The 243,793-nt window shown below is 40.5% G+C and overlaps 3 protein-coding genes across 10 annotated transcripts; 2 read left to right on the top strand and 1 right to left on the bottom strand.

Annotated features, from left to right (window-relative positions):
- The first annotated feature begins 2,565 nt into the window (after nucleotides 1–2,565).
- Nucleotides 2,566–90,062, top strand: LOC126203707 (low-density lipoprotein receptor-like). 2 transcript variants are annotated; one of them, XM_049938077.1, is made up of 7 exons: nucleotides 2,566–2,674; nucleotides 28,239–28,346; nucleotides 39,999–40,127; nucleotides 47,557–47,686; nucleotides 59,745–59,801; nucleotides 84,166–84,346; nucleotides 89,741–90,062. In XM_049938077.1, the coding sequence occupies exons 1-7, from the start codon at nucleotides 2,593–2,595 to the stop codon at nucleotides 89,888–89,890; spliced, it is 837 nt and encodes a 278-aa protein (XP_049794034.1). In that variant the 5' UTR covers nucleotides 2,566–2,592; the 3' UTR covers nucleotides 89,891–90,062. The 2 variants fall into 2 exon arrangements, with proteins under 2 accessions (XP_049794034.1, XP_049794035.1); XM_049938078.1 differs by lacking the exon at nucleotides 59,745–59,801.
- Nucleotides 89,968–148,841, bottom strand: LOC126203708 (cell cycle checkpoint protein RAD1-like). 6 transcript variants are annotated; one of them, XM_049938081.1, is made up of 10 exons: nucleotides 148,808–148,841; nucleotides 147,782–147,989; nucleotides 139,390–139,617; nucleotides 139,056–139,154; nucleotides 138,840–138,976; nucleotides 129,282–129,516; nucleotides 118,906–118,970; nucleotides 95,586–95,727; nucleotides 92,080–92,133; nucleotides 89,968–91,848 (listed from the first exon to the last, which is right to left on the bottom strand). In XM_049938081.1, the coding sequence occupies exons 3-9, from the start codon at nucleotides 139,498–139,500 to the stop codon at nucleotides 92,101–92,103; spliced, it is 822 nt and encodes a 273-aa protein (XP_049794038.1). In that variant the 5' UTR covers nucleotides 139,501–139,617; nucleotides 147,782–147,989; nucleotides 148,808–148,841; the 3' UTR covers nucleotides 89,968–91,848; nucleotides 92,080–92,100. The 6 variants fall into 6 exon arrangements, with proteins under 6 accessions (XP_049794038.1, XP_049794040.1, XP_049794036.1 ...); XM_049938083.1 differs by lacking the exon at nucleotides 148,808–148,841 and adding an exon at nucleotides 148,439–148,717 and having other exon boundaries at nucleotides 89,968–91,845; nucleotides 92,078–92,133; XM_049938079.1 differs by lacking the exon at nucleotides 148,808–148,841 and adding an exon at nucleotides 148,439–148,711.
- LOC126203706 (uncharacterized) lies at nucleotides 139,583–206,476 on the top strand. 2 transcript variants are annotated; one of them, XM_049938076.1, is made up of 6 exons: nucleotides 139,583–139,708; nucleotides 163,060–163,298; nucleotides 166,466–166,672; nucleotides 169,400–169,705; nucleotides 195,790–196,190; nucleotides 203,429–206,475. In XM_049938076.1, exons 1-6 carry the CDS (start codon nucleotides 139,702–139,704, stop codon nucleotides 203,814–203,816), a joined length of 1,548 nt encoding a protein of 515 aa, XP_049794033.1. In that variant the 5' UTR covers nucleotides 139,583–139,701; the 3' UTR covers nucleotides 203,817–206,475. The 2 variants fall into 2 exon arrangements, with proteins under 2 accessions (XP_049794033.1, XP_049794032.1); XM_049938075.1 differs by lacking the exon at nucleotides 139,583–139,708 and adding an exon at nucleotides 148,723–148,876 and having other exon boundaries at nucleotides 203,429–206,476.
- Nucleotides 206,477–243,793: the final 37,317 nt, after the last annotated feature.

Raw genomic sequence — 243,793 nt, 5'->3', positions numbered from 1 at the left:
TTATTGATGAAGTACCAAACCTGGTGTGTGTGTGTGAGGGGGGGGGGGGGGTTTCCCCCTTCCCAGTTTTACACCTGGAACATTTGTTACCTTAACATGTAAGTAAACAAAGATAGACCAAAAAAAAAAATTCTGTATCAACCAATTTCACTTTTGCCGGCTTTCTCAAAAATATTTGGAAAGGTTGTGTTCAAGCATATCCTTAAGCACCTGACTGCAAATAATATATTGTCCAAGTCACATTTAGGATTTCTTAAGGGTTCTGATATAGAGAAAGCTATTCACACATGCAGTGAGAATGTATTTAATTCATTAGATAATAAATTAGAGGCTACTGGCATTTTCTGTGACCTATCAAAAGCCTTTGACTGTATGAACCACACCATTCTCTTAAGTAAATTAGAATATTATGGTGTCACTGGCAATGCTGTGAAATGGTTTCAGTCTTATCCGTCTAACAGGAAACAAAGGATGTCATTGCAAAATACCTGTGCAGTAAGCAGTCTGTCGCTAATTCACTGTCATTGAACATTGAGAAGACCCACTATACGCAGTTCAGAACCTGTGAGAGATTTCCTTCCAGTATGTGTTTAACACATAAAGACATGCAGATCAAAGAGGTTGACAGTGTTAAATTTCTGGGATTACAATTTGATAATAAATTCATTTGGGAAGGGCAGAATTGCTTAAGCACCTAAACAAGTCTGTATTTGCAGTGAGAATGATGTCAGATGTAGGAGATATAAATATAAAAAAACTTGCATACCTTGCTTACTTTCTTTCTATTATGTCACATGGGATCATATTCTGGGGCAACTCATCAAACGAAGCAAAAGTTTTTAGGGTGCAAAAGCGTGTGATAAGAATCATTTGTGGTGTAAATTCAAGAACATCATGTAGAAACCTGTTCAAGAAACTTTGTATTCTAACCACTGCTTCTCAGTATATTTATTCTTAATTAAATTTGTTGCAAGTAATACATCATTCCTTCGAACCAATAGCCCAATACATAGTATCAATACTAGGAGTAAGAATAATCTACATAAAGACCTAAAATCACTTACCTTGGTCCAAGAAGGCATCCATTATTCAGGAACACACATTTTAAATAAATTGCCAGCAACCATTAAAAACTTGGTTTCAGATAAAGCACAGTTTAAACAGAGTTTGAAAGACTTTTTGATAGGCAACTCTTTCTACTCTGTAGATGAATATCTTAACAGAGACTGTTAAGCCAGCTTAAGTAAAAATATCTGTCAGATTTCAGTTTTGACAGCACTTGGTCACAACAGTCAAGATTAGGTATTTTTTGTATGATAAATTTATTAATAGTGCATAACAATGTTTCATTTTGACAGCGTGTTAATTCTGTAAATATTAGCTGTTCCAGGTTACTGCATTGTAGTCACCTATTTTGACAATCTCCTGACAAATGATCAGGGTAGTAAGTATTATATTCAAATGTTTTATGTTTTTATGTTATGCTTCCTGGCATGTTCCACACCCACGAGAATCTTCTCAATTTTTGGGTCTATGGAATGCAAACTGAATCTAATCTAATCTAAGTATTAAACAATGGAAAATCCAGGATGGAATGTAACAATACCAGAGAAGGAAAGTTGCTACTCTCCATATAGCAGAGATGCTGAGTCGTGACAGGCACAATAAAAAGATTCACACAATTAAAGCTTTCTGCCTTTGTTATAATCTAAGTATTACATGTATAAGTGTGTGGAGGAGTTTGAAAATCCTTCAATACCTGGAAAAAGAAGAAGAAGAAGGCATGGCCTTTGCCCACGCTAAAGAGTTTATTTAATATATGCACTGACAAACAGAAAACATGATACGCATTAGTAGCTATGATTATGGGTTATGCAGACCAATTTATCTGCACAGCCCCCCTTAAAAAATCTGTATGACTATGGAGACAATACAAATAAACTACTAAAAAAGAAAATGGAGTTTGTTGCCAATGCTGCACTACAGCAGTTTGTCCATAAATTATCCTATCCTTCCATGGTGCTGTTAGAGCCGTTTGCATTACGTTCATATACTATTCACTTCATATTGCATTTTAACCAACTATGAAAGTCTGCACATTAGTTTTGTAGTTATGACACTTGAACTATGGCTCTTTAAAGAATTTTGTGTAACAGAACACTGTGAACTTGATCTTATGGATGTAAATGAAAGAACCAGTTGAACATAATAAGAGTTTCAAGGATGTCAGGTAGCCTTGACCCCTCGTGCAACTCACAGTGGCAGGTTACTTCTTCACAATATAAGAAAGAGTGGGCAGGAGGAGATATGATTACAAAAAGGAATGACAAAGCATTCAATACCCTCCTGATAATGAACTCATTTCATAGGTTATTAAGTAATTCATTCACCCCACAAACATGACAACACTACCAATTTTTAAGTCTTTTGTTACACAGTGGCCAACCACCATCTGGAATCTTGCAAGTCACTTGCCCTTGAAAGGAAACATGTATTAAAAAACGAACAATCATAACAGCAACCTCTAATAAAAGTGGCTATGGCACAGCGACTTTCAGATGAGGTGCAGCAGACCTGGTTTGGAGAGCCTCCATGACACACACAATGTTGAATTTACTAGCTACTCTTTTCTGTGTGTATTTGGCACAATCTAGTGCCATTCTCACCAGCAGCTGTAAGTTTGACCACTAATTTGTTCCTAATTGAAATGCACAATTGCTTGAGTTTGGTACTAAGAGGCTTTGGCTTCCATGTTTAGAATATCTGTTGTCTTCTTTACTGTGTTCATTAGTTATAAAAAGATTTTGTACAGTGATTTTATTTTGTAATCCTGCAATATCATAGGATACAAAAGTAGAATTTGTTGTTGGAGTTGAGTATAAATTTTGTGACTCCATATATCTGTCTTAAGTATAGACAACATGTGTCTTCATATTATAGCTGTTCAGTGCTTCACATATGAAGCTGTATTGATTTTCAAGGGCACCAGGTAGCCCCAGGACAGGTAGTTAAATTGAAACATGGGAAGAGACAGTAACTGCCCTGTAGTGGACATGTATGTCATTATTAACTGTCCAGTTGTATAAATGTAACTTTGGAAAAAAATATAATATATTTTAAGAATGGTCCAACAAAGATTTGAAATCTGCAGCAGTTTTTGAAATTTCTGTGCCGCAGCAAATTGTCTTCATGGGTTGAATCCAGATGTAAGTGGAATATAACAATAATAGTCATTGCAATTTATGACTATGAAATCAGTACTACAACCATACGAAACTCTTTTTGAAATAATTTAATCTTCAAAAGATTTGATTATTTCTTTTTGTGCAGTAAAAATGTTTTCTTTATATCTTGATAGATGACATATGACAAAGAAAATCCAGTAATGATGTAAGCCTTCATAGAATATAACTACTTCAACATTATTATTTTCAGATTATCAACTGTTTGCTGAAATAAATTTTTAGCCATCCATTGAGGAAAGATACTTTCTATATCTTGACAGGAGTAAACTTTTAAGTGATGTAGGACAATGTGTTATTACCTTACGAATAGTGTGTTTGAAAGCATGATACCTGTTCCAAACTGCAGTAATTATGTTCATCCTTCATATGTTTACTGCTTATAAAGCAGCTCTATACTGTCAATGTTATATTTGTGGATACTATCTTCCAGTGGCTGCTTCTGCTCATCAATGTATAACTTGTTTCGTGGCAAGATTTACAAAACGCTCTGTCTTAATTAATGAAGAAAGAGAACATTTCACAATTACGTGATGACAGAGTGATTTTAAGATTGAAAATGCACTTCTTTTTTGACATAGTTCCTTTTCAGTTCAAAGCACACTGACCAACATTATTCAACTGAGTAAACTTCACCACCAGTGTATGATTCTGAGGGTGCCAAAATCGTTTGTGGCTACTGGGACCCTACCTCTTTGTTGAGTTCAGAATGTCCTCTATTTTATTTTATTTTATTTTATTTGCACATCAAGTTCCATATGACCAAATTAAGGAACAAATCTCCATTGTCATGGAACATGCCATACATGAAATTACAACATAAAAGTAATAACAGGTAAAAATAAAATGTTTATGAACACAAAAAAAGTCAGTCCATAAGTTTAAGTAAGTGCTATCAACAATACAACAAGAGTCAGCTTAATTTTTCAAGGAACTCCTCGACAGAATAGTAGGAGTGATCCATGAGGAAATGCTTCAGTTCTGATTTGAAAGCATGTGGACTACGGCTAAGATTTTTTAATTCAAGCAGTAGCTTATTGAAAATGGATGCAGCAGTATACTGCACACCTTTCTGCACAAGAGTTAAGGAAGTCCAATCCAAATAAAGGTTTGATTTCTGCTGAGTATTAACTGAGTGAAAGCTGCTTATTCTTGGGAAAAAGCTAATATTGTTAACAAGAAATGACAGTAAGGAATGTATATATATTGAGAGGCTAATGTCAAAATACCCAGACTAGTGAACAGGGGTCGACAAGAGTTTTGTGAACTTACCCCATTTATTGCCCGAACCACCCATTTCTGAGCCAAAAATATACTTTTAGAATGGGAAGAGTTACCCCAAAATACAATACCATATTACATAAGTGAATAAAATAAGCAAATTAGACTAATTTTCATGCCGAATGACCACTCACTTCAACTATCGTTCAAATAGTAAAAATGGCAGAATTAAGTCTTTGAACAAGATCCTGAATGTGGACTTTCCACAACAGTTTACTATTTATGTGAACATCTAGAAATTTGAGCTGTTCAGTTTCACTAATCATATGCCCATTCTGTGAAATTAAAATGTCAGGTTTTGTTGAATTGTGTGTTAGAAACTGTAAAAACTGAGTCTTACTGTGATTTAGCATTAGTTTATTTTCTACTAGCCATGAACTTGTTTAACCCATCCAGTACCTCACAGAGAAAAGAGACTATAGCATTTTCAGTTGTTAAGTGACTTCTAAAGCCGAACTGTATATAAAGTGATCAATTATCCAATTATCCTTCATTTTCAGTTGTTAAATGACTTCTAAAGCCGAACTGTACGTAAAATGAACAATTATCCTTACATACACAGCCTTTTCAATAACTTTAGTAAACACTGATGGCACAGAAATACGTCTAAAATTGTCTACATTATCCTTTTATCCCTTTTTTAAAGAGTCTTTACTACTGAGTACTTTAATCGTTTAGGAAACTGACCACTCCCAAAGGAAAAATTACAAATATGGCTAAATACAGGGCTAACACGTGCAGCACACTACTTTAATATTCTGCTAGGCACTCGACTATATTCATGAGAGTCCTTAGTCTTCAGTGATTTAATTAAAGACTAACTCTCCCCCTTGTCAGTATCACAGAGGAGTGTTTCAGACATCAATCTTGGGCAGGCATTTGCCAAGAAAGTTATATGATTGCATGTAGAAACTAAATTTTTATCTAATTCACTAGCAATGCTCAGAAAATGATTGTTAAATATTGTACATATATCTGATTCATCAGTAACAGAAATATTTTTCCTATGAACTCACTTTATATCGTCAACCTTGTGCTGCTGACCACACACTTCTTTCACAGCTGACCATATGGTTTAAATTTTATCCTGTGAATTAGCTGTTCTATTTTCATATCACATACTCTTTGCCTACCTAATAACATTTTTAAGCACTTTACAATACTGTTTGTAATGGGCTACTGTAGCTTGATTGTCACTACTTCTAACATTTTGATATAATTCCTGCTTTGTTCTACGTGATATCCCTATCCCACTTGTCAGCCACCTAGGCTGCCTATTACTGCTAGTATCCCGTTCAGGATGTTCTAATGGAAAGCAACTCTCAAAGAGCATGAGAAATATGTTGAGGAAAGTATTATATTTATCATCTATGTTATTGGCACTATAAACATCCTGCCATTATTGTTCCTTGACAAGGTTTAAAAAACTCTCTGTTGCTGTTGGATTAACTTTCCTACATAGTTTGTAATTATATGTTACATTTGTTTGAGTACAAAAGCCTTTTAGTGTTAATAAAATTTGTGCATCATGGTCTGAAAGGCCATTCACCCTTGTGCTAACAGAATGCCCATCTAGTAAAGAAGAATGAATAAAAATATTATCTGCAGCTGTGCTACTGTTCCCCTACACCCTAGTTGGGAAAAATAGTCTGCATCAGATCATATGAATTTAGGAGATCTACCAACATCCTTCTTCTTGCACCATCATATACAAAATTTATATTGAAGTCATCACATATAACTAATTTCTGGTACTTCCTACAAAGTGAATCAAGAACCCCCTCTAGCTTGAGGAGAAGTGCACTGAAGTCAGAGGTGGGGGACCTATAAAAAACAACAATTAGAAGTTTAGTTTCACTAAATTCAACTGCCCCTGCATAACATTCAAATATCTGTTCATTGCAGTACCGTGATACATCTATGGAGTCAAATGGAATAGTGTTTTTTACATACATAGCCACTCCCCTACCCAGCAAGGAACTCCATGTAAAACAGCCAGCTAATCTGTATCCTGGTAAAGGAAGCCTCTGAATTGTAAAATTTTGTAAGTGGTGCTCTGACATGCCAAAAATTTTAGAGTCAACATATGTAAACAGCTCACTAACTTTATCTCTAATAACTCTTACATTTTGATGACATATGCTAATTCCTTCTCTAATTGGAAACATGACGTCCTCCGAAGGTGAGCCCTTAGTTAGAGGGACTTCCTTTAAGCAGATATACCTATCAGCTGACTTCAATCTGAAAAAAATGGCTCTGAGCACTATGGGACTTAACAGCTGAGGTCATCAGTCTCAATCTAAAAAAGGTGCAGTTCTAACACCAACTACTACAGTAATTTTTCCATGAGTGATCCCACCACCACCCACTATACTGTCACCTATAAGCTTTGCCAGCCTCCCCTTCCCATACCTATTGAGGTGCAAGCCATGCCTAGTGAAACCCAGCTGATGGGCGCAGCTGGCACCACTGAAATGTGACCCACATCCTCTGCCTTCAGCTCCCTCTCCAGCCCCATGTTAATGGGGTAACAGCAACATTAAGAAAAGGCCGATCATGAAACTGAAACAGTTGCATGAAATGCACATTAGTGCCACCAGTTTGAGTAGCTATCTTTACCAGGTCACCACCTACATCATATTTCCCATCCCAATTATCCTCCAATAATAAATTTGTTTATTTATGAGAATAGGCAGTACTAGGACTTGAAGCAAATCCAGAGAACAGCACAATTTTGCAGTCCAGGCTTCCTCTCTCAAACTTGTTTATCCAGTTTGTATAAAAGACTTCCTGTTATTGTTTCACCCTTTGTGAATTAATCAAAAAGAAATATTCCTTTTGAAGATGATTTTGTCATTTTTTTAGGGTTCCATACATCAATGGTAAGAAGGAACCCTTTAGAGGATCACTTTGTTGTCTATCTGACTACTAAAACCCATTTTCTCATGAACGGGTAGATGTATCACATTGAAATTTATGTCACATATTAAGGTTTAGCAGTGTAAAAAATTGAAGCTGCTAAGTCAATGAAATCAAAAGATATGGCCATATTTTGATACTCTCAAACTCATTCATCAAGACCTATAGTGTACTTCCCATTGGCCTAGAATCATGACATTTGGCATGAAGAAAGGTCCCACATACAAGTAAAGGGAAAAATTCGAAATTGTTAATTGGTAATTATATCGTACAAAAAAATTGTTTTTTGGTAATTTGTTATACAACTCTCTCTCTCTCTCTCTCTCTCTCTCTCTCTCTCTCTCTCTCTCTCTCTCTCTCTCCCTCTCTCCATCAATCTGTTAAGATGCATTTTTCTTATGAATTGGTAGATATATCACGTTGAAATTTATGTCACATACATAGGTCTGTGGTCTCCTTGTGGTTAAGGTTTTAAGGCAATGCAATCAAAAGATATGCCCATTTATTTTAAATATTATTATACTTGCAAACTCGCTTATTAAAACCTGTAGGGTACACCCAGTTGGCCTGTAATCATGAAATTTGGCAAAATGCAAGGTTGCAGAGTACAAGTAAAAGGGAAACATTAGAAAATGGTTAATTTAAATGATTAATGGAAAATCTCATATAAACCAAGTCCTACATGCACCTGGCCAATTTTTTGTTGCAGAACTACTATCTTCCCCTCACTCACTTTCTGCTTTAGTTTCTGTTTTGTTACTTAAGTGATGTGATGGATCTCTACATTTTGACCATAGTAACAATGGATCTACACGAATTTCATGAACTGACACTGCAGATCACTCCAAGCATGAGTTTCTGTATCCAAAATATTCTTGGTGGTTGCCTCAGTAGGCCTATATAACGCTGTATGAGGTAACAGAGTGGAAGTAATCAAAGTACACTGTCCTTTGCGTTTCAGTGTCAGAGGTAGTAGAGATCATTCTTAAAGTTAAGATATCAGCATTCAGTTCCTGCACAAGATCTTGAATGTGATACTTCTGTCTACCCTCAGTCCTAACAATTTGAAATGGTTAACTTCTCTGACTATGTAACCATTTCTGGACAGTAAAATTTCACTTTTAAAAGTTCAGTGCCCGAAACTGTATGAATTGTGTTTTGTTATAGTTAATTGTTAATCTGTTCCCTGAAAGCATATGCTGATGTTACTGACCACCCTATTAGCTGCGTCATTTAACTGCATTCTATGTCTTCTATAATAACACTTTTTTCATCTGCAAAAAGAACAATTTTTGTGTCAGTTATCATGCTTAGTGGCAGATTGTTGATTTACACCAAGAAAAGCTGTCGATCCAGAAGAGAACCCTGTGACACCCATCACTTTACATGACCACAGTCAGCTTCAAACCTCTTATCTGTCTGTGGGCACTGGAGGACAGCCTTCTGCTTCGTGGTTCTAAGATATGAAGCAAACTACGGTATTGTTGAGCTTCTTCCCTAAATCCATAATTTTCCACATTACACAAAAGCATGCACTGTCCACACAATCAAATGTTCTTGTTATATCAAAGAAAATGCCTGCTGCCCTCAACCCATCATCAACTCCTGCTAGTTCCTCACATATAAAATAGTAAATAACATATTCTGTGGTTACTCCCTCCTCAAGCCAAACTGAGTTTGGAAGCTAATTATGTGTACTGAGGTGTGTGACTACTATCTTATACCTTCCTTCTGCAAATTTTTTTGAAAACACTGATAATAAAGAAATTTGGCAGTAATTGTATATGTTATCTCTTTCACCCATTTTATAATGTAGTTTCAGTTATGAGTATTTCAATCTGTCGAGAAACTGATAACATCTGAAAGACTCATTGCAAAGGGACTAAATATAGAACTAATGTATGGTGCATTGGTCTTCATAATCCTGCTTAAAATATCATCATACCCGTGGAAGTCATTACTCTTTAATAAAATAATAACTGATTCAGTTTCATCTTTGCTTGTTCCCTATAGTTCCACATGATGTAATTGTCGTGGAGCACTTGCTTTCAAGAGTTTTACATATTTACCTGTACCAATAAAATTCTGATTTACCTTTCCGACTATTGACAAGAAGAGAGGGGTTAAATATGTTGAGCAATCATGTTCTGCCTGATACCTTCTTCAAAATTTACCACATAGTTTTAATTTTGTTCTGAGAGCTTTCTATTATCTTAGTGCAATACAATGTTTTAGCCTGTCTGATGACATTCCACAAACTTTGCTGTATTGTCTACAGTAAAATTCTTTTACCAAGCTCTTCATATTGTGATACAGCTCTCACTTTCTCCTACATTATATTCTAATGCCATTAGTTATCCAAATTGGTTGCTTATAAGTACTGCACATGTGCCTGCACTTTTTATCAGGAATGAGCTATTAAAGAAAGTGATGAAGGTTTGAAGTAATGTATATTTGCCATTCTAGTCATTTGTATTGTCAACTTTTTGCCAAGTTAGGCCTTCAGTGTTTCTTTAAATGACTGCACTGCAGTTAGACTCATGTTCCTAAATTTTTTGTTTACAACTTTAGGTTATGACTCTGCCTTGCTTCCTTCCAGTATTATTGTCTGTGCATCATGGTTTTACAGTCTGTACCAACATTTCTCAAACTATGACCATAAATTAGAGAACAATCTATAAATATATTGTCTATGATAGCTGCTGTTTCCCTAAACTCTAGTTGGAAAGTATACTGTCCCTGCCAGATTGTGAGATTAAAGTAAATCCGTAAACATTCTTTTTACTGGAGAATCAATGAGAAAATTAATATTGAAATCCTCACACAAAATCAATACATGTTTCATAAGAACTAGGCCTAGCACAGCATTAAGTCTGGAGAGGAAAAACCCTGTAGTCTGATCTGGGGGATTTGTATGGATCTATAATGAAAAGTTTTTTTCCTGCTGAAAATTCAAACTCTCCTGCACAATCTTCAAATATTTGACCTTTACATGTTTTGACAGGTCAACTCTTGAATGAGACATTACATTTGGCATAGATGGCCACTCCTTCCTTCTACAATGAACTTGTCGCATGTATTTTAGACAAGATAAACCACTCCAAGAGAAGCCTCAGTATTTCTTTACTGCGTAAATGATGCTCTGAGATGCGTGAAATGGCAGTGTCAAGATGTATTAGCAAATTCATCTACTTTGCCTTTAATTGCCCTAATACTTTTATGAAATAAAACTAGTGGACCTTCTGATCTGGATTTCCCAGTTATTAAACTATATTTTGGCGTCAAATGACCCTTCCTGAAGCAGGGATACCTCCTAGCTCACTTTGTCCTATAAAGGGCTAGCCCTTCCCCATGTTATCACTGAAATTTGGTCTTGAGTGATGCCACATTTACCTACTATCTTGTTAATTATAAGCTTCCACAACCATCCCTTCCCAATTTTATTTAGGTGCTGGCCATGTCTAATATAGCCAGACCTATGCCTGCTCTCAACTGGAACCCCCCCCCCCCCCCAAAATGCTATGTCAACAATCATCAGTGACCTCTCAAGTCCCATATTAACTCACCTCACAGAACTGATAGCTACGGACCACCACTTAAATAATTTGACAATTCAGAGACTTCATTTACCAGAAACAGATTAGCTGGCTGTTTTACAAGGAGGTCTTTATAGAGTGGTGGACTGGCTATGTACATAGAATACAGTATTTCATTTGATTCCATGGACGTATCATGGCACTGCATTGAACAGGTTTTTGAATGTTGTGCAGGGGCAGTTGAATTTAGTGAAACTAAACTTCTAATTGTTGTTGTTTATAGGTCCCCCACCTCTGACTTCAGTGCACTTCTCCTCAAGCTAGAGGGGGTTCTTGATTCACTTTGTAGGAAGTACCAGAAATTAGTTATATGTGATGACTTCAATATAAATTTTGTATATGATGGTGCAAGAAGAAGGATGTTGGTAGATCTCCTAAATTCATATGATCTGATGCAGACTATTTTTCCCAACTAGGGTGCAGGGGAACAGTAGCACAGCTACAGATAATATTTTTATTCATTCTTCATTACTATATGGGCATTCTGTTAGTACAATGGTGAATGGCCTTTCAGACCATGATGCACAAATTTTATTAACACTAAAAGGCTTTTGTACTAAAACAAATGTAACATATAATTACAAACTATGTAGGAAAGTTAATCCAACAGCAACAGAGAGTTTTTTAAACCTTGTCAAGGAGCAATAATGGCAGGATGTTTATAGTGCCAATAACGTAGATGATAAATATAATACTTTCCTTAACATATTTCTCATGCTCTTTGAGAGTTGTGTTCCATTAGAACATCCTGAACGGGATACTAGCAGTAATAGGCAGCCTAGGTGGCTGACAAGTGGGATAAGGATATCACGTAGAACAAAGCAGGAATTATATCAAAATGTTAGAAGTAGTGACAATCAAGTTACAGTAGCCCATTACAAACAGTATTGTAAGGTGCTTAAAAATGTTATTAGGAAGGCAAAGAGTATGTGTTATGCAAATAGAATAGCTAATTCACAGGACAAAATTGAAACCATATGTTCAGTTGTGAAGGAATAGTCCAGTCAGCAGCACAAGGTCGACGACATAAAGTTAGTTCCTAGTAAAAATACTTTTGTTACTGATAAGATTTCACTAAGGAAGACACCATGGTTATGTGGGTGGGCCAGGTAATAGTATTGACAGAAATCCTGGGTACAGTATAGGGTGTAACCTGGAAAAGATTGCATCAGCATCGAAGCATACTCTCGAGTTTGAACACTTCTGTCAAGAGAGTTAATTTGGAGATGGAACAGCTGCTTATGCCGGGTGCAGGGTCACACATTGGTGTGGTTCCTGTTGATTCTCTCAATAGGTGGGATTATACTAGGCACGGCCTTCACCTCAACAGGAAAGGGAAGGGTAAACTGGCTGGGAAAATAGCAGGAAAGTTAAAGGGGGGAGGGGAGAGGGGGGGGGGGGCACTGTCACGAGTGATAAAATACCAGTGGTTATAGGGTTCAGAAAAGGCCCTTTTTTTAGGGTAAGGAGGATACAAAGAAACCAAGTTTTAAGAGAGGTTAGGATTGAGACAAACCTTCAGTTTGAGAAAGAAACCAAAAATATAATTCTGCCTTATTACATCAGCATAAACAGCTGTTGGTTAACAATTTTCAGCAATCAGCAGAAATTTCAACTCTACCCGATTTTAACTCAGTCAATGTGAAATGTCAGCTATCTCTGTTCCATCAAAATATTTGAGGGCTGAGAAATGAAATTAATGAATTAATTATCTGCATAGCTGAATTAGAGTCCTCAAACCCAGCTGACATAATCTGCCTCTCTGAACATCATATGACACCTGGTATAGGACTTCCAAGTGTTACAGGATTTAGCTTAGCATCTCACTTTTATAGAGCAGAAATGGAGAAAGGAGGAGTTGCCACATTCATCAGGAACCATCATAAATTTAAAAACATAGACATTCATAAATTTTGCCTAGAACAGCATGTGGAAGCATGTGCAATAGAGGTAGACTTTCACCAAAAATCCTTCATAATATTGAGTGTATATCGAGCACCTGCAGGTAACTTTTATCTGTTCATATACCACCTTGAAGCTGCACGGCTCATTTAAAACCAAAAACAAAGAAATAGTGGTTGCTGGTGACTTCAATATAGATTTCCTTAAAGACTCTCCCAATAAGAACTTATTTGAGTTAGTAACACTATCATTCAACTTAATTCCCACAGTAAAGTTCCCCACTACGGTAGCCAATTGCTCACAAACAGGCATTGATAATATCTTTACAGAAAAGTCCAATGAACAAAATTATATTACAAAACCAATAGTCAATGGCCTCTCAGACCATGACATGCAGTTCCTTCTGTTAAATGTTAATGCTGAACAGGATATAAAATCTGTTCAATCTGAACTCAAGAGGGTAATCAATAAGCCAAAAACTGATTATTTTAGAACACTCCTCAGAGACATTCACTGTAGTGATGTTTACAGTGCTCATGGCATGAATGAAAAATATAACACTTTTGATAATAAAGTGCTTACCTTATTTGAACACTGTTTTCCCCCAAAACTAATCAAGGTTACAGCAAAGCCGTGGATTACTCAAGGAATAGAGGTATCTTGTAAAACAAAAAGAAAACTGTATCTGAAACAGTTCTGATGTTGATACTATAGCACATTACAAGAAATACTGCAAAATATTAAAGACTGTAATACAGACATCAAAGCAAATATATTACAAGAAAAAGATAGTCATATCAGATAACAAAATAAAGACAATATGGGATACAGTGAAGGAGAAGACCGGTAGAACCAGATATGAAGAGAGACAAATAGCATTAAGAGTAAATGATACATTGGTGACAGATGTGTATAGTGTTGCAGAACTTTTTAACAAACATTTTATAACTGTTACTGAAAATATGGGGTTGTTAGGTTATGTATGGCCGTGCGGTTAAAGGCGCTGCAGTCTGGAACCGCAAGACCGCTACGGTCGCAGGTTCGAATCCTGCCTCGGGCATGGATGTTTGTGATGTCCTTAGGTTAGTTAGGTTTAACGAGTTCTAAGTTCTAGGGGACTAATGACCTCAGCAGTTGAGTCCCATAGTGCTCAGAGCCATTTTTTTTAGGTTATGCAGATGCTGCTATGGAATACCTCAGACCAGAAATTTCAAGTAACTTCCATAATATGAATTTGACGCTCACTACTGCAGCAGAAGTAATGTCCATCATAAAATCTTTAAAATCAAAAACATATAGTGAGTATGATGAAATATAAACAAAGTTAATTAAAGAATGTGATTCTGAGTTAAGTAATATATTATGTCATTTATCAGTGGAATATTTCCTGAATGGTTGAAATATGCTGAAGTTAAGCCACGGTTTAAGATGAGAGATAAAGAAACAGCATCAGATTTCTGTCCAATTTCACTTTTTCCAGCATTCTCAAAAATTTTAGGAAAGATAGTGTACAATTGGCTTTATAACCATCTTATCACAAATAACGTACTGTCAAAGTCGCAGTTGGGATTTCTAAAGGGTTCTGATATTGAGAAGGCTATCTACATTACAGGGAAAGTGTACTTAATTCATTAGACAAAAACTTGCAGGCAACTGATATATTTTGTGATCTGTCAAAGGCATTTGACTGTGTAAATCACAATATCCTTTTAAGTAAATTAGAATATTATGGTGTAACAGGAAATGCTGCAAAATGGTTCAAATCTTATATCTCTCACAGGAAACAAAGGATGTTATTAGGTAAGAGACATGTATTAAGCTATCAGGCATCATCCAACTGGGAATTAATTGCATGTGGGGTCTCACAATGTTCCATCTTAGGGCCCTTACTTTTTCTTGTGTATATCAATGACCTTTCGTCAGTAACATTACCAGGTGCCAAGTTTGTTTTGTTTTCTGATGATACAAACATTGCAATAGATAGCAAATCAAGTGTAGTCTTAGAAAGATCAGCTAATAAAATATTTGTGGACATTAATCACTGGTTCCTAACCAATTCTTTGTCACTAAACTTTGAAAAAACACACTACATGCAATTCAGAACTTGTAAGGAGTGTCCCATGAGTATATGCCTAACATACGATGACAAGCAGATATAAGAAGGGGATAGTGTTAAATTTTGGGATTACAGCTTGATAATAAATTCTATTTGGAGGAGCACACCACAGAACTGCTGAAGCTTCTTAATAAATCTCTATTCGCAATATGAATTGTGTCAGACATAGGGGATATAAAAATAAAAAAGCTGGCACACTACGCTTACTGTCATTTCATAATGTCATATGGGATTATTTTTTTGGGTTATTCATCAAGCCAAGCTAAAGTTTTCCAGGCACAAAAACGTGCAATAAGAGTTATATGTGGTGTGAACTCAAAAACATCCTGCAGAAGCCCGTTTAGGGAACTAGGGATACTAACTACTGCTTCCCAATATACTTATTCCTTAATGAAATTTGTCATTAAAAATATATCACTTTTTCAAACAAACAGCTTAATTCATGGAATCAATACTAGAAATAAGAATAATATTCACAAGGATTTAAAGTTACTTATTCTTGTACAAAAAGGTGTGCATTATTCAGGAACACACATGTTCAATAACTTTGCAACAGCTATAAAAAGCTTAACAACCAACGCAATTCAGTTTAAGAGAAGCCTAAAGGATTTATTGGTGGCCAACATATATATATTTTACAACCTGACTTCTGCACCATTTCAGTGCAGCAATGTGTTCATTTTAAATAAGTGTTGTAGTAGTTCTATTATGTGTTTTTTACATTATAAATAAAAAAACCGTTTTTTTTAGTTTTAAATTCAGTGCATTAATGTGATCTTAGTAAATGAGTGTTTGTGAAATGATCCTTTCATGTAGTGTTCATTAAAAAATAAAAGATCATCATCCCACTTAGGACCCATGGAAGGTACATTAGCTTTTTTGTTTCAGTTGTAAATATTTGTCATGTATTATTGTTTTCTGACATGTTCTACATCCTGGAGGACCTCCTCACTACAAATCAATTGGAATGAAAGTAAATCTAATCTAATCAGTATTTACCAGTAATTATCTGAGCATTGCTGGTGACTTTAAAAAAACTTAGTTTCTACAGGGAATCATATCACTCTCTTGGAAAAAGTCTTTTCAAGATTGATGTCTGAAGTGCTCCTCTGTGATACTGACAAGAGGGGAGATTGACTCCTAAGTCCTCTGTCACATTGATGAGCCCAGCATATAGTTTAAAAATGCTGGTGACATGGTACTTCTTACCTAAAGCCTCCTGCAACTGTGGTCATATACCACCTCGCCCATGACAGCTAGCTGGCAGCAGAATCCTCTCTATGACAGTATTATCAGCAAAGTATAAAATATTATGGCAAGTTAACAAGATCACTCTTGAGCTATATTTGTATTACCTATTTGAAACAACATTTCTGCCGAGCAGTGATTGAATTGGAGTTTGTTAACACAGAAATTGCACTGTAAAGTGGGAGAGGAGAGGGGACTGCAGGTACAACCCATTTCAAAGTATTATTGACTCTGGATACATGTAAGTGACGGCTGAAAGCAAGGGGAAACTACAGCCGTAATTTTTCCCGAGGACATGCAGCTCTACTGTATGATTAAATGATGATGGCGTCCTCTTGGGTAAAATATTCCGGAGGTAAAATAGTCCCCCATTCGGATCTCCGGGCGGGGACTACTCAAGAGGACGTCGTTATCAGGAGAAAGAAAACTGGCGTTCTACGGATCGGAGCGTGGAATGTCAGATCACTTAATCGGGCAGGTAGGTTAGAAAATTTGAAAAGGGAAATGGATAGGTTAAAGTTAGATATAGTGGGAATTAGTGAAGTTCGGTGGCAGGAGGAACAAGACTTTTGGTCAGGTGATTACAGGGTTATAAATACAAAATCAAATAGGGGTAATGCAGGAGTAGGTTTAATAATGAGTAAAAAAATAGGAGTGCGGGTTAGCTACTACAAACAGCATAGTGAACGCATTATTGTGGCCAATATAGACACAAAGCCCATGCCTACTACAGTAGTACAAGTTTATATGCCAACTAGCTCTGCAGATGATGAAGAAATTGATGAAATGTATGACGAGATAAAAGAAATTATTCAGGTAGTGAAGGGAGACGAAAATTTAATAGTCATGGGAGACTGGAATTCGTCAGTAGGAAAAGGGAGAGAAGGAAACATAGTAGGTGAATATGGATTGGGGGGAAGGAATGAAAGAGGAAGCCGCCTTGTAGAATTTTGCACAGAGCATAACTTAATCATAGCTAACACTTGGTTCAAGAATCATGAAAGGAGGCTGTATACATGGAAGAAGCCTGGAGATACTGACAGGTTTCAGATAGATTATATAATGGTAAGACAGAGATTTAGGAACCAGGTTTTAAATTGTAAGACATTTCCTGGGGCAGATGTGGATTCTGACCACAATCTATTGGTTATGAACTGCAGATTGAAACTGAAGAAACTGCAAAAAGGTGGGAATTTAAGGAGATGGGACCTGGATAAACTGAAAGAACCAGAGGTTGTAGAGAGTTTCAGGGAGAGCATAAGGGAACAATTGACAGGAATGGGGGAAATAAATACAGTAGAAGAAGAATGGGTAGCTCTGAGGGATGAAGTGGTGAAGGCAGCAGACGATCAAGTAGGTAAAAAGACGAGGGCTAATAGAAATCCTTGGGTAACAGAAGAAATATTGAATTTAATTGATGAAAGAAGAAAATATAAAAATGCAGTAAATGAAGCAGGCAAAAAGGAATACAAACGTCTCAAAAATGAAATCGACAGGAAGTGCAAAATGGCTAAGCAGGGATGGCTAGAGGACAAATGTAAGGATGTAGAGGCTTGTCTCACTAGGGGTAAGATAGATACTGCCTACAGGAAAATTAAAGAGACCTTTGGAGAGAAGAGAACCACATGTATGAATATCAAGAGCTCAGATGGAAACCCAGTTCTAAGCAAAGAAGGGAAGGCAGAAAGGTGGAAGGAGTATATAGAGGGTTTATACAAGGGAGATGTACTTGAGGATAATATTATGGAAATGGAAGAGGATGTAGATGAAGACGAAATGGGAGATAAGATACTGCGTGAAGAGTTTGACAGAGCACTGAAAGACCTGAGTCGAAACAAGGCCCCGGGAGTAGACAACATTCCACTAGAACTACTGATGGCCTCGGGAGAGCCAGTCATGACAAAACTCTACCATCTGGTGAGCAAGATGTATGAGACAGGCGAAATACCCTCAGACTTCAAGAAGAATATAATAATTCCAATCCCAAAGAAAGCAGGTGTTGACAGATGTGAAAATTACCGAACTATCAGTTTAATAAGTCACAGCTGCAAAATACTAACGCGAATTCTTTACAGACGAATGGAAAAACTGGTAGAAGCCGACCTCGGAGAAGATCAGTTTGGATTCCGTAGAAATGTTGGAACACGTGAGGCAATACTGACCTTACGACTTATCTTGGAAGAAAGATTAAGAAAAGGCAAACCTACGTTTCTGGCATTTGTAGACTTAGAGAAAGCTTTTGACAATGTTGACTGGAATACTCTCTTTCAAATTCTGAAGGTGGCAGGGGTAAAATACAGGGAGCGAAAGGCTATTTACAATTTGTACAGAAACCAGATGGCAGTTATAAGAGTCGAGGGGCATGAAAGGGAAGCAGTGGTTGGGAAAGGAGTGAGACAGGGTTGTAGCCTCTCCCCGATGTTATTCAATCTGTATATTGAGCAAGCAGTAAAGGAAACAAAAGAAAAATTCGGAGTAGGTATTAAAATTCATGGAGAAGAAGTAAAAACTTTGAGGTTCGCCGATGACATTGTAATTCTGTCAGAGACAGCAAAGGACTTGGAAGAGCAGTTGAACGGAATGGACAGTGTCTTGAAAGGAGGATATAAGATGAACATCAACAAAAGCAAAACGAGGATAATGGAATGTAGTCAAATTAAGTCGGGTGATGCTGAGGGAATTAGATTAGGAAATGAGATACTTAAAGTAGTAAAGGAGTTTTGCTATTTAGGGAGTAAAATAACCGATGATGGTCGAAGTAGAGAGGACATAAAATGTAGACTGGCAATGGCAAGGAAAGCGTTTCTGAAGAAGAGAAATTTGTTAACATCGAGTATAGATTTAGGTGTCAGGAAGTCGTTTCTGAAAGTATTTGTATGGAGTGTAGCCATGTATGGAAGTGAGACATGGACGATAACTAGTTTGGACAAGAAGAGAATAGAAGCTTTCGAAATGTGGTGCTACAGAAGAATGCTGAAGATAAGGTGGGTAGATCACGTAACTAATGAGGAGGTATTGAATAGGATTGGGGAGAAGAGAAGTTTGTGGCACAACTTGACTAGAAGAAGGGATCGGTTGGTAGGACATGTTTTGAGGCATCAAGGGATCACAAATTTAGCATTGGAGGGCAGCGTGGAGGGTAAAAATCGTAGAGGGAGACCAAGAGATCAATACACTAAGCAGATTCAGAAGGATGTAGGTTGCAGTAGGTACTGGGAGATGAAGAAGCTTGCACAGGATAGAGTAGCATGGAGAGCTGCATCAAACCAGTCTCAGGACTGAAGACCACAACAACAACAACAACATGTAAGTGAATGCATCATATGGTTTACTGCTGTGTGGTATGGGTTCTGTGCCAGATAGGACTGATAGAAGACTGAAAAGGTTCAAAAAGAAGGACTGGTCGTTTGCTGTTGTGAAAGGAAGAGGGATTACAGGTATGATAAGCAACTTTGAACGGAATAATTTTAAAAAAAAGTGTTTTTCATTAGGTTAGATCTTTTCATGAAGTTTCAGTAACCAACTTCATCCTCCGAATGCCAAAATATTTACCCGAGTCCTGCCTACACATGGAGAAATGATCATGATAATAAAATAAGAGAAATTAGAACTTGCACAGAAAGATTTAAGTGTTAATTTTTCCCCTGTGCTATTCAAGGGTGAATTGGTCATAAAGAGGATGGAAGTGGTTATATGGACTGCATTCAAACACTTAAATGTGAACTGTATAGTAATCACGTGGATGTAGATATGGCTGTAAGACCAAAGATATGTACTACTTACCAATAGCACTTATATTGAGTACTGTATATGGTTGTAAATTTTTCAGTAAATCTTAAATCTTTTAATTATGATTTCATTAACTGTATCAGAGCCTCTGTTGCTATATCTGATTAGCAAAATGAACTGATATCAGTGGCTTAGTCGCACTGTTTGCCATAACTTTCAAAAACAATCTGTATTACACCTGTTGCAAGTTTTTACTCCATTAAATCATACTTTGTCTGGGCACTACATGCTGACTAGGGTGAGAAACTGTGTTGGATGGAGTGGGCAAAAGAAACAAGGAAGGGAGGGTGGGTTGGGAAGGGAGGGGTAGAGGGGAGGAAGACTGATGGCTGAGAAGGAAAGGTAAGTTGTAGCAAGAGAACAGAACAGGACTTTGGCATTGGATCGCCTGTCCTGTTACAGGCAGAGGCAGTTGTGTGTGGCACAGCACATAATGATGTGGGCTAAGATGGGTAAAACAAAGGAAGACAGAAACCGTGAGAGTGAAGAATGGAAGTGTATATCAATGAAGTGAAGTGAAGGCATGGGGACAGAGGCTAGTGAAGATTGAGGCCAGGTTTGTGGAACTGAAGGATGTGCACTAAAGACAATCTCCATGTTCATAATTTTGAGACATTTGTGAGTGAGAGGATCTGTGGCTGCGTAGGCAGGGGGGGGGGGGGGGGAGAGGATACATGTGTTATGGAGTGTGAAGCAGCCATTGAAGCGGATATGTTGCGCTCAGTTGCATATGCTGCTACTGAATGACCAACTTTGCTCTTGGACAGAGTTAGGTAGTAGCCATTCATTTGTGTGGATAGTTTTTGAGAGAGCATGACCACCAAACTAACTGTCCACCAAAATGCATAACCATCTCCAGACTGTGCCCAAGAGCAAAGTTTGACCATCCAATGACAGAAAATGTGACTGAAAACATGTTCAACTTCAATGACTACTTCACAATATATAACATCTGAGTCCTCTATACCTATTTCAACTTCTGAGATTTGCTTGGATGGAAATTGTCATTCTTGAATCCTACCGTTCTCTTGCCCACACCTTTTGCTAGCTCCTGTGCCACACACCTACCTCTAACCTTGTCCCCATGCTCACCCCCCCCCCCCCCCCCCGACCCTCCCACTCCTTCCTGTCACTGTGCCACATACAGCTTCTGTTACCTTGGCTATGGGAGCTCTCCAGTGCCATATCTCTTTACTGCCTCTCCCTCTCTTCTCTTCACCCCTCTTTGTTCCTGGCACCACTCCAACCACCAAAACCCCTCACCCTTGAACCATGACAATGTACCCATTCATGTACTTTTGCTAGTTACTCATAAAAGAGAACTTGTCTACAAACTTTGCAACAATTTCAATCTTCTGAATGGGGGGCTCCATATGGTTCCCAAGTTGTGCAGCGACCATAAACCATAAAATTACCAAATAAGCAGCAACCAGTCACAAGATCATGTTTTCTTTATTTAATTTTGCAAACTGCCACCAGTTTTTGCAAAATTAAATAAAGAAAACATGATCTTGCAACTGGTTGCTGCTTATTTGGTAATTTCAATCTTGTTTATGTGCCTGTCAATATCTAACTATCTGAACTATATTGTGAATGATCATCTTTACTCCTTCTGTTATTTGAATCTTGTGAAGTATTTATATGTAGGAACACAACATCACACTCACTTGTGTAACATTTTTTGTGATTCTGTTCTGTCAGTAAAGATTACGACGACAACATATCCACCACCAAATAAGCACTAACAGGAAAATTGACACTAAATATTCAAAATACATTATAAAACACACCCATATGTTTGAAACAGCAAGGTGATGCTAGTCACTTGCATACTATGTGCTGCACATTCTCTTGCTATTTTGCATCTCTTGTTCATGTGACTCCATATGTGCACACCTCTCTAGTTAGTAGGTACAATAAAACCTTATTGAATTTTGTTAAGTAGGATTCATATCTAATGCAATTATCAAACAGAGTCAATGGTGTAGCTTCTTGTCATATGAAATATAGAAGTAAAAACTTCGAAGTTAAGATCGGCAACTCTAACTTTATTTTTTTGATGTCTGGTTTCAGCAATCTAAGTTGTCATCATCAGATCTATAAAACACATAGATCTAAATTATAATTGTGCTGAGGTCAGATTTAATAGAGAGTGGTACATATTTACATAACATGGAAATATACAACATGCCTTATGCAAATATGCCTCAATGAATCTCCAGCATTTGTACCATATATCATGTCATTCCAGGAACATGAAGAATGTGAAACATCAGCAGGTCAACAGTAAAACAAAGTTTACATAAAATGTTACACATTGTGAACTGACTACACAAGCTCATGTTCATACAACAGATGAATGAAGACTGAGATTCAGAAGTCAACAACACAGATATTACGAACTGTCACCAGTTGGCACTGTAGTAGTGAATAGACGGGAATACATTGTAACATATAAAGCATAAGGGAGACATTACATCCCAGGAATATACCAACAAATGCAACGCACACATTTTTGTATGTAATTATATAATGCAAGTTATCTAAATCAGAATATATTGGAATAACAAACTTTCTTTTTTTAGAAACCGTTATAAAAATTACTAAAACTTTTTTAATACAATTAAAATCTTATAAAATTATAAAAGAAAGTGTTGTATTTCAATTTTACTAACTTTCTGCATATATAGTCAGACCTTTTATTAGACAAGTACAGTGGAGAAAATATATTATCAGAATTGGTCACTGAGCGATCATGAGAATAGGGTTCGAATAATTATCTCATGCACAGAGGCATTCAGTAAATGATTCTTCCTGCGCACCATATGTCAATGGAACAAGAAGAACCCTAATAACTAGTACAATGGGACATACCCTCTGCCATGCATCTCATGGTGGTTTGCAGTATAGATGTAGATGTACGAGTAGATGCAGAAATAAACCTGAAGACGGTCACTTAAGGTTTAGGTGCTAAGAATTCAGAGACAATGCCAAAAGTACATGTCATAATATACGTAGGTCAGAAAAGGGAACAATTAACTGTTGCACTCTTAAATTACAATCTAAAAATCACTGCTAGAGAGAGAGAGAGCGAAAGAGAGAGAGAGAGAGAGTGTGTGTTGTACATAATAATTTGCAATACGATGATGTAAGTACAATATCAAAGAAACTGTGAATTATATTTTATGCAGATATTACAGAACAAACATCTTTAACACTATAATTTGCATATCAAACAATGGAAAATCCAGGATGGAATGTAACAATATTATGAGAAGGAGCGGAGATGCTGAGTCACAGATAGGCAAAACCAAAAGATTTCCACTCTTAAAGCTTTCAGCCAACGGCCTTTGTCAACAATACACACACACATACGCACACACACACGCAAATGCAACTCACACACATGGCTGCAGTCTCAGGCAATGAAACCACGTTTGTCTATTGTTGACAAAGGCCATTGGCTGAAAACTTAAAGTTCATAAGATGAATGGAAAAACTGGTAGAAGCTGACCTTGGGGAAGATCAGTTTGGATTCTGTAGAAATGCTGGAACACATGAGGCAATACTGACCCTACGACTTACCTTAGAAGATAGATTAAGGAAAGGCAAACCTACATTTCTAGCATTTGTAGACTTAGAGAAAGCTTTTGAGAATGTTGAGTGGAATGCTCTCTTTCAAATTCTGAAGGTGACAGGGGTAAAATACAGGGAGCGAAAGGCTATTTACAATTTGTACAGAAACCAGATGGCAGGTATAAGATTCAAGGGACATGAAATGGAAGCAGTGGTTGGGAAGGGAGTGAGACAAGGTTGTAGTCTATGTCCGATGTTATTCAATCTGTATATTGAGCAAGCAGTAAAGGAAACAAAAGAAAAATGTGGAGTAGGAATTAAACTCCAAGGAGAAGAAATAAAAACTTTGAGGTTCGCCGCTGACATTGTAATTGCGTCAGAGACAGCAAAGGACTTGGAAGAGCAGCTGAACGGAATGGACAGTGTCTTGAAAGGAGGATATAAGATGAATATCAACAAAAGCAAAACGAGGATAATGGAATGTAGTCGAATTAAATCGAGTGATGCTGCGGGAATTAGATTAGGAAATGAGACGCTTAAAGTAGTAAATGAGTTTTGCTATTTGGGGAGTAAAATAACTGGTGATGGTTGAAGTAGAGAGGATATAAAATGTAGACTGGCAATGGAAAGGAAAGCATTTCTGAAGAAGAGAAATTTGTTAACATCGAGTATAGATTTAAGTGTCAGGAAGTATTTTCTGATAGTACTTGTATGGAGTGTAGCCATGTATGGAAGTGAAACATGGACGATAAATAGTGTGGACAAGAAGAGAATAGAAGCTTTCGAAATGTGGTGCTACAGAAGAATGCTAAAGATTAGATCGGTAGATCACATCACTAATGAGGAGGTATTGAACAGAATTGGGGAGAAGAGGAGTTTGTGGCACAACTTGATCAGAAGAAGGGATTGGTTGGTAGGACATGTTCTGAGGCATCAAGGGATCACTAATTTAGTATTGGAGGGCAGCGTGGAGGGTAAAAATCGTAGAGGGAGACCAGGAGATGAATACACTAAGCAGATTCAGAAGGATGTAGGTTGCAGTAGGTACTGGGAGATGAAGAAGCTTGTGCAGGATAGAGTAGCATGGAGAGCTGCATCAAACCAGTCTCAGGACTGAAGACCACCACAACAACAACAACAACAATATAATAATTTGCAAATGGAATTTTAAGAGTGCAACATAACTGTCTCTGTACTCTTATCAACTAAACCTTAAGTGATATTCTGTAAGTTTATGCTGTAAGTTCATTCTGAGATTATATTTTCTACATTGCACTTGCTGTGTGATTGGGTTGTCTGTATATGCAGAAAATTATTACAACTGATGTACAACACTTTCTTTTATAATTTTATAAAATTTTTGATTATACAAAAGTGTTAATAACTTTTATAATGGTTTACAGTCGTTTTTGTCTGTTGCATGAAAATGTACTTGTGCAGTCGGTGCAAAATGCTTGACATTTCATGTAAACCTTATTTTATATTTAACATGTCAATGTATCATGTTATTCATGTTCCCGGAATGACTTATTATGATGTCACATGATATATTGTTCGGATGATACATATTCATTAAGGTGTATTTGCTTAAGGTATGTTGTACATATCCGTGCTATGTAAATATGTGTCACACCCTAATATATATCTGACCTCATTATGATTATTATTTCAGTCTGTATGGCTTACAGATTGCAAAATTACAGTTAGCGATCTTGGCTGCTGAAGTTTTTACTTCTTTATTTCACACTATCCTAGACTGCCTCCATACTTGAGTAAAGTCCAGTTACTTCTTGTAACAGCTGAAATCCATTATAAATGCTACTGAATTTTTTAAAATACTGCAGATAATTTCTGCAATTCTTTAAAGCCTTATTAGTGCCAAGTATGCTGCCATATCGAAGTGCATTTCGGTAAGGGAGAATTTGTGACACCCGGGAATCTTTTTCACTGTAACAGGATAAATACTAGGTGTGGCAATAAAGAAACCAGACTCATGCTGTAACTCTCTATTTAAAAAACTTGCAAAACTTCAATATAGTCCCCTCCCTGATACTTGCACCACTCTATGAAAATTTTCCACTTTTGGAAGCAGTGCTGTAAGTCTCTTTCTATGCTGTTGAGGAGGCTCATCACTTTTTTTCTTTACTGCATACATGGACTCAAACCTGTTTCCTTTGAGTGCAGAATTTAGTTTTGAGAAGAGAAAGAAGCTGCATGAATACAGCTGAATACAGCAGATTTTCTGTGACTGGAATGTCATTTTTCGCCAAAAACCGCTTCACAGACATTGTGTTATGGGCTGGCATGTTGTCCTGATGAAAAACCCATGAGATCTGACCTCCTTCATTGCACACGTTCAGGAAAGGTCTTCAGAAAAGTTACATAAAAAGCTTGACTGACAGTCTGACGCTCAGGCATCAAATCAGTGTCAATAACATTTCGGATATTGAAGAAAATAATCATCATTGCTTTGAATTTTGATTTGATCATGTGCGTGGAATTGAGGGCTCTACCAATGCATGGATTAAACAGGCCAATGATGGAAAAACTTTTTTTGCTGAAAATACCTTATTGTTATGTTTTTTAGGGTGGGAAATCCAAATATGATACTTAAAAAACTGTAGCACCCATCATGTATTCACATTGTACAGTTAAATGTATTAAATTAAGCGATTTAAAGAATTTAACAGCTTTTATATAGTTAAAATAATTTAAAAAAGGGGAGTAATTAATATAGATAACATTGGTAGAACTGCTGAAAAACATTTGCTGGCAAAAAAAAAAGGTGGATTCTATTTTGGTGTTAACAGATAGTGTTTTGTTTACAGCCAACCTAACCTCACTTTCCCATTTCCTGTAAATGTGCTCAGTACAATGTCTAATCGTGGTTGTAAAAAACTCTGCTGACAGTTTTTGTTATATTGTGGTGAATTTGTGATTAAAAAACACCAAATAAACATTACAGACTTTGTGAAAAAGGTTTATCTATCATACTTTGGATCTAAACTTGGTGATAAAGATAAATCTTGGGTGCCACATAAGGTACTGATGTTTGATGTTAACTTTGAATCCACAATGACCTTAAATGAGAAAGAAGCTTGGGTATCATTCAAACCAGTCGTTACAAAGTTCTTAGGACATGAAAAAGACCCAGAATATGTTTCTATTATAGCTACAATGTTAAAGAAGTTTAAAACTTTAGGATGTTTAATGAGCCTGAAGATTCACTTTTTGAAACAGTCACCTTGATTACTTCCCGGACAATACAGGAGATGTTAGTGAGGAGCAAGGAGAGCGTTTTCACCAGGATATGAAAGTGATGGCAAAACACTACCAAGGCCACTGGAACACCAACATGATGGAGGACTACTGTTGGTCACTTCACCGAGAAGTTCAGCAAGCGACTCATCATAGAAAAAGCTACACAAGAAGCTTTAAAAAAAATAAATAAATAAATAAAATAAAATAAAAAATACAAACCTATTCCAGCTGACAAGTGAAACCTCTATTAACACATATCATTGTTTTAAGTAGCTTACTGTAAATACAAACCATGCTGATGTTGTAACAAAACATTTCTTTAATTTCCCCATTTACTGTATAGCATAGGATTTTTATATTATATAGTAAAAAGCATATTGCTTGAAAACTATGGGTGATATAAAAAACTAAGGCTAGATTTGGATTCAGCTCATAAAAGTTTACAAAGATCAGCTATCAATGTAAAAAAAAAAATTAAAAAAAAATTTTTTTCGTTGGCCTGTGTTATCACTTAGTCTCTAGATTGTATTGGAAAATCCATGTTTCATCACATATAATTACTTTGCTGAGACAATCAGGGTCATTTTCAATGTTTTCAGCCATGGCAGCAAAGCCATCCACTTGATGTTGGTTTTGCTCATTTGTGAGGATTCTTCGCACCATTTTAGCACAAATCTTTGTCAAGCCAAGATCATCGTGCAAAATCTAATCATTTCCTTATTGGTGCAGGCAAGTTCTAAAATTGCTCGAATGCTCAGGCCACAGTTTTTAACCATTCTGCTGATCTTCACCATATTCTCTTCAGTTTTGAAGTGGAAGGATAGCCCAATTTTGGATCATCTTCAACATCTTTCCTCTCATCCTTGTTGAACCTTGTAACCCACTCAAAAATTTGCATATGAGAGAGATGCTGATCACTATAAACTTGTTTCAGCAAATTGTAAGTTCTGAGGTTGATTTTACAAGTTGTGTGAGGAATTTGATGTTAACAGATTGTTCCACTTTAGAGCATAACATACTTCCGATGGAGCTCAGACATATGACCGTTTTTAAGAAAGCTAACAGCCAGACTAATCACCATAGCGGCATGAAATTTTGTATGCATGTCAGAGAGAGTTCCAAGGTTATCCCCCCACTCTTCTCTGTCATCAATGAAGCTGGAAAGGCGCACAACAGCCAGTTCGGTTTCTTTATTGGCATGCCTCATATTTACTATTTTACTGTTGTCCAGCACTTTTATACACTCTTATCTTTATAAGCAATTGTTGTGGTAGTAAAAGTCTTAGTTTCTTCACATTTCTGTAACAGCTCCTAGTATCCTGTCTACACACTGGCTGATATTTCCAATGCAGTACTCAGCAATAACAAAAAATGGCACTCAAGGTAAAATTGGAGCTTCAGCAATCAAGTTTGTTGGTAAGTTCTTGTGAACCTCCTGATTTTTTTATCCAGTTTATGATTCTGCATGTAACTGGTAGAGCATCTGATTACAGAAATTCAAGAAGTTGTACTGACAAAACAAGCATGCAGTGCATTTTCAACATTCTACTCATAGTTCCTTAATCGTTGAGCCTGATCATTTCACACAACTGCATATGTGCTCTACTAACAATATAACAATACTAACAGAAACTTCATGATGGAACAATAAAGAAATGATTAATGGGAAGTGGTGCATAGCACACTTAAAATATGTTATAATTGTATTAGCTAGTACTGTTTTGCTTATATAAGCCGGCCGGGGTGGCCGGGTGGTTTTAGGCACTACAGTCTGGAAACGCGCGACCACTACGGTCGCAGGTTCGAATCCTGCCTCAGGCGTGGATGTGTGTGATGTCCTTAGGTTAGTTAGGTTCAATTATTTCTAAGTTCTAGGGGACTGATGACCTCAGAAGTTAAGTCCCGTAGTGCTCAGAGCTATTTTGCTGATATAAGTACTATCTTGTATGTGGCTGTTGCAACACTGCTTGTGGACAGTAGCCTGAGCAGATGGCTGTGGAGAGAGATGAAAGACTTGGAGCAGCTAGGAGAAGGGAAGTTATATATGGCATGGAGGGTATAGTATAAAGAGGTAGGAAAGTGGGAAGACATATTTTCCACAGCAGTCAGAAAATGTCAGTTACTTCCGGTAACAATCAAAAAATTTAGACCTACAGTACAAAATAGAGGGTGAAAAAGAGAGAGAAATAATGGTAGGAGAATATAATACAGAGAGAGGATATTAATGAGGTGAAACATTACTGTAGGGAAAAGGTTAGGGCAAAGGGCAAAGGAGTGAGAAATGACTTAACGTTTAAGGGAACAAGCAGAAGTTCAGATCAGGAAATTTTGAGAATGAAGGATAACAGGAGAGACATGCTGGGGTCAGAGTCCAGATGCCTTGGCCCTTGACCCAGCTGTTGAAGTCACTGTTGCTGTGGTTCCAGCTTGTTCATCAGTTGAGTAGTTGAAATTGTAATTGGCCACAGCTTTCCCATTTATACAAGTATTCAACTGATTAATCATCATGCCTATGTAGAACACTGCACAATAATTAGTACATGACATGAATGTCTAAAATTAGCAAGAGTTTACATAATCTCAAAATTCTGGGCAGATATCAGTGCAAGCTGCTTTCAAAAATTTCCATAACAAAATTCATCTCAAAATCTAGTAGGAAACCCAAAGAAGTTCTGGCAAGAGAAAATCATTACTTTCACTCCATGATAGTAATGGTAGTCTCACGGATGATACAACCACTAAGCACAGTTATTAAACATCATTTTCTGACATTTCAAAGAATGGAAACTCCAGGTAGGAATATCAACAATGTATTAGAAGGTAGATTGCTACTTACCATAGAGGAGATACGTTAAGTTGCAAACATACAATTGTCATTTAATTGTACATGTCTGTAACTTAACGTGTCTCCTTTACAGTAAATAGAAATCTATCTTTTCCTACATTGTTGAATTTCTGAATTTTTTCACCAAAGAAGTTCAAGGTCTTGAATCAAGGACAACTGTGAACCTGATTAATTCAAAAGCAGATCACTTTGTACAGTGAAGGCAACTCATGTTACTTAATAAAGAAAAGTCTTCTGGTCGAGACTATATACCCCTTAGATCCTTTCAAAATGTGCTGGCAAAATAGCTCTATTTTTAGGAATGATATACAAACTGCCAAGTCAATGAAAGATGCATACTAAGACTGGAAAGTTTCACAGGAGATACCGGTATACAATAATGTTGTGTAATTGGATGGATTCAAAATTTACTCACAAAGTGGCAGCAGGAGAATACACAAATAAAGCTATTTGAATCTGCAACATTTGGAGCCGGTGACTCCTTCTGGCAAAAAGGTTGAAGGGAAAGGAAGATGAGTGAAGGAAAAGGACTGGTGAAGTTTAGAAAAATTGACCAGAGCCCTGGGTCAGGGGAGACTTACCAGATGGGATGAGAAGGAGAGACTGATTGTTGGGGACTGCAGTGGGCAAGATCTGAAAAACTGAACACTTAAAGATGGAATATAGGGTAATATGCAAGACAGAGATTACTGCCAAAACACTGTGCACCATTAATAAGAATAGAAAGCTAAGTGCATTGCATGCGGCAGAGTTGGGAGGGGCCATAGAAGAATAGGTAGGTTAGAAAGTTAAAGATACAGAAAACTAAAAGAGGGTGAAGAAAATTTTCCCTGCCCCCTCTCACCTCTATCACATACAATGTGTTCTATTCTCTTCTAGAGGAGTGAGACTTGCTGAAGGCAGACATACATCTTAGAATAACAACTGTTTATTACGAGAACTAAGCTAAATACAACTTCTGTGAACAATGTGTAAAAAATTTGAGAACAGCAATCTATTTGGACACAGGGGAGATTAACAATGACACAGTCCCATAAGGGTGGTAACTCATAGGCAGTCTCCTGATGAGTTGCAGGTGCTGTGACAACACGGTCTTATCAGGATGAGAGCTCGTAGGCAGTTTGCTGGTAACAACACGGTTCCAAAGGATGATGAGCATGTGGGTAGTCACAACAATTATTGCATAGCAGTGCCCTTGGAGTGGCTGGTGGAACTGCAAGGTCAGATGTGGTTCAGGATGAGGGCAGCATGGCATCTTGGTGGACAGCAAAGTGGCAACAGCAAGCAGTGTCCATAGCAGAGACTTGAGGCGGCTGTTGGTTGCTCAGAGATCAGGACATAACTGGCTTCCCATGGGCAGAGTGCCAACTTAAGTACACGCTTGTTGAAGGGTACATGGATGGTACCACACGAGCATGTGACTATGCAAATTAGTGCCTGCGGCTGCAGTTGTGTGTGGTGCAATTCGCACACCATGTAGTGGCAAGACTGGCACCCCCGATGCTGCGGCAACTGCTGGAGGCTTGACAGTGTGCAGTAACTTGCCCCGTCTGTTTACAGATAACCTCATAGGTGTGGCAGGGATCATACCTGGCCTGGGAAACATACACATAAATGTGGTGGCCAGAATATGCAGGAGACAGTCCTGCATATTCAACACAATGCACTCAGCTTTCTGCTCTTATTAACTCGTGAATGATGTTTTAACAGTAAACTGTGTCTTGCATAGCACCCTATCTTCCACGTTTAAGGGCTCAGGTTTTCAAGTCATGTCCGATGCAGTCCCCATCAATCAGTCTTTTGTTCTCATCCTGTCCGGTAAGTCTCCCCTGACCACGGGTTCTGGGTGACTTTTCTGAACTCTCCCCATTCCTAAACCTTACCACTGCTTTTCCTTCACCCCTCTTTCTTTCCCTTCAACCCTTCTATCAGGAGGAGGAAATCACTAACTCCAAAAGACTGCAAATTTAAATACCTTTGTATGTGTATTCTCCTACCACTGCTTGGTGAATAGATATTTATCCATCCAATTACATTATATTTTCATCAATATACAAGAATGGAAAAAAGCAGTTTGCAATATTCTACATCTATCTCATTAGCATTGGTTCGTCATAGGATACCTCAATGAAAATGGTCTACTTACTCACAACCATTGGAGATTCAGAAAATATTGTTCTTGTGAAACACAAATGAAAATGGTAGTAATGAGATTTACAGACAAGGGATCTTAGTCTGATACCATATTCCTATGATTTCCAGAAGGCCTCACAAGCACATTCTAATCAAATTGCATGCCTAGGGATATCATCTCAGTTTTGTGAATGGATTCATTATTTACGATAATGTTGGAAGCTGAAGAAGTGAATTAAAATTTGTGCTGTGGCTGTGACTCGAATCCGGGTCCTCTTGCTTACTAGGCAGATATGCTGACAATTACACCACAACAGCATTATGGTCAACACAGCTGCACGAACTACCCAAGTCAAATACCCTCCCCAACACAAACTCCAATTCACATCTCCCCTTATATTGTCACTATTACCAGGGCTCTCTGACATTGGAATAGCACCCCAGCATTGGACATAATGGGGAAGTGCTGAACTACATGTGATCGTATAGATCTTAGATTAAATGGTCAGTGTATCTGCCTAGTAAGCAAGAAGACCCGGGTTTGATTCACAACTGCAGCACAAACTTTAATTCACTTCTTCAGCTTCCAAAGTTATCGTAGATAAATTAGAGGCTTAAATGTCTCAGGGAAAATTTAATTTAAGGATTAATTATTCAAAAAGGTCACAGTGTACAGCAGTTGACATAAACTCACCTAGTGAAATTACAGTTCCATCTGGCATTTCCCAAGGAAGTGTGACAGACCCATTTTTGTTCTTGATTTATGTAAATGATTAGAAGGCACTCTGAACGGCCTTCTTAGATTGTTTGCAAATGATGCTGTCATGGCAGTTGCTCATTAACAATAAAAAATGTGATATTTTACAGGTAAATTCTAGGAGAGTTCATTGGACTTCTGTTATATGATAAATGACACAACTTTTGAAGTTATTTATTCAGCAAAACTAAGTAAAGAATAGAATTGTTGAGATATTGTTTGAAAGTATTGTCTTGGGTCCTCTGCCAAGCACTTACAGATTCAGATTCTTCATCTACCATTGACCACATGTACTGGAATAGGTGGTGGTGGTTGTTGGGATGTTTAAGGGGGACTAAACAGCGAAGGTCATCAGTCCCCCATGTACTGGAATACACTTTACATTTATGACATGATACAACAGTCACTACGTTAATTAATGTCCACATTATATCTTCAAATTATTTATTCTACATTAATTAGCTGTACAGAACTGTAACCATTATCTTAAAAATCAATTTCTACACTACTACATCCAAGAAGTCTCTTAAACTGTGGAATGGCTTGTCTGTTAACTAGTTATACAATTAAGTTGTAAAACCGAGAGGTATTTAGATTTCAGAATGTGGCAGTTTCTTAAAAAATTTCAAAAAGTTCACTTTGTGAGAGTTGCTTTTCTTATCAGATTATGTTTAGGAATGCCAGTACTCTTTTTGTTTCTGGTGTGATGACAGTGTACATTCTCTCTGGTGCTAAACTCTGATACGTTGTTTTTAGTATATATCAATGATGCATAGATATAAAGATTGATCATTGTTAATATTTTCATCTTAGTAAATAAAGGACAGCATTACTCCCTTGGACCAACCTTACACATTATTTGTAGCATCATTCTCTGAATCAGTAGTACATTACTGACATGACATGAGTGACCCCATAGCAACAGCCCACAAGATATGTGATACTGAAAAATTCCAAAGTAAACTGACCCAAGATATTTATTATTCACTAGATCAGCTAATTTCTGTGTGAGATAGGACATACATGATATCTTTCTGCAGACATGATTAATGTGGGATTGCCAGTTTACTTTGGAAACAATATACATTTCAAGCAGTTTTTCAGATTTCTATGTCATTAGCTAGTTTCAACTGCAGATACTGAGTGTTCTCTGGATTACACAGTAGTCTGCTAGATGAGAACTAGTTTAGTGTTAAGAAGACAGTGTCCTGTGATTTCTGGCATAGCCTTGTCGTATCTTGATCTGTGACGATTAAAGTTGTATCATCTGCATAGAACATAACTGACTGAAGCTCAAAATAATGTGGCAAATTGTTAATTACAACAATAATGAAGAATGGTCCACAGACAGAGCCCTGAGGTACACCAGATGTGACTTTCTTCAAGGAAGAATTGATACCAATTGTCTTCTGTAATTTCAATAATAATTAATTCTCTCTAATACTGTATTATTTATCCCATAATACTGTAGTTTTGCTAGTAAAATATCAAAGGGGATACAGTCAAGTACTTTACTCAAATCACATAGCTCAAGAGTGAACATATTCTTATTTTCAAATCAGTTAATATTTGATTTCAATTACAAGCACTGCAGCAGTGGTATTTTTTCCTTGTCAAAAACCATGTGAATTGTGGAGTAATCATGTAGTTGTATGTGAGTATCTTCTTACATTGCCCTACCTTTGATTGGATAGAAAATGCCTGCAGTTGAACCATACTAGGAGTTTGTAGATGGGTTCATCGTATAGGACAGACCTTTAACTGGGATTGTGGACAATAAAATAACTCATAGCATACATGATATATAACAGGGGATATTGAACTTATACAGAGAAGGGCAGCACAAATGGTCACAGGCTTGTTTGAATCAATAGAGAATGTCACAGAGATGCTGAAGAAACTGAACTAGCAGACACTTGAATCATATTCGGGAGGACGACGGTTCAATTCCGTGTTCAGCCATCCTGATTTAGGATTTCTGTGATTTCCCTAAAATCGCTCAAGGCAAATGCCAGGATGGTTCCTTTGAAAGGGCATGGCTGACTTCCTTCCCCATCCTTCCCTAATCCGATGAGACCGATGACCTCGCTGCCTAGTCTCCTCCCCCAAACAACCCCCCAGACACTTGAAGTTATACACAAACTATTCTGAGAAAGCTTACTTATGAAGTTTCAGTAAATGGCTTTAAATCATGATTCTAGGGATATACTATAACCCCCTGCATGTCACTCCCATAGGAATTGTGGAATTAAGATTAGATTAGATTAGTTACAGCATGCACAGAGCTTTTAAACAGTTATTCTTTCAGCACTCCATATGTGAATGAAAAGGAGATAAACCCTAATAATTGGTACAACGGGAAGTACCCTCTGCCATGTCCTTCGCAGTGGTTTCCATTGTGTGGATGTGTATGTAGGATTGAAAGCATCAGTGGCATAAAGATAGAGTTGGATACTGCGTAGTTTGGATGAACAACAGAATACCACTTTGAGAGAGAGTAGGTAGCCAATACCCTGATGAAAGATGTTGCTGAGATTTTCAAAGACTGATTGATAATAATTATTGGCGCAAAGGGGCCATTTAGTAGATGACACATTTACAGAGTCTTGATGGTAAAAGATGCCATGAAACTGTCAACCACTAAATTGTTGAAACATTTAAATTACTTTTCTGTCCATCGTTATTGCTGGTTTCAATCAAAATGCCCATCATCAGATTGCTGCCTTTCATAGATATACTGCAGCTACCTGATAACAGATGTTTTTTGCAAAATCTATAATGCCAAGGAACAGTAAAGCGAGTTAAATGAGTCAACAGTTTATTGGTAGGTAGCAGTCTCATAACTTATGTTTTCAGCATATTCACGTAATGTAAAAATTACTAAAGGATAATGTCATGGTTCCCAATCACAGATTAAAACACTATGCATGATAACCTATACTAAACGAAATAGAAGAAATTTCATGACATTGAATTAATACTGCTAGCAAGAAAACTGCACTTTATCATTGTGAAGAAATAGTGTTATGGAATAAAATAATTTTTAAGTACTGTCTTGATAGAATAATACACAGAATATGTTATGGAGCATGCAATTCACATAAATTTTTGTTTCTAAGGTTATTTATATGTATTACTTATGTCTTAAAAATATTTAAATAATTACATTACATAATATACAGTTTAATCAGTTTTTGAAAACATAATGTAACTGGATAGACAAATCTCCTCACCAAGTGGTGGCATGAGAACACACATGCAAAAGGTATTATATATGCATACTGATAATAATGGAGACTCTTCCTGTCTTTCCTCTCATCCTGTCTGGTAAGTCTCCCCTGACCCAGGGTTCTGGGTCACTTTTCTGAACTCTACCCCTTTTCCTAAACCTCACAAGTCCTTCTCCTTCACCCCTCTTCCTTCCCATTTCACCCTTCTGCCAGAAGGAGGCAGCACTGCATATGTAATACCTTTTATAAGTGTGTTCCTCTGCTGCCACTTAGTAAGTAGATTTCTTATCTATCCAGTTACATTATACACATTTTGTTACTGAATTTGTGAAATAGGATACATTGCTTCTCACTACACAGAGGAGGCACTGAGCATTAGATAGTCATATCTGAACTAAACTAAACTCCATCTGAACACACCTCAGAAGGTCCCATGGTACCAACTGACTGCTTTATCATCCTCAGCTGGCATCAATGGATGCAGCAGATATGGAGGGGCATATGGTCAGTACCCAGCCTTCCCCAGCTGTTGCCAGTTTTCAGGATGTGGCCATGTGTGAGTTGTACTTTTACGAATGTGCATGGTTTTTTTTTTTTTTTTGCGTCTGAAGGAGGATGTTGATAGCTCGTCTTTTTTAAGTGTATTTTAAATATGCTTGTTTGCCTCTTCCATGTAGTAAATAGCAATATATCCCATTTCATATTGTTGTTATTCCATTCTGGATTTTTCATTGTTTGTTTGTTATTGGTGAGACCCCAGTACACTATTCAGCTGATTGTAATGTGAACATAAAGAGTTAATAACATTTTTGGTCTGGTCCCTTTTACACCCAGTCAAATTAAAAATCTAATTTTGCAATTGAAAATGAGTTGAGAGTGTGGAACGTTACCAGGTGGTATTAATGCTGTCTCCAATACAAGTAACAGTAAAAAAAAAAAAAAAAAAAAAAAAAAAAAAAAAATGAGAAGAAATGTTACACTCTGCAGTCAAAGTAAAAACACTCTGCAGTCAAAGTAAAAACAATGATACAATTAACAGCCATATTGTAAAGGAAACACTAAGTCTCACACATTTGGCATTATCAGTTCCAGATTAGAAGGTGGTGTGCAGAAACTGCTGGTAACAAATGACAAGAATTGACAGAAAGATAGAAGATACAACCTGATATAAAAATGCAAGCAGAAAGGTGACAATCTTTTGCCTCACTTCACATGTACTGACCAATATTATTGAATAATGTCACTCCCAGTTCCCTTTTTGTGAAGTCCCTAGTTTATGTTCTGTACTGTTCTCTCTCACCTTCATTGTAAAATTCTTTCTCTATCTGGTCCCCACATTGCTGGGAAATATACACTCCTGGAAATTGAAATAAGAACACCGTGAATTCATTGTCCCAGGAAGGGGAAACTTTATTGACACATTCCTGGGGTCAGATACATCACACTGACATAACCACAGGCACATAGACACAGGCAACAGAGCATGCACAATGTCGGCACTAGTACAGTGTATATCCACCTTTCGCAGCAATGCAGGCTGCTATTCTCCCATGGAGACGATCGTAGAGATGCTGGATGTAGTCCTGTGGAACGGCTTGCCATGCCATTTCCACCTGGCGCCTCAGTTGGACCAGCGTTCGTGCTGGACGTGCAGACCGCGTGAGACGACGCTTCATCCAGTCCCAAACATGCTCAATGGGGGACAGATCCGGAGATCTTGCTGGCCAGGGTAGTTGACTTACACCTTCTAGAGCACGTTGGGTGGCACGGGATACATGCGGACGTGCATTGTCCTGTTGGAACAGCAAGTTCCCTTGCCGGTCTAGGATTGGTAGAACGATGGGTTCGATGACGGTTTGGATGTACCGTGCACTATTCAGTGTCCCCTCGACGATCACCAGTGGTGTACGGCCAGTGTAGGAGATCGCTCCCCACACCATGATGCCGGGTGTTGGCCCTGTGTGCCTCGGTCGTATGCAGTCCTGATTGTGGCGCTCACCTGCACGGCGCCAAACATGCATACGACCATCATTGGCACCAAGGCAGAAGCGACTCTCATCGCTGAAGATGACACGTCTCCATTCGTCCCTCCATTCACGCCTGTCGTGACACCACTGGAGGCGGGCTGCACTATGTTGGGGCGTGAGCGGAAGACGGCCTAACGGTGTGCGGGACCGTAGCCCAGCTTCATGGAGACGGTTGCGAATGGTCCTCGCTGATACCCCAGGAGCAACAGTGTCCCTAATTTGCTGGGAAGTGGCGGTGCGGTCCCCTACGGCACTGCGTAGGATCCTACGGTCTTGGCGTGCATCCGTGCGTCGCTGCGGTCCGGTCCCAGGTCGACGGGCACGTGCACCTTCCGCCGACCACTGGTGCCAACATCGATGTACTGTGGAGACCTCACGCCCCACGTGTTGAGCAATTCGGCGGTACGTCCACCCGGCCTCCCGCATGCCCACTATACGGCCTCGCTCAAAGTCCGTCAACTGCACATACGGTTCACATCCATGCTGTCGCGGCATGCTACCAGTGTTAAAGACTGCGATGGAGCTCCGTATGCCACGGCAATCTGGCTGACACTGACGGCGGCGGTGCACAAATGCTGCGCAGCTAGCGCCATTCGACGGCCAACACCGCGGTTCCTGGTGTGTCCGCTGTGCCGTGCGTGTGATCATTGCTTGTACAGCCCTCTCGCAGTGTCTGGAGCAAGTATGGTGGGTCTGACACACCGGTGTCAATGTGTTCTTTTTTCCATTTCCAGGAGTGTATTTGCATATTCATTGTTGAACAGGGAAATGTCAACAATATGACGTAAGTATATGGACAGGACAATTGGCTGTATCGCAGATCATGCCATTCTGTTTTAGACTCTCTGTGTTTTTCCAAAAAGCATTTCAGGTGAATATTAAAGTGATTTCCTAAGCAAACTTACAGCTGATTACTGAAAGAGATGCTTAAGGCACTGGGCTTACACTAGGGATAAGTGGGATTAAAATACAAATTCCACCATCTAAATTTAACTTTTTTCCATGATTTCCCCAAAATCTTTTCAGTAGAATTCTGAGATAGTTCCTTTGATAGGGAAATGGTCAGTTTCCTTCCCTATCCTTGTTCAGTTTGAGTTTGTGTTCTGCCTCTTCTTATCTATTAGCAAATGGAACAGTAAACTCAAATCTTCATTTTTCCCTTTTATAGCCCATTCGTTCCAATATCCTTATCATATCTAAATGCACACTCTAATCTAGAAATCCTCATGATAAAGAAAAATGAAGAAATTGATAACAACAATAAATGAGAGAAAAAAGATACTAAACTTTATCATTGTGAAGAAATAGTGTTGTGCAATAACATGTTTTTTAAATACTATCTTGATAGAATAATACACAGAATATGTAATGGAACATGTAATTCACACAAATTTTTGTTTCTAAGGTCATTTAAATGTATTATTTACCTCCTAAGAAATACTGTAAATAATTACATGACATAATGTGGAATTTAATCAATTTTTGAAAACATAATGTAACTGGATAGACAAAAAAGCTCCTCACCAAGAGGCAGCAGGAGAACACACATGCAAAAGGTATTATGTATGCAAGCTACTTTCGGATGTGGTGTACTGGTAACAATGGAGATTCTTCCTGTCTTTCCTCTGACCCCATCTGGTAAGTCTCCCCTGACCCAGGGACCCTGGAAAGTCAATTATGGAGTAACAACAATATTATGAAAAGGATAGACTGCTATTCACCACCTCTGTGTGGTGGTTAGCAATCTGTACTTTTCATAAACTTCACTTTAGGCACTCTCCACGATGAATAAAATTTCCCCTTCACTACTCCAACCCGAAATTCAGTTCTTTCATGTTGTGTCTGCGTGGATACAACTCAGATATACATTGAATGAATCATTGCATGCTGTGATACAAACTTGCAACTCATTCCAAATAGGGACCTTCCAGTTGACTTACACCACTTACAGTTATTATTTACTTTATTTGTGGTTAACTATCTATTTATTTTTGACATGGAACTAACCAATTAGTTGACCATTACAATAGAAACAGTGTGGCAGTAATATTTTCTGTTCACTTTTCCTTTCAAAAGGAGGAAACAGTCATTCAAATACAGTAACCTGTTATGGAAGCAGTGGCCAGCCATATGAGGGCATTCCATGTGACCAGGAGAACTGTGTACCTCTTACCTGGGTCTGCGATGGGGAGCGGGATTGTGATAGTGAGTATTTTTACACAGAACAAAAAATCTCATACAGTGACTACCTCTGAAAGCTTTCAAAATTTTGTGTCATAACAGTGACAAAATTGTGAACTTCTTGGAATTTTTTACACATATTTAGCTTGTATTCTATATATTCTACAGGCAGAAATAATTATTAAGAAGCTTGCAGATGTATGGCTATACACAGCGTTGATAATATTTAGCAGTAGTAAGCCAAACATGTAGTGTTGGGTGACATTATTGGACAATCAGGGTCCAAATGGACAGCATATACATGAACACCAAAAAGGACATTATGTGACAGTCAATCAGAGGCAGTCAACCTGAAGCTTCCAATACATTTATAGTCCACATCATGTGGGAAGACACCTCAATTTTCATCTGTTCTGTGCATCCCCTTCCATTAACCTCCAGTGACAAGTACGATTCATTCCCTTTTCAAGCACCTAGCAGCAAGTTACAACTACATGGTGAGAACTCTCTCCTGCACACATTAGTCATTCCTACCAGTTATTTTATTTTTGTGGACATTGATTTACCATTAACTGCAGTCAAATACAACCACATATATGCATTATAAAATTACACATTTTTTAAAACTTCTATGAGGCAGAAGCAGTTGTCAAGCAAATACAATGATTTTGAAACTTCCTGGCAGATTAAGACTTGTGCCAGATTAAGACTTTTGCACGCTAGTGCTCTATTAACTGATCAACCCAGGCACAAGTCACAACCCATTCTCACAGCTTCAATTCTGCCAGTAACTTGTCTCCTACCTCCAAAACTTCCTTTCTTCCAGGAGTGCTAGGCCTGCAAGTTACACAGGAGAACTTTTGTGAAGTTTGGAAGGTAGGTTTCAAAATTTATGATTCTCCCTATAGACTTGAATGTATAATATGAGGTGTGTTCAGAAAGTAAGGTGATTTTATATTTTTATGAAAAAAAATTACTTATTCATCAATATTCATGTTATCCCCCTGAAAGTAATCCCCCTCAGATACAATGCACTTGTGCCAATGCTTCTTCCAATCCTCGAAGTAATTCTCATAAGCACTTTTTGGTACAGCCTTGAGTACTTCCAGCGGTGCAGTTTTTATTTCCTCAATCATTGAAACTCTTCATCCTTTCATAGGTCTCTTCAGTTTTGGTAACACGAAAAAGATGCAGGGGCCAAAACCAGTGAATATGGTCACTGAGGCATGATTGTTGTGTTACCGTATTACCTTGAGGCAAAAATTCAAGATGTGCTATGCCATGATAATTGGAAAAAAAAGAAAAAAAAGAAAAAAAAAAAAGAAAGGTGAGCAAAACTTTGAGATTTGATCCAACTTGGCATGCTTTTTTTTGGGTTGGCTCTCCGGGATGCTTCCATTGGGATGATCGGGCTTTGGTTTCGATGACATAACTGTAAACCCATGTTTCATCACCAGTAATGACCCCTTTTGAGCAAATCAGGATCATCATTGACATCATTCAAGAGCTCCTGAGTGATGCTCATGCAATAGTTCTTCTGATCAAAATTGAGAAGTTTTGGAACAAACTTTGCTGACACACGTCTCATGCCCAAAACATCCAAAAAAATTGCATAACACAAGCTGGTGCATATGCCAACATCCTCAGCAACTTCTCTTACAGTAATTCGACAATTTTCAAAAACAATTTTCTTCACAGCTTCGACATTATCATCTGTTGTTGATATGCTGGGGCGTCCAGAGTGAGGTTAGTCATTGGCATCTTCTCGGCCATCTTGGAATAGCTTGTACCATGTAAACATTGTTTTTACTTAGAGCAGACTCACCGTATGCCACGGTCAACCAAGTGTTTTAGAGCACTTGATTCCATTTTTCATACAAAATTTGATGCAAATTCTTTGCTCCATATTGTATAATAATTGAAAATTTCCGAGCACACTAAAACACGTCTAACCTTTCTATGTGTCAAAAACAAACAAAGTATACTGTACACTTGAAGCTGTGAACATATGTTTGGACATATGTACCAAAATAATAATAAAAATGATCAATAATCAAATGTATGTTGCCTGCGCAATTTGAAAAGTCACCTTACTTTTTGAACAGCACTCGTATAATGTACCACAGGCAAATAAACCTGATTGTTGTCCACAGTAACATGGTATGGCAACCTGGACATTGTTTGCATGCTCTCTGTTGTCATGCTTACGCAAATCTCATCTTCTCCACTCTTCCCTATCGCTCCGCCTCTCAGTGCGCAAGCGCCTTCCTATATGATGGGGACTTAAGTGTAGCATAATATACTTTATCTGACTTTCTACTATGGAACCTTCTACCAAAATGCACCATAACCTGCTTAGAATTTATGAAGGGCATGTAGTGTGATGTTTAAGACTGTTTTGTAGGTTTTGAGCGTAACTTCACAAACTGAAAATGGTTTTGAAAGCACACACACCACAGGACTAAACTTCATTGCTCTTAGTGCTGCATATGATACAGTTAACCATCACATTCTCTTACAAAAAGTATTTGCTGTCACCAAGGATCCAAAACTTATCAGAGTGACATCAACACTGTTGTAAAATCATAGGTTTCTTGTTGATTTTCAAGGGTACCAAAGTAAGCAGAGAATCCAGAAAAATCATTTGTCCCAAGGTAAAATATTTGAAGATTTAGAACTCACTCTTGAAGGTGTTCTGAAAGAACTAGGCACATACTGTAAGGCCACCTGCCAAAAGTGTAAACTCTCATAAACTCTACTCTGTGTTTTGCATCCCAGGGACAGGAACTCCACAAGAAAGTTGAATGTGTCTTGGAACAGCACCTGATTAGACCATCATCTCACTCCAAAGTACGTAGGAGTAACTCTGTATCACTCCCTGAACTTCAGACAACACTGCCCCAAAGCCAAGCAGAAAACTAGTGCTCAGAATAACATTTCAGGAGAGTTAAGAGGCACAAACTTGGGAGCTAAACCAAAAGTTCTTAAAACCACTGCTTTGGCTCTGTGTTCATCTGTAGCTGAGTATGCCTCCTATGTTTGGTATACATCACCTCATGCCAAAACTGTGGACCCTGCTCTGAACTAAGCTTGCTGGTTGATTATAGGGTGCTTAAAAATTCTATACCCCTGTTGAGAAGATTTACTATCTTGTCTGCACCACAATGACTGAAGGCTGAGAATGTTGAAGCTTGTCCACTATTTGGCCATGAACTTCCACAGCCTAGGCTAAAATAAAGAAAAAGTTTCCTTTGAACAATAAATACTCTGAAATTTCCTCCAGGCAAGGCAAGACTTTTTTTGGCAGAAGTCCATACTTATTATTATTATTTATGGCCTTCATTGGACCACTGTAGTCAAAAATACAAAGTTCTAAACAAGTTGTTACACATGGATGAAATTTGGTTCGACAATAACTTAATATGATATTTAGGTAATATAATTAGTAGAGGCTATTCTTATATGAAAGGTGTTTTGCTCTTCTGTCTTCCCAATATTTCTTCATTCTTTCAGATATTTTCTTTCTTTCTTCATCTGAGACAACTCTTCCGGTACTCCTTTTATTGATTTTCATTTGTAGTCTGGTTTGCGGGTCTTGCAGTATTCTGGTTTTCTCTGTCTTGTTTTTTAGGTCATCTACTGTAATTTGAAGTTCTTTTATATCTTCCTTAATTTCTGTGATCCATTTAATGTCGCTCTTGCTATTAGACAATTTTTGTATAATTTTTTTACTAATTCTGTTTTCTGGAGTTCTCATCAGATGTCCAAAGAATGAGATGCGTTTCTTCCTGATTGTGCTCATGACTGGTTCTATTTTCTTATATACTGTTTCATTTGATGCTGTTCTCCAATGTCCATTTATTTTATACTGTTTATTTATACATGTCCTAATTATTCTTCTTTCTATTTTTAGTATTCTGTCAATTTCTGCTGTATTAGTTGTTTTGAAGATAGTTTCAGCTGCATACGTTATTTCTGGTTGTGTAACTGTTTTATAGTGTTTTAATTTTGCATCTATAGACAGGCTTTTTTTGTTGTATGTAGTTTTGGTAATGTAATTTGCATAGTTCAGTTTTTTTATTCTATTTTGCCATGATGGCTTCTCATTTAGATTGTATGTTATAATTTCGCCTAAATATTTAAATTTATCAACAATTTTGATTTCCTGTTCTCCTATTGTAATTTTGTTTGCAAGTGGTGGATCAGTTAGCATAATCTCCATTTTTTCAAATGATATTCTAAGGCCTACTTTCTCTGCTATTTCTTGTAGTGATTTCACTTGTTGCCTAGCTTCTTGAACAGTGTTGACTAGGAGAGCAAGATCATCAGCGAATCCCAAGCAGTTTAAGCTAATATCATCGTCTGCACTTCCAATTCTTATCCTCTTTGGGTTGTCCTTGTACCATTCTCTCATTATGTATTCCAGTGCACAGTTGAAAAGTAATGGTGATAGGCAGTCACCTTGTCTTAAGCCTGTTTTTATGAGGAATGGTTCCGAAATTCCTCATCTAAACTTCAGTTTTGATTTGGTGTTGGTTAGAGTGAGTTGTATTATTTTAATTAGTTTTGGATGGAGTCCTAGATTTCTTAAAATTTTTAATATTGAAGGTCTGTGGAGACAGTCATATGCCTTCTTAAAATCTACAAATGTTATTGCCAGAGGTTTGTTCCGTTTCTTGTAGTATGCCATAATCAATTTTAAACTAATTATCTGCTCTGTACAGCTTCTCCATGGTCTGAAACCTCCCTGTTATTCCCCTAACTCCTGCTCTAATTGCTCCTTGATTCTTTCATATAGGATCTTGGATAGAAGTTTATATGTGCAATCTAGGAGAGAGATTCCTCTGTAGTCGTCTGGGTTGCTCTTATCTCCCTTTTTGTGTAGTGGGTGGATGATAGCTGTGGTCCAATGTTCGGGAAATTGTTCTGTTACCCAAATTTTTGTTAGAGCCATGTATAAGGAGGTCTTGACTGTGTCACTTGCATATTTCCACATTTCAACAAAAACCCGATCTACTCCACATGCCTTATAATTTTTTTGTTCTTTAAGAATTTCTTCTACTTCTCGGAAAGTTGGAGGGTCTAGTTTGTTAGGTTTGATTTTTATTGGGGTATTTATGTTGATTTGTAAGGGTTCTTTGGGTTCCTCGCAATTCAGAAGTTTGTTAAATGCTTTTGCCATGATTTCTGCATTTTCCTTGTTACTGTGTGTCATTCTTCCATCTTCATCTTTCAGTATTAGTGTAGGGGCCTCATATTGTTGTAGTTGTTTCCCAAAGATTTTGTAGTAGTTCCTGGAGTTGGTTTTATGATAATTACCTTCTATAGACTTTATAATATCTTTATGAAATCCTCTCTTGATTCTTCTATTATTTTGAGTAAATTTTTTTCTTTCATTTTTTAGGTTGATGGCATTTTCTTCAGTTTTATGTGTTTGAAACTTTAACCATGCTTGGTGTCTATCTTCATGGAATTTGTCACATTCTGATGTCCACCATGCAAGTTTCCTTCGTGGGTTCAAGGGAGCTAGATTCTCTGCTTCTTTTTTAAGATTAGGCACTAGTTGTTCTAGATCATCTGTTAATTTGATGGTTTGTGTTATTTGTTGGTACTTATTATTTTTAATTAGCTGATGTGGGTCAAACCTCCTTTTTATTTTATTAGTTTTTCCGGTCCTCTTCTTTAACGGTGTGAATTTGATTTTAATTTTAACCATATAATGGTCTGAGCCTGTGTCTACTACTCTCAGTACTTTAACATTGTGGATCTCCTTATGAAAATTTTTGTCCATACAGACATGGTCTAGCTGCCACTCGCCCTTCCTCCAAATGGCTCTGAGCACTATGGGACTCAACTGCTGAGGTCATTAGTCCCCTAGAACTTAGAACTAGTTAAACCTAACTAACCTAAGGACATCACAAACATCCATGCCCGAGGCAGGATTCGAACCTGCGACCGTAGCGGTCTTGCGGTTCCAGACTGCAGCGCCTTTAACCGCACGGCCACTTCGGCCGGCGCCCTTCCTCCAGTCTGGATGTTTCCATGTTTTAAGTTTATTTGGCTTCCTCTTAAAGTATGTTGATTTAGATATAAGGTTGTGTTCTCTGCAGAGTTCTACAAGTCTTTGACCGTTTTTGTTTGTAAATTTATGTGGACTCCATTTTCCAATTATATCTTTATATTTCCTTTCTTTTCCCAACTGAGCATTGAAATCTCCCAATAAGATTTTTACATTTTTTTATTTACTCTGTTCACAGTTTGTTCTAGAAGGTCCCAAAATTTATCTACCTCTTCCTTTGTTTTTGTTAGACATTTTTTTTCATTTGTTGGGGCATAAGCATTTATTATTGTGTAGGTTTTATTCATTGTTTTAAAGCTTAGAGTCGCAATTCTTGGTGATACTGCTTGGAAATCCATTACTGAATCTATTATTTTTATGTTTACTAAAAACCCTGTTCCAAACTGGGGACATTGTTTCATTGCCCTCGGTCCTGGTTTCCCATTATAAATTCTGTATCCTTGTGATTCGAATGGGTCCTCTGTGGTGTTTCTCATTTCTTGGATCCCTGTTATTAAAATTTTTTGTTTATTTAGTTCATCTGTGAGCTCCTTGAGTTTTCCGGTCTGAAGTAGTGAGTTTATGTTGTGTGTTGCTATATAATTTATTTTTTTATGTTTAATCTTCTTTTTGTGTTTTAGTGTGCATTTGGATGGTTGCAAACGCTCCGATTCATTGCTGTCTTCTAGTTGACTACCCACCGAATCCGATGTAGCCTTTTTGAGCAGGATAGTGGAATTTTTTTCCTAAAAGACCTTTCCATTTTTGACTGTCAAAGGTTGTCAACCTTAGTTGGAGCAAGCTCTGATTTACAACTACGGTTGTTAACCGCAGAGGGTGTGTTTGGTCCGCGAGAGCTATTTTATTTCCTTCAAGTCCGCCAGTAAACCGGTGAGGACTTCCCTATCCGCCACCTGGGACGCGCCACGTAGGAGTATCACCTCTCCTCCTACTATGACAGCATAGTAGGTTCGTGGCAGAAGTCCATACAATAAGATTTAATGGGACTGCGAGAACATTTGCTGGCTGCCCACAATGCAGAGTGGTGTGTTTTAGGTCCCATAACAGCCTAAGAACTGATGTGAAATCCTTCCTTAAACTATGGGGGCTTCACATTAGAGGATGTCCTTGGTGTGGCTCAATTTTAGACAAATATCATGTGATTTACAAATTTGGTCAATGATATTTACATTATTTTTTTTGTAAATATGTATGTTCTGTGTATAACTGTGTGCATGGTAAAAATAGGCTTCTGACCCAAGTAAATAAATATGAAGATTGGAATGTTTTGCTGGCACAATGTACCTTTTTTCTGTGTAGTAAATTTTTCTTCTTGTTTTTGGTATTCTATCTACCACTAATACTGATAAAAAGTGACAAATGCTGTTCATTAAGGTGGAGCTGATGAAGCACATTGTGGACAACGCCGGTGCCCAAGTGACAAATTTGAATGCACAGTCAGAGGATCTGTTGCTTGCCTGGACAAGAAACAAGTGTGTGATGGCCATGTCGACTGCCAAGATGGGTAAGTACTGTGTAATGTGCAGCCTAGTAAATGTTGTTCCAGTTGCATCCTGGGTCTGACTAGCACATATCTGCATTATGGAGGAACAGTGTTTAAATACATGTCTAGCCACCATGATTTAGTTTTTCTATACTTTCCTTAAATTGATTACATGATGATTCTTTTGAAATAGATACTGACAATTTACTTCCTCTATCTGAGATTGTGCTTAATCTCTTGACCATATTTCTTAAAATGTACATTACAAAAATGGCTTCAATCACTGGGATTGCATTGCTGAAGTTGTTCACAGAAGCTACTCACTGTGTTCTCAATTATTCTTGAGGAATGGCCTCTATCTCTTCCTTGACTACACTTTTTAATTCATCAGTATTGTGGGGTCACTGTGAAAAACCTTTATTATTGTGATAATCCCACAGAGAAAAATTGGTGAAAGACTAGGTTGATTTCACCGGCCATGGGATGTCATCGAATTGTGAGAGTAATCAATGGGGAAAATAACACCTCAGTGTTGTTACTGAACTGTAGGCCATGTGGGGTGAAGCCCTGTCTTGCTGGAACCATATCATGTTTAGCAGCAATGTCACTTCAGCTGTGGCATGATGGAATTGTTAATTGTGGCCATATACTGTTCAGAATTGATGCTCACAGGCTGGATTTTGTTATCGTGAAATAAATACTGTCCGATTCCAGTGGTCTGTTCAATAGCATACCAGATGACAATTTTTGGATTACCCTGGGCTTTTACATGAATGAGCTGTGGATTCAAGTCCTAGTAATAACAGAAGCTTCGTTTATTGATAGATCCATTTAGATAAAAGTTTGCCTCAACAGACTTCTCAAGGTTTGTCAGAAATGCATCATTCTTCTCATTTCTGTCCAGTAATGTTGTGCAGCAATTGCACCTACTCACTTTACCTCCCAGCCATAAATTCGGAGCCACTTGCATCTTATAAGGATTAAAATTTAAATCTCGTTTCCCAAACCTATGCAAAGAGACATGGTGGATTTTTTAATGTTCTAGAATCGCAATAGTCAGAATGCTGTGGACTTCATTACAATGTTGCATGAACTCATCAGATATTTTCGTGTTCGAACTGACGCTTTGTTTTTGGCACCTACATTAATACTCTGTTAAGCACCATGACATGCACGCCAGAGTGTACTTTTCATTTTATCAGTTATTAGGGCTTCTTACAGTTTCATTCACATATGGAGCACAGGGAGAATGACTGGTTAAATGCGTCTGTCAATGCTGTAATTAGTTTAATTTTGTCCTTATGATTCTTATTTTAATGTTACTCCAACTGCAGTTCTGGCTAAAGTGTTTCTCATTACAAATCATAATATTATGAGAATGGTGTAGTTTTTGCAGTGGAATACTTAGTTTCAAATTGTCAAATCTCTCCCATCAATAAGGTCCTTTAGCGGGTGTATATTGCAGATTTGCCTGGATTTCAGATGTAATGAAGGTTTGGGTGTTATTTTCCAACACATTGATGAACCCTTCTAACAGCAGATGTGTTTTCTGTTAGCATTTACAAAGATTTTCACACATAAACTGTTTCTACCAACACGACTGATAAATCAGCAACTGTTACTGACTTCGCGTCATTATATTGATCAAACTGTGACTGACCCCAAGTGCTTTGCACCACTAACAATGCATGTTCTTTGGCCTATTGACAAAAATAATTACATTTACTGATTTAGAATGAAAAGTTGATGATTTACGACAAACTGTTAGTAGGGTTTTAAAGACAATAAATGATTATTCATTCTGAATGCATTTCTAAATATTGTTCTTTTGACTTTTATGTGGAAATTTGGTTATGAAGTTGAATAACAATACCTATCATAAAATAATTAATTACATCTTGATTTCACATTGGATTTTATTCCTGACATTAACTGAGATACAGTACAAAATGTCAAAATCATATTTCAGGTTAAAGTTCTGTATGATAATTTCATAGTATCAAAATGACTGAAAATCAATACTGTTTACATCAGAATGTTCTATAATTACAAAGAGAAAGGTAAATTATGACTGATCTAACTGGTTTTTCATTACTGATTTGATATATAAAGTGCACAAGTCACATTAAATACATCAGATGACTGATAAATGTTCCAAAAGTCTGTTTTTAGGTAAGTTGAAATTTACAAATTTTGCTAATTAATTATTGGTTTAATTACAACATGAGATTTCTCATAACATTTCTATGGAAATGTGATAATGCAATCATGAGAATGAAATAATAAACTTTGCTGAAATGTACAACAGTGTGTTAATTCACATCAGCTGTTCTAACAAATTACAACTTTCATTAATTACAGTTAAATGATCTGAAATAATGTTAATGATGTAGATTCTACAACTACATCTACATCTACATCCATACTCCACAAGCCGCCTGACAGTGTGTGGCGGAGGGTACCCTGAGTACCTCTATCGGTTCTCCTTTCTATTCCAGTCTCGTATTGTTCGTGGAAAGAAGGATTGTCGGTATGCTTCTGTGTGGGCTCTAATCTCTCTGATTTTATCCTCATGGTCTCTTCGCAAGATATACGTAGGAGGGAGCAATATACTGCTTGACTCTTCGGTGAAGGTATGTTCTCGAAACTTTAACAAAAGCCCGTACCGAGCTACTGAGCGTCTCTCCTGCAGAGTCTTCCACTGAAATTTATCTATCATCTCCGTAACGCTTTCGCGATTACTAAATGATCCTGTAACGAAGCGCGCTGCTCTCCGTTGGATCTTCTCTATCTCTTCTATCAACCCTATCTGGTACGGGTCCCACACTGCTGAGCAGTATTCAAGCAGTGGGCGAACAAGCGTACTGTACCCTACTTCCTTTGTTTTTGGATGGCATTTCCTTAGGATTCGTCCAATGAATCTCAGTCTGCCATCTGCTTTACCGACGATTAACTTTATATGATCATTCCATTTTAAATCACTCCTAATGCGTACTCACAGATAATTTATGGAATTAACTGCTTCCAGTTGCTGACCTGCTATTTTATAGCTAAATGATAAGGGATCTATCTTTCTATGCATTCGCAGCACATTACACTTGTCTACATTGATATTGAATTGCCATTCCCTGCACCATGCGTCAATTCACTGCAGATCCTCCTGCATTTCAGTACAATTTTCCATTGTTACAACCTCTCGATACACCACAGCATCATCTGCAAAAAGCCTCAGTGAACTTCCGATGTCATCCACAAGGTCATTTATGTATATTGTGAATAGCAACGGTCCTACGACACTCCCCTGTGGCACACCTGAAATCACTCGTACTTGGGAAGACTTCTCTCCATTAAGAATGACATGCTGCGTTCTGTTATCTAGGAACTCTTCAATCCAATCACACAATTGGTCTGATAGTCCATATGCTCTTACTTTGTTCATTAAACGACTGTGGGGAACTGTATCGAACGCCTTGCGGAAGTCAAGAAACACGACATCTACCTGTGAACCCGTGTCTATGGCTCTCTGAGTCTCTTGGACGAATAGCGTGAGCTGGGTTTCACACGACCGTCTTTTTCAAAACCCATGCTGATTCCTACAGAGTAGATTTCTAGTCTCCAGAAAAGTCATTATACTCTAACATAATACGTGTTCCAAAATTCTACAACTGATCGACGTTAGAGATATAGGTCTATAGTTCTGCACATCTGTTCGACGTCCCTTCTTGAAAGCGGGGATGACCTGTGCCCATTTCCAATCCTTTGGAATGCTACGATCTTCTAGATACCTACGATACACCGCTGCAAGAAGGGGGGCAAGTTCCTTCGCGTACTCTGTGTAAAATCGAACTGGTATCCCATCAGGTCCAGCGGCCTTTCCTCTTTTGAGCGATTTTAATTGTTTCTCTATCCCTCTGTCATCTATTTCGATATCTACCATTTTGTCATCTGTGAGAAAATCTAGAGAAGGAACTACAGTGCAGTCTTCCTCTGTGAAACAGCTTTGGAAAAAGACATTTAGTATTTCGGCCTTAAGTCTGTCATCCTCTGTTTCAGCACCATTTTGGTCACAGAGTGTCTGGACATTTTGTTTTGAGCCACCTACCGCTTTGACATAAGACCAAAATTTCTTAGGATTTTCTGCCAAGTCAGTACATAGAACTTTACTTTCGAATTCATTGAATGCCTCTCGCATAGCCCTCCTCACACTACATTTCACTTCGCGTAATTTTTGTTTGTCTGCAAGGCTTTGGCTATGTTTATGTTTGCTGTGAAGTTCACTTTGCTTCCGCAGCAGTTTTCTAACTCAGTTGTTGTACCACAGTGGCTCTTTTCCATCTCTCATCTTGCTTGGCACATACTCATCTAATGCATATTGTACGATGGTTTTGAACTTCGTCCACTGATCCTCAACACTATCTGTACTTGAGACAAAACTTTTGTGTTGAGCCGTCAGGTACTCTGTAATCTGCTTTTGGTCACTTTTGATAAACAGAAAAATCTTCCTACCTTTTTTAATATTTCTATTTATGGCTGAAATCATCGATGCAGTAACAGCTTTATGATCGCTGATTCCCTGTTCTGCATTAACTGTTTCAAATAGTTCGGGTCTGTTTGTCACCAGAAGGTCTAATATGTTATTGCCACGAGTCGGTTCCGTTTAACTGCTCAAGGTAGTTTTCAGACAAAGCACTTAAAAAAATTTCACTGGATTCTTTGTCCCTGCCACCCGTTATGAACATTTGAGTCTCCCAGTCTATATCCGGCAAATTAAAATCTCCACCCAGAACTATAACATGGTGGGGAAATCTACACGAAATATTTTCCAAATTATCCTTCAGGTGCTCAGCCACAACAGCTGCTGAGCCAGGGGGCCTATAGAGACATCCAATTACCATGTCTGAGCCTGCTTTAACCGTGACCTTCACCCAAATTATTTCACATTTCGTATCTCCGTCAATTTCCTTCAATACTATTGCACTTCTTATCGCTATAAACACGCCTCCCCCTTCACTGTCCAGCCTGTCTGCGGTATACATTCCAATCTGAGTTTAGGATTTCATTACTGTTTATGTCTGGTTTCAGCCAACTTTCTGTCCCTAGTACTATATGGGCATTGTGACCGTTTATTAATGAGAGCAGTTCTGGGACCTTCCTATAGACGCTCCTGCAGTTTACTATTAGCACATTAATATTGTTATTCCCTATTGCATTTTGCCTACTCCTACCTTGCCGCGTCTCAGGAGGCGTCTTGTCGGGCCTAGGGAGGCGATTCTCTAACCTAAAAAACCCCCATGTGCACTCCACACGTACTCCGCTACCCTTGTAGCCGCTTCCGGCATGTGGTGCACGCCTGACCTATTCAGGGGGACCTTACATTTTTCCACCCAATAGCGGAGGTCGAGAAATTTGCACCCCAGATCTCCGCAGAATCGTCTGAGCCTCTGGTTTAAGCCTTCCACTCGGCTCCAAACCAGAGGACCGCGATCGGTTCTGGGAACGATACTACAAATAGTTAGCTCTAATTCCACCCCGCGAGCGAGGCTTTCCACCTTCACCAATTCCGCCAACCGCCTGTACGAACTGAGGATGACATCTGAACCCAGACGGCAGGAGTCATTGGTGCTGACATGAGCAACAATTTGCAGTCGGGTGCACCCAGTGCTCTCTATCGCCGCCGGCAGGGCCTCCTCCACATCTTGGATGAGACCCCCCGGCAAGCAGACAGAGTGAACACTGGCCTTCTTCCCCGACCTTTCCACTATTTCCCTAAGGGGCTCCATCACCCGCCTAACGTTGGAGCTCCCAATAACTAATACACGCCTCCCCCCGTGTGCCTGGTTGGACCTTTGCCTTTCATGGTGTGTAAGTGAACCATACAGTTTAATTTTCTGATAGAAATGAAGCAAAATCATACTTTCTAATTTTTGTCCACTCCATATTATGGATCAGGTGATATACAATCTGCTACACTTTTAGGGGTGTCAAAGAATTCAACTACCATATAACTTGCTTTATTACACTATGAAAGCAACATGTAGGGGCTGTGGTATGTTCCTAGATTCTTAACTTAAATCTGGTTCTTGAAACTTTGTAAACCTTCTTGGGATGGTTTGCATCTATCTTCAGCTACCTGTCAGTTCAGGTTTTTTAATATCCTCATGTCCCTCTCTCATGGGTAAAACAAACATGTGAACATTTATACTGCCCTCATTTGTATATTTTCAGTATCCCCTGTTGATCCTATTTGGTGTGGGTGCCACACACTAGGGTAGTATTCTAGGATGGGTCAGACAAGTGTTTTGTAAGTAGAATGAGATTTTCACTCTGCAGGGGAGTGTGCGCTGATATGAAACTTCTTGGCAGATTAAAACTGTGTACCGGACCGAGACTCGAACTTGGGACCTTTGCCTTTCGTGAGCAAGTGCTCTACCAACTGAGCTACCCAAGCACGACTCACAGCCCGTCCCCACAGCTTTACTTCTGCCAGTACTTCGTCTCCTACTTTCCAAACTTTACAGCAGCTCCTTTGTGAGCTGATTGCATTTCCCCAAAAATCTACCAAAGTCTGCCACCTGCTTAACTTACAAGTGAGCCAATGCAATTATTTCATTTCTTATTCCTACAAATTGTTACATCCAGGTATGCTTTGTTTAATTCCATTTGTCACTCACTGATATTGTAGTCATTAGATAGCATGTTGTTTTTCCAATTTGTGAAGTACACAATTTTACATTTCTCACCATTTAAACAAAGTTGCCAATCTTTGCATCATTTCAAAATGTTATCATGATCCAACTGAATATCTGTGCAGCTTTTTACAGACAGTACTTCATCATAGAAACCTTATCATCTGCAAAAAGCCTGAGGTTACCATGAATATTGTCTGCAAGATCATTAATATACAATGTGAACAGCAAGGCTCCCAATTTCCCTATGGCACTTGAAATTACTTCTACATCTGTCAATGACTCTCCATCCAAGACAACATGCTGCAGCCTCCCTGCCAAGAAATCCTCAATCCAGTCACAAATTTCTCTTGATCTCCCATACATCTGTACTTTCAATAGTAAGTGTCAGTATGGTACTGAGTCAACTTACAGTTCAAAAACAACCACGTGCAATTATTTGTTATTTAATATGTATCATTTATGGAAGGTTCTTGAAGTTTCTTATGTTTGAAATTTTTGTACATTGTGGAATACTTTAAGCTTGTATAAATAGTTGCACTCTCTTTCCAGGAGATTAGTTTTGTTCTGGTTGTACACTGATATTCACAATAAGTGTGCTTTCAGTGCTAAGTGTTGTTTTTCATTGACAACCGTGCTTTCATATTTGGAGTTGACTCTGGTTACAATGTGACATTGTTTGGAAGAGATTTAACAATTTCAAGACATCTACATCAACACGGTACCAATCAGGGAACATAAAAGTTGTTGGCTTCATGGTAAGGAAATGGAATACAAGCAGTACATCATTCTCATGGTTTGTATATTCAGGAGACCAGTGGATCCAAAAACAGCAATGATTCAGCCGCACATGAGGCATCCATCAGTGTCTTCAAGAAATGCGGTCAGGACCCAGCAAAATAGCTGAAATGATTTGACCAAGTCTCCAAATACAACAGGTGGGATGACATGTTCAGCAAATCTGTAGTTTTAATTGTGTGGCACAGTCCAGCAGTGGTTCAAGAACAACAAAGAGAAGCCCAATGGCTGGACCAATTCTGGGCCGAACTGAAGAAAATGTTTGGCGACAATCAGCAGCAAGTCGGCTTATTGGAAGAACAACTGAAGAACAGCGTTCTACATCACGGGAAAATGATACAGTCCTAAATGGAGAATGTTCTGACCCTATGCCACATTACAAATCCGAATGTGGCAGAACCTGACAAAATCACACACTTCGTTAAAAGAGTTGTAGATGTTTTTCCGATAAAGGATGTTGCAACAATGGAGGAATTTCATCAAGTGATGTTAATGTGCAAAGGAAATACAACAGAAAAGCATCATATCAAAGAAGTATGACCATATCCTGAATGTGGTCTCTACGGCAGTAGCGGAAGATCACCATCACCTCGCTGCTCTCATACACCAGACTGTAAGAGAAGTCATACAGCATTTTATTGCAGCCGGAACAGTCAGACAAAACAAGCAGGAGATAGAAGCCATGACTGTCAATCCCATATGTCATCAGATAATAGAGAATGTTGAAGAAGAGGAGTATCGATATTTAGTGTCAACCTCCACCTCCAGGCAAACGTAGAAGAAGGATGGTCCCTGTCAGCTTGGACTTGGGCTGCAGCCATCAAATGAAACCCAAACACCCAATCAATGCACATACAGCCAGCTCTTTCACCAAGCTTAATGCCCCACAGAAGAACAGACATTTGGAGGACAGAGGACAGCACATTGATATATTTCCATTGTGGATGCTCTGGAGATGTTGTACACTACTGCAGAGAAAGAAGATAAATTTTCAATAACTACTATGCCACCCAGCAGCAAGCATGCTTGCACCAGTCAACTGAACATGACTGTAGTCAATCTGCAGCATGAAGCCCATTGCTGTAACCTGGACAAGGTTGTTCCTCAATACACCATAACCATTACCTGTCACCATATAGAGGTGGCAGACACTCATCTAGCTGCGAAATTCAGGGAAACTGAGCACGGTGACCATCTATGGAGTTGATGCCGCAAGAGATGAAAATTGTCCATGAACAATAGTCACCAATATGTCAGGAAATCTCAATGATGTCATCACTGATGGTCAGCATGTGTGGGCATTAGTTGACAGGAACTTCCTTTTCTGTAATGTCAAATACTTATCAACACCAGCTGAATAAGACTATATTCTGTGATATGGAAGTGACTGTGCTGTTAGTTGCAAATGGGAAATTTGCCCAGCTGACAAGCACATGTATTGCAAGAATAACTATCAGTGATGGAACACAGTGCTTCAAATTTGTCATTTTATTGGATTATAGTCATACTTTCATTCTTAGATGGGACTTCTTGGAAGTATTGCAAGCAGTCATAGGCTGTGAAAGTCAGAACTACAGATTGACAGTTGTTTGCCATTGAAGATATTATGCTGCTGTCATCAGGAAAGTGAGTCCCATTCATCAATATAGATGCTCAGTTGAACCATGCACAATTTGTCAATTGAAAAAACCTTTTCAGGTTCACAAAAGTAATCTACATGCCAGTGACAATCACAAATATTGTAGATGGTCAAACAGAACTTTGGATCATTAATTCTCATGAACAGCCGCAGCTCATGCCCAGAGATATGTGCACAGGTAAAGCTGAACTGGTCCAGGAAGGGCAGCTTAATGCCACGAGTGAAGAATTGTGCTCTGCTATCACTACATACAAGACAGAGGAGAAAACTACAAATGAACTGCGAATAGAATCCAGACTTACTGAGGAACAGCACTGGCCAGTTTTACGTGTTCTGTGCCAATTTTAGGCTGCTTCCAAATCCAGAGTGGAGAAATGACAGAGGAAGTGGCCCACAGTAAAATACTGTATCAACACTGAGGATCTTACCCAATTAACCAGTGCCTGAAAAGGGTGTCACCAACTGAAAGACGGATAATTCAGGAGGAAGTGGAGAAGATGCTGCAAGATGATGCCTCTTCAGAGAGTCCTTGGTCCTCTCCTGTGATCCTTGTGAAGAAGAAGAATCGCACAAGGTGTTTCTGCGTCAACTACCAATGACTGAGTGAAAGCATGAAGAAAAGTGTCTACCCACTGCCATGCATTGATGACACCCTACACTCTTTGTGAGGAGCAAAGTATTTTTCAAGTATGGACGTGCAAAAAGGCTACTGTCAATCAAAGTTGACAAGGATGACTGGGAAAATTGGATGGCTGATGCTTACGAGCATTCAATGGCAAGGTTATGTGCATTGACTGGGAAAAGACTGTCTTCATAACTGCTTACGACCACTATGACTTTAAAGTTATACCATTTGACTATTTAACACTACAGCCACCTTCGAGCTTATGATAAACAACCTGCTTTGACACCTTAAATGGGCAATGTTTCTTTACTGTCTTGATGGGATTGTCGTTTTTTCTAAGACATTTGAACAACATATAAGACACGTGACAACTATGGTGAAGTGTGTTCAAACTGCAAGACTCCACCTTAAACCAAAAAAGTGCCTCTTTCCTGTCCAGTAAATACAAATCTTGGAGCACCTTGAATTGTGATGGAGTCCATCCTGATCCATAGAAAATCAGAGCTGTCACAGATTTTCTGACTCGCAAGCACATCTTTGACGTGAGAAGTTTTCTTGGAATGCCCTCCTATTACCGATGATTCATAAAGGACTTATATGTACCAAGGCACATGCATCTCAAGATCTACTATGGGATGATGCCAAATTTTCCTAGAACAAGTTGCAACAAAGATATTTTCCTGTCCTTAAGGAGGTGCTAATATCTTCTCCATTCCTAGAATTGTATGACAAGAATGCCAAGACAGAACTTGACACCAGCGCTAGTGGTTGTGTGACAGAAACACTTCTAGTACAAATCAAGGAAGGTGTGGAAAAGGTGATAGTTTATGCTTCCAGAGAACCCTCAAGTCCAAGAGGAACTACTATGCTTCCAGAGAACCCTCAAGTCCAAGAGGAACTACTCTACACCAAGAAAGATTGCCTTCCAGATGTTTTGGCAATCAATTAGATCCAGTCATCTTTATTTGGAAAACCATTCCCCATTTTGATGGACCATCATTCTCATGCTGGCTGGGCAGCCTGAAGGATCCACTGGTGTAATGGGCACTGAGATTTCAGTAGAACAAAAACAGACTGAAACACAAGCATGCCAATTATCTTTCAAGGAATGGTGGCGCACAGAAGTGTGGAAAAAATCATAGTCATCTCAGAATTAAATGACATTGCTGCTGAATGGAGGGAAGATCCATAATAGCTGAAAACTATTGAAGACTTGTAGAATGAGGAACTGACCTAAAGAGAGTTACAATTAATAAACTGAACATTGCATAAGAGGAACTATGATCTAATGGGGTGAAAATGGTTGTTCATCATCCCAGCGCATCCACTACCAGCTATCCTGAAGGTTTTCCAAGACACTCCAGCATCTCCTCTCCTGGGATTTGTTAAGATTCTATACAGAATCATATACATATATCATTGCCCAGATGTCTGCTGATCCATTAGATGCTATGTGAGCCACTGTAAAGAAATTCAATGACAGAAGCATGTGCCACAAATACATCCAGGCAACCTGGTACCAGTTCCGCATGCAGCAGCACCACTCCACCACATTTCAGTATAGATGACATCATTTTGGAGCATAGGGCACCCTGTGTGATGGTACCTGATCGTGGAAAAGTTTTCAGTTAATGTTAGTGTCAGAAGCAACTTCACATTTTGACATCAACCATAGGATAACTGCCTACTACCTATAGACAAATGGTCTCACACAGCCTTTGAATAAGACAGTAGCAGATATGCTTTCAATGCATCTTGATGTTGAACAAACAGATTGGGATACAATACTACCTGTCATGACATTCACAGGCAACATAGTGAACAAGACAGTACAGGCTTACACCGTTCTTTTTGCTCCACCGCCGCGAGGCTGAAATGACAGTGGATAGACTGTTTCCATTTCAATCAGACAATACTCAGTGTGATTGCATGAAGCACCTCATCACCAGGAGAGAAAAAGCAAGGCACCTCACTCTCATACAGGCCCTGGTAAATGTAACATGTCTCTTTCAATAATGTTTATACAATGACTTATCCACAGCACAGATTCTGATTCTTTTGATGTTGCTTTCATTCTCTCTTCTCACGGGTATGACAAGGTCCGTGGTTTCCCTTGTACAAAGAAATTGTACCATTTCCAGTACTGCCAAGTTCACTAGTTTGCTAAATAATGAATAAAAACAATTTTTCATCACACCATCTGTAAATCTTAATTTCTCAGGTGACTGATCACAATAATAATACAGCTCTCACATTATTTTTTTCAGCTCTTAAGAGTTACATAATTCCAGGTGTTGTTATGTCTGCACAAAATGTGTCTACTTCTTACAGACAGATTCACAAGACTCCTTCATCTCTTCCCACCTCTTGCGAGCAAACCAAGACAAGGTAATAATTTCCATGTAACCCAAGAGCTTTGTGACTGACACAGATATTCAACATAAGTGTTCAATCATTCTTACATAAAGAGATATTTAAAATTACAAAGGTTTGGGTAAGCATTTATGCTAACAACTTTGAAGAATTGGCATATTTATGTGTTTATTAATTTAGCTATGGAACCATTAAATATGTCTTCAATGAAATGGCAGTTTAAAAGCTATAAATATCACTTTTTATATGAAGTTTCTATTTTATTTACACAAGAAGTGATCGATTCCTGCCCATACCAATGATTTCATATTATGTATTAGGCTTGATTACATCAAGACACCCAGGAGAACATCCAAGAACCTATAATGTCAAGCACCAGCCAGTGAGATACAGCCCGAGAGACTTGGTATCAGTTTTTAAGCTATGTGGAAAATGTGACTATTGAAAAAGTTACTGAAGTGCTGCTTTGGGCCATATCACATCCTTTGTCTCTTGTTGGACAACAGGTATGAAGTTAAGGATTGTGGCTCTTGATCAAGAAGACAATACTGCAGAGGTGTCATCCATGTTCTTTGTATGAAGCCCTACTATGGCTGTGAAGTGCACTTTGATGCTAGGGGCTTCTTGTCCAAGGAAACTGAAGAGCTGTATTGAAGGGAGGAACTACCTTTGATGCTTGTCATAGAGGAAATTATGTGACAACATGAACACAATACGAGGCTTCACTAGCGTTACCCTAAAGAGGACCACTGACAAGAGATAGATCCAGAATGATCTAGTCACACCCAATGAAAACTTCTGGAACAGTGGGTCACTGTTTCTCCAGGAGAGATAACAATGTCACAAGCTGTGCAGCATGCAGTGTGGCATAACAGTTAGCATTGTTGCCTGGTGTTGTGCTGATCACCAGTTCAAACATGACCACCCATTATCATTAGCATTTGGTATTTATCATTTATGGAATATTTTTGAAATGGGTTATGTTTATAACGTTTGTATATTCTGGGCTATATTGTATAAATAGCTGCAATTTCTATCAACAAGTTCAGTTCTGTTCTGGCTGTACATTGGTATTTGTAATAAGGTGCTTTCAGATTTAGACTTGATTCTGGTTATGACTTTATTTGGGATGTGATCAAAAAGTAATGGGAATTTTTATTTTTCTTAAAGAGACTTTATTTATTCATCAATGTCAACTTTGTCCCCTGCAAAGTAGTTCCCTTCTGTTACAATACACTTGTGCCAGTGCTTTTTCCAATCTTGGATGCACTTGTGGAACTCGCCTTTCATTATGGTGTTCAGCTCCTTCAGCAATTCTGTTTTTATCTCATCAGTGGTGGCAAAATGACATCCTTTCATGGTTCTCTTCAGCCTCAGGAATAGGAAGAAGTCATAGCTGGCATGTCTGGCAAATGCCATGGCTAAGGCAACATAACAGTTTCGTTTTTCGCAAAATAATCATGAACAAGCATTGAGGTGTGAGCAGGAGCATTATCATGATGGAAATTCCATGATGGTTTTGCCACGATTCTTATCGTTTTCTTTGGATTGCTTCACACAAAGAGTGCATAACTTTCTGTCAAGGAGTTCAGCTCTGTTCTGGCTGCACACTAATGTTTGTAATAAGTGTGCTTTCAGATTTGGATTGTTTCTGGTTACGACTTTATATCAGGTGTGATAAAAAAGTAAACGGAATAAAGTAAACAGAATTTATCATCATCATCATCATCTTCATCATCATCATCATCATCATCATCATCACCGTTTTCCAACACCAGTTTCCCTGGTGTGGTGCATAAGGGAATTTTTGTTTTTCTTAAAGAATCTTTATTTATTCATCAACATCAACTCTGTCCCCTTCAAAGTAATCCCTGTCAGACATAATGCACTAGTGCCAGTGCTTGTTCCTATTCCCTTACTGACTATACAACCAGAAGGCAGGAGCTCTTTATGCACTATCCCATTGCAATAGAAGAAAACAGTGAGAAGAACCTTCACATGTGATTGAACATGTTGAATTTTTTTCGGTCTTGGCTCTTCAGATAGTTTCCATTTGGATGACTGGGTCTTGGTTTCAACATCATCCATTATAACCTTCTTTATAAGTTCTGGATCATTGCTCACTTCCTTCAGCAATTCCTGAGTGGGTATTGAATATTTAGTTTATTTTGTGGTCAAAAGCCTTTGACAGATCCAGAAATATGCCTGTTATGGGTTGTTTTTATCTAACAGATCTAATAGCATATTTATGCAATCATATACTGCAGTTACAGTGGATCTGCTGCTTCTGAACCCATATTGAGCTAAATTTAGTAAATCATTCCCCCCCCCCCCCCCCCCCAATGAAGTCCATCAGCATTTTGTACATTATATTTTCATAAACTTTAGAAAAGCAGGAAACTTTAGAAAAGCAATCATTCATAAATACTCTTTTCCTGTCCTCCATAGCTCTGGTGACACTTTTAATTACCGCTTATGCATGTTCTACTGGATGACAGAACACAGCACAAACTAAATCAATGTTTTGGGTCATACTATATCGACATACAATGTTTGGCACTGATCTGAGTGTCTGACATCTGGAGGTTTGGCTGTGAGTCACAGATAGGCACAACAAAAAGACTGTCAGAAAATCACCTTCCTGCCAACAAGGCCTTCATCTGAGATAGTACACACACACACACACACACACACACACACACACACACACACACACACACAAAAATCATGCAAATGCAACTCACTCCCACACACATGATCACAGCTTCTGGCTGCTGAGACCACACTGCAAGCAGCTGCGCATGATGGGAGATGCAGCCGGGTTGTGGGGGTAAGGAGGAGGCTGAGGTGGGGAGGGGGAGGGTAAAGTGCTGCTAGTGGGAGCATACAGTGATTAGGTTGAGAGAGGTTAGGGCAGCTAGGTGCAGCCAGGAAGTAAGACGGAGGATGGGGCAGGAGGGAGGGGGATGTGGTAGCGGAAAAGGAGGTAAAAAGACAGTGGATATCTCGGTGGAATGATGACTGTATAGTGCTGGAATGGGAAAAGTGAAGGGGCTGGGGGTAAGGACAAAGACTAACAAAGATTGAGGCCATGGGCATTCTGAAAACGTAGGATATTATGCAGGGAGAGTTCCCACTTGCGCAGTTCAGAAAAGCTGGTGTTGGTGGGAAGGCTGTGAAGCAGTCATTGAAATGAAAAACACTATGTTGGGTGGCATGCTCAGCAATGGGGTGGTCCAGCTGTTTCTTAGCCACAGTTTGTTGATGGCCATTCAGGTGGACAGACAATTTATTAGTTGTCATGTCAATGTAGAATGCAGCACAGTGGTTGCAATTTAGCTTGTAGATTATATGACTGGTTCCACAGGCAGCCCTGCCTTTGATGGAATAGGTGATGCTTGTGGCTGGACTGGAGTAGGTGGTGGTGGGACGATGTATGGGACAGGTCTTGCATCTACATCTGTTACAGGGATATGAGCCATGAGTCAAGGGGCTGGAAGCAGGATTTGTGTACAGATGGACAAAGATATTGTGTGATTCAGTGGGTGGTGGAATACCACTGTGGGAGGGGTGGGAAGGATAGAGGGTAGGACATTCTTCATTTCAGGGCACGATGAGAGGTATTCAAAAACCTGGCGGAGAATATGATTCAGTTGCTCCAGTCCTGGGTGGTACTGAGTCACGATCAATAGAACTGCTGATAGGCATATGACCTTTCTTTCAGAACTAACAGTTCCTTTGTCTAGGAGGGAAGAGGGATAGGCTGAGAAGTTTAGAAAGAAAGGGCAAATAACAGACCTCAGGATCAGAGAGAGCCATTTGTACTGAGGATGAGAGTAAAGAAAAGTGAAGAGAGATGTGTTGGAGAAAGTAGGGCACATAGGGTACACTGGTAACAACTGAGCCAGCTTCAGTCCAGAGATGAAAAGGACAGATTGCGAAGTGAAGATAGACTAAGGGGGAAGAGAAATGAATATTGTAATTAACACCTAGCATAGAAAATAAGTCATATACTATGATCAAAATAAAAGATGTATTTTGCTGAAACTTTAATACTGAACGCTGTGATCAAGAAATACATTATGATATCAATACATTTGTTTGTTTGTAATATAATTCTAGCGGGAACAGTCAACGTTACTACTATGAGGGCAATACGTGCAGTCTGTAGCTGCCATGTCACCTGCAAACATTTCAGTACCTGTGCTGTGTGTCATTATGAGAGTTGTGTTGCTCTAGGATGGTTTGGTCAAGTAAAACATAGGATTGGAGTCTCTATATGGTCAATTTAATGGCACAGAAAATGCGACAGGTGGACAATGCAGCAAATGTTGTCATGAGTCAAAGTGGTATCTCTGGCATCTAGAAAATGTTACTAGTGATGGGATCAGTTGAGGATCATCACAGAAGTGACCAAGGAAAAACAACAGTGGGTTTTCAGAATCGAAATTTGTGTATAACAGCAAGAAGAAACCCTCAACACAGCACTACACCTCTATGGTGGCACTTCCAACCAGATACAGGAGTCCAAGTGTCAACACAAGCAATACAAAATAGGCTCCATGAGTAGTCATTCCTTCTCATCCCATCTGTTAAGTCTCCCATGGCCCGGTGTTCTGGGTGACTTTTCTGAGCTGTACCCCTTTCCCTAAACCTCTCCAGTCCTTTTCCTTCACCCCTCTTCCTTCCCCTTCAGCTCTTCTGCCAGAAGGAGGAGCCGCTGGCTCTGAAAGCTTGTAAAAGTTAAATCCTTCTGTGTGAGTGTACCCCTGCTGCCGCTTGGTTAGTATATTTTTTATCAGTCTGTTTATACTGTATTAGGAAAGATGATTTATTTTATTCTTTCGCAAAAAGAATTTAGTCACAATTTTGTATAATAATCATTTAAGACACAGACAAATAATTCATTTACAGATTATTTATTCCCTTCAGATAAGATGCTGACGTTTGAAAACAAAAAGAGCACATGAAATGAAATTTGGGGATTGGAGCAGATGGACTGAGAAGTGGTGCAGGGTTAATACATTGTAATCACATTTAGGAGGCCAGCAGTTCAAATCCCATCGGTTTCCCTAAAATGCATAAAGCAAATGCCAGGATGGTTCCTTGCAGAAGGATGACTCCAATTTCCTTCTCCAAGCCAAGGTTTTGTTCCATTTATAATGAGGTCACCATTGATGGAAAATTATACACTAAATTATTTTTATGGATAGCGAACCACTTCAGAGCCCACCTTTGGCACATTTGCTGTCCCAGTCACCACCAAACTGTGAGAAGGTGCAATACTCTGGGACAACAGCACTCTTTTACACACTAATATTGGTTGCTTATGCTATGCATGTAGCTACTAGTGTTGTGTTATAAGAACCAACTATTGTTTTGCCCTTACCTAATAGTGCGAGTCCCAAAAAGCAGCTGCCACTAGTTTTTCTACAAGTAAAGCTTTCAATTTTTTTCAATGCAATTTCACTTCCATCACACTATTTTGATTTCTGTTATGTCACAGCGATGTACAGATGGATCAGCTTATCTTTCATACAATATTGTAAACAAATCTGCAAACATGTACAACAGCCCTGAAATGGGACAAACTCTGCAATTGTATAAAAACTTCAGGAGTTTCTTACATAATTTATCAATACATATTCTTCCTCTGCATTTCCAGTAAGAGAACTGTGCAGTTCACAACCACAATACTAGATGTAAAAATAATTTCCAAATACACTATGTATCTCTATCTAGGATTCAGGATGCCATTTTATAAACTTTGCTGTGGTAGGCATCAGACAGGAAACTGCAAATACATTAATATTAAGAAAAGGAAGAGAGTGCTTCTTTAGCCACTCCTCCGACAATTTGCCACTCCTCCGACAATTTATCAGAATATTTGAACTCAGAGAGATGTAAATTAGATGTAACTCTAATCTATGTATTAAAGAGACCTTGATTTTGCCATTATACAGATTACTGATAAGTGTTCTTTGTACAGTTATATAAATGTTTTATTTGAAGTAATAGACAAAAACAGCGATTTAGAAGTTTAAGAGAATAAACAGTGGTTATTTTCAAAGTATCAACTTTTCTCTTAATATGCACACACTTGTGCATATTTACAAAGTAAACTAAAGTATGAGTATGAGTCAGGGGCGCTCACTTATAAAAAATATTTGGGGGGGGGGGGGGGGCAGAGCATACTGGGGGCCTTGCCCTGAAAAATTTTCTAAATTTTAGATGAAAAATAGTGAGTCTTAAAGTTTTTTTAAGCATTTTGGAGTCATATGATCAACATTAGAACGCCAAGAACTGGACTCTCAATAACTCGACACTCCGGGAAAATAGACAAGCCTGACACATTTTTTGGCTTTGAGAAAAGAAATAAAACATAAACACGCAAGGTATTTTTGCAAAAAGCTAATTTAATTTACAGTAATAATCATGCTTGTAGGCTATTACTGAGCAGTGAATATATAGCTCTGAAAAGACTGAAATTATATTTAAATAAATTCTAAACTATCATTAAAAGAATAAAACATAAAATATTGCCGTCACACAGTAATAGCACTTTGATTAATAAGTGAAATAGCTAATTTAAGCTTATTTTGAATAGGGCTCTGGGTTCATTAAATAAAAACAATATCTCAAATTTAATGCTTTAATACAGTATGCCTAATACTTTCAGTCAAAAAGTACGTAAATAGCGGGTTTTAATTGGGTCTTACACACTACAAATATTTAAGTATTTGAAAATAACTAATACAGTACTATAGTAATACAGTGCTAAATTAGTACTAATATTTCGAAACTGAAAATTTAATATTATGTATGTATTTAATTCTCTATTTTATCAAGATTTTTAATATTGTTCTAAATGCCATTATTAGAGCTAGAGTGTCTTTAGAAAGGTGCAAATGTCAACCGTCTGACTGGCTTACTGAATATGAAGTCATTGATGACTGGTCGGATATCCAATTCATCCAAAACTTCTCGGTGGGCATGAAGAACAGCCAAGTTGTTCAATTGCTTCTGTCCCATTGTTGATCGGAGATATGACTTCAGATGTCTAAGGGCACTAAATGACCGTTCTGCTGTTGCTGTCGTGATTGGAACTACTTGGAGAAGCTAATGCACTTCACTACTTCACATAACATTTCTACAACTGCAGGCTCTTGTGTAATGTACTTTCTTACATCACACGTTTTTTTTTAAGACCAGTTGTTTTTTATCAGCGATATCGGCTAACATATTGAAGTGTAAGTGCAGTTTCTAAATGTCCAGGTCATTTTCGAAAATCTCAGTTGATTTTTCCAAATTTTTCTCATCTCTGTTTACTAAAAGCAAGCACTCTTGTTCAACTGCAATGACCTGTGTGAGTCCAGTTGAAGCAAACCGCTCAGTAATGCAAGATTGCACCGTTTCACAAACTTCAATGTAAATAGCTTTGTAGTATTCCTTTGGGGTTTTGAAAGTGTGCAGTGAGCTGGCTCCGTTGTTTTCATACTTCTTTGGTATACTTTGATTCCAAGTGAAGGATCAACAACTTGTGAACATTTTTCTTTTAAACACAATTTCGTAAAGTGTTCAAAACTATCATGCCTTCCATTCAATATACAACTCAAGCCCTCATATATTTTTTCCAGCTCAGCAATGTTTGGATGAGGGCATTGAATTTTTTCATTGACCTTCTCTATTGGGTTCATTGCACAGCAATAAAAAAATAAAAAGAAATAAGTCTCAAATTGTAACATTGACTCAAGATAGCCTGCACATCTGTAACCTGCCTCTGTTTTGTCCTCTGCAAAAATGTTTCAAAAAACTCTAGAAGTTCTTCAAAATTTTTCAGTATTCTCAAGATACTAGAAGCTCGCATAGTCCACTGAGCCGGGGAAAGGGGTCATAGACCAGCTTGGTCATTGGCACTCTCACAGCATATGCTTCTGAAAAGTCCCATCCTTTTGTTGGATTCCATTTCGGTGTTCATTAAGTCCTTGGCTAAAGTCATAATATTCCTCATAGACCTAAGATGGTGGAGACTGTCTACAACTGCCAAGTTTAAACTGTGAGCAGCACAGTGCACATAACGTGCTTTTGGTTGTATATCCAAAGCTAGCTTTTTTAGTCCTTTGAACTTACCTCTCATGTTTGAGGCACTATCATAGCACTGTCCTCTTAAGTTATCCATTGACAAATCAAGATGAGCAAAAACGTCTTTTAAAATACTAAACAGAGTTTGTGATTCAGTGTTGGGGGGTCTTGTATAAGCCAATAAAGTCTTCATTTATGATTAAGGAATCATCAACAGTACGAATACAAAATGACACTTGTTCGTGAATCGAAGAATCACTTGTTTTGTCAAACATAATAGCTCTCATTTTGAATACTTTGGGACATCCACTTATACCCCCAATGCCCTAACCAATCTTTAAACTCAGGTATGTCATTCTTTCGGACTTCCAGCAACTGAAAAAAATTTGACCTTACATCTTCGTGCCCTCTAATTACTAGTCCTTGTTGACATAGAAATTACAAGGTAGTAAAAATTGTCTCAAGAGCTAAATGGCCTTTCTTCATATCACTTTCTAACTGTTCATTCAATAGGGAGGCCACACTTCAGTTAGTGATAGAATTTAGTTTCAGAACACCTTCTGAATGCGTAAACATATTTTCATGAAGATGGAATTTTTCCAAAGCCTTTTCCACTTAGAAAACCCTACAGAAGTAAATGCATCTTCTTTTTTTTGAAGAAAATTTTAATAGGTTTTTAGCATCTGCCTCTTTGCAGGTTTTGCAAAAAACTTTTTCGGTAGATGCTTCATATTCTAAGACATGTATATTTCATCAACCAAGACTTCTGAAATGATCTTTCCTTACCGGATTTTCCTGGCTGTGAATGGTTCTCATCTGAAGATGACGAAGCAATTGATGACACAATAATTTTTCGAGGTTGACTTGCAGTATCGTCAACTTCCAAGCACGCCTTTTTGGTAACAAATTTATCCATTGCAAACTTAATTCGCAATATACTAAGAGGCTAATGTAAATGAATAAAATATAGCCATATGAAATAATCCACTAGACACTAAAGTCGGAACACTAAACACGTCTGCAGCATGCACTGAATGAAACTATCCCCACTGAATGACTGCGACAGCAGGGTGGGCTTTATATAGCCGCGTCAATGTAATGTCTCGAAGCGTCAAGGTGACGCGAGGCGGCGGTTTCCAGGTGCTTCTGCTCCAGTCCTTTTGATGTTGCTGCAGCCACAGCACTGGTCTGCCGGCACCAGCCTTTACCCGAAGGTTCACACACCGGGACAAATTCTAAGTGTGCCCGTAGCACCGTAACACTATCATGATTCGCACCTCTTGTTTTCAGTTAACCTGCTTACTACTGTAATAATTATTTGTTTTAGCTCATTACTGAATGTATTTTAAAAAGTAACTATCGTCACACAAGGAAAATAAAAAATTCCAACATAATTTTGATTTTACAAAGCATAATATAAATAATAATTTTCTTAAATTATCGGGAGGGGGGGGATCTGCCCCCCAACCGCCCCATATGAATTTTTGAGGGGGCTCGGGCCCCCTCAGGCCCCAAGGAGTCGGCGCCTGTGGTATGAGTAGATTACAAGCTCAGATGGAAGGTGTATGAAATTAGTCATAACTCTTTTGAAGAAACCATGCATGAATTCACCAGAAATGATTTTAAAATATGTGAGAAATCCCATTAATTGAGGTTGTGCACTGGGAGCACACGGACTTGTATTCAGCAGGAAGGTGGTCTAAATTCCTGTCTGTTCATTCTGATTTACGTTTCATGGGGTTTCCTTAAATTGCTTAAGGAAAGGTACAGATGGTTCCATCGAAAAATATACAATCAATTTCCTTCCCAAATCTGAGTTCCCAGTCTCAAATGATATGGCCGTAGACAATACATTAAACCCTAATCTTTCTTTTACTTCTGAGGAAAACCTAATCTGGTTGGATGAATGAGGGTTTGAATGCCACTCTTTTCTAATACATATCAATATCTTCAACACTGCAGCTACCTATATTGGATCTTTAGAGAAACACTAAATCAATTGGATAAGGATAGTTCACAAAATTGACTGCATACTTGACACAGGAACCACTTATGAAGTTTTCTGAAAAGACTTAAAGAAATGACAGCAATCTTACCACAGGATGATCACATCGGATGTGAACACTTCCGACAATGAATCTTAGTGTTGCTTCAAAATCATTCTGTGGTCTTATAAGAAAGCAGTGTGGTACAGTGGCTAAAGTGGTAGACCAGTATTAGGGGACAAGATAAGACTTATCTTCCTGTCTGTTCATCATGGCATAGATTTCAAGTGGTTTTCATAAATCACTGTAGTCATGTTCTGAGAGACTTATTTCAACAATCATTTTCATCTCCCATCTACATTACTAAAAGACTTAAAAGGCCATCTGGTCCCAGGTACTGGTAGTTTATTAAACATGTTCCAGGGGCAACCAAAAATAAGGTTTTCAGTACCTCATATAACTGCTGACCAAATTTAAAATACTATCATAATCTATTCATTAACATGTATAATCTTACAATAAAGGTTTAACACAATAAGTCAAGTGTTAGAATTAGAAATTGGGTATGTCTTGAGATAGAATCTAACACAGCATGAAAATTTCCCAATTTGGTATTTGAGAATGGGAGCACTTTATGACTTCCAACAAATAATTTCCAACCTTTTCGAACCCTGTTTTCACTGCCAAGGCGCACACACACACACACACACACACACACACACACACACACACACACACACACACACACACACACAATAATAATAATAATAATAATAATTTACTACATTTTAGCTGTTCATGCTTCAGTATCAGGAATGATATTTTAACTTATTTCTTCTGAGCCATAAACTCTATTTGCAACGTGTTTTGCAGACAGTATCCACATATTCCAGTGAATGTACCTGCAAAACTAAATTATTGTATGGCACATAGAAAAGCAGATGTGATGTCAGAAACATTGACACACATCAAAAACTAGCTTTACTTCAAACAGAGAGCAAATTACCCAAACTGTACTCGTCCAGTGTTTGATAATGATGACAACACATTAACTCATTTGCAAAGTAATCAGATGTTCAAATTTGTTTTATACATGGAAGTTCGATTCTTTAAAGGAATGGGGATGATGCTTATCTAATGAGAAAATATTCCACACACACACACACACACACACACACACACACACACACACACACACACACACACATTTTACAGTTTGATCTATGTCCACGACATTATTGAAATTATTGGTTGGTTGGTTTGTGGGATTAAAGGGACCAGACTGCTACGGTCATCGGTCCCTTTTTCCAAATCCTAAAAACACCCACAGAGAATAAAAACGATTAACAGAACAGAACACAGACGACACAGAACAAGAGAAACGGAGATAAAGACCAGGCAAAACGAATTAAATCACACAGAGTGTGACGGTGGTTGGCCGACCATAGGAACAAAAACAGGAAAAGCCAACCACCGAGAACACATTAAAAACCGAGTTTAAAACCGTAGGCCAAAAGCCACAATCAACATAAAACAATAAAATAAAACACAAACACTCAGATTAAATGATAAAAAGCCCCTGCCCAAATAAAACATAAAACTAAGCCAGCCATAGCAGGGTCATCAGATAAAAGGGCAGGGAGCGTGTCAGGCAGTGCGAACGTCTGCCTGAGCACAGCTAAAAGCGGACACTCCAATAAAATGTGCACCACAGAGAAAACGGAGCCACAGCGACACAGAGGTGGGTCCTCACGGTGCAATAAGTGGCCGTGTGTCAGCCGAGTGTGCCCAATGCGCAGCCGGCAGACGACAACAGACTCCTGGCGGGAGACCCGAATGGACGACCGCCACACAGTCGTCGACACCTTGATACGACGGAGTTTGTTTGGTACAGGCAGGTTGCGCCATTCAGCGTCCCATAAATCAAAAATTTGGCGGCGTAATAGTGCTCGCAAATCAGTCGCCGGGAGGCCAATCTCCAGAGGTGGTTGACTGGTGGCCTCTTTCGCCAGGCGGTCAACATTCTCATTCCCGGGGATCCCAACATGGCCTGGGGTCCAAACAAAGACCACAGAGCGGCCGCAACGGGCAAGAGTAGACAGGGACTCCTGGATAGCCATCACCAGACGGGAACGAGGGAAACACTGGTCGAGAGCTCGTAAACTGCTAAGGGAGTCGCTACAGATAACGAAGGACTCACCTGAGCAGGAGCGGAGATACTCTAGGGCTCGAAAGATGGCGACCAGCTCAGCAGTGTAAACGCTGCAGCCAGCCGCCAAGGAACGTTGTTCGGAATGGTCCCCTAGAGTGAGCGCATAACCGACACGACCAGAAACCATCGAACCGTCAGTGTAAACCATTCCAGAGCCCTGATACGTGGCCAGGATGGAATAAAAGCGGCGGCGGAAGGCCTCTGGAGGGAGTGAGTCCTTCGGGCCCTGTGCCAAGTCGAGCCGAAGGTAAGGGCAAGGAACACACCATGGGGGTGTACGCAAAGTGGCCCGGAAAGGAGGTGGAACAGGGAAAAATCCAAGCCCAGAGAGAAGCTCCTTGACGCGCACGGCGATCGGACAACCCAACCGGGGCCGACGTTCTGGCAGATGGATGACTGACTGCGGGAACAGCACACGGTAATTTGGATGCCCGGGGCAAGCTAAAAACATGGGCAGCATAAGCAGCCAGTAATTGTTGGCGTCGTAACCGCAGTGGAGGGACACCTGCCTCCACTAGTATGCTGTCCACAGGGCTGGTGCGGAAAGCACCAGTGGCAAGGCGTATCCCGCTGTGGAGAAGTGGGTCCAGCACCCGCAACGCAGACGGGGATGCTGAGCCATAAGCCAGGCTCCCATAATCCAGACGGGACTGGATTAACGCCTGGTAGAGCCGCAACAGGGTAGATCGGTCGGCGCCCCAGCGGGTGTGGCTCAAGCATCTCAGAGCGTTTAGATGCCGCCAACACGCCTGTTTGAGCTGCCGGATATGAGGCAGCCAAGTCAACCGGGCATCGAAAACCACCCCCAAAAACTTGTGTGATTCCACCACTGAAAGAAGTTCGCCGTTAAGAGAAAGCTGCGGCTCCGGGTGGACAGTACGTCACCGGCAGAAATGCATAACGCAGGTCTTGGCTGCCGAAAACTGGAACCCATGAGCTACAGCCCAAGACTGCGCCTTGCGGATAGCGCCCTGTAGCTGACGTTCAACAGCTGCAATGCCAGTAGAGCTGTAGTAAAGGCAGCAGTCGTCAGCATACAGGGAAGCGGAGACAGAACTCCCCACGGCCGCAGCGAGCCCATTAATGGCTATTAAAAACAGGCAGACACTTAAAACAGAACCCTGTGGCACACCGGTCTCCTGGACGTGGGAGGAACTATATGAGGTCACGACTTGCACGCGGAAGGTACGATACGACAGAAAATTTCTGATAAAGATCGGCAGAGGGCCCCGAAGACCCCATCCATGAAGCGTAGAAAGGATGTGATGACGCCATGTCGTATCGTACGCCTTCCGCATGTCGAGAAAGACAGCGACCAGATGCTGACGGCGGGCAAAGGCAGTACGGATGGCCGACTCCAGGCTCACCAGATTGTCGGCGGCGGAGCGGCCTTTACGGAACCCACCCTGAGAAGGAGCCAGAAGGCCCCGAGACTCCAGTACCCAATTCAAGCGCCGGCTCACCATCCGTTCGAGAAGCTTGCAAAGAACGTTGGTGAGGCTAATGGGGCGGTAGCTGTCCACCTCCAAAGGGCTTTTGCCCGGTTTCAAAACGGGGATGACAATGCTTTCCCGCCATTGCGACGGAAACTCACCCTCGACCCAGAGACGGTTGTAAAGGTCAAGGAGGCGCCGCTTGCAGTCCACTGAAAGGTGTTTCAGCATCTGACAGTGGATGCGATCGGGCCCGGGTGCGGTATCAGTGCAAGCAGCAAGGGCACTGTGAAATTCCTACTCACTGAATGGAGCATTGTAGGATTCAGAAGCGTGGGTGCGAAAAGAAAGGCTCCGACGTTCCATCCGCTCTTTAATGGAGCGGAAGGCCTGGGGGTAATTCGCAGAAGCGGAACTTATAGCAAAATGCTCTGCTAAGTGGTTTGCAATGACGTCGGAGTCAGTACAAACTGCTCCATTCAGTGAGAGCGCAGGGACACTGACAGGGGTCCGATAGCCGTAGACGCGTCGAATCTTGGCCCAGACCTGCGATGGAGTGACATGGAGGCTAATGGTGGACACATACCGCTCCCAGCACTCCTTCTTGCCTTGGCGGATAAGGAGGCGGGCCCGCGCACGCAGCCGTTTGAAGGCGATAAGGTGGTCTATGGAGGGATGTCGCTTGTGACGCTGGAGCGCCCGCCGGCGATCTTTAATCGCTTCAGCGATCTCAGGCGACCACCAAGGCACAGCCCTCCGCCGAGGGGACCCAGAAGAACGGGGAATGGCAGATTCGGCGGCAGTAACGATGCCGGTGGTGACCGATTGAACCACCGCATCAATATCATCATTAGAGAGAGGCTCAATAGCGGCAGTGGAGGAGAACAAGTCCCAGTCAGCCTTATTCATAGCCCATCTGTTAGGGGCCCAAAAGAGTGACGCTGTGGTAGTGACAGAAAGATCGGAAAGTGGTCACTACCACACAGGTCGTCATGCACACTCCATTGGACAGACGGTAAGAGGCTATGGCTACAGATTGAAAAGTCAATGGCGGAGTACGTGCCATGCGCCACACTGAAGTGTGTGAAGGCACCATCATTTAACAGCGAGAGATCGAGCTGCGACAATAAATGCTCAACGATGGCGCCTCGACCTGTCGCCACTGACCCACCCCACAGAGGGTTATGGGCGTTGAAGTCGCCCAATAACACGAAAGGTGGCAGCAATTGGGCTACCAGTGCAGCCAGGACATGCTGCAAGACATCACCATCCGGTGGAAGGTAAAGACTGCAGACGGTAACAGCCTGTGGCGTCCACACCCGAACAGCGACAGCCTCTAAAGGTGTTTGGAGAGGGACAGACTCACTGTACAGAGTGTGAAGGACATATATGCAGACGCCACCAGACACCCTTTCATAAGCTGCTCGGTTCTTATAATAACCCCGATAGCCACGGAGGGCGGGGGTTCGCATTGCTGGAAACCAAGTTTCCTGAAGAGCAATGCAGAAGAAAGGGTGAAGGCTGATAAGTTGGCGGAGCTCAGCTAGATGGTGGAAGAAACCGCTGCAGTTCCACTGGAGGATGGTGTTGGCCATGGCTGGGAAAGGCGTGACGGGACTGGGAAGGCAGATTACGCCGTTGGGTCACCTGCTGCCTCCGATGGAGCACCCGTGCAAATGCCATCCATTGCGTCCGAGGGACCGGCAAGAGCGAGGTCCTCAGCGGACGCCAGAATCTCCACCTCGTCCTCAGAGGCAGAGCTTGTAGTAAGCGGTGGGATGGGTGCCACCGCAATATCGTTGGTCTTGGGGACTTTCTTCTTTTTCTGCTTGTCGCGCTGTGCCTTCGGTGGTTCAGGCTTCATGGGCTTCACTGGGTCAGTCTCAGGGACAGACGACGACCGTGAGGCCCGACGACCAGGGACTGGCGGTTGTTTCAACCACTTGCGGGCGTCCGCTTTTCCACTGGTCGGAACTTGCGAAGGGAGGTCCCCAAGGGATCCCTTCCTGGCGAGAGTAGCCGAAGAAGTCTTACGCTTCTCCGGCTGGGAAGGGGGAGCTGATGTCCACGATGGTTGGGAGGGTGTTGCTCCTGGAGAAGATGGAGCAGGAGCAACAGGGTGTGAAGTGCCCCCCACAAGCAAGGGGGGTTTTGGATGCTGACCAATCATAGAACCAACCGTATGGGACGACACAGGAGATGGAAGAACCGTCGTTGCAGCAGCGGCGTACGTTGACGTCATTGGCACAGGATGGAGTCGCTCATATTTCCGCCTAGCCTCAGAGTAGGTCAGGCGGTCCAGGGTTTTATATTCCATTATCTTCCGTTCTTTCTGGAAGATCCTACAGTCCGGCGTGCAGGGGGAATGGTGTTCTCCGCAGTTAACACAGATAGGAGGCGGGGCACATGGAGTATCAGGATGCGAAGGACGTCCACAATCCCGACACGTGATGCTGGAAGTACAGCGAGATGACATGTGCCCGAACTTCCAGCATTTAAAACACCGCATTGGAGGAGGGATATACGGCTTCACATCACAATGGTAAACCATCACCTTAACCTTTTCGGGTAAGACATCACCCTCAAAGGCCAAGATGAAGGCACCGGTGGCGACCTGATTATCCCTCGGACCCCGATGGACGCGCCGGACGAAGTGAACACCTCGTCGTTCTAGGTTGGCGCGTAGTTCATCGTCGGACTGCAGAAGAAGATCCCTGTGGAATATAATACCCTGGACCATGTTTAAACTTTTATGGGGAGTGATGGTGACGGAAACATCACCCAACTTGTCACAAGTGAGCAACCTCCGTGACTGGGCACAGGATGCTGTTTTGATGAGAACCGACCCAGAGCGCATTTTGGACAAGCCCTCCACCTCCCCGAACTTGTCCTCTAAATGCTCCACAAAAAACTGGGGCTTGGTCGACATAAACGATTCTCCATCAACCCACGTACACACGAGGTACCGGGGTGAATATTCTCCACTGCCTTCTTTAGCAAGACGTTCCTCCCATGGAGTAGCTAGGGAGGGAAACGATCTCTGATCAAATTTCTTCCCGTTGAGGTTAGACCTTGATTGCTTAGAGACTGCTGGTGGAGAACCACCAGCGAGAGATGATGTACCACGCTTCATTGCGGGTCATCTGCCCGGATGCCACCTACTCCGACCAAGGGCCCTCCCCACGGGCGCCACCCAGCCGCAGCAATAGCCACCTGGCAGGACGGCCATTGCCGGGAGTCCTTATGCCCCAAGGAGATGGGCATCTACTCCTTGGCATACGTGGGGAGTTAACGGCGCAGGCATCAGTAGAGCGATCCCTGTGTTGTCAGGGGGCTACAACCAAGAGGGTACATGGCGGCCCCACCACAACGGACTGGCTACCGTGCTGGATCTTACGTGCAAAACTGTCCAAGGTCGTCGTCACAGTTAAAAGAAACACTGCATAGTGCAGCGTGGGAATCGCACCCAGGGACGTATCCTCGCCCAAGAGATGGAAAACGAGCGGGACACCATTGCAATGACGAAAAAGCCGGCTAAAGGTCTCAATGCACGACGGATACAGTGCACCATGTAAGGCGCCCTTCCCCAATTGGCTCGCTCTTCAGAATAATTTAGAAAGATGGAGGTCAAACCCGAGAGGTGACCATCACATAAGGCCGAAACATGTGAGACTCCTTTTAGTCGCCTCTTACGACAGGCAGGAATACCGCGGGCCTATTCTTACCCCCGAACCCGCAGGGGGGATTGAAATTATTACTGACAACTTTGGTACATTATTGTACTTTCTACCAAGCCAAAATGGAGGTGGAAAAAAGGGAGTGAAGTTCAAAAAGGAGCATAGGAAGAACTTTTATTTGATCCCTCATGTTTTCTTGGTGTGTTGATTAATGGTGTACTTTCAGTGCCTAATTGAGCCCCCACCCCCACCCTCCAGTATTTCAGCGACTTACTCAGAAGTCTTCTTCAAACAGACTGTGTACTGTTGATGTCATGTGTCATGTCACTACTTAGAGTGAAGTTCACCTCCCAGCACCCACTACACTCTGATGCTCATTTATTTTTCTGAGCCTGCTCTGTCATTCCACCAAATACATGTTCTCAGCATTTTACATCTCTGAGGCATGTTATGGCCAACAATATCTAACTAAATTTAATGCCAGATCCAAAGGCTTGCTTAAATTGTAACTTACGTCCCACTTTACTAGATTTTTTTGATTTCATTGTTTCAATAAACTTCTTAAGTGCACTGTCGCAGAAACCTGGTGTTTGCACTAACATACTGGTCTCATAGTATTTCATTTCATGATTATATTCAAGGCAGTATGTATATTTTTTGCACTAGGTAGTAAGGTGGGCTAATGTCAAGCACAAAAGGAGACAGAATGAATTATGACTTTAGAAGAAGAAGTCGTAAGCAATAGCTGAATGCTGTTTCTTCTACAAGTTAAAATATCCGACTCAAAAGTAATTGTTGTTATAAATTCTTCAATTTTTATTTTTTACACTGCCTATACAATTGAGCAATAATGTATCTTATTATATCCAATTCATAATTAAAACTCAAGCTGATGAAAAAAAAAAAAAAAAAAAAAAAAAAAAAAAAAAAAAAAAAAACCTGGTGAAATCTTCTCGGGTGATCAGCCGAGTAAAGGCGTCGTCTTCTCGCAACGTTTCGAAGGGTTTCGTACCCATCATCTTCAAGCGAAGTGTCGAGATGCTGTGTTGCGCGGTCCTATAAAGGCTCCTGGACCAGTGACTGATTCCGGGCGCCGACCAATCAGGTACCTGCGGAATCGGCCGCCGCGCCAGTGGTGGGGGGTTCGCGGCGCGGACCGGGCGTCGAGTCCCTGCCGGTTCCTAATACGTCTGTGGCCGCTACCGTCTTCGTGCCGGAGCGTTCTCTTCTAATTTTAGTTATTGCGGGATTCCACGCTGTACTGAGTTGGAAACCAGTGTCTCGATTGATCAGGTTGCTGTTCAACCGAATTTCTACAGCCTCTTTGAAAACTGAATCCCAAAATCCTTTAGCGTCACACAGCTTCTTCGTACCCTCAAAGAGGAAGGTGTGTCCTTCGTTAAGGCTATGTTCCGCTACCGCCGATTTTTCTGTCTGACCAAGGCGTACATTTCTAATGTGTTCCGAGCGCCTCTGCGTGATGCAGCGCTGCGTTTGTCCGATGTATTTCGTACCACATTCACATTCAATACTGTATACGCCCGGAGTCTGCAGTCCTAGGTGGTCTTTGACTGAGCCAAGTATGTCCTTAATTTTACTTGGGGCATGAAAAATTGTCTTGATGTTGTGTTTCTCCAGAATGCGGGCAATCTTGGCTGTTGGCGGTCCCGCGTATGGTAGAAATGCCAGGCATCTGGTCTCATCTTCTTCTTCTGGTGTGTCTACCTTCCTGCTCTTGTGTAGGGCGCGCGAGATTTGCGTCTCATTATAACCGTTGCTGCGGAAGGTCTTCCTTAGGTGTTGTAACTCTGCAGGTAGGCTGTCATCATCACAGATAGACTTGGCCCTGTGCACAAGTGTGTTAAGCACTGAGTTGCGTTGTGCTGGGTGGTGGCAACTCTGTGCATGAAGGTATAAATCCGTATGTGTCTTCTTCCTATACACAGCGTGACCCAAGGTGCCATCAGGGTGCCTCTTGATTAGAATGTCAAGGAAGGGCAAGCTTCCGTTTTCTTCCACCTCCATGGTGAATTGTATGTTGCTGTGTATGCTGTTGAGATGTCGCAGGAAGTCTTGCAGGTTCTCTCTGCCATGTGGCCACACGACAAAAGTGTCATCCACATATCTGTAAAAGGCTTTAGGTTTCAATGGGGCGGTGTCCAGGGCTATGTCTTCAAAGTGCTCCATGTAAAGATTAGCGATGCCTGGAGCTAAGGGGGACCCCATGGCTACACCATCCACTTGTTCATAAAATTTGCCTCCACACTTGAAGTAGGTGTTTGTTAACACATGCCGGAACAGCTTTATTGTGTCCTCACTAAAGCGTGTTTCGAGCAGCCTAGGGAGTCTTCCAGCGGTACTCGTGTGAAGAGTGAGGTGACGTCAAAGCTGACAAGAAGATCTTCTTTATCCAGGCGAAAGCCTTGTAGTACCTTCACAAACTCCGCCGAGTTCTTGACATGGTGCTCACAGTGACCCACGATCGGTTTGAGCAGTTGTGCTAGGTACTTGGCTAAACCATATGTCGGTGAGTTGATGGTGCTCACTATGGGTCGCAATGGAACTCCGTCTTTGTGGATCTTAGGGAGCCCATATAGCCGTGGTGGTGCCGGTGCTCTGGGTTACAGCTTCCTGATGACGTCCTTTTCCAGTCCAGAGTCATTGAGCAAGGCGATGGGCTTGTGAGTCACGGAAGCTGTCGTGTCCTTGTCCAGTTGCTTGTAGGCAGTGTCTTGTAGCAGTGAGTTTATCTTCTGCCAATAATCTTCTTTCCTCAGTATCACCGTGGCATTGCCTTTGTCAGCAGCTAGAACGACAGTGTCATCATCCTCACGTAGGGCCTTAAGAGCCTTCCATTCAGCAGACGTTATGTTGTTCTTGGGCATTTTTGCCTTCTCCAGGACCCTGCACGTCTCTCTCCTAACTTCCTCAGCTGCCTCCGTAGGGAGGCCGTGCACGGCTTGCTCGATGCTGCTGATAATGTCTCGCTTAGGTAGTGTCCTGGGTACTGGAGCAAAGTTAAGTCCTCTCGACAGCACTGATATTGTGGTCTCGTCCAGTTCTTTGCCTGCCAGATTGATGACAGTCTTGGCATTGGTTGTGTGGTCGGCATGTTGCCGGGCTCCAGACAGTCTGGTGAACTTGCCACATTGTTTTTCCGTGGCTTTTCTCTTGTGGATCTCACTGCTTGCATATGTGTTTCCGTCGATCCACTCCCATGTGTGTGGTGGGAGATAGGATGCCATGTGGCAAATTTTATGAACAAGTGGATGGTGTAGCCATGGGGTCCCCCTTAGCTCCAGGCATCACTAATCTTTACATGGAGCACTTTGAAGACATAGCCCTGGACACCGCCCCATTGAAACCTAAAGCCTTTTACAGATATGTGGATGACACTTTTGTCGTGTGGCCACATGGCAGAGAGAACCTGCAAGACTTCCTGCGACATCTCAACAGCATACACAGCAACATACAATTCACCATGGAGGTGGAAGAAAACGGAAGCTTGCCCTTCCTTGACATTCTAATCAAGAGGCACCCTGATGGCACCTTGGGTCACGCTGTGTATAGGAAGAAGACACATACGGATTTATACCTTCATGCACAGAGTTGCCACCACCCAGCACAACGCAACTCAGTGCTTAACACACTTGTGCACAGGGCCAAGTCTATCTGTGATGATGACAGCCTACCTGCAGAGTTACAACACCTAAGGAAGACCTTCCGCAGCAACGGTTATAATGAGACGCAAATCTCGCGCGCCCTACACAAGAGCAGGAAGGTAGACACACCAGAAGAAGAAGATGAGACCAGATGCCTGGCATTTCTACCATACGCGGGACCGCCAACAGCCAAGATTGCCCGCATTCTGGAGAAACACAACATCAAGACAATTTTTCATGCCCCAAGTAAAATTAAGGACATACTTGGCTCAGTCAAAGACCACCTAGGACTGCAGACTCCGGGCGTATACAGTATTGAATGTGAATGTGGTACGAAATACATCGGACAAACGCAGCGCTGCATCACGCAGAGGCGCTCGGAACACATTAGAAATGTACGCCTTGGTCAGACAGAAAAATCGGCGGTAGCGGAACATAGCCTTAACGAAGGACACACCTTCCTCTTTGAGGGTACGAAGAAGCTGTGTGACGCTAAAGGATTTTGGGATTCAGTTTTCAAAGAGGCTGTAGAAATTCGGTTGAACAGCAACCTGATCAATCGAGACACTGGTTTCCAACTCAGTACAGCGTGGAATCCCGCAATAACTAAAATTAGAAGAAAACGCTCCGGCACGAAGACGGTAGCGGCCACAGACGTATTAGGAACCGGCAGGGACTCGACGCCCGGTCCGCGCCGCGAACCCCCCGCCACTGGCGCGGCGGCCGATTCCGCAGGTACCTGATTGGTCGGCGCCCGGAATCAGTCACTGGTCCAGGAGCCTTTATAGGACCGCGCAACACAGCATCTCGACACTTCGCTTGAAGATGATGGGTACGAAACCCTTCGAAACGTTGCGAGAAGACGACGCCTTTACTCGGCTGATCACCCGAGAAGATTTCACGAATGGAATACGCCGAGAAAGTCTCAAATCACATTTAAAAACAACCTGATTATTTTGCTTTGCATCTAACAAATATTATATCCAGAACCACTCACGGTGAATAGTTCGTAGTGAATATAATCTGCTGCAGCTGTAAATTCCTTTATTTACGTAAAGGTATGTGTACAACCCGTGTTTCATGAAACTAATCCCATCTTCAGGTGCTGCTTGTGGCAGTTAATGAAGACTAAGTAGGACACTACACAGAATTGATTAACACTTGTAGGCCCGAAAAGGCTGTAAGTCATTATTAGAAAATACCTCAATTGCGTACAACAAAACCAGTTAAGTCATGTAGAAAAATTAACCACTTTATCCAGTAGTATGAGAGAGCATTTGCAGGTGAAGCATGAAAAATGTGGTGTCGACCAGTGAAACTCAAAGTAAACAGTACTGAATCCGTAAATATGTACTCACAGTCAGAAAAATGTACCTAACCTGACAACTTACCTACAAATGGTCTGAGATGTGTCATAGACTTGAGAAAGCCCAACTCAGGGAATAAATGATGTTATATACAAGTAAGGAATAAATGACATCACAAACAAGTAAAATGCCAACTGCTGAGCTGCAAAAAGCAACTTAGCATATAAGCGCATAGGCACCGACATGTCCAAGTACAACCAACATGACTCGTACAATTGACATGTGGAATGCAAGGAGATGCCTCAGTGCAAAAAACAAACACACTCTCTCTCTACTCAGTGGCCACAGTGTGAGCTAGTGCCAAAAGAATGTGAAAAATACGGAGGAAATTTTGTTGCCAACATCCACGCCTCACCTCCACACTACCTCACAAAGCAACCCAATACAGATAACACTAAAATTGCATCATCATATGAAAGTCATACAGTTCAGATAGGGCATGTGAAGTGCTATGCAATAAATGCTGTTGTCAGGAAACAGTAATAAAGCAATGGTACAAGATATATTAAAAAAAAAAAAAAAAAAAAATTAAACACAGTGGTACAAGATATGTTAAACACACAGAAAACACCAATACCACACATTAAAAACTGTGAGGATGAAGGTGGTGTGACCTATTGCATATGACAGATATGTACAAAACCAAAAATTGAGTACTAGTTGTATAATTATGAAGCACAAAATCTGAAGTAATGGCGAAGTCAGGACTAGACATTGTGCAAATTATGTCTTAAATAAACCCCTGAAGATCTATTTATTAGGTGTGAAACACATATAGAGAGACGATGGAGAAAAAAAAAAAAAAAAAAAAAAAAAAAAAAAAAAGAGTATCGAAAAACTATGAGACTAATCCTAGTTGACACCACATGCAACCCCTAAAATTCGAGTCAAGATACAACACATAACATTTATACGTAGACAACCATATGCAAAACCTGCTTTACTAGAGCCCACTGTAAACACTGTAGATAGTTACTGAGCATCGTTTTACATGCCTTACCTAGCCATATGCCTTTCTTTTAGTAATATGGTTTTAGTATTGACTTGCTTTGAGAGATAGTTCAGAGGTGGTGCACGGATATTAGCCATCAAATTCCCTTGGTGTTCTTCGCCTTGCCTCGGCACTAGTTCTTGCTACAGCCAGCCATTGGTGTGTGTGTGTGTCCCTGCATTCTGTGTGGCAGTCAGTTACACATGTCATGTTGGTTGTACTCAACACACAGTTGTCTGAGCACTTACAAGGTAAGTAACTTTTTGCAGTTCATCAGCTGGCATTTTGGTTGTTTGTAATGGCATTTATGCCCTGATGTTGACTTTCTCAAGTCTATTCTGCATCTCCGGCCATTTTTAGTAGGTCATCAGGTTATATTTTTCCATCTATGAGTGCATATTTATGGATTTAGTCTTGTTTTTTCGGTCAGGCCCTGTTTTCCTCGAGTCTTACCAGTTGAACCCATACTTTTCTTGCCTGTTCCACACAGGCTCTCTCATACTACTGGATAAATTTATTAATTCTTCTGCGTGACTTGTACAGTTTTGTTGTACAGTATTAATGTATATCCTTGGGCTGGTTTATTCCTTTAATGGCTATTCTAACGTAAAATAAATAAATTTTAAGAGTGTCCTGCTTAGTCTTCATTAATTTTTACAGTAGCATCTGAAGATGGGATTAGTGTCATGAATCCCAGGTAGTGCCGTTAACCAAGAAAAGGAATATTGAAATTACAACTGCATTGGATTTTATTCACCTTTAAGGAATGTTAGTAAGCCTTAAGCAGCTATTTTGCCACATAGCTTGAATGCAAATGATAAGGTCTAGTGACACACAGCCTGCAATAAACTTTTAATGTTAATCTTTCATGCACAATAATGCATTAGCATTAGGAAGTAAACTGTATAAAAACTCCAGTTGTCTCAGATCTAGATTTCTAAAAACAGAATACCACCATCTCATTTTACAGATCCGATGAACGACCAGCGGGTGGATGTCCCCACAGAAACTGCCGTGGTCCAGGTCGCATTCCGTGTGCTGACAGGCGTGGATGCATAACACCTAATCAGCAGTGTGATGGTCGCAGAGACTGCCGTGATGGTTCAGATGAGACTGGATGCCAACGCTGCCACTCGGAGTTCGAGTTCCAGGTATGACATTAAATGACAGTGGCAGGAAATCTCCATAAAACATAATACTTTTCGAGACCTGCAATTTTTCATGAGTATTTAAATATGTGAATGTAGTATATGTATGTAAAATTGTTGTTATATATTAACATTTACAGAAAACATTTGGTACTTAATACTTAAATTTGTGAATGAATTGATGGTTGTCAAATATCATACAGGGTTTGTTTACTGTTCACTGTTGAGATACGTATTACTGGGCTGATGCAATATATGTTGTTTATTACAATATGCCTAACATTCTGGCTGTATAACTTATTTGAAAAAAGTGTGCATGCATGCATTATTTTACATGTGGCTGTATAGTATTCATTTGAAGTGTCATAGGCATTTGGTCTTGTGTGTGTGTGTCTTTGTTTTCTGGGCTGGGAGAGTGGGAGAAAGCGAGAGGGGTTGTTGTGGAAAGGCATCTAGAGTGTGTGTTGTGCAGTATGGGGGAGAGGGAAAATGTGTTCTGAGGGCTGATCATGTGAAGTTTTGGTGTGGGTGTGTATTGCGTATTGAATTGGAGACCTAGAAACGATGGAGACACTTCGTACCTGCCATAGCCCTCAGTGGTTCACAACCCCACAACATGCTACAGCAGTCCACGCACCCCACCACTGCCCCAAACCAAACCCCGGGTTACTGTGTGGTTAGGCCCTCTGTGGACTGCCTGCGAATGTCTCATACCAGACGAGTGTAACCCCAAATGTTTGTGTGGTAGAGTAATTACGGTGTACGTGTATGTGGAGACAGTGTTTGCGCAGCAGTTGCCAACATAGTGTAACTGAGGTGGAACAAGAGGAACCAGCCCGCATTCGCCTTAAAAACCATCCACAGGCTGACCGGCACACCGGACCTCGACACTAATCTGCTGGGCGGATTCGTGCAGGGGAGCAGCACGCCTTCCCGCTCAAGAAGCAGCGCATTTCACCACACAGCTAGCTGGGCAGGCTGGTGTGGGTGTTATTTACATAGTTCAATTGTCGCAAATAGAGCTTTATTGCACAGTGATGCGTATTAATTTAGTACTTTCTTTTCTTGGGCTATTGATGCTTTTGATGTGATAGTTTTCTTATTAATTTTTGGTATAGGCTGTTACTAGTTGTAAGAGACTTTAAGTCAGTTTCAATGTTTGTTGGGTGGTGATACTGTGCTATTAAGTGATCTGCAAATGTTGAGTGTGAGCTATTGCTTTTCAGTGCACTGAGATGTTCTGTGTACCTGGTTCTCAAATTCCTGCATGTTTAACTCGCATATACAGATTGAATGCAATTGCAACTTAAGTTGGTATATACCAGACTGGTTGTATTTGTCAGCATTGGTGGTATTTCTTCCAAGTCTGTTTTGTATTCTGTATGCAATACACTAATGAAACAAGGACTCAATATAGCATACAGAACCAACAATACAACAGGAAACAGACTTTTAACAATTGTGGCCATGAGGTGGAAAATATGGTCCAAGGAAATAGTTTCTTTCAAAACCCTTACAATTTTGCCCAAGTGTGAAAGGCAGTCACCCTCCTAATTAGTTAACCTTTAGAAATTTACAATGTCACCAGTTCATAATTTTTGCAAGTTTGAACTAACAATTTTGTTTTTATGTATTAATGTTACCTAATATACACTATGGTTCCCAAAAAGATGACTGCCATTTTAACATGAGGAAATTAAAACAGATGTGTAATCCACATATGTATGAATTACAACTGCCAATCCAAAATTACAAATTGTGAGCAGCTTGTTTAAAACTACATATTAATTGCATAAATTATGCTTCAAAATAAATCTACATGTCAAGAGCGGTCGAGCCTACAAAATTTATAAGGCTCTTTATTTAGCATTGTACAGACCGCTCACTACTGGACACACTAATTTTGTGTCACTTATAGGTAATGTAATAGCACTTTTATGAACTTACAGTTTAACTTACCGTTGATCATCAGCTGCAAAGTTTTCATGCTATGTTCCACAATAACTGATACTGAATGTATACCGGAAAGGGCAGCACGAATATTCACAGATTTATTTCACCACTGGGAGCATGTTACAGAGATGCTGAAGAAACTGAAATGGCAGACTCTTGAAGACAGACGTGAACTATCTCAAAAAAAGCCTACTTACAAAGTTTCAAGGGCTAACTTCAAATTATGACTCTATGAGAATACTACTTGAGGGCAATCTTAGATTATTTACAGCACACAGCCATTAAAACAATAATTCTTGACACATCCCATATTTGAATGGAAAGAAAAGCAGAACTAACAACTGGTACAACGGGACGTTTGCTCTGTCATACACTTCAAAGTGGTTTGGAGAGAAATGATGTGGATGTAGAACTGGTTTCAGCTGAGGAAGAAAGATTAGGACTTAATGTCCTATTGACAATGAGATCAAGAGAGAGGAATCAAAAACCCAGAGTGGATGTGGAAAGGAAAAGACATCATCCATGTTTGCTTCAAAGGAATCATCCCAGTAGTTATTTTATGAAGGTTATTCAGAAAGTAGGGAACATATCCACCTGACGCAGCTAGGCGCGCATCGATTGCATATATTTTGGTATGTGCGTGCTTGGCAGCTCAGTCGGCATCCATCCGTGACAGTGGGAATGTCTCTGCGCATCTGGTTTTTTCGATATTTGAATTTGAAATGTGCACTGCAATCGAAAATCCCACCCGTTGTGAGGTGCGGTTGTGATATGGTTTTTGTTGACAAAAAGAACCTATAACCTATAGAAATTTATCGTGAACTGTGCAAAGTGTATGGAAACAATGTAATGAATGAATGTTCTGTCCGGAAATGGTGCATTTGGTTTAAAAATGCCCGAACCAACGTTCATGATAAGGTAGGATGCCTGAGCACTGTGATTTGTTCAAGTCAGTTATTATCTGCAATTTAGATATATTTTTGTTTATTTTGGTAGTACCGTCTTTTACGTTGATGATGCATGCTTTGTTTATTTTTTGTTATATCTTTGCAATTTTCAAGCTGCTAGGTTAGTTTCGTCAATGCTCCGCTGTCCATTTGCACCAAAGAAGAGCAATGTTCAGTGATCCGTTTTTTGTAGTTGGAAGGTGTATCAGTGGTCAAACTTCATCAAAGGCTTTCGGTGCGGTACGAGAGCAGTGTTTTGCGAAAAAGGAGTGTCTACGAATGGATTGAAAAATTCCAAAATGGTCGCACAAGTGTTATGCACAATGAAGGATCCAGATGACTGTTTACCACCACAAATGAAGAAACCATTCAGCATTCATGTGAAATGATTCTCTCAGACAGACGATTAACTATTGACGAAGTGGCACATCGTCTGCAAATTAGTTATGGTTCTGCCTATGAAATCATCCACAACAGACTTGGGTTTCATAGTTTGTGCAAGATGGGTCCCAAAACAACTCGCACAGTTGCATAAACAAATGTGCTTGGACATCTGCAAAAAGCATTTAGATCGCTATGGTAACAAAGGGGACAACTTCTTAGACAGGATTATTACCAGTGACGAAACATGGGTCCATCATTACGAGCTGAAGAGTACACGGCAGAGTATGTAATGGAAACATCCAAATTCGCCGTGCAAGAAAAAGTTCAAGACCCAACCGTTCGCAGGAAAACTGATGCTTACAGTTTTTTAGGATGCACAGGTCCAGTACTGGAACATTATGGGGAAAGGGGCACAACAATAAACAGTGTATGTTACAATGAGATGCTTACTGCCAGGCTAAACCCTGCAATTTGAAGTAAATGCCAATGATTGCTGTCAAAAGATGATGTGTTGTTGCACGACGATGCCCGACCGCATACTGCTGCCCACACTGCTGAAACGTTCCAGAAACTCAAATTTGAAGTACTGGATAATCCTCCATATAGTCCTGATCTTGCCCCTTCTGACTTGTTTGGTCCATTCAAACAGGCATTAAGGGGCTGTCGATTTGCCTTGGACAAAGCAGTGAAGAAGCAATTCATTCCCGGCTCACAGCTCAACTGAGAGCCTTCTTTTATGTGGGCATCAGGAAGCTTGTACAATGATGGACCCAGTGTGTTGAAATGCAAGGAGACTATGTCGAAAAATGATGTTCTTGTAAGTTTCCAATTTGATTACAATAAAATTTTATAACTACTATGCGGATAATAATTGACTTACCCTCATATCTAGTTTTGCTAATATTAACTTACATATTATGACAAACCAGATGTTCCACTTGTTTCCTGGTACATCAACGGAAAACGCGGTAGTTTAAAACAACTTGACTATCAAAAGCTTCCAGAAAGCATTTCTAACACTACCAGTATGCCGTGATTCACATAGCCACTAAAGAGAGCATAACATTATTTGTTTTCTGTCAATAAACTTTTATGACATTAGGCAAAATTGCCTATTTGCATTGAGGCTCTCAAATGGGACAAATCCCAATCCCTAATTGTAGCTCAAAGTGAGCAAAGCTTCAGTTCTGTAGATTTTTCATTGATGAGGTATATGACAAATCTAGGAATGCCACAGAACTCTTAAATAATTTTTTGAAATACAACAATAAATATGTAGAATTGCAACTATTTTTTAAACTTAACTTCAACTCTTAACTGCTGGAATTGCTTGAGCTACAGTGGTGTGTACAAGGCAAAATGTAGAGACGAAAGAATACTTTCTGTTGTCAGCAGTGTGCTGTCTGTGTCTTTCCCCAAACCACCACCACCTATTTTCTCCTCTGCCAACTGACATCAATAGGGTATGCACTACTAGGGGCCACTGTTTATACTTCCAGTACTTCCACTATCACTTGTTAAAGTAATATTTTGTGTTTTCTTTATGTCGGTCATAATGAACAACGAAAGGGTAAAAGAGTTGTCACTATATATGCACTAATATGAAGTTCATCAAATGTTCAATGTGCACCTCACAGACAGATGTGGCAGAATGGCTCTGTTGGGTAGTACATCACATGGCCTACTCTCTCTTGCTATTATGTATCACTCAACATTCTTACTTGTCCAGTAATCTAGCTATGGGTTGCCCTAGACAAACTCTCCAAAACCACTGAATTTCCTGTAGCACTTAAAATGTTTATAACCTCCTGCTTCATTATCATAACCAACATGAATTATTTGAAGTTTTTCTGTAGCATCTTTACATATTTTCCTTTGGCATATCCTTTATGATTTGCTCCGGAAAATGCTCACACAGTACTGTTGCATACACAATCTGATGCATTTCGCTTGAAATTTAAATGATCACAGCTACAGAGTTTTATAGCAACAGTGTTGATTTCATTCATAAGAGACAAATAGTTATGTAAAAATCATACCAATTACCTTTTCAACTAGTGGTAATTATGTGTTGTACATAACTGGACTGAACTCATTTAATTTATGTTTCCAGTGTCACAACAAACGGTGTGTACCACAAGCATGGTTATGTGATGGCCAAGCAGACTGTGAAGATGGAGAAGATGAGAATTATTACAACTGCCGAGAGCATTTCACGCTTCAGCGCTTAATACAGCCACTGTTATTTGCGGCAAATTTGTAAGCTGGTTGTACAGAGAGTAGCATGGTTTGTGCTCAAGAGATGGTCTACTGAAATACTGCACATATTTTGAACAGTAGCTCATTATTTTTGGCGTTTATTTCAATACACAAAATATAAATACATAACAGTTACATCAAACAATGCACACAATAAACAGAGTAATAAGTTTTAACAGTATTGGTCACTGAAGCAACCGCCCAAAGAGTTATGCTTCTGTGCAGGCAGAAAGAAGTACGAACTTTACTGCTCATAGTAGAGTAGAATTGCAGGTACACTCCACTGCAATACGTTACTGACACTGGGTGAATTATTAGCGTAAATATTGAATGCCTAAGGTGGTAACTCCAATCTGTTACTTATCAATAATATTTCTAATTGATCACCAAATACCATCTTACATTTTGTTTCAGTATACACTTTTCAACACAGTTTTCTATGGAGAATACATTTAGTTAGAATCATTTTAGTTCCTTCAAAGGATGTAATATAATGGAGATGTTACTGGTTGCTGTTATTTCTTTCATTATATTCTAGACCAATTCTACTGGATTTATATTGGAATATAGAATTAATCATAGACTAGAAAAACTTCATTTTTTTCTTTTTTTCCCCCAACTATAACAACACCTTCTTTTGAAAAATTTCCTACACAGTGACTTCAGTTAATCCTCTTTATTGTCATCTTTTATATGAATGGGGTCTTACTGATTATATGCCTCAACCATTTTCAGTCTAATGCACTGACTGTCCATTTGCTGGTGATATTCATTCTTGCTTGATCATCCTAGATGCTGTGCCACCATCTGCTTCTGAACCTTCCTCTTGGTTGCATTCCATCCATTTCTCTAAACAATACTATATTAGGTAGTCTATCCTCTGATAATTTTATTGTATGACCGGCACAGCACAACTTTCTCTTCTTCAGCATCTAAAGTTTACTTTTTCCTAGTTTCACATTCACAAATTATGACCAACACTGCAGTTGAATAATAAGTAGAAGAAAATTCTGAGTTAACTGTAAAATGTTCTTTTAGCAGCTGTTAAATGTGTATCTATTTCTGTGTCTGTCTGTTGTCCTTAGGAAGAGTCCTTAACTATTCGCAGTTGTGCACTTTCTTGAAGATTAATCCATCTACTGCGAAGTGTGCATAAATTTATTTTTCCTGTTCACCCTTTAGTTAAAGTCCTCGAACTACTACCAAAAATCACACATTAACTGCGATTTTAGAATGAAACTAACTTCATCTCTGCAATGCACCAAAGTAGCACTCCAAATGGTACCTCAGTTCAGAGAAATTTCTGGAATTTTTTTAGTTAAGCCAGCAAATCGTTACTATATGGTGGGTATAAATCTGAGTCTTAGTTGTCTCTGTATGCCAATTTTTTTATGCCTATTTGCATTCTGCAACAGTATACACAGAAGTGCTGCCCATTGTTCATAGCATGTTACAATTATTCAGAGGACAATGCTTTAATCAAAGATACAGATTTTAGTTTTCTTTTGATATAGATGATATCTATATGGCATTAAAAAATCAACTTCACTATCTTTTCTAATGCTGTCCAGCAATATCCTTCACAGTCTACTCATGTTTATGTAAAAATTAGCAGCCCCTTCCACAGTGTTCGGTAATGATGTGGTGAGACCTTTGCTGTCTGCTCTTTAAAGAATTTGAATACATTTTACATAATATTTATATTCAGAAGTCACATCTTCTGTGGTATTTCCTTCACTGGCATCTCCAGTTTTGCCATTTATGTAACAGTTTTAGCAAACATTAGTGTATCATACTAGTCTCTGTAGCACATAGAACACATCAACCGCAGTTTTTGAGATACGCTCCCCCCACCCCCAACCCAGTCTCTCCACACTCCTTCACCTCGTAAGTCCTTTGTAGCTTGCACAGTTAGTTCCAATAAATGTGGCTGGAAATGCTTCATCAGACGTGTTGAGCCACCTGAAGGAAAAAAAAAGAAAAGAGTTTTGATAAACTATACAAATATATTTGCTTTACTACATCCAGCCTAGACAAAACTGTCTCACAAAATGGCCACTTCATGTTTCATTTTGTTCACATGAATGGTGGTCACATATGGACCGATTTAACATGTTGCAATCAATTACAAGGCATCCAGTTGTCAGCATAGACAGGTGTCACTTAGAATAATAATTTCTGTTCAATGCTTACTTGTAATCAGTTGGAAATTATTCAGTCATCATCATCTTCTGCAATAGGTGTACACTGTAAAATAAATAAATCAAAATAAATCAGCTGTCAGCTAAACAAAATATATTTTAACTTCCAACACACTATTTTAACTTACTCACACACACACACACACACACACACACACAGAGAGAGAGAGAGAGAGGGGGGGCAGAGGGAGTTAGGAGGAGAAGGAGAGTTAGAGGGAGGGGGCATGGCACGAAGGGTGGTGTGGTGTAGTACAGTCTAGATTCTAGACAACATAAAAAGAAGCAAGGTGGGAAAGTAGAATAAACTATGAGACAATACCAATTTCAGGCAACAACAAAGAATGTCAACAATGCACGAGAAATATCTGAATATACTGGGTGATTCAAAAAGAAAGAACAGATTTCAGTTGTTTAATGGCAAACTACGAAAAATAGAAACACATTGTACATGTCACTGGATAGAAGAAAGTTCGAAGTTTTATGTTCACACACACACTATATCGTACACTCAACATGAGCACCATGCATTGCTTGAGAAACTTCAAAATGGCAGACCATTTCATCCAAGCACAAATCAGCAGGTCCCTGTTTACTGAAAATTCAATTTCTCAGCTCTTGAAGAGTAGCTGCCATAGGTGGGACAAACACACAGAAAAAGAAAAAAAATTGCAAGGCGTCAGGTCTGGTGACCTGGGGGGTCAAAAGTAATTTATTTTATTTATTCATGCCAGAAGCATCACCAAGTTACTTGTTACAGCAAGTAGAACATTCACATATAAAATATATACAAAAAAATGTAACATTGCTAAACGCAATAAAAAAAAGATCTTGTTGTCCACCTCATTCAATCCAACATTTTGTGATGGTGTTGATAAAATAACGCAGCACTTCAAGGTGAAAGTGAGGTGGGCCGCTGTCATGCATTAAAATGAAATCATTGGAATCTTCGTGAAGTTGACGTTCCTAGCCCTCCTTTTCTGAGGGGCTCCATGTGAACACATCTCTGATACGCTCAACATTTTCACCTTACATGCATGGCTGACCAGTGCTCTTCCTTTTGCATATAGAACTTTAAATACCAGTCATAAATCTGCTTGTGCAGAGGCAGCTTCTTGCTGACTCAATGGCAGAATGCACGTTGCAGTTGAACAATGGACTGACTTCGTGCAGAACTCCAACAAATACAATGGTTTCTCTTGTGGGGTAGTTGCCACGTTAGTAAAAACAAACAAGAGCACAGCCATGTCAAAACTTTGAACCTTCCTCTATCCAGTGACATGAGCACTGTGTTTCTATCTTTTATAGTTTGTCTGTAATAGGCAATCGAGATCTGCTCTTTCTTTTTCAATCAACTGGTAATTATGTTTTGACTTAACTGTGTCATTGCTGTAATAAATGGAAAAAACCTTAACCTTTTTTTTACTCATCAGTCTTTGACTGGTTTGATGCAGTATGCCATGAATTCCTCTCCTGTGCCAACCTCTCCAACTCAGAGTAGCACTTGCAATCTACATCCTCAATTATTTGCAGGATGTATTGCAATCTTTGTCTTCTTCTACTTTTAATTCTGCTCTTGGACCTTTCTTTTATTTCCATTACCGCTTCTTTGATGTGCATATTGAACAGTGGGGGCGAAAGACTACATACCTGTCTTACACCCTTTTTCATCCAAGTACTTCGTTCTTGATCTTCCACTCTTATTATTCCCTTTTGGTGCTTGTATATTTTTTTATGTTACCCATCGCTCCCTATAGCTTACCCCGATTTTACTCAAAATTTCAAACACCTTGCTCCATTTGGCACTGATACATCATATGAACGTGTCTTTATTTTTCTTTACTCTTGCTTCCATTATTAACTGTAATGTTAGAACTACCCCTCTGGTGTCTTTACTTTTCATAAAGCCAAACTGATTGTCATCAAAACACATGCTCAGTTTTCTTTTCCATTCTTCTTTATACTATTCTTGTCAGCAACTCGGATGTATGAGCTGTTAAGTTGATTGTATGATAATTCTTGCACTTGTCAACTCTTTCAGTCTTCAGAATTGTGTGGATGACATTTTTCCAAAAGTCGGATGGTGTATTGACAGATTCGCACATTCCCCCAGTGATTTTAGAGATTCTGGTGGAATGTTATCCATCCCTTCTGTCTTATTTAATCTTAAATCTCCCAATGCTCTCTCAAATTCTGAATCTAATACTAGATCCCTTGTCTCTTCCCTATTGACTTCTTCTTCTTCTTCAATCACAGCAGACAAGTCTTCCCCCTCACAGAGGCCTTCAATGTACTCTTTCCATCTACCCGCTCTCTCCTCTCTCTAGACTATGCAAACAGATTTCTTTCATCTACAAGATACAGGATACATAACAAAAGGAAATAATGTCTGGATGGGTATAAGAACTAAAATGTGACACGATCTGTTACCTTGATCAAGAAAGAGAGACTACATAATGTCTGAACAGAAATTAATAATGGGAGTGAAACATGAGATTCGAATTCCAAAAAGGTACAGTTATGTAATTAAAAAGAAACACAGACTGGTAGAAGGAAGTTACATGGGGGAGCATACGAGCAGTAAGGGAAGTGGTGCAAGAACAGTAAGAACAGAAGAGTAATGAGATGACAGAACACAATCGTAAAGGGGAAAAAATACTGGAGATCAATAAGAAGTATGGTAGAGACTACCAAATTACTTCTTGTTCTCAATACTGGGAGAAAAGGATAAATAGTCTTTTACCCCATTAGACTTTGAATTCTTATCCTTTGTTTAACCACCACCACAATCACTTCGGTAAGTTTATTAACAACCATGTTTTGTTCTGCTTACAATCCTTACGTTAGTTTGTCTTTGCTAATCCTTCAGATCTCTATTTGATACCTACAGTAACTCCTAAGGGATTTGGATCTCATATATCGTGTTTTGACTCTTCTGTTTTTCACAGGTCCACTAGATCTAAAATGATTTAATCTCTCTCTGTCTTATTCTCTTCCACTTTCCATGACTTTTTTCCATCATAAAAACTGATCATCTTTTACAGTGTGACTGGAATCTTTATTGCCAACTGATTTTCTTCGTTCTGCGTTCTCAAAAGATTTTTGTAACACACATGCACATCAAGTTCACTGAACTGATGGTAAAGTAACAAGCAACTACTTGCTTTCTATTCTGTTTCCTACTGCGATGGCAGTAACAATTATTACATTCTGCTAAAAACTGTTTAAGAAAAAAAGCAAAAAAGATTATGGATTTGCAAATGGAACCTACAACTAACGGCAACAGGCCAATTAATTTAAAACTATACAAACTGTGCAGTCACTCTTTTAAGGCAAATTATAGGGAAATGTTTTCATAATTATTACATGACTGTTGTAAAATAATATAGTGGGAAAATTTTGTACTAGTTTCAATAAAAACTAATAATGACAGAAGAATTTAGATCATTTTAATTTAACCATTTCATTTATTAGTTTTTCTAACAATAAATTTGTACTTACAAAGTACTCAATGAAACAAGTGTACTTGTCTGCAGGAACCATATACTGCAAACAGAGGAGCCCACGATCATCTATTCGAACTGAGACTTTACGGGAGACAGTCAATGGTTTCAGCAGAGACTTGATGAAAGAATACCTGTACCTGCAATTAAAAACAGTATTTGTGCTTTGATAATCATGTTACTGAAATTAAAGGCTTCAGTTTCTGATAATAATTCAACATTGATAGTTGGACTAAAGAGGGACAAAGGCTGAAATGGAAACTGTGTCATAAAAAAAGATTATCCTGGTTACTGACTTATGCCATGTAGGGGAAAACCATGGTAATTGCAGAACAACTGTCATTAGACAAGAGATGAAACAAATTGCATATTTCCAAATCTCGTCAGTTCTGCTGTATTCTAATTAATAATGGCATCAGCAGCCAAAGCCTCAAAAACACAATTCCTGAATTTAAGATGTAATACATACATTCACTATACTTGTGCATATTCGTGAAGTGCACACAGAAACTGAGAGCCTGAAACAGTCTTTCAAGGTTTTGTTAACTTACAACTATCTGTGTTTTAAATAAGATATTAGTGTAGAACTAGTTTCAGTGATCACAATTCAGTGCTCCAGCAACTTGAATGCATATTTTCACGCACTATGGATTACTGTCACTACTAAATATACATCAGTATTTCTCCTGCTTTCATACAACAAAAGTTAAGCATTAGATGATGATGATGAATAAATGTTGTGTGGTACAGCCAGAGAGATAGTCTTTCAATTTGACAGCCTTCAGAATACTACTAACTAATTTTTGTTACTTAGTCAATCCAGCAGCTTCTCACTTGGCCTCAAAAAGTACTTTAGACTCTGTTTCAGACCTTCTGTTCCCAGAAAAATCAGAGGGAGTAATTGAGAATTGATCCTGGAACCTCTAGTTACTACCTAGTAAGCATAACCTTGAGATATTGTATTGGTTAGTAAAATTCTGATCCGACCAGGGATTAAGGTAGTTTCCCTTGGCAGCAAAGTAAATACACCAGAAATGTCCCCAGTAATCCCCTTGAAATACATTACCAATTGAGAGATATAAGTTCCTCCTAACCCCTTTGGCATATGAAAATGCTAAAGAAAAAAACACACAATTACCATAAACCCAATGGTTGCAGATAGCACTTCATATATGCCCTCAAACACCCTGCTCTCTTCTCCGAGGGGAGGAAATGAGGAATGAAAACATATGTCTGATCACCATGTGTGGAATATGGCTTTCAATATGTGCTGACTTGAAATATAGCACAAGCATTAAAGAAATCACAAAACTGTCACACAGAGTCTAATTACAAGGACAATTTAATACCAGACAACAGAGGCTGAAGATTCTGTTCCGTAAACAAACTAATAGAAGCTGTGATAGAAGACGAGCTTCTACTTAAAAAGCCTATGAAACAGCAACATCTGACTCTCATACACCATGTATCTTCATATACAGTGATTGGAATAATGTTTTCTTCCCCCAGTATGTATTCCTTGTCTTTGTGGCATTTGATTTATGAAAATTTGGAAGCCCAAGATTAATTTTACTTTTTAATTGTCTATGCAACATTCCTGTGTTTGATTTTTTGTTTTGTCAAATAGTGAGCTGACACACCTATTTACTCACAAATACTGTTAGGGTTCTGTAAAACGCTCCATAGACAATTCATTATAACAAAATACAAATGAAACATAATATCCTAAATTCTTAGGTTTTAATATTAAACTGAGAGTCACATGTTGAATATCTCTTCTTAAATGACTGAGCTCTGCAACTTTTGCTTTATAGATAATAGGATGCCTTTGGAGCTGAAAATGTCACGATCATTTTTTTTCCAACCTTCACTCGCTAATGTCTCATACCATTTTATGGGTAACTTTTAATTATGAAAGGAAACATTCATTGCAGAGACCTGCTTCGTCAGGATTGAGGATAATATGTGGTGCCCACTTCAGAGCCTCTTTAAACAGCTGGGTACACTGACAAACAGCATCACAGCACCTCACCAAGTATGTTGTCAGTTGCAACTCGAAAACCGCAATAGTATTTCTCAAATAAATTACTGGAAGTAGAAAGGACTCATTCTGCCCACCACTAAGCCATATTGTGGCACAGATAGGAGAGGACATAAAAAGGACTATTCTGATAGAACATGAATAATTTAAGAATACATGAGACCACTCACCGACAAGCAGAGCTGCTGAGTCATTAAAAGGCACACATGAGAGAGAGAGAAAACTTGCTAGCCTTATTCTGAAAGCTAGCATGCTAGCATGCCCCCCCCCCCCCCATCGATGACTCAGTGCTTCTAAAATTTGGTGAGTGCTCTCCTAAATTACAGCATCTGCATAACAAGTGAGACATTTGTGCCAACGCATACTTCATAGAACTTCGTACTAATATTTGTGTGTGTGTGTTTGTTTGTTTGAGAGAGGGGGCAGCGACTTCTTTAACCAACCATCCCAGCATTTACTTAATTAATTTACAGAAGCTATGTAAAGCCTAAATAAGGGTAACTGAATAGGGGATTGTATTCCAGGGATCCATGTGTGAACCTTGCAGCATCATTAATTATTTCACTTCAGCAGCCTAAAAACTCTCTCCTACTTCCATCAGCTGAATTATTTACCTTAACTTATATATACTTTTTGTTAAATGTGATGCAAACTATCCTTTGCTAAACCATCAATTCCATACAACTGCAGTCATTGTAACACAATAAAATACCTTTGGAAAATAAGCAAGGCCGGGAGAACTGTGGAATTGAAGGATGTATTGGAGGGGATATTGTTAGCTACCCAGTTCAGAGAATCATGTGTTGGGTGAGTCTCTATGTGGTATTGTTTGTGAAACACATTTTGAAGTTTATCAAGTTTATCACAGTGTGCTCAGCAGCATCGATAAGAGTGCACAATTAACCAGTGGTTGTTTCTGCACAAAAAGCCATGCATTAGTTGCAGGGAAATTAGTATGTGATTAAGCTGTTTTCACGGGTGGCTCTGTCTCTGATCAGATAGGATAAACCATTGTTGTTTTCACTTGTTTCATTGATTTTCATTAATGAGTAAATTTCAAAGGCTATGAATAAAAGCATCAAAAGATTTTTGAAGAGGTCTCTTCTAGATGTGTGTTTATCTACATTTAACTTTCAAAGAATAAATAGTATTTCACCAGAAAAAGATTAAATATGGAATAGGGACTGACGGTATGCAACATTTTGAATGAACTTAATGAGAGATACTTTTACATGTAAGATATTCTGAATCAATGAATTCTTCACGTAATGGACAGGGGCAGTTTCAGTAAGAGTTAAAATTGCAAAAAACAACCCTGACTAGTTTAAATATGTTAGTTCCATATGGGAATGGTGGCCTTAGTGAGAGAACTAATGAGGATCAAAATGCAGTGGCAGTTGAGAAACAAGGCACTAACTCAATCTATGTTAGTATATTGAAGACAGTTACAGCAGTACTAAGGCTTCCATTAGACTTCATCAGGATAGTAGGAAATTCATAATTGAAAGAAGAATCGGACAAGGAGATTCTGAATCACCAGTACTATTCTCAGCAGTCCTAGAGGACGTTACAGCCTAAACTGGGAAAATGAAGAATCACCACATGGTAATTAAATATACTGAACCATCTACACATTGCAGATAGGATTGTTCTGTTTACCTTTAAGGCACATAAACTTCAAGATTGAATGAAGGAATATAACAGCACAACTTTCAAAGCAAGGCTGAAGGTGAATTATAACAAGACTGAAATAAGATATAATCAACACACTAAAAATATAATAATACAAATAAACAATAAAGTCATAGAACCAAGTTGTTAAGATTTTTTTTATTTTGGGCAATTTAAGACAACACGGTGAACAACAGATGAATAAAAGTGGGCTGCAGTGATTTTGGTAAACTAAACAGAGTTTTCAAAACAAAATTCCAAAAAGCCTCAAAAGTAAAGTTTATAATAAGTGTGCGGTGGAGGAGGAGGAGGAGGAGGAGGAGGAGGAGGGGGGGGGGGGGTTACATTCAAAGACTAGGGATTTTCTAAGCAAGCAATCAAGAGAGACTTGATGGGGGCTGCTAAAGGGAACAGGAAGCAAATAAATGGATTAGGGAAAAAAACTGCGGTGAAAGATATGATTAGTACTATAATGCAAATTAAATGGATGTGGAAGACACAAAAGCAGGTGAATGGATGGCAGATGGACCAACGAAGTTCTTAGATGGATTATAAGATACAAGAAAAGACCAAGAAAACAACCTAATGGAAGGTGACTAGACGATAATAGGGAACTACACTGTAGGAACATGGATTTCTAGAGCTGAAGACCATAATGCACAGAAAGGCATGGAGAGACCTGGGAGGATAAAAGAATAGAGTTTAATGTCCTTTAAATGGTGAGATCATTAGAGATTGAGCACCAACTGGAATTAAGAAAGGATGGAGAAGGAAGCCGGCTGCATGCTTTTCAAAAGAATAATACTAGCATTTGGCTTTAGGAAACCCTCAAAAAACTGAAATCTACAGAAATATACATTTAAGCTTTTGGCCAAAAGGTCTCCTTCTTCCAAAGTAGAAAGCACCAGGGACACGGTGGTGTACATTTACACACAAACGCAACTGACACACACGACGACTGTAGCCAGCAACACGGTGGTGAGTAGCAATCCATCCTTTTCATAATATTGTTGTCATTCCATCCTGGACTTCCAATTGTTCAAATAGTAATAGTTGTTACACACAAATGTATGGGGCCATTTAAGGCATTGGTGGGGAAAAAGTGCTAACCTACAAGTGTGTATTCTGAAACATTAATTTCTAGCTGTACATACGGAACTACATTTTGCTAGCAAGTGGTGCATACGAAAACACTGCAGATAATGTGAAGTCTAATACTTCCAAAACTGAGAGTAAAAACAATGGAAAGTCCAGGTCGAAATATTAACAATTATGAAAAAGAATAGATTGCTACTCACTGTAAATATGACACAATGAGTTGCAGACACGTGCAACAAAAAGACTGTTACACACTGAACTTTCGGCGAAAGCCTTCTTCAGAAAAGAAGAAAACACACACATTCACACAAGCAGGCACACCTCACACACAAACATGACCACTATCTTTGACTGTTCTGTTGAATGAAAGTAGCCATTGGGAGTGGGGCAGTAAAGGGAGAACAGTAGCTGGGTACAGATGGGGGAGAGAAAAGCATTGTCTGGCGGAGTAAGCTGGGACTAGAAGGCAGCAGGACAAGGCTGCAGCATCGGAAAGCTGCTGAAGAGGCGGTAGACGAAATTAGGAGCAGAAAAGGAGAGGAGCATGGAGGGGAAAAGGCTGGTGAGGAAATTGGCAGAGAGAGGCACACAATGAACGTGATGAGAGGCAATAGGGCAAGAAGGGATGTAAACTGTTGGGTGGATAATATGTGGACAGTAGGTTATCACAGATTAACGAAGGAATAATTTCGGGAGCAGAGAATGTGTTGTTAGGGTAACTACCGCCTGGACAGTTCAGTAAAGCTGGTGGTGGAGGGGAGGATCCAGAGGGCTTGTGTTGTGAAGCAGCCACTGAAATAAATCATGTTATGTACAGCTGCCTGTTGTGCCACAAGGTGGTCCACTTTGCTCTTGGCCACAGTTTGATGGTGGCCATTCATTCTGGTGACTAGCTGGATGGTAGTCATACCAATATAAAAAGCTGTGCACGACTGCAGCAGAGCTGGTATATGACATGGCTGCTTGCACAGGTGGCTGGGCCTCTGATGGGATAGGATAATTCTGTGACAGGACTGGAATAGAATGTGCTGGATGGGTGGATTGGGCAGGTCTTGCACCTGGTTCTTCAGCAGGAATGTAATCTCTGGGGCGCCGGCCTGGGTGGTCGAGCGGTTCTAGGCGCTACAGTCTGGAACCGCGCGACTGCTACGGTCGCAGGTTCGAATCGTGCCTCGGGCATGGATGTGTGTGATGTCCTTAAGTTAGTTAGGTTTAAGTAGTTCCAAGTTCTAGGGGACTGATGACCTCAGCAGTTAAGTCCTATAGTGCTCAGAGCCATCTGAACCATCTCTGGGGCAAGGGGATAGGATTGGGAGTGGCACAGGGATGGACTAGGATACTGTAGAGGTTGGGTGGGTGACGGAACACCACTTTAGGAGAGATCTCAGGTAGGATGTCCTTCATTTCACGGTTTGATGATAGATAATCAAAGCACTGACAACAGATGTGGTTCAGTTGTTCCAGTCTACATCTATATACATACACCGTATGCCACTGTAAGGTGCATGGTAGAGGATACCCTGTACCACTACTAGTCATTTCCTTTCCTGTTCCACTTGCAAATAGAGCAAGGGAAAAACATGTATATCTGCCTCCATATGAGCCCTAATTTCTCATGTCTTATTGTCATGGTCCTCATGTAAAATGTATGTTGGCAGCAGTAAAATCATTCTACAGTCAGCTTCAAACTTCAGTTCTCTAACTTTTTTCAAGTGTTCATGAAAAAGACCATCGCCTTACCTTCAGGGATTCCCATTTGAGTTCCCGAAGCATCTCTACAATACTTATGTGTTGTTCAAACCTACTACTAACAAATGTAGCAGCTCACCTCTAAACAATTTCGATGTTTTCCTTTGCTCTAACCTGGTGTGGATCCCAAGCACTCTAGCAGTACTCAAGAGACAGCTGCAGCAGTATCCTATATGTGGTCTACTTTACAGATGGATCGCACTTTCTCAAAATTCTCCCAATAAACCGAAGTCGACCATTCACCTTCCCTATACTCACATGCTCATATCACTTCATATCAGTTTGCAATGTTACAATGTGGTTGTTTCAAGCAGGACACTACTAATGCTGTATCCAGACATTATGGGTTTGTTTTTCTTGTTCATCTGCATTAACTTACATTTTTATACAGTTTCACCACACAAACTAGAAATTTTTTCTAAGTAATATTGTATCCTCTTACAGTCACACAACTTTGACACCTTCCTGTACATCAAAGCATCATCAACAAAAAACTACTGATTGCTGCCCACCCTGTCTGCCATTTTATATAGGTATATTGAAAACAATAGCAGTCCTATCACACTTACCTAGGGTGCTCCTGATGACACCCTTGTCATTTGCCATCAAGGACAACATACTAGGTTCTATTTCTTGGTTCAAATGGGTCTAAGAACATGAGGTCATCAGTCCCCTAGACTTAGAACTACTTAAACCTAACTAACCTAAGAACAGCACACACATCCATGCCTGAGGCAGGATTCGAACCTGCGACTGTAGCAGCAGCGCGGTCTGGACTGAAGCGCCTAGAACCGCTCGGCCACAGCAGCCGACTTCTATTTCTTAAGAAGTCTTCAAGACACTTGCATATCTGGGAAGCTACTCCGTATGCTCCTATCTTCATTAACAGTTTGTAGTGAGGGATGTTGTCAAAAGCTTTTAGAAAATCTAGAAATATGGAATCTGCCTGCTGTCCTTCAGTGATTTACTAACTTTTGTAACCATAGTCGCTATGATGACATCATTATCACTAATCCTCGTCTCTATACCATCGCTGTCGAAAAGGTCTCGCCTGTTTGTAGCTATGAAGTCTAAGATATTTTCATTGTGTGTGGGCTGCCAGTTGAAGTGATGGTCAGACTGGAGGCGAAGGGGAGAAGATCATGATGGGATTTTTGTATGAACTGGGAGAGGCAAGGTTCAACGTTGGAATTAGGTTGACTGGTTGGAGGGATTGGTAGCAAAGGAGTGTTTCCATTGCAGGGACCACAAGTAAAAGAGTAGGTCTCTGACAAGTCCAACATGGTGAAATTTGGGAATAGAGCTGAAGGTGAGGCCTTGGATAGGGCTGAAACTTCTATGGAACTGAGGATTTTGGTGGAAATGTTAACACTGTTCTGGGATCGTTTTGACTCTGGAGTGTTTGTAGGGAGTTTGGGGGGGATCTGCAAGTTGAAATGGTCAGCTAGACAGGGTCTGGGTGCTATGAGGGATTGACAAGGGGGAACACAGTGGATAGGATAGGGGTTGGATAGTGGTGCCCCAAGGCAGCTGTAGGATGTCAGCAGGTTGGATAACTTATGCAGATGGTGTCTGCAATGCTCTTTCAGATGTTGCAGAGCAAGGAATTCAGTTTCAGACATATGATATATGTGACTGCTTGTGTGACTGTGTCCTATCAGTCTTTTCGTTTAAGATGAACAGCAACCTATCCTCTTCACAACTGTTAAACTGACAGTTAGCACTTTCTTCTACTGTCTGGGCTGTAGTTAAGCAATAATAAAACTCCTATGAGCAAAACCGATCTTCTTGATTAGTTGAAGTGTAGAGTCCATTTTAGTTTGTTATCCAGCTGAAACCCATATCACTTTAGACATAATAACAGTGTTTTATTTAGTATAATCTTTGTTGCTTACCCCTGCTTACAGTACATCATCTTTCATTGTTTTAAACAGCAAAATGGGAGTATCGTAAGATTTAAGACTTATGCTGTTGCTATAGACCTGCTTGGAGCCTGATCAGATATTATTTGGACAGTGTCTAGTCCTTCCCCCATGAACCATGGACCTTGTCGTTGGTGGGGAGGCTTGCGTGCCTCAGCGATACAGATGGCCGTACCGTAGGTGCAACCACAACGGAGGGGTATCTGTTGAGAGGCCAGGCAAACATGTGGTTCCTGAAGAGGGGCAGCAGCCTATTCAGTAGTTCCAGGGGCAACAGTCTGGATGATTGACTGATCTGGCCTTGTAACATTAACCAAAACGGCCTTGCTGTGCTGGTACTGCGAACGGCTGAAAGCAAGGGGAAACTACAGCCGTAATTTTTCCCGAGGACATGCAGCTTTACTGTATGATTAAATGATGATGGCGTCCTCTTGGGTAAAATATTCCGGAGGTAAAATAGTCCCCCATTCGGATCTCCGGGCGGGGACTACTCAAGAGGACGTCGTTATCAGGAGAAAGAAAACTGGCATTCTACGGATCGGAGCGTGGAATGTCAGATCCCTTAATCGGGCAGGTAGGTTAGAAAATTTAAAAAGGGAAATGGATAGGTTAAAGTTAGATATAGTGGGAATTAGTGAAGTTCGGTGGCAGGAGGAACAAGACTTTTGGTCAGGTGATTACAGGGTTATAAATACAAAATCAAATAGGGGTAATGCAGGAGTAGGTTTAATAATGAATAAAAAAATAGGAGTGCGGGTTAGCTACTACAAACAGCATAGTGAACGCATTATTGTGGCCAAGATAGACACAAAGCCCATGCCTACTACAGTAGTACAAGTTTATATGCCAACTAGCTCTGCAGATGATGAAGAAATTGATGAAATGTATGACGAGATAAAAGAAATTATTCAGGTAGTGAAGGGAGACGAAAATTTAATAGTCATGGGTGACTGGAATGCGTCAGTAGGAAAAGGGAGAGAAGGAAACATAGTAGGTGAATATGGATTGGGGGGAAGAAATGAAAGAGGAAGCCGCCTTGTAGAATTTTGCACAGAGCATAACTTAATCATAGCTAACACTTGGTTCAAGAATCATAAAAGAAGGTTGTATACCTGGAAGAATCCTGGAGATACTAATAGGTATCAGATAGATTATATAATGGTAAGACAGAGATTTAGGAACCAGGTTTTAAATTGTAAGACATTTCCACGGGCAGATGTGGATTCTGACCACAATCTATTGGTTATGAACTGCAGATTGAAACTGAAGAAACTGCAAAAAGGTGGGAATTTAAGGAGATGGGACCTGGATAAACTGAAAGAACCAGAGGTTGTAGAGAGTTTCAGGGAGAGCATAAGGGAACAATTGACAGGAATGGGGGAAAGAAATACAGTAGAAGAAGAATGGGTAGCTCTGAGGGATGAAGTAGTGAAGGCAGCAGAGGATCAAGTAGGTAAAAAGACGAGGGCTAATAGAAATCCTTGGGTAACAGAAGAAATATTGAATTTAATTGATGAAAGGAGAAAATATAAAAATGCAGTAAATGAAGCAGGCACAAAGGAATACAAACGTCTCAAAAATGAGATCGACAGAAAGTGCAAAATGGCTAAGCAGGGATGGCTAGAGGACAAATGTAAGGATGTAGAGGCTTGTCTCACTAGGGGTAAGATAGATACTGCCTACAGGAAAATTAAAGAGACCTTTGGAGAGAAGAGAACCACTTGTATGAATATCAAGAGCTCAGATGGCAACCCAGTTCTAAGCAAAGAAGGGAAGGCAGAAAGGTGGAAGGAGTATATAGAGGGTTTATACAAGGGCGATATACTTGAGGACAATATTATGGAAATGGAAGAGGATGTAGATGAAGATGAAATGGGAGATAAGATACTGCGTGAAGAGTTTGACAGAGCACTGAAAGACCTGAGTCGGAACAAGGCCCCGGGAATAGACAACATTCCATTAGAACTACTGATGGCCTTGGGAGAGCCAGTCATGACAAAACTCTACCATCTGGTGAGCAAGATGTATGAGACAGGGGAAATACCCACAGACTTCAAGAAGAATATAATAATTCCAATACCAAAGAAAGCAGGTGTTGACAGATGTGAAAATTACCGAACTATCAGTTTAATAAGTCACAGCTGCAAAATACTAACGCGAATTCTTTACAGACGAATTGAAAAACTGGTAGAAGCGGACCTCGGGGAAGATCAGTTTGGATTCCGTAGAAATGTTGGAACACGTGAGGCAATACTAACCTTACGACTTCTCTTAGAAGAAAGATTAAGAAAAGGCAAACCTACGTTTCTAGTATTTGTAGACTTAGAGAAAGCTTTTGACAACGTTAACTGGAATACTCTCTTTCAAATTCTGAAGATGGCAGGGGTAAAATACAGGGAGCGAAAGGCTATTTACAATTTGTACAGAAACCAGATGGCAGTTATAAGAGTCGAGGGGCATGAAAGGGAAGCTGTGGTTGGGAAAGGAGTGAGACAGGGTTGTAGCCTCTCCCCGATGTTATTCAATCTGTATATTGAGCAAGCAGTAAAGGAAACAAAAGAAAAATTCGGAGTAGGTATTAAAATTCATGGAGAAGAAGTAAAAACTTTGAGGTTCGCCGATGACATTGTAATTCTGTCAGAGACAGCAAAGGACTTGGAAGAGCAGTTGAACGGAATGGACAGTGTCTTGAAAGGAGGATATAAGATGAACATCAACAAAAGCAAAACGAGGATAATGGAATGTAGTCTAATTAAATCGGGTGACGCTGAGGGGATTAGATTAGGAAGTGAGACACTTAAAGTAGTAAAGGAGTTTTGCTATTTAGGGAGTAAAATAACTGATGATGGTCGAAGTAGAGAGGATATAAAATGTAGATTGGCAATGGCAAGGAAATCGTTTCTGAAGAAGAGAAATTTGTTAACATCGAGTATAGATTTAAGTGTCAGGAAGTCGTTTCTGAAAGTATTTGTATGGAGTGTAGCCATGTATGGAAGTGAAACATGGACGATAACCAGTTTGGACAAGAAGAGAATAGAAGCTTTCGAAATGTGGTGCTACAGAAGAATGCTGAAGATAAGGTGGGTAGATCACGTAACTAATGAGGAGGTATTGAATAGGATTGGGGAGAAGAGAAGTTTGTGGCACAACTTGACTAGAAGAAGGGATCGGTTGGTAGGACATGTTTTGAGGCATCAAGGGATCACAAATTTAGCATTGGAGGGCAGCGTGGAGGGTAAAAATCGTAGAGGGAGACCAAGAAATCAATACACTAAGCAGATTCAGAAGGATGTGGGTTGCAGTAGGTACTGGGAGATGAAGAAGCTTGCACAGGATAGAGTAGCATGGAGAGCTGCATCAAACCAGTCTCAGGACTGAAGACTACAACAACAGTGTCTAGTCAGTTTGGGCCATTGATGACAATGATGATGCTAGGTATTATAGTCTGCAGAATCCATACTATATACATACAGGTGAGTGTAGTTAAAAGCAGCAAAATATTGATCAAGGAGAAGAATCCAAAACAAAATAGCAGACACACGTGGCTGGCAGATCACAAATCAATGACAGGATGTGCCAGCATCTCCATAACACACTACAATCGGCAGTCTAAAAGCTCAGGCTGGAGTATAGACAGTATGAACATAATTTTAAATGTCTTGCCACACTAGTATTGGTATCACCTAGAACAGAGGGCAGGTACCATCTTACATTGTTGTCCTTATAAGAATACAATACATACTCTTGTCAAAATGAGACTTCTGAATTTGTTATCTGATAGAGCCATAAACAGAAGGCTCTTGTGCGAGAGCATAAAGTTAGGTGTAAGTGAACTGTGTCCTAGATGAAAATTGGTGAGTGTGACTTTATCCCATCTCTGTTACCAGAAGAAGGAATGCAAATTCTGGTTAATTTAATTTCACAACTGCCAGCCTGTTGGCCTACACCTTCCAGCACTTACTTTCCTAGTGATGCACGACTTTCTGGCTCAACAGTGAGACTGGCCTGCACTGACTCAGTTGTCTGAATAGGCCTTGCTACATCAGCTTACTTGTTTCTCTTTATTCCCATGTGCTCCTGCCTCCTCCCCCAACTGTTGTCAGAAGAAAAGGAATCCTGTATGTTACTATACCATTTTCTCTGCTGAGTACATTTTCTGGAAGGTTTGAAGAGCTTTAAGAACACTGAAGGAGGTGACAAACTCCTTCCCTTGATCACATCACACCTTGTCTGCTCCAATGCCTTTGGGACTGTGTACATCACTGCACTATACAATGTAAATTTATTTGGTAAGCAGACCCTGTAAAACACAATTGGGTAAAACCACTGTGTAGCCAAGGCAGTTTCCTCATTTGATCCATTGCTATACATGATGTAAAAATTATGGTGCTATTTCATATAAACCGTTCAAGAAAAGGTTTACACCAACCTTGTACCTTCTACAGTTGATGTTTTTTTATTGTAAACATTTTACTCAGTACTCTTTTTACCACAAGAAACTGCTAAAAATAGTTGCTTGTGATGGAAATAAAATTAACTTGCATTCGTAACACAGTTGAATGCAGTGTGCTGTGTCTCCAAACCTGAAAAGTACAAAGTCACTTCTGTACAGTGTTCAGTCTGTCAACATGGCTCCGAAGGGTGCAATACCAAAATTCTTAAAAACAATAATTGCCTGTATTTATCTACATTTTGTTACTAGTTACGTTTATTTCTGACTTGAATAAATATGAAGAATTTATATGGAAGTTATGTAACCTGTGAAAATATAGTGCAGTTTACTGGTCCATTACAGGCTCAATACTTAAAACTGTAATGACAGACTAGGAAAAGCCAGAGGGAAGTCCATCTGGGTTAAGGAGGCAAAAGCAGGGCAATGGCAAAGGAGGTCCTGAAGAGGGCGCACAGACAGTGGACAAAGCTCCAGTCAGGAGTTAGCCTCATAGTGAGCACATAGCAGTTTAGATACAAGACTAAAGTTTATACAGTTAATGGAATTATTGCCTCAGGTGGTCATTGCCTTTACTGGGGACATGGAGTGCTTAAATAGTGCCCCATGACAGTTGTTAATTAGAAGAGCCACACGTGAATTCTATAAACACTGAGGTTAAAATCATGTATTATGAATCATCACCTCCATGCAATATATTGTTTTCGTTAATATTGTAATCACAAGGGGCGGTACTTACTGTGTGTTCTTTTGTCAATGCAGTTTAATTTACATCTGCATACATACTGTTATGTCCGCCCCCGGTAGCTGAGTCGTCAGTGCGACAGAATGTCAACCCTAAGGGCCCGGGTTCAATTCCGGCTGGATCAGAGATTTTCTCCGCTCAGGGACTGGGTGTTACGTTGTCCTAATCATCATCATTTCATCCTCATCGACACGTAAGTCGCCAAAGTGGCATCAAATCGAAAGACTTGCACACAGCGAATGGTCTATCCGATAGGAGGCCCTAGTCACATGATATTTATATTTATTTTACATACTGTTATTGCCCCAAGTCATGCTACCTGTAACAGGTTCCTAAAATTTACTTTAGCATCACAATTATAATTAAAAACTGCAAAATTTTCTTAACAAAGACTATAAGAGGTTTGCGTTATCCTGAAAAACAGTTTACGAATTGAATGTAGTTAAGTTGCACTGGCAGTTAGTTGTGCAATGTTATAACAGATTATAAATTTCATGAAAGATAACAATTAATCTAAAAGTAACTTAAGTCTGACAATAAAATTTAACAAACATGAGAGACCCATGACTAAATCGTGTTTAGCACTTCACTGTCTGCAAAGTGTGGCAAGTGTATGTTCATTTACATGTATTTGTGAATAGGCGATATCTGTGTAAAGAAAGCAGGATTGCAGATTAACTCCCGCAATTACTTCAGATACATATCCATTCAAATGGGATATTTTTGTAGCTGTTAATGTGAGGAAGTGACATTCTGATTAATTACTGTCTCATTTAAAGTGCATAATCAATACTACAGATAAAAGTTGACTCAATAGCTCTCATATGAAATATTTAATTGAGACAAGGTTTCATTGAAATTCTGGGTTTAATTATTACCAATTATTTACTCACTATTGATTGATTGACTGATTAACTGACAGGGGTTATGAGACCAAATGGTGAGGTCATCAGGAAGTTAGTCACAGAAGAAAGAGGGTCCGCTAAAAGTGGACGGATCCAGTATGGTAGCTAAATTACAAAAATGATGATTAAACACACACAGTAAAAGGCATAAAATGCGAGACCAAATCTAAAAACTGGGAAAAAAGGGGAAAAGGGGGGGTCTTTCCATGGGGAAGTGGTCACGGGGTTCCACGCTGAGAAGACTGGAAAAAGAGGACCCAACCAAAACCACCCTGTCCCTGCTCCAAGACTAGAGTAGAACCTTATATCTGGAAATAAAAACCATTTTCATGGAGGAAACTGAGGACCAGTTCAACCACCCGTGAATTGTCTGCTAATACTAAATTTAAGGAATTTGGAAGACTATACTTAGCTCAAAGGGCCAAAAGAAGGGGACATTCCATCAATATGTGGAATACCGTCATTCTGGTTCTGAGAGGAGAGGAAGGAAGAACACCAAACTGCAGTAGACTCCTTTATTGTGTGGAGTTTATTACTGTGAGCAGTAGCACATCAGATGTCATTCTATCTGCAGCTGGAATCATGAAAGGAAATGGCAGGTAAGCAGCTGCTTCTCTAGCCAAACAGTCAGCCAGTTAATTCCCTGGGATGCCCAAAAGACTTGGGACCCTGAGAAAGACAATTGAAGAGGGGGCATGGCCAAAGGCAGAGAGAAGGCCATGGATAACAGAGACCAAAGGGTGATGAGAGTAGCATTGGTCGACAGCCTGCAGGCTGTTCGTTGAGCCTGAACAAATTAAAACACTGTGGAGGATTCTGTGAATGGCTAGAAGTTCTCCTGTGAATACACTACTTGATCCCAGTTATGTATGGTGTTCTAAGCCAGCACGAGACGTGAAAATGTATCCCATCTTATCAATTGTCTTAGAACCATCAGAAACTCTGCAAGGATGACACACACAAGACGTCAGAAAGCCATAGGGGGCAGCAGAGATCTTAGAATTCTCGAATAGATCAGTCCTAATCCATGGTCTAGGCACCATCCGGGGGGTGGGGTGGGGGGGAGGGGAGGGGATGGGGGATATGGGAGGAAAGGCACGGGGTGCATTCCAACGAGTGGAGATGGAAGTCCCAACAAAGGAAAGTGAGACGCATGCCAACCGGCAATCCCACCCAAGTGTCAAGATGGAGACATCCCTCATTGGCAAAGAGCACAGGGTACACGGGATGGTCAAGGAATAGGTGAATGGCGATTGCATAAGAAACCAGAAGTTGGCTCTGTCGTAAGTGTAGAGAGGAATCCCCGCTTCTGTGAGGAGACTATCAACGGAACTAGTGCAAAAGGCACCAATAGACAGACACACCCCACAGTGGTGAACAGGGTCAAGCAGTTTCAAAGTGGAAGGAGCTGCTGAGCCATAAATCTGACTTACATAATCTAGTCTGGACAAGACCAGAGCACTGTAAAGATGGAGAAGAATAGCATGGTCTGCACCCCAAGATGTGTGGGCCAGGCAGCGGAGAGCACTAAGCTTCCGCATGCATGTAGTCTTTAGGTGGCGAATATGGAGCAGCCATGTCAGCTTGTTGTCAAAAATCAGGCACAAGAAACGGGCCTATGCTACAACATCGATGAGCTGGCCACCTAAATAAAGTTCTGGATCGGGGTGTACTGTGGATTGCTGACAAAAAATGCATAACCTGTGTTTTGGAGGGAGAAAATGAAGCCATGAGAGGTGGCCCATACAGAGGCCTGTTGGATGGCATCTTGGAGCCGGCACTCAGCAAACGCTACAGAGTGAGAGCTGCTCCAAACGCAAAAATCCTCGACGTACAACACTGGGGTAACCCGAGCCCCCTCGGAGGTTACAAGCCCACTGATGGCAATGAGGAAGAGTATGACACTTAGCACAGAACACTGTGGGATACCGTTCTCCTGAATCCAAGGGTCACTGAGTGACGTGCCAACTCGAACCCAGAAGAGCTGGTGCGATAAAAACTTGCAGATGAAAATCGGAAGGGGACCACGGAAGCCCCAGTCGTGAAGGGTAACTAAGATGTGATGGTGCCAAGCCACATCATATGCCTTATGTAGGCGAAAGAAGACCATGACAAGGTGCCGACAGTGAGTAAAAGCCTGTCGGATGGCTGTTTGCAATCTGAGTAAATGGTCAGCTGGAGATCGTCCTGCCTGGAAGCTACACTGATATGGGGACAAAAGGCCCCGAGATTCGAGTACTCAACATAATCTGAAGCTGAACATCCTCTCAATCAGTTTACAAAGTAGATTCATCAGGCTAGTTCGGCAGTAGCTGTTGAGAGACATTGGGTTCTTCCTGGGCTAAAGGACAGGGAGGACTATATTGTATCGCCATTGCGATGGAAAAGCACCGTGAGCCAAATGCAGTTGAAGACCCTGAGGAGATGTTGCTTCTGGGGAACATCCAAGCATTGGATCATTTGGTTGTGGATGGAATCCAGCCCTGGGACCATGTCTCGTAAAGAGCTAAGATCCTGCAAGTGAATGGTTCATTACAGGGCTTAGCATGTTGCAGTATGAAACAGAGGGGGGTCTGTTCAACTCTGTGTTTCTGACTGAGAAAGGTAGCAGAAGAGGAAGAGGACGCTGATGCTACCGCAAAGTGTGTTGCAATGTGTTCTGCAAGGACCAATGGATCAGTGCACAGAGTACCTTGAAGGTTAAACACTGGACAGTTGACTGTTGCTGGCAGCCCAGAAGGCTACAGAGCTTGGACCACACCTGCAATAAAGAGGCACACATCCCCAGGGAGGAAACATAGCACTCCCAGCAGTCATTTTTACTCTGATTAATAAGGCAACAAGCCTTAGCACAGAGACGCTTAAAATCAAAGAGACTGGTCTGTGAAGGATGTCACTCAAATGGCTGCAGTGCCTGTCAGCGGTCCTACACAGCAACTGCGACATCCTTGGTCCACCACAGTACCGGTTGAGGATGAGGCGTGCCTGTGGATAGGGGGGACAGCAGTGCCAGAAGCATGAAGAACAGTGGCAGAGACGCCTTGCATGACTGCATCAATGGAATTTGAGAGGGAGGTGTCAAAGTGCACAGCAGACATATATAAAGGCCAACTGCCCCTGCAGAGTGCCCAACGTGGGAGTCCGTCTGCCTGGCGGCAGCAGGGGAACAATAGTATCACTGGAAAGTGGTCACTGTCACAAAGGTCATCAAGGGAGACCAATGTACGGAAGCCATGAGGGCAGGGGAGGAGATTGTGATTGATAGTAGTAAAGGTGCCGAGCGGCACTGAAGTGGATAGTGGGCATTGAAGTCCCCAAGGAGGAGAAATGGGGGCGGGAGTTGCTGGATTAAGGTAGACAGTGCAACATAAGGAAGTGGCCTACTTGGAGGGAGATAGACATTGCAAATGTGCACTTGAACCACTATTGCTTCCAGGTTGGTACGTAGGGGGATCCTGTCTCTAATGACATCAGAGCAAACCAAATTGCAGACCCCACCAGAAGCTAACCCGAGGCCAGCGCGGTTCCAACAGAACGCCCAATAACCATGAAATCTTGGAGAGTGGTCATCATGGAAATGCATTTCTTGAAGAACGAGACAGAATGCAGAATAGGAGGAGACAAGACGCTGGATTTCCAGTAGGTGACAATAGAATCCATTGCAATGCCACAGGATGATCGTGTGACGAGAGTCGAAGTTAGACATAAAGAAGCCGAGAGGGGGTCATGTCACTCGATCAGTAGTCGTCACTGACAAGGATGGGGTGACATCCAAAAATAAGATGTAGACTCAGGTTGCGAGGGGCGATACTGCATGTTGGGGGGGGGGGGGTGTCTTGTCTTGGGACTTGTTTCTTCTTCTTCGCTTTTGGAGGTGGAGGGAGGCAGGGCACCAAGAGTGTACAGGTGTCGGCCAGATCTGGAACCAAAAGAGAGCAGGTGACATTGGGGCACACAGATGGTGCACCTTGTGGCCAAGTGGTGGTAGGAGTCTTCCAGCCTGATAGATGCCAGGGAGAGGGGTCTTAGGAGGGAACCTCATCACTGACAGTTGCCAAAGAAGGGGGACACTGCTTTGGCTGGGGAGGAAGAGAGGGGAGGGGGGAGATGAGAGGGGGGAGATGAGAGGGGTGAGAAGAGAGAGGGGTGAGAGGAGAGAGGGGGGAGAGGAGAGAGGGGGGAGAGGAGAGAGGGGGGAGAGGAGAGAGGGGGGAGAGGAGAGAGGGGGGAGAGGAGAGAGGGGGGAGAGGAGAGAGGGGGGAGAGGAGAGAGGGGGGAGAGGAGAGTGGTGAGGGGAGATGGTGAGGGGAGATGGTGAGGGGAGATGGTGAGGGGAGATGGGGAGGGGAGATGGGGAGGGGAGAGGGGGGAGGGGAGATGGGGGAGGGGGGAGGGGGATGGGGGAGGGGATGGGGGAGGGGAGAGGGGGGAGGGGGAGGGGAGAGGGGGAGGGGAGAGGGGGAGGGGAGAGGGGGAGGGGAGAGGGGGAGGGGAGAGGGGGAGGGGAGATGGGGGAGTGGGAGGGGAGAGGGGGAGGGGGGAGATGAGAGGGGGAGAGGAGAGGGGGAGAGGAGAGGGGGAGAGGAGAGGGGGGGTAGGAGGAGGAAATGAAGTAACAGAGGCAAAAGTTGAAGATAGTGACATTGGCTGGAGTCTCTCATACTTTTGGCGAGCCTCAACATAAGACAGGCAATCAAGAGACCTGTATTCTTGTATCTTCTTTTCTCTCTTGCAAGCTGGATAATCTGGCGAGCGAGGGGAGTGGCGGTCAGCACAACTGACACACACACACACACACACACACACACACACACACACACACACACACAAAGGTCGCAGAACATGGGCTTACCTCATGGACTGGGTGCCCACAGTCACCACACAGAGGGTCTGCTGTACAGCAGGAAGACATACGACCTATACTCATGCACCGAAAGCACCATATATGTGGAGGGACGTACGGCTTTATGTCACATCTGTAGCACATAACCTTGACCTTTTCTGGGTGGGTAAACCCCCCCCCCCCCCCAAGCCAGAATGAAAGCATCAGTATCAGTTTGGTTGTCTTTGAACACATCGAACAAGCTGAACACCACACAGCTCCAGATTAGCCTGTAGTTCATCAGTTTGTAGGATGTGGTCCCTGCAAAAAATCACTCCCTGGACCATATTCAGAGATTGGTGAGGAGAATAGACATTGAAGCATTGCCAAGATTATTACAGGCACGAAGAGCTGCGGATTGGATGGCAGAAGCAGCTTTGATCAACAGGGAGCCTGACCGCATCATACTCAGAGACTCCACTTCGCCAAACTTGTTCTACATCTACATCTACATGACTACTCTGCAATTCACATTTAAGTGCTTGGCAGAGGGTTCATCGAACCACAATCATACTATCTCTCTACCATTCCACTCCCGAACAGCGCGCGGGAAAAACCAACACCTAAACCTTTCTGTTCGAGCTCTGATTTCTCTTATTTTATTTTGATGATCATTCCTACCTATGTAGGTTGGGCTCAACAAAATATTTCCGCATTCGGAAGAGAAAGTTGGTGACTGAAATTTCGTAAATAGATCTCGCCGCGACGAAAAATGTCTTTGCTTTAATGACTTCCATCCCATCTCGCGTATCATATTTGCCACACTCTCTCCCCTATTACGTGATAATACAAAACGAGCTGCCCTTTTTTGCACCCTTTCGATGTCCTCCGTCAATCCCACCTGGTAAGGATCCCACACCACGCAGCAATATTCTAACAGAGGACGAACAAGTGTAGTGTAAGCTGTCTCTTTAGTGGACTTGTTGCATCTTCTAAGTGTCCTGCCAATGAAACGCATCCTTTGGCTCGCCTTCCCCACAATAATATCTATGTGGTCTTTCCAGCTGAAGTTGTTCGTAATTTTAACACCCAGGTACTTAGTTGAATTGACAGCCTTGAGAATTGTACTATTTATCGAGTAATCGAATTCTAACGGATTTCTTTTGGAACTCATGTGGATCACCTCACACTTTTCGTTATTTAGCGTCAACTGCCACCTGCCACACCATACAACAGTCTTTTCTAAATCACTTTGCAACTGATACCGGTCTTCGGATGACCTTACTAGACAGTAAATTACAGCATCATCTGCGAACAACCTAAGAGAACTGCTCAGATTGTCACCCAGGTCATTTATATAGATCAGGAACAGCAGAGGTCCCAAGACGCTTCCCTGGGGAACACCTGATATCACTTCAGTTTTACTCTCAATATTTTCCACAAAAAACAATGGGTTTTTGGTGGCTGTGTGTCCCCATCCATCCTTGTACAGATGAGGTAGCAGGTAAAGTGTTTCATCACAAGATGGTGAGCCTGGCCCTACTCACATGGTGCAGCAGGGAAGATTGCCAGGTCATATGAAGCAGCATTCAATGATCCTTCACCACGCAAAGAGAGAGCTGTTTGAGAATGGCCAAATTTTTGCAGCTTGATACACTTTATGCACCAAGCATCCACCCTGATACCACCCACTCTGACCAGGGGCTCTCCCCATTGGCTGTCTCGCACAGCGACCATTGCTGGGAGTTCCGATGCTCCAAGAAGACGAGCAACAACTTCTTGGCATACATGGGGAGGGAACAGCTCAGGTATCAGTAGTGTGATCCCTGTGTTGTCAGGGGGCTCGGCTATATGGGCACATAACAGCCCCACCACACGGACTGGCTACCCATGCTGGCGGACCAAGCAGGGCGGAAGGGGGCTACAGCATGGAAGGGATAAGGGAAGGAAGTAAGGAGAGGAATCCATGCCATCGATGCTAGGGAAGGAATTCTTCCCCAAATGGCTCACACTAAAAACAGGAAATTTTGATGTGCAGGTCAAACCTCAAGTGGGAACATAAAAGTTAAAAAGGATGAAAGAACAGGCAGAAGGGACAAAACTGCAAGCAATACAGGAAACCAGGTGGATATAAGTCAGAACGCCGAGACACGGGAAGGAGGGGGCTATGGGGAAGGAGCGTCGCTATCGAGGGAGGCCCAGGTGAAGGAAATGCAGCCAGGGTAGGAAGAATTGGCTGCAATAGCTCGAGGCCCTGTGTGCGCCACACACAAACTCACAAAAGAACTGTGAGCACCTGGGGGGTTCTTTACTCACTAAAAATCATTCGCAAATCAGACTGGCGACACTAATTTTATTTTTCCAACAATTTGTTAATTATTAAAGTTTCTTTACTCAATAAAAACTACTTGAAATTGTTCATAAACAATAACTGCCTTTATTTTATGTATATTTTCTTACTATTTATGTTTATTTCTGACTGTAACGAATACGAGTGATTTTTATAGATGTAATGTAATCTGTCAAAATACTGTACAGTTTATTGGTCCATGTACAGTTTGATACTTAGAACTTTAACAGTAGGGCTCATTTCAGCAGATACACTATGTGATCAAAAGTATCTGGAAACACCCAAAAACACATTTTTTTCATATTAGGTGCATTGTGCTGCCACCTCCTGCCAGGTACTCCATATCAGTGACCTCAGTAGTCATTAGACATTGTGAGAGAGCAGAATGGGGCACTCTGTGGAGCTCATGGACTTCGTATGTGATCAGGTGATTGGGTGTCACTTGTGTCATACGTCTGTACATGAGATTTCCACATTCCTAAACATCCCTTGGTCCACTATTTGCAATGTGATAGTGTAGTGGAAATGTGAAGGGACATGTACAGCACAAAAGTGTACAGGCCGACCTTGTCTGATGACTGACATAGACCGCCAACAATTGAAGAGGGTCATAATGTGTAATAGACAGACATCTATCCAGACCATCAATCAAGAATTCCAAACTGCATCAGGATCCACTGCACGTACTATAACAGTTAGGTGGGAGGTGAGCAAACTTGGATTTCATGGTCGAGTGGCTGCTCATAAGCCACAAATCATGCCGGTAAATGCCAAACGATGCCCCGCTTGGTGCAAGGAGCGTAAACATTGGATAACGGAACAGTGGAAAAACGTTGTTTGGTGTGACGAATCTGAGTACACAATGTGGCGATCCGATGGCAGGGTGTGGGTATGGCAAATGCCCGGTGAACGTCATCTGCCAGCGTGTGTATTGCCAAAAGTAAAATTTGGACAGCAATTAGGAGATGGCAATTGCATCTTTCAACATAATCAAGCATCTGTTCATAACGCATGGCCTGTGGTGGAGGAGTTACACATCCCTGTAATGGACTGGCCTGCAGCGAGTCCTGACCTGAATCCTATAGAATACCTTTGGGATGTTTCGGAACGCCGACTTCGTGCCAAGCCTGACCGACCAACATCGATACCTCTCCTCAGTGCTGCACTCCTTGAAGAATGGGCTGCCATTCCCCAAGAAACCTTCCAGCACCTGACTGAACGTATGCCTGCGAGAGTGGAAGCTGTCATTGAGCCTAAGGGTGGGCCAACACTATACTGAATTTCAGCATTCCCAATGGAGGGCGCCACGGACTTGTAAGTCATTTCCAGCCAGGTGTCCAGATACTTTTGATCACATAGTGTATCACATACCACCCCATTCAGTAGAGTTCTGCCTCCTGGATGTAGGTTTTCAGGAGATGGATACAGTGTGCTCATGCTTTATTGTCTCTAAAGTCAAACCCATTGCTGTAATGTTGACTGTAGGGCTGGACTGTATTTGCCCAAGCGGCTGGCGCGTGCATGTGTTCGTCACCCCCCCCCCCTCTCTCCCCCCACTTGCTTACCTTGAAACAGTAGTTGTAGTGCAGTTGAAAGATTCAATCATGTCACTATCCTTGGAAATGTCAACCTGAAAATGGAAAGCAAAAAGTTTCACTCACTCTCTCACTCACCGTCAAGAATCAGAACCTTCAGGGAAGTGGAAAGGTGAGTCTAGATATATATGAACATAAGATAAAGAAACCAGGCAAACTTAATCTGTCTACCATATATACTGCTTAATGCTATTCAGACTTAAAACATCTAAATTTAATCGAGAAAATTAGTAAGACAACTGCTACTTTGAACAAAGTTGCTGCCTCTTCCGTTCTACTACAAAGCTGGTGTTTATCTGCTATATGTAACTTAATATTTTCTTCATTACAATGGGATTTTCCAAAGAAAATATTTTTTTCCATCTGCAAAAATCAGTACTATTTATAGTCTATCACTACTTGTCACACAACTTTGCAACAAACATTGTAGCTTGCCAAGTAGCTAACAGAACTTTTCATTCCCTGAATATAAATATTAAAAATGGCTAATATTTGGCTTTCTAATTCCCAGCTTTACATGAGAAATCAGCTTTCTGAATATCTTACCACCAGATAACATAACTATTCTGAGCCTTGGACTGGGAGGCAAGATCTACATGAAAACTGTTTTTCTGTCTTGTGACCGTGTATATCACAGTTCAGATGAATTTGATTTTTGTCATCAGTCACAAAAACCATAGAGTACATGTATCGAGAACTGATAGTATGAATATAAGATTCTTAAAAAGGCTTCTGCAAGATGTGAAGATATCTACTTTACATAATATTTTTATTGTTCACTTCCGCTGAATAAACACCTTATTTACTTTAGGTGCATCACCCCAGAAGATAATTCCAAAAGACAACGGCGACTGAAAATATGCTAAATAACCTAACATACACTATTCTCTTTCAGTCAACACAGTTAGAGATGCTTCTCAGAGTGCAACATGTTGAACTAAACTTCCTGACTAGTTAGTTTCCCCATGTCTTTACTCCATTCTAACTTGTCATGTGGCTGGACCCCAAGGAATTTTACACATTGTGCTCCATTCATAGAGTAACTTTTAATATCTACAGGGTGAGAAGCAATGATGACACTTGAAAATGATGAGAAAGATGATGAAATATTTGAGAAAGATGACTGACAGGTAATAAAATGTTTTATAAAGCTTATTAAAAGATGACAAATTATTTCAAGAAACAGATACAGCACAAACAATTGTTTTTATTTTTGATAATCCCTTGACAAAAAGCCCAGTTAATACCATAATAAATTTCTCTATTGGTAATTGTAATTTGCAAACAAAATCAACAACACCTTTTCACAAGTAATGACATTCTACACTTCAGTATTGGAAAAAGATCAACAAAATATTTTTTGATTGCTGTTCCTGAGGAATTTTAGTACAAAATGAAGTGATTATACTAGATTTTCTTTTCTCAACATTTTCCGGAATGGTTTTCACCTCCCTTTTTGCACTCTTTCTCTTAAGTTCATGATTTATGCACACCCCAAGCATACCCTGGGCCAATTTTGTTGGCTTTAAATCATTTTTTTTTCAAGTGATTTCCTCAGTTTAGCTGAAACTTGAGTTCTTCTCGTGCCCCTATTTATAATAATCTACATTGACATCTGTGCTTTGCAGGCCACAATCTTATATGCAGTGGGAGGGAATCTAGTGTACCAGCCTCATTTTCCCCAATATGTGGATGACACACGAGAAGAAAGACTGTTGGTATCCCTTTGCATCAGCCAAAGTTTCTTCAATTTAGCATGAGGTAGGTTTCCTGATTAATTTTGGAACATCAGCTCTCACAATCTTATAAGCAACGTCTTTGTACTACTTTGCATTAATTAAATCGCTAGAATTGTGAACAGCTAAATAATTGAATTTTGTTTTGTTTACTAGAATTGTGAACAGCTAAATAATTGAATTTTGTTTTGTTTAATATTTATATCAGACACAGACAAAATGTAAAAAACACACACACAAACACACACAGAGACACACATGGCCACTGTAGACATGCATGGGCGGACGTATGTGTGTTGTTTTGTTTTATCTACATTTGACAACAGGCTTAGACCAATAACTAGTAATACCAAGCAGTCTTTTTTCAATTTGCCCGTCTCCCACTCCATGCGTAATTTACTATTCAGGTGCATGAACCACCTAGTGTGACAGCTCACAAATCCCGATGGTATTCAATAGTCTGACTGACATATTTTAAAATTAAAGAGGTCCATTAAACAACAGGATTCATTAATACACGAGTTTCTGTTTGCATCATACACATAAAAGATACTTTGTGCACTGTATGCACTCACTTTATTACAAAACAGTCAGTCTTTGTTGAAAGTGTGCTCCTAATATTTGATTTGAACAATTTTGCGGCCATTTGCAGTTATAAACTGGATGGCAATTTTAAGTAGGCTACTCCTGTAGCTAAGTCCAGTACCTTAACCACTGCACCACCTCACTTAGCCATTGCATATATATATATACAAAGATGATGTGACTTACCAAATGAAAGTCCTGGCAGGTCGACAGACACACAAACAAACACAAACATACACACAAAATTCAAGCTTTCGCAACAAACTGTTGCCTCATCAGGAAAGAGGGAAGGAGAGGGAAAGACGAAAGGATGTGGGTTTTAAGGGAGAGGGTAAGGAGTCATTCCAATCCCGGGAGCGGAAAGACTTACCTTAGGGGGAAAAAAGGACGGGTATACACTCGCACACACACACACATATCCATCCACACATATACAGACACAAGCATATATATATATATATATATATATATATATATATATATATATATATATATATATATATATATATATATATATCACACACCTTCTTAAAGATACTGACAAGCACTATGAGTGTTGTTTTCTCCTAAGACAAATAAGGGTAAAATTGAACTGAAGCAAGGATAATGGATGGATAACTTCTGGAATTAAGGTATCTTGTGCTACGAAGAAACACATCTACCTAATTTAGAGCATTAGCTGTCCTTGATGGGACAATAAATGAATGAATGGTCATACAAAAGCCTCATCTGTGTATCTTCCCATGTTTGAGAACCTAATCTGTTATTAAAGCAAGGATCAAAATGGTAAGTATGGAGTCAGTGAAATGTTGTGAGAAGTAGGTTTCACTGGCTGCAAGGCCATGTGCTTAGGGAAGATGGTGTTTGACTACGTCGTAGCCAATTTTGGGTTAACTATCACACACTTTTTAAAGTGGGTATGGTAATGAACCAGCTCCCTACTCTGCCTTCCTTTTAAAATGTGAACAGATTCACTCATCCAGTACACAGGGCATGCTGTGTAGTTTGAAAGCCAAACCATGATATAGTGTCAAGCATAATATTCCACTACAGGCAATAAGCTTTTATGGAACACAGTGGTGTCATGAAAGTCATTTGATAGCAATATGCTCATATACAGACTGCAGTAGTAGTGCATACACACAGTATAAAAAGGCAGTGCACTGGCAAAGCTAAAGCTATCATTTGTACTTAGGTGATTCATATGGAAAGGTTTCCAATGCGATTATGGCCACACAATGAGAATTAACAGACTTTGAATGCAGAATGGTAGTTTGAGCTAGACGTAAGAAACATATCATTTCGGAAATCATTAGGGAAAACCATTTTCCGAGATCCACAACATCAAGAGTGTGCTGAGAATACCAAATTTTAATCATTATCTCTCACTAAGGACAAAGCACAGGCTGAAAGTCTTCACTTAATGACAGAGCAGAAGTATCTGCATAGACTTGTCAGTTCTACCAGATGACCAACACTGTGTGAAATAACTGCAGAAATCAAAGTGGGACGTATGATGAACATAGCCATATATCTCATTTTCTTTTAAGCTACTTGTTAGGACAGTGCAGTGAAATTTAGCCTTAATCGACTGTGGCAGCACACGACCAACATGAGTGTATTTGCTAACAGTATGACATCGCCCGCAGCGTCTCTCCTGGGCTCACGACAATATCGGTTGGATCCTAGATGACTGCAAAACCATGGCCTGATCAAATGATTTCAGTAGGTAAGACCTGATGGTAGGGTTCAAGTGTGGCACACACCCCACGAAGCCGTGGACCCAAGCTGTTAACAAGGCACTGTGCAAGCTAGTTGTGGTTTCCATAATGGTGTGGGCTACGTTTGCATGTAATATACTGGGTCCTCTGTTTCAAATGAACCAAACATTGATTGGAAATGGTTATCTTCAGCTACTTGGAGACCATTTGCAGCCATTTGCGATGGGATTTTTGTGAATGGTAATGCACCATGTCACTGGGACACAAGTGTTCACAATTGGTTTGAAGAACATTCTGGACAATTTGAGTGAATGGTTTGGCCTACTCGATGCTCGACAGGAATTCCATCAAACAATTATGGGACACAATCAAGATGTCTGTTCCTGCACAAAATACTGCACCAGCAACACTACTGCAATTATGGACAGTTATAGCGGTAGCATGGTTCAGTATTTCTGCAGGGGACTTACAATGACTTGAGTCCATGCCAGGTTGAGTTGCTGCACTATGCCAGGCAAAAGCACGTCCGACACAATATTAGGAGGTATCCCTTGGCTTTTGTCACCTCAGTGTATGTAGGTGAGCACATGCCTGGCTTACTCCTTATTTAAGAAACAGAAAACTGACAGGCTTTCTTAGTAATATAAAGAAGGATGCCTCTCTTCATCTGGATGGTGAGAAATTCCATACCCACAAGATATGATCACTGTCTCACTACTGTTCTTGTTGTATGTTAATGCTCTACCATTTTATTTCAATCAGGAGACAGAATCAGCCAATGAAGTTTTTGTGAAATTTACTGCTTGATTTTGCACAAATGGGCTAGTTTTAAACTTTGGAGTAATACGAGGTGTGGCTAGAAAAAAACCGGACTAGTACTGGTGAAACAATAAAACGAATGCAATAAGGCTGAAAGTCGCGTGGCCTGTCATGTGACTCTCGCTCCGCCTACTGCTCGAGTTTCATCTGCCTCCTGCACTCAGTCTGCCCGTGGCGTCTGTTTTAAGTAGTTGAAGTTTTATTGATTGGCGACTCCATGTTGTCCTGTGCACCACGACCAGATAACAGGTTTACTTGAAAAAAAGAGACAGCATTGGTCGTATATTTTTTACTATTGCAAAATCGATTTTCTGTCACTGAGTGACCATCTTCAGTGCTATATTGTATAACTTAAATTAGGATGCACTGTTGTCACTAAGCTTACGGCGATCACATGTGATCGCCGTAAGCTTAGTGACAACAGTGCATCCTAATTTAAGTTATACAATATAGCACTGAAGATGGTCACTCAGTGACAGAAAATCGATTTTGCAATAGTAAAAAATATACGACCAATGCTGTCTCTTTTTTTCAAGTAAAGTTGAAGTTTTGTCTGTGCGTCGGAAAATGTTGAGTGTACAGAAAGAACAGCGTGTTAACATCAAATGTTGTTTCAAACTAGAAAAATCTGCAAGTGAAACGTTTGTAATGTTACAACAAGTGTACGGCGATGATTGTTTATCGCGAACACAAGTGTTTGAGTGGTTTAAACGATTTAAAGATGGCCGCGAAGACACCAGTGATGACACTCGCACTGGCAGACCATTGTCAGCAAGAACTGATGCAAACATTGAAAAAATCGGTAAACTTGTTCGACAAGATCACCGTTTAACAATCAGAGCAGTGTCTGAGTTAACAGGAGTTGACAAGGAAGGTGTTAGGCAGATTCTTCATGAAAGTTTCAACATGAACAAAGTGTGTTCAAAAATGGTTCCAAAGTGTCTCACAATTGACCAGAAGGAACGCCGCAGAATGATTTGCTCTGACATCCTGGAAACTCATGTTAACTCAGACATTGCTCTGATTGTTAAACGGCGATCTTGTCGAACAAGTTTACCGATTTTTTCAATGTTTGCATCAGTTCTTGCTGACAATGGTCTGCCAGTGCGAGTGTCATCACTGGTGTCTTCGCGGCCATCTTTAAATCGTTTAAACCACTCAAACACTTGTGTTCGCGATAAACAATCATCGCCGTACACTTGTTGTAACATTACAAACGTTTCACTTGCAGATTTTCCTAGTTTGAAACAAAATTTGATGTTAACACGCTGTTCTTTCTGTACACTCAACATTTTCCGACGCACAGACAAAACTTCAACTACTTAAAACAGACGCCACGGGCAGACTGAGTGCAGGAGGCAGATGAAACTCGAGCAGTAGGCGGAGCGAGAGTCACGTGACAGGCCACGCGACTTTCAGCCTTATTGCATTCGTTTTATTGTTTCACCAGTACTAGTCCGGTTTTTTTCTAGCCACACCTCGTATAGCTCATCCAGTTTTGTGCTGTCAAAAATATCCCACCTCCTATTAACTTAATATATAAACAAGATAGAATAGGTATAGTGGAAAGCTCGAAGTTCTTAAGTGAACATACTGATCAAAGCTTAAAAACTAGAAAAAAAGATATACAGTAGTGCAAAAATGTTGGGTTTGGCTACTTTTGACATATGAATAATTGGCAACTTTGGAGATATAGAAGCCAGTAAGTTAAAGTATTTTGCATACTTTCATTCACATTCACTGATGTCTTACGGGGTCACATTTTGGGGTAACTCACCAATTAGGCAAAAAGGCTTCATTGCACAAAAGATAGTAATTAGAATTATCTGAGTGGTTCACACATGTACATCTTGTAGGCATCTCTTTAAGCAGCTGTGAGTATTATCTACAGTCACACAGTACATTTATTCACATATGAAATTTGTTATCAACTATCCATCTGAGTTTGAGAGTAACAGTGATGTTCACAAATACAGCACAGAGGAGAAAATGATCTGCATTACTCTTTACAGAATATAGCTTTGGCACAGTCAGAATGCCCAACTCCTTAAACAGATGTCTACAAGATGATCGTTGATGAAATACACAGCTACAGAACTAGCTGAGTATCTACCCACACAAACAAAATGTCTGAGATATAGCAGAAGTGTCTTCCAGTGTAGAGCAAAAATGTTTCTCTGTAGCCAAGTCTTATCTGAAATATGTAATGCATCACTAACCCAAGGCATTTTTACAGATAGACTGAAATATACTATAGTCAAACACCTCTTTAAGAAAAGTGATAGGAGATATGTCAGTAACTGCCAACCTGTTTCACTGCTGACATCATTTTCCAACATCTTGAGAAGGTGATGTTTTCTAGGATAGTACCTCATTTGAGCAACAATAATATGTTCAGCAAATCACAGTTTGGGTTTCAGAAGAATTTCTGTACTAGGAATGGCATTTACATTATCACCCACTAAATTTTACAAACAACGAATAACAAAACAGTGCTCGTTGGTATTTTCTGTAACCTATCCAAGACATTGACTGTGTGAATCACAATATTCTCCTAAATAAATTGAAGTTTCAAGGACTGATGGTACAGCAAACCAACGATTATGCCATATCTAACCAAAAGAATGCAGGAATTTGTACCAGCAATTCAACCAATGTAGTTTGGTGACATTATTCTGGCTGGGTAGAAATCACCTATGGGGTTCCCGAAGGCCCAATCTTGATCTTCCTCCTAATACACAACAAGCAGAATTAGTTATTTTTGCAGAAGACACTAACATTGTAATCAATAGAAAAACAGAAGAAATGGTAAACAAAGTTCTGAAAAGTATCATTGACTGGTTTTCTGCAAATGGTCTCTCCCTCAATTTTAAAAAGACACAACATAGTCATTTCTCACATCTAGAGGGTTGGCTCTGAGCACTATGGTACTCAACTGCTGAGGTCATTAGTCCCCTAGAACTTAGAACTAGTTAAACCTAACTAACCTAAGGACATCACAAACATCCATGCCCGAGGCAGGATTCGAACCTGCGACCGTAGCGGTCTTGCGGTTCCAGACTGCAGCGCCTTTAACCGCACGGCCACTTCGGCCGGCCCATCTAGAGGGACTACACCAATGATAAATTGTACATGTGGTGATGAAATAATAAACTGGTGGAAACTTTGAAATTCTTATGTGCCTATATAGATAAGAAATGAAACTGGAAGAAGCAAATTTTGTTACTCCTAAAACAACTTAGCTTAGCTACATTTACACTTAGAATCACTGCATATCCAGGGGATAGATAAATCAGTAAGTTGACATACTTTGCATATTTTTGTTCAGACATGTCATATAGAATAATGTTCTGAGGGAATGAATTCATCTTTAAAAAAGAAAGAGTCTTCATTGTTCAAAAATGTGCCGTACAAAAAAATGTGGTGCTCACCCATGTTCATCTTGCAGGCATCTGTTTAAGGTGCTGACATTTTGACTATTGCTTCACAGTATATTTTTCCCTCATGAAGTTTGTTGTAAATAATCCACTGCAGTTCAAAAGGAACAATGACCTACATAATTGCAATACCACAAGGAAAATGACATTCATTACTTCACATTTGGGTTGTCTTTAGCATAAAAAAGGGTTCACAACACTGCAACTAAAATTTTTGATCACTTACCCGGTGATATAGAATGTCTGATAGACAGCAAAGTAAAATTTGACAACAAAACTGAAAAATTTTCTTCTTGACAACTCCTACTCCATAGCTGAACTGCCATTATTGTAATGTGTAAAAGGTAATGGGTAGGAATTACTAATTCACATCTGTATGAAAAGAAAACACCTTATAAATGTTCAGCATGTAGCCATACTTAGAAATCAATTTGCGATGTGAATGTACAATGACCCATTCCACATCATTATGATTTATTGTGCAAAATGATCCATGTAACATGAAACTAACTAACAAACAGCTGCTTGTATATCACAGAAGTAGTACTGAATAAAAATAATTAGTTATTTTTAAACCTCCCCCCCCCCTCCACACACACACACACACACACACACACACACACACACACACACCACAACTGGATGATAGGCAATACAAACTGCATATGAACACTACAGAGAGCCTACGCTATGTTCCCACTCTAACGAAAGTGATCTATCACACAAAGACTTTGAAATGTGTGTGTGTTTTCCTTTGTTCACGTGTTCAATTGAACTTAATAACATTCACTGTAAATGTGATCTAAAGAACAATTAACAAACGCTTGTCCATGTTAACTTTGAAGTCATACTCTGGGTTATGGTCTTTCAAAAAAGTCCCAAGTTGAATTCAGGCTTTTTTTTATTACAAAATAAATCAGAAAGATATGCAACATAAATCCAAAAACGGCTTCTTGGTGGGGGGGGGGGGGGGGGGGGGGGAAACCAGAACGATGCTATAGTGGCACAGTCCTTAAGAAACCATTACAAGCAGAAACCTTCAAGACCTGTATGACTTAACTCCAGCAGAATTAATGCTTACAAGGACCAGATTGCTTGGGCTTTTGTCTGCATAATGTTTCAAATACTAGACACACAACTGAAAACAAATGCAACATGAAAGAAAATAAGCCACATCTGACTATAAATCCACACTCTACTGCATTTATATTCTGTGACTTCATAAACATACATAAGAATGAGTCTTAAAGAGTTAAATAAAAACTAATTTATATCGAAGAACGTAGTACAAGGTAAGGACATAAATTTGTGTTCATGTTAATAAGAACATCTGCTTATAAGATACCCATTACAAATTGTGCTAAGAAAATTATTACAGTTTCCCTATATGAAATATAAGCTGTTCCCTTTCTTCAGAGTTCAGTTGACTATTATGAGCATTCACATTAGATCACTACTTACATTCATCATCAGAGTTTTTTAAGCAAGTAAATTTTAAGAAGTTGAAACAAAAAACCTCTAAACTCATTTACATTACTATATTATCTTAATTATAAACTATATGTGCATGCCCTAATATGCAAACATCTTCTTTATCAGTAAAGACAATATTATGAAAAGGATAGATCGATACTTACAATACAAAGGAAAGAAAAGATTATTATGCATTAAGCTTTCAACCACAGCCCTTCTTCTGAAGTAGAAGACAAATGTAGCCCCTATGTTCACACAAGCACAACTCACACATACTGGCCACAGAGACCAGAGACACTGATATTGTGTGTGTGTGTGTGTGTGTGTGTGTGTGTGTGTGTTGTGTGTGTTTTCAGAAGGAGGCCTTTTGGTTGAACAGCTTAATGTATAACAGTCTTTTAATTGTGCCTGCCTGCAACTCAACATCTCCTCTATATCGTGAGAAGCAATCTATCCTTTTCGTAATATCGTCGTTATTTCAACCAGGAATATCCACTGCTTGATCAACTCAGAAATTAATAAGAGGCATATGGCATCTTAAAATGTGATGGAAGTGAAATTCCATTTGTTATTACCTTTGTATCACCTGCATTACCAGCTGTAGCAAGACGGAAGTAGGGAGGATCAGGTGACAATAAAAGTTCAACAAATTCACTACTTGAGTCCAATTCAGTTAGAACATCTTTCATGTTATCAGCTCTAGCTATCACTTTGTTTAGTACATGTGCATTTTCGATATCAAAATCCAACATTTCTTCTGGTTCCTGGGTACGAATACTACAATCTGTCACAACTCCATCCTCTTCTAATCTGGAAGTGGAAGCTTCCACAGTAACTTGTTTTTGCTTATTTTTAACATTCACACAGATTTCTTTAACTTATAATGCAATGTTCAAAACATTATGATGAAATTAATAGTAAAATAATTAAATGCTGTACAGCTGAACTTTGTGATGGATATTTTCATACTCATACTTTCACAGGGTTATTTTAAACACACTGTTGTCAAGTCGCTTCACAAAAAAAGGAGCCAAAATGTTAGTAAAAAATTACTTACACATTTCATTTCTTCAGTATTTTCAAAAACGTTTGAAATTATGAACAACATACCTTGCAAATACCTAGTACAGGAAAACATACATACAAGCAAACAGTTTGGATTTCAAAAAGGACTATCAACTGAACAGTTTATATTAATAATCATGATGGGATTACACAGTGTCTTTCATAACACAAGTAACAAAATAAGACGTTTGCATTTCCTGGCTGAAAATAGGTATAAAGGCACTCATTGTCGTGCTATTGCATTGTTAGTACTTTTTCCAACCTCCATTCTTCCTAATTACCTAAACAAATTCTCTTCGGCATTGATTTTGTTCGATTTGTTGTTCTTGCAGTGAAATTGTTGCCCACTCTTCGCATATCCCACTTTTCAGCTTACATATGGATTCAAATTGCCTTCCATTCCCCAATAAACACGATTTGCAACTATTCCCCAAATGTTCTCCACAGGGTTCAAATCCGGACTATGTGCAGGCCAGGACAAGACATCTATAGCTTTATCTTCAAACCGCATTTTGGTTCTAGCACAAACATGCGCAGATGCATTATCTTGTTGAAATATTAGACTATCGTCCCCCAGGTCTTCATACATTCTAATCAGTTCTGTCTCTGGCATCTCACTGTACATGTTAGAACTCATTCTAGTTTTCAGCCAAGCAGTGCTTGATTTATCTTTCATGCAGAAGGCTGCCAAATCATCCCTCAACTAAATGCCAGCTCATTCTTACCTGCTGCTGCTCTGTTCTCAGGTCCTGTCAATAATTCCGAAATCCATCCAGATCATCTAAATTAAACTTCTTCTCATCATTGACACCACTTTATCACATTCTGACAAACTCTATCTTACATGTCTGGCAGATACTGGCAATTGCACATTAGCAACAAGCTGAGAAGGATAACGATTTGCGGCCAGGGGTTGTCACAAGTTTCTCCAAGTGAAATTACCTGATATTTCCCAGACTTCCAGACAAGTTTTAGCATTTTTCCCTGACAAATTTTGAGATCTCAAGGGTAAGTAAAAACATTAATTTACAAAAAAATGAAAGGACCTCTGTATTCCCCCCCCCCCCCCCTTTGTTCTGTATTGCTGTAGGACACAAAAACAACCAGGGTCATAATGTCAATCCCCGAACAACAGAAGAGAAGATAGCTAAAAACAGCGACAGGGAGAAAGGTCTATAAAATATGCAATAGAGAAATGAAGGACCAGAACTAAAAATTAAATGGCCTTCGCTGTATTGCTATGACGGATAAAAAGTAAAACCCAGTCGACAGCCCGCACGTCATTCGCTAAACGGCTGATAACTCAGACAGCAAACACAAACAGGAACATAACCGGACAAAAAATGGGCATTCCATCGGGAAATGGCAGGAGTTAAAAGTTGGGGAGAGCGCCACTTAACAAATAGCGAGGGCTAAAAAGGCAGTGCCCAATACAAAACTTAGTCAAAATGGTGGGGGGGAAGGGGGGGGGGGGGTGAGAGGAGGTCATCCAAGCCGCTGGGAATGGATTACTAACCTGAAGCTTATTCCCATGAAGGGAGGACCAGTGGCGATGCCACAGTCACACCAACTCCTGACAGACGGCAACACAGAGATCATCACAGGGAATTAAGAACTAGTGGACTGAAGTAAGAAGACTGCAGCCTTGGCAGCAGCGTCAGCAGCCTCGTTTCCTGTCAGACCGACATGACCAGGAACCCGCAATAAACATCACAGTGGCTCTACAAAATCAGCAAGTGCAAGCTTTTCTGGACCCATTGCACTAAGGGATGGACAGTGAACAGTGCACAGAGGCTTTGAAGGGTGCTGACAGTCTGAGCAGATGACACAATTGAAAGCCTGTGTTCACCGGATGTACTCTGTGGCCTGATTTACTGTGAAGAGCTCTGCTGTAAATACTGAGCAGTGTGCCAGAAGCCGATACCAACAAACGTAGGCACCAATGATGAAGGCACACCCAACACCATGATCAGTCCAAGAGCCATCAGTGAACGAACACAAAGGTATTATCATGAAATTCCACGTGAAGGTTGTGAATCTGAAGGCGATAGAGCAAGACTGGTGTAGTGTCCTTAGGAAGCGAATTAAGGCCAAGGTGAACGCGGTCCGCCGCATAAAGCCAAGGTGGTGAACAGTTCACATCCACCAGGAAAGTTGCAGGGAGCTTGAAGTTAATCTGCTGGATAAAGAGCCAAAAGTGAACCCAAGTAGGCAACAGAAAAGAGGGGCACACCCCATACTGGCACTGCCAGTATGTCATCAAAGGAGCAGGCATAGGATGGGTGGCCAGGGCAGACATACGGTATGCATACCTGCTGAGGAGAAAGTCACGGCGGTGAGACGGTGATAGTTCAGCAGCTTATGCATACAGACTCTCAACAGAGCTAGTGTAAAAGGCGCCAGTGGCCAAACGGATGCCATGATAGTGGATAGTATTGAGACGGTGTAAGAGGGACCATTGTGTAGATGCATAAACAAAGCCCCCATAGTCCAGTTTCGAACAGGCAAGGGACTGTTACAAACAGTGGACAGCAGTTTGATCTGCACCCTGGGAAGTACCATTGAGGGACCGTGTACAGCAGGCTGCCAGGTAGACATGTGGGAGGAGCAAGAGTGTTTCCCATCAAGCAGGAGCCCCAAGAATTTCATAGTTTCAAAGAACGGAAGGGCAACAGGCCCAAGATTTAAAACATGGTGGGGGAAACCATTTGCACCACCAAAAATTCAATGACGGTTTTGTCAGTGTAAAAACGAAAGCTATTGTCAATGCACCACGAGTAAAGGTGATCAAAACATTGCTGAAGATGCCGCTCAGTGAGACAGGTCCATGGAGAACTGCAATAGGTGGCAAAATCGTGAGCAAAAAGGGAGCCGGGTATGCCCGGTGGGAGACAGGCCATTATAGGGTTAATGGCGATAGCAAAGAGGATGACACTCAGGACGGAACCCTGAGGGACACCATTTTCCTGGATAAAGGTGTCCGACAAAGCAGTACCCAAACGTACCGTGAAAACTCTTCTGTCTTTTAAAAATTCCTCAAGGAAACGGAGCAGGTGACCACGGAAGCCCCACGTGTAGAGAGTATGGAGGATACCAGTCCTACAGCAAGTGTCTTAGGCTTTCTCCAAATTGAAAAACATGGCCACAGTCTGGAATTTCCACATCAAACGAATCATGTCATGGGTGGACAAAGGGACAAGATGGTCAACTGGAGAATGGCGTGCTTGAAATCCGCACTGTGTAGTGGTTAGTAAATTGTGAGACTCTAGTCACTATACCGGCCGGGCATGAATCATAGCAGCTTGCAAACACAGTTGGTGAGAGAGATGGAGTGGTAGCCAGAAGGAAGGTGTTTGTCCTTACCAGGCTTAGCTATAGGTATGACAGTGGCTTCATGCCAGCATTTGGGAAAACTGCCCTCTGCCCAGATGAGGTTGTATGTATTAAGCAGAAAGTGCTTGCCTGCAAGAGAAACATGCTGCAATATCTTAATGTGAACAGTGTGTGTCCCTGGGCCAGAGGATCTGGATGAAGTGATTGCATGATCTAGCTACCACATAGTAAAGGTGGCACTGTAACACTCATGATTCTGAGATGAGAAGGGTATTGCATGAGCTGCCTCCACTCGTTTCCAATGGAGGAAGACAGGGTGCTAGTTGGAGGAGCTCAAAATTTCCGCAAAATGGTGGCCAAAGGTGTTGGAGATAGCAATAGGGTTGACGATGGCATCGTCTGCTACTGTCAGGCCGAAAACTGGGGAATAGATCTTGGTCCCAGAAAGTCGTCGGCTAGTTTTTTTGTCATCCTGAAGACTGATGACACTGGTCACGTATCTGTTTATAATGAAAGCAGTTTGCCGTCATAGGATGATGGTTACAAATGTGGAGAGCACGTCTCCATGCGCGAATTGTGTCACGGCACACCTCAGTCCATCAAGGGACGGGGAAACAGCCTGTTAAAGAGGAAGTGAAGGGACGGAACATTTTGCGGTGAAAAGGATTATGTTTGTAAGATATTCTACCTGGGCATCACAACTGGGGAAATCGTGTTCATCAAAGGCCACCAGGGAGGAGTAAAGCCTCCAGATGGCCTTAGTAAGCTGCAATTTGAGTGTACACTAAGGTGAGGTAGGAGTCAGTAAACGGATAGCATACGGGAAATGGTCACTCAAGCAGATGACAGAAAGAACAGTCCACTCACGATAATGAGCAAGATGAGCAGTGCAGAAGGATAAGTCCAAATGGGAATAGGTGCGCGATGAGTCTGAAAGGAATGTGGGTGCTCCTTTGTTAACGCAGAAAAGATTAAGTTGATTAAGAAGGTCAGCCAAGAGGGCACCTCTCCGACAGGTTCTGGGAGAACCACAAATGGGACGGTGTGCATTAAAGTCACCAAGCAGCAGAAATGGTTGAGGTAGCTGCCCAATAAGCTGGAGGAAGACAACCCTGGTGACATCGAATGACAGAGGGATGAAAATGGTACAAAGGAAAAAGGTCAAATGAGAAAAGGAAAAGACGAACTGCAACAGCTTGAAGATGGGTTGACTATGAACGTCATCCCATATGAGCAGCTTGGCTCCCTCAAGAGATGGAATGCCAAACTTGGGAGGACGATCAAAACAGACCAGCATGAAATGCAAAAGCTCAAAGCAGTCACAAGGATGTGATTCTGTTTCCTGAAGGCAGAGTACATTTGTCAAGAAAATCTGTAAATTCTTTGGAACATTGTTAGTACCACAGAATGGATTAGTAGTGGGCATGCATCAGATGTGATAGGATGTGTTTTTACTTTTGACAATAACAATGGAATTTTTGATTTTGTTGAAGTAGAAATTGTAAAGACAGTGTGACATAGGAAAATGTGAGCGAATAAAAATTACAGAAACTGAAATTACTGCCCAGGCAATACTTCAGCATTATGTACGTCAATTGGAACCATGAGAACATATAATATCAAAAATTTCAGCTTAAAAAAATCAGCCCCTAGACATGAAGAACAGGAGCCAACTACGAGAAAGGAAGATACATAAAAAATTTATTGTAAATCTTATTCCTCTGGAAGCTTATTGAAAGAGTTAATTATGAAGTCAGTGACAAACAACGAATGATATGAGGGAAGGGTAGATTACAGCCTGTACCAGGAGAAGCATGCAAACCCTACCTGTCGACCCGGGGCTGGGAATTGTGTTACCCAATCACCTGTTACGGGTCAGACGCATGGGCTGGCCTTCAGAAGCGCACAGGGAGGAAGAAGAAAAAAGAGAAGCCTCAAACGTCGAAGCGGAGGAAGGACAGGAGAAGTTGAACGAAGAAAGGAAAAAGGAATGAAAAACAGTGATGAGACTGTTCTTATGTCAGCTAAGTGCAAAACATTCCCAAAAACACCGCAGATACGTTCCCCAAGGGAATGGAAAAAGAACAGCACGACGATAGACATTCAGCAAGGGAACAGCAAAGGCCGGGCCCCTGGGTAGATTTCTCCCCAGAGTGAGCATAAATCGTAAGTCCTAACATTAACATCTTTTGTAATCAGCAGTTTTTAGAAGGAGAAAGCAAGACAAATGATGTATGTGTTCCATTAAGACCACTGTTGTTATATTATTTCAATAAAAAAAAAACTAATTTGTGACAAAAATATGCATTTCCTTGGAGTCACAAGACAGATTTAAAATGCCTTCATTGATTTCGGAAATAACCTCAGAAAAAAGTAGGCCTCCAGAAAGAAATGTATTAGGCAGGGGAGAATTGTGTAAACCAACACTGTGGCTGACCACCAATAAAATGTTTGTTCTACAATGTTCGTTATTATCAGTTATTAGTCACTGTGTTATGTCTATTATTTTACAGGTATTGTGTGATTTTTCTTTGAGAAATATGTGAATACATAGCATACAAACCGCTAGTGACTACCGCAATTTTCTTCTTCTTATTGTCCATACTTTCTAATATATAAATGATTTACGAAGTGCCAAAATGTACTAGAATAAATTAATTGTCTATAAAACGTTGCACTGTACTTGCGGTGAGACAGTCGCAATTCCTGAAATCCAACGCCCGTGGCCTTTGGCCTGCCGAGGAGCAACGCAGTCCTGAGTCCTTGGATTAACCATAAAAATCCACCGCAATATGCCACACACAAATTGACCTAGACTGCAGGCAGATCGGTGGGACTAGATCTGATGGGCAGGGCTTACACATCAGTGGGAAGTGATATTCTTCAGATCAGCAGGCTCAATCTGTTAGAGACACAGAAATGGCATGCAGTTTTGGCCCATTGTTGAAGTCCACTTGTGTATGAGTTATTCACATGTCACATCATGTTGATGAAATGAGACCAACGAGATTTTTCAAGTGCTTTTTTTCCCCCCCCCCCAATTTCTCCGATATTTCCCTAACACGCTTGAAATTCCCTGATATTCCCCAATTTCCAGAACTTGTGGCCACACTGGTGGCCCTTGCTTTGCACCAAAGTAAACATTTCAATGAGTAGAAAATTTTCTGTTTTACCCATATTATCCGTTTTGTCCATATTGTGTGCCCAGTCTAATGAAATTATCAGCCACTGTAGCTGAACAGTTCTACTTCTTACAAGGGAACCTCCCCATCGCACCCCCCTCAGATTTAGTTATAATTTGGCACAGTGAATAGGCCTTGAAAAACTGAACACAGATCAGCCGAGAAAACAGAAAGAAGTTGTGTGGAATTATGAAAAAATAAGCAAAATATACAAACTGAGTAGTCCATGGGCAACATAGGCAACATCAAGGACGATATGGGCACAGGAGCGCCGTGGTCCTGTGATTAACGTGAGTAGCTGCGAAGCGAGAGGTCCTTGGTTCAAGTCTACCCTCAAGCGAAAAGCTTACTTTTTTTATTTTTGCAAAGTTAAGATCTGTCCGTTCGTTCATTGACGTTTCTGTTCACTGTAATAAGTTTAGTGTCTGTGTTTTGCGACCGCACCGCAAAACCGTGCGATTAGTAGATGAAAGAACATGCCTCGCCAGTGGGAACCGAAAACATTTGATCCAGGAAAACACGTCTGATATATTCTATACGACACTGGTGACGGCATGTGCGTCACATGACAGGAATATGTTGTCGACCCACCTAACTTGCACACTTGCCGAATGGGTAAAAAGATTTTTCTACCTTACCCGATTTAGGTTTTCTTGTGGATGTGATAATCACTCCCAAAAAAGTGATGAAAACATAAGAGTGTGTCACATAAACTGCAACAAATGAATGCAACAGTTTCACAGTCGCATAGTTTTCTCTGTGCTCTGTCAAAACATATGTTTTTAACATTTTCAAATTTTTCCGTGTGTAGACCGTCAAATCCTGCATATGTCCAAGCAAATCTGAACATGTCCTGGAATTTTGGAGAGCGAAATTGATTATGTGTGAGTGCCTGAACTCTGATAATTGTCTGAAAATAAAAATTTAAACTTTTTACTGGAGGGAAGACTTGAACCAAGGACCTCTTGATCCGCAGCTGCTCACGCTAACCACGGGACCACGGCGCTCCTGTGCCCATAATATCCTTGATGTTGCCTATGTTGCCCATGGACTACTCAGTTTGTATATTTTGCTTATTTTTTCATAGTTCCACGTAACTTCTTCCTGTTTTCTCGATTGATCTGTGTTCAGTTTTTCAAGGCCTATCCACTGTGCCAAATTATAACTAAATCTGAGGGGGGTGTGATGGGGAGGTTCCCTTGTTAGAGATTTGATGATTAGAGTGTCCCATTTCCTTGTACAGGCCGATTTTTGCTTTTTTACCACTATGTGGCACTATCATAATTGTGGTTTATGTATACCACACGCACTGTCATTAATGGTGTCTGTTCCACATCTGCAGTAAAGGCACATATATACACACTAACACTGCACAGAGCCGACTGCCTTTATACCGTCCTCAACCATATGGATTGTTGACGTCTTGTCGTACACTGTACTACTGACATTGAATGAGATACCATTTGACTGGAATTGTCAGTATACTGGATCTCATATCATTGCATGTACACTGTGCACAACTATTCCAATAGATAATGTTAATTTTCCTTCAAATATCCATGCCTTTATACTATTTTCCCCAACTGTAGTTAAAATATTAGCTACAGTTACAATATAATGAAGTAGTAGACACAATACATTCATGGCTTTTATGTTACGGGAATGCAAAAAGCGAAATGTATCAGGCCCATGCCAATCAGATAAGAGCAGCCACAGTACTTCTTAAAGAACTCCGAAACCTACAGAAATAGGTTCCTCCAACATGATCTACAAGAAGCAGAAAGCTTTAAGATCCTGGGATCAAAACTTTAATGGGAATCTCCAGCAAGAATCAATGAAGTGCCTTAGTTTAGTGATTTTTCAGTACAAATGATAAATGCTACAGGTGATTTAGAAATGAAGAAACATGTCAATTCTGCATATTTCCACTCATTTATCAGTTATGGAATAATTTTTGGGTGGAACTCAATTTGCAGTGTCAGTATTTTCAGAATAAGGAAGAGTACTATGAGAATTATACCTGGTGTTAATTCTATACCGTTCCACAGAATCCCCATCAATAATCGTGTTTATTCATTAATATCTTTTTCCATTGCAAATATTTCTCAGAGTGATATAACACTCGGACCTAAATAATTTTTACAAATACAGGGGATTAACATTATCTCAAATGAACTCTGATACATGAGAACACATATTTAATACATGTAATGTAGATACTGTAGGCTAGTGGTGCTCAAGATTGAATTAGAGAACTTACTCTTGGGCGCCTCTTTCTGCTTCTTTAAAAAGTATCTCCATTGAAACTCTTAAATTAAATGTTTTAGGTTATTTTACTATTAGAAGTCTCACTTTTATACACAGGTAATAGTTTTTCATGATGTTTGAACATTTCAATGTACTGCAATTAAATTAAATGTACATTTATAGCTTCTTTAATAGTCTAGAGAACGTTATTTATGAGATACAAGTTATACAACCAATGCTTTCTATCCATAGGGGCCTCTCGATATGACTAATGTAATGTAATCCCATATTGTAAACAGTACTTACAGAAGGGTCAGAGGGAATCCGTATTTCCTATACGACATCTTCAAAGCTGTATTATGACTTCCAAATATATTAAGGCATTCAATTAGGATTGCTAGATTGATTTTCAATACGACTTGTTCTTCCGTCAACGTATATTCCTGGAGTTAATGATTAGGTCTTATAGTGAGCTTAGGAAAGATGTAAACCACGAAACATTTCATACAAACAGATACATACCTCGAATACTTCTGCCTGTATAAATGCGCTCAACTGTACACACTTGCTATCCTCGACACTAACTTTGAGTCCTCTGTCAGTCATAAATATTATTGCATGCTGCAAACAAATTAAAATCTTAATTCACGTAACATATCAAATATCAGTCCAAGGAAAGTAATGGCATTTCCTGTTCCGAATTGTCTTACAAAATTTTACGCAGCTACATCATTTTCCGTAAACTGGTTTTCAAATTCACCAATGGGAAGTCGAATTCTAGTGATTTTTCTCAGGAATACGACGACAACAATGTTTTCGTTCGTATGTGTCCTACCAAACTATTAAATTCACTTACATCTTTGAAATGGATGGCTCTCAGTAGCATTACGAGATTCTTCACGCTGTCTAGACGGGCCGTGAAAACAAAATCTTCGTCAATTTCACCCTGCTGACTCTGCAAAGCCATTTTTATTCTTTCCACTCTGTTTTCATTTATACACCATCCCGCCACAATTCTACTCACTTGTTGATACTTCCATTCCCCGCCACTAGAGGCGCATGAGTGTCAGTCAGCTGTCAAGATCTGTTGAAAAGCGGGACAAATATTTACATATTTAGCTATTTACTGTATAGTGTGTAGTGGATTGTCTAATCTGGCGTGGAGGCAATGAGATGTAAGTTGAAAAGTAACTGCTAAATCTCATATATTTGTAGTACGTGAGTGAAAATGACAACGAGATGAAATAGAAAGCCTACAAATATGTGCAAATGCTGGAGGACGGTCGTCAGGTATTCTTATGTGCAAAGTAGTTGGTGAAGGATATATGAATGCCGATGAAGTCAGTTCAGTTATACTAAAAGAAAAGTTTCAGAAGATGAAAGTTGTTTACCATTTTTGCTTTATTTCCTCTTTTTGTTCTTTTGCATCCAGTTAGTATTTCAACTGGACGAAGCTATATTTACAAGGCTGCGTTTGGCAGCCAGGTGTAATCCAGCTCATGAATATATGACGTACAATGTACTAAACAAATTACAATAAGAAAACCACCATAAGTGACAAATGGATCAGTACACTATAGTCTCACTGGTTTATGTTTTCAATTTAATAGTAACAGATAGCTCATACCAAAATACACCAGCCCGTGGTTGCTCAGTTGGTAGGTTACTAGCACTAATAGTAAGTTCTCTAGGCATGAGCTAATTACTCTGTCATTACTTTCTACGAATGTTAATTTCACCGTGCACTTACTGTAGTATCAACATTTTACTCTTGAACAAATGAGCAAGCTGTGGCTTGCCAATTCACCACCATATGCTCTCTGACTGATATTAGCACATTCAGGCGTGCATGGCAACCTCGGTGGATCTTGGAGAAGTATGAGAGAGAGTGGTAGATGAATGTTTCAGTCAGGTCTTAATTTGTCAGGAAGCTCCTGAGTACAAATACCTGGGATAAACAAGAGTGTTTGATACCACCTGATGACTTTGACCTGTGATGTCATATCAAGCCCTGAGATGCTACAAATATGATTTCAACTTGGCAACCAAGGACATTAGAGGTTGCCATGGTGAGAAAATACAAACCACAAATATAGAATCTTATAAAATATTGAAGCTTACAGGACAACTGCTAGAAATCGAGTGTTTTGCACGGGGAGAAACTAAAATCTAAAATACCAACTGCAGAATGAAAATAATACAAAATTAGTTACAAAAAGGAGGGAAAAACACTAAATAAGTGAAAACTAGCTATAACTAGAATAAAATCACTTTGAATAAAATTCAATAAAATCTGTTCAGTTTACAAGCTGCATCACTTCGACTAAAAGATTTGGAGGGCATAAATGTAGCTAGTATCTGAAACATCTCTTGACCCATACAGCTCAGCTTGAAAGACCGATACCAGAACAAAAATCGTAAAACTGGTAGCTCTACAAAAAACCAAAAGGCAAGAAGGATACACGCAGCAAAAAAAATCATGAAAACGTACGAAGGGCTGTAGCAGCTGTACGAGTTAACCTGTATAGCACACTTTGAATGACAGATACCAATACCAAAACCCTAAAACTGATGAAAGGTGATACTGATGACACGGGTTGACCGACATAGCTCAAAGCAAGACAGAAATACATAGCGAAAAATCACGGACATTAGCGAAAGGACATATCTACAGCATCAGCACAGCTTAAAACCCACTGGTACTGTTAAGCAGAGGCCAAATCTTACACAGCTAAAAGAACCTCCAACAAAACCAAGAACCAAACTAACCATGCACAAAATTCCCCATGAATGAGAGGTTGAGAATCATAAATATGTAATGCAGAATAATAAAGAACAAATAGTGGACAAAACAATTCACCAAATAACTTAAAATCACAGAAACAATATGAACACATGCCTCAGTTTACATAAAACACTACCATATCTGAGAGAACCTCTTCCCAAACCTCCCTCTCATCACAATAAAGAAGGAATAAACAATCCCACCACACCTCACCAATAATAATAATAATAATAAATAATAATAATAAAACTTCTCCACCAACAGGACTTATGAAGATGAGCCCATAAAACAGAAAACTGTCTTTTATTCCAATCAACAATAGATTTGAACGCCACCCAATATCCTTCAACAGTATTACCACAGGGCCCAGTATCATAGTCCTTAAATGCAGTATTATGGTTAAAAACAAGGTGTTCATATACCCTACTGCCGAATCCCTCATATGAAGGGAACCTGTCTGATGTGATAGTAAATCCATCTGACATGATATTAAACCCTTGTGACATGACAGTCCCCCCCCCTCCTGCTGTTACATTTTCCTCTATTAAAGAAATCAACACATGCATATTACAATTTCCAACAACCCGCACCCCCCCCCCTCCCCCTCCCAAAAAAAAAAAATAAAAATAAAAATAAATCATCACCATCCCCGCCACAAGTATCTGCCCCAAAAAACCCAACGACTTTATGCCCCCTACTGCTCTTCCTCTTATCAAAGCAGTACTCATCTAGGCCTACTTCTAATATCACTCCTGCCCCCTTAATGATCCCCTATACTTAATAAATTCTCAACACATCAGTTTCATGCAAGGCATATTTCACTCACACATGGTACATTGACATTAAAACAAAATAAAGACTTAGCTGCAACCTTCCAAACAATGTTCTGCACCTGATGAACCACCACAAATTATTGTGGTGACCTGCCACATGTAACCTGCCACATGTAGCTGAAGGAAGAACATTGACACAGTACATCTGACAATCTCATATTATTGCCACATATGTGACAATCACAGCATTCACCAATAATACTTAACATTTGGAAAAATTTATTTGTTGATTCAACATCACCTAGCTCACCCCACAATATTTGACTATTGAGATTTATTTTGGAATCGTGTTGGAGAAAATAACAAAGCATGATCACTAATCAAACAGATTATACACAATACAAGAAACAAGGGAATATACCATAGAGTCAACATGTGTTTGTCAGATAACTATAAGAGAGAACACAACATTCAATCACTAAAAGAAATTACCACAATGAACAAAAATTTCATCTCCAAGAACAAAATTGGTTCACTTTCAAACCAAAATAAATGTAAATCGTACATATTGTTCACATTTCACATAAATTGCAATCAAAGCTTTCCCAGTTACTGAGATATCCGTAGATAACATTAAATCTCAGGGCACGTGCAAGTTTTAGATTGTAAACAAGTGAATCACACGTGAGTCACAGCTCTAAGCAGACGAGCGGCATCCAACACTTGAATTGACAACATTCAGTTCCTAATTGGCTTGAGCAATATTCTAGGATGGGTTGCACGAGAGTTTTGCAGACAATCTTCTTTCTAGACATGCTTGAGTTTTCTAATATACTGCATTATTTTGCCAATGTCCTATCGATGAAATAATGTCTGACACGTATCTTACCTATGACTGGCCCTAAGTGATCATCCCAATTCATATCCCCACAAATTTTTGCCTCCTGGTATTTGTATGAGTTGATAAACTCCAATGTGACTCACTGATACCGCAGTAACAGAATACAATTTTCCTGCATTTTGTGAAGTGGACAATATTACATTTCTGAACGTTTAAAATCCTTGCACAAAGTTGTAATCTTATCAATATCTGAATGGTTATTTGTGCAACTTTTAAGATAGAAATTCACTATAGATAAATGCATTATCTGCAAAAAGTCCTGTGTTGCTATTGACATAATCTACCAGGTCATTGATACACACTATGAACAATGATCCAGAACACTTTCTTGTGGCAAACGTTGATGACTCTCCACCCATGATAATCTTTTGCATCCTACCTGCCAAGAAATTCTTAATCAGGGTATGAATTTTGTTTGAAACCCATATTAATCAAACTTTTGGTAATGATCATTGGTGTCATGCCAAGTCAAATACTTTTCAGAAATCAAGAATCACTGCATCCACCTTATTGCCTTGATTTTTGGCTATCAGGATATCATACGAGAATTTGGTTTTCACAGGACCAAGGTTTTTGGATTCCATGCCGGTCAGCATGGAGGAGATCGTTCTGTTCACAGTTCCTCATTATATTTTAGCTCAGAATATTTCCTATGATTCTACAACAACAGCTGCTCATCAGTGAAATAGAGTGGCAGGTTTGTGGATCGTACCTATATCTACATCGTACTCTGTAAGCCACCTAATGTTGTATGGCGGAGTGGCTCTAATTTGCGAGATGTATGTGGGGGGAAGCTATATGTTGCCTGACTCCTCCTGAAAAGTGCTGTCCCAAAATTTCAGTAGTTAAACTCTCCATGATACACAGTGCCTCTCTTGTTAACGGCTGCCAGTGGAGTTTGTATAGCATATCAGAAACGCTCTCTTGCTAGCTAAATGACCCCGTGACAAAATACGCCACTCTTCTTTGGGTCTTCTCTGTGTCCTCTATCTGTCCTACTTGATAGTGATCCCAGACAGATGAACAATACTCAAGAATCGGGTGAACAAGGGCTTTATAAGCTACTTCTTTCATGAATGAGTTACGTTTCCTTAAGATTCTTCCGATGAATCTGAGTCTGGTGTCTGCTTTTCCCACTATCTGTTTTATGTAGTCATTCCACTTAAGATCACACTGGATAGTTACGCCTAGATATTTTACGGCAGACTCTGTCTCCAGCTGTTTGTCGTGAACAGTGTAGCTGTACAGTAGAGGATTTCTTTCCCTATGTATGCGCAATATGTTAAATTTATTTATGTTCAGGGTCAACTGCCAGAACCTGCACCATTCATCAATTCTCTGCAGGTCATTCTGCAAATTCTTACAGTCTTCTGGCATTGCTTCTTTAGTATAGACAACTGCATCATCTGCAAATAGCCTTAATGAGCACCCGACGCTTCCTACTGGGTCATTTATATATATTGTTAACAGCAACAGTCCTATCACACTTTCCTGTGGTAGTCCGGATATTACCTTTACATCAGTCAATTTTGTTCTCTTAAGAGCAAAATGTTGAATTCTGTCTGCAAGAAAGTCATGAATCGAATCGCAAGTTTGCTCCAATACTCCGTAAGCTTGTCTTTTTTTCATTAAACGACAATGCAGGATGGTGTCAAATGCCTTACTAAATCAAGGAACATGGCATCAAACCTGAGCACCGTTGTCCACTGCACTGTGGATCTCACGGAGGAACACAGCAAGCTGAGTTTCGCAGGATCTCTGTTTGTAGAATCCATGTTAATTCTTATAGAGGAGATGTTTATTTTCCAAAATCGTCATAATTCTTGAGCATAAAACATGTTCCATAATTCTACAACCGATTGATGGCAACGATATAGATCTATAATTGTGTGGATATTTCTTAAAAACGGGAATGACCTGCGCTTTTTTCCAGTCGTGAAGTACCTTTCGTTGTTCAAGCGATCTACGATAAATTACTGCTAGAAGGGGAGCAAGTTCTTTTGCATAATCTTTATAGAATCTTATAGGTATCTCATCTGGTCCTGACACCTTTTCATTACTAAGCGATTATAGCTGCTTTTCAATAGTGCGTTCGGTTATCTCAGTATCTGCAGTTTCGAAGTTCGTATGACGATTGAAAGGAGGGACAGTGTTTTGATCCTCTGCAGTGAAACGACTTCGGAAGACCAAATCTATTATCTTCCATTTTGGTACCGGTGTGGTCACTGAGAGAATGAATAGATGATTTTGACCCACTTACTGATTTTACATACAACCAAAATCTCTTAAGGTTTTTACTCAAGTCACTTGACAACGTCTTACTTTCAAAATCGTTGAACGCATCCCTCATTGATACCCTTTGTGTATCCTCTAAACACTTTAAACACTTTTTTTTCTATACTATATTATGGTTAAAATTGGAGTTAATTGGGGTGCAAACTCTGTGTAGAATCTGATGGGCATTCCGTCTACGCCTGACGTCTTATTAAATTTCACCAATTTTAGCTGCTTCTCAACATCATTAACACTAATACCTACATCATTACTTGTTATGTGATTAATACTCTAGTGCATGACTTATGTAAGTTTTACCACAATGCCCTCTTTTTTTACCAAGCTCACTCAAACTCTGTTGCTGATAAGAGTAATTCTAACAAAATCAAAATTATACTAGTATAATTACCACTAAATTCTCAGTGAGGATTAAAGCTGCAGATAGAGATTATACTTGAAATGACAATGAACAGCAATTCTTCAGTTTTTCCTGACGTATTTGTTGACCAAACAGTGTTAGATGTACTGCCAAATTCAGTGTCCAACAGACACAATATTTTGGTGGTCAGACATGCTATCATCATTAGGTGTGCTGAAAAACTGAGCTCCTTGGAGCACACAGCTAATGTATTTCTGCTCCACCCAATACCAGTTGACCTGCATCCTACACAGTCTGTGCCCAAGGGAGTGCATTGGCAGCAATAGAGACAATGGCATAGGCATCTCTGGTAGCATAGGTGTAGTTACTCCATCTGTCCTAGCTGCCAGATCATTGTGTTTGCTGAGTATCTTCTTACTTAAACCCAGTGCTGGTTCCTAAGCCTTGCTCAGATTACAGCCAGAGTCCAGGATAATGAGATTGTCCCTGATGTGAATTTCAGTGGCCTCTATAATGATGCTGTGCCAGTATTATGAAGTCTATGCAAAAACCCTGGTATGTTTGTATACCATCGCCTAAGTTTTAGACAAACACTGCTATGCAACTGCTGACTTGTTGGGATACATTAGTCAGGCGTGCCACTAATGTTCTCAGCATTAGTCGTCGATGGTGCACATTGTTTGTCCTACTGGACACATTGGCATGGAATCTGATATACCCCAGCCTTCTGCAAACCAAGGTAATCTTTATTGGGTGGCAAAAGACTTATTCAGCATGCGTCCAATTTTTCCTGATAGTGCAAGAATATGTGGTATGAAGGCAGAGGCTACCTCTTACCCTGTGAGTACTTCAGTTTCCAAAGTTTTCTGTGTAGAGGTAAGGTGGAGAGTGTGCCTCATCTGCCATTTTAAGTAACCATTTTTTCAGAACACAATTGTGAGGTGTTCCAGTTCCTAGGGCAGACTTTATGTGTCATGAGATGGTACAGGCCATATTTATTAGTTTTTAGTGCTCCATTCCTCTTCACAGGTTGGTGGCAGACGGCTGCATCCAGATAAAGGTCAGTGTGCATTTTTGTCCAATACCACCTTGGCCCAGGGTGCCATCAGTTCTTATTTTGACTATGACGTCCAGGAATGATATTCCTCCTTTTGCTTTGGTCTCCATAGTGAGTCTGATGTTGGGGTGCAGGGAGTTCATACGCACAAGGAAGTCAAAGGATTTTGTCCCTTTCATGGGTCCAGATGGCAGATGTGTAATCCACATAACAGAAAATGGAAACGAGTTTTGATCTAGTTGACGTCAGGGCTGCTTCATCGATGTCAGGGCTTCTTCTTGAAAGTGCTCCGTATATAAATTCACAGACACAAAGAAGAGTGGGCAGCCCATTGGGACTCCCTCTATTTGTTCATAGTATTCTCCATTAAATAGAAAATGTGTGGAGGGCAGGACATGCCTGAAAAGGGCACTGGTCTTCCCATTCTTATTTCTGATCACTGTGCTCCAGTAACTCTCCTAGAGGTACTCAGGTGAACAACAAAATGATGTTAAAGCTCACCAGGCTATCTGAGTCCTTCACCCTGAAATTGTTGAGGCATTTCACTAAATTCACACAGTTATAGGTATAATGCTGACATTTACCCACATAAGGACTTAGTATTTCTGTCAAGAATTTTGCCAGCAAATATGTACAGAAATACTTTGATTAAGAGACGAGTACAGTAAGCAGTTTCAGTGGATGTGGTTTGCAGTAGTTACTTGGAGATGATGCGGTGTGTGCAGGAAAGATTAGTGTGGAGAGCTGCATGAAAACAGTCTTGAAATTGGAGACCAAAACAAGAACTTAACTATGCGCTACCACAAAAGCACAATATTATTACACATTAAGAAATGTTTCAATTCGATGGAGTAGAAGTGATTGTCAAGCAGATATGATTTTAGTTAAGTTTATTATTTATTAAATTCCTTACATCACCAGGTTGGTGGTGAAAGATTTTTATAGCGTGTTCCGCTCTGTTTTTTATCTAAGCTCGGTGACAGTACATTTGCAGAGAACCAGTTGTAAATTTTCCAGAAAATTTGGTTTGTGTTTTAAAGTGTTGAACTTTATCTGTTAGGCTTGACTGTAATACTTACATAGCAAAGAAAATTATTTCTTCTCATTTCATATATGATTGCAAATCATAAAAGTGGACCCTCTATTGATCCCTGAGGTTCATCTGGTCTAGGTATTCCCTATTGTTGTGCACCTTTCCTTGATTCCCAAACGTGACACTGTATGTTGTAACAAGAAGAATGAAAAAACCTCTGATACCACAATATTTGAGCTTCTTTGGGGAGGTTCCTGTAAATGCAGAAGCAAGTGCTTTTGACAAGACACAAAAAATGCCAGTTAGCAATATTTTGACATTTAAATTTTTTACTACTACTCTAATTGTACAGTAGGCCTGCTTTGAGTAGCCATTAAACATTAGATTTCGTAACATAAAGTAATGAGAATAATTTTTACAGTGTTTGCTTTGCTGTCAGAATTATATGTAAACCCCAAGAAACAAAGACGAACAGTTTAATAACGTTGAAGGCATCCCACGTAAAGGGAGGAGCGATCTTAACTCCATGAGCTGGCGCACAGGTAAATACATTGATGCGTTCCCTTTGTAGCCAAGTAAGATCTCGCATTTGGGCCATTCTGTCATGCATTTTCTTTTTCTTGATTCACATCCTAACACATCAAACCGGCAACTGTGGCTTGTCCAACAGTCCACTGTCGATTCTTTACCCACTCTTACTAACCTTGCCACTGCGTACTCTTGAAATCGGCTGTGCTATAGCGCGCACACCCCTAGCGACCTTCCTCTTGATGTGACGTCGAAATACTTACCAAAACAAGAAAAACAAAAGGATTTTATGTTCAGTAGTGTTTACAAACATTAAAAAATGTGGCAGAATATGAAACACACACACACACACACACACACACACACACACACACACACACGTAAAACCAATATGTCAGCGTATTTGAGAAGCAATAGGGTCTATTGAATGGATGAAAGCATCGCAAGGCAAACTAGTTTTAACTTATCTGTCTAACGCTTTGACGTTAATGAATAAACATGAATTTGTTGCGTAAGAACCAGAATGACTCGCAATGCGTGCTACCTAGTAGAAGGAATGAAAAGCTGCTGGTGCCAAACAGGTTGATTTGTAATTATACGAAAAGGACTACCGGTGAGAGAACATTTACCTACTGTTACTAAACAGTTGTTACTGCGAAAGTAGAAATGATGGTTGAAAATGGTACTAAAGTAGTCAGAGTTTTTGTTAAGCATTTTTTTCCTTTATTGTTTGATATAAAGTACGTGGTTTCAAACTTCCAACATCTGAGTTTGCGTTGTTTTTTCCGGTTGTTCATTGGTTCAGCGTCTCATCTAATGCCCTTTTAATGGTCGTCGGCGGGTGTAAACGAGGATCTGAAGATAGCGATAAGCCTTATTTTGTGGTCTAGTCCAACTTGGTTTCCGGCTCAGACGAAACTTCTACAATGCACGTAACGAAGCTACTATTCTCCATGGGAAAAATCAATGTTCTACATCAGAACTTTAATGTTGTATATACATTCCTCCTTGTCCTAACACGGAAATTACTAGCGAAGAATATATCTTTGAAGAATTGGATCTTGTGTTTAGAGACTGCTAATATGTACACATTGTAGCTCTTTGGTTTTCGTTTCGAATAATTATTACAGCTCCGCGAAAAAGCAAATATTGTTTTAATTTGATACTGCCTCAAAGATGCAGATGTAGAAAGTGGTCGCAACGGGAGAGAACCCTTTTTTTTAAGTAAATGCGATACCCGGACGTTAATATTTTTCGTAAAATTTAACTAGAAGGGATTCAATTAACACAATAAACAATTTCAAGCTATTGTCAAAAGAATTATTAGCAGCGTAACGATGTTGAATAACGTTTCGAAAGCAAATTTTTTGTTGATCTGTCGAGCATTTTATTAAAAGGCATACATTTTATAGTATACTAATCAGAGCCAAGCTAATTTATTGTTGACGGAACTCTTGCTTGGTCCAGACAGACAGCTTAGCTGCTGAACCTATAAACGCTGATGTTACACATTTCCACACCAACAATAGGCCTCAAAAGTTGAAATATATGATATTACATCAACTGGAATTCATTCTGAAGATTTATTTGATGCCCAATAGATATCAAACTAAAACTGAGTCAACATATTGAAATATGAAATGACATGAAAAAGAATTGATCAGGAAACCTGCACTCCATAGTGTGTGCTAAATCTGTACCAATAAATAGGTTGTACAATGCAATATAAACACATGAACAGAAGGAAACATTGCCTACAAGGATGATATACAAAGACGGTGTCATTCTTATATTACTGTAGTTACTTCTCAGTAACAATCCAAATAGAACTCTTTGCTTGTTTTCAGATAGTTATGCATGACTGACCAGTAGCTATACAGTGCCCATATGGGCACAGATTGAAAGATGGAAACCACATATGCTGATGTTTATCAACAATTTGTATATGACATCAAGTGTGTCATTTCTTCCCAAAATGTGTCAGATTCACACAGTGCTACATAACATGCTTGAATGATGTAACTCACACGGCTTGACTTTCATATGTAACCTTTACATTTGTACATGACGTAATGCACATCCTTTCTTCCAAAAATGAGTCAGTTTCACTGAGGGACACTTATATCTACATCTATGTAATATATGGGCTATACACCGCAAGCCACCATATTGTGCATGGTGGAGCACACCTGTGCCACTAGTAGTCATTCGCTTTCCTGTTCCAGTTGAAAGTAAAGCAAAGGAAAAACAACTCTTCATATGCCTCTCTACAAGCTCTAATTTCTCTTGTTCTGCTTTCACAGTCCTTAAGCAAAATATACATTTGTGACAATAGAATTGTTCCACATTCAGCCAGATCTTTAAATTTTCTCAATAGAATTTCCCATTTGAGTTCACATAGCATCTCCTAATACTTGTCAATCGAACTCACTGCTAACAAATCTAACAAACTGCTCTGAATTGTTTCATGTGTTTCTTTTATCTGGCTTAGTGGGAATCCCAACCCCTTGAGCAGTACTCAAGAGTGAGTCATGCTAGTGTTTTGTACAGGGTCCCCTTTTAGATGGACTACACTTCCCTAAAATTCTTCCAATAAACCGAAGTCAAACATTTGCCTTCTCTACTACCGACCTTACGCGTTTGTTCCATTTCATATCATTCTGCATCTTTACACCTAATATTTAGTCAGTGTGACTGTGTCAAGCAGCACACCACTAATACCATCTTTCACCATTACAGTATTGTGTATCCTATTCCTGCATCACTTACATTTTTCTACATTTAGAACAAGCTGGCATTCATCACAACAAATAGAAATTCTGTTTAAGACAACCTGTATTATCCAATTTCAATGACAACACTTTCTCATACACTAGAGTGTCATCAGTAAACATTTGCAAATTGCTGCTCACCCTACCCATCAGATCACTTAAGTATATAGAGAACAAGAACAGTCCTATCATACTTCCCTGGGTCACTCGTGATAATACCCTCGAATCTGATGAACACTTGCCATCCCGGCAACATACTGGGTTCTATTATGTAAGAGGTCTTTGAGCTACACACTTGTCTGAAATCCTTCATTAATAGTCCACCTGGAGAATCTGTCTGTTGCACTTCTCCACGGTTCGAAGGTATCTCACAAGAGAAGGACAAGACGAATTTCGCTTTATAAATCTGTGCTGATTTGTGGACAAAAACTTTTTCACATATGTACTCCATTGATGTGTGAAGGAAGGTATGGCTATTGTTTGCTTAATAGTGCTTGGGAAAATGACTTTTGGTAAGCCCTGTGCTTGAATTTCTCTAATTTTCTCATCATGGTCATTTTTGTGATATGTATATGGAAGGAATTAATATGTTGATTGACTTTTCTTGGATTGTATGCTCTTGGATTTTCTCTGTAGAGACCTCTTTGTGACCACAACACCTCTGTTGTAATTTCTACCAGTGACACACTCACTCACTGAACCGGTACCTCATATGTATGAGAGTTGATGGGGAATCTTTCATGTCCATGAAGCCTCAGTTTTTTGTGGAGCATTTGGAGGACAAGTTTTGGAAGGTGGAGGGCTTGTCCAAAATGCGCTCTGGGTCAGTCTTGATAAAAACAGCATCCTCTGCCCAGTCATGGGCATTAGTCGCTTGTGACAAGTTGGGGGGATGTTTCTGTTACCATCACACCCCATAAGAGCTTAAATATGGTCCAGGGTATTATATTCCACAGGGACTTTCTTTTGCAGTCTGACAACAAGCTGCACGCCAATTTAGAGGAGTGGCGAGGTGTTCATTTTGTCCGGCATGTCCATCGGGGTCCGAGGGATAATCAGGTTGCTACCGGTGTCTTCATCTTTGCCTTCGAGGGTGCCACATTGCCCGAGAAGGTCAAGGTGATGGTTTGCCACTGTGACGTCAAGCCATATATCCCCCCCTCCCCATGCGGTGCTTTAAGTGCTGGAAGTTCGGCCATATGTCTTCCCGCTGTACTTCCAGCATCACATGTTGAGATTGTGGACGTCCATCACATCCCAGTACTCCGTGTGCCCCACCTCCCATCTGTGTCACCTGCAAAGAGCATCATTCACCTTGCTCGCCAGGCTGCGAGATTTTATAGAAAGAGAGGAAAATCGTGGAATATAAGGCCCTGGACTGACTGACCTACACTGAGGCTAAGAGGAGATTTGAGGGTCTACATCCTGTTGCTATGACCTCCTCTTACGCTGCCGCTGTGAGAACAGTTGTCACCCCATCAGTTCCTTGCATTCCTGTTGCCTCTCAGAACCAGAAGACTACACCTGCCCCCTTGACGGTGGGGGGCACTTCCCTGCTGTTGCTCCTGCACCACCTACTTTAGGAGCAACACCCCCTCAATCATCAGGAATATTAGTCCCCACTTCTGAGCCACAGAAGTGTAAGTCTTCTTCAGCTCCTCTCGCTAGGAAGGGGTCTTGGGTCACTCCCTTCCCAGGTTCCTGCTAGTGGGAAAGATGACACCTGCCAGTGGCTGAAGGTCCCAAAAGCAGCTGGTCATAGGGCTTCACACTCATCCTCAGTCCCAGAGATTGAATTAGTGAAGTCCTCTCAGCCAGGGAAACCCAAGGAGCAGCGAGAGAAATCCAAAAACAAGGTCCCCAAGACCAAGGGAATTGCGGTGGCACCCACACCACTGCTACCTACTAAATCTGAGTCTGCAGATGTGGTGGAGTTCCTGGTGTCTGCTGAGGACCTGGATCTCACTGGACCCTGACACAATGGGTATAGACTGCTCAGGCAAAAGGTCGGTGGCAGCAGGTGACCCTGGGGCGTAAACTGCCTCATTGAATGTTCCATGCCTTCCCAGTCTCACGATGACATCATCCTCCAGTGGAATTGCAGCGGTTTTTTCCACTGCCTGGCTGAGCTAAGGCAACTGTTAAGCTTTACACCTGCTTTCTGCATTGCCCTCCAGGAAACCTGATTCCCAGCAATGTGGACCCCTGCCCTCTGTGGCTATAAGGGATATTACAGGAACCATTGTGACTATAATCGAGTGTTAGGTGGAGTTTACGTTTATGTCCTAAACTCAGTCTGTAGTGAACCTGTGCCCCTTCAAACCCCTCTTGAAGCTGTGGCTGTCAGAAAAGGATGACGCAGGAAATAACTGTCTGCAATATATATCTTCCTCCAGTTGGTGCAGTATCCCTGAATGTATTAACTGCACTGATTGATCAACTCCCTAAACCTTTCCTACTTTTGGGAGATTTTAACGCCCATAACCCCTTGTGTGGTGGCACCCTGCTTACTGGCCGAGGCAGAGATGTCTCAGTTTGATCTCTGCGTCTTAAATACTGGGGCCGCCACACATTTCAGAGTGGCTCATGGTAGCCACTTGACTATTGATTTATCAATTTGCAGCTGAGGACTTTTCTTATCTATCCACTGGAGAGCACATAATGACCTGTGTGGTAGTGACCACTTCCCCATCTTCCTGTCACTGTCCTGGCGTCCGGCCCACAGACACCTGCTCAGATGGGCTGTAAACATGGCAGACTGGGAAACTTTCACCTCTGCTGTCACTGTTGAATGTCCCCCACACGGTAACATCGAAGTGATGGTTGAGCAGGTGACTACAACAATCATTTCTGTGGCAGAAAACACAATCCCTCGCTCTTTAGAGTGCCCCCGGCGAAAGGCAGTGCCTTGGTGGTTGTCGGAAGTCGCTGAAGCAATTAAGGAATGTTGGTGAGCTCTACAGCGGCATAAGCGACACCTTTCCCTGGAGCGCCTCATAGCCTTTAAATGGCTTTGCACCCATGTTCACCAACTTATCAGACGACGGAAGCTGGAGTGTTGGCAGAGATATGTCTCGACCATTGGGTGCCATACGTCACCTTTCCAAGTCTGAGCAAAGATCAAATGCGTTTTTGGGTACCAGACCCCAACAGGTGTTCCCAGTGGTAACATAAATCGTGTGTTATCTACCGACGCAAACGTGATTGCCGAGAACTTTGCGGCGGATGGAAAGGAAAGTCCTCTCGTTCACTATATGCCACAGTGAATCCTATAACGCCCCATTTACAGAGTGGGTGCTCCTCAGTACCCTTGCACATTGCCCCGACACAGCTCCTGGGCCAGATCAGATCCACAGTCAGATGATTAAACATCTCTCATCTGACTACTAGTGACATCTCCTCGTAATCTTCAACTGGCTCTGGTGCGATGGTGTCTTTCCATTGCGGTGGTGGGAGAGCACCATCATTCTGCTGATCAAACTCAGTAAAAACCTGCTTGATGTGGATAGCTATTGGCCCATCAGCCTCACCAACGTTCTTTGTAAGCTGCTGGAACGTATGGTGTGTCAGCTGTTGGGTTGGGTCCTGGAGTCATGTGGGCTACTGGCTCCATGTCAGGGTGGCTTCCACCAGGGTTGCTCTACCACTGATAATTATAATCGTCCCTCAAGTCTGCCATCTGAACAGCCTTTTCCAGATGCCAACACCTGGTTGCTGTCTTTTTTTGATTTATGAAAAGTGTGTGACACCACTTGGCGACATCATATCCTTTCCATATTATACGAGTGGGGTCTCCGAGAGCTACTCCCGATTTTCATCCAAAATTTCCTGTCGGTTTGTACTTTCCGTGTCCAAGTTGGTTCCTCCCATTGTTCCCCCCCCATATCCAGGAGAATGGGTTCCCGCAGGACTCTGTATTGAGTGTCTCTCTATTTTTAGTGGCCATTAACGGTCTAGGAGCAGCTGTAGGGCTGTCCATCTCACCTTCTCTGTATCCAGACAACTTCTGCATTTCATACTGATCCACCAGTAGTGGTGTTGCTGAGCGGCGCCTACAGGGAGCCATCCACAAAGCGCAGTCATGGGATCTAGCCCAAGGTTTCAAGTTTTGGGCCACAAAGTCCTTTGTTATGCACTTCTATCGATGTCATACCGTTCATCCAGAACCAGAACTTTACCTTAATGATGATCCACTGACTGTAGTGGTGACACATCAGTTCTTAGGACTGGTTTTCGATGCCTTATTGACTTGGCTTCCTCACCTTCGTCAGCTTAAGCGGAAGTGCTGGCACCACCTCAATGCCCTCCGCTGCCTGAGCATCGCCAACTGGGTTTCAGATCGCTCTACTCTGCTGCAGCTCTACAGAGCCTTTGTTCAATCCTGCTTTGACTATGGGAGTCTGGTTTATGGTTCGGCCGCATCCTCAGTGTTGCGTTTACTTGACCCAGTGCACCACTGTGGAATTTGCCTAGCGACAGGAGCTTTTAGGACGAGTCCAGTGACCAGCGTCGTTATGGAGGCCGGAGTCCCTCCATTGTGGGTTAGGCGTGCACAACTGCTGGCCAGTTATGTTGCACACATTCGTAGTTCTCCTTCACATCCGAATAACCGTCTCCTTTTCCCATCCATGGCGGTTCATCTCCCGCATTGGCAGGCCAGGTCAGGGCTTCCAATTGCAGTTCGTGTCCAATCCCTTCTTTCCGAACTGGAGTCCTTGGCTTTACCACCTATACTTGAAGTCCATTCACATACACCTCCATGGTGTACACCTAGGCTGCAGCTTTGCCTGGGCCTTTCACATGGCCTTAAGGACTCAGTTAACCCGCTGCCACTTCCTCTATTTTCTTGACATGCACCGAGGCCACGAAGTGGTTTCCACCGACGGCTCGATGGCTGATGGTCACGTCGCCTTCGCGTATGTCCATGGAGGACATATTGAGCAGCATTCCTTGCTCGATAGCTGCAGATTTTCACTGCTGAGCTGGTGGCTATATCTCATGCTCTTGAGCACATCTGTTCATGCCCTGGGGAGTTGTTTCTTCTGTGTACTGACTCCTCGAGCAGCCTACAAGCTATTGATCAGGGCTACCCTCATCATCCTTTGGTAGCGACCATCCAGGAGTCCATCTATGCCCTGGAATAGTCCGGTTGTTCAGTGGTGTTTATCTGGAACCCAGGTCATGTTGGAATCCCAGGCAACAAACTTGCCAACAGGCTGGACAAACAGGCTACGCAGAAACTGCTTATGGAGATTGGCTTCTCTGTAACTGACCTGCATTCAGTACTGCACCGCAAGGTTTTGTGGTTTTGGGAGATGGAATGGCTTAGCCTCAGCATGCACAAAAACTGCATGCCATTAAGCAGATTAAGAATGTGTAACAGTCCTCCATGTGGGCCTCTCGCAGGGACTCTGTGGTTCTCTGCCGGCTCGGCATTGGCTACACTTGGGTGACACACAGCTACCTCCTGCACCATGATGACCCACCTCAGTTTTGGTGCAGTGCCTGGCTGACAGTGGCCCATATCTTGGTGACTGTCCTCCTTTGGCTGCCCTTCGATGGACTCTTCAGTTACTGGACTCGTTGCCATTAATTTTAGCTGACAACACTTCATCGGCTAATTTAGTTTTACGTTTTGTACGTGATGTTGGGTTTTATCATTCTACATAAGTTTCAGCTCATGTCCTTTGTCCCTTTGTGCTCTCCACTCTAATGCTTTTAGGATGGATGTTTTAATGTGTCACCAAGTGGCTGGCTTTTCCTTTTTATTCTCGTGTTCAGCCAGCCACGGTCATCTGCTCTCTTCTTTTTACCCCTGTTTCTTGCTTCTTTCTGTGGCTTTCTTTTAGTATTGCATCCATAGTAGTGCTGGTTATGCTTCTGTCGTTCTTCTGGTTCTTCCTTTCTCCCATTATTGTGCTGTATGTCTCCTTTCTTTTCTTCTTTCCCTTGTGCAATTATTTTAATGGGAACAAGGGACCAATAACCTCGTAGTTTGGCCCCTTCCCCTCCCTCTTTTAAACCAAACAATCCAACAGACTTTTGATGAAATTTATGTTCTTTCATGGATCTTCTTTATCTTCTATACTAATGCTACTTGGTAGGATTCCAGACTGATGTAAAAATACTCAAGACTTAGTCAAACAATGGTTTTGAAAGCTACCTCTGTTATAAGTGAATTAGGGAAAGCATATAGTGGAGATGTGACTCAGACAGACTGAACAAAAAGATTGCTAAACAAGTAAGCTTTCAGCCAAAAGGCCTTCTTCTGAAGTAGACAACACACATACATGACCACTATCTCTGGGGCTGCCGAAAGCTTTCTTGTTTAGGAGTCTTCTTTTTTTTTACTCAACAGTAGCAATCTATCCTTCTCATAATATTGTCATATTCCATCCTGGATTTTTCCATTGTTTAATAAGAGAATTGTGTTTCCTTTGTATTCTTTTAGTGAGTCTCAGTCCGGTATCTCCTTTTCCTGCGACTAGTTTTGTATAAGTGCTCCAATTTGTATCACTGGTTGCGTACTCCCTTTGTTTTTGCATTCAACTGTTGACCTTTTTCAGAATTAATAATTATGTAATGGAAGTATAAAATACATAAAACAGCCCATTTATACAAATATTGGTCAAAATGTTGACGCTTAAGGCCAAGTCAGAAAGAAATAACTGCCTTGTGATACCACTCTACATGTGAGAGTGTACTACACTGAAGAGCCAAAGAAACCGGTACACCTGCCGAATATTGTGCAGACCCCTTCGCGTGCATGCAAAAGTACCACAACACAACATGGCATAGACTCGACTAATGTCTGAAGTAGTGCTGGAGGGAATTGACACCATGAATCCTACAGGGCTGTCTATAAATCCGTAAGAGTACAAGAGGGTGAAGATCTCTTCTGAATAGCATGTTGCAAAGCATCCCAGAAATGCTCAACAATGTTCATGTCTGGGGAGTTTGGTGGACAGCGGAAGTGTTTAAACTCAGAAGAGTGTTCCTGTAGCCACTCTGTAGCAATTCTAGACATGTGGGGTGTCACATTGTCTTGTGGGAATTGCCCCATTCAGTCAGAATGCAGAATGCATGTAAATGGATGCTGGTGATCAGACAGGATGCTTACATATGTGTCAGAGTTGTCTCTAGACCTATCAGGGTCCAATATCACTCCAACTGCACACGCCTCACACCATTACAGAGCCACCACCAACTTGAACAGTCCCCTCCTGACATGCAGAGTTCATGGATTCATGAGGCTGACTCGTCCAACAAGTCAACATGTTTCCAGTCATCAACAGTCCGAAGTCGGTGTTGACGAGCCCAGGAAAGGTGTAAAGCTTTGTGTCATGCAGTCATCGCGGGTACATGAGTGGACCTTCGTCTCTGAAAGTCCATATCGATGATCTACATCTACATTTATACTCCGCAAGCCACCCAACGGTGTGTGGCGGAGGGCACTTTCGTTGAACAGTTCGCACACTGGCACTTGTTGATAGCCAAGCATTGAAACCTGCAGCTATTTGCAGAAGGGCTGCACACGTTGAACGATTCTCATCAGCCGTCATTGCTTTCATTCTTGCAGGATCATTTTGTGGCTGCGCCTATGTCAGAGATTTGATGTTTTATAGGTTCCTGATATGGTGCACTCATGAAATGGTTGTAAGGGAAAATCCCCACTTCATCACTACCTCGGATAAGCTGTGTCCCATCACTCGTGTTTATGTACTTCACCTTCAGCTGCAGGAAGACGTATTGTCAATGTTTACTCACTTGTCCCTCTCTTTTCTCTGACAAACTTTGGTTGATTATCATTTTTTTTTTTTTTTTTTGTCATTATTAATGTAACGGTGGTACTTTCAGTATACTTCTTCTTGTCTGCATATCACTTTATCTCTGCTGAAGGAAGCTCCCAGCTGATGTTTTACATATCAACCCTTTCATATGGCTTGTGCATTGCCTTTTGGGTTTCCCCTTTCCCTAGACCTACACACAAGCCACTATCCAGGGCATGGAGGAGTTATTTTATGCCAGTATTAGCACCTGTCCTATTTCATTAGCATTTAGAGTATGGGAAAAATTGCATCTATATGCGTAATATTTTATGTGATCTCAACAATTGGAGGAGCTGAGTAGTTGTGCTTTTCTGAGTTATATGTATATAATGGTCACTTGGAAATGGCCAAAGAGACTTAAACGAGGTAGTGTTTTCTTGAGCATCTATGTTGGACTTTCTTATGGGTTATACTGATCTTTTATGATCCAAGCTGGGTGTGTCTGCATTTATTCAATGTTTGCAGTCATGCCATCTTTGATAGTTCTCCAAATGCTGAAACAGACTTTGCGGAATTTCATTTGCAGATGCTGGAAAGTTTATCACTCTCTTCCCAAGCAAACTCCCGCCCTTTTACCTTCTGTACTGCTGACTTCACACGTTAAGTCCAATTTATGTCACTTTGTAGTATTCAACCTGTACAAACTAGCTGACAGGTCCAGATGTAAGGCACTAATCTTGTAATTGGATACTGCTAGGCTCTCTCTTTGTTATCTTTTATTTATTCACATTTGAAGAAAGCAGCCTTTCTGCGTAGCAAATGGAATACTACCTAAGTTGTTCCTGAACAGTATAAGGAAAAGATAGGTTGCTACTCACTACAAACTTGACACATTGAGTTGCAGACAGGCACAGTGAAAAGATAGTTACACAATAAGCTTTTGGCCAAAGCCTCCTTCAGAAAAGAAGCACAATGAAAAGACATTTACACAGTAAGCTTTCGGCCAATGCCTTCTTCAGAAAAGGTATCTCTCTCTCTCTCTCTCTCTCTCTCTCTCTCTCTCTCACACACACACACACACACACACACACACACACACACACACACACACATATTCACATTCACATTCACACAAGCAAGCATACTTCACGCATTCATGACCGCCATCTCCTGTAGCATGGACTGGCATTCTGGTCTGAGCCGTGGAGATGGTGGTCATGTGTGCACGAAGTGTTCTTGCTTGTGTGAATGAATGTTGGTATCCCACTGTTGTTTGGGGCTTCTCCAGGCATGTCTTTGCCAATCATTGGGGATCATTTAAAGCAAGAATCATCACTGAGGACAATTTTACTTCAGTCAATAAAATTCCAGGCTGAAGACATGTCTGGAGACACCCCAGACAGCAGTGGGATACCAGCCTGACTGTTACCTACCATTCAGCCTGACAGCCAGGAATGATGGCCTGGAGTGCTATTTCTTTTCATTGCAGGACTCCTTTGCTTGTCATCTGTGGCACCCTTACAGCACAGTGGTACATCAACAATATTCTATGCCCCTTTTTGTTGTTCTTCATGGCAAGCCATTCAGGGCTTACAATTCAGCAAGATAATGCCTTCCTCTAAACAGTGAGAGTTTCTGCTGCTTGTCTTCATACTAGCCAAACCTTACATTGGGCAACAAGAGCACCAGATCTCTCTCCAATTGAGAACATTTGGAACATTATAGGCAGAGCTCTCCAACTATATAGGGATTTTGATGATCTAATGTGCCAATTGGACAGAATTTGGCATGATATCCCTCAGAACAACATCCAACAACTCTGTCACTTAATGCCAAGCTGAGTAACTACTTGCATAAGGGCCAGAGGTGGGCCAGTGCATTATTGACTTGCTCAATTTGTGAAGTTCTTTGCCTTGAATAAATCATCAAATTTTTCTGAAATTGTAATAATTTGTTTGTATGTACATGTACATCACATCTACCAACATCCATCTCATTCAGATAATTCCTTTGTAATGCATCTTTTCTTTTTGTGCACAACATGAACAGCAAGTGTTCCAATGCACTTCCATGGGCACACCTGAAGTTACTTCTGCATCTGACGATGTCCATCCAAGATAACATGCTGGGCCCTCACTACTGAAAAAACCTCAATCCAGTCAAAAATTTTACTCGATACCCCATATGATTGTACTTTGACAAGAAGCATATATGTGGTACTTAGTCAAAGGCTTACCAGAAATCAAGAAATACAGCATCTACCAGATTGCCTTGATCCAAAGCTTTCAGTACGTCATGTGAGAAGAGTGCATTGGGTTTCATATGGTCAATGTTTTTGGAACTCATAGTACTTGACAAGGAAGAGGTCATTCTGTTCAAGACATCTCATGATATTTGAGCTCATAATATATTATAAGATTCTATAACAAGTTGATGTCAAGTATATTGGACAGTAGTTTTGTGGATTCCTTCTACTACCCTCCTTGCAAACACATGTGACTTGCACTTTTTTTCCAACTAATGGGCACAGTTTTTTGTTGAAGGGATCTGCAATAGGTTATATTTAGGAGAGTAGCCAACTCAACCACAAAACTGGTAAGGAATCTGGTAGGGATTCTGTTGGGTCCTGGAGATTTGTTCAGTTTTAACGATTTCAGCTGTTTCTCAACACCCCTGACACTAGCACTTATTTCACTCATCTTTCCAGTGGTATGAGGATTAAATTGGGCAATTCTCTTAGATTTTCATTTTTAAAGGAACATTTGAAAATGGAGTTAAGCATTTCAGCTTTTGCTTTGCTATCCTCGGTTTCAATTCCTGTATCATTTGCAAGTGACTGGACACTAACTTTGGTCCACTAACAGCCTTTACACATGACCAGAATTTCTTTGGATTTTCTGAAAGATCATTGGACAGTATTCTGCTATGATAGTCATTGAAGGCGTCACGTATTGCTCTCTAGGCAGCCAGTCACTTTTCATTCAGCATATCTCTATCAATAGTCCTATGCTTTGTTTTACACCTGTTATGCAGTAGTTTCTGCTTCTTTCAAAGTTTCTTTACAGTGACTGTATACCATATAGCAGCGTTAATCATAAAGCTGTGAGCCTCAGTACTTGCAGATGTTAGTAAATATTTTTATTGGAAAATACCACTGTAATCAAGTAAACATTAAATACCAATTGCAGATAGACAGCAAATATCTAATATAACTGGGAAGGCAGCAGCTTTTTTCAGATTAGCAGCTTTCTTTCTGATTAAATTTAGCTGCCATAAGCACACATGGTGTTAAGCAGTGTAGTGATTAGTTTATCATTAATACAGTATACAAATTGAGTTCCTCTGATTTGCTTATCTTTTGTTAATGTATACTTTGACTCTTACATCCATGAAAGTTCTCCCTCTTGTTGGCATATATTGGACAAAATGAACGTACGAGTGACTAGTTGAAATTTGTGAAGAAAAAACACAGTATTTCTCATGCATATCACCAAAAAGTAGATGCAGTTACAGAAACAGAAAGAAATTCTGTTCTTAAGTTATAACATTTTACTTCAGAGGCAAACTCATTGTAACATGTATTACAGTGTAAAGTAGGGTACTCATTTCACCCATAATGTTTATATAATTTCTCTGAATACAGTTAGCTTAGTCATGAAAGCAGAGATACTCTATAACATTCCTAAAATTTTTGAAGTCTTTCACCAGAGGAAACAAAGATAATTCACAAATATATCTCATGGAGATTCACAGTCTATCAAGCAAGACCTTCATAACTTCTAGTTAATGTAGCATTTAAGCAAGCGAAGGATATTCCTCAATATCTAGCAAAAACTCACAGTCTGTCAGGTAAGAAACACTATGTGTCAGTCTTGGGTGAGTGTTCAGACGTAATCATCTGGCAGTGTACACTGCTGATCAAACCAAAATCTTTTGGGAGATACTACTGGGTGAGGCATTAATGGCAAAGTCTGTCAGTGCTACAGCAATAGGTATGGCATAGTCCAGTGGATCCTGGCATGTCACCTGAGGAAGGGCTGTGCAACATGGAATGGTTTGGGCATTTTATTGCAAGTTTAATGACTTGTTTAAAACTTTATTTTATTTTAATGAGACTGGTGTTTGAAAAATATATCTGATGTTTTACTTTAAGTCAACATATCAGATAAGTCCTACCAATAGAAATAAAAATTATATTAACTGCTGAAGATGCTGATATTCTTGTGAAATAAGTTGTCTACTGTGCTTCTTGCAAGGGTCGGAAATGACGGTCTGCCTGCAGCCACAGAGCCTGCAGGAGCTGGTGATGGCTGCTGTGGTGACCAATGTGTGTCAGAGAGTGCGCCAATTTCTGGCAGGCTTTTCTCAGCATGGTTATATCCTCAAAAGGCTCATCCCCAAGCGGACTAAGATGCCTCCATCATCACTCAAGCCACTCCATGAATTCCTGTACAGCAACCTACCTCCAGTCCTGTGTGCCCAACTTTGTGAAGAGGTGAGCACCATCTATTTATGTTTATTTTCTCTTCCCATTTTAGCTGTTGCATTTTAATTTTTTGTAATGTAATGTGTTTCATAAAAGTATTGTTACTTCCTACTTTATATGATAATTAAGTTCATTTCATCTTAAAAGGTTTTGAAATATGGTGCTACAGAAGGATGCTGAAGATTTGATGGGTAGATTGCATAGCTAATGAGGGGGGGTTCTGAATAGAATTTGGGGGAAAAGAAAATTATGGTATAACTTGACTAAAGGAAGGGTTCAGTTGATAGGATACATTTTGAGACATCAAGAAATTGTCAATTTGGTATTAGGGGGAAGAGCAAGAGACGAGTACAGATTCAAAAGGATGTGGGTGGCAGTAGTTATTCAGAAATGAAGATACTTGCACAGGATAGAGTAGCATGAATGGAAAGCTGTATAAAACCAGTCTTTGGACTGAAAACCACAGCGGCAACAACAACAGCAACAACAAAAAATGCCTTTAACCATCAGGATAATACTCTATGAGGAATTGCACATACAGGATGACCCAAACGTCTATTAATGTGACACACAAGCCTGAAGCAACTTGAGGTTTTATTGAAACCAAAAATGTGTGCAAAAACTGGGCAACAGATTTAGCTGAACAGCAACACGCCAATGACGCCACATGAGGACACTCACAACTGCAGAATTTGGGCTGCTGAAAATCATAGAACTGCCATGAAAACCCCATTGTATGACGAGAAAATCACAGTTGGGTGTGAATTTACCACATTGTTTGTAATCGGATCCTTTTTCTCCAAGGGAATGCATGCTGCTTCTTTTTAACCTATCACCATGACTGGTGTGAGGTACACTCATACATTACAGAATCACATAATCCCTAGCCTGGCTGATAAACACCTGCGGGAAAGTATGACTCTTATGCAGGATGGCACTCAATCTGTATTGCTATATGTAAGAGAGATCTCTTGCACCCACCATTTGTTGGTGATCGCATGCTAAGCTGCCACTTGGCCTACCAGGTACCCAGGCCTCAATCCGTGTTGGTTACAGGCTTACCTGAATTTGCAAATATACTCGTATCATCCTGTCCCATTAGGGATGCTGAAGGACAACATCCAATGGCAATTTCTTGCCATACCTACTGAAAAGCTGTACACTGCTGCTAACAATATTGTCCCTCGTCTACAGGTATTGTTAATGAACGATGGTCGGCATGTAGAGCATTTGTTAGGAAGAACATTGTCTTTGCTAAACATCAGTTGTTGTGCTAAGTATTGCTTTTGTATTCTATGAAGTGCCATCTGTTGGTCATTCTGTGAACTTTTTTTTGTTTCCATAAAGCCACGCATTTGTTTGAACAATTTTTACCTCTCTGTCTTATTATTCTGTGACTTACTGAATTTTCAAATGTTAATCGACTTTTGGGTCACCCCGTATATAGCTCTTCTTAGCGAATGCTGAAATAGATTCAAATATAACTCCGTCTGTCTACAGTCACAGACATAACTGCAACTGTGCTGCACATTATTTAAAATAATCATATTTTGCATTTTGTGTTACAAAAAATATTTATCTGATCAAGTAGACTCGATGTCTATGTACAGAATAAAACTGTAGCTTTTAGCTTGTGTAATCTTGTATTGCCTCAATTTTCATACACATCTCTTCGTACACTTTTCAGACTAGTTACATAATTGTACTTTCTTGTGTTTTTTACAACTTGCGTGCTCCATACTTTAACATCTGACCAACAACTTCAACAGCTACCCCAACAACTGGCCCACTTTAACAGTTATCTCGTGCTTGGCCTTGCACTGGCCATTACATAAAAATTTAACAATCGGTGATTACTAGTTACTTAATAGTATTAATACTGTTGTAAAATTTGAATGAGAAGTAATAGGTTCACAAGGACTTAAGTGTAATAGTAAGTTTTATTGTAATGAAGGGATTATTTGACAATGTATGTTTTCATACGCAATTTATTTTCTATATAAAATTTCATAAAGTATTGATTTTGAACAATTACTTTTGAAACATGCAAATTTCTGTGTAAGGGCTTAATGATTTTCATTGTTAAAATTTATAGACGATTCCCTGCTAAAAATTTGCTACAACCAACTGCCTTGTAATATGTATTAAAGATTCCTAACTATATCTATTTACAATTTTAATAATTGATCTTGATGTTGTGCAGTATTTTTCTAGAATTTTTTAATCATTAATTTTGCATATTTTATCCAAAAAGTGCATAACATGAGTAAATTATTATCTTTCTGGATTTGAAATTATTGTTTCAACACAAAGGAGATATGTATAGAAGAAATTCCAAATAATCCAGTTTTGTAATCTTGCAAATGGAATAGTATAACCAACTTTCTTATTCAGAGGGCATTCAAATAGTGTTGGACAATGAACAGTAACAGTGAAAGGAATAAAAACATTGATGGATATTAAAAAACTCAATGAAAGATACAATGTGTTGTGGAATTCACTGAACATTATGTATTGTTAACTCCTGTGTGAAATCTAAGGATGCCACATTCCGGGGTTGAATATGACATTCTTGTTTTGAAAATGTGTGATTAATATAATTGTTGTCTTATATTTATTTTTAACCAGATGACAGTCATAGAATTTACTGTTTCAACTGTGACAGGCACCTTCAGATCTTTAAACTAGAATAATGAAACATAGCAAAAAATATAAAAAATAACAGCTTTATAAAAGGAAAACGTTCAATGTACATAACCCAGTGTTGCAGTAGAAGCAGCCTCGTAATGCTGAGGCATGTATGTTGTCATATAGCTAAAGGTAATGTGTAAAGGAGTTTATGTACAGAAATACAAGAGACCTTCCTCCTGTCTTATTTTTTGTAAGCTATGGCTGACACATGTTAATAGTTCACTCTATATCTTATTTTAAAACATACAATGAATATGTAGTAATCTTGTGGTTTGATCATTAGATTGTGTTTTTTGTCTTGCACATCTCTCTATGAACCCTTATACATGTTAGCTGAGGTAGTATGGCAACACATGTATCAGTGTCATGAAGTTTCCTTTCTGCAACGCTCTTTTGCTATTACTTATGATAATGTTCATCTTGAAGTTGATGCGTAACATGTGAGAATTTGATAATCAGTATTTTTTTATGTTTTACATTTGCAGCTGTTGGCGGCATTTCAGAATCTGACTCGAGAAGAAGCTGAAGCGGGTGTTGGTAAAAGTGGGTATGGGGAGGCACGGTGGCAGCTGATGAATGATGTGTTGGAGGCCCTGCTACATCCCCAGCTATGGAACCTGAACCTCTCCCTGTGGCCCTCAGCACTTGCATCCACTTTCTACAGGAATGTGCGCAAGCTGACTGGTCTGAAGGTGTGACAGTGAGTGGGAAACCAGTTAAGATATACATACAATCTTTAGTTAAAATTGTGTTCTGAAACAGAAATCGACTTAGTCACTTTCTTTATTTTTATTGTCCTTCCTGACGCTGTTGGGTGATGTGTCATAACATTTATGGCACTCTTCTTTGCCTAGAGTCTGCAATGTTTCACAAGCATTAAGTTTGAATCTAGTTCTTCATGAATTCCTGCTCAAACATTTGAGTGGAGTGAAAGCAAGACTCCCAAGAAATTAAACAATAGGTTTCTGTCTGAATTTTCATTGCCAAACAATGAGTGGGAAATGGGCAAATGAGGAATCAGATTGACCATTATGTGGTGTAGTTCTGAGAAAAAGTGTTTATTTGCTTGAAAATAGTCAAGGTAATTGACAAAATAATAATTACTGATTTGAGGGAAAATTAAAATATTTCATGAACAACTCCTGCTGATGTGAAGTGTCAAAAAGTCCAAATAGTTATTGTACATAAAAAAGATGCATTGCTGTAATATTTGATTTTTAATGTGGCTTCCTTTGAATCAAGTACAAAATTTAGTACATTTCAAGAGCATCAGCAACTAGGAAAACAAAGCAAATGTAAAAAATGTATCGCTTCAAGGCTTATCTATTTTGCACATAAAAAGTTACATTGGTGTGATATTTAACTGACAAAATGGTGTCTTTTAAATCAAGACCTAAATTCAGGACATTTTAAGAACAGGAGAGGCTAGGAAAGCAAATAAGATGTCAGTAAGATTATGCATTCTGAACACAATTTGATAATGAAAAAAAAGAAAGAAACCAGTCAAATGTTTTGTGAAACGATTTGTCCAGAAGTAAGAAATAAAACAGATTATAGAAACATTTGATGCACCTTTGAATGAGGCTTGATATCATGTGCAGCAAATGAAGTGTGGTAAATGTTTCTTTAATCTATTTTATTTCTTACATTTAGATAAATCTAAATCATTTCACATAATTTTTACCTGACTTTTTAAAAATTTATTTATTTACTTTTTTACCAGTGAGTACAGGTCACTAATGAGTAGAACTATGTCATTTCAGAATTACATTTTGTTGAGTGTACATTCAAATGCACCAGAAATTTTTTATATGCAATACCATGGCACAAGATGGCATCCAAGGGGAATGGAGTTCATGGCACTGTCAAATTGTGAAATACTGGTCTATAAATGATTGTCGATTGGCTTCACTGCCAGGTGATACATTACATTTTCCAGATTTAATGAAGGAAGCTCTCAGTGATGTTTTTTGTGTGTAATAGGTTATAAGCACTTTTATACATATGTGCCTCACAAGCATCATTGTTGAATGAAAGAGCATCATTCCATCAAACAAAGTTATTTTTCAGATTTTATTCAACTGTTACAAATTGATATTGAGATTAAAACATAACTGTGTGGGTAGTAAAATTGTGAACAATGAGTAAGTTGTAAAATGTAAACTGTCAGGGCCAAAAATGTCGCAGCTATTAAAATATTATTGGCTATCATCTGTGCTCAAAACTTGACTATGACACTGTAGCCCAGAATATTTTAACAGCACACTGCTCTACATACTACAGTTTGATGTTAGTGGCAGTTTCAAAATGCATGCTACCTGGATTCAACCTCCAAACGTCGGCCTTTATGTTGTGTGCAGCTTGGACCTCTCCTACAATATGTCCGTCACTCCAACCCCCTCCCCTTGCCCGCGAAAGGCAAAGGTCCCGAGTTCAAGTCTCGGCCCGTCATACAGTTTTAATCTGCTAGGAAGTTTCATATCAGCGCACACTCCGCTGCAGAGTGAAAATCTCATTCTGGAAACATCCCCCAGGCTGTGGCCAAGCCATGTCTCCGCAATATCCTTTCTTTCAGGAGTGCTAGTTCTGCAAGGTTCGCAGAAGAGCGTCTGTAAAGTTTGGAAGGTAGGAGACGAGGTACTGGCAGAAGTAAAGCTGTGAGGACGGGGCGTGAGTCGTGCTTGGGTAGCTCAGTTGGTAGAGCACTTGCCCGCGAAAGGCAAAGGTCCTGAGTTCGAGTGTCGGCCCAGCACATAGTTTTAATCTGCCAGGAAGTTTCATATCAGCGCACACTCCGTTGCAGAGTGAAAATCTCATTCTGGAAACATCCCCCAGGCTGTGGCTAAGCCATGTCTCCGCAATATCATTTCTTTCAGGAGTGCTAGTTCTGCAAGGTTCGCAGAAGAGCTTCTGTAAAGTTTGGAAGGCAGAAATAAAGCTGTGAGGATGGGGCGTGAGTCATGCTTGGGTAGCTCAGTTGGTAGAGCACTTGCCTGCGAAAGGCAAAGGTCCCGAGTTCGAGTGTCGGCCCAGCACACAGTTTTAATCTGCCAGGAAGTTTCAACTTGGTGATTGCTTGCTTTCCATATTTTTAATTATTTCTTAGCAAAGTTATGTGGTGTTACTTTTAAGTTCAAGAACTTCAAAATATTGATACTCAGCAGAGTGAATATGTTGATTTCATGAATTTCATCCCATATTCATATTACTTCAATTTTTGTCTAATCTTTTAGCTATCCACATTTTTACTTTAATATTTAGGACACATATTTTGGGATACTTTACTAAAAATTGTTTTATTGAAATGAATACCTTCATAAATACATGCGGTTACAGATCTTGTCTTCTGATGTTATTTTTGCATTTGGGATGGTTGCATTTTATTTGGAATTTACATCAGATTTCTATAAACTGAACAGCGACTTGGGCTACAAGGAGCACTCCGCCCAGATGCGTGGCTGCCGGAGTGCCTGCCAGGCCTGCGGACGCTAGTGTCTGTGGACCTGCGCGAGAGCGGCTCTGACCTGCTGGTGGCTGCCCTGGCCCGAAACTGCCCGATGCTCGCAGAGCTCCACTTGGCATGGGCAGAGGCCGTCACCGACCGGGCAGTGCCTGCGCTGCTGCAGATGCGGAGCCTGCACTGGCTCGACATTGGTGAAACTGGCATCAGCATCTCTGGTGTTTCTGACCTCATTAGCGGTCTTCCATCTCTTTATGAAATTGCAGTGAGTATCTATTCACAGATACTTTAACATAGGGATTTTTCACTGTTATCACATCCTTGGCACGTAAACCAAAGGATTAAGAGACTTTGACCTGCCTGATAGGGAATCTCAGCAGGAGAAGAAAACATCTAAGAAAATAACTTATTTCAAAGCATATAGATTACTGAGAGGTTATTGAAATAAAACACACTCCATCGTAAATTTAGGTACCTTCATGGGAGAGCGATAAATCTAAAATCAGAGACCGTGATAGTGTATCACTGTTCTGCCCACTTGCAGTGAAGTACTCAGTCTGTCGACCCAGCAGCACCAGCAGCAACAGTACTTAAGTCCTTGACAGACACTATGGACAGAACAGCCTCTGCCCTGCAGACTTCCATTTAAAAGTGAAATGACCTGATGTGAAGACAACTTTGCCCTCTGTCTCTGTCTCTGATGCCATTTGCCAGTCTCTGCCTTCCTTGTGGAGGGAGGGTGATTACTTTGATTGGAGGTTGAGGGTGTCTGTCTGGTATCTCTCCTAGTAGCTGTATCCTTTCTCTCTCAACCCGTGTGCCCTCTGATTTCCTGAAAAATGCTACTTTACTTATTTCACCTATCTTGAGAGCATGATTTTACTGTCTAGTTTATGCCCTTGCTTCTATCTCTTGTGAGTTGTTGCTCCTCAGATGTTTTGACAACTCCCAAAACACAGTGTTTCTGTATTTTATGTGTGTGCAGTTGACACAGACTACATTTTCTTATTATAAAAGGGGTATATTGCTGTCTTTTATATTTTGTCATATGGTTCTCACAGTCATAATCCAAATCATGCATGCCCATTACAGTAAGAATTTATTTCTTTTGACAGTTACACTCCAACTGTCAGAATACAGTGTGCATATGTTAACTGTGTTAGAGCTGCTTTTGTTACTGAAACCTCTGAGTTCCATTATTTTATGACGGGCCCTATGCCTTGACATAAGGTTCCATGTTTACATCATCAAGAATTTCTTTCTGTTAAGTTTCCAAAGACATGACTTATTGTTCATGAATACGACATTGTATCATCTACGTCAAGCAGACAAATGTGTTACTATTCTGAAATTTTGAAGAAAATTTATCTCAATTTATGTGTTCTCATGTTGAAACCACAGAAAATTGCATGTAGAGTCCTTGAATATTGTACAGTCTTTGTCTCTCATTAGGCAATCTCAAGAAGTTTTCACTACTTCAAATACTGACAAAACATGTTATCAGAGAAAGATTGACACATTTTGTAAAGATGACAAGTAATATCTACATTATATAATTTCGTGTACATTCATAAGAAGAGTTAAGTGTGGAGCGTACAGCAGGCTAGGATATCAAAGATTTTATCAAAAATTTTCCATCCTGTCTCTCATTGATTACTGTAGTATTAAAATGGAAGAGAACAGACAGAAAACTGAAATAACTCCATCTTCACATGTTCCTTTACTAAGAAAGGTACAGAAGTACAGGGGCTGGACATAACTATGGAAGCGTGATGAGAAATGCTTGCTTGAATATAAATACAGATGCTAGGAAAACCTATGAATTTTGCTGTTTGTATTTGACAATTACTGGCATGTACACAATGTCCCTAATACATTGTAAGTGTTAGCTGTGGTCAGAGCAGTGTTCTGTGTAGTTGTGTGCATTATGTTAGAGTAAAGTGAAGTCAAACCTGGGCACATTATTGGTGCTCATATGGTGGGTGCTTCGGTCACCTAGGAACGTGAAGTGTTTGGTGTTTCAAGTGGTACCATATCAAAGACTTATATTGCATACAGGGAAAGCATTGCTATGTCACAACATGGACAAAAATGTGTGTGCTGAATGATTGTGACAGATATTCATTGAAGGGGACTGTGGTGAAAAATAAGGAAACGACAGCTGCAAAAATCCTTGTAGTACTGGATGTCACACTCGCAAACCTTGTCGGCACCGAAACAGCACAAATGTGGCCCCATAACCTGGAAATTGCAGGGCTAACTGGGGTTCCAAAATCACACTTCAGTGATGCAAATGCCAGTAACAGAAAAATGTGGTGCCAAAGCCATAAAACTAGACTGTGGACCAGTGGGTGAAAGTCATTTTGTCACCCATTTCACACAGTTTCCAACTTTAGCTGAATTTACATCCCGAGAATGAAACATGGCGGGGTTTCAGAAATGATTTGGGCAACGATACCTTGGTATTCCATGTGACCTGTGGTTACTCTTCAAGGTTAATAATAATAATAATAATAATAATAATACTTTATTCAACATCAAATGATTAATTGCATATGTATGAAAACAGGTTACAGTTCTTGATACATAGCACAATAATACATTCTTCTGAATACATCATTGATTAACAAAATGATTAAATTACTAGTAAAATGGTTTGCTTAACACTATTTACATATTTTTTCGAAGCACTTTGTATTCTGCATGTAAGTATGGTATTCTTTTAATGTGTAAAATTGATTTTGTAACAGGAATTTATTTAGATGGAATTTAAGCTTCATTGTGAGTGGGGTCATAACTTTACTGGGCAGTGCATTGGCTATCTTTAAACCTGCATATTGCAGACTCTTTTCATAGAGTGTTGTTCTGTGGCTGCTAATGTAAAATTTTTCTTTATTCCTGGTATTATACTGACACAAATTGGAACAAATGTTGGGTTGCAGTCTTTTAATAAGTAATATGGCTTTTAGAATGTACATGTTTACTACGGTTAGTACACCAGTTTTTGGAAACAAGCCATGGCATGATTCCTTATATTTTGCTCCATAGATGATTCTTATAGCCCTTTTCTGAAGTAGCAATAGATTTGCTTTGGTTGTTGCTCCCCTTATTTCTATTCCATAATTCAGGTGAGAGGAAAATAGAGCATGGTATGCAGTCTTAAGGACAACAGTGTCTTTGCAGAACTTGCTAATCTTATTAATTCCAAATATATTCTTAGACAACTTACATGCTAGAAGATGTGTGTCCCACTTTAGATTGCTTTGAATTGTTAAACTGAGGAATTTTACACTGAATTCTTTTTTTACTAATTCATTGCCTATGCATAGTTTAATTTCATCATTAAAACTACTGTTGGTAAACTCCATGAGACATGCTTTACTACTGCTTACATCTAAGTGGCTTTCATTAAAGTACTGTACAGTTATATTTGTCACAATATTACAATGTGTCTCTAGTACATTAAATGATTCCTTTTAACACACAATGAATGTATCATCTGCATACAGAACTATTTTGGAACTCTGAGTGCAATATCTTATGTCATTTACACACATCAAAAACAGAAGAGGACCCAATACTGAGTCCTGGGAATTCCATATTTTATATTAGTGATTTTGGATTTGTGAACACCACTTTCAGTTTTAAGCAATACAAACTTTTTTCGGTACTCATATTTGGTTTTATTAGGTCATGAGCAGTACCTCTGATGCCTCTGTTCCATAGCTTTTCTAATAGGACTGTTGTGTTCACACAGTCGAAAGCCTTCTCAGGGTCGAGGTATGTACCTGCAACATGTTGCTTGTTTTTGATGCCACTTATTATCTCTCCAATTAAATGAGCAGCTGCTGTTGCTGGTTGATTTACATTTTAAGAATCCACTTTTATTTTCAAACATTAGGTTGTGCATCTGGAGGAAGTTTATAATTCTGCTGTATATGACTTTTTCAACAATTTTGGAAAAGACTGGAAGTATTGAGATGGGTCTGTAGTTTTGAATTTTGAGTTTGCCCCATTTTTTAAAGATTGGTGTTACCTGAGCTATTTTTAGCCTGTCTGGGAAGGTGCCTGACTCTATTATATTATTTACTGCTACAGACAGAGGTAAAGGCACACTTTCTCTGCACACTTTTAATACATTAGTACTGAGGCCATTGTGCCCTGTGGAACTGGAAGATTTTAGAGAGCTTATGATGTTAATTATTTCTTTGCAATTTGTGGGGGCTAGATATATGCTATGCTTGGATGGATTGCCTTTAAAATTATAGTGCAGGTTATTATATTTGTCATTGATAGCTTCTCCTACTGAAGAAAAATATTCATTGAATATATTAGCAGTTTCAAGTTGATCTTTTTCTACAATCCCATTGTGGCCAATATTAAAGTCCATACAGCATTTGTCTCTGCCTGTTCTAAAACTGTGTATCACTCCCTAGGCACCAGAAGTAACACTGTGTGGAGCCTGAAGCTTGTTTGCAACGTAGCTGCTCCTGGTCTGTATGAATAATTTTTTATAATATTCTTAATAAGTTTTGAAGGCCTCCTTTAGCTTGAGATTTTGTCTATTATTCAACATTGCACTATGCAATAATTTTAATTTTTCCCATGCTTCAGTGACTTCATTATTTATCCAGATACTTTTGTTTATATTTTTAGTTTGTTTGACTTTTGTGGCTACAACTGGGGATGTGACATCAAAACAATAGCAGAAGTCAGCAGCAAAGCTATTATAGGAGAACCTATCATTCTCAAACCATCGTATGTGTGCTAACATGCAGTTCAGTCTATTGACGTTATCATTATACACAATTCTTTTGCTTACATATAGTTTCTTTTTAGTAGCAAAGGGTATCTCATTTGCCTCCAATTGAAGCTGTACTGCATGGTGATCAGTGATGGCAGATTTTAGAACAGCTGTACTGTAGGAAAGATGTGTCATGTTTGTTATTATATTATCCAGACATGTTTTGCTGTTGCCAGTCTCTCTAGTTGGCTCACGGATAAGTGGCGTCAGATTGAATTCATATAGTAGGAGATGTAGCTTTTTGGTGTTGGGATCAATGGTTAATAAGCCTATATTTATATCCCCTGTTATTATAGTATTTACATGGCCATTTAACCTAGAGAATGTACTGTCTATATGTGTCAGCAAGTCAGATAGATTTTGAAAACTGCATCCGTGCATGCCCCAGGTGGCCTATACACACCAATAATTGCTGTATTTTCTCAACCCCATTTTAGATTTATTGCAGCAAATTCTGTGATTCCTTCTACACAGAATGTACTTACATCAATAACACTGAAATTACTTGCTTTAACAGTGAAGATTGCTACGCCACCGCCAGCCTTGTTTTTCCTATTAAAGGCAGAAAAAAATTTCATGGGGAGTGGTTGACTAATGCTAATCAGGTCTTCTGTGTACGAGTGTTCAGTTATAACTAAAATATCAGGTTTATTTATCAAGACATTTAATAATATCCAGATCATTGTGCTTGTTTTTAAGACTACTGAAATTCTAGTGTTTTACATTAAGTCTGAGTTTCTTGTGCTGGACTATACAGGATAATTTAGGGCTACCTAATTGTCCAGCAGGCTTTACAAGTTTCCCAGGCTTGCCTGCAGTGGCTGTTTGTGTGGCAGATTCTGATTTGGTGGGTTGGGCCACTCCATGGCAATACACTTACTTACACCACTTTGTGGGGAATTTTGTCTAATTTCCTCGACAATTAATTTGCTGACAGTCTTTTTGCCTCTTTTATTCATGTGCATACCGTGAGTTGTATGCAGGTCTCTTTCTAGATTGCTGACATTAACCAGGGACACATTGTGAAATTTACTACATATTGTTTTAAGCCTATCATTAATCTTGTGCACTTCCAAGTTCACTACTGATTGTTCCATTAGATTGTGTCTCTGTGGAATACTGCCAAAGGTTATGTGACCATTTTGGCTGATCAGGTCCTTCCAGTGGTACAGTGTTTGTTTCTCGGTGGTGATACTGTTTTCCAGGACGACAGGGTCCCTGTTCACACAGCTCACATCATCCAGGACTGACTTTGTGTGAGCACAAGGATGCATTGTCACATCTCTCTATGCACCATGGTCACCATATCAAGGGTGCATGATTGTTATCAGCCTGCATCATCTTTACCTAAACTTGCCACTTTTTTGAAGGGGGAAAGGTATAAGATTCTCTTGAAAATCATACAGATTCTGTATTTATTCATTCTGAAATGACGAAGCTGTTTTGAATGTCAATGATAATCCTATCCAATATTAGGTGTTGTAAAGTGTTGTGTTTTTGGTGTTATCATATTTGTGTCTGCCTCTGTAGTGCCAAAGTTCGCTTCTCAGACAACTGAAAAGATAAGTGATAAAGATATTAGTGCCATTGGCATTGAGGAACAGCTAAAATAAGGAAAATTAAACAAGGCTCCAGGACCTGATGTCATCCTCTATAGGATTTGCAGATGAGTTTGCTCCCCTTTCAACCGTAATTTACTGTAGATCCCTTGAACTGTACCCAGCAATTGTAAAAAATCACAGGTCGCACCTGTCTGCTAGAAAGGTAAGAGAAGTGATCCAAAACCAATTTCAGTGACATCTATCTCATGAGTAATCCTAGGACATGTTCGGAGCTCAAATATAATGTGTTATCTTGAACAGTGTGGCCTCTTCCACACAAACAGACACGGATTCCGGAAACATCTATTATAGGAAACCCATCTTGCTTTTTTCTCACATGACATTCTCAAACCCATGGATCAAGGTAGGATACAACATGTATGTTACCTCAGATGGAGAGTCAGCAACAGAAGTACACAGGTGTGCACCTTGTGTTGGGACCTTTGTTCGTGTTGTGTATTAATGATGTGGCAGACTTTTTTCCATTGATACAGTTATCTACAACAAGGTACTGTCTGAAAAAAGATTCAGTCAGATCTTGATAATGTTTCAAGATGGTGCAAAGATGGGTAACATGCTTTAAGAGTACAGAATTGTACTCTTAAGCATTTCACAAAGTGGTGAAAAGTTGTATCCTATGACTGAAATATTAGTGATTAACAACTCACACGAATACCTGGATGTAATAGCTTGTAGGAATATGAAATGCAGTGATTACATAGTCTCAGTTGCATGTAAGAGACGATGCAACCACCCTCAAAGGAGGCAGCATGTGAATCACTTGTGCGTCTTGCCCTAGAATATTGCTCAAGTGTATGGGACCCACAAGAAAAGGACTAAAAGGGGTATATAAAGAAGTGTATATAAAGAAGAGAGGCACAGATGGTCACAGATCTGTTTGACTCATGGGAGAGCATTATCGAAACGTTGAAAAACTTGAACTTCAGGCTTTTGAAAATACAAGGTGACCCAAATGTCCATTAACATTTGAAAATGCACTAATTCACTGAAAAATGTAGGCAGAGAGGTAAAACTTGACATACACACCTGAAACGACGTAGGGTTTTATTGAAACAAAAAAAAGTGCAAAAACCAGCCTACATATAGCACTGAACAGCAACACATCAGTGATGTCGCATGAGAATCATCAGCGTGATGCGTGTGAGGTACGCCGATATATTACAGAATCACATCATCCCTAGCATGGCTGATAAACACGTACTGGGAGTTACAACTGTTATGCAGGATGGCACCCCACTCCATATTGCTACATAGTGTATATTGTTTGGTGAGTGTCATGTACTAAACCACCACTTCCATTGCGCTTGACCTGCCAGACCTCAGTCCGTGCGATTATTGGTTGTGGGTTACCTGAAGTTGCAGGTCTATTGCGATCTTCCGACCTCATAAGGGATGCTAAAAAACAACATCTAAAGGCAGTTTCTCACCATACTCACTGATGTGCTGTACAGTGCTGTTCACAACATTGTCCCTCAACTGCAGTACTGTTGATGAATGACTGGTGACAAGTCGAGCATTTGTTATAAAGAACATTGTCTTTGCTAGAAATCAGTTGTTATGATAATCATTACTTTTGTATCATATGAAGCACCATATGTTGTTTATTGTGTGCACATTTTTTGTTTCAATAAAACCCCATGTAATTTCAAGCACGTGTGTCGATTTTTAACTCTCTACCTACATTATTCTGTGAAGTATTGAATTTTCAAATGTTAATGGACTTTTGGGTCACTGTGCAAATTATCCCATGAAAACCTGCTTATGAAATCTCAAGAATTGGTATTTGTGGAGAATATAGAAATAACTTCAGCCCCCTGTGTGTCACTCTGTTGCGAACCATAAAGGCAAAATTGGGCTAATTACAGCATTCACAGAGGCATTGAAGCAGTCATTCTTCTCATGCTCTGTGCACTTTAGAACAGGAAGACACACTAACCTCAGGTATCATTCTAAGTACCCTGTGCCATGCTCTTCACAGTGGTTTGTAGAGTATGTACATTGATGTATAAGTAGATTAAATTTTGCTTTTAAAAATGTATGCATGCATTAGGATCTTATTCCTGTACTAATATTTGAATGCCACACACACTTCAGTCGTTCATTCACACAGAAACAAGATCCTCCAGGCATATGAAATGAGTCAAATTACACATTAATAGCCACATAAATTTAAGTATCCTTGAACAGTCTTCTGCCGAATGTTCAGTTATCAACCTTACATAATATTTTTAAAGTCAGCTTCTGTAGAATAAACATTTCTTCATACAGTGCAGACTTTTGTGGCCAGTTTGTTTATTGGGTATTAGGTCATGGTCCAAGGCATGTTTCTGTACCTAATGATTCATCTTCTGGAGACATAATCGGAGAATAAAAGACCCAGACAGCAGTTTCAAACTCTAAACTCAGCTAACCAAACTGCTTATACATATCCATGCAATGGCTAGGTCATGACATCGTCAGACCGTTGTCTAAGATCGTGGAGTCACACTGATGTGTGTTATGAAGCGTGTAGTGGGAAATAGTTGGTTCTGCTTGCATTATTTAGCATTAAGGCACACAACTACTTTCTGTCCCTTTTTTCTGTTAAAGCTGTTTTAGTGCAGTATTGCCCAACAACATTATCCTATAGCACAGCACAGAGAGAGATTTCTATGTTCTAAATTTGCAGAACTTAGCATTTTAATTACCTCATCCCCATGCAGATCCCCCTGTGGGTTCGCGAATTAGAATGGACCCGAGGTATTGCTGTCTGTCGTAAAAGGCAATTAAAAGGAGTCTCCCACTTTTTGGCCTAATACATTATGGGTGCCTTTTAGAGCTTGACCTTCACACTGTCCAAATTTTCCACAGTGCGGGCCATTTGGGGAAGGATGCCTTACGTGGCGAGTCTCATATCCCTCGTGCATTAAGATCTTCTGCACCCATTATTGTCATGGTGCTACCACTCCACCACTATTCCAGCTCTATGGGCGAGGACATCTTCCAAGGTGCATAATCTCCATTCATCGTGTGCTGTCCTCTTTTGCCGAATGACAATACTGGATTTCTACACACCCAATATCCAGCACAGTAGCCAGTATGCCAAGGAGTAGATGGCCATCATCTTGGGGCATTGGGACTCCCAGCAATGGCCAGTGTCCTAGGTGACCTTTGTTTTGGCTGGGTGGTGCCCGTGGGGAGAGCCCCTGATCAGAGTGGGTGGCATCAAGGCAGATGACCCAAAATGAATCGGACAAAGTCATCTTTTGCTGGGGACCAAATGGCCCCAGCAGTCTCTAAGAAAGGAAGGGTAGAGTACAATGCTGTGACATTTGACCCGAATTGTTCCCCTCCATAGCTACACTGTGGGAGGAACACAGGGCTACAGATAGAAGAGAGCCATATTCGCCTCATTATTACTGTGCAGGTGTGACAAGTTTGATGATATTCTGTTTCAGTCACTTCCCATAAAAACCTCAATATAATACAGGGAATTATTTTTCATTGCAACCTCCTGTTGCAGTCTGATGATGAGCTGCATGGAATTTAGGACGATGGGGCATTCATTTCATCTGGCGCATCTATAATGGGCCTAAAGACAATGAGGTTGCCACTGGTGCCTTTATCTTGGACTTTGAGGGTGATTCGTTACCTGAAAAGGTCAAGGTGGTGTTATATCGAAGTGACGTCAAACCGTACCTCCCTCACACTATGTGGTAGTTTAAGTGCTGGAAATTCAGGCACATATCCTCCCGGTGCAATTCCAGTGTCACATGTTAAGGTTGCAGGCATCCACTGCATCCGAATACTCCATGTGCCCCTCCTCCCACCTGAGTAAACTGTGGAGAATACCACTCCCACTGCATGTCGAACTGCATGGTACTACCAAAGGAGTGGAAAATTATGGAGTACGAGACCCTGGACAGGGTGTCTTACTTCAAGGCTAAACTGAAATATGAAAGGTTGAAACCTATTCAAATGCTATTGCCTTATGCTGCTGCTACGATGACATCACACTCATTGATGTCATTACATACCTCACCTAAGTTTTCTCCTGTAGGCTCTCAGGGCCTCCTGGTGGCTGGGGCACATCTTCTTCTATTGCTCCCAAAGCTTCTACTTTGGGAGCATCATCCCCCCCCCCCCCTCCTCCCCCCAAATGCTGGGGACATTGGTCCCCTCCTCCCAGCCAGAGAAGCAACAGTCCTCTCCAGCTCCTCTCGTGCAGAAGGGGTCCCTTCGGGCCTCTACCTTCCATGATCTCCCCCCTGTGGTCAAGTCGACACCATTCAGTGACTGAAGGAGCCACTAGCTGCTGGTCAAAGGGCTTCACGGTCTTCCTCTGTCGCTGAAGCTACTTCAGAGAAGCCCCCCCAGCAAGCCCCTAAAGAGTGACAAGAGGGCAAACAAACAAAGAAGAGGTCTGTTAGGAAACGGAAGACTCCAGTGGCTTCTGTATCACCATTCCCCTGTGTCCGATGACGTGGTGGAGATTCTGCCATCCCTGAGGACCTGGGTCTTGCCAATGCCCCAGACATAATGGTACTGATGTGAGCACTCAGCCGGTGGCAGCAGGTGACCCTGAGATGTAATCTGCCTCCTTGGTCTGTTCTTGACTTCCCAGAGGAGTTGCAGCAGTTTTTTCTCCCACCTGGCCGAGTTACAACAACTTTTTAAGTGTTTTGCATTGCCTTTCAGGAAACCTCTTTTTCTGCATGCAGACCCATGCCCTTTGTGGCTATCGTGGGTGCTACGAAAACCATACTTACTTTGACAGACTGTCAGATGGAGTTTGTATCTATGTCCTTACCTCTGTCTATAGTGAACCTGTGCCTCTTCAAACACCTTTACAAGCTGTGGCTGTTGGGGTGAGGACAATGCAGGAAATTACCATCTGTAACATCTACCTCCCTCCAGATGATGAAGTGCCACATCATGTATTAGCTGCACTAATTTATCAACCCCCCCCCCCCCCCCCACCTTTTCTACTTCTGGGTGAATTAATGCCCATAACACTTTGAAGGGGAGGAACCAAGATTACTGGCTGTGGTAAGGATGTCAAGGCTCTACTAACTCAACTGAACCTTTGCCTATGAAACACATGTACCCCCACTCATTTCAATGTGGCACATGGCACATACTCAGCCATTGATCCCTCGGTTTGCTGTCCTGGCCGTCTCCCATCTACCCACTGGAGAGTGCACGACAACTTGTGTGGTAGTGACCACTTTCTACTCTTCCTGTCCCTACCTCAGAGTCATTGACCTGGATGCTTGCCCAGATGGGCTCTTACCAAGACTGACTGGGGGTGCTCTCATTTCCACTACCACCGTTGAATCTCCGTTCCATGGCAACATCGATGTGGTGATCCACACCATCATTACAACCAGTGTTGCCACAGCTGAATCTTCAATCCCTTGTTCCTCAGGTTGCCCCCAGTGGAAGTCAGTGCCTTGGTGGTCGTCAGAAATTGGCTCCGCACTTGAGTCTGTCGGTTCATCAAATGTTGGAAGCAGGAGTGTTGAGAATGATATGTCTCCACCATTGGCACACAAACCTCTCCTTCTCAGGTTTGGATTTATCTCAGATGCCTTTATGGATATCAAACTCCTGCAGGTATACCTGGAATTTCTACGCATGGAGCTGTATATGCCGATACAGATGTAATCACAGAGTGTCTTGCCAAGCATTATGCTCATACCTCTGTGTCTGAGAATTACTGCCTCGCCTTTTGTCTCCTAAAACAGCGGGTGGAATGGCAACAGCATATTTTGCTCCGTCCACCCTGAGCCATATAATGCTCGCTTCAGTGAGTGGGACTTTCTCAGTGCACTTACCAATTGTCCTGACACAACCCCTGGAACAGACCGCAGCTTAAGGAAAAGTGCTGGTGGTATTTTAATATTTTTCAATGCCTGAGCCACACCAAATGGGCTGTTGATCGTCCTACACTGCTGCAGCTGTACACAGCCCTTGTGCAGTCCTGTCTTGACTATGGGAAACTTGGTGTATGGTTCAGCATTACCCTCAGCATTGCGTGATGGACCCTATAAAACACTGTGGAGTTCAGCTTGTGACTGGAGCTTTCCAAACAAGCCCAGTGAACAGCCTGCTCGTAGAAGCTGCTGTTCCTCCATTGCATATTAGGTGACAGAACTGCTTGCGCATTATACTGCCCACATTCATAGTTTGCCTCACTATCCAAATTACCGTCTCCTGTTCCTTAACATGGCAGACCATCTCCTGCAATGGCGGTCCAGATCAGGGATTCCAATTGCAGCCCGTATCCAGTCGCTTCTTATTGCACTCGACACTTTCCCTCACCAGCTTTTTTGCAGACCCACTCACATACACCTCCATGGTCCATGCCTTGGCCAAAGCTTTGTCTGGACCTATTGCCAGGCTCAAAAAGCTCAGATCCACTTGAGGCCTTCTGATGCATTTTCCTCTATTCTTGGTGAGTTTCAGGGCTCAGAAATAGTCTATATCGATGCCTCAATGGTCGATGGTCATGTTGGCTTCACTTACACTCACGTTGGCTGTACTAAGCAGTGCTCCTTGCCAGATGGCTGCAGTGTTGGTAGCCATCCCTCACACTCTTGAGCATATCCACTCCTGTGCAGGTGAGTTCTTCCTTATCTATAGTGACCCTTTAAGCGGTCTGCAAGCTCTCAACCAGTGATTCCCACACCATCCTATGGTAATGATTATCCAGGAGTGACTTTATGCCCTGGGAAACAGTGGATGTTCAGTGTCCTTCATTTGGACCCCAGGACATGTTGGGATCCTGGGCAGTGAGCTTGCTGACAGACTGGCCAAACTGGCCACCGATAAACCAACTCTGGAGATTGGCCTGCCAGAGATTGATGTTCAATCGGTCTTCTGCTGTAAAGTTTTCACGACCTGGGCTACTGAATGGCGCATCCTCAGTACATCAAATAAACTATGTGTTATCAAGGAGACAGCAAATGTGTGGTGGTCATCCATGTGAGCCACTCGCAGGCACTCTGTTGCCGGCTCCGCATTGGCCATACTTAGCTAACTCATGGTGACCTCCTCCATCATGCGGACCCAGACCCACCTCAGTGTTGCTGTGATTATCACTTGACTGTCGCCCACATCTTGTTCGATTGTCCGATTTTAGCCACTCTGCAGTGGACTTTTAACCTTCCTGCTATACTGCCAATGGTGTTGGGAGACAATGCCTCAGTGGCTGATTTAGTTTTACATTTAATCCGTGAGGGGGGGGGGGGGGTTATCACACAGTCTAAGGGTGGACGTCTGGCCTTCTCTCCCAGGCCTCCTCCCTCCCTCCATTTTAACTCTTCCTAACCCTTTCTTTGGTGTTTATTCACCTTGGAGTTCATCTTTTCCTTATCTGTGTTCCCCTGGCCTTGTGTTTTAGGCTGGAGATTTTAGTGTGTTGCAGAGTGACTGGCTCATCCTTTTTTTAATTTTGCGATCAGCCTGCCCAGGCTATCTGCTATATTATTTTAATACTTTCCACTACTTTTCCTTTTAGTGTATATTTTCCCCTTTTTGTTAGCTTCTTTTGTTTTGTCTTTCAGTGTGGTTTGAAGTTAGTTTTACACCCTTTACTTTCCCCAGCTCCTTTTGGGACTGTTTTTAACCTGAGACCTGTTTGAATGTGGAAAAAGGGACTGATGACCCTGTAATTTGGTCCCTTTACTCCCCAAATCAGTCAAACACAAGCAGATGCTACCTCAGATTATTATCCAGTTGGAGGCCAGGGATCTTCAGACATAAAACCTCATCCAGTGTGTACCGATTGATCTCTACTTCTAGTACGTGTAAATCAGTTTGACATGTTTAGAGTTGAATAATATGAGTTTTTGTTAGATTAAGGGTTAAGCTGTTTTATTTGACTCAGTTGTAAGTCTCTTCCTTTTCTCCAGGCATCTAGTATGAATCTGTTTGAGCTTTTTCTAGTAGTGCACTCGTGTAACCAGCAAACACCACAGTTTTTAAAAAGTCCTCCAGTTTCTCAACTAAATCATTTATGTTGGCCAAGAACAGGAATGGGCTGACGATTGAACCTTATGGGTCACTATATTTAATGTTTCCTTACTCCAAATTTACTCTTATCCCTTTTATACTATTTTTTATGGAACCATATGCTTACTGTTATAAGATGTGGCTCCACAATTGCCAGGAGAATGCATTTAATGGCATACTGTTTTAATTTGTCAGAGTATATGGACTTAAGGATGTAAAGTCTGTGTAACTCTGATCTTATTTGTATACTTTAGAGAAGTAGGCTGCAGTGGCTGCTTCTGGCTTTAATGTGTTGCTTAACTTGTAATGTTAGTGGCACTATTGTCAAACTGTCAGAAATTGTTCAGGGATATCTTCTGAGTATTTTGGTATGAGGGGTGCTTGGTCTTTGGTGGTTCATTACAGAGTAATAATGTAATTTTGATTTATTTGGTTTGTTACCACAGGAGGTTATCATCCAACTCTTTATCAGTACTACTACTGCATCATTATTAACCCACAACTAACACTGCTGTAAAACAAAACCCAAGACAGAAATGATTAGTAATGAATGCAAACTTGAGGGCAATGAGTTAAAGAGGGCATTCTGTTGTCAATAGCGGGTACTGTGAGCAAATGGAAACAAGACACACAGCGCATACTGTCACATTTGCACTGTTGTGCACTATTTTAAGTGAAATACGGGTACAAAGCTGGGACCTGGGTTTCTCCAATGAATATATGTTCAAATAATTTATGGGAATGCAGCAGGAGGACATCATTGACAACCACTGATATTTTGACAGGCGCACACATAGACATTTTCAAGGCAAAATTGCAGCATGTAAGCACTGTACAGGTGAATTTTAAACCTCAGTTTGCATCGACGCATGCTGTAAGCCTTAGTGCCACCAAACAAACCAAATTTAACTGACACCAGAAGTTATTGATAGTCAAAATTAATAAACAGTGGGTGAGGTCGCATTGACTCTGTGTGTGTGTGTGGGGGGGGGGGGGGGGGGGGGCAGGTGGGAGGGTGGAAAGAGAGAGATATATATCCTTCCAGAAGTGCTCTGCAAACCAATGTTTTAAACTCACTTGCACAGTGCTTCATTGCTGCTGTTTTGCCTTGAAAATGACGGGGTGTGCACCTGTCGAAATACCAGCAGTTGTCGACGTCACACGGCTGCAATCTCGTAAGTTACTTCAACAGATACAAAGCTAATTGTGGCAAGAAATCAAATGAAAAGCAATAACTCTATAATGAGCTGCTGGAGTCCTTGGGTCCTTTATATCGAAATACTCTCAAAGGTATCCATGAACAATCTCCGAAAGTTTGGTGGTAGAGTTCTGGTTCGCCCCATACATGTTACTGTGTCATAAATTCTGGTCAACAGGCGGCCAGTTTTTTTTTTTTTTTTTAATCGATTTGAGCCTCAATGGACTGCATGGTAACAACCAATTTCATTTTAGTGTCGAGGTCTTGATCTTGTTCCAGTTTTGACTTCCTGCCAGTATCTTCAGAGCCCACCAAGAAGCGCCTGTTTATGCTCTTCGGATAATGGTCCTCTCCGTCTTTTGGATGTTGATGTCATTTTAAAACCTTGGTAGTTGTTCACCAATCTTCTAAATTTGTGTCTGTCAGAAATTTCTCTTTCTGAGATACCTATCTGCCTAAGATCTTTTTCACAGTCTTCAAACTATCTTGGCCTTGTTTTCTTAGATTGGATGAAACTCCATATTCTTTTAGTTAGTCGGTCACCGTCCATCCTCATGAGATGACCATAAAATAACAATTGTCTCTTCTTAATGGATGCTGTGGTAGGTTCTGTCTTGCTGCACAAGCCCTCATTTGCTCTCATTCACCATTGTCCATCAACCCATCTATTACCTAGGATTTTCTTTAATGTCCTATGCTCTCGTTTTTCCAGCCACTCAGCTTGACCTTGTCTGTTCATGGTCAAAGTTTCGGACGCATATAAGCCCCAGGTTTTACAGCTGTATTATAATGTCGGAACTTGGCCCCTATACTCATAGACTTTTTGTTATTGGTATTCTTTGTCAGTTGGTATGCTTGGTCTAACGTCCTCATCCTGGCATTAATTGCTTCTTCTTCTAATCCATTCTCCTGGATGACTTCACCAAGATGCCTAAAATTCTTAACTCTTCTGATTTTTCCCAGATTGGTGATCATGCATTCAGGTCCATCACAGATGTTCGTCATATATTTTGTCTTTTGAATAGAGATCTGGAGTCCAACTTTTTCAGCAATTTCTGATAGCCTATTGATCTTGTTGACTGCTGACTCTATGTTGTTAGCAGAAATGGCCAGGTCATCCGCAAAGACCAAGCAGTCAATGTACACCCCTTTGTTCTTAGGACCAAGTCTGAACCACCTTCATTTGTTTCTTCTTGGGCTAACAATTTTCTCCACTCTTGAATGACCTTTTCCAAGATGCAGTTGAAAAGGAGTGGGGATAGTCCATCTCCTTGTCTTATGCCTGTTCTAATTGTAAAGGGTTCTAATATGTCACCCATATAAATATTATTTTTGGCACTGTGTTAGTGAGAGTTGGTTCGATCAGCTTTCTTGATGTATCATCTACCCCAAACTGTCGACCCCCGGTAGCTGAGTGGTCAGCACGACAGAATGTCAATCCTAAGGGCCCGGGTTCGATTCCCGGCTGGGTCGGAAATTTTCTCCGCTCAGGGACTGGATGTTGTGTTGTCCTAATCGTCATCATTTCATCCTCATCAATGCCCAAGTCGCCGAAGTGGCGTCAAATCGAAAGACTTGCACCCGACAAACGGTCTACCCGGCATGAAGCCCTAGTCACATGACCCTTTTTATTTTTTTTTTTTTACCCCAAACTCTTCCAAAATATTCATTAATGCCTGTCAGTTGATGGAGTTCTACGCCTTCTGAAAATCAACAAAAACGACCACATAGTTATTTCCTTCAGTTTTTTTGTACCTGATGATGTCTTCAGGTTGAAGATCTGTTCTGAGCAAGAACAGCCCTTTCAGAAACCAGCTTGCTATTCCCCAATCAGTTGGTCAAGATGACCTTCTATTCTGTTCTGTATCACTTTGGAGAGAATCTTATATGGAACAGATACTAATAAGATACCCCTATAGTTGTTGACAATCTTTTTTATTGCCTTTTTTGTGTAGAGGATGGATTAACGCTGACTGCCATTCAGTTAGTATCATCCCAGATCTCCTCGAAAAGTTTGACTAGTACATCTAAAGTTTCGTTATTTGCCAGTTTCAGTAGTTCTGCCACAATTGAATCCTCTCCAGCTGCCTTATTATTCTTAAGGTTGTTGATGATCTCTTTGATCTCCTCTTTACTAGGTGGAGATGAGTTGGGTAGTTTGTGGATCGGGGCACATACAGGGAATCTTTCTTTCGGTTCATCACAATTAAGTAGGTTTTCAAAATAGCGAGATGTGATGGTGCAATTTTCTTTGTTGGTCATGCTGAGCCTTCCATTTGCGTCTCTAAAACGAAGACTAGGGGCTTGGTATCCTTTCAGATTCGATTTGAACATCTGATAGAAGTCTCTGGCATTGTTTTTCCAGAAATCCTGATCAATCTGTTCTAACTACTGTTTCTCATCCAATTGCTTAGCCCTTCGTAGAACTCTGGCTGCATATTTTCGAACTTCACAGAATACATCAAAATCTTCAGGTGTCCTGGTCAAGTTCCAGTTTTTCCATGCATTTGTTCTTTGGGCCACCACCTCATCACAAACATCATTCCACCATCTATGCTTTCTCTTTTTAGCTGTCAGGATTGCAGTATTAGCTGCTTGTTGGATCTTGGAGGCAATGTCTGTCCATTTATGGGATTCAAATGTCAGTTGCTGGTGGTATTGTTCCAATATGTTTTGATTGATTTTGAGCTTCACAACGTCATATTTATGAATTTTATTTCTGGTTTTCACAGCCTTATTGAGAGGGATGAAATTCATTTTGATCTTGGAGAGGTAATGATCCGACTCAAACTGGGCACCTCTCTGTACTTTAACATTCATTATTTCCTTAATTGCTCTCCTAGAGATTACTACATGATCAATGTGTTTCTCTCCACATACATTTCCTGGTGATCGCCAAGTCTTCTGTTTCCTTGGCTTGTGTTTGTAAAGTGTTGACATTATCTGAAGATTGAATGATTGACACAGATTAACGAGTCTTATACCATTTCTGTTAGTCATCTTGTGAGCAGGATACTTTCCAATTGTTGATATGAATTATGGTTCTATTCCCAGCTGAGTGTTAAAGTCACCTAGTAGGATCTTTATGTTCTTAGATGGTATTTTCTCTAACAGTTTTTCAAGAAGGTCCCAAAACTGTTCAACTTTCTCGGTATTGTGTCTGTTGTCTTCATTGTGCATTGATCTGTGTGAATCCTTTTTACCACAGCTAAGAGTTTGGATAGAAAGTCTCTCAGAAGGGCTGAAGAATCCATGATTGAACTGACAACCTTCTTATGAACAACAAAAGCTGTGCCAAGTACAGGCATGTTATTACCTATTTTGACTGCCCTTTTGCCTCTATAAATCCTGTAACCTTCAATGTCCATTGTGTTCTCATCTAGGTATCTGGTTTCTTGAATGGCCAAGATGGTTATGTCATGTTTGTCCATCGTCGTCATCAACTATTTGTGTTTCCCAACTTTCAATAGAAAATTGACGTTCAAAGTCCCAATATAGCAGTTCTGTTTTGCTGGTTGTCTTGAACTTTGTATGCGTATCTGTGTCTTCAAAGCATCTAGGTTCAGGCTCCCCAGAATCCGTAGGCCTGATTGCACTCCTAATAGTGGTAGATTCCCCCAAAGAGGTACTACCTGGGGTAGTGTCCTTTTTGTGATGACGTTCCGTGATGCTTGGTTGTTCAAACTAGTGTGGGTTGGACAAATCCTTCCTGGTAATAGAACTGAGGTTGTAAGCCCAGGAGCTCGATAATAGACTGCTCCTCTAGAGTCAGACCCCCTTCGCAGCCACTTCTCTGAAGAACAGACACTGCTAAATGAAGATAGTTCATCCACTTAACCCACCGTTGGGACATAGTTGTCGTCTTCCGCCTTCAAAACCATTGACCACCTTCACTGTCACCCTGGCAGGAGCCCTCACAAGGTACTATCAGCTGGGTCAGCTGAACCAAGGTTTTTTAAAGAGGTGTTACTCCTCTATCACTCTCCCTTTGTTCTGGCTTGTGACAGACAGAGCCTGGTTCTGGCGGGGCTACAGTGGGACAGTACCATTGTCTATGAGAATTGACTGTTGTCAGTGCTGAATTCCACTTTTTCGAGGTTAAAACCATCATCACAATTAATTAAGTTATTTGTCAAACTTATTTTAATGGCTTCCCTAAAAACTGAATCTCACAAGGATGAAACCATATTAAACTCTAGATGTTCTCATAGACCACAGTATGGCCTGCCTGTTTACAGTGCCCAGCCACAGCAGGTTTATCTGGCTGTTGCAGGTAAGTATAGTGTCGATGTTCCATGCAACATTTGTCAACTGTGTGTAAAAATATGTCTGGTATACAACAAACCACAGTGACAGATAGTCTTACACATATCTGCCTTTTGTAGAAACAAGTCATCCCTCGCACAACCAACAACTGTGACTACCTTTGGTGCTGGCAGAAAAATATCCAAGAATTTATGTTTAGAGGTGATATGACAAGCCAGGCACCCATAAAACTGTGCAATGTAACCAAGAATAATTGACACTTCTGTACCTGCTTTATGTGAATTGTGAGATTTTTGATTTATTCTTATTGGACATTTTGCCACTCTCCATGAAGAGCGACATCAAACTCTGGAAACAGTGTGTTTTTACCTGGCCACAGTTGGTTTTACAAACAAATCACAAGCATATTTAATTGAATTCAAGTCCAAAAAGTACACTGTTATCAGAACTTTACCCATACCCACAACTTGTAGCATATCTACAAAATTAGTGTTTTGATTGTAACAATATGGCTTAATTTGACTTTCAGTGCTGCACCATGAAAAACTTTTTTTTTAGCCCAGGAGCAAATTGTCTGTCAAACTATGTGCTACTGTCAACTTCTTTTAATGAAACAGTGAGTAAAGGAAACTTACTATGCGTGATGCTGATACATGAAGATGAGCCTTTTTGTGAATAAAAATGAGTGAACAACTAATAGCACTACTATATGGCAGAATAAAAGGATAGAGGATCTTCGGCAGAATAAAAGGACAGAGGATCTTTTCCATGTATCTTCACACCAACAAAGGTTACTTCAGATGATACTGAAAATCATGTGTTCCTCACTGCCAATTTCTGCTTGCACCATCAATCGATTACTGTGATATTGGAATTATTTGTATGCAGTTGTTCATGTAGTTGTTTCATGATGCTATTTGATGAAATTCGCTTAAATTTCATTGAAACTACCTCATAGATTGGGTAGGACTAATGTTAAAATCTTGCAGTAATTCCTACTTGATAGAGAGTGATCTGTAGCCATTAGACATGATATATGGAAGCAGTTACCACAGGCAGAAACAGAATTTTTCTTTTTTTTTGTGTGTGGGGGGGGGGGGGGGGGCACAAGGATCAGGAGGGTGAACATGTCCTTATAGGCTTTGTGAGACTAATTTTAACATAAACACACAATCACTCACACATACAGGGAACATTATAAAAGCCGGCAAACTGCAGGGACGGACTGGAAATGGAGAAAAAGTGTCCTATGAACATGTGTCCGAAAATGGACGATGTGCATGCAACGATCAATGCAAAAAATGGTTCAAATGGCTCTGAGCACTATGGGACTTAACATCTGTGGTCATCAGTCCCCTAGAACTTAGACCTACTTAAACCTAACTAACCTAAGGACATCACACACATCAATGCCCAAGGCAGGATTCGAACCTGCGACCGTAGCAGTCGCGCAGTTCCGGACTGAGCACCTAGAACCGCGAGACCACCGCGGCCGGCCCGATCAATGCATGTGGTTGTCAGCAGGATGCACATATTCATACTCTGACTTACACCATGTTGATGGGCAGCTTGTATTAGGGTTCGTCTCAATATCCTGTTGAACCCAGCCCCCAAATCTGGTGTCTGCACAGTCTGCTGCCTCCCTGCTTGTTCATCTGTCTGAGAGGACCCATGATCACTAAATGCCCAAAAAGGGCTTGAAATGTTATGTGATGTGGTTGGTGTCTGTGAGGGTATTTGTTTTGATAAAGGCATGTTGCCTTTCAACCATTTCCATCTGCTTGGCTGTTAACAAACACCATCTTGCCTTGTTCCCGGTGTGAATACCAGACCATTCTGGTACTCACAGTACACTGCATCAGTCATACTGCCTACAAGCTATCAATCAGTGCTACCCTCATCATCTTGTGGTAGCAACCATCCAGGAGTCCATCTATGCCCTGGAATGGCCCAGTCATTCAGTGGTGTTTGTCTGGACCCCAGGTCATGGCTGAATCCCAGGCTTTGAACTTGCGGACAGGCTGGCCAAACAGGCTACACAGAAACTGCTTCTGGAGATGGGCATCTCTGATTCTGACTTACACCCCAGGGTTCTAAGGCTTTGGGAGACAGAATGGCATAACAGTATGCACAACAAACTGCATGTCATTAAGGAGACTACGAATGTGGGGAAGTCTTCCATGCAGGCCTCTCGCAGGGAATCAGTTGTCCTCTGCCCACTCCGCATTGGCCACGCTTGGGTGACCCACAGTTACCTCCTGCGACATGAAGACCCACCTCAGTATTGGTGCGGCACCCAGTTAACAGTGGCCCATGTTCTGGTGCACTGTCCCACTTTGACTGCCCTGCGACAAAATCTTCGGTTACCAGACTCGTTGCCGCTGACAGTGCCTCATCGGCTGTTTTAGTTTTACGTTTTATTTGAGAGGGTGGGTTTTAACATTTGATCTAAGTTTTAGCGCATGTTCTTTGTCCATCTGTGTTCTCTACCCTAGTGCTTTTAAGTTGGAGGTTTTAATGTGTTGCAGAGTGGCTGGCTTCTCCTTTTTATTCTCATGGTCAGCTAGCCATGGTCATCTGCTTTGTTGTTTTACGCTCTTCATCCCATTTCTTGTGTTTCTGTGATTTTCTTGACCCCCTTTTATCCATTTACACGTTTGTTGCCCTTCATCATTTTTGTGATTTTTTTTCCGTTCATTCTGCTTTGTGTTGTCAGTTTCGTTTGTTCATTTTCACACTTGTGACATTGTTTTATTCGGAACAAGGGACTGATGACCTCGTAGTTTGGTCCCTACCCCCCCTCTTTTAATCCAACCAACCAGCTAACAAACTGGGGTGCACATACCTTCTGGTGCTCACAAAGGCAAGCAATAAACACATTTGTAATTCTTCTTTTCACCATTTAAAACTGATAATTAGATTGCTGTGCATTAAACTGTTCTAGGTGCAATTAACATCTGAAGCTTCGTTGGGAGTACAATACTGAGCAAGCATAGGAGTTCTCTCAGGGGTATATGAAGAAGAAAGCAACATTGACACATTTTTGTTACTGTTTGTGTTATGTTTTACTGAAAAGATATGATATCCATAAATAAAATTAAAATGTGAGATGGCACCTTGTCGCACACGCTCCACGTCAGCGTCCTGCAGGATCGCAGCCTGCACGAGGTGGCACAGTGGCCAGTCACTGCTATCGCAGGTGCCGCCAGTGTTGCACTTGCACTGGCTTTCATGCTCCTCCTCACGCCAGTTGTGACCCTGCCCTTGGCAGCTGCAGGAGGAGGCTGCAGTGTTGGTGCCATATGCCCTCCCCAACAACCCTACGGAAAAAGGTGAAGGAGTATGTCAGTAAAAATCTCTCAAAACCATAGACTGAGAGAAAAGATTCATATAAGAGCAGAATCCTACAGAAACTTGTTCCAGTCGGTTGTCTCACCTTGAGTGAAACCACTCAAACTCTGTGAATGAGTGAAAACATTCATATAGCTGACAACAGAAAAAACCAACTGACTAAAAAAACAATCAATGGACCAGTTGATTGTTAAGAACTTTCGGTTGTCCCATCACTAACAGAATGCCACCTGTAAGCATTTCTGAAAGTTCTCCATCAAGTAATAGTGTCTGTCTATTTAGATATTCAACTAGCTGTTACCTGGGGCTTCATTTGCGCATCTGTAGTATTGTTATGATGAATAAGTATTGGAGAAGCAGAGCTCGCAATGTGTGCTGCCCCTGCACTGCCCATTGCACATAGTCAGGTGTTATGTTTAACATCTTTCTGCGGCTGTGGCATCACCGCCCCAATACAGATGCATTGATTTCAATGCAACTCTTTTATTTATTTGAAGATTACTTTAATCAGACTTGTCATGACACGTTTGATGAAAGTTTGTTCAGCCATCTAAAGGTGACCTGCTATATAGGACAAAGAGTTTGCCAGCAGCAAAATGCTACGTAATCAGTGCATGGTACACAATTTGATGTCATACTAAAATATAGATCTCAAAAATATCTATGATAAAGTCTGCAAGAGCACAGTTATGTTTCTTTTTTATGTTTCACTTACAATCATCAGGTTTGTCTTTTGGATTCACTGTGCCATGTGTACTCAAAAGGCAAAAATGGTGATTATGGGTGAACCATAAAAGATAAGCATGTGCTCTTCTGGACTTTTGTGTAAATATTTTTGAAATCTACAATTTAATACCTTCAAATTTGACATAGTTTTTATTGCTTACACAACATATTCCAAAAGAGCACATTGCCAACAAAATTCTTGTTTCCTTGATTCACTGTTACCAACTATTATCACCTGTGCCTTCTGATTTAATTTTTTTTAAGTATCTTATGTTCATCCTCAGGTTTCATGCTCTCACTATATCAGACTTCACCAAACCTGATTTAATGGTTCAGCCATGAAAAGATAATAGTTACTTTCAAATTCATAATATTGGCATCTTATGGGTTAATCACTGTGCCTTTCAACATGAAGTGAAGTGCTATGTGATGACTGAAATATGCTGGTTCATGATAAAAATGCCAAACAGGACACAAGGTACTTATTTGCTAACAACGCGAAATGTCAAGGCGCATAGAACAACAATGATAGGCCTGCAGATTGTAAGAACCTTGATGACGATCAAAAATTGAAATGTGTAGCTTCAAATAAATGTGGCGACAATACTGTAAGAACTATGACTGACTAGTGGCTGCACCCTACCTCTTGACTCACTGAAATGTCAGTCAGAAAGTTATTTAAATTAAAGTAAAGCTTCGGAATGCTCTGTGTCGACTGTTTTGACACAGTAACCTTCAATGATTCCTGGTATTTTCTGCAGATTACCTGTTTTCTTGTCAGATTGAGGGGAGTTTTTATCTTTTCAGAACTAGGGATGTCACCAAATAGTATGATGCAGATGGTACAATTTCTTGCAACTCTCAGGGCTTTTAGAGCCAAGACTTCATCACATGTATAAGTTTATTGAGCTAAGCTTAATTGTAAATACTTTTTGCTACATCTGCGTCAACATACATACTCTGCAAGTCACCACATGATGCATGGCAGAGGGTACATTGCACCACTACTAGTCATTCTCTTTCGTGTTTCACTTGCAAATGGAGCAAGGCAAAAACAACTGTCTATATGCTTCCATATCAGCCCTAACTTGTCTTGTCTTGTCTTGTTTTGTCTTTGGGTTGAGAATCATTCTTCAAGCAGTCGCATACTCCGGTTCTCTAAATTTTTTCAATAGTTTCTTGTGTGTGCTACCCTGCAGCACCCACAAGTTGTATGAAATGCATACTGTTGTAAATAATCCACCAGACCCCCCTTGTTTAATATTTTGTTTTTTGTTACATGTTCAAATGCGGTGCCATCTCAAGTGGTACCTAGATACAGCCAAACTATTATCAGCATACATATCTACAAAGATACGTATAAATGTACAATTTTTGGTTATATTATTATTTGTACTTATGTTACAAGATCTTAAATGTTGTTTTTCAAATATAATCTACCTTTGTTTTGTAATACTTGTGCATGGTTTTTACAATATCAATTTATGAATCAGAAATGTGGTTTGTTATTAAATTTATATCTTTGATGAAAATTGATTTACATCGTATGTAAAATTTAGGATTACCTTTTTTAAAACAAAAATATCTGTGACAACAGTGCTGTCAACAAACAGTCACAGATTGCTGCTCATCCTATCTGTCAGATCGTTTATGTACATAGAGAACAAGAGTGATTCTGTCACACATCCCTGGAACACTTCTCATGATACTTTTGTTTCTGGTGGTGGGCATTTGTTGTCTAGGATATCATAGTGGGTTCTGTTACTTAAAAAGTATTCAAGCCACTCACATATCTAAGAGTATGTTCCTATGCATGGATCTTTGTTGACAGTTTGTAGTTGGGCAGGCAAATACTTTCCAGAAATATAGAAATATAAAATCTACCTGATGTCTTATGTTCAATTGACAGTCCATTGTAGATTTTTTTGTCATTTATTGGTTCTTTCACCTCTGTACGTAATTTATATATGTGGAAAATGTTGAGTTGCAATATGGTTCAGAGTCCACGCTGAACTGTAAGTCCACCTATAATTTCCTGGGTAGGTCAGGTTAAAAGTGAATGAATGTAAGGACAAACCTATCTCCAATAGAACCATGTATAGTGAAGCACTGTGGTTCTCAAACCAACATTTTTAGTTTATACTGTATTATTGCAAGTCTAATTCCTGAATCACAGTAATCTAAACATTCTTTTTATGCCTGTATACTGCTCAACACATCTTCCATATGTTGCATGTGTTTTTTCCTTACACTATTCTTTTTATTCAATTCTGTTATTTCCATAACACTGTAAGTGTTGATTTATGTGTTGTGTTTGTCGTCATAGCTGTGTACAAGATTTTTATTCCATAAGAGATTGTGCGAATTGTGTTTATTTTAACTGACAGGTTGGTGTAGATCTTCCTCTCGAGCCCATCATAATCTGCCAATCACAGTGCAGACTGTCTCTGCAACACCTGAAGCTGGTGGAAACAAGACGCTTGGAAGAAGTCCTTGCAAAGACTCCTGATCTAACCCGTCTGGAGCTGATCGCTCCTCTCTGCAGCTTAACACCCCTCTCGACTCTACCGTACCTTACTGACCTGCGCCTCGATCTGTCACCCCTGCCTCCACAACCGAACAACGCAGTGGAGGCTGTGAGGACAGCGAATGCAGGGCGGCTGCAGCACCTCACACTGGCCGGCTGCACTGCAGTTGACCTGCCTGCCTTGATGTCTGAGTGTCCACAGCTGCACTCACTCCATCTGATGCATTGCAGTTTCGCAGTCCCTGAACATAACCAGGAATGGTGAGTACTATAAACTCTCTGCAAGTTGTTTCAGAAAGGGTGACCTTATTTTAATCAAGTCACATTTATTAATGGAAAAATGCTACAAGACACAGACAAATTTCACAATGCACACAAACCTTAAAAAAGAAAATTCTTGTTATGCAAGTACAGTGACTCTGTGTGCCCTTTATAAAAATTTCTAAGTTGTGGCTCAATGGGCATTCCAGAAAGACATGCATGTTTACAGAATGGATATGGCCTGTAGCCTAGAGGAGCACAAGTAGATGCCATTGCTTCAGTTGTAAGTAAAGTGGAGGTTGCTCAACACAGAGGCTTTTAAGTCCTTCAACAAGTGTGAATCAGTGATTTGTCTAGCTTCTTCCCCCCCACCCAACCCCCCCCCACCCCCACCCCCACCCCCCACCTCCCTCCCTTCAGTTGTCAAAAACGATTCATCGTTGAACCAGTTGGTAATAATTCAGATATCAAATCCATAGGATTATGGCTGCAAAGCAATGTAAAATGGAATAAGCACATAGAATGTCTAAGTGCAAAACAGGTCATGAAATTCCACATTCTCTGCTCACTAAAATCCTACTGTAGTCAGAAAACATTAAAGAAATCATATCATACCTGCAGTCATTTTCACCATAAGTATGGAGTCCTATTTTGGGGAAACTCTAAAGCCATTATCGGCACTGGCAAACGGCAAAAAATGGGCCTTTAGAATCATGTTTGGATGAAAATGTAGAGACTCGTGTGAAGCACTGTTCAACATCTCTGGTATTCCTCCTTTACCATGTATCTACTTTACGGAAACTCTTATATTCTTTAAAATGAATGTGATAGGTAAAAACATTAGCCTGCAATAAAACTGTGATATTCACAATCTCTTTACCAGAAAAAAGATAAAAATTGAAATATGATCCAAATCAAAATATCAACTCATCCATGGGCCACATTGCCTCTGTAACCGTCCATAGTTTTAACTGGTACAGGATTTTGTGCACAAACAGACCTCTCTATTATGTCCCATAAATATTTGATGGAATTCATGTTGAGTGATCTGGGTGGCCAAATCATTCACTCAAATTGTCCAGAATGTGCTTCAAAGCAATTGCAACCAGTTGTGGTCAGGCAACATGGTCCATTGTTGTTTGGGAACATGAAGTCCACAAATGGCTGCAAATTGTCTCCAAGCAGCCAAATAGAACCATTTCCAGTCAATGATTATTGCAGTTGGATCAGAGGACCCCGTCCATTCCATGTGAACACAACCCACGTCATTATGGAGCTACCACCACCAGCATGCACAGTGCCTAGTTGACAATCTGGGTCCATTGCTTCCTGGGATCTGCACCTCACTTGAAGCCTACCATCAGCTTATAACAACTGAAATCAGGACTCATCTGAACAGGGTACAGTTTTCCAGTCATCTAGGGTCCAACCAACATGGTCACGAGTTTAGGTGAGGCACTGCAAGAGATGTTGTGCTGTTAGCAAAGGAACTTGCGTTGTTTGTCCGCTTCCATAGCTCATTGATGCCAAATTTTGTGAATTTCCTAATGGATACGTTTGCTGTATGTTCCACATTGATTTCTGGGGTTATTTCATGCAGTGTTGCTTGTTTGTTAGCCCTGGCAACTCTATACAAACACTGTTGCTGTTGGTCATTAAATGAAGGCTGTCAGCCACTGCATTGTCCGAGGTGAGAGGTAATGCCTGAAATTTGGTAATTTCAGCACACTCTTGATACTGTGGATGGCAGAATAAGGAATTCCCTAACAATTTCCGAAATGGAATGTCCCATGTGTCTGGCTCCAACTACCATTCTGCATTCAAAGGCTGTTAATTCCCGTTGTGCGGTCATAATCACGTTGAAAACCTTTTCATATGAATCACCTCAGTACAATTGACAGCTCCACCAATACACTTTCCTCTGTATACTTTGTGTAGGTGATACTACCTCCATCCGTATATGTGCATATCACTATCCCATGACTTTTTGTCACATTATTGTACAACTAAATTTAAAAACAGCCTTCACTAATAATTTTATCTTTTGATATAAGCTACTACACAATGAAAGACCATTCACCTCAACTACTGTAGCTCCATATATGAATGTAAGACGACCTGCTGTATGAATGACAAATTGTCGAAAAACCATTACGTTATAGTAGGGTAAATATGATAGTGGACTAGCAGTGGAGTTTTTGTGGGACTGACAGATAAGATTATCCCTTCCCTTGCTGCGACTAATGGATTACAATTTTCTGTTTTCCCAGAGTCACTTCAGAGAAATGTCAGGACTATTTTTTTTTAAATTAAGGCTATGAATTTTGAAATTCCCGTAGTGGCTTTCAGAAACAGTGAAGCAACCATTGCCTTGTGAGATTATTTATTGTTTTCTGTAGTATTGCCTTTTCAGGATAGCAATGCCTATCTTCCCTGGAGAGAGGAAAATCCAGGAATTGAGTTTGACTTTTATGCTGAGGGGTCGAAGACATACAATCTCCTTAGCTCTACATGTGCAACGTTTCTTGCATTATCATTCATAAAAATCACCTACAAACAGACCTCAAGTTCAAACAAGCAGATGGCAGTGCAAATTCACCAGCAGAAATTCATGACCCCAAACCAACTCTACAGTCATTGAAGTTCCAATAATCAGTAAAGTTTCAGCATCTTATAAAACACCAACCTGATATTCTGTAGTGTCCGTCACCTCCTCAGTAGCAAATCTGTTTGTTGTCTCGAAGCTGAAAATCTTATTCAGTATTTGATGAAGTTAGCTCAAAAGAAAATTTACTCGGCACCACAATTTAGGTTGCACTTTTTGCTAGCCTCAAAGATATATTGTTTGGGGCCAGTTTTCCTCCTTTGTGAAATTATTAGAGCTTACAATCAGGTTGGGGTTCAAAAATAAGTAAAAGCCCAATGGTGGAATTACTCATATGAATTGCAAAGTTATGAATACACAAATTTTGAAGCACTATCCAATAATCAGTGGTAGTTCTAACAAACCATCAAGCCAAGTAATCAGATGTGGCACAAAACACTATCCATATTTAGACAAAACATCACATACCATGTTGTAGTATTCTTTCAGAATAAAGTACGCTAAAATAACTCACTTTGCTCACTCATTAATTAAAGCCACACAACAATAACTCACTCACATTACAGTGATAGCTCAAATCTCGATGTCTATTATGCAGTCGCATACTCGCCGGGCACCGCAAATTTGCAATAGAACGGCATTATAACACTACACACGAAGAACTTAATGACTTAGTTGGGGCTGATAGATCAAACAAGTTGGCGGAATTAAGAAGACGTAGTGTTATGCAGCGAGACGGACCAAACGTGAGTACCCCTTACAAATCTTTGTGTCTCTGATGTTTGTATTCGTACATATTTGTCGTTAGAATTCGAATTTAGAGTTCACTCATTTTTTGTTTCCTTTTTTTTAGCCTGCAACCGAACCTGTCTTTAAGAGCAAGCTACCAAATAGCGCTCAAAATTGCAAGAGCGAATAAGCATGATATTTTTGGTGTAATGCAGTTTCAAACCCAGCGTTGTTAATTTTCTGTATGTGTACCAACAGCCAACAAAGATTCAGTATTGCTCAGCATGATGTGTTGTACAGAGCTTAATATTATCAAATGTCGCAATATGAAACTAAGCCACATGCTAGCAGAGAGGTATTCTTTACGCAAATGCACTGTCGCATGCGGCGTGTTCGTAGTTCTGCGCATGCACGTGCGGTCAGCTGGTGTGGTAGTGGGGGACGAGGATGTCAGAAGGGAGCGATCCACACGTGTGTGAAAGCTTGGCACACATGCATGCACCCGTGCCACGTTCTTAGCCATCCCTGGATTAGACTGATAACAGTAAAGTACCATCCTCTGTATTGAGGCAGCTAACAGGCATTTGCTATCCATTACCAACTACTTGTGGTCTGGCATATACAGTTTTATGTGACTACACAGCAGTATTGCATACCATTATATACAATGCAGTGGAGTGAATGTTCATAAGCTGAGTATGAGCAATGAGTCCACTTGGGATTTGCATTAAGCAGGGCCTAGTGGCACTTTTCATCTTAGGTGTTAAGCAGGCCAAGAATTATTTTAGATTTATGGAGATGCAGAGGTACTTTCTTGGAGAGATATTTTTTTAACCCTGTGGTTTATAGCATTTTATCTGAGAACAGCAAGTACATTCTAGTTTGCACTGCTGAGTATACCTAAGGAATCGCATTTGATGGTCTTAGTATTCCCTGAATACATTCTTATGATTTGCTTATGTAATTAATTCATGGTATTCAGTGCTATAAGAGCTCTTACAAGTGCCATTGCAGGTAAGGTGTAGCCGAGCTGCCAAGTCATGTATTTGCTCCAATGTCCTGAGCCTTTCAGGCCATCCATTACATGTACACAGCAGCTACTGAGGCCAGATGGTTGATTACTCCCTTCTTCACATACAGCCAGGAGGAACATATGCCACTCTAATGAGAATTTGGGGAACTGAAATTGCAAGTGAAGCAGATAAGGTTGTCTGTCAGGGAAATGTTGCGGCATATGGTGCTCTCCTTATGAGTGCATTCTCGTCACTGTTGAGGCTCAGGATCATGCCTGAGGGAGAAAGAGTGGCTAGGATTGAAGAACAACAAGCTGTTACCAGTGAAGTCAATGATTTTGGTGGTAGTGTTCCTCCTACTGGCCAACTGAGTCAGCTAAAGCAGTTTTAAAGTGCTTGTGGATAGGGCACTGTCATACATTACACACATTCCTCCTTTGGCAACAGAACCCGTCAGTGTGCAGGCCTTATGGGGTAGATGCATGTATGCTGTGCTTTTACAGCATGTATTTTATAACATAACAAGAGGCCAACATGTGATTTAAAGGATGACCTATTGATGAATAGAACCCATTACTTTGTCCTGGGTGTTCATCAGGAACAGAGGTGCATTCTCGGTACAAAGATGATATTGGGAATTCCCAAGAGAAGTGTGCTAGCATCATTCCTGGCCTTCATGTAGATAAATGATCTGTAAAATATGATGAACAATAATCTGAGACTATTTGCTAGTAATGCTGTTGAGTATGGGATGACACTTATGTATGGTATAAGTGTTGTCATTTTAGTGGCTGTAGTGGGAGTCAGGATAATGTGCACAGAATTTCTATTTACTGCTATGAATATAAATTTGTTTTAATTGTGGATAGGTGTATGTTAATGCAGATGGGCAGGAAAAACATTCCCATAAATTTTGAATTTATGGTATGTTGCTTGACTCAGCCAAAATATCAAGGTGTAACATTGTAAACAACGTGAAATGGAATCTTCACATAAGGTGTGTCATAGGAAAGACAAATGACTGGCTACTGTTTACTGGGAGAGTTCTGGGAAAGTGTAGAGCACCTATAAAGGTGACTGCATACGGAAAACTTGTGTGATACTGGCAATTGCTTCAGTGTTTGGGAACCCTGATAGGGCAGGTTAAAGAAAGATATTGAAGCAATTCAGAGGCATGTTGTTAGATTTGATTACTGTTGGTTCGAGCAAGACAGGAGTGTACCAGAAATGCTCCAGAGCATAGATGCAAATCCTTGGGGAAAAGAAAAATGATGATCTTTTTGCGAAATGGTGTTGAGGAAATTTAGAAAACTAGCTCTGAATGATTCTACAACTTTTATTGTTCATCTTGTGTAATGACACAGGAACTAAGATGACACTACATAACTCTTCAGCTAAAATGCTTTTATAGTCGCTTTCATTTCTCTCTTCCCACTTTCCACCTTTTCTTACCATTCACACCCCCCTCATACTCCCCGAACTGGCTGCACCTGTTGGTTCATTGTTAAACAACTTTGACAATTAGTCATATAAAAAATATCTATTATCTGTTATATTCCAAGACAACATACTAATATATACAGTAATCCTTTACGAACCCACACAGATTGTTTATTAATTCACATACATTTTGTAACATCCGTTATTAATTTTCGTGCTTAATGTCACCTATAACTAAAGTAGCCAGTGATATTATTTGTCCTGTAAAATATTTAAGTATAATTTTAAAAAATATCTGCATCTGCAGCCATACAGCATACCACTGTAAAGTGTGGCAAAGAGTACCTTTCACTGTACCAGTCAGTAGGGCCTCTTCCTGTTCCATTCACATATGGAGCATGGGAATAATAGTTTTAAACACCACAGTGGGTGGTGTAGTCTAATCTTGGCCTTGTGACCTCTACAGGAGCAATATGTGAGGAACTGTATATTCCCAGAGTCATCATTTAAAACTGGTTCTTGAAACTTTGCAGGTAGACTTTCTCAAAATAGTTTGTGTCTGTCTTCAAGTGTGTGCACTTCAGTTACGTCAGCATCTCTGTGACAGTCTCCCACAGTTCAAACAATGCATGACCATTCATGCTGCCAACCTCCATACATATTCAATATCCCGTTACTCCCGTTTGTTATGGGTCCTACACGCTTGAGTAAATTTCTAGAATGGATTGCACAAGTTTTTGTCAGTAACCTCATTTATACATTTAGTGTATTTCCCTAGTATTCTACTAGTGAACTGAAAACTGGCACCTGCTTTACTTGCAATTGAGCCAAAGTGATTGTCCCATTTCATATCCCTTCAAATTGTTGTCGGTGCCTAATATGCAACTTGTTTATACTGTATATTTGAACAACTAAAACATCCATTAAATTTCTTATGTTTTTTGAAACTTTTAATGTCCTGTTTTAAAATTGTGTATGCACATAGAGAGGTAACTTGCATGAGGAAAATTGTTTATTATGGTGCGACATGAAACAGTAAGCATTAGTCTGCCACTGTTTTGCTAATTACAATCAAAGACATACTTTAATCTCTCATAGATAAGCATTTATGGTGTTTTGACATCACAGTGAAGGTCCTTTGACAGCCAACTGAGGCCCTGAAGTTGAAGCTATGTTTCAAAATGTACATTGTTGAATGAAATATGCTACTAAAAAGACTATAGACGGACTTTTGTTATTAAATTTTTCATCCATTTCATTGTCTCTGTTTTGCTAAAAGTAGCCACTGTGGTTACCGTGAAACAAATGCAGTTGTTTTCAGACAGTTCCTTAATTGTGTTGAAATGCACAGTGTTGCATATCACCTTCACAAATGATTCACAGAAACCATTAAAACCTATTCATATAATAATCCAAGGAAGAAATGACAGTGTCTTATTGTTTGTTGCCAGGATACCATCAGTGGTGCAGATGCCCAACCTACAGGAGCTCACGCTGTCCACTCTACAGCAGGTGCAGGTGTGGTTCATACTGGAACACCTGCTGCCGGCAGCACGGATGAGCTTGCGCCACCTTACAGTTGACACAGTCATGGTTCCATGCGTAGGGTCACACCGACTTGGTAACCTATTACTGGCTGCTCCCCTGCCTGCTATTGAGACACTTGCACTTCGTGGAAAGATCTTGCTGACTGCTAGCACACTTCGCCACTTTGCCAATACAAACCCAAGTCTCAGATCATTGGGACGTGTAGAGTTTTGGGATCGAGTCACCAGTGAAGATTTGCGTTATCTGCGAGAAGACCTTTGTGGTGCTAATAAGCGTCTGACTATTTTATAGCTGTAAGAGCTGTAATTTCAGAAACAAATTGTTTATTTTTTTAAACAGCACTCTTTCTTGTTGGCATATATTTAATATCAATAAATTTCTGGTGACTAGATGGTTTTACGTGTGTTGGAATGTGCCAGTTTTGGGTGGAGAGTGAGGGGAGGGTTGATTGTTACCAAAAAACATGCGACTGGATTAGCTACAAAGCTTGCAAATTTTATTGTGTCATTGCATTTTATTTATGTACTGAATGGTGGTTGTCATTATTTTTTTACAAGTTTATCATAGGAGAAATGTGTCTTGTGTATTACAACAGTGAGTAGTACTGACCTTTTGTGTCATTCAGACATGAAGAAGAAAAAAGCAAATGTGAATAAATAAAATACCATGAAATAATTGACTATGATATTGGAATTGTGATCACTACTGAACTTCCTTGCTTTATACAAAATATCTGTTATCAATGAGTGTTTAGGAGGATACATCCACATCATGTTGGAGAAGAAGTAAGAAGAATTTATTTGTTGAGGTGCTCTATGTTACGTCTTAGGTAAAAAGAAGATTCAGTATTAAATATGTGCATTATGTGCTGATAAGCTCTAACTAACTATTTAACTAACAAACAACAACAAAATCTATCAATTGATCATGGTGCATGCTTTCACCAGTACAACAGTGGAAGGAAGTGCTCCTCACTACAATTTGATAGGCAGTTCTATTGATCTGTGTTGTGTATGATAGTTCTATTGATCCAGCATATGCCATACAGGAAGACTCACCAATATATGATGTTTTTAATAAATGGCTACCTGTGTTTTATTTGGTGACACGAAGGCAGTCCACAGATTTCCCGAGGGCTTGTCATCAGTTTTATTTGATGAAAACAAATGTTGTGATAGTAATTTCTTAACCTGTTAAGGCAGATGTTTTAATCTCTAGTAAAGTAACTGACCTATTTTTCCTGAAACAATCAGTCAGTCCCATTTGTTTGGAGTATTTTATCATAGTCTGTTATTTGTTTTTCTTTTACAATACACACACACACACACACACACACACACACACACACACATCACATTAAGAAAAGTAAATCCATCTGATGGAGGTTTAAACCTTTGAAACATGCCGTGGAGATTAATAAACTGTGACTGGTAACAGTAGACTTGTTATTTCATTCACACTGTGGACAGAGGTCCGTACAGTCTTGTTCTGAATGGAAGTAGCATTCCGGTCAACGGAAAACGATGACATCAGGGCACGAGGTAGTTTTGCTGGGTAGTCTCCCATCACTAACAGCCGCATACATGGTGACAGATGGCGCAGATGGCACAAAGAAGATGCCTACCATACTCCCTGTGGTGGAGGGCCATAGGAATAATAGGCACAGGACAATCACAAATTGATAACGGCTCGATGGCTTAATGTGAATCGTTCTGTTGTTTCTTGGATGCTGCGACAGGTCATGCAGACCAAAACTGTATTTGGAAGACTGGAGCACGGTCGATCATGTGTGATATCAGAAAGAGAGGACCTTTATTTGGCTGTAAGGGCACGATGGTACCACCTTACTACTGCACAGCAACTGGCATCTGACCTCGCAGCATCCGATGGACACGTTGTATTGAGACAAACAGTGTACAGAAGGTTTTGGCAGATTGGCCTTTATTGTCAGAGACCTGCCGTATGTGTACCTGTGGCGCGTCTTCCCACAAGGGAACGTCTAGAGTGGAGTCATCAACATGCCGCTTGGATGATCGAACAGTGGGTCAATCTTCTTTCCACAGATGAGTCCCAATATAGTCTAGAGAGTGATTTTTGACAGATTAACCTATGAAGGTAACGGGGAACATGACTTTGGGACACAAACATTGTGGAAAGAGAGCAATATTGAGTGGATTCGTAATGGTGTGGGCAGGCAGGGATTATGTTGACCACTTGAACACCTCTTCATGAAATGGTACAGGTGAATCAGCAAGGTTTAGCCGATGTCAGGTATCGTGACAAGATCTTGAGTCCTCATGTGCGGTTGTTGTAAGGTGCTGTGGGAGCAGACTTCGTATTGATGGATGATAATTCTCAACCTCATAAAGCACAGGTGGTTGATGTTTTCTTGGAAATGGAAGATATTGCACACACAGCGTGGCCCACTCACTCTCTCAATTTGAATCCCATACAGCACACCTGAGATGCACTAGGGAGATGGGCTGGCTGCATCACATAAACATCCACCAACCACGCTCCAAGATTTGGGAGGAGAAGAATGGGTGTTATTGACTCAGTGTGAGATTGATGACATCATTCACAATGTATCCCATCATTGTGAGGCCTGTATTGCTGCCAGAGTTGGTCAAACCCCATACTGAGCATAGTAACCAGTTATCGGAATGTGTGTGCAAATCCGTCAAGTTGAAAAAAATGAAGAGTAGTTTTGTCTACCGTGATCCATATTGCAGTTAATTATGTTCTATATTTTTTACATTGTTTCTACTTTACTGTCACCTGTTCACATTGTTTTGTAGCAAAATAAACACAAACCTGCAAAATTTCCATTTGTTGCTCTAATTTTGGACACCAGTGTATTTATCTCAGTCCCCCAACAGCCATATAATTTTTCATACTAGATATTATACACATTTAATTCATAAAAGTTTTAAATTGTTAAATGTGAGACCTTTAACAGAAGCAAAATAAAAGAGCAATAAATATTTTATAACTGTGTATGCACTAATGACCTTGGCATCATTTCACCATTAACACCTTTGCATGTTTTTAAAGGGTATGTGACTTCTTTAATGAGCTGATGCTTTCTTTTATTGAAACTGGTAGTAAATAAAAATTTTATTCATCTTAAAATACGTATTAAAATACAAAACAGCAACAAGTGAACAAATCTTAAAAATGTTTTACATTAAGTAATTAATAATTCCCTTGGCTAATGAACATGCCATGGTTAATAAATTAACAACGAACAAACAACTCACACCAGAACATAAAACACAGTGACAAACAATAAATGAGAATGCAGAATTCTTACTTTATACAAATGTAACTGCACCAGTCATTTTTAGAAAAGGTATATTACATGCTATACTAAATAAAGCTTAACAACATTCAGTTTTTATTCTGTGAGTACAACAGATGTGAGAATATTAAAATAAAAAGTATAAATTACCCATATGTTGTAATATATATGGCTAATGGCATTCATACATGTAACATCTGACCGGATGTATATTGTTAGTCATGATACTGGTGTATCCTTCATATTGTGGATGAGGGTACAGTGTATTATTTCATTAGAAAATTGTTGCGTGAGTGATTATTTGAAACAATGTTGCTATATATTATTTTCATTTAGTATCAGACATGTTTGTTATGCAGGAAGCAAGAGAGGAACTCTTGCTGTTTAAATGAAAACATATTTTTTTTGTAATAAACTGAAAGCTGCTATGTTACTGGAAGGAACTGCATTTTTCGGATAGAAACTGTGTGCCAATTATAACATTGTTCCTTAAATTAGAAGGGAAACACCAGAATTTGTGTGCTGTTTTAGTACGATAAACTTGCTAACCATGTTGAAGTTTAAGATTCTACTGTAGCCATTTGACACATTGCTCCAGTTTTTTAATATAAAATACCAAAGATGACTGGAATGAAATATGTATGTTGACTTCAAAATTTTCTTTAATACACTTGAATTTCATTACTGGTGATGTAACGTACATTAACAACAACAAAAGCCACAAAACAATAAATTTTTGGCTTTTATACATCTTATAACAATTTGTATATTAAAAATAATGTTAACTATGTGTAAAATTTAAAAAATTAAAACCTTAACTGCACATTTAGTTTTTTCTTGTACCAGAAATCTGGTTTGCACAGAGCAATTAAAATATATTTAATAAAATATAAAACTTTGGAATTTGTTAATAAAACTGTGTAAAACATTACGCCATACCTTTGCTGAACATTTAAAATACATTTAATTTAAAAAGTAAATAATGCTTAAAATTTTGCAGAAACATGTTCTGATAAAAATTAAAATTTGTTTTCGTACTAAAATGCACAGAATATTAAATGTTACTGAGTGATAGTTGCAATGAGAAAAGTGTCCTCAAAAGATATTAACTTTCTCTACACCTCACTCAATGTGAAAGACAAGAAAAATAGCTACTGAAATGAGTTTATGAGTTGCTGTTGACTTGAGCAAGCTCTTTGCATAACACTAAGCTTCTGATGTACTTAAAATAATGAGAAATTAATAAATAAAAATGCATTATATTTAGTGTGAAAATGCAGTTGTGTTAATAATGAAAATAAAAAAAAAATATATGAGCTAAAAATTATTCGAAGTTAGTAACAAGTTTTGAGTATTATAATAAATTTTCAACTTAAACCATAGGTAATACATGAAAACCTGTATACCTATCCTCACTTAGAACAGCTGCATTATTACAAACTATTAATGCAGTTTAAATGTAGTAACACCTTTGTTGTCAGAATACTGTCTGTCAGCCACATTTTTCACACCATAGTGTATATTTATTCATCTTAACTACACCTGCCATAGCATGCTTCTTTTCTTTTTTGACAACTCAACCCCTGTACAAAATAATTTGATATCTGTTCATCACATAAATCTTATATTTTCTGTTATGTGCTCACGACTAGAAAACAGGCCTTTAGCCAAGCAATTGTTTTAAACATAACTACATTGTCTTTCTTTCATTACATTAACCTATAGTTGAGTGTCTCTGAGTAACTATGAGAATGAAAGTGACCACTTGCTAGGTGTACTGGAATATTAGAACACTTTTAGAGACACTTTTTCTGAAGTAATACAGCATAGACTAGCTACTGATCATTTCCATCTATTGTTTGGAGCATGATGTGTTGCTCTGCTGCACGTAATTCATCCACTCCCACATCTCCATTATCAATGGGGTGATAACCATGGTTTATACCATGATCCTCCATTACAGGCTGCAGACCAAAGTCACTGAAGTTTGCCTCCTGTTGTCTTCCCACATCAAGCATCCATTCCTGGTTCACACTTGGCTCTGGTGACAGCTCAGTCTGAAAAATTGGAGATGTAAACCATTTCAGTATATAATGTGGTTCATAAATCTGTTTCTGACTCTGTGACAAAATTGGTGATACTAATATTTTACCTTTGTTCTCTACATGAGACATAGCTGGATGTTTGATACAAGAAATGCAATGATATGAAGAAATATGTTTTAATTCAGGGTGGTAAGTAAAAGCCAAAGCATTCTAACTTCCTACTAAAATAATGCCCACGTGTGTTTTACAGTGGGTATTATTACTACCAGCTTACAAAGAGCAGCTTTGTGAACTTAAAGATTACAGATTCTTATCAAAATAATGTCAAAAGCATCTGATCATATCTGCCTAGGAAACATAGCATTTGCACAACTGTGACTAACCACAGCACAGATCCACAGAAATTCTGAATGGTTTCAGAGGAATTTTGGACTACTAATTATACAGTAACATGCTTTACTTCCATCAGTAAAGGTGGAAGTCAGCCCTAGATACTCTGGTATTAAACAGACCACTGATACATCATGTCTGGGCAGGTTGTATGTTGATCCAGAAGAGCTACAAACAGACCAGACCTTATTGACAGTGTCAGTATAGAGCCAGGGTAATTGATCAAGTTGTCATCATACCAATGATGGTTACTAAAGTTAATAAATGAAGAAAGCTAGGAGAGTATTCTTGCTAAAAAAGAGCAGATGGGCATAGAGAAATTATGGGCAAAGTTTAAACCGATTGTGAAAGTATGTACCGGGTAAATAGATTAAGGAGAGAAAAGCCTCAGCATAGTTTAACATAAAAGTTGTAAAATGCTGAGGGAGCAGATGCTGTTGCACTCTTGGTTCAAGAAAGGATGCACAAAAGATAGACAAAAGTTAGTAGAAATTCGTGCATCTGTAAAAATGTTGATGTGCGAAGTATACAACTACTTTCACTGTTATATCTTAGCAAAAACTCTAGTCCTACAGAAATTGCTAACCAGGTCAAAGGCTTCTATCTAGTCACCCAGTGGCCAGCCTGGTGTGGAATTTTGCATTTAAGAAGTCATACACGCAGGAGGAATATACAAACAGACCACTGTTTTACGGTCATACAAACTCCCATACGGAGTTGGTACTGGTCCCTTACATAGCTTGCATTTATTGCAAATCTCTCACCCAATGCAAAGTCTCAAATTACTGGTAAGAAGCAGATGTGAGTCCTGTAGATAAGACTGGCAAAAGAATTAACTCCCAAAACTACAGATCAGTATAGTTAACATCAGTTTGCTGCAGAATTCTTGATCATATTCTGAGCTCGAGTACAATATATTTCCTCAAGACAGAAAAGCTTCTGTCCACAAATCAGCATGGATTTAGAAAGCATGGTTCGTGTGTGAAACTCATTTTTACAACATCCACAGAACCATGAGTGAAGGGCAACATCTGACAGGCACGGTGAAAAGTAATCTGAGGCTGTTTGCTGATGATGATATGGTGCATGGCAGTATGTCATCTTTGAGTGGCTGTAGGAGGGTACAAGATGACTTAAGACAGTTTTTCTATTTCATGTGATAAATGGCAGCTGGCTCTAAATGTAAAAAAAATTAGGCTAATGCAGATGAGTAGGGAAAAAATCGAATAATATTCTAATACAGCATTAGTAGTGTGCTGCTTGACTGTCACATGAATTAAATATCTAGGAGTAATGTTGCAAAGCAATATGAAGGGGGATAAGTGCATAAGGACGGTAGTAGGGATGGTAAATATTTGGATTATCGGGAGAATTTTAGGAAAGTGTAGCTCATGTACAAAGGAGACTGCACATAGAATATTAGCACATCCCCCTCATTAGTATTGCTCGAGGGTTTGTGATCTGCACCACGTCAGATTAAAGGAAGACATCAAAGCAATTCAAAGGCTTGCTGCCAGATTTGTTGTGACAGGTTCAATCAACACACAAGTATTATGGAGATACTTCATGAACTCAAATTGGGATCCTTGGAAGGAAGACGATGTTTTTTTTCCTGAAACGCTATTGAGAGAATTTAAAGAACCGGCATTTGAAGCTGACTGCAGAACAATTCTATTGCTGCCAACATGCATTTTGTGCAAGGAACACAAAGATAAGAGAAATTAGGTCTCATACCATGGCATACAGACAGTTGTTTTTCCACCGCTCAGTTTGTGTGTGGCACAAGAAAGAAAATGACTAATAGTGATGCAGGGTACCCTCCATCATGTGTCATACGGTGGCTCTTGGACTACATACGTAGATGTAGATAAAGAGATGGAAATTTGTCCTTGTTCACAAAGAGCATGTGTCAACAGCACTAGGAGTATGAACTTGAGCTTACTTATATTGCAAGATAAATTTGTCCCATGGGAAGCAGCTTGATACCTAAAATTCCCCCGATAGTCCTTGGCCATTATTTAGTACAAAAGAGGAATAATAGGCCCAACAGAACACAGTGAAACTGCAGCACACACTACAACAGGGCAGTTCCTTGTTTAAGGTTAGGGAGTAAATCTTCACCTGTACTCTGCAAACCATTGTGAAGTGCGAGGCAGTGTGTATGTCCCTTTGTACCAGTTATTACAGCTTATTCAAATTTCATTCACATAGGAAGTGCAGAGAAGAATGAGTGCTTAAATACTTGTGTGCACTCTGTAATTAGTCTAAAGTTTTCTCAATGATTCCTGTGTGAGAGATACATATGTGATTACAGTACATTCTTATATTCATTACTTAGTTCTAGACACTTTCTACATAGGCTTTCACAGGATATGTTGCAGATGGATATGCCATTTCAGAATTTTTAGCTCCTTTGTGTCACTGTTCCATGGATCAAATAGACCTTTGACCATTCATGCTGCCCTTATTTATATCTGTTCAGTACCTCATGGTTGTCCTGTTTGGTACAGGTCCCACACACTTGAGCAATGTTCTCGTGTCTTGTTTGCAATCTCCTTAGTGGACTGATTGCATTCCCCAGTATTCTACCTGTGAACCAAAGCCTGCCCCCTGCTTTACCTATAAGTGAAACTGTATGATCTTAGAATTTCATACTATTTGTATGAGTTGGTTGCTCCTGTCTGTGACTCACTGGTATTGTAGTCATTTAGTCATTTTTCATTCTTTTTTCATTTTGTGAAGTGCACTACTGTTCATTTGTGAACATTTAAGGCAAGTTACCAATCTAACAACTTTAAAACCTTATCAAGATATAAGAGAATATTTGCGCAGCTTTTTCCAGACAGTACTTCATTATTGAGAAGTGATTTGTCTATGAAAAGTCTGAGGCTACTCTTAATACTGCCTGCAAGGGCATTAATATGCAACATAAACAGCAAGGCCCCAACAAATTTCCATGAGGCATGCCTGAGGTTACTTTACATTTGTCGATGATACTCCATCCTAGATAACATGCTTTTCTTCACCACCAAGAACTCCTCATTACAGTCACAAATCTCCTTTGTTACTCTGCATGATTGTACTTCCAAAATTGAACACATGTGGTACTGAGTCTAATGCTCCTTGGAAGTCAAGAAACACCGGATTTATCTGGCTGCCTTGATCTTCTCCTGCCTTCTTGTACACGGATGTGATCTGTGCTTTCTTCCAACTACTATGCGCAGTGTTAAATACCAGTGAAGTTAATTTAAGTGTGTTAGTATGAGTTTTGTAACATATTAAGTTATTTATTCAACCAGCCATTTATCATTGCAACATTGGCTGATATACACTGAAGTTAAGCCTCAATATACAAATGAAGACAAAGAAATACCATCAAATTTTCATCCAATTTCATTTTTGCCAGCATTGCAAAAATTTTAAAAAAGGTAATATACAGGCAGCCACTTGACATTTAGACTACAAATAATAATGGAAATTCCAGTATCAAAAGACAACAACATGGAAAAAATAAGACTGCTGCTCACCACATACATGAGATGCTGAACTGCAAACAAGCACAACGAGAAAGAATACTATAAGTATGTAAACTTTCAGACAAAGTCCTTACTCAGCTGTAGAACTCTCACGCATACACAACAACTCACACACATAGCTGCTGTCTTTGGGCACTAAGGCTTGACTGTACACACAGATAGTAGCCATGTGTGAGTAAGCAGTGAAGCAGGCAAGCTGTTTGGATAATCCCTTCCAGCACAAGTTTCTCTGAACAATGCAGATGGGAATTGTTTCTCCAGCATATCTTGCAATCCCCGTGGCCTAAACCTCTGTTATCCTGTTCCCACTGCCTCACCTTGCCTTTTCCCTTCTCTCTTCTGCCCACACCACTCCTACCCCATCAAGATCATGCCCTATCTTCTCCCACCACTCTTCCTACCCCCCCCCTCTTTCCCCCACCACTCTTCCCTCCCCTCTTCACCACAACCTTCCTCTCCTTCCCCCCCTCCCTTCCCCCCTCTCCCTTATCCTGTATCTCTTTTTGCCTTATCTTCTGTATTCTTTCGTCTTATTGTATGGCCATGTAGCCATTTGTCCGAAGACCTGCCTCTTTCCCACTACACCCTCTTTGTACCCTCCCCTACTGTCTTCCAACTTCCATCATCTCAGGCAACTGCTTTCAATAAACAATTATTAAGAATCAATCTTGCAGTGGCCACAGGTGTGTGCGTTTGGCTGTCTGTGTGGTTGTATGTGTCAATGTGTGAACTTTTGCTAGGAAAGGGGCAAGAGCTTAAAAGCTAGTGTGAATGCTGTTTCCTGTTATGTTTGTGTGCTCCATGCATTGGTGCACTATAGATGAACACCTGTCTTTCCCATATTTTTCATATTGCTACATCCAGGAATTTTCATTATGTTATAAATAAAGTACCTCTTTTTCAAACCGGAAATTCATTTTGTGGAATAAATAGTAGAAATGAGAATAATCTACATAAAGTTTTAAGGAATCAGAATTTTTATTTAGACTGGTCACTCACTTTGGTCCACAAAGGTGTCCATTCTTATGAGACTAAGATTTAAAGATGGACAACTCTTAGAAATCCAGTGATGAATTTCTTAGTAGAACCAGTTGCTTTCTGTATGAAAAGTGACTACATTAGCTTAAGAATGATCTTGGAATCTCTGTGTATGTATACATTTACATGTTTATGGTAATTTTTGGTATTGCCTCTTAAATGAAAATACGTGTCAGATTTTTTTTACTTATTCCACATTCATGAGGACCATTTCAATTAGGATCCATTGAAGGAACATTAGCATAACTCTTTTTTTAGGATTCCATACCTCATTCAGTAAAAATGGAACCCTTATAGGATCACTTTGTTGTTCACCTGTCTGCCTGTCTGTGAAGACCCCCTTTTCTCTGTATGTATCAAGTTTATGTCAGATACTGAGGGTTACAGTCACTTGGCAGTGTGAAAAATTTAAGCTTCTAAGTCAATGCAATCAAAAGATATGACCATTTGTGTCACATATTTTGATACTCACAAATTCACTCCACAAAACCCATAGAGTCCTTCCCGTTAACCTACAATCACGAAATTTTGGCATGAAATAAGATTTCACATTTCAATCAAAAGAAAAGATCCAAAAATTGTTAATTTGTAATAATATCACATAAAAATATTTTTTGCCATTTTTGTTCATTTATTAGGAATGAGTGAATTTATGAACTTCAAATTTATGTCAAATACTAAGGTCTTTGCTCCCTTGGTGGTGAAAACAAATAAAGCTTCTAAGTCAACGCAGTCAAAAGATGCAGTCATTTACATCACATATTTTGATACTCGCAAACTCACTCATCAAAAACTGGAGATTCATTATCTGTATACACTACTGGCCATTAAAATTGCTACACTACGAAGATGAGACGTGCTACAGACGCGAAATTTAACCGACAGTAAGAAGATGCTGTGATATGCAAATAATTAGCTTTTCAGAGCATTCACACAAGGTTGGCGCCGGTGGCGACACCTACAACATGCTGACATGAGGAAACTTTTCAACCGATTTCTCATACACAAATAGCAGTTGAACGACGTTGCCTGGTGAAACGTAGTGATGCCTCGTGTAAGGAGGAGAAATGCATACCATCGCGTTTCCGACTTTGATAAAGGTCGGATTGTAGCCTATTGCGATTGCAGTTTATCGTATCGCGACGTTGCTGCTCGTGTTGGTCGAGATCCAATGACTGTTAGCAGAATATGGAATCGGTGGGTTCAGGAGGGTAATGCGGAACGCCGTGCTGGATCCCAACGGCCTCGTATCACCACTAGCAGTCGAAATGACAGGCATCTCATCCACATGGCTGTAACGGATGGTGCAGCCACGTCTCGATCCCTGAGTCAACAGATGGGGACGTTTGCCAGACAACAACCATCTGCACGAACAGTTCGACGACATTTGCAGCAGCATGGACTATCAGCTTGGAGACCATGGAGACTATGTCTGCGGCTACCCTTGACGCTGCATCACAGAGAGGAGTGCCTGTGATGGTGTACTCAACGACGAACATGGTGCACGAATGGCAAAATGTCATTTTTTCGGATGAATCCAGGTTCTGTTTACAGCATCATGATGGTCACATCCGTGTTTGGTGACATCACTGTGAATGCACATTGGAAGCATGTATTTGTCATCGCCATACTGGCGTATCACCCAGCGTGATGGAATGGGGTGCCATTGGTTGCACGTCTCGGTCGCCTCTTGTTCGCATTGATGGCACTTTGAACAGTGGACATTACATTTCAGATGTGTTAAGACCCGTGGCTCTACCCTTCATTCAATCCCTGTGAAACCCTACATTTCAGCAGGATAATGCATGACCACATGTTGCAGGTCCTGTACGGGCCTTTCTGGATACAGAAAATGTTCGACTGCTCCCCTGACCAGCACATTCTCCAGATCTCTCACCAATTGGGAACGTCTGGTCAATGGTGGCCGAGCAACTGGCTCGTCTCAATACGCCAGTCACTACTCTTGATGAACTGTGGTATCGTGTTGAAGCTGCATGGGCAGCTGTACCTGTACACGCTATCCAAGCTCTGTTTGACTCAATGCCCAGGCGTATCAAGGCCGTTATTATGGCCAGAGGTGGTTGTTCTGGGTACTGATTTCTCAGGATCTATGCACCCAAATTGCATGAAAATGTAATCACATGTCATTTCTAGTATAATATATTTGTCCAATGAATACCCGTTTATCATCTGCATTTCTTCCTGGTGTAGCAATTTTAATGGCCAGTAGTGTACATAATTAAGTCTGTACAGAATCCTCAGAGCAAGCGTCCTACTCACACTTGTCCGGTTATTTATAAATACATATTATGTATTCTTGTTTTATGATGTGTTCTGTTTCCTTGAGGATCTCTTTACTATGGATCTATGAAACATAGGTATATCTAATCTAATTAACTTTTCATAATTTTCTAACTGCATCCTTTGTAGAGCAAAATATCTATTTTGATTTTAGATGCATTACCTCAGAAGATTTATTCCAGGCATTATTAAGTGATATTATGCTAGCAATACCATCTGCAGTTCAACACAGTGAGGCAAATTCCTAAGTGCAAAGAAGACAAACTGACGTTTTTGTTTTACTTATCCACGAGTTGTTGCCACATCAGTGGGGTGTCCACCTGGATGTGTAAGAATTGTACACATAGTTTCATTTAGTGTATGTATATTGGTCTATATATCTGGTACCTATATTTTATTTTATTTGCCTATAACTGCATTTTTTAAGATTACGAAATAAGGAGCTTATTTTTCTATAGGCTCTGTCTGATATGGGTAGGTTTGGGCACTTGACAATTTACTTGTATTATAAGCACGATTCACACGTTACTCTCTGTTTGACGATCTGTGATATTATAGACTCTCATTGCAAAGACTCCTTTAAATAATGTGTAATACATATATGTCACTTGCAATGTCAGGATTAGCTTTTATAAACTTGTTTTCTACATCAACAGTAATAATGAGACAAGAGCAACATCAACATTACACATTCTGCAGTGATTAACAATGCAAGGTTGTTGGCGTGGCATATCACATACCTTGATGTCACGGGGAGTGAGTGGTGCGAGCACCACCTGCTTGTGGCCTGCATGAGGCAGCAAGCGACACACTACTGATGCACCTGTTGGTGTTCGCAGCAGAGCCAATCCTGCTCCTCGCTTGTTTGGTGATGACACTGATGCCCCTGTAGCTGACACTGCTGCCGTTGAGGGTGAAGATGGGACTGGTTGCATTTGGTTATTCCCTGGATGCAGCACCTGTACCAGAGCATGCTTAATTCATGATCAAGGTTTTCAAAGAAAAAAGTACAGTACTTACTGTCTTATCAGTGTTGGGGACATCACATATTGCATGAAGTGGAGCTGCTGCATTACTGTCCATAAAAATCTAGGCAGCTCACAGAAGTCAATATTGTCTCTTCTTATAAGAGACTTCATTGAACACAATTCTTTCTACAGTAGAGGAAATTGAATAAAAGAAGACCTCCTGTACAGAAAAATGGGGATATATGAGCATCTTATGCAGAAAATACTAAATGAAGTTTTTTCATAATTGACAGCATTGCATCTGTTCTTCCGTCTGAATGAAATTCTGAAATTCACTAGATGTCAGCTGCAGCAATGTTGGGCTAGAAAAATGAGCCCAAAATAACTGTGTCAATTCCAGTCATGTAATGTGCATAATTAATGTCATGACAGAACTGAGAAATTATTTTCTTGACTCCATTAGGATGGCCAATAAAACTCTGGTAACTGACCAAGCTTGAAACAATGAGCAGTAATCAGTGTAACGGAATGACACATCCACCATCAAAGACAAAATTCTAAACCTCTACTTTGTGAAGAAGAATCATGGCAATTGGGTTTTAAGGCTTCAATTAATTTCCACCCCAAGGACACAGTGTTAATGCTGATGTGTATTGTGAGGTAATAAATTACGAATGGTCTCTTGGACCTTTGCAGTCTGTTGGATAGGACATTTTGACATATGCAATGCACAGTCTTCTAATTCTCACTAAAAAGCCTTTCATTGTTTCAAAATGCAGGATGTTTATTATTGAATTTATGCTACTTGAGCCAGTGTACATAGAAAACTATTTACCACATGGGCACTCAACTTTACAGGACTGTTGTTCAGACTGTGCACTGCAGAATTTGTGTTTTTAGCAGTGTTTAGTGTCATCACTTGCTATTAGATGACAAAAGTAGCACGGAGATGTATGGTTGAAACACAAGCACTGATGTGCTACACAGTTGCAGAAGGTCAACTTGGGCCTGGAAAAGGTGAGCAGCACTTTAATCATAAAGCTCTTTTATCAAAACATCTATGAGTATTAACATATTAAAGGAATACAGAGAGGTCCTCTTTCCACACTAGAGTTGAAGAACATGAGTCAAAAGTTCAAATTAACTGGCGATTTGGGAACTGCTCCTTGGTAAGGCTGACGGCCAATTGCACCACAAATTTTAGAAGTTACTGTTACCATAGATGAGAATGCTGGACACAATGTGTGATCTTTACACAGAGCACAAGCTCTGTGATGACAGTTGAAAATTCCATGATCCACTGTTTGAAAAGTGCTGCAAACAATTGTGAAATGGTATCTGTACAAACATCACATTACTTACCAATTTTTGCCGCAAGACACAAATATTTGAATAACATTGCTGTATGTTTCCTGCAAGGTTTGAAGTTGGGAATATGTGGCCTTGGAACATTTTGTGGAGTGAGGAAACACACTTTATGCTCACTGGGGCAGTGAACATTCACAAACAGCCAACAGATGTTCATAAAGTTCCCCTGCATAGTGAACCCGTTACTGAGTGGTTTTGCTTCATGGCACAGTTGATAATGTTCCATTTTTCTTTGAGAACTCAGACTCCAAGCACCAAGGACGTGGAGGGTGAACAGGTATGAATACATTCTGAATGTAGCTCATAACAGATAGATCAACTATTACAATATGGCTCGATTCCAGAACAAGCATTAGACAAATTGGAATGAAATTCCTACAGATGATGAATGAGTGATTTGTGTATGGCAACAAATTAGACAATCTTACGTTTTCCAGTGATTCTCACTAATTGAATGCAAAAATATATGAGTAGCAGCTTTTAATAATAATAAAAAAACATTATTCAGAGTATCCAAATCATAACATATTACTGGTATGTAGTGATGAATCTGAAACAAAATTCTGTCTCTACTGATTTAATTCATAACAGATACTCTGTTAATATTTATCTTGACATATTCCATATCCCCCAGTGTGGTACTCATGTCATTACTTGAAATAGCCCTGCATGATTATCAAAGAGCATTGATCATTCCCTGACCTGTGGACAGATAATTTTTCTGTAGAAATATTGCCTTATTTATCTGGTATAAGGCCACATAAATAGACCACCTGTCTTGTGTATGAGGATCATAATGCCTACTCCATTGTTAAACACCTTTTACATGTAGCCCACCCACCTCTAGCTTCCACTGTGTCTTTTTATCATTGAAAATTCATGGTTTCATATGGTTTCTGCCATACTTCCAATTCAACCATAATCTCAACACAATGGGTAGCATGATTCATCTCACAAAATTCAATTTCTATTTTTTATGGTCCAATGAGACATATGAGAGCCTACGTGAGTCACTTTGCAAGCTGTAGTTTTCAATGAAATTCTTTATAATTTATTAATACACACACCATGTTTTGTCAATTCTGACAAGACAGAGAATCCTCAAGATGTAATACAAGTCAAAATATACTTGCGACTCTGCTGAACTGCTTCCATAGAACGTAAGAAAAAGTTAACTATTGTTACAGTCAGCCCGCCCGGTTGGCCGTGCAGTCTAACGCACGGCTTTCCGGGTGGGAAGGAGTGCCGGTCCCCCGCACGAATCTGCCTGGTGGATTTGTGTCGAGGTCCGGTGAGCAGGCCATTCTGTGGATGGTTTTTAGGCCGTTTTCCATCTGCCTCGGCAAATGCGAGCAGGTTCCCCTTATTCCGCCTCAGCTACACTATGTCGGCAATTGCTGCGCAAACAAGTTCTCCACATACGCGTACACCACCATTACTCTACCACGCAAACATAGGGGCTACACTCCTCTGGTGTACTATGTCCCCTGGGAGGTCCACCGGGGGCCGAACCGACAATAACCCTGGGTTTGGTGTGGGGCGGGGGAGGGGTGAAGTGGACTGCAGCAGTCGTCGTGGGGTTGCGGACCACTGCAGTTGCGGCAGGGACGGAGCCTCTCTGTCGTTTCTAGGTCCCTGGTTCACATAACATAATATAACATAACATTGTAACAGTCAGGCAGCATGTATTATTTTCACAGGCACATGCCACAGTCTACTCAAACTGGAAAGGCTGTAAATTACTTCTTACATAAAACAATGGAAAATCCAGGATGTAATAATGACAATATTATAAAAGAGACAGTTGTGACTCAGCAGCTCTTGCTACTCACCATATAGCAGAGATGCTGAGTTGCAGAAAGTCAGAACAAAAAGTATGTCAAACACCCCCCCCCCCAGCCCCCCAAATCTCTCTCTCTCTCTCACACACACCCACACCCACACACACACACACACACACCCACACACCCACACACACACACACACACAACCATAGTCTCTGCCGAGGTCAGGCTGCGAGTAGCAGCTCATGATGGGAGAAGTAACCCAGGTGCTGGGGGTAAGGAGAAGGGGGGGGGGGAATAGCAGGGTAGGGGTGGGGAATCGTAAAGTGTTACTTGTGGGAACATACAGGTGGAACAAGGGTAGGGGAGTTAGGTGCAGTCCGGAGGTTAGACAGGGGGCCGGGGGGGGGGGGGGGGGCAGTGGAAAAGGATAGAAGTAAACAGGCTGTGAATGTGTTGGTGGAATAGATGGCTGTGTAGTGCTGGAATGGAAATGGGGAAGGGACAGGTGGGTTAAGAACAATGACTAACAAAAGTTGATGGCAATAGGATTACGGGATAGTAGGATATATTGCAGGGAGAGTTCCCACCTGTGCAGTTCAGAAAAGCTGGTGTTGGTGGGAAGGATCCAGATGGAACAGCCTCTGCTAGCTTGGCAACCTGAAGCACACATGGACATTGGTTTCAGTTGGATGAGGAAATGCAAAAGTGTGGGTGTGGTGGTTGATCCATTAGGGACAGGCAGCATTCTTCAAACCAGGAATTTATTGTCTTGTCTCCCAGTGGGATAAATGTCTTAATGCTTGTGGTGATTACTTTTGGATGGAACCAATTCCATGGCCCCACTCTAGTGGGTGTTTTTATAGATATGTGATGCATGATGTTCATCCCAACTGATCTTAAGTGTTCATAAGGGTGTAAATATGTACAGACTCAGAACAGTCAAATTTTGTTTTCAGTAAAATTTGTTTTGCAGACCATACTACCAGACCATACATTCATTGGATGGCTTTTTTCTGCCAAAGAAAAATTCTTATATCTCCAGCAGTTGTACCCCAAATTCCTATACCATAGTTTAGGCAAGCATGGAAAAATGCATAGTATGCAAGGAGTAACTGTTTTACACTAAATAATGGAAATATTTTCACGAGATGGATTTTAAACATGTTAAAATCTGTCAGACAGGAAAAGTACTATTAATAATAAATTAAATATTCATATTCATTATGAACTATGTGGCTTTACATGATGTAAAACAGAAACTTTCAATCTATTTTTAGTATGTAAAAACAGGAATATGCAGTGCTATTTCAGTCCATCTGATTGTTGTCCGAGTGCTTCTTCTTAATGCGAGCATGGCAGGTCTCAGGAATAAGAGGTATGTCTCAGGAATAAGACACTGTATGATTAATACACAGGCAAAGTATTATTTGTTCTTGGATTTCTGCCTTTTTAAACTAGAATATGAGGGCTACTCAAAAAGTATCTGACCTTACTTTTTACTATTGAAACCAACAATGGTACCGGGGCGTGTGTGCTCTATATGTTTGTGGGCTGGCCAGCCAGTGACAAGTGAATGCTTTTAAATGGTAGTTGGCGAATTTTGTATTATGGGCAAAATTATAGAAAAATTGGAACAAAAATTTTCTTTTAAGCTTGGTGATACTCAAATTGAAATAATCCACAAGATTCAATAAATGTTCGGGAACAAAGCAATGATTACCACACAGGTAAAGGAGTGGTACAACCACTATAAAGATGGCCACTCATCAGTGAAGAGTGCAGCACGTTTAACTAGGCCCTGAATATCCACAAATGAGATTGTTATTGATCAGGAAGGGATCTTGGTGATGCAGGATATACGAATTGCGAGAACATGCAGACAAGATTACAATTAGTATTGGATTCATACATTCCATATGAACATCAGGAGGACCTCAGCAAAATTTGTGCCAAAGTTACTCACAACTGATCAGAAGTAACTTCATTTGGAGATCACACTGGACCTGCTGGATATTGTGAGCACAGTGCTGAGTTAAAAAAAAAAGTGAGATAGGTACACAGCAGTGTGAAAGCCACGCTGAGCATCTTTTTTTTTATATATCAATGGTGTGTTTCATCATAAGTACACCCAGAAGGTATCAATGTCATTAAGAAGTACTACAAAGATGTTCTGTGTTGCCTCCCTGAAGCAATGAGATGCAAATAGCCAGAGTTGCAGGCTGTTTACATCTTCATCACGTTAATGTATCCACTCATTGTTCCAATTAATTAAGAATTTTTTGGCCATGGCTGTGGTTTGTTAGCCTCCTATTCCCCTGACCTAGCACCTAGTGACTTCTGGCTTTTACTTAAAGTGAAAAAGACTCTGAAAGGGACCAGATTTCAAACTGGAAGACATTATTCAGAATGCTCCATACCAAAAGAGGCTTTCCAGTGATGCTTCTAGCAGTGGCAGCAGTGTTGGGGGACATGTGTAGAAGCTGAAGGGAACTACTTAGAAGGTGACTAGTGTCAAACAATTTTATCTGAATAAAGATTGATTTTATAAATAACAGCCCTCGTACCAGATAAGTTTAGAGATGCAAAGACCACACATGTAAAGTGATAAATAAAAAATTGTATGGACCCTGGTAGTTGTAGTATCTTGACCTTTTTGAAGGAATAAATAAATGATTCTCTTTGATGATAAAAATCTATTCATGTCACTGTTAGGTAATAGTTAACTCTCTTACCACACAGTCTCTAACTATCCAAGCTGTCCAGGTCGCAATATTATGATGTCTTGCAAGGGAGGGAGGGGTGTAGGTGTCACTTCACTCTATCTTATACCCCACCCCCCATTTTTTCTTTCTCATCAGGTGTTTCACCCTGTGCTCAGATGTACTTCAGACAGTGTTGAGGTATTCATATAATGATTATTTGTAAATTTTTATTGTGATTGCGTATATCAAGGTTCACTGCATAATGTTCTGAGTCTATATTCCAAGTAAAGAAAATGCCTCAGAGCTTTGTTGGAATTATGTCTAACAGCTCCTGCAGAAACGTGTAATATCAGATTAGGCCATTGCCAGTTACTGATTGATTCAAATAATTCTGATACTACTGGTAATGAGTGTGAAGTAGCCATGATAAAGCATTATACTGTCCATTCTAAATGTTGATTTCTCTGTGACACTGTTCCTGATACAGAGGTGTAACTACTGACTGAAAATGTGAAACTGTTTCATGGTCTGCAACTTGGACATTATACTACAGTATCTCTGAAACCACACATTGGCTGAGAATCAAGATTTTTAGAAGTTTCCACACTTAGCAGTCTCACAGTCATAAGAAGTAAACTGGGCACTGCACTTTTGACTAAACAGTTTTTAAGAATAGTCTTTCACCAGAATTAAGTAAGAAAAATGAGCAACACTGTGTGACTGAATTTAGAATAAAATTTGTATCTTGTCCGGTCAGCCTTGTTGAGGTGCTCCATAGTTGCCCTATGATGATTACTGAGACCTTTTTTGTACACTGTACAGATGAACTAGTGCTATAGTCACCAACAATCTTGACACTGACAGAATATTAAAAAGTTTTTCCATTTTTAAGATCAGTGAGGCATAGCTTTGTAACTGAAAGTGGTTGAGTGTCATGATTGTGTACAATTTGTGGTTCTTATTTGCTACTGCTGGTTCACACCAGTGTACACTGATCCAAGAAAATATCACAATGAAAGATAAACAGGTGCCAGGAATTGGAGCAAAATCATTCAACTGACTCCATGTCCACAGAATGATAAGTTATGCAGAATTAAACAATGGTAAATCGAGGATGGAATGTAACAATATTATGAAAGGATAGTTGTACCAAGTTGCCACATTGGTGCCACAATAACCTCCTCAGGTTTGATTTTAATTGACACAGGAATATTATGACTGGAAAGTGAAGCAATGGAGATGTTGAGCCTCATTCAGTGAACCATGCCTGATTGTAAATCCTGGAAACAGTCATGTTAGGATGAGTGATCCAACAGGTGACAACATAAATATTAACTTATTGTAGAGCCATCATACAGATATGGATGCATGACAGTGACTGATCAATAACTCGTAGAAAAAGGAATGGAGACATCAAAACATTGCCGTACACAGAATAGGTACCATATATTTAACTGGACACCTTGGATTTCTGTTTATTCAATGAGTATGCTCCAAATGCATGGAAAAAACTATTGTTGTCATGCATTTGGAGTGTAGATGTCAAATAAATAGGCATCGAAACTGGTTGCCTAAAAAATAAAAAAATGTTTATGAAGAATTATGGCTGTTAATATCCTTTTTCTACGAGTTAAATATCACGTGGTAGTTTAATTTCGCCATTATGCCTATTCTTACCACAATAAATTTCTACCATTCCACAGTATAAATGTAAATTATAAATGATGGAAAGTACGATGTATTAGCTCAAACTTTACAAATCAGAGAAAAAACAGGTGAAATCTATACCATAACAGGCATCTGGAGTTATGAATGACCAACTGAGAATAACTATGTCTGTTATGTTAGTGATTTCATCTCTCTTGTCTTTCGATTTTATAAAGTGAGATGTAATCTATCACTAATAACTTAAGTTTGTACATGGTGAACGTGACTGGAAATGGAAGAAAACTGGTGCTACAAACATGAGTCCAGAAATGCATCGTTGTCACAGTAGATGCTGCTGATGAATAACAGTTCCTCTGCCTATGTGCCGTGTGTTCCTTGTGTGTTGCAGGCTGTGTGACTGACACAGTGTTCTTTAAGCAGCAGAATGGTCTGGTATTTATGTTGGGAACAAACCGAGTTGGTATCTGTGTATAGCCAAGCAGATGGAAATGGTCAGGAGGCAGCACAGCTATACCAAAACAAGTACCCTCACAGACACCAACCACCCACACAACATTTTAAGCCCACTTTTGGTGTTTGTGTGATCATACAAATACCCAAAAAGGGCTTGAAATATTGTGATGTGGTTGGTGTCTGTGAGGTTGCCTGTTTTGGTATAACTGTGTTGCCTTTCAACCATTTCCACCTACTTGGCTGCACAAAAACACCACCTTGGCTTGTTCCCAAAGTGAGCACCGGGCCACTCTGCTGCTTACAGGATGCTGCATCGATTACACAGCCTTCAACACACAATACACCAGGAACACACAGCATGTGGTCAGAGGAATTGTCATTCGTCAGTGCCATCTACTGTGGCAACGATGCATTTCTGGACCCATGTTCACAGGACCTTTTTTCCTCCATTTCCACTTAGGAATCCATCTTTGCATTTTATCGGTTTTATTAATGTTCACCCTGCATATTGGCACAAATTGATTGTACTTAAAAATGGCACAATGCTAAAATTTCAATACCACATAATAAAATATGACATCATTCAAACAACATAATATTACTTCTAACCATTTGCACCCCCAGGTCTTCTTCAACGTACAACCCACTCCACAACAGAACAATTACCACTGTCACAGTTCTAAAGTTATGCTACAATGATTTGAGAAGCATGATGATGAATTCCGACTGAAGTTACCAGCTCTCAACCCTGTCGGCAACGTCACCAACTGAAGAGTTCAGAGACCTCTCCATACTGTTCCAAAGGAAATGTTTGCGTCCTCTGATGGTTACCGAATTCCAGCTACACACATTGGCATCATAACAGATCCACCCTGTTAAGGTTACTGTATCCCTTTGGCCAATGCAGAAAAGTTAGCTTACCTTGTTCTCCATGGAGGTGGCAGGTGGCTGCTGTAGGCTCTGTACCTGCAGCTGCAGTGGGGGCTGAGGCTGCAGTAGCTGCACACGGCCAGATGCCAGCAGCTGTGAGTAGCTCAGTGCATCCACCACCTGTACATCACACTGTTTCACAACTCCACTGCAAGAACATCACATACCCTTCAACATGCCAATGCTGTTGTCTGAAGAGTAGGATTTTACAGAGAGAAGTATAGTGATCTTATATCTACATTCTGCAAAGCACTATAATACTTAACAGGGTAGCTTATGTACTTTTGATTATAACACATGTTATGGTTTCTTGTCATTTCTTTCTCAGCTGGAGCGTAGGATGTATGATTGCTTATATACTCCTGTGTGTGCAGTTTTTAATTTCATTTTCACAGTTTCTGCACAAGCAACGTGCAGAGGGGAAAACAATTCATAGATTCCACCCTGAAATTCAGTTATTGCAGTTTTTATATGGATTTTCATAAAGCATTAAGAATCTTTGTTCAGTTGTCGGACAGCTGAGATATTCAGCATTCTTTTCTATTATCCCATAAGACAAACAATTCCATAATTAGCACTGGCCTTTTTATATGTGCTTTACTTCTCCAGTTAATCTTATTTGATAAGGGTTCTACATCACTTCAAAACTCATTAAAAAAAAAAGCTTGGAATTTTTATCAGGCTAAGGAACAAGCTGGCTTTAAAGGCAATTTTCTAAAAGTAATGAATATTGGACCACATTTGTAACTGGCTTCAGGACTTTATGGCTGAATTCAATGTATTATTTTAATGGGATGAAATTGACAGCTGTAAAAGTAACTTTCAGAATACCTAAAGAGATTTATATATAAAGTTATAGTGGGTAACGTTGGAAGTTCCATAAGACTGTTCACAGACGATGATGGTGTCTAAAGGAAAGTTACAGTGGAACACAGTGAGATGTACAGAATATTGATACACTACATGATCAAAAGTATCCAAACACCTGGCTGAAAATGACTTACAAGTTCATGGCACTCTCCATTGGTAATGCTGGAATTCAATATGTTGTTGGCCAACCCTTAGCCTTGATGAAAGCTTCCACCCTCACAAGCATTCGTTCAATCAAGTGCTGGAAGGTTTCTTGGAATTGCAGCTGTTTCTTCACAGAGTGCTGTGCTGAGGAGAGGTATCTACGAGGTGTGGCTAGAAAAAATCCGGACTAGTACTGGTGAAACAATAAAACAAATGCAATAAGGCTGAAAGTCGCGTGGCCTGTCACGTAACTCTTGCTCCGCCTACTGCTCGAGTTTCATCTGCCTCCTGCACTCAGTCTGCCCGTGGCGTCTGTTTTAAGTAGTTGACGTTTTGTCTGTGCATCGGAAAATGTTGAGTGTACAGAAAGAACAGCGTGTTAACATCAAATTTTTTTTCAAACTAGGAAAATCTGCAAGTGAAACGTTTGTAATGTTGCAACAAGTGTACAGCGATGATTGTTTATCGCGAACACAAGTGTTTGAGTGGTTTAAACGATTTAAAGATGGCCGCGAAGACACCAGTGATGACACTCGCACTGGCAGACCATTGTCAGCAAAAACTGATGCAAACATTGAAAAAATCGGTAAACTTGTTCGACAAGATCGCCGTTTAACAATCAGAGCAGTGTCTGAGTTAACAGGAGTTGACAAGGAAAGTGTCGAACAAGTTTACCGATTTTTTCAATGTTTGCATCAGTTTTTGCTGACAATGGTCTGCCAGTGCGAGTGTCATCACTGGTGTCTTCGCGGCCATCTTTAAATCGTTTAAACCACTCAAACACTTGTGTTCGCGATAAACAATCATTGCCGTACACTTGTTGTAACATTACAAACGTTTCACTTGCAGATTTTCCTAGTTTGAAACAAAATTTGATGTTAACACGCTGTTCTTTCTGTACACTCAACATTTTCCGACGCACAGACAAAACGTCAACTACTTAAAACAGACGCCACGGGCAGACTGAGCGCAGGAGGCAGATGAAACTCGAGCAGTAGGCGGAGCGAGAGTCATGTGACAGGCCACGCGACTTTCAGCCTTATTGCATTTGTTTTATTGTTTCACCAGTACTAGTCCGGTTTTTTTCTAGCCACACCTCGTATGTCAGTCGGTGAGACCTGGCACGAAGTTGGCATTCAAAAACATCCCAAAGGTGTTCTATAGGATTCAGGTCAGGACTCTGTGCAGGTCAATTCATTACAGGGATGCTATTGTCGAGTAACCACTTCGTCACAGGCCGTGCATTATGAACAGGTGCTCAATCATGTTGAAAGATGCAGTCACCATCCCTGAATTGTTCTTCAACAGTGTGAAGCAAGAAGGTGCTTAAAACATCAGTGTAGGCCTGTGTTGTGATAGTACCATGCAAAACAACAAGGGGTGCAAGGCCCCTCCATGAAAAACACAACCACACCATAACACCACCACCTCCGAATTTTACTGTTGGCACTGCACACTCTGGCAGATGACGTTCACTGGGAATTTACCATATCCACACCGTGCCATTGGATCGCCACATTGTGTACCGTGATTCATCACTCCACACAATGTTTTTATGTTTATGCTCCTTACACCAAGTGAGGCAGTGTCTGGTATTTACTGGTGTCATGTGTGGCTTATGAGCAGCCACTCGACCATGAAATCCAAGTTTTCTCACCTCCCGCCTAACTGTCATAGTATTTGCAGTGGATCCTGATGCAGTTTGGAATCCCTGTGTGTTGGTCTGGATAGGTGTCTGCCTATTACACATTACGACCCTCTTCAACTGTTGATGGCCTCTGTCAGTGAACACACTATCACAACAGAAACACTGGACTTAGGGATGTTTAGGAGTGGAAATCTCATATACAGACATATGACACAAGTGACACCCAATCCTGACCACGTTCGAAGTCCGTGAGTTCCGTGGAGTGCCCCATTCTGCTCTCTCACGATGTCTACTGACTACTGATATGGAGTACCTGGCAGTAGGGGGCAGCACAATGCACCTAATATGAAAAACGTATGTTTTGGGTGTGTCAGGATACTTCTGATCACATTGGTGCTGTAGCTAGCAGTTGACGCTGAACTTAAATAAATACAATGTACTGGGCATAAATAGTTGGAGAGATCCTTTATGAAAGAAGTGCATCAAAACACTCAGTCAGCCAATCCTGGCTAATGCTCGTCAGGTAAGATTGTTGTGGTCTTCATCTGAAGACATGTGATGCAGCTCTCCATCCTGGTGTAATTACTACAACCTAGAACTACATGAGTCTGCTTACTGTTGTCAAGCCATGGTTTCCTTCTACAGTTTAGACCCAAACACTTCCATAAATTACCAAATTAACTATTTCCTGATGCTTCAGTGTGTGTGCTATTCCTTCTTTTAGACAATTTGTGCCATAAAGTTCTTTTGTCCACACCCTGTACCCCATTTTCAGCTCCCTCTCCTTCTTTTCTCTTTCACCTGTGGAAATCTCATATACAGACATATGACACAAGTGACACCCAATCCTGACCACGTTCGAAGTCCGTGAGTTCCGTGGAGTGCCCCATTCTGCTCTCTCACGATGTCTACTGACTACTGATATGGAGTACCTGGCAGTAGGGGGCAGCACAATGCACCTAATATGCAGCTGTTATTAATTGCAATAGATCTGGTATAAAGATCACATAGTTGTGGTGCCTCTGAGCTTGACACCCAAGCAGCGGCTTGTGTCACTTGGGACTTGTACTTGATCTACCCATCTAATCTTTGGAGTTGTTTTGCAGTCCCACATTTAATTTCATCACAGACTCATTTAGTAAGTGTGAGAATGTTAAAAAGATGGTAATAAAATTCCAGTGGCAGGCGCTAGAAGAAATGGGTTATGGATTATGGCGAAATTTACTGTTAAAACTCTGAGAGACTATGCCCAAAGGGGAGTCTGGCAACATACTGCTTCCTCCCATATATGAGATCTATTCAGAAAATTCTGGAACTTGGTCCACACAGTTTTTCTAGGCTTACCTTTTACTTATTGTACATGATCTTCCTCAAAATTGATACATCACTCCCAATGCCATTTCCACTACCGGAAGCAATATCGGTATGTCTCTTGCTGGATTATGCGAAGAATCATCAGAGAATTTTCTTTTATCTCATATGCTGTTGCAAATCTTTGTCCTTTCAATAGGATTTTCAATTTTGGAAATAAAAAACGTCTAAAGACGCCAGGTCTGGAGAGAATGGAGGATTAGGCAGCACAGTGAGTTCGTTTTTTTTTTTCTGGATTAGTCATACACCAGCAGGGATGAATGTGAAGGTACATTATAATGATGAAATAGTCATGAATTGTCTTGCCACATTTCAGACCGTTTCCTTCTCACCTTTTCTCAGACACACAGCAAAATGTCCCAATAGTACCACTGATTAACAGTTTGTCCCTATGGCACGAATTCATGATGAACTAATCCTTCAAAGTCAAGGAAAACTACCAGCATGGCTCTCACATTTGACCTGACCTGACAAGCCTTTTTTGATCTTGGAGAACCTTTCCCAACCCACTGTGAAGATTGAATCTCGGTTTGAACATCACAACCATAGACCCATGTCTTATCACCAGTTATGATTATCTTAAGGAACATCAATGCGAGCCCAAAGCTCTTCACAGATTGCGAGGTAAAGGTCTTTCTGGTCTTGACTCATGAGCTGTGGGATGAACTCGGTCGCAACACAATGCATTCCAAGATACTGCGTCAGGATTTCATGACATGATCCAACTGAAATGTTACATTCTTGCCGGCCGCTGTGGCCGAGCGGCTCTAGGCGCTTCAGTCCAGAACCACGCTGCTGCTACTTTCGCAGGTTTGAATCATGCCTCAGGCATGGCTGTGTGTGATGTCCTTAGGTTAGTTAGGTTTAAGTAGTTCTAAGTCTAGGGGACTGATGATCCCAGATGTTAAGTCGCATAGTGCTCAGAGCCATTTGAACCAATTTTTGTTACATTCTTCTGCAATCTCTCAGTCAGTCAGTCAGTCAGTCAGTCAGTCTTCGACTGGCACGCACAATTTTGTTGATATTCCTGACATGAATGCTGTCAGTAGATATTGAAGTGGTGCTGAATGAGGATCATCTTCAACTTCCATCCAGCAATTTTTAAACCATGTAAACCATTCATAACACCGAGTATGGCTTAAGCACTCATCACCGTAGGCTTCCTGCATGATTTGGTGTGTCTCTGTAAAGGTATTCTTGAGTTCACGCAAAATTTAATGCAGACGCATTGGTTCTCTACCTCTACCATTTCGAAATTAGCAAACTATGCGACACAATATAATTGCGTAGGCTTCTGCAGCCAGAGTCAGTTGACATAAAAAAGTTTTCTGGGTATGGTACCACATCATACAGCCCAATAGACCGCACTGTCAACACGAGGCATGAGCACTACTGGTGAGTAACTGCCATCGCACAGCTGACGTCCAGCATTTAGTAAACAGGAGCCAACTTCTCATTTGCCAGTGACCACCAATCATGACACATAACACAAGAGCCATTCTTCCTTAAGTAACCAATGAAATGAACTATCTTTTTAAAATTATGACATAATGGCATGCACAGTGAACAGTAATAACAAAATATAAGGGACACTGCATAGCTAGAATGCGCCAGTAGACCCAGAAGAAGGCCACTGCAACCGTGGCCGAAACATTGGTTTTTCTCCAGCAGTCGTTTTATACAATATGACGTGGTCCCATACCCAGACAACTCTTATGTCGTGTGTGACACTATATTCTACTCAATACAGCACTGAACAATTACTAACAAACATACAACAATGAAAGTTCCGGCAGTTACACATTAAACATAGGCATGTGCTGGAATGCCAACTGCATTTTGCTCCAACACACCACAGTGGCAAAATTATGAAGGTTCCAGAATTTTTTGAACAGACCTCATACATCTCCAGAATTGATCACAATGAGAAAATTGGAGTAATCAGAACTTATATGGAGCCTTACCAAAAATCGTTCTTCCCATGCACCTTTTCAAAAGGGAGGAAATGATAGTGGTATCAGTAATACCCTCAACCATAAGCTATAGGGAGTCTAAGAGAGAATGGACACTTCCCTAGCATACCTGGGATGCACACCAATGATAAAGTGAATATGAAAGATGAGAGGAAGTGGAGAAGTAAGGTAAGAGAGTACGAAGCACTACAATAACATACACACCTGAAAGCGATCGTGGTCAATCTGTCGCACACCATGTGTTATTTCTTCATGTGCACGCAGGTCTGCATAGCGGCCAAGCATCATCTCACAGAAGCGACAGCGCAGCCTCTGTTGGTGGTTCTGCTCTGACAGCTGTTGCTGGTGCTGTTGGTGTTGTGACTGGTGCTGTGCCTGACGTTGTCGAGACCTCGCACTGCGCTGTCCATGTGCCTTCTGCAGGGATTAGATTAGATTAGATTTACTTTCATTCCAATTGATCCGTAGTGAGGAGGTCCTCCAGGATGTGGAACATGTCAGAAAAACAACAATACATGACAAATATTTACAACTAAAACAAATAAGCTAATGTACCATTCCACAGGTTCCAAGTGGAATGATCGTCATTTTTTAATGAACACTATATGAAAGTCATTTTACAAATACTAATGCACTGAATTTAAAATAAAAAAGTTTTTTATTTATTTATAAGGTAATAAACATGTAATACAACTACTATTGCAGAAGTTAGATTGTACTTACACACACACACACACACACACACACACACACACACACACACACACACATTTACAATGAACACATTACTGCACTGAAATTGGGCTGAAAAAAAAAAATATATATATAACTTCAGCCCAATTTGAGGGAAACATTCCACAAGGGAAAAATATATCTAAAAACAAAGCTGATGTGACTTACCGAACGAAAGCGCTGGCAGGTCGATAGACACACAAACACACACACAAAATTCAGCTTTCGCAACAAACTGTTGCCTCATTGTGTGTGTGTTTGTGTTTGTTTGTGTGTCTATCGACCTGCCAGCGCTTTCGTTCGGTAAGTCACATCATCTTTGTTTTTATATATATATACGTGGCAAAAATATATGTAAAAACAAAGATGATGTGACTTACCGAACGAAAGCGCTGGCAGGTCGATAGACACACAAACAAACACAAACACACACACAAAATTCAAGCTTTCGCAACAAACAGTTGCCTCATCATAACTGTTGTCTTTAAATATGTCTGCTTGTGTCTGTATATGTGTGGATGGATATGTGTGTGTGTGCGAGTGTATACCCGTCCTTTTTTCCCCCTAAGGTAAGTCTTTCCGCTCCCAGGATTGGAATGACTCCTTACCCTCTCCCTTAAAACCCACATCCTTTCGTCTTTCCCTCTCCTTCCCTCTTTCCTGATGAGGCAACAGTTTGTTGCGAAAGCTTGAATTTTGTGTGTATGTTTGTGTTTGTTTGTGTGTCTGTCGACCTGCCAGGACTTTCATTTGGTAAGTCACATCATCTTTGTTTTTAGATATATTTTTCCTACGTGGAATGTTTCCCTCTAATATATATATATATATATATATATATATATATATATATATATATATATATATATATATATATATATATATATACTCCTGGAAATTGAAATAAGAACACCGTGAATTCATTGTCCCAGGAAGGGGAAACTTTATTGACACATTCCTGGGGTCAGATACATCACATGATCACACTGACAGACCCACAGGCACATAGACACAGGCAACAGAGCATGCACAATGTCGGCACTAGTACAGTGTATATCCATCTTTCGCAGCAATGCAGGCTGCTATTCTCCCATGGAGACTATCGTAGAGATGCTGGATGTAGTCCTGTGGAACGGCTTGCCATGCCATTTCCACCTGGCGCCTCAGTTGGACCAGCGTTCGTGCTGGACGTGCAGACCGCGTGAGACGACGCTTCATCCAGTCCCAAACATGCTCAATGGGGGACAGATCTGGAGATCTTGCTGGCCAGGGTAGTTGACTTACACCTTCTAGAGCACGTTGGGTGGCACGGGATACATGCGGACGTGCATTGTCCTGTTGGAACAGCAAGTTCCCTTGCCGGTCTAGGAATGGTAGAACGATGGGTTCGATGACGGTTTGGATGTACCGTGCACTATTCAGTGTTCCCTCGACGATCACCAGTGGTGTACGGCCAGTGTAGGAGATCGCTCCCCACACTATGATGCCGGGTGTTGGCCGTGTGTGCCTCAGTCGTATGCAGTCCTGATTGTGGCGCTCACCTGCACGGCGCCAAACACGCATACGACCATCATTGGCACCAAGGCAGAAGCGACTCTCATCGCTGAAGACAACACGTCTCCATTCGTCCCTCCATTCACGCCTGTCGCGACACCACTGGAGGCGGGCTGCACGATGTTGGGGCGTGAGCGGAAGACGGCCTAACGGTGTGCGGGACCGTAGCCCAGATTCATGGAGACGGTTGCGAATGGTCCTCGCCGATACCCCAGGAGCAACAGTGTCCCTAATTTGCTGGGAAGTGGCGGTGCGGTCCCCTACGGCACTGCGTAGGATCCTACGGTCTTGGCGTGCATCCGTGCGTCGCTGCGGTCCGGTCCCAGGTCAACGGGCACGTGCACCTTCCGCCGACCACTGGCGACAACATCGATGTACTGTGGAGACCTCACGCCCCACGTGTTGAGCAATTCAGCGGTACGTCCACCCGGCCTCCCGCATGCCCACTATACGCCCTCGCTCAAAGTCCGTCAACTGCACATACGGTTCACGCTGTCGCGGCATGCTACCAGTGTTAAAGACTGCGATGGAGCTCCGTATGCCATGGCAAACTGGCTGACACTGACAGCGGCGGTGCACAAATGCTGCGCAGCTAGCGCCATTCAACGGCCAACACCGCGGTTCCTGGTGTGTCCGCTGTGCCGTGCGTGTGATCATTGCTTGTACAGCCCTCTCGCAGTGTCCGGAGCAAGTATGGTGGGTCTGACACACTGGTGTCAATGTGTTCTTTTTTCCATTTCCAGGAGTATATATAAAGATGATGTGACTTACCGAACGAAAGCGCTGGCAGGTCGATAGACACACAAACAAACACAAACACACACACAAAATTCAAGCTTTCGCAACAAACTGTTGCCTCATCAGGAAAGAGGGAAGGAGAGGGAAAGACGAAAGGATGTGGGTTTTAAGGGAGAGGGTAAGGAGTCATTCCAATCCCGGGAACGGAAAGACTTACCTTAGGGGGAAAAAAGGACGGGTATACACTCGCGCACACACACACATATCCATCCACACACATACAGACACAAGCAGACATATTTAAAGACAAAGAGTTTGGGCAGAGATGTCAGTCGAGGCAGAAGTGCAGAGGCAAAGATGTTGAATGACAGGTGAGGTATGAGTGGCGGCAACTTGAAATTAGCGGAGATTGAGGCCTGGTGGGTAACGCGAAGAGAGGATATATTGAAGAGCAAGTTCCCATCTCCGGAGTTCGGATAGGTTGGTGTTGGTGGGAAGTATCCAGATAACCCGGACGGTGTAACACTGTGCCAAGATGTGCTGGCCGTGCACCAGGGCATGTTTAGCCACAGGGTGATCCTCATTACCAACAAACACTGTCTGCCTGTGTCCATTCATGCGAATGGACAGTTTGTTGCTGGTCATTCCCACATAGAATGCATCACAGTGTAGGCAGGTCAATTGGTAAATCACGTGGGTGCTTTCACATGTGGCTCTGCCTTTGATCGTGTACACCTTCCGGGTTACAGGACTGGAGTAGGTGGTGGTGGGAGGGTGCATGGGACAGGTTTTACACTGGGGGCGGTTACAAGGATAGGAGCCAGAGGGTAGGGAAGGTGGTTTGGGGATTTCATAGGGATGAACTAACAGGTTACGAAGGTTAGGTGGACGGCGGAAAGACACTCTTGGTGGAGAGGGGATGATTTCATGACGGATGGATCTCATTTCAGGGCAGGATTTGAGGAAGTCGTATCCCTGCTGGAGAGCCACATTCAGAGTCTGGTCCAGTCCCGGAAAGTATCCTGTCACAAGTGGGGCACTTTTGTGGTTCTTCTGTGGGGGATTCTGGGTTCGAGGGGATGAGGAAGTGGCTCTGGTTATTTGCTTCTGTACCAGGTCGGGAGGGTAGTTGCGAGATGCGAAAGCTGTTGTCAGGTTGTTGGTGTAATGGTTCAGGGATTCCGGACTGGAGCAGATTCGTTTGCCACGAAGACCTAGGCTGTAGGGAAGGGACCGTTTGATGTGGAATGGGTGGCAGCTGTCATAATGCATGTACTGTTGCTTGTTGGTGGGTTTGATGTGGACGGACGTGTGAAGCTGGCCATTGGACAGGTGGAGGTCAACGTCAAGGAAAGTGGCATGGGATTTGGAGTAGGACCAGGTGAATCTGATGGAACCAAAGGAAATGAGGTTGGAGAGGAAATTCTGAAGTTCTTCTTCACTGTGAGTCCAGATCATGAAGATGTCATCAATAAATCTGTACCAAACTTTGGGTTGGCAGGCCTGGGTAACCAAGAAGGCTTCCTCTAAGCGACCCATGAATAGGTTGGCGTACGAGGGGGCCATCCTGGTACCCATGGCTGTTCCCTTTAATTGTTGGTATGTCTGGCCCTCAAAAGTGAAGAAGTTGTGGGTCAAGATGAAGCTGGCTAAGGTGATGAGGAAAGAGGTTTTAGGTAGGGTGGCAGGTGATTGGCGTGAAAGGAAGTGCTCCATCGCAGCGAGGCCCTGGACGTGCGGAATATTTATGTATAAGGAAGTGGCATCAATGGTTACAAGGATGGTTTCCGGGGGTAACAGATTGGGTAAGGATTCCAGGCGTTCGAGAAAGTGGTTGGTGTCTTTGATGAAGGATGGGAGACTGCATGTAATGGGTTGAAGGTGTTGATCTACGTAGGCAGAGATACATTCTGTGGGGACTTGGTAACCAGCTACAATGGGGCGGCCGGGATGATTGGGTTTGTGGATTTTAGGAAGAAGGTAGAAGGTAGGGGTGCGGGGTGTCGGTGGGGTCAGGAGGTTGATGGAGTCAGGTGAAAGGATTTGCAGGGGGCCTAAGGTTCTGAGGATTCCTTGAAGCTCCGCCTGGACATCGGGAATGGGGTTACCTTGGCAAACTTTGTATGTGGTGTTGTCTGAAAGCTGACGCAGTCCCTCAGCCACATACTCCCGACGATCAAGTACCATGGTCGTGGAACCCTTGTCCGCCGGAAGAATGACGAAGGATCGGTCAGCCTTCAGATCACGGATAGCCTGGGCTTCAGCAGTGGTGATGTTGGGAGTAGGATTAAGGTTTTTTTTAAGAAGGATTGAGATGCAAGGCTGGAAGTCAGAAATTTCTGGAAGGTTTGGAGAGGGTGATTTTGAGAAAGAGGAGGTGGGTCCCGCTGCAACGGAGGACGGAACTGTTCCAGGCAGGGTTCAATTTGGATGGTGTTTTGGGGAGTTGGATCATTAGGAGTAGGATTAGGATCATTTTTCTTCATGGCAAAGTGATATTTCCAGCAGAGAGTACAGGTGTAGGACAATAAATCTTTGACGAGGGCTGTTTGGTTGAATCTGGGAGTGGGGCTGAAGGTGAGGCCTTTGGATAGGACAGAGGTTTCGGATTGGTAGGGAGGTTTGGAGGAAAGGTTAACTACTGAATTGGGGTGTTGTGGTTCCAGGTTGTGTTGATTGGAATTTTGAGGTTTTGGAGGGAGTGGAACTGGAAGAGGGAGATTGAGTAGATGGGAGAGACTGGGTTGGTGTGCAATGAGAGGAGGTTGAGGTTTGCTGGAAAGGTTGTGAAGGGTGAGTGAGTTGCCTTTCCGGAGGTGGGAAACCAGGAGATTGGATAGTTTTTTGAGGTGGAGGGTGGCATGCTGTTCTAATTTACGGTTGGCCTGTAGGAGAATGCTCTGAACAGCCGGTGTGGATGTGGGAGAGGAAAGATTAAAGACTTTTATTAAGGATAGGAGTTGACGGGTGTGTTAATTGGCTGAGTTGATGTGTAGGTGAAGGATTAGGTGGGTGAGGGCAATGGATTGTTCAGTTTGGAACTGGTATAGGGACTGATGGAAAGAAGGGTTGCAGCCAGAGATGGGAACTTTAAGTGTGAGGCCTTTGGGGGTAATGCCAAATGTCAGACAAGCCTGAGAAAATAGAATATGGGAGCGTAATCTGGATAGGGCAAGGCATGTTTGCGGAGGGAATGTAAATAAAACTTAATGGGGTCGTTGTGGGGGTGTTGTGAGGGTGACATGGTATTAGAAGGTGGAAAGTGTAACATGAGGCTGAAATGAAAATGAAAATAAAAATATATGGGAAGAGATAAAGGTGGACTGGAAAGTAACTGGAGATCTGGTGTGAAAAAAGGTGAGAAGGTATTGGTTACAGCTGGGCTATGTTGGACTTGGGTTGGTAGACAGCGATGTGCACAAAGGTTAGGTGGTTGTGCTGCCGCCAAAACACATTCCTCAAAATCACCCTCTCCAAACCTTCCAGGAATTTCTGACTTCCAACCTTGCATCTCAATCCTTCTTAAAAAAACCTTAATCCTACTCCCAACATCACCACTGCTGAAGCCCAGGCTATCCGTGATCTGAAGGCTGACCGATCCATCGTCATTCTTCCGGCGGACAAGGGTTCCACGACCGTGGTACTTGATTGTCGGGAGTATGTGGCTGAGGGACTGCGTCAGCTTTCAGACAACACCACATAAAAAGTTTGCCAAGGTAACCCCATTCCCGATGTCCAGGCGGAGCTTCAAGGAATCCTCAGAACCTTAGGCCCCCTGCAAAACCTTTCACCTGACTCCATCAACCTCCTGACCCCACCGACACCCCGCACCCCTACCTTCTACCTTCTTCCTAAAATCCACAAACCCAATCATCCCGGCCGCCCCATTGTAGCTGGTTACCAAGTCCCCACAGAATGTATCTCTGCCTACGTAGATCAACACCTTCAACCCATTACATGCAGTCTCCCATCCTTCATCAAAGACACCAACCACTTTCTCGAACGCCTGGAATCCTTACCCAATCTGTTACCCCCGGAAACCATCCTTGTAACCATTGATGCCACTTCTTTATACACAAATATTCCGCACGTCCAGGGCCTCGCTGCGATGGAGCACTTCCTTTCACGCCGATCACCTGCCACCCTACCTAAAACCTCTTTCCTCATCACCTTAGCCAGCTTCATCTTGACCCACAACTTCTTCACTTTTGAGGGCCAGACATACCAACAATTAAAGGGAACAGCCATGGGTACCAGGATGGCCCCCTCGTACGCCAACCTATTCATGGGTCGCTTAGAGGAAGCCTTCTTGGTTACCCAGGCCTGCCAACCCAAAGTTTGGTACAGATTTATTGATGACATCTTCATGATCTGGACTCACAGTGAAGAAGAACTTCAGAATTTCCTCTCCAACCTCATTTCCTTTGGTTCCATCAGATTCACCTGGTCCTACTCCAAATCCCATGCCACTTTCCTTGACGTTGACCTCCACCTGTCCAATGGCCAGCTTCACACGTCCGTCCACATCAAACCCACCAACAAGCAACAGTACATGCATTATGACAGCTGCCACCCATTCCACATCAAACGGTCCCTTCCCTACAGCCTAGGTCTTCGTGGCAAACGAATCTGCTCCAGTCCGGAATCCCTGAACCATTACACCAACAACCTGACAACAGCTTTCGCATCTCGCAACTACCCTCCCGACCTGGTACAGAAGCAAATAACCAGAGCCACTTCCTCATCCCCTCGAACCCAGAATCCCCCACAGAAGAACCACAAAAGTGCCCCACTTGTGACAGGATACTTTCCGGGACTGGACCAGACTCTGAATGTGGCTCTCCAGCAGGGATACGACTTCCTCAAATCCTGCCCTGAAATGAGATCCATCCGTCATGAAATCCTCCCCTCTCCACCAAGAGTGTCTTTCCGCCGTCCACCTAACCTTCGTAACCTGTTAGTTCATCCCTATGAAATCCCCAAACCACCTTCCCTACCCTCTGGCTCCTATCCTTGTAACCGGCCCCAGTGTAAAACCTGTCCCATGCACCCTCCCACCACCACCTACTCCAGTCCTGTAACCCGGAAGGTGTACACGATCAAAGGCAGAGCCACATGTGAAAGCACCCACGTGATTTACCAATTGACCTGCCTACACTGTGATGCATTCTATGTGGGAATGACCAGCAACAAACTGTCCATTCGCATGAATGGACACAGGCAGACAGTGTTTGTTGGTAATGAGGATCACCCTGTGGCTAAACATGCCCTGGTGCACGGCCAGCACATCTTGGCACAGTGTTACACCGTCCGGGTTATCTGGATACTTCCCACCAACACCAACCTATCCGAACTCCGGAGATGGGAACTTGCTCTTCAATATATCCTCTCTTCGCGTTACCCACCAGGCCTCAATCTCCGCTAATTTCAAGTTGCCGCCACTCATACCTCACCTGTCATTCAACATCTTTGCCTCTGCACTTCTGCCTCGACTGACATCTCTGCCCAAACTCTTTGTCTTTAAATATGTCTGCTTGTGTCTGTATGTGTGTGGATGGATATGTGTGTGTGTGCGCGAGTGTATACCCGTCCTTTTTTCCCCCTAAGGTAAGTCTTTCCGTTCCCGGGATTGGAATGACTCCTTACCCTCTCCCTTAAAACCCACATCCTTTCGTCTTTCCCTCTCCTTCCCTCTTTCCTGATGAGGCAACAGTTTGTTGCGAAAGCTTGAATTTTGTGTGTGTGTTTGTGTTTGTTTGTGTGTCTATCGACCTGCCAGCGCTTTCGTTCGGTAAGTCACATCATCTTTGTTTTTACATATATTTTTCCCACGTGGAATGTTTCCCTCTATTTATATGTATGGTTATAATAGAGGGAAACATTCAACGTAGGAAAACAGTTTGTTGCGAAAGCTTGAATTTTGTGTGTATGTTTGTGTGTCTGTCGACCTGCCAGCACTTTCATTTGTTAAGTCACATCATCTTTATATATATATATATATATATATATATATATATATATATATATATATATATATATATATATATATATTTGTACAAGATTAAGTGACTTTAAATCCTTGTCAAGATTATTCTTATTTCTAGTATTGATTCCATGAATTGAGCTGTTGGTTTGAAAAAGTGATATATTTTTAATGACAAATTTCATTAAGGAATAAATATATTGAGAAGCAGTAGTTAGTATCCATAGTTCCCTAAACAGGTTTCTGCAGGATGTTCTTGAGTTCACACCACATATAACTCTTGCTGCACGTTTTTGTGCCCGGAAAACGTTAGCTTGGCTTGATGAATTACCCCAAAAAAATAATCCCATATGACATTATGGAATGAAAGTAAGCATAGTATGCCAGCTTTTTCATTTTTATATCCCCTATGTCTGACAAAATTCGCATTGCAAACAGAGATTTGTTAAGATGCTTCAGTATTTGTATGGTGTGCTCCTCCCAGTTGAATTTATTATCAAGCTGTAATCCCAAGAATTTAACACTGTCCACTTCTTCTGTCTTCTTGTCATCGTATGTTAGACATATACTCGTGGGACACCCCTTAAAAGTTCTGAATTGCATGTAGTGTGTTTTTTCAAAGTTTAGTGACAAAGAATTGGTTAGGAACCAGTGATTAATGTCCACAAATATTTTATTAGCTGATCTTTCTAAGACTACACTTGATTTGCTATTTATTGCAATGTTTGTATCATCGGCAAACAAAACTAACTTGGCATCTGGTAATGTTACTGATGAAAGGTCATTGATATACACAAGAAAAAGTAAGGGCCCTAAAATGGAACCTTGTGGGACCCCACATGTAATTAGTTCCCAGTTGGATGATGCCTGATAGCTTGATACATGTCTCTTTCCTAATAACACCCTTTGTTTCCTGCCAGAGATATAAGATTTGAACCATTTTGCAGCATTTCCTGTTACACTATAATACTCTAATTTAATTAAAAGGATATTGTGATTTACACAGTCAAATGCCTTTGACAGATCATAAAATATACCAGTTGCCTGCAATTTTTTGTCTAATGAATTAAGCACATTTTCACTGTAAGTGTAGATAGCCTTCTCAATATCAGAACCTTTTAGAAATCCAAACTGTGACTTTGACAGTATGTTATTTGAGATAAGATGGTTATAAAGCCGACTGTACATTACTTTTTCGAAAATTTTTAAGAATGCTGACAACACTGAAATTGGACAGAAATTTGATGCTATTTCTTTATCTCCCTTCTTAAACAGTGGCTTAACTTCAGCATATTTCAGCCATTCAGGAAATATTCCACTGATAAATGACTGGTTACACAGATAGCTTAATATGTTACTTAGCTCAGAATCACATTCTTTAATTAACTTTGTTGATATTTCATCATACCCACTAGATGTTTTTGATTTTAAAGATTTTATGATGGACATTATTTCTGTTGGGGTAGTGAGGGTCAAATTCATATTATGGAAGTTGCTTGAAATGTCTGGTCTGAGGTATTCCATAGCAGCATCTACCGAACCTGACAACCCCATCTTTTCGGTAACAGTTATAAAATGTTTATTAAAAAGTTCTGCAACACTATACACATCTGTCACCAATGTATGATTTACTCTTAATGCTATTTGTTCCTCTTCATGTCTGGTTCTACCGGTCTCCTCCTTCACTATATCCCATATTGTCTTTATTTTGTTATCTGATATGACTATCTTTTCCGTGTAATATATTTGCTTTGACATCCATATTACAGTCTTTAATATTTTGCAGTATTTCTTGTAATGTGCTATATAGCATCAACATCGGAACTGTTTCGGATTGACAGATACAGTTTTCTTTTTGTTTTACAAGATACCCCTATTCCTCGAGTAATCCATGGCTTTTTTGTAGACTTTGCTCTAACCTTGGTAAGTTTTGGGGAAAAACAGTGTTCGAATAAGGTAAGCACTTTATTAACAAAAGTGTTATATTTTTCATTCATGCCATGAGCACTGTAAACATCAGTCCAGTGAATGTCTCTGAGGAGTGTCCTAAAATAATCAATTTTTGGCTTATTGATTACCCTCTTGAGCTCAGATTTAACAGATTTTATATCCTGTTCAGTATTAACATTTAACAGAAGGAACTGCACGTCATGGTCTGAGAGGCCATTGACTATTGGTTTTGTAATATAATTTTGTTCATTGGACTTTTCTGTAAAGATATTATCAATGGCTGTTTGTGAGCAAGTGGCTACCCTAGTGGGGAACTTTACAGTGGGAATTATGTTGAATGATAGTGTTACTAACTCAAATAAGTTCTTATTGGGAGAGTCTTTAAGGAAATCTACATTGAAATCACCTGCAACCACTATTTTTTTGTTTTTGGTTGTTAAATTGGCCAGTACAGCTTCAAGGTGGTTTACAAACAGATTTAAGTTACCTGCAGGTGCTTGATATACACTTAATATTATGAAGGATTTTTTGTGAAATTCTAATTCTGTTGCACATGCTTCCATATGCTGTTCTAGGCAAAATTTATGAATGTCTATGTTCTTAAATTTATGATGGTTCCTAATGAATGTGGCAACTCCTTTCTCCATTTCTGATCTACAAAAGTGAGATGCTAACCTAAACCCTGTAACACTTAAAAGTTCTATACCAGTGGTCACATGATGTTCAGAGATGCAGATTATGTCAGCTGGATTTGAAGACTCTAATTCATCTATGCAGATGGTTAATTCATTAATTTTATTTCTCAGTCCTCCAATATTTTG

This window comes from Schistocerca nitens, chromosome 9, assembly GCF_023898315.1.
Source record: "Schistocerca nitens isolate TAMUIC-IGC-003100 chromosome 9, iqSchNite1.1, whole genome shotgun sequence".
Classification (NCBI taxonomy): Eukaryota; Metazoa; Arthropoda; class Insecta; order Orthoptera; family Acrididae; genus Schistocerca; species Schistocerca nitens.
Note: the sequence above shows the minus strand (reverse complement) of the source record. Positions and strands in the feature narration are given on the sequence as shown.

Excerpts from the sequence above, each read along its gene's own strand:
- LOC126203708 (XM_049938081.1), bottom strand. The coding sequence starts at position 139,500 with ATGGCTTTGCAGAGTCAGCAGGGTGAAATTGACGAAGATTTTGTTTTC. Across the intron at positions 118,971-129,281 it reads GTAATGCAGGTGATACAAAG|GTTGACATTTCCAAGGATAG; the intron begins GTAATAACAAAT and ends TTCCATTTTCAG. Across the intron at positions 92,134-95,585 it reads CTTGTTTCATTGAGTACTTT|TGTACACCTATTGCAGAAGA; the intron begins GTAAGTACAAAT and ends TTTATTTTACAG.
- LOC126203706 (XM_049938075.1), top strand. The coding sequence starts at position 148,762 with ATGAATTTGTTGCGTAAGAACCAGAATGACTCGCAATGCGTGCTACCT. Across the intron at positions 163,299-166,465 it reads GTGCCCAACTTTGTGAAGAG|CTGTTGGCGGCATTTCAGAA; the intron begins GTGAGCACCATC and ends TTACATTTGCAG. Across the intron at positions 196,191-203,428 it reads CCTGAACATAACCAGGAATG|GATACCATCAGTGGTGCAGA; the intron begins GTGAGTACTATA and ends GTTTGTTGCCAG.
- LOC126203707 (XM_049938077.1), top strand. The coding sequence starts at position 2,593 with ATGACACACACAATGTTGAATTTACTAGCTACTCTTTTCTGTGTGTAT. Across the intron at positions 28,347-39,998 it reads TTCAGCAATCAAGTTTGTTG|GAGGAAACAGTCATTCAAAT; the intron begins GTAAGTTCTTGT and ends TCCTTTCAAAAG. Across the intron at positions 47,687-59,744 it reads CATGTCGACTGCCAAGATGG|ACAGATTCACAAGACTCCTT; the intron begins GTAAGTACTGTG and ends TACTTCTTACAG.